Genomic DNA, 251756 nt, shown 5'->3' with positions numbered 1-251756 from the left:
TTTCTCTTATGGTTACTACTTTTTGTGTTTTGCTTAAGAAACCCTTCCCTATCCCAAATTACTCTCCCACTTTTTTTTGGTTTTGTTGTTGGTTTTAAGGTTTTGAGTCCTTAATTCGGTTTCGAACAGATTTAGTGAGATAAGGAAGCAATTTCGTCTCTTTTTCCATGAGAATAACCTAGAATCCTAGTGTCGTTTACTGAATTAGTTCCTCCTTTCCCCAGCAATCTGCAATGACACCTGTTATTTAAAAAAAAATCCATATATGCATGAGTTTTTGTTGGGTTTTTAATATTCAGCTTTATTGATTTTATCCTAATGCTCACAAGGGTTGTTCTGGATCAGAGATAGCGTTCTTCATTACTTCACAGTAGTAACAAAAGCATTGCACCCTTCTGACCTCCTCCCCAACAGGCCTCATCCCTGGGGACACATTGAGAACAGATGGAAACTTTTCCTAGGTGTGGCCAGACACAACAAGTGAGGGGCAAAGAAAAGTGGCTTCTTTCTCTTTACAAAAGGGAGAAGGCAGCTGTCCTCTCTTCCTGAAAGGGTCTCTTCCCCACTCCAATCTTTTGGTTTGTAAATAAAATCTCTCCAGGGACCAGGCAGCCCCACGTGTCCTTGACTTACAGATATCTCCAAGTGCCTGGGCCGCCCTCCTCTTTGTCGTATAAATACCTGGAAAGGTGACACTACAGTCTCCCCAGTACCTGGGGACCTAATCCAAGCTGTAAGTATTTGCCTTCTTAGAGAGATAAGATAAATTGTATCATTCTTTTGAATCAGAGCAACTCACTAGACAAATGGCTACAGGTCTACTTCCCTTTGTATGTGAAGACTCTCAGGGGTCTAGGGCTTTCAATGAGAGCACTGAGAAATCCATAGAAGTGTTATTGCCCCAAAGCTGCTTTCTGAGATCTTAATTCTGTTCCATTGTTTTCTCTACCTATTCCTGTGCTAGTCCCATACAGTCGCAATTACCCTATCCATAAATTACCTGTGATGTCTAGTTGGGCAATAACTTGTGATATCTAAATCTGCCTTTTCTGTGGGAAAGATTCAGCCATTCACTCTTCAGTAAAATTTTATAATCAGGCCAGGTTTCACAAAAGAACCCTATTGGGGTTTTTAATAGAAATGTATTGAATCTATAAATCACTGTGGGGGAGAACTGACAAGATACTGTCTTTTTAAGCAGAGCATGGGCTATCTATCCACTTATCTAGGCCTTCTTTCATATCTTGCAATAAGATTTTTATTTCCTGCATACAAGTGTTTTGAATCTTTTGTTAGATTTGTTACTGAATAAAGAAGGTCCACCTGCCTGATGTGCAGCTAAGCTAATCACTGAACACCGATATTTGCAGTGAAGAAAGTACAGGTTTTATTGCAGGACCAAGCAAGGAGAACATGAAGCTATCGCTTTAAACCTGAATTTGGTGTTCCTGTTGGCTTTCAGTCATGGGTTTTTAGAGGCAAAATTTGTTTTATTTTTTATTTTTTATTTTTTTCCAGTCTTAATTCAATTTTATTCAGTAAAATAATACCACAAAAGGTAAAATGTTATTCTTTTATTTATGTTAAATAAAAACATGAGAAAATCCTTTTTTAAAAAGGGTCAGAATATTCCTTATGTCTCCAAACCAAGTCCACGGATGCAAAGAAATGTTGAGTTCTTTTCCGCCAAGGATCACGATACACTTTCATGTTGTAATAACCAAAAGAGACAACACAGGCTCATGTCCTTTAGTTGCCATTTCAGAAAGTCACATGCAGTATTTGGGAAAGCAAGGAACAGAACACAGGCACGCGTATTTGTCCCTGTCCTGGCCACGAACCTTAGTATTGAACACTTCTTTTTTTTGTGGTCCTGCTAAATTTTTAAGCCACATATACCACTGCGCTTCAATGGTACAATTTTTCACAATTCTAGAATTATATTAATTGGCAGTACTATTTAAGTAGCTGATGTGGCTGAATTTTATAAATTTTAAAATTACATACAACAGAACTAATGCTATCACAAATTTTGCCAGTAGAAACATGACCCCAAGAGGCTGCCATTTCCAAAACATAACTGGGCACACATTTATAATGTGCCTGCTAGGTTTTGAATTAACTTGTCATTTCTGTTCTACCATAAAGACTCTGCTTGAATCTCTAAAAATAAATGCTTAGGCTCATGATTTCTATACCTCCATACTCCATAAATCCATTATAAACCTTATAGTCTGACTTAGCTTGATGTCAAATGATTCATCCAAACAGGTTAAGGTAGGCTCACAATTCTCCAATCTTAGTTCAGGTTGTAAAGAGTTTTTTCTATAACTGGAGTAACTAAGAAGAATTTCTCTGTTAGAGAAAGCAGACATTTTCACCTTTGGCTCACTGCCAAGATGATACTTTATTATAGAATTTATGATGCTACAGTTTAATAACTTGTAGGCTTTATTAAAAGAAGGGGAAAAAAAGGATAATTTAATACAACCTCATGTCCCAAAACTTTCTAGATTTTTTTTAGTGCAAGAAATGCTGCATCATTGAAGCACTTGAAAATTACCATGAAATCCTAGCAAAAAATGTAATCAACTCAGAGTGGCAATATAAAAGAGAAACAACCAGAGAGGCACACAGATTGTTGTTTTTTTAAAAGGATTTTTATACTATATTAAAAAATCACAAAATAAAAAAGGGATCAATCAACATATATCTTAGAAGTCCTTCCAAGAGTCTCAGTATCCAACAGCCATGGAGGCTGTTGTCTTTCTTCTTTGCTCAGTCTGCAGGTCATTTAAGGATCATCGGAGATGACTTGTGCTCTAGTTCTTAAAATCAAACTTGTTCTGCCAAATCCAAGACCCTGAATTTATCCAAATTGTAGAAACAAGCTTTTACCACCCATCCACCAAAATACCTCCCATTCAGATCAACAACAGCTTTAATTGCTGATTCAACTCTCTCAAATTCTAAAAATATTCGCACTGCTTCATCATTGGGGGCACCAGGAATTTCAAATATCACACATTTTCCAACTTTGCCATATTTTTCACATTCTTCCTTCGTTTCAACTTCCAAGTCTTCATCTACCTCTCCTGCACCAACCATGTTCCTTAGTAGGACCACTTTAGTAGGACACTTAAGTATTTCAGTTAATGGATTTGAATCCGACTTCTTGGATGCATCTTTCTCCATGGACTCTCCCACAATGATCTTGCCGCCCTGCTTGCTGGTCTTCTCCACTGACAACGCAGTGCTCAGCCCCTGCTCATGCTTCCCAAGACCCTGGCCTTCCCGGAAGCCGTACTTCTGCATGATCTTATGTGCCACTGTGCCACCCATGTTAGCAAGGAAGGAGTTGCTAGGCCCGGTTGGAGACCTCGGTCTATCCTGTTCCTCGTATACTGGGGGAGGAATAGCAGCTTTGGAAGACTGTGATCGAGGTCTTGAGTCCTCTTCATAAGGAAAATCTCGGGGTAGCTCCTTGTCTTTCTCCACGACAGAGGTGGGTGGGGCGATAGCAGCACCACCCATACTTCTTTTCCTCCTCTCTCTCTCATAATCTTCATCTTCATCAGAATCTGGATCTGGTCGCCTTGAAAACCCACTAGCTTCATGTCTGTCTTTACGCCTCTTTTCCCTTTCTTCTATTTCCTTTTGTCGTTCCAGCTCCCGCTGTCTCTGCCGTTCCTCTCTCTGGCACTTCCTACTTTCTCATAATCATTAGGGAACATAGGATCATACTCGTCTGCTAAGGGAATCAGAACCTCCCCTGCAGAAAAGCCACTGGGAACAGGGTCCTTCAGCCCAGCTGCAACATGTGGTGGTGTGTCCACAATCTGCTGTTCGTCTGAGGAGCCACCTCGCTTTAGGTCAATGACTGGGGCCAGGACTGTACTTTGTTTTGTCCTTTGGCTCTTTGCTTGAGTGAGAGCTGCCTTCTTCACCTGAAGCTGAGACTGCAGGAGTTAGAAGTTCTTGGACCAGCCTTCTGTTTTTGAGTTACTGGTCTCTACTCCCAGGTCGTCGTACAGGGACATCTTTTCCGTTTAATGCGGGCCCGCCCGGCCAACTCTGCCCCTTGGCCGCGGCGGCGGCAGCGCGGAGCCGGCCGCACTCCGCGGAAACCCGCCGACGGCCCGAGCCCACGGCGGTGCCCACCCTCAGCCGAGCCCGCAGGATCCTCGGCGTCGCGGGGTCAGGGCGCACGGGCCGCCTAGAGGCAAAATTTAAAGGTGAGGGGTTAGGGCTTGAGAATAGCTCGTGGACATCTGTGGCTGGCTCTTGTGCAAGCTTTAGACTCTTCCCTAATCTTAATCTACTTCGGTTCTTAGTGTCATCTTTTTTGGGTGCTGGATGATTTATGTAACTGTGGTCTGGTTGCCCCAACATCAAAATCTGCAAAAAAACAACTTATATCTGTGCATCAGTATTGTTGTCTTTAAAGTACAAGCACAAGCAAGTATCAGGTGACTCTAAATCATTTTTGACTATTGTTTAAATTATTATTACTTTATGCTTAACTGGCTACAGTTTTCTTTAAGATAAACAAAACATTCTTTGAGCTAATCTTTACCCTGTTTCAAGTATCCAAACTTTTTTATTAAGCTTTACATGCTTCACTGCTGTAGTGGCTACAGGCTAACTCTTAAACTAAAGTGAAATACATTTTTCCTCTAAAATTTAAAAGCAAGTTAAATTCATGGTTGTTGGTTTCAGATTTATTCCTAGATATTTTGTGGCTTTCATTGCTATTGAAAATGGTGTCTTTAGAAAATAAATTTTGTTTTCTGTTGTTGATGGCTTACAGAAATAGTATATGTAGATGTCCATATACTGTATTGTTTTTAACCAGCAACCATTCTAACCTCACTTACTACTTTTAATACATTGTTGGTGGGTTGTTTAGAATTTTCTAGTATCATATCATCTGAATAAATACTATCTTGTTTCTTTCTTCTCAATCCTTGTGTTCTTAATTTATTTTTTCTTGCCTTCCGAGCTGACTGTCAAATAAAAGTAATAGTGGGCATCTTTGTCCTTTTCTGATTTTAAGGAGAATGCTTTCATTAGTTGCCCATTTTCTGCAGGATTTTTTGTAGATATTCTTTAACAGGTTAGGAAGATTTTTTTCTATTCCTAATTTCCTAAGTATTTTTATCACTGATATGCATTGGAATTTTATTAATTGCTTTTTCTGCATTTCTCAAGATGATGGTATGCTTTTTCTCCTTTAAAGAGAGACAGCAGGAAACCTCAGATACTGGATTCTGGGCAGGCTCAAGGTTTTTAAAGGTTAATGGCACACATCTGGCTTTTACTCCTTTTTGACAATTCTCACTTGCTCTTCTTATAATATGAGGCCCAATGACAGCCTTTTGACAGGCAAGCAAAATGAAAATTTAGAGAGGGAGTGAAATAGAGTTTTTCCTTGTCCGTGTACATTGGACTTTACTTTCTTTTGTACTTTCCTTTATACCTTCACATGCATTTTGATGTGCAAAATCAGAACTTAATTTTGCTAATTGTATCAGTGTTTTTTCGTTTCTTAATGGTTATGTTCTCTTCCTCCTCCTTGGGCCTTCCTTGCCATCATCCTAGAGCTTCTGCAGGCCCTACTGCAAGAAAGGTGTGGAGCATTCCAGGGTCCCCTGCCTGCCTCACCTGGGAAAGGCCCCTCCTATAGGCAGCACGTGAATCTGCAGGCCATTGTTCTCTTCCTGTCGTCCAGATACTTAAAAGACACGGTACAAACAGCTGCAAGGAGCCCAAGAAAGACTTTAAATTTCTCTTTCATCTTATTAATAGTTATATGACAATTCTGGCTTAGAAGTCATTATTGAATCAATGTTAATGTCATTTTTCTAGGAGTTTTTCCATTTAATAGAAGTTTTCAAATGTAGTGCTCTCTCAGTCTTTAATTTCTGCTCTCTCTGTGGATACATTCCCATTTTAATTAGTCTTCTTTCTTTTGTGATATCTCTCCCTTTTTTTGTCAGTTTCACCAGAAGTTTGTCTATTTTGTTAGTGTTTTCAAAGAACCATCTTTTGGCTCAGTTCATCCTTTCTAGTGTATGTTTATTTTCTATAACATTGATTTTTGTCTTTTTATCATGTACTTTCTGCTTTATATAATTGTATTGTTTTTCAGCCTTTTAAAAAATATTTTAAGCATATAGGACTATAGATTTCCCTTTAAATGTCATTTTTGGTGTATCCCCAATCTGAATATTTTCACCATCATTCATTTCTAAGTATTTTTTATTTTACTCATGATTTCTTTTAAATTCTACTTTATAAGTGTTTGGATTTTTGAAATTTACCTATTTATTATTGACTTCTAACTTTGTTGATTTGTTAGTAGAGGTTGTAAGCTTTATGATACTGATTCTTTAAAATCTATTGAACTTATAAAAGAAAAAATAAAAAAATTGAAAACAAAATAAAATTTATTGAGACTTACTTTATGTTCTTTTATGTATGATCAATTTTTAAAATATGTGCTTGAGAGGAATGTCTATTCTCTGTTGGGTATAGAGTTCTATACATGTACTGTACCAAGCTTGTTAATTTGTTATTCAAATCTTCCGTGTCTTTACAGATTTTGGATCTCCCTAATCAATAAATTTTATAATGGGCATACTGAAATCCCCTATTGCGGTGGCATATTTGTTTTCTCTGTAGTTTTGTCCATTTTTGCTTTACATATTTTGAGGCAATTGTATTAGTTCATACAAGTTTAGAATAGTTACATCTTACCATGAACTAAACCTTTTAAAATACAGTTATTTCTGTATTCTTAATAATATTTTCTCTTAAACCTTATACTATAACTATTTCAGCTTTGTTTATATTGGTATTTCTTTTCTTCTTCTTCTTCTTCTTTTTTTTTTGGCAGCTGGCTGGTGGGGGAATCTGAACCTTTCACCTTGGGGTTATCAGGGCCATGCTCTACCAAGTGAGCTAACTGGCCAGCTCCTCCTATATTAGTATTTGCCTACATATTTTTCCACCCTTTCACTTTCAGCCTTTGTATGTCTTTATAATTCAGATATATTGCTTCTCATAGCATACAGCTGGATTGTCATAAAACTCCAATTTGATTTTCTCTATCTTTTAACTGGTAATTTTAACCCCTGTGTGATTATTGTGATAATAATTTATTTGAATTTGTTTCTACCATATTATTTTTGTATCTTTGTTTGTTTCATTTTGTTTTGTGGCTGGCCAGTAAGGATATCCAATCTACCCTATTATCTTTCAAATAAACTTTTTATTTTGGAATAATTTTAAATTTACAGAAAAGTTGCAAAGACAGTACAAAGAGTTCCCATACAACTTTCATTCAGTTTCTCTAATGTTAACATCTTACATACATTTGTGAAAACTCAGAAATTAACATTAGTCTATTACTATTAACTAAATCAAAAACTTTATTCAGTTTCACCAGTTTTCCCACTAATACGCTTTTTCTGTTCAGATCTAATCCAGATGCTGCTTTGCATTTAGCCATTTTATTTTTAATTTTTGTCCCACTTTCTCAGTGTTTCTTGCATGCTTTAGATTGGCTGTTCATTTGTGTTCCTGCTCTATTTTTCCCTGTCTACCTGTTTGGAATTTACATAATTCACTTATATTCTTTAAGTGGTTACTCTTGAAACTTTACCATGCATATTTAATTTAACAAAGTCTAAATTTAAACAGTTTCTTAATTCACCTCTGGAACACTACAAGGACTATAGAACTCTGTAATTGTAATTATTCACCCGTCTGACTAACATACTATTGTTGTTCAGTATTTCATCAGTCTTTTTTATTTTTTAAACTCCACAGACTAAATTATTATTATTATATACAAGCAGTGTTTGTTTCAATTTTCACGTATTCAACATTTTTTCCATTTTGGCTCTCCATTCCTTCTTACATCTCAGATTGTCTTTTGAGATCATTTTCTTTCTGAATGACATCCTTTATAAATTCCTTTGGTGCAGATGTCTTAGCTTGAGTTCCCTGGAAAGCAGAGCTTGACACGAAAGCTAATGTGCTGCTACTTTATTAAGGAGCTCAGTCCCAGCAAATTAGGAATGGGGGCTAGAGGAATGAGGAATGAAAGGGAGAGAGCACACACAGGGGTGAGTTAATGAGCTGCCACTATTTGGTGTCAAGCACTCTGGATTGCTTGATTTTGTAAGTTAGTCTTCTGACAGGATATGACAACTGTGTTTCAGGATAGATACAAATTTACCCACCAGCTTCCATCTCCAGTTGGCCCAGGTTTTAAGTTCCACCAGATAGAATATAGCTTCTCTGTACTTCTGGGTTGTACATGTGTGTTCATCTCATCCCTCAGTGACACCCGGGAAGCCCCTGGGTGGGACAAGAAGCATAAATTCCACAAAGCAGTTCTGGAAACAATGGTGAGATGCCAGCACTCCTCCACCCTTAGATGGAGCCTGTGTATTTTACTACTGGGGACTGTGGTTGGTAGTCTCCAAATATGGCCATTAAGAATTCCTCCCATCATTGTAAATACAAGCTGCTCCTCACATCAAGGCAGCATCTGTTTCCTCTCCACTTGAGTCTGCATTGGTCTTATGAAGTGAAGTTCTGGTGTCTGAGCCTATGCCTTAAAAGTTTCCACTCCTTCCCTGTGGCAGCCAGCTACCATACTTTGAAGCAGCTTGTGCTAGACTTCTGAGTGATATGATCCCATTTACAGAGAGAGGGGCCACATGGAGGACCACCAAGAGGTCAGCCATGTCAGTGGAATTTTCTTGGACCTTCAAACTCAGCACAGTTTTACGCAAGCAATTTGCAGTTCCTCCAGTAATATGTTAAAGTGTGCATTTCCCTGTACTATCACCAACACTTGGTTGTATGATTTTTATTTATTTCGGGAGGTTAGTAAGTGCATAATTCAAATGATTAAATTGCTTTGTTCAAATGGCCATTTGGAAGCAAAGTCATATATTAGAACTTGTTTAACAGTTAGTCATGGCTTAGAACATTACTCAAACCTTGTCTTTTGGCAAGTATCTGGAATTCGGATGCTTCTAGATCATGGCCACAGTCTTTATTGGATTCTTACAGAGTAAGTTTTTTTCCCTCTTCCAGGACAACAATAATGTTAAATTATCATTTGTGAAATGTTTTGAAAGATGAAGTTCTGTTTATAAGCAGTCCTAAGGTATTATACCCATATCCTACAAAAACCCAGCTTCCTGCCATCATGCTTTTCCTCCTCCAGATGTTACAATCTATTTACGGTTGGAAATAAAAGGTGAAACAGTGTCAGTCAGCTCAGCTATGCACCCTCATGTTGATCTCCTTTCCTTTCGCCAGGATGTTTTGATTGTTTGGTCTTGGCGGCAAGCATAACTGGATACATGCATTTCCTGCATTTGTACCTAGCTTTGCAGGAACCAGAAATATTCTGTAGGTGAGATGCCTTGGGTACCTCAAGACAGTTCTGTTGGAGGCAGAATGGGGCACAGTGCTTGAGTTCCACCTTTGCCTCAGCCACCGGCCACCTCTGTGACCTGTAACCAGTCATTTAATCCTCTCTCATCTCAGTATTTTCATCCATAAAATAAGACCTACCCTTTTCTCATCAAAGAGTTCTTTCAAGGAGGATAATAAAAATAAGACAACGTAGGTGAAAGCACTTTGTGTGCTCTATCTCTCCGTGTGTATATATGTGTGCATATGTAAACGTATGTGTATATATGAGTCTATATTGTAATCCAAATATGAAGTGTTATTATGAGACTCTGTGAAGGGTGAAAAAATGGGGGAAGATGGTGTCATGATGTTCCTGGTCCTGGAATGCCTTTCTCTTTAAGCCTCCAAGCTCCATGCCACACAATACTTTAATACCAGAAAGAGCATTGAAAGACCACAGCATCCAGAGTAAATCTGGAAAGTGGAATCCATATGAGGTAAGGGTCCCAGAGGGGCAAGATCTCTCAGGGCCTATGGTCTATGGAAAGAATGTTAGTTTCATTGTAAGTGCAATGGGAAGCCATCACATAATCGGATTTACATTAGAGAGATCACGTGCTGCTTTATGGAGCCATTTTGTGTGTATTTGGAGGAAGAGGTTGAGAATGGGAGTGAAGAGACCCTATAGCAACTGCTTGTTGCCGTCTTCAGGTGAAAGGAGGGTAGCCTGGAGCATGATTCAACAGTGGAGTTAGAACCGGACAAACCCAAGACGTGTGATAAACATTTAATACAACAAACGTATATGCCAACATACAATAATTGCTTACATATGTCTCCTTTACCCACTGGATGGCAGATTATGAGCTCACAGAGGCCACCACAAAGTAGTAATCATAAAACCGAAAATTAATTCCATGCTTGATTTAAACTTTCGCAAAAGTCCTATGAGAGGCACCTTTAAAATCGCCATTTCACAGATTAAAAAAAACGAGTATCAAGGTAGATAAATGATATGCTCACAGTTTCACGGCTATCAAGAAAAATCACGGGATTTACCTCCTTGTTTTGGATTGACGATATTTTATTTTATTGCCGTTTAGCCTCAGGAGAGCGCAGACTTTGAGGTCTTGGGGATTTTTGGCTCCGCCCCTCGGGCAACTTCCGTAGACCACGCTAAGGCTCGTCTCTCCCACGCCCCGGAAACTACATTTCCCAGCAGGCCGCGCGGCCGGCGTTGACGTGCTTCCTCCCGGCGTGCCCCGCGGCGGGAAGAAGCCGAGAGGGTTCGAGGCCGACGCCACCAGTTCTCGTCGCAGTCGCTGCTGCCGCCGCTGTGAGAGGATCCGTCGCGGCCGCCCTCGCCGCCTCCGCCGGCCACCATGTCCGCCCAGGCGCAGATGCGGGCCCTGCTGGACCAGCTCATGGGCACGGCCCGGGACGGTGAGTCTGGGCGGCCGGCCAGGCGAGGGGCTGGGGCGGGAGCGGGACGAAGCCGCCGGGCGGCCTGAGGCGGGGGCCGTGGCCGTGGCCGTCTGCGCCTGCGCCGGGCGCCGCTCCCCTCCCCCGCGCGCGCGGCTGCGGCGCCAGTCTTTGTCTGAGCCGCTGGGCCTCGGAGGCGGTCCCGGCCGGCCCTTCGGAGTCCGCGCGCCTTCGGCGGGGGCTGCAGCGCCCTCCCAGTTGTCGTCCTGCGGCTGGAGCCGGAGTAGGCTGCCGGCCGCTGGCAGCCGGCCACTCGCGGAGCCGGGCGGACCTCGAAAGCCTTGGCCGGTCTTGTTCTGAACCGTGGCGAGGGGAGCCGTAAATGAACGTTTCTAGCGTGGGTTCCTGCCGGGTACTTTCCAGCCCCCCAGCCACACGGGAGAGCCTCTGTGTAGCCAGCGCTTGGCAGTCGTTAGGTAGGTTGTACCGTAGGGACAGTGCAAGATCATGACGGTTGTCTCGGGAGAAAGCGGTGGCGTCTTTGCAAAACTGTATACCTGCTGTGGTGTGTGTTTTCTTTTCTACTGAGGTAATGAAGTTGTAAGTCCACACTGGCACATTCGCAGGGCTGTGCAGATTCTTTGCACTTTATTTCATAGGCGCATAAGTGCTTTTTAGCTTTCTTTGTATATTGAGTTGCTTTTGAATTGCTTCCCATATTTTTATTTCATACAAACTGAACAATTGTGGCCCCTCTATTTTATTTATAAAGGTTCAGTGTATCTTTGCCTGCCTACATCAATCTGCAAGGGAGTTGCAGAAAAGCCTCATGTTCATCGAGCCGTGAGTCACAACCAATTTCTAAGCTGTTATAACAAAAAAGTGTTTGCTTTTTTTCCACAAGTAACTTTAAAAGTGTAGTTTAGAAAGAAAACATTTTCAATAAAAAGACACTACATTAGTCCTGGATGCTTGCAAATCCTAAAATATATTCCTTCTCTAGTATTACACAGCTCTGTGTCATATACACAGATTAGCTTTAAAATTTGTCACATACCACTTTGCCTTTACTTTTATGTATCATTCCCCCTGACTTCCTTACTGCAGGTGTGGGCAAGAAAACTTTTCCTTTAAAACTTTTCAACAGCGGGCATAAAATTCTGCAGCTGAGGTCTTGAAGAATGCAGATGGGTACAGTATGTGTTGGAGCTCACAGTGTGTATTGACTAACCTAGTTCTTTTCTGCTTTCTTTGGTATTGTCTTGTTAAAAGTGATTCCAGGTGCCAACTCTTTTTTAAGGGTGGGGATAAAAGGGGGATAGGAAGAATAGGTCTAGATTATTTAACAGTCAGTAATAGTTTGAAAGCTGCTTTCTTCATGTAATTTTAGGCAAAACACTGTCTATGTATTTGCCCATAACAAAAAGATTAGATTAATAAGTAGCTTTTGTTGGTGGAAATTACCAGCTGTCTAAGTCATATGTGGTGATTCATGGCCCTCTGATTAGCATGGGTTTTGGTATCTCATTGCCCACATGTATATGTGGGGCTAATGGCCTTTGGTGTGCAGCTTTTACTTCTGACTCCTTGACTTCTTTGGCACAATGATGGAGTCACATCTCTTTAAGTGTGATTCTTCATGATATACTTAGCCTCAAAAAGTCTGTATTCCACTCCATTTATAAATATCTTTAGATGAGCTTTTCAGTGTATTTGATGGGGTGAACACAGAAATGATAGTCTGCAAATCATCCAGGTGAATTGTTGTACCAGATATCCTTTTGTGGTTAACGTGATAATACTGTCTTATTTAAAATCGCAAATGAATTTCAGGAGACGAAACCAGACAGAGGGTCAAGTTTACAGATGACCGTGTCTGCAAGAGTCACCTTCTGGACTGCTGCCCCCATGACATCCTGGCTGGGACGGTAGGTGCATTTTGGGGGATCTCATGGAACGTAGCCTGTGTAAGCAGTGAACGATTTTCAGATCGAGTTGTTTTTCTAACAGGCAGAAATCACCTGCTACCCTTCAAATGATAGATTCTTTTAGTTTGGTGGAATTTTATATTATGGAACAAATTTCACTGCTGTAAGATTCTATCTGTGAAGTTATCAGATTTTTGTAAAGTCGTATATACTTATATTGAATTATATCTAAGTATATTCTAAGTAGTTCAAGTATTCTAATGTGTCTGTAGCAAAAAGTATGCTTTAGGTCAACCTGTAGTTCTTTGAAGATTCTGGGTGGGTTTGTGTGTTTGATTTCAAGTTGAATGTGTGCTGGACTTTTTATCTAGCAAGGTACATTTTCTTCTCCGTATTTTTTGTTTTTAAAAGTCAGTTGTGGTTAACATTGATTTTGTAGTTTTGTATTCTGCTACCCTTTCAAGAAATCAACACACTATCCAGTGAATATAGACCCCTATAAAATTTTATCTTAAGACCACTTCAGATGAACAAAACATAAATGTTAGTTTCACGAAATGTGCGTTTATTCAAAATGAAATAGAGTTTAAGAAGACTAAAGCATGAAGGATTTTCTGCTGTGATTCAGCCACTTAGAGAGGAGTCCTACAAAGACCACTGCCATTTTAAGATTTCAGAGCTATCTCATGGAACGTAAAAAACATCTACTCGTTTTAAGGGTGAAATGTACATGTTCAGGGAACATTTTCTTTGTGGTGAATCATTGCTTTTATTATTACCATTGTGTGGGGGACATCTGGAAAATGCTCAGATGTATTAAATCTTCTCAAGCTGGCTTTTCTGACAGCAAATACGAAGTGAACACCAAACCTTGTGCCTCTGTTACTTGGGATGTTGCCTGTAGTAGGTGTAGGGAAACATTATAACTATAGTTTGCTGCAGATTGGTGATTTCCGTTAGTCATAAGCAGTTTTGCTATAGGGTACTTCTGCAGGAGGCACAACCTGGAATTGTTGGTAAATCCATGATGTGAGAAGTCAGAGATGGACATGCACACCAGTGAAGATTTCAACCGTGTTTTCCTTCATCAGAGCCCTGTGTAGCATTGCTCTGGAATATTAGTGAGAAAAAACTATTCAGAATGGGGTATATTGTTAGGTATAGATTAATTCATTTATTCAGCACCTATTCTGTTCCAGGCACTGGTGATACAGTCCAATAATGAAATCTTTACTCTCATGTAGTGGGGGAAGAGGATGGGACAGTAAATAAGTAAATGAATAGATAATAAGCTGTTTTAGATAGGGTAATGAGGAAGGACCTCTTGGACATTTGAGCAGAGACCTGAATGGTGAGAAAGCATTTTTGAAGTTTGGGGTACAGTGCTCCTGGTGGAGGAGAGAACCGAGGGGCAGAAGGCATGCTGCTAGTGTGTCTGGACTGATGTAAGGGGAAGAGGAAGGCAGAGGCTATGGAAACAAATGAGTAATGAGAAGCTGTGGACTGAGCAAGGTAACTCCAGGGTTTGGAATTGGGCAGAAAAGCTCAAAGGGAATTTGAGAGGAAGCTGGCGAAGAGGGAAGAAGCAGTCCAGGAGACCCATGTGCATGTGCAGAAAGTGCTTCATGAGTGCGAGTGAGCAAAACGTCAGGGGCTGCCGGTCACTTGGCTTGGGAATTCAAATGGGGGTGGCTGTAGAGGTTGAGCCTTGCTGTCGTGGGCTACCTGGAGGTGAGGGGTAGGCAAATGGATAGCTCTTCTATGGAGTTTGTATTTTGTGATAAATTGAAGTTCAATGAATATAGTTCTTTAGAATATAGCAGCAAAGTAAAAGTGGCTATAATCCTTAGCCTGCTAAGTAAGGACTGCTCCAGGTCCAAGTTTTTGCTCAAACTATCTCTAGTCATTAGTAGCAGGTAGGTCAAGGAGGAATGGAAGTGATCATTTTATTGAGGCTTATGGGAAAACACAGTATTTCCCCATAATGGATGTGTTATTTCAGCTCTGCATGGTGTTAGGCTGTGAGGGGAATAGCCAGTACTTCCCTGCCTCCTAGGCAGAGCTGAAAAGGTACATTCAAAGAGGGTAATGGTGGAACACAAGCTTGTCCTGTTTCCTTTAGCGGCAACTGTTCTGAGAGCTCTCTCATCACAGAATATAGTGGTGAATTTTGCTTCATGGGAGGTTTTCTAATGTCAAACCTTCCTTGACAATTTTTAGAATGGAAATCAAGTTGTACTTAAGACTTGTACTTAAGATTTTAGTGCTTACTTCCGTTGGTGGTGGTTTTTTCTTTGAACAACAGAGCCTTCATTAGTTTAAAGCATTTTTTTTCTGATAGCTACCACTCACTTTTCAGCTGTAACATTTAGTTTTATTTGTGGAAACTATATATTTTAAAGAACAGTACCTGTTACTTAGAAGTGTGAAGCAAAAGTTGTCAGGTTTACAGGGACAGTGATTTTGGTTGCAACTTGGGCTTCTAGAACCACTATTGCCCTGCCTCCGGATCCCTCATGTAACCAGTATAACATGAGCTCCATCTGACTTCAGAGGAAGAATAATGGAGAAAAGTCGATCTTTGGTCAAAATGAAGATAAACTCCACACTAGGTGTTCCATTTAGTTGTCTGCCTAGTCCAGTGTTGGCTCTGTCGCTGGTGATAGTGAAGAATATTTTGTTAGTGAGGATGGCACACACTTTTCATGAGACTGTGGCCCAGGAGTCAGGCACTACATACCTCTCTCTTTTTTTAAGTAATTTATTTTGCGGGGGTGGCTGGCCTGTACAGGGATCTGAACCTGTGACTTTGGGTTATAAGGCTGTGCTCTAACCATCTGAGCTAAGCGGCCAGCCCTGCAGTCCTCTCTAATTTGCCTAGAATGTTTAAGGATTTTATAATCTACGAAGTTTTTGAAATAGTTTTGAACACAGTTGTACTTTGAGTTTGAAGGAGTTCCTGGACTCTGATGTTTTTTTTGTACTAGTTATGTAGATGTGTGTTTTTGTCCCACTGGGAGTGTCTCTTGGTTGGGATGTTGAGTTTTGTGAACATGCACTTTAGAAGTTGATACCACGATCCTCAGCATACAAACTTCCCTATTGCTGTGTAGATGGCCAAAGGTGGGATGTGCCTGCATAGAGTCTTGTGCTAAGGATTTAGGTAAGAAACATGCACTGTTGTCTGCTAGTACATGTGGATAGAACACGTAATAGTGCATCAAGCTAATCTTACTGACAACACTTATCATTCTGTTTTAGATGGGCGACCAAGTCGCCCAGTTATGTGTCCCCAATTATATATCCAGGGTCATTTTACCAGGTTAGGAGAATGTTGGGAGGATTCATCTGGCTCTGAATCTGCCTATTCTGCTTTATTCCCTTTGCCGTACAAAGAACTACACAAAGCCAAGTGTTAGGTTGTATTGAAACTGCCAAAATCCGATTTCTATCTGCTCCCTCCGTTTCCTTTTCTTGTCTCTGCATCTAAGCAGTGAACATCTTGAGTAGTCAGGGTTGCAAAAGTAGTGTCTGGAAACTTATAGCTATACTGTTTTCTGGCCCTTTCTTTCCCAACTTCCCTCCCCCTGCCACCCCCCACCCTCATGCTGCTATTTACTGAGTGCTTAGACTGATACAGAAATAAAACTGGCAAAAGCTAATTAAGGTGGTTTTCATGATTATGGTCTAATTATCCCTGGGTCTAAAAGAGATTTAAAAAACCTTTACACCATTAAGGCCATCAATTTCAAGTATGAGTATTGTTTAATCATGGTGGTAATAAGAGAAATAAGGCTTCTCAGCCTTAATTTTCTTACCATTGTTTTAGTATTCAAGAAGATGTTTATTTTGATGACAGTTGAAATACCAGATCATATGACATCCTTTCTACAATGGGTAGGTGTTCATGCATACACTTTTTTTCCCCCCACAGCGCATGGATTTAGGAGAATGTACCAAAATCCACGATTTGGCTCTCCGAGCAGATTACGAGATTGCAAGTAAAGAAAGAGACCTGTTTTTTGAATTGGATGTAAGTTTTATCTGGTGTTGATTCATCCCTACTGCAAAGAACCAAATAGTGAACTGAAGAATCATGTAACATATGCAAATTATGAAGCAAATAATAAAATGGACGCTCGTTATCTTGCCACTGTAGCTGAAGTTGGAATGTGGCCCATATCTGTGTCATTATCCTGAATTTTGTATGAATCATTTCCTTGCTTTTGAAAATTTTTTCATTACATATTTTGATGATTCCTTGACAATGTGTTTATTCTTGCTTGTTTTTGAGCTTTATAAAATGGTCTCATAGTGTAGTCTTAAAACTTGTTTTTTTCCCATTCAGTATTATGTTTCAATTTATTCTTGTTGTACATGGTTTGTTTTAATTGCTGCTTGAATATTTCACAAACTATTCTTTCTTCATTCATAGACATTTGGGTTGATTCTAGTTATTTTGCTGTTGTGAACAATATTATGAATATTTTTGAATTTCTTGTTGGTCACGTGTATAAGGATTTATCTAGTTTATATTCCTAGGAGAGGAATTGCTGGCTTGTGGGGGGACATCTGTATTCATCCTTGCAAAGTAGTTCTGTAATATTCTAATTTCTCTTCATTGTTTGATAAAGTGGCTGTATCAGTTTATACCAGTAGTAGAGCATACGCCCTCACCAGCACCTGGCATTATCACATTATTTAATTTTTGGAATTCAGTGGTTGTAAAATGGCATTTCATTGTGGACTTAATTTGCATTTGTTTACAATTCAGTAGTTGTGATATTTTATGTATGTTAGTAAATCTATTTAGAGTAGCATTTCTCAGCCTTTTTCCATTATTGTCCCCCAAAAGAGCCTTTTTTGATCTTTTTTGGAAATTTTGATACCACAGGTACCCTGCATATCTATGTACTGTGATGCTGGGCCACCAATCATGGTAATATATAAGATTTTTTCACCCTTCAAGACCAGTTTTTACTCCTGCCTTGTTGAGAAGGCATGATTCAGGGTCATTCTGTTTTATTTCTTTTTTACCCCTAATCCTCCATCACTAGTATGACCAGAGGTCAGTAGAGCAGTCTGATGCTATTCAGGTTCTAGAATGAAGACTGGGAAGGGACTGAGCATGGTGTGGGGGAGCCAGTGAAAGACACAAAACCCAACGTAAAATGTTTTTTGCCTTGAATGACATTTTAGAGTGAATTCTATTTAAACCAGTAATCTTAAAAGTGATTAAAATCAAAACTCTTTTAAAAATACATTCTTTAACAACTCAGTGTACGCTCAGTGTTGTATCTTTGAATTAGCCAAAAATGCTTCTAGCAACAGCTCAGCTATCAGATGGGGCTTGAAAATGGGAGTTTTCTATATTGTGAATTTTAATTCTTCAGTAATGTGAAAATGCTATGTAAAGAGGTCATTGCCTTGAGACATCAGGTATACAGATGTATAGGTTGAAATCTCAGTTTTAGTAACATAGCTTTTTGGATCACAAATCTTAGCATTTTTACTGCACCAAAATGCCAATGCACTTTTTAAATAGTCTCATTAATTTAATGCTAGAGGAGGAGTAAATTAATGGAAGAAGTTGAGACTACAGAAAGAGACTGAAATATACGTGGTAATTTAGTATACTGTATTATGAAGGGTGTGTTTTCAACCGGTGTGGAGTATAGGTGGGTTGTTCAGTGAACAATGTTGAAAACTCTGCATTGGCTGATTTGGAAAAATAGCAAGTTGTATCTCCCCAAAATGAATTTTGTTATCTCGAGAGATTATAAAGCCTAGAAGCTGAAAGAGAAAGATAGGTACATTTATCCCTGTAAAAACTTAAAATATTAGCATATAAAAAATTCCCATGGGGGCTGGGAAATTGGGAGATGTTGGTCAAAGGGTACAAACTTTCAGATATAAGGTGAATAAATTCTGGAGACCTACTGTACAGCATGGTGATTATAGTTAATGATATATTGTATATTTGAAATTTGTTGAGAGTAGATCTTAAGGATTCTCACCACAAAAAAAGGTAACTGTGCATATGTTAGGTCCAGTCAGATTGCTAATATGGTGGGCAGAAATAAAAATTAAAAAGTATTTCTACCTTATGACTTATTTCTACAAATCTCTATCCTGAGAAAGTAACTGGAAATACACACAAAAATTGATGTGCAAAGATGTTTGTGGCAGGGTTGTTTATAAGACTGAAGAATTGGGTGCAACAGAAATGCCCAAGAAGAGGCAGACACATGAGTAAATTGGAATACACCCGCATCATAGACTGCTCTTGAAACTAATGTCTGTGAAACCTGTTAAATGACTTAAAATGGCTTTGATATCATGAGCAAAGATATAAAATACAGAGCTACGGAGATTTCTCTGTTTAGACTTCATATGCTCTTGGTGACCATGTGTTGCTTATTAGAGAATTCATAGGACTTGCTTTAAAAATGCATAGAGGCTGTGATGAAAAGCACCTAAAGGCCTTCTTCCCTGTATCCATCCTGCTCCTTGGAGGCAGAGGCAGCCTCTGACGTGTTGCTTTAAAATGGAAAGAAGTAAACGCTTTTTAAAAGCCACAGCTTAATTCTTAAATATTACAAACTGACCTTGGTTGGTGGGCTTTTTAACAAACTTTTAAAGAGCATTTGCTGGAGGCTCGTGTCATCATCAGTTCAAAGACTGGCTGTATGTAGGTCAGAAATTCGAGGCTCTGCTGGCAACAAAAGGCAGGTAGGGCATCATGTTCTTAGAACTTTTCTAAGAAGGTAGCATGTGCAAATTCTTTGAAATATTACATATAAATTGTTTTCCACTATGGATTTTTAAAACAGTTTAAAGCTACAATTAAGTGAATATTTTTCTACAAAAGACTAAAAAGTTTGATTTAGCAGTGATTAAGGCAGTTTCCAATGGAGAACTCCCAATATAAAAAGTAGATGCAGTGGTATAATGTACCCATCATTCAGCTTCAGATGTGATCAGCTTGTGGCCAAGTGTTCTACATCTTTTCCCCCCTTTTCTCTCTCAAATCTCAAGACAGAGCTCACATGTCCTATCATTTCATCTGTAAGTAGTTCAGCATTTTCATTGCCTTTTTTGTTTTTGTTTTTGTTTTTGCTGGTTGGTACAGGGATCTGTCATTAGCTTTTTTTTTTTTTTTTTGTCGTTTTTTCGTGACCGGCACTCAGCCAGTGAGTGCACCGGTCAGTCCTATATAGGATCCGAACCCGCGGCGGGAGCGTCGCCGCACTCCCAGCGCAGCACTCTACCAAGTGCGCCACGGGCTCGGCCCCTGTCATTAGCTTTTGAAGTTCTCTTTGCTCCATGTACAAAAGACTGTACTATACTTGGTTGTAACAGAGTCTACTTACTAAGCATGTTTTTCTCTTTCTTTTTCTTTTTAATATGTTAAGGAAAATTTAAACCGTATAGAATTGAGCAGAGTAATATAATGAAATCTCTGGATTCTGTCTTCCAGTGTTCAGTGATTATTGTCATCAAGACTATCTTATTTCATCTTTTTTCCTGCTCTGTATTTTTCTGCCCCTGGATTATTTTACAGTAGCTCCTTGACATAGATTTTCATCTGTAAATACTGTAAATAGTATGTCTAAAAGATAAAAACTTTATTAAACATAATTATGAACAATTTAACATCATATTCAGTCATTGTTCAAATTTCCCAGATTGTCTCAAAAAGATTTTTTTTTGCAGTTTTTTTGTTTGACTCAAGATCCAAAATAAGGGCCACACATTAGAATGCCTGTAAGTCTTTTTTTTTTTTTTTTGGTGACCGGCAAGGGGATCGCAACCCTTGGCTTGGTGTTGCTCACACCGCGCTCAGCCAGTGAGTGCACCGGCCATCCCTATATAGGATCCAAACCCGCGGCGGGAGCGCCACTACGCTCCCAGCGCCGCAGTCTCCCGAGTGCACCACAGGGTTGGCCCTTGTAAGTCTTTTTTAATCTATTTGTTGAAGAAACTAATTTTTAAGTGTTCTATATCCTGGATTTTGCTGATTGTGTATTCTTAGTGTCTTTTTAACATGTTCTCATCTTTGAAATTTCCTGTAACGTGGGGGTTAGATCTATCAGCTTGATCATCAGATTTTTAAATTTTTTTTGACAAGAATATTTCAGAAAGAGAGTTGTGTTCTTCCTGTTGTATCATATGGGGAGGCATGTTGATTGGTGGGCTTGGGTATTGGAACCAGCTTGATCTGTTCATCGTAAAGGTCCTCATCAGTCATTGGCCCAATGCTTTAAGCAGCAGTTGAGGATTACTACCTTGTATCAATTATTTCATTTGGGTTGTAGCATCTCATTAATTTTTAAAATAAGTACAACAATTGTATAGTTCAAAATTGAAAAGACACAAAAGATATGGTGTGAAAGCCTCCCTTAGCTCTTGTTCATCAGCCACCTGGTTGCCCCCAGAAGTAACCAATTAAGTTCCTTCTGTTTTCTTTAGATGTGTATACCAGAGGAGAAAGGTATATCTGTATTCCTTTTTTAAAATGCAAATGGTGGTCTATATTCTGTATCTGACCCCTGCTTTTTAACTTTTCAGTATATCTTTGAGATTATTTCCTGTTTTTTATTCTCTTTTATTCCTTTTTGTGGGTACATGTATTTCAAAGACTGGGTATCTGTGCTGTACGACCAGCCCTTATTGATGGCTGTGGTGCTGCAAAGGTGCTGCATTACATGTTGCTATGTTATGAGTATGTCTAGGAAGGACTCCTACAAGTGGAACTGTTGGGTTAGAAGGGTGTGTGCATTTGTCATTTTGATAGATAATGCCAAAGTGTTCTTCAGAGGGGCAGTGCCCCCATCAGTGGTGTGTGACTTGCCATTTTCACGTCTTTGCTAACAGAGCAAGTTATGAAGCTTGGGTCTACCAATGAGAAAGAGATAAAAAGATGTTTCTTTGTGGGCCTTTATTTCCTGCCTAGACCCAAACTTGAGCCTGATGGGTGAGACTTCCAGCACATTTCCATCTGGGATCCACTCGTGCTTTATCTGGGAGAAGATGCCTTCCAATTCTCACCAATGGCTCTTTCTAACCCAGTGCAGCCTTAGCCTGACCACACCAGCACCCAGCCTTGATTTCTTGAGAGTGTTTTATCCAGAAATTCCCTAGGGAAAGGATCTGTTATATTTGCTATTAGGTAATCTGTAAGTTAATTAGAAGTTTCTCAACTGGAAAACTGGCAAAAAAAAAAACCCCCAGCAATATTAATCATATTAATTAAGCCTGTAGAAAAAATTAAAGAGCAGTACATTTCTTTGTTTACATGTTGAAGATATAAAAAATTTACCTCTTTAGTTCAGTTGTCTTACATAAGTACACTATAATAGTTATATTTTTCTCAGTCAGATATTCTGGGTTAGAATCCCCCACATGACCTCGGGCAAGTTATTTTACCATCTTCTGTACATCTGTAAACCGAGCTGATAATAACTGCCTCAGAGGTGTGAAAATTAAGTACAAGGACTAAAAGGTCCTTGCATCCTGACTCTATCACTTAGTGGTTTGGAAGCTGTACTTCAGTTTCTTCATCTGTGGAATGGAGACCCTGTGGGTCCTCTGCGGCTGTTTTGAGGTATGTAGTGTGCAGGGCACAGTGCACCTGTTTGCTGTGGCAGTTCTGACTGACAGCATGGGCTGGTCTTTGGCTCACTGATTGCTGGCTGGTTTCATTGCTGCTGGGCAGGCAGAGTTGGGAACAGCATTAGATGGTCCTGTGTGGAGGAGGGATAGCCTCCTCTAGCTGTAATGAGGTCTGCTAGAACTGCCATGTTTGGCCGTACTACGAGGACACTGAGGCATGTGTGCTGGTGCTGTACTGCACCGTGAGATTGTTATAGAGGTTGGGTGACCTTCTAGTAAATGGCAGGTTGTGATTAGGCCCTAATTTTTGGACTCGAGTATCTTTTTTTTTTTTTATCATTTAAATCTGCTTTTTAGGAACTAAACTGAAATTGAGAAACACTTTGAAGGGAATGAAGAGAGACAATAGAACAAAGAGCCACTTTTTTTTTTTTTTTTTTTTTTATAAAGATGACCGGTAGGGCCGACCCCGTGGCTCACTTGGGAGAGTGCAGCGCTGGGAGCGTGGCAGCACTCCTGCCGCGGGTTCGGATCCTATATAGGGATGGCAGGTGCGCTCACTGGCTGAGCGTGGTGCGGACGACACCAAGCCAAGGGTTGTGATCCCCTTACTGGTCACAAAAAAAAGAAAAAAAAAAAAAAAGACCGGTAAGGGGATCTTAACCCTTGACTTGGTGTTGTCAGCACCATGCTCACCCAGTGAGCTAACCGGCCATCCCTATATGGGATCCGAACCTGGGGCCTTGGTGTTATCAGCACCTCACTCTCCTGAGTGAGCCATGGGCCGGCCCCAGAGAGCCACTTTTTAAAGAACGTGGCAGTTCAGACATCTTTCTATGATCTGCTTATTCTGTTTTGAAGTTTACTATTTAATTTTTAGGTTATCAGCATCTGAGTCCATAGCCGGTTTGATTCTGCTTAAGATGCAGGTAATTGGTTTGATTGGTAAAGGCACAGGCAGGGTTGTCAGATGTCTGTTTTCCACTTGACCCCTGGAGTGGAGCCCTGGATCTGTCTCCGGTGTGTGTGATCGCTTGGGCAGACCGTAGAGGTACAGTGTGTACGTGAACCTGGGGCATCTCAGGCTGCTCGGTTAGGAGCCATTGTCCCAGGTGAGCACAGGTGGGACAGTGACCTCTATTGGCTCACTGGCACTTTGACCTGGCAAGCCCTGACCAGCAATTCATCTTTCCAGGAAGTGCAGTATGCTAATGTGTGTAAGCAAACAAATGCCAGATCGTTTGCTTTCCTGGTTATTTGATTTGAACGTAGTGAATGTTTACAAGAGAATGCTTGGATGACCAGTGATGGTAAATTTTTGAATTCCCACATTATGGCATGATATTTGGGAGTCAGCCTCAGTGAATGATGATGCTTTAATTTTTCTCCAGGTTCGTGGGAAACTTGGTACCATCACAGAGCCTGTTTTATGTCTTGACATATACCCAAGTATGCATTTATTTGGAAAAAATATTTAAGATCTCTGGAGGCCATCATAACCCTCTCCAGTGTCTCTATGATCCATTCTTGTGTTACATTTGTCCTCGTGGAGTACTTTCTTACAGCTGACCTACTCTCTCCTGTCCCTTTTAGGAGGGTGGACATAGATTATCACCCTTTGGTTTGTTGTTCTAACTTTCATCTGCCTTCTCATCTCCACCTAAAATTTTCATTTCTTTATTTTTTGGTAATAGATCATGCTGTCTAAACCTGTCGTTACTGCTAAATGCACTTGCTGTCATATTTAACATGATGCGGACACTAACAAGCTGACTGATGATGTAACTTAGGCGGTTTTTATTCCTGGTCACAGGCTGATAGTTGGAAAAGTGATGTCCTGTTTGTATGTGTACCTGAAGTTGTGTTGGCCTTTGCTTAGTTATGGCAAATTAACTGTAGCATATGTGATAACTTATTCATTACTTTCTTACTGTTTCCTGCCAACTCTTTACAGAGTAAGCAATTAGATTTCTAGTGTTTCTTTTCCTTTATCTCTTTGGATAAATAGTGACCAGATTTCCTACTACTTTAGACAGTAGGCAATAAATAAATGTATTCACAGCTCTCAGTAATATTTTTTTTATTGTTTTGTTTTTGAGGTGGAAGGGGGGACTCTACCCTCAGAACATGAGGGAATAATATTTACGTGGCTCACAAAGACCAGTGAGTACATCATATGCATCTCCCACAACTCTCCAGAAGAGGGCCTCTGATACTAGTCTTGGTTCTGCCTTTTCTATTCCTCAGAGAACTCTATTAGTTATGGCCAAGTGTTTTAATTTTTCTCAAAATTTCTTGGTGATGTTATTGAGGGTTGGAGGTCCTTTTACAGATTTTGGGAATAAACAAGTAAATCAAATGAGAAGACATGCTTCTGCACAATCATTCTTTTTAACAACCCCCCTTGATTTAATGTGATTATGAATGTGTTGGCTGTAGTGTAGTTTAAGATCTTCCCATCGAACCTACAGGCTTTAAGAAACCAACCTGGGAGTGTATTTCTCATCAAACAAATGGTGCCAAGACTGTACACATTATTCATCATAACTCTCTGCTTTTCCTGAGCTAGGCAATGGATCACTTGGAGTCCTTTATTGCAGAGTGTGATCGGAGAACCGAACTTGCCAAAAAACGACTCGCAGAAACACAGGAGGAGATCAGTGCGGAAGTTTCTGCAAAGGTATGCCTGGTGGCTTGGTATAAATTCTTACCTTGCAAATACTGGGTTGCCGATAGCTGTTAACTGACCACCAGCATTGATTGGGTGACTTTGGGTGGATGTACTCTCTGCTGTGGGTGTTCCCAGTAAGGACAGAAGGCTGTGACTAAGCATTCCTGTCCATGACCTCTCACCCCCAGGAACTGCTGCCTCTGTTTCTTTTTATTTTTGTCCATTTTTCCCCCTCTATATGAGTGAGTGTTTTTTAAACTTTTTTTTTAAAACATCTGCACGTAAAACAGGAAATAGGGAAATGGTCAAACTCTGATGCACCCATATTATGGCATGAGGGGGAGGCAGATCTGTATGTAATTGTCCCTAGTGTCAGCTGCATCACTCTTCTGTGTCTCCTTTTCAGGAAAAATGGGTCTGTCATTTTTTTATTTTCGGTATTGTGAAAGCATTTCTTTGGATATATGCCATTGCTAATTGGACCAAAGGTGCTATTTTGTTTCTAAAGATAAATCCCAGTAATTTTTTAGAATTTTGCTTACAGCGTAAGTTTGTGCATTTGAACCTAGACATTTTATTTCCTATGTCCAGAAGATTGAACTGTAATAGAAAACATAAAAAGAAACAGCCTAGAAAATGACCAAAATATGATCCTTGGGACAATGTTGGAATTGACAGATGCCACTGCTTTCATTGGAACACAGCACACAGGTTTAGTTAACGGTCAGGGTATCAATGGCAGTAATAAGGACGTTATAATCGTTAAAATGTGGATGTGATTCAGTGTAGCTCTTCCATTTATTTTCAGTAGAATAGACTGGACACACAGCAAGAGAAACACTTGTTTCCTTTGCATTCAAAATCTTCCATTTTTAGATGTCTGCTTATCTGATTCTTTCTCTCTCCTCTCAGGCAGAAAAAGTACATGAGTTGAATGAAGAAATAGGAAAACTCCTTGCTAAAGCTGAGCAACTGGGAGCCGAGGGAAATGTAGATGAATCCCAGAAGATTCTTATGGAAGTGGAGAAAGTCCGCGCAAAGAAAAAAGAAGCCGAGGTTGGTGAGAAGAATGTCTCAAGGAAAGGAGAATGTTATTAACTGGATAGAGTTGGCCGTTGGGACTAATGTGAAGCCATGCCTGTAGTCTTTTTTTTTTTTTTTTTTAATTAATAAACATTTTTAGAGCAGTTTTAGATTCAGAGCAAAATTGAGAAGAAGGGACAAAGATTACCCATGTATCCCCCTGCCCACCCCCTAGCCACCTCCCTTATCAGCATCTCCCACCAGAGTGGTACGTTTGCTGAAATCAGCGGACCTACGTTGACATATTGTTACCACCCAAAGGTTATAGTTTACATTGGCATTCACTCTGGGTGGTGTATTTTCTATGGGTTTTGAAAAGTGTATAAATGACTTGCATCCATGATTGTAGTAGTATACGGAATAATTTCCCTTCCTTTAAAAATCCTCTGTGCTGTGCCTGCTTATCTCTCCTTTCCCCCAACGCTTGGCAACCACTGACTTTTTTACTGTCTCCATAGTTTTACCTTTCCCAGATTGTCATATAGTTGGAATCATACTACATAGCTACTATCTATAGCCTTTCCACATTAGCTCTTTCACTTAGTAATATGCATTTGTTTCTTCCACGTCTCTTCATGACTTGACAGCTCATTTCTTTTTAGTGTTGAATAGTATTCTATTGTCTGCATATACCACAGTTTATTAATCCATTCACCTACTAAAGGACATCTTGGTTGCTTCCCAGTTTTGGTATTTATGGATAAAGCTCTCTAAACATGCTTGTGCAGATTTTTGTGTGGACATAAGTTTTTAACTTTTTCAATAAAAACACTATGAAGCATAATTGCTGAATCATGTGGTAAGAGGTTTAGTTTTGTGAGAAACTACCAGCCTGTTTTCTGAAGTGTCTACCGTTTTGCAGTCCCATGAGCAGTGAATGAGAGTTCCTGTAGCTCCACACCCTCCCCAGCATCTGGTGGTGGTGGTATATAGACATTGGCCTTTCTGATAGGTGTATAGTGGTATCTCATTATTTTAATTTGCATTTCCCTAATGACATGATGTTGAACATCTTTTCACAGGCTTACTTGCTGTTTGTATCGTATTTGGTGAGGTGTCTGTTCAGGTCTTTTGCCAGTTTTTTAAATTAAGTTATATATTAATGTTTAGTTTTAGAGTTCTTTGCATATTTTGGATAGTAGTTCTTTTTCAGATGTATCTTCTGTGAATATTTTCTCCTGGTCTTTGGCTTGTCTTCTCATTCTCTTGACATTGTCTTTTTGTTGGTGGTGGTGGCTGGCCAGTACGGGGGTCTGAACCTGTGACTTTGGTGTTGTAACACTGAGTTCTAGTGAGCTGAGCTGACTGGTCAGCCCTTCTTGACCTTGTCTTTCGCAGAAGTTTTTAATTTTCATGAAGTCCAACTTATCAATTATTTCTTGCATAGATCGTGCCTTTGGTGTTGTATCCGAAAAAGTCATCACCAACCAAGATCATCTACATTTTCTCCTGTGTTACCTTCTAAGAGTTTTATAGTTTCGTATTTTATATTTAGGTCCATGATCTGTTTTGAGTTAATTTTCGTGAAGGGTGTAATATCTGTGTCCAGGTTTATTTATTCATTTATTTTACATGTGGATGTCCAGTTGTTCCAGCCACCATTTGTTGAAAAGATTATCTTTGCTTAATTGTATTGCTTTTGTTCCTTTGTCAAAATCAGTTGAGTATATTTAAGTGGGTCTACTTCTGGGCTCTCTATTCTGTTCCATTGATCTGTTTTTCTGTTTTTACACTGATACCACACTATCTTGATTACTGTAACCTTATAGTAGGTCTTTTTTTTTTTTTTTGGCAGCTGGCTGGTAGAGAGGGATCAAACTTGGGACCTTGGTGTTACCAGCACCATGCTTTAACCAGCTGAGCCAACTGGCCAGGCCCCATCTTTTTTTTGCATCCTGTTTGCTTTATCCATTAGAGCCTTTAGCATTTAATCATAGTTGTTTTTAATTCCCAGTCTGATGATTCCAGCATCCCTACTATATCTTAGGTTGTGATGCTTGTTCTATCTCTTCAAGGCACGTTTTTGCCTTTTGGTATGCCTGGTAATTTTTTCTTGGTAACTGGTCATAATATAGTGGGTAAAAGGAACTGCTGTAAATAGGCCCTTAGTAATGTGATGATAAGGTGTTGGGATGGGTATTCTATGGTCTTGTGATTAGATCTCAGTCTTTTGGTAAGCCCTTGCCCCGAGATTGTGAACTTTTTTTTTACGAGTGCTTCTCAGGTTCCCACACCCCCACCTCCACCCCCACCTTCAGTGGGACAGGATGGCTAGAGGGGGCTAAGTTGGGTATTTATTTCCCTTCCACCAGGTAGGTTAGGCTCTGATAAAACCCCAGCAGGTTAGGCTCTGGTAAAATAGTTTCTCCTGAGTGCAGGCCTCATTAAGAACAGAATGCTCTGGCATATTTCAAAATGGTTCCTTTCTCTCCCTCCCTGCCAGACTCACAAGGCGATTTTTCTTTGATATTTACCGTGAAGCCTGGCAAAGCTGGAGGTACAACTCATAAAAGTGTGGAATCTCCCTATGACTGGGGCCTATGGAGTTTTTTAAGTCAGACTTGTGCTTGCTGAACCTCCAGAAAGTCATTGATTACAGTTGAGGGTTTTTTTTTTTTACCCTGACACTGGTTCCCATGGAAGTTTCTGCTCCAGTAATTTGTGATTCTCTGTGTGCCACTGTCTGTCTCTCCAATTTTGGGGGCAGCAGTTTGCCCTGTGACCTCTGAAGGATCTAAAAACGGTGATTTTTCAGTTTGTTCATTCAGCTTTGTATTCATCAGGGTGTAGTGGCGACTTCCAATATTAGGGAGGAACTTTGTGTGTTCACTCTGCCATTCACCCTGTGTTACCTCACAGAAGTCTGAGCATAGTTTTCATCTGTAGAGAGCAGTCCTGCCCAGCTGAAGAGGCAGTGACCTGTCTTGTAAAGGTCACGCAGATGTTGGTTTCGCTGTTGTTTCCTCTGTTTCTTCTGCTTCCCTGGGAGTGTTGGTAGACTGGGGTTTTTATTCAGCTTGTGTGACCGGCACGGAGTTGTCTTGCTGATTATGTAAAGAATGAAACCTGTGTGTTTCTAGTGACGTTGTACCTTTGGTAGCGAGAACCTGTGCAGATTGGCGGGTGGCATCCAAGTGGTGTCAGGCTAGGGGTGCTGGGCCAGGACACACTGGCATTGTGGTGGGGAAACTGAGTCAAGGGCTCAGTGTTTGTATGATTGGCAACCCTTTTCCTCCTGGATTAACTCATCCATTGGATGCCTTCTGGTTCTCAAATCCTCACCACTTGTATTAGCAGAGACGGCTTGTGATGGAAATGGTAGAGGTAGAGGACATAGAAATGGGTGCGTTCACTTAATAAACACTTACTCAGCTCTAGCTGTGTGCTAGGCACTCTTCTAGTTGTGAGCAATACAGAAAGGGCCCTCCTGTCATGGAGACAGCACTGTAGTGGTGCAGGGGGAGGCAGAGCGCAGACAGAAGGAAGTGTGAACAGATGGCTAAGATTCATTCAGATGAAGGTAGGAGCACAGATGAAATTGGGTCTGAGTTTGAGAGTGACTTTGGGTTGGGGATGGTCTCTAGGTAAAGTAGGGTGATCCCCGAAAGCCCCCTAAGCTGAGACCCACAGACTGAGGAGGTTACTAGGGTGGTAGGGGACAGGAAGGTGGAGCAGAAGTGAGAAATGGCATGTAGTGCCCTGGTGCAGGCCTGGTTTTGGTTATCACTGTACCCCTGCCTCAGCATCATGCCTGTCACATAGTAGGTGCTCACTTACAGTTAGCTGACTGCATGGTGCTAAGGGCTCATGGGTGTTAGAGCAGTGCTCACTGAAGCTACCCACAGGTACGGAGAGAAAGCAGTAGAGTTACTCAAGGTGGGACTGTCAGGGCTGTGCTTTCCGTGGTGCCCAAGCAGCGGCTGGAATTGAGGTTGGCAGCATTTGTCTGTTGGAAGGTAGTGCTGGGATAATCTTTCACACCCCTGGTGCACCAACACACTCCTTCGTAGGTACTATATTTTTTGCCGTTAATTCTTTAACATAAAGGATAGAGAAAAGAATTCACAATACAAATACGATGTTTTTGTATATAAAACTTAGATGTGATCACTCTAAAAGACAGTGGGATCATGCTTGTAGCGCACTGCGTAGAATCAGCAAATGTGACAGTTGCAGATGATTTTGTGATTCAAATGCCTTGTGTGGCATTGCCATGGTGGTATGACTTCCCAGACGGTGACCAGCACTTGGTAAAGTTCTCAACAGGTTTACCTTGGTTTGCAGGGTAATTCCTTTTCTGGTTAATTGGGTGTAAATTCTACAAACAGTTCTATGTGTTCATGTATAAGAGAGTCATGCTCACTGGACTGCTGATACCTCCACTAGAAAGTCCAGAGAGTCAGGAGGGATGCTCTGCAGCTTCTCAGAGCACCCTCAGACCTTAACCGTTCCTGCTTAGACACCAGAAGCCCCTTTGATAGCTCAGAGATTTGTACATTGGCTAAAAATAGCTATGGATCTCTATACTCGAGAGGGGACCAGAGTGTGGGACGTGTGGCTCCCCATGCCCAGGACTCCCAGCATCCTTACCTCCTATTGCTGCCCCCTCCCTGTCACTGTAGGTGCCAGAGGACTCAGCATGCCCCTAAGAGGCAGCACCTCTCCCATAAAACCACTGGGGCAAGGTCAGGATGGTGTGGGCGTGTGGGACCCTGGCAATGCTGATTTCTGCAGCATTGTGGCACCTCTGCTGTCCCTTCTGCTCTGAGGAGCAGGCAAGGTGTTAAGTAGTCTTAAGGCTTCTTGCCTGCTTTTTGGCTCACTTCTAGTGGCTTAAAATCCGAGGGTTTTTATCACTCTTAGTCATTTGAAAGAACAGGGAATATTTGGCAGTGGTTATTAGTTACTCAGGATAGCATGTTTGCAGGAATTGTTTGAGAATTAATTTTTTTAATTTTATTTTTACTTTCTATTTTGAAATAATTGTAGATTCACATGCAGTTGTAAGAAATACAGAAAGGCTGTCCAGTTAACTCAGTTGGTTAGAGTGTGGTGCTAATAAACACCAAGGTCCAGGTTTTGATCCCTGTACTCTGTCCAGTGGCCAAAAGAAAAAAGAAATAATGCAGGGGTGCCCTGTGTATCCTTTACCCAATTTCCCCTGAAGGTAATCTGTGGTAAAACTATAGCATAGTATCACAACCAGAATACTGGCATTGATACAGTCAAAATACAGAAAAGAGCCCTCCTTTTATAAGCCACACCCACTTCTTGGACACCTGGTAATTCCTCATCTTCTCCCTATTTCTTTGTTTTGGTGAATTCAAGAATGTTTTATAAATGGAATCATATAATATGTAACCTTTTGGGACTGGCTTTTTTTTTTTTTTACTGAGCATAATTAGAATTTATTTTGAAAGATTTGAGAGGGTGGCATTTAAAGTTTCAAAACTGATGCTGGCTGGTTAGCTCAGTTGGTTAAAGCACAAGAGCTTATAACACCAAGGTCAAGGATTCAGATCCTTACATTGGCCAGCCAGCAAAAAAAAAAAAAAAAAAGTAAAGTTTCAAAACTATAAAAGGGGCAGAATATCAAATACTTGTGAGCCCACTTATACTTATTGTTTCTGCTTAAGGTTTTTTGTTTTGTTTTTTCTTTTAATAAAAGATGTAGCATTCCATTTATAATGGAAATTCAAGTTCTTGCTGTTTCTCCTCTCTAGTCCTAATTCATTCCCTCCCCAGCATATATCCTTTAGTTGTCTTCATACTTTATTACATATGTGTACCCATATACTGGGTGTGTGTTTGGGGGGGGGTGGACCGTGTGGGTGATGTGCATTGTGCATTTTTAAAACCCTGCATTAATGCTATACTTGTTTTTCTACAGCTTGCATTTTTTCATTCATTGGTGTTTGTGAGATCTCTCCGTGTTGCTACATACAGATCTATTCAGATCTATTCAGTTAGTTTATTGCTATAGCATTCCATTTTATGAACGGACGACTGTTCATTCACAGTTTTCTAGGTTATTGGTGGTTTCTCACTACTGCAAACAATTCTGCAGCACGTGTCCTTATTCCTTACGCCTGTGTGGTGCACATGTACGATAGCACAAATACCTGGAAGGGTTTCTGGGTAATGATGCATACGCATTCCATTTTAACAGGTCGATTACTAAATTGCACTCCACATTAGGTGTACCAGCTTAGTCTCCTACCAGCAGTAAATGAGAGCGTTTGTTTTTATACCTCTTTGCCAGTTAGTGGGAGTGACATATATCTTAATTTGCATTTTCTGGAGAATGTTTTGAATGTGTGAATTGATGAAAGATTGCATTTACTTTCAGATGTCTGTTTAAAAAAGGACAAATGACTATTAGAATGTGTTTCTTAAATCTGGATCTTTTTATTTATTAATTTTTTTTTCATTTAACAACTAGTATTTTCATCTGAAGTGATTTTTTTTTTTTTTTTGGTCGATATACAATGTGGTTGATTATTATGGTCCTTTACCGAAACCCCCCTCCCTCCTCCCTCTCCCCCCTCCCACCCAACAACGTCCTTTCTGTTTGCTTGTCATGTCAACTTCAAGGAATTGTTGTTATGTCTTCTCCCCCCACCGCCCCCCGGTTTTTTGTGTGTGTGTGAATTTATTTATTTATTTTTAGCTCCCACCAATAAGTGAGAACATGTGGTATTTCTCTTTCTGTGCCTGACTTGTTTCACTTAATATAATTCTCTCGAGGTCCATCCATGTTGTTGCAAATGGCAGTATTTCATTCGTTTTTATAGCTGAGTAGTATTCCATTGTGTAGATATACCACATTTTCCGTATCCACTCATCCGATGATGGACATTTGGGCTGGTTCCAGCTCTTGGCTGTTGTAAAGAGTGCTCGAATGAACATTGGGGAACAGGTATACCTTCGACTTGATGATTTCCATTCCTCTGGGTATATTCCCAGCAGTGGGATAGCTGGGTCATATGGCAGATCTATCTGCAATTGTTTGAGGAACCTCCATACCATTTTCCATAGAGGCTGCACCATTTTGCAGTCCCACCAACAATGTATGAGAGTTCCTTTTTCTCCGCAACCTCGCCAGCATTTATCGTTCAGAGTCTTTTGGATTTTAGCCATCCTAACTGGGGTGAGATGGTATCTCAGTGTAGTTTTGATTTGCATATCCTAGACGCTGAGTGATGTTGAACATTTTTTCGTATGTCTATTGGCCATTTGTATATCTTCCTTAGAGAAATGCCTACTTAGCTCTTTTGCCCATTTTTTCAATTGGGTTGCTTGTTTTTTTCTTGTAAAGTTGTTTGAGTTCCTTGTATATTCTGGATATTAATCCTTTGTCAGATGTATATTTTGCAAATATTTTCTCCCACTCTGTTGGTTGTCTTTTGACTCTGTTAATTGTTTCTTTTGTTGTGCAGAAGCTCTTTAGTTTGATATAATCCCATTTGTTTATTTTTCCTTTGGTTGCCTGTGCTTTTGGGGTTGTATTCATGAAGGCTGTGTCCAGTCCTACTTCCTGAAGTGTTTCTCCTATGTTTTCTTTAAGAAGTTTTATTGTTTCAGGGTGTATATTTAATTCTTTAATCCATTTTGAGTTGAGTTTAGTGTATGGTGAAAGGTATGGGTCTAGTTTCATTCTCCTGCATACTGATATCCAGTTCTCCCAGCACCATTTGCTAAAGAGGCAGGCTCTTCCCCAGTGTATAGGCTTGGTGCCTTTGTCAAAGATCAGATGGCTGTAGGTGTGTGGGTTGATTTCTGGATTCTCTATTCCATTCCATTGATCAGTGTGTCTGTTTTTATGCCAGTACCATATTGTTTTGGTTATTATAGCTTTGTAGTATAGTTTAAAGTCAGGTAGTGTTATGCCTCCAGCTTTATTTTTTTTTACTCAGCATTGCTTTGGCTATGCGTGGTCTTTTGTTATTCCATATAAATGTCTGGATAGTTCTTTCCATTTCTGAGAAAAATGTCATTGGAATTTTGATGGGGATTGCATCGAATTTGTATATCACTTTGGGTAGTATGGACATTTTCACTATGTTGATTCTTCCAATCCAAGAGCATGGGATATCTTTCCATCTTCTTGTATCCTCTCTAATTACTCTCAGGAGTGGTTTGTAGTTCTCATTATAGAGATTTTTCACGTCCTTGGCTAATTCAGTTCCTAAGTATTTTATTTTTTGGTGGCTATTGTAAATGGGCAGGCTTTCTTGATTTCTCTTTCTGCATGTTCACTATTGGAGAATAGAAATGCTACTGATTTTTGGTGTTGATTTTGTATCCTGCTACTGTGCTGAAGTCATTTATCACCTCCAAGAGTTTTTTTGTAGAGGCTTTAGGCTGTTCAATATATAGGATCATGTCATCTGCAAACAGGGACAGTTTGACTTCATCTTTTCCAATCTGGATGCCCTTTATTTCCTTCTCTTCTCTGATTGCTCTGGCTAGTACTTCCAACACTATGTTGAATAGGAGTGGTGAGGGTGGGTATGTCTAGTTCCTGTTCTTAAAGGAAAAGCTTTCAGCTTTTCCCCATTCAGGATGATATTGGCAGTGGGTTTATCATATATGGCTTTGATTATGTTGAGATACTTTCCGTCTGTACCTAACTTATAAAGTGTCTTTGTCATGAATGAGTGTTGAATTTTATCAAATGCTTTTTCAGCATCTTTAGAGATGATCATGTGGTCCTTGTGTTTGATTTTATTATATGGTGTATCACATTTATTGATTTGCGTATGTTGAACCAACCTTGCATCCCTGGGATGAATCCCACTTGATCGTGATGAATAATTTTACATATGTGTTGCTGTATTCTGTTTGCTAGTATTTTATTGAGGATTTTTGCATCTATATTCATCAAGGATATTGGCCTGTAGTTTTCTTTTATGGTTATATCTTTACCTGGTTTTGGTATCAAGATGATGTTTGCTTCATAGAATGAGTTTGGGAGATTTGTGGCTGTTTCAATCTTTTGGAATAGTTTGTAAAGAATTGGTGTCAATTTCTCTATGAATGTTTGGTAAAATTCTGCTGTGAATCCATCTGGTCCTGGGCTTTTCTTTGTTGGGAGCTTTCTGATAACAGCTTCAATCTCCTTTATTGTTATTGGTCTCTTCAGATTTTCTACATCTTCATGGCTCAGTTTTGGGAGCTTGTGTGTGTCCAGAAATTTATCCATTTCCTCCAGATTTTCAAACTTGTTGGCTTGTAGTTGTTTATAGTAGTCTCGAATGATTCCTTGTATTTCAGATGAATCAGTTGTAATATCACCTTTTTCATTTCTAATTTTTGTTATTTGAATCTTCTCTCTTCTTTTTTTTGTTAGCCATGCTAATAGTTTGTGAATTTTATTTATCTTTTCATAAAACCAACTTTTTGATTCATTGATCTTTTGTATTGTTTTTTGAGTTTCAATTTCATTCAGTTCTGCTCTGGTCTTAATGATTTCTTTCTGTCTGCTAACTTTAGGTTTGGATTGTTCTTGTTTCTCTAGATCTTTAAGGTGAAGTATTAGGCTGTTCACTTGCCATCTTTCCATTCTTCTGAGGTGAGCATTTAATGCAATAAATTTCCCCCTTAATACTGCTTTTGCAGTATCCCACAGGTTTTGGTATGATGTATCATTATTTTCATTAGTTTCAATAAAATTTTTGATTTCCTGCTTGATTTCTTCTTGGACCCTTATGTCATTAAGTAGAATGCTGTTTAATTTCCATGTGTTTGTATAGTTTCCAGAATTTCGTTTGTTATTGATTTCTAGTTTTAATCCATTATGGTATGAGAAAATACATGGGATAATTCCAATTTTTTTGAATTTGTTGAGACTTGATTTGTGACCTAATATGTGATCTATCCTGGAGAATGATCCATGTGCTGATGAGAAGAATGAATATTCTGAGGTTGTTGGATGGAATGTTCTGTAGATATCTTCCATGTCCAATTGGTCTAGAGTATTGTTTAGATCCTGTGTTTCTCTGCTGATTCTTTGCCTTGATGATCTGTCGAATATTGACAGTGGGGTGTTCAGGTCCCCTGCTATTATGGTATTAGTGTCTATTTCCTTCTTTAGGTCTAATAGAGTTTGTTTTATAAATCTGGCTGCTCCAACATTGGGTGCGTACATATTTATGATTGTTATGTCTTCTTGATGGATCAATCCTTTTATCATTATGTAGTGTCCCTCATTGTCTCTTTTTATGGTTTTTAGTTTAAAGTCTACTTTGTCAGATATAAGAATAGCTACTCCAGGTCATTTTTCTTTTCTGTTTGCATGGTAAATCTTTTTCCATTCTTTCACTCTTAGTCTATGTGAGTCTTTATGGGTGAGGTGGGTCTCTTGAAGGCAGCATATAGTTGGGTCCTCCTTTTTAATCCAGTCAGCCAGTCTGTGTCTTTTGATTGGGCAATTTAAACCTTGTACATTAAGAGTTGTTATTGAAAAGTGTTGATTTATTCCTAGCATTTTATTGATTGTTGTTTGGTTGTCTTAGGTGTCTTTTGTTCCTTGATTTCTGATTTACTGTTTGTTTTCTGTGTTTGTTGGTTCCTTAGGTTGTAGATAGCCTTTTTTTTTTGTTTGTTTTCTCTTCATGAATGCCATTTTTATTGTGCTAGTGGGTTTAGATTTTTCTTGGGTTTTTATGGCAGTGGTAGTTATTTTTCAGGAACCAAACCCAGTACTCGCTTGAGAATTTCTTGTAAGGGTGGTCGTGTGGTGGTGAACTCCCGCAGTTTTTGTTTGTCTGAGAAATGTACTCTTTGCCCTTCATTTCAGAAGGATAGCCTTGCAGGGTAGAGTATTCTTGGCTGACAATCTCTGTCTTTTAGCATTTTCAATATATCATCCCATTCCTTTCTGGCTTTTAGGGTTTGTGATGAAAAGTCTAATGTTAGCCTGATTTGGGCTCCCTTATAGGTGATTTGACGCTTCTCTCTTGCAGGTTTTAAGATTCTCTCTTTGTCTTTGAGTTTTGCCAATTTGACTATAACATGTCTTGGAGAAGACCTTTTTGGGTTGAATACGTTTGGAGATCGTTGAGCTTCCTGGATCTGAAGATCTGTGATTTTTCCTATACCTGGGAAGTTTTCTGCAACTAATTTTTTGAATATGTTTTCAATGCAATCTCCTTTTTCCTCCCCTTCTGGAATACCCATGACTCGGATATTTGAGCGCTTAAGGTTGTCTGATATCTCTCTCAGATTTTCTTCAATGCCTTTGATTCTTTTTTCTTTTTTTTTGTCTGCTTGTGTCATTTCAAACAGCCCATCTTCAAGTTCCGAGGTTCTCTCTTCAACTTCCACAAGCCTGCTGGTTAAACTCTCCATTGTGTTTTTTATTTCGCTGAATAACTTCTTCAGTTCGGCCCATTCTGCTACATTTTTTTTCAGGGCATTGATTTCCTTGTACATTTCCTCTTTCAGGTCCTGTATACTTTTCCTCATTTAATCATGATGTCTAGTTGAATTTTCTTGTATCTCATTCAGTTTCCTTAGAATTATCACTCGAAATTCCTTGTCAGTCATTTCAAGGGCTTCTTGTTCTATAGGATCTAGAGCTTGAGATTTATTATCTTTGGGTGGTGTACTTTCTTGATTTTTCGTATTTCTGGTATCTTTTCTTTGATGTTTATTCATTGTGGCAGGGGGTTTCACAGTCCACAGGTTTGACACTATTGACTGACTAAGATGTTGCTGTGGTTGCCAATTTGGTATGGCTACCTCAGTGACTACTCAGTTGGCAACTAGTGCCTTCCGTGTATGGTTGCCTCGTGTCTTGGGCCTCTCCGGGGAGTCACCTCTCTGGTCAGCTTGGACTCTGCTGGGCTGCTGAGTGACGGGGCCGTACCGCAGGGTGTTGCTCCTGCTGCTGCCACTTCCCCCACTGCTGCTGGTGGCGCCGCTGCCACAGGCGCTGCTACCACTGGTGCCGCTTATGCTGCTGCTGCCGCCGCCGGCTCCTCCACTGCTGCTGCTGCCACCAGTTCCTCCAAGTTTCTGAGGAGTTTCTGAGGCTGGGAAATCCAAAGTCCATCTCAGTCTTCCCCAGCAGAAAAGAAAACCGAGGAGTCGCAGGCCCCAGCAGCTGCAAGGTTCTGGCAGTGCATGTTCTCCACGTCCCTCAGGTCTGGGCCCTGCGCACTCGCAGCTGGCCGCCCTGCCCCTGACACGTAGGCGGAGTACTTCACGGCGACTACCGCGGTTGCAGGGACCACTCCACTGGTTGATCACCCTTCGTCGACCTTCTTTCAGGACCGAGCAGCCGGGGGCCTCACTCGCTCGCCTTTCACCCACGAGTTTTAAAAACTCCTCACACGGGGCACCACTGTCGGGTCCGCCGCCGGCCCACCCGAACAGCCCTGTCCTCGTTCCTTTTGGTGGGCGAGTGAATGGCCTGGATTACTCTTTCCCTCCTGTCCCTGTTGGAAGGAGACGGGGGAAGAGAGCCGTGAAGAGAGGTGAGCTCAGCCGCTGGCCCCAACCAGCCCGGTTTAAAGGACACTCAGACGTGGCAGGGGTTCTGTTGAGCAGTTCCCTAAATCTGGATCTTGAAGGAGTGTTTTAACTTGAGTGCAAGCAGCAGCAACAGTGCCCCTTGGCTTTTTTTTCGTTTGTATTTAGTATATTTTGCCTTGAGGCTGAGTGAGATACTTTCTGTAATTGGACACAGACTCTGCAGTGGCTGTGAGGTGGCATGGGGGGGGGGGTATTTTATTCCATTCTTTTGTGCAATCCTTTTTCCTTTGAAGAAAGTGTCTAATGTGTCCTTGCAAATTTTACTTTTGGGAATGCATTGGGGTACAGTTTCCCAGACATTGGGACATAGTCCCTACTATGGCTTGCTCTGTATTTTGTGCTTGCTTGTTTGTTGAAGATTATCCCTTCTTGCTTCTCTGGTCCTTATAAAGCATTCATCGTGCAGAGCAGAGACCTGCCTTCCCTGCTGGTTTCTAAGAACAGAGAGGGTCCTGCTTGTCTGAATGTTTTGAATGTTCCTTGTTGCTTTGATATCATGACTCTGTTCATATCTTAAACAATGAAAATTGAATTGGTTACAAGTATCTGAAGCTCTGTTTGTAAACAGTCCAGTTTTTCACATTTATTTAAAAGTTGCCTCTGTCATCCCATCAAATATTTCCAATTTGGAGGTTGGATACATGATGGCAGTTCTGTAAACCTTTCATCTCTCTATTCCCTTTCTCCAGGAAGAATACAGAAATTCCATGCCTGCATCCAGTTTTCAACAGCAAAAGCTGCGTGTCTGTGAAGTCTGTTCAGCCTACCTTGGTCTCCATGACAATGATCGTCGTCTGGCAGATCACTTCGGGGGCAAGTTACACTTGGGGTTCATTCAGATCCGAGAGAAGCTTGATCAGTTGAGAGTACGTCAGTGTATTGTATTTCTGTAGAAACCTGAGGAGTCTTGTGGTCATCTTCATGTTTCTGTAATTTTAAAAGACCTTGTGTTCTGATCTTTTCTAAGAATTCGAGTTTTATAGTGAAATGCTCATATTTTATCACTTGGGTTCACGTAAGAGACATGAGGTCTCAGAATCCAAAGGAGCCTTGAAGGTTTATATAGTCTGTACTCCCTCATTTATGGAAGAAAACGGTGAAGTCCAGTCCCAGGGTACAACAGCTCTGTCCACTTCTGAAATAAGTTCTGTTTGGAGATAGGGAATGCATCTGTCTGTGTGGTAAGGCAAGACAGAAGGTCACACATCCTGGCACCTTGCCTTTGAGCCCCCTCAGAAGGACAAAGAGGTGATGGGGTTTTCTGACAGCACTGCACTGCCCTGGCCCACACAGCCTCTGTTTCTTCCTCAAGCCTCCTCATTTTCCCAAGTTAGACTCGAAAACATTTAAAATCTTAAATACAGAATGCCAAGAAGAAGGGTTGAAAAGGTTTCAGAGACTCTGAATTGTCATTCTTCAAACTGATGAGACCTCTCTGCTTCGTACTAGGACCCAGGATGGGGTGTTGGGAAGTAGGAGGCCTTCCTTCCATACATCTGAAATGTGGAAGGACAGACAGGTGGTACCTGATCGTAGAATTGCAGAATGCTGCAATAACCAAGGCCTCTTTCTGGGCTGGGAGCCTTGTGTGCCCCAGGAAGGAGCCACTTACTCGAGCAGCAGGGCTCTGTGCCGGAGGAGGGGTCCCCATAGGTGACATGTGCACTTGGACTAGGAGCACAAGCTGGGATGATAGTAAGAGTGTTCTCAGCCACTGGTCTCAGAACATTTGCTTTTGTGTTCCCAATAGAATTTTGAAAAACAGTGTATTCTGTCACACGTTTTTAAGTTGGAATTTTTCCTTATAAGTTTATAGGTGTAAAAGATGTAAAAGTATTTTATATGTACCCAATAGAATATAAATAACAATTTGGTATCCACTATCATCCCATTAAAAATTTGCTCCTTAGCAGTTGGAGATGTTACAATCCCATTTCTCATTTAAATTGTATTTCCATTTTAGATCACCCCAGAAATTTGTGCTAATATACTTTATTATACCTGAAAGTTTTTTGTTTTCCCTAATGTATATTTCTGCATCAGAAATTTGCATATATTAAAATGTTTTTCCTGCAACCTTAGGAACTTAAGTATTAACTTGGTCTAGGGGTGTGAAAGGGCTTTGAGTTGATGTTAGGGGTGAGGGATACTCAGAATGGCACCTAGTACTTCTCAGCTCAGCTTGTGTGGAGGGTGTTTCAGTATTCTGGTTTCTCAAAGCCTCTTGCCTTCTCTTGCGTTCTTGATCAAGCCCAGGGAGTCAAGTCTGCTTGTGTTGAAAGCCAAGTGCAGGGCGTTCATGGTTCCCCTCCCTGGCCTGCAATCCCCATGAGGTTAGGTCAAAAGCCAGGGTAGCACCCAGTACCTTAAGGTGGGCCACTCCTTGGCGGCAGCAGTTTTGCTCCCAGCTGCAAGATGTGTTTGGTCAGACATATCTGTTTGGAGTTTGCTTTGGGTAAAATACTTCCTGGATTGCTTTGAAACAATGTGGTCAATTCTCTGTGACTTAGAAGTGTAGCACCTCTTAGAATATATGGTTTGTCATTGAATTTATAAAATGTAACGATAAAGCATTTTTTCATGTGTTAAATCTTCTCCATTGATTAAGAAGTTTTAAAAAAATGACTCGAGTTTTTCTTAGATTTTTAAATGACCAATACTGAGATCACATAAAGGTACTTTGTTAAACAACATTCACACTCTAGTTTGTGTAACTTCTCTTCCTTCATTTTCCCATTTTTCATTTATTTAGAAAACTGTGGCTGAAAAGCAAGAGAAGAGAAATCAGGATCGCTTGAGGAGAAGAGAGGAGAGGGAGCGGGAGGAGCGGCTGAGCAGGAGGTGAGCCTGGGTCACTGGGTGGCTACATGCCTCAGTAATGCCTGCTCCAGCCATCAGTGTTCCTTGGAATGACCAAGGTCTGCTAAATACCTGGGCTGGCCCAGGACCTGCGTGTGTGTAACAGAGCAGCTTTGGTGGCAGACCAGGGCCTGGCTATGCTGGCCTAAGAGAAGGAGAGGGAAAAGCTGAGGAGAGGTTCTTCATTCAGCCCACAGAACCTGCTCTGATGGGCTCTGGGGGTCAGCACTCAGCAATTGGACAGGTAGGAAACATCCTCTGGGAGAAGGAACTGCTGTGTCTCATGGTGATGCTTTGCTGTGGGGAAAAATCCATTAGGGAGGGGTTTTGGGGCCAAGTGGTTGGAGGCTATGTCCAGGCTATGGCATTTATATGCTGAGTGATGTGGGGCCATTGGACAGCTTCTTGCAGAGGAAGGGTGGACTTGAAGCATGCACCTGCTGTCCTGTGGAGAACAGAGTGCAAGACCATGAGTGTCTGGTTGGGAGAATCCAGGTAAAGGGGGTGGCAGTTTGAATGAGGTGGAAGGAATCTGGGTATGTTCTGGGGGTGGAACTGTTAGCATTTGTTGGTAGACTGTATGAGGTGTGCAAAGCTGGCCTCGAAGTTTCTGGCCTGGAGTTGGGTAGGTAGACTGGGAGTGGTGTGTTGGCGAGAGGAAGTAGAGTTTGGCTCTGCCGTATTCAGTTTGCAATGCCAACTCCCAGTAGAGGTGTTGAGTCTGATTGGAGTTAAAAGCAGAGGTTGGAGCCAGGAGCAACCACACTTTCCCAAAGGGCACAGCGTGTTGTCCTTGAAAGTTCCAAAAACTGCTCTTTCTTGAAACAATTCCTTAGTGCATAACTCAGGGCAAACGTTTATTATATTTTCTGTTTGTTTTTAATGTTTCAGTTATCCAGCAATAGATTTTGATTACAAAGAGACTTGGATAACATAAAAACATTAAGCAAAACATGGAATCCTATTTTGCACCGAGGTGACTCCTATCATAGTGGGGTGTCTGTGTGCACAGTTGCAGCCACACACATGTTGCAGGTGCATGTGGGACCACTTGTCCTTAATGGCTGCACTGTGCTCCCAGAATGGGTATAAAATCAGCCCTCGTTGTAACGTGCATTTTTCAGATTTCTAGTTGTATAGCAGAAGGAGCTTGTTTGACTCTCATCTGGCAAGAAGCTTGTGTTTGGAACTTAAGGGTTTGCTTCACTTTGGTGTCTTTTTGGTGACTTTATATTCATGCTCATCCTTGGTCTGTTCTGCGACTGTCTGCACATTCTGTGCCAGTATTCGTTGCAAAGGCTTTAGAGTGCAGCACGGTTTTCCCTCAGCATGCACAGTTGGAACATGTCCATTCCCAAAGGCCTGTGGTAACCTTGCAAGGCTGCATCTGACGTCCTGAGCTCTATGAGCTTCAGGTACCCCTAAGTGTGCCACAGAGCAGTTGGGGGGGTGGCGAGGCTCATCCCACAAATGTTGGCACTTCCCACTGCAGGCTGGGAGCAAGTGAGCAGCTAGAAGATAAAGGTCTTTGGAGGCAGTCCTTCACCTGTTGGATCTGAGGCACCTCCCCTCAGGTGGTGAGAAATGGGGGTGCTTTGGGGAAATTGTTCATTTTCTTTTCCCTTTTTAGGTCTGGATCAAGAACCAGAGATCGCAGGAGGTAGGTTTCCAGACTCATTGATGTATTCTCAGTCTAATGTCTTTCCACAAGCATTTTTCTTAATATTTAATGTTCATAACTTAACGGTTGTCATCTCGTAGGCAGGGCTGGCTGCTGAAGGGCATAACAGATGGTGTTGGTTGGGTCTTAGTGCAGGGAGTCATCCACCACTTATGACAGGAAAGGTCAGGGGTGCTGCCAAGGCCTGCAGGGTGACCAGGAGAGAGGTTTGGAGAAGGCACCAGTGGGAAGGTTCTGGCCATCAGAAATGTAACTGCTGGGAGTATTTTAAACCTAAATTGTACATTTGTAGGAGGCAAAAGGGGGAATATCAGTGAAGCAGCTGAGAGAGGAGGGCATCAGAGCTGGGCCCTTGTGGAGCCAGAGTCTCAGATCCTTTTTTCTGCTTTTTCTAGGTCACGCTCCCGGGACCGGCGTCGGAGGCGGTCAAGATCTAACTCCCGAGAGCGACGGAAGTCCTCCCGGTCCCGGTCCCGAGACAGACACCGGCGTCACCGAAGCCGTTCCCGGAGCCACAGCCGGGGACACCGCCGGGCTTCCAGGGACCGGAGTGCGAAATACAAGTAACTACTCTGACTCCTTCGGTAGCTGCAACCAGGAGTGAGCCCCTTCTCTTTGTGTTCCCAGGGTCTGCTAGGGTCTTCAGTGGGGCCCTTTGGCCGTATCTGGTAGGGATGGGGCTGGGCCTGCACTCACGAGCCTGGCCGGGCCGCTGTGGAGCTGAGTGTTGGGGCCTTTGGGAGTCATGAGTGGGACTCTGAGGGCTGTGGAGGGGCCATGCACACCACTCTAGGGGGTGCTGCAGGGGCTGCACACTCACTGTCGCCAGTCTGAGCATGCTGCACTCACAGAGCAGCTCAGACTTGTGTCCTCACCTGCCTCTGTTAACCTCTTGTGATTTTTGATTTTGGTCTTTTTTCCTATTGTATTTTTACGTGGTGGATTGTATTCCATGTGTATAATTTTGTTGTGTTCTCTGCTTCATTTATGTTATAGTGAAAGCTTTCCCTCTTAATTAAAAATCTTTGCAAAGGTTGCTTTTTTTTTTTTTTTTTTTTTTTTTAAAGATGACCGGTAAGGGGATCTTAACCCTTGACTTGGTGTTGTCAGCACCACGCTCAGCCAGTGAGCGAACCGGCCATCCGTATATGGGATCCGAACCCGGGGCCTTGGTGTTATCAGCACCGCACTCTCCCGAGTGAGCCACGGGCCGGCCCCGCAAAGGTTGCTTTTTAATGGCTACCTAACACTCCCTCTGCAGTGGGCTGGGCCCGAGGTGGCAGGCTGGGCTGCCCTCTGGCCTGCTGGAGGCTCCTGAGTTGTGGTGGGTGCACGGCCTTCCCTGGCCCAGTGTTGCAGGTCCATGTTTGCAGTTCCTGAGCAGCCAGCCAGAAGGGGGATGTCAGCCTTTGCTGAGCCTCTTGTTCCCATTTCCCAGGTTCTCCAGAGAGCGGGTGCCACGAGAGGAGTCCTGGGATTGCGGGCGGAACGAGCGGGGTCCCACTGACTGGAGGCTCGAGAGCTCCAATGGGAAGATGGCTTCACGGAAGTCTGAGGAGAAGGAGGCTGGCGAGATATGAACCCGGACCTGGGTGCTGTAAATAGTCTGATAAACTTTCAACACAGCCTAAAAGTACCCTTTATATTTGCTGAATACAACTCATCTTTTGTAGTTTGAAATTTCTATTGTTTTGGAGCTAGCTGTGAGTTTCTAGAGTTGTACAGAGTTGCTCCCGTGTTCTGGGGTTATGTTGAATAGGAATTAATAAATCTGATGGACTGCCTCCTCGTGGCTGTGGTGGGGGTGTCTGCTTTCTGCTCCCTCAGCTCCACATGCCCTTTCTGAGTGTCTGACCTGCCCATCTCTGCTCCTCCGTGCAGACCACAGAGCAGTCTCCCCTGGGGAGGAGGGATGGGACCCCGTTCGGCATCCAGTTCTTTGGAAGAGCTGGCATGTCTGGGCAGCTGTTACCACAGCCTCATCCTGGGACTCTAGCTCAGGTGGGCTACACTGCAGTTTTAAAGTTACTTAGGGCAAAGAAAGACCCCATGGATGACAGCTACATGGCAGCCAGGAGGTCCTTGGAGGAGAGGATGTGGGCTTTTGGGTCAGACCTCCCGTTGGGGCGTTGTGGTTCATGCCCACAGTGGGCTGACCGTGTTACCTACTCTCAGCTCTTCTGCTCTGCATGGGGCAGATACCTTAAGACCAAAATGAGGCCCTTCTGAAAAGGGTAACTGCTAACTAACTTGTGGATATTGAGAGCTCCTTCCCTTCTTCACTGGGGGATTTTTTGGTTTATTTTTGGAGGGAGCTTCTGATGGTCACATTGTTAGAACATAAGAGTCATCTCCATTCCCTATGTCCCTGCAGATGTGCAGGTGCCACACATGAGCTGGTTTGCTCAGTGGGCAGAGATGGGGCACTGTGGTTGGCATTTTGTGGCTACCAGCATCATAATGTGACTGATGGTCCTGCTCTGAGCTCCCCCTGCTGCAGTCTGTCACCTCAAAGAGGATGTGAGTAGGTGGGCTGCTCTGCTGGCCCATGACACAGGTCTTCCCTGACCAACTGTGTCCACAGCAAAGGAGGGTGGGAAAGGGCGTCCGTGCGGGGTCTGCTTAGGATCTGGGCCGTGCTGTGCAGACATCACCGTTTATGGGCGTTCTTCATTAGCACCGTCTACACATGGGACTCAGGACACACGTTCATTGTGGTGCCCTCCTCCTGGTCTTCTGGGAGGGAGGGGCTAAGGGGGCTCCCTGTTCCCAAACATGGTGGCTGTGGCTGCCTGGCAGTGAGTGTCTGTGGACAGCCCAGGTTCTCCTGGAGCTTAACCAGACAGCCTCACCCTCGGGCTGTAATGGAGCCATTACCACCATGAATAGTTTGGATCCTTTTTTATTTAGACATAAATTTGTATGTGAGGACACACAGTTGTGTTTTGTTTTTTTTTCCTCCAGGGAATGGGGTTTACCAAAAAAGGTGTTGTCCTAGTGGCCCCCAGTACGCACATGCCATCTCCCTCTGTCCTCTGATTACAGCAGGGTGTGGGTCCCCCTTGGGCTTCAGTTTCAGTGTCCCTGGTCCTTCCCTGACAGCCCCATGCTGGTGCAGCCTTCTGGGGCCCCCTCTGCTCAGAGGTCCTGGGGTAGATGCCTCTGCCTCCCAGTTTTGCAGGGACGGTTGTGTGGGTGCTTTGTGCACCTGTAATGTGGTCCTGGCCCACATGAGCCCTGTGCCCCAGTCCAGCTGTGCTGATGACTCAGGACAGCTTCTTCTCCCAAGTGCCTCCTTGCTCCCACACAAACCACCTGCACCAAGTCCTCCTCAGAGTCTGCTGTAAGAAACCCATTTTCACTTTTTTCATCCAATACAGTGAGACCTTTTCCTCAGCAGAACCTGTTTGGAGGTGTCCAGGTCGGGGAGGGCTGTCTCTTCCACCTCCCATGTGAAGGGTCCCCAGGTAGAGCAGGCTCTTGTCTTCACCCAAGGGCACCACCCTTGCCTACAGCCCAGGATGGGGCAGATCAGAAGGGGACTGGAATGTCTCTTTACTCACACTGTGGGAAGACTGCCACACATTGTTTGGTTTTAGGAAAACAAGCTAAATAGCTTTGCTTGGTAGGTGGTGACAATGCCAAGCTAGGTAGTTCCCTCCTGCACAGGGGTCCCCTTGGGTGTGGGTAGTGGGCAGGAATCCCTGAGTGGGTTAAGGGTGGTCCTGGGAGTAGAGAGGCAAAGAGGGATGAGAACTGAGGTCATGGGTTCTTGACCCAGCTGTGCAACCTGGCACATGACATCTCGGGCAGCATCTGTTGGAGGATGGGGACAGTACCTTGGAGCCAGGGCTACAGAAGGGCCTCCTGCCTCAGTGCCTTATCTCCTGGAGGGGGTGAGGTGACTTAAAACTTTTATTATAGTAAGATATACATAAACTTCACAATTGTAGCCATTTTTAAGTGTCCGGTCCAGTGGCATTAAATGCATTCATATTGTTTTGCCACTTTCACCACCATCTGAGGAGGGGAGCGGTGGATTTGAGAGGCAGAGGGTAGATGTCTCAGGACTTGAAAGTAGGCCTAAGATTCAGCCAGAAAGTAGGTGAGACTGGGGTCAAAGTAGCTCCAGGAGGGCTTGGGGCTCCCACAGCTGCTCCCCGATTCCTGTCTTAGATACTCTGGGTGGGTCCCAGACCAAGTGGGCAGAGCCCTTGGGCAGGAGCCAAACCCCCACTTCCCTTAAGTCTGTAGCGAGGATGGGATCCAGCTCATTCAACCTCTGCTGTTCCCACTGTAGCTCCCAGACTCAGGGCATACAAGTTCAACTGCAGGAGGCTGAGAGCCTGCGTTTCCCCCAGGCCCCTGAACTTCCTGGGCTCCCAAGTGCTTGCTGAGCTCCTGAGTGCATGCAGCAGATTGCAGGTCCTGCACTCGGGGTGGGTACAGGGGATGATGACAGACTGATGGGGGCAACGCACAACACATGGCACGGAAGCCTAGTCCCAAACCAGTGGGTCCCAGTGAGGGGAGCTTGTGGGCAGGTTGGAGAGGGAGAGGGCCAAAGGGCCCGCCCACCTAAAGCTCTTGCCTTCTGTAACTACAAAAATGTGGGAAGTGTTTGTTTAAAGAGAAGCAGGCAAGCAGGTCAGGAAGCAGTTTCAAAGAGCCAGGTGGGCCAGTGTGAGGGGATCAGTCATGTGGATGGATTCCAGGCCTACGTTCCAGGTTCTGGATTCATCCTAGAGAATCTTGCTCTCAGTCCCTCCTGACCAGTCTGCTCTTGGGGCTCCTCCCACCCACACCTTGGTTCTGGCCAGTGGGGAAGGACAATGATCAGCACCTAGAGTGGGATGTCAGGGTCTTCTAACCCTGCATCAAAGCACCAGGCTGCTCTAGGGAGGGGCCCTGCAGCCAGGGTGGGCAGGGCTTTGGGGGCACCACCACCCAACTCACACAGGGGGTCTTTAGCCAGGCCCAGGCTACAGTCTGAGGAAGGAAAGAGTGGGAGGCCTGTGCTGCCCTTGCAGCCTGCGTGGGAGCCCAAAGGGTCCAAAGCAGGACCCAGCCTTCGGAGCACTGATCCTGGGGTGCACTAGCACGTGGAGGTGTGCAGTTATGCTGAGGAGCTGGGGGCTTCCTGGGGCAAGCAAGGGACGGCATAGGACTCCCACACATGTGGTCCAGCTCTGGGGAGATTGGGCCAGAACAGCAGTTCCTGGACCACATGTCAGAGTCACCTGGAGGACTTAAAACAGGTTGCTGGGCCCCACTCCAGACTTGCTGTTGGTCTGGGGAGGGGCCCGAGAACGTATGCTTTTTTTTTAAGGTAGATATTTTACTTAGGTAAAACATAAAATTAAGCATTTTAGCCGTCATTTTAACCATCATAACCAAATTGTGTACATTTAATTGTACATAAAGTGTACACAATTCAGTGGTTTTTAGTATCTTCACTGAATCAGTGATTTTACTATATTCACAATGTTGTATCTAGTTTACCACTATGTAGTTTTAGAACATTTTCATCAAACCAAAAAGAAATCTCCTCCCCATTAGCTTAGTCACTCCTCATTCCTCCCTGCTTCCAGCCCTAGAAACCACTAATTTGCATCGTGCATGGGGCTGCCTGTTCTGGACATTTCGTATAAATGGAATCACAATACTTGACCTTTTGGGTCTGGCTTCTCTCACTGAGCATAAGGTTTGCGAGGTTCTTCCCTGCTGTACCCTGTGTCAGTGCCAGAAACGTAGCAGTTTCCTGGGGCTGCTGATGCTGCTGGGATGAGTGTGGGCAAAGGAAGCTGCGCTCCCAGCTCTTCCAACCTGGGCACACAGAGGAAAACAGGTGCACTGTTTGGACCTTAGGTAAAGACCCCTGAGGGCTCAGGTTGAGTCAAGGTGGTCCTGTGCTCTATGTCCACTGCACAGTCCCTATTCCAGCTTTGCAGACAACCCTTTTGCTGTCTTCTCCCACGTCCCCATAGGCTGTTTCTTCTGACACTTCCCAAACCTGGGCATTTTCCGGCCCCTGGGGAGCAATTTCCACACAGCCTTACAGGTGCCACATGGCCCTTGATGCTGGTCACCGGTGACCAAGCTGATGTCTGCTCCTAGACAGGCACAAGGTCTGCTGCCAGGTGGACATGGTCCCCGCTGCCCTGAGGAGGAATGCCAGCCAAGGTGGCCAGGGCTGAGGGAGGGCGGCAGGCACACCAGCCTCCATGGGCAAGATGTGGACACCCACGTGCACTCGCCACGAAGAGACAGCCTGGGGAGGGGGTGGTCCCTGGGGGTTGCCATATTTCCTGAGCATCCCATGTGGCTTTCTAGCCATTTGCTCCTGCTCCTCTCTGTTTCCCTCCCTAGGCTGCTCATTACCTTAGGCACAGCACCTTAGGCTGCCCTTTGACGCTATAGCCCGTGAGATCAAGAAAGTCCCAGCTCAAGTTTGCCCGCTTTGACAAATACCTCAGGCCAAATAGTTTAGGTGCTATGATCATCAATCAGAGTTTCTCCCCTTTACTTGGATTTTGGCCTGAAAATTTATCTTGTTAGCTCTTTAATGCTTTTAAGATGTAAAATTTTTTATCTAGTATTTGTTATCCAGAAATGAAACTGTAGCTCCTCCTCCCAGGAAATGGTGGCCCAGAGCAAAGTCCTGGAGGCAGTAACGGGCCTGAAGGAAGAGAGGGGTAAAGTTGTCAGGGAGCTGTACACCTGGAGGAAGGATCACCTCAAAAAATAAAAATGGGCAACGAATTGCAACATGTAAGATGGACCGAAGGTTTTCTACAAGTCTACAGAAAAAGAACTTTCACAGGTCAATCTGATGAAGACCACCACAGTGGGATACGGGAGGAGGACACAGGTGGGCAAGTCACACAGGGAAGGCAGAAATGACACGTAGAGATGAGCCAACAGTGTTCACCTTCACTAGTAACAAGATAAATGCGAGCTGCCAGCCACGCATTCCTGCTGGCGAAACTGATGAAGGCAGTTTGGCAACGTTATCCAAAAGAGCACAGCATTTAATACCCAGAAATTCCACTTATTATTTATTTTTTTAAAAAGATCACCGGTAAGGGGATCTTTACCCTTGGCTTGGTGTTGTCAGCACCACGCTCTCCGAAGTGAGCTAACCGGCCATCCCTATATAGGGATACAGACCTGTGGCCTTGTTATCAGCACCGCACTCTCCCAAGTGAGCCACAGGCTGCCTTCAGATATTCCACTTCGATAAAAGTTCCTCAGGGAAATAATTATGTATATTTGTGTGTAGGATTTTAGCTACAAATATTCAGGGCAAGGTTTTCTGCAAATTATTTGTAAAAATGGAAAATGCATACACAAGTAAAAAATCACTGATACTCCAACCGCTTTCCTTTTCTGGGATTATATAAGGTAGTGACAGTTGCCTTTCCAGTCCCTTTCGACCCATGCCCATGGAAAACTGCTAACATTTGGTGTGTATTCTTTTCAAGTTTTCTTTGGTTATATTAATATAAAAATGAATTTATGCCCTACACACTGACCTGCAGCATGTTCTATTACAGGAATGTCTTGGCATCATTCTGTGTCTGTGCTCAGAGGCCAACCAACCTCATTCTCTGTCGTCCTACACAGTGTTCTCTCACGTGATTCGACTGTAATTTATTTTTCCTCTCCTGTTGATGAATGTGTTGGTTGGGCATCATATTTTTTATTTTTATTTCTCTAATAAACAATTCTGCAAAGAACATCGCTGTACATACACCTTCAGATACGTGCAACTATTTTCTGTGGGATAAATTCCCAGAAGTGGAATTGCAGGTGTAGAAAGTATGCACTGTCCCTGTACTTGTACTGTCCCATGTGAAATTTTCAGTAATTTTAAAAACAGTTGTTAAACACAGCCACCATTAGAAATTAGATTAATTTACAAATAAATAGATCGTATTAAAAACAAAGGTAATATGGGCCAGCCCCGTGGCTCACTCGGGAGAGTGTGGATTGGCTCACATAATCACAGAGGCTGAGAAGCCCCACCATCTGTTCTCTGCAAGCTGGAGGCCCAGAAAAGCCAGTGGTGTAGTTCCGATCCAAACTCAAAAGCCCAAGGACCAGGTGAGCCAATGGCAGATGTCCTGGTCCAAGTTGGAAGTCCTGACAACCAGAAGCACCAGTGTCCAAGGGCAAGAGGAAATAGACTTCCTAGCCCAAGCAGGGAGAACAAATTGGCCTTCCTGCACCTTTTCGTATTATTCAGGCCCTCATGGAACTCCCTGCCCTCCCGACCCTGCATTGGTGAGGGCCATTTTCTTTACTCAGTCTACCAATTCAAATATGAATCTTTCAAGAAGCACCCTCCCAAGAACACCCAGAAAACATGATTTACCAGCTACCCGGGCATCCCTGAGCCCAGTCAAGCTGACACACAAAATTAACCATCATGCTCTCCATACTGATTTTTTTTCTCTGTATAAGTCACGTCTGTCCACTTTCTCCCAATGTCACTTTGAGGATATCATTTCTTAAGAAAAATATCTCTGGATGTGCCTAGAAGAACCTGAAAGGCTATACATTAAGTGGTCTGTGTCTGCGTGGGGCCTGGGTCTGCCCACGTGTGATGTCTGTGTGTGTCGTGTGTGTGTTCTTGGACCTGACTCCCATATCCCCGCTTGTTCACAGACACACCGTTTGCCATGTGTCAAGTGGGAACTGGAGGAACAGTGGATGTGCTGGACCCATTCCAGGGCCTGGGATACACTCTTAAGGTGCAGTAAGTGGAGGAATTGTTTTCCAAGTTTCTGTAGTGACTGCGATTGACTTTATGAGGAAAAACAAGAAAAAAAAAGAAGCTCTAGCTTCCCTCTCCGAACAGCTATGGGAATAAGGGAAGGTTCTGGGCCGGCTCCCTGGTCCACCTTGTCTGCTACGTGACTGGGTACTGGGGCTGGACCAGAAGCCTCCCGGTACCTGAAGTCCCCAGTCCCCCTCCAGAGCCACCGCTCTGCGGTTCCGACCCATGCCGGCAGGGGGCACTTCTCCCTACCTCGGAGGCTGTGCCGCCCGCGTCCCGGACCCGCCCCCCATCCGGTCCTCGGCTCCAGGTGGGTGACTCAGACCCAACGTACCTGGACCTGAGGGAGCCCCGGGGAGGGACCAGCCCGGAAACCATGGCTGCCCCGGCAGCCCTGCCACCTGGGGCAAACTGCGACCCCTTACCTGCCACCCCGCTCCTGCGGGGCCAAAGCCGCAGGTCTGCATCCCGAAGTGGTCAAGGCCAAGGATATGGTGTCACGATATGGAATTTGGGACCCGATGCCTCAAACTCCGCCAGGGGCAGGGGCGGCCTGACCCTCCCCTCGTTGCCCCCTGTGTCCAACGGATACGGGACGGAGGCGGGAGGGCGCGCCCGGACCCCACAGCTGGGGGGTGTGCGACTCTGGCTGTCCCAGACCCCACGCCTCCCCACCCGCGTCATGCCCCAGAGAGACGCGCACCTGCAGCCGGGAGCCTGGTGACTTTACTCAAACGCTGGGAACTCGCGGGAAGGGGCGCCCAGGGTCCCGCGACCACCCGCCCCCGGTTTAGCGATACTTGGAGGACAGCGCCGAGATCACGTGACTCAGGAACTTATCCAGCGAGGCCTGCATGGCGGGGCTGAAGTCCCCGGGGAAGTGCCGGGCGAGGGTCACCACCAGACAGTGGCCCAGGAGCTGCGGAGAGAGGGGGTCGTCCCCGCGCTGGGTCCCTCCCTGCCCACCACACACCCTGCCCCGATGGGGTCCTCTGCCCCGGTGACAGCTCACCTTGAAGTGGGCGGGGTCCACACGCAGCTCGTGCGCGTGCAGGTCGCTCAGCGCGGACAGGGCTCCGGGCAGGTCGTCCAGGTGTTCGACCGCGAGGGTCAGCGCATCGGCCACCTTCTGGCCGTGTGCCTTCACCTGCGTGGAGCCGGGGCTCAGGTCCAGATGTGGGAAGTAGGTCTTGGTGGAGGGGAAGGACAGGAAGGTCCTGCGGGGGGAACGGAGCGTGAGCGCGTCCGGGCGGCGTTCCCGCGGGGGCGGAGCGGCAGGTGGGCTGGGGGCGCACGGCCTCGCCCTCACCTCTCCAGGGCCTCGGTCGCGTACACGCCCACGTTGCTGCCCAGCTTCCTCCACAGCGCGCGCACCAGCGCCCGGTCCGCCGCGTGCAGCGCCATCCTAGCGCCCCGGCTGCGCCTGCGCGCGCCGGCCGCTGGGTCCCCGCGGACCTCCAGGGGGCGTCACGCGGCCGTCGCGCCGCCCCTCCGGTCGCAGAGCTTCGTCCGGAGGTGCTCCGACCTGGGACTCTCTGAAGAGCCCGACCACGAGAACCCCCCTTTTAAGTGTTTACTATATGGAAAGTAATATTTGATATGTACTCGTAGTATGACACCTCCCTGAGCCTATTTTCTCATTATTGCACAAAATGAGGGTGGCAATTGCTTCTCGGGTTGCTGTGTGAGAATCAAACCGACAGCAAATGGCAGGTGTCCGGCCTATAGTAGACGTTCCTTTCAAGATAAAGAACGCTGAGTGCATAGAGTACATCCCGATAATAACACCAAACACCCACGCAGCACGCACTCTGTGCAGGGACCACATACACCTTTTTTAAAAAAAAATTGTGGTAAAATTCACATAACATAAATGACCATTTTAGCCATTTAAAAGTGTACAGTTCAGTGACATTACATACATTCACGATGTCGTGCACCCATTGCACTCTTTAGTTTATTGTGAACAGAAACTCTGTACCTATTAGTAGTAACTCCCTAAACCCCCTCCTCCATCCTCTGGCAACCACTAATTTGCGTTTATGTCTCTTATCCTAGGTATTTCATATAAATAGGATTGTACAGTATGTGGTCTTTCAAGTCCACCTTCTTTCACTTAGCAACGTGTCTTCAAGGTTCAGCTACAACTTATCGTGGCTGAATAATATTCCATTATATGTATATACCACATATTGTCACCCATTCATCCACTGATGTCATGTAATGTGTTTCCATCTTTAGCTCAGGCCTCCATTATTCCTAATAATATAATGAAGAGGCTTCTTACTAACAGCTCATATTGTGTCACCGACTGTGCTAAGGGCATCACAAATTGAGGCAGAGGGCCTGTCATAAGCATTTTACAAGGATGATCTTTGGGCCCAGTCAAGAGCTGGGGCCAATGGCTGCTAGCCCCGGGCACCCCAAGCCATCCCTCTGATGCCACAGGCACTGGGGGCCTGCTCTGCAGGAGGGAAACACATGGTGTAGGGTGTCCAGGCTCTCTGGTCCTGGCTCTCCACTGTCCCACTGGGGCAGGGTTGTCAGCCTCAGGATGGCTGCGTGGTGCTGGGTTGAGTCCAAAGACTGGGCCTCCTGACCCCAGTGACCCACTGACATGGGTGTATAAAGAATGACATACTGGGGTAGTGCCATGTCAGAGTGGAAGGGGTGGTCCAGAGAGTTGTCTGATGTCTGCATTCACACAGCTTACCCCCGAGTTCATCCAGACTGGATGTATTTGGGAGGCTTTAGAAAGACTAGTGGAGGGAAGGAGGGGGATTCAGTGCAACTCAGGAGTGTGGCCTCCCTGACCTCCCGACTGCCGACCCCTGCGAGGAGCCAGACTGGAAACCAGCCATTCTTAGCGTTGTGTTTGCCTGTGCCTTGAAATGTAAAGACAGGGAATGAATTCATTATTCGGCAAACCCGGGTTGAATCTGCAAGCCCCCTCAAAGAAACGCACGAGCGGCCAGATGAAGGCAGCCAAGCACTCCAGGGTGGAGGGTTGTCCAATGGCCTTGGGGTGGCTACACTCCCCTCCATTTCCCTTTCCTTCCCTCGCGGATGTAGAGAGGTCTTCGGTCCTGGACAAGGAATATGTGCCCCAGACTCTGCCAATCCCCAAACCTGGCACCTTCACAGAAACAGAGAGCCCAGACACACACAGGCTGCCACCCACTCAGACTTTATTCAAAGACCAGGAGGTGCGGGTGCCTGGAGGGAGGATGGTCTGGCACGGAGGCCAAGCAGGTTGGGGGTGGGGGTCGCTGAGGCTCCAGCCTAACGGTATTTGGAGGTCAGCACGGTGCTCACAGAGGCCAGGAACTTGTCCACGGAGGCGTGGACTTCAGGGGTGAATGCTTCAGGATGGTGTCTGGCCAGGGTCACCACCAGGCAGTGGTTCAGGAGCTGCAGAGAGAGGATATCAGGGGGATAGGAACTGCAGCCAGCCGCCCACGCTCCTCCCCTGGAACCCGAGGGATTGTCTGCGTCCTCATGCCCCACCCAGGTCCCTCCCAGCCTGGCCCGCATGTTCACCTTGAAGTTGACGGGGTCCACCCGCAGCTTCTGCGCGTGCAGGTCGCTCAGAGCAGACAGAGCACCGGGCAGGTCGTCCACGTGAGCCACGGCATTGGTCAGCGCATTGGCCACCTTCTTGCCATGCTCCTTGACCTGTTTGGAGTCGTGGCTCAGGTCGAAGTGGGGGAAGTAGGTCTTGGTGGTGGGAAAGGACATGAACATCCTGTGGGGAGAAGCGGTGGTTGAGCAGCGGGGAGGGGTGGGGGATCCAGGTCGGGGTGGCCAGCCTCGAGCTCTGACTGCGACTGAGGCGCTGGCCGGTCTTCCCGCGCACCGGTCTACGGTGTGGGCCTGAGACCTGGGGGATCTGGGAGCGGGCCGGTCGGAGCCCACCGAATAGTCGTCGGCGGGTCCCTGGGGTGGATGTTGAGCCCCAGGTCCAAGTAGGGGAGAGGAGACTCCTCACCTCTCCAGGGCCTCCGCGCCATAATCGGTGACATGGTCACCAGCTTTGCCCCAGAGGGCCTTGACGTTGGTCTTGTCAGCAGGAGACAGCACCATGGTGGGTTCTTTCTGAGTCTTCGGGGACCAGAAGCGTGCGGCGCGGGGAGGGCGCTGAGCCTTTATGGCCGGGGTGTGGGGACACGCCCGGCCGGGCCAAGCTCATTGGCTGCGCGGGCCGGGGCGCGCCGCGCGGGATCCCCGCGAGGCTGGGTCGGTGGCGCTTGGCTTCCACCAGGTGAGAGACCGGGTGCCGCGGCGCCAGGGTGTCTCCTCCCCGGGGGTGGCGGCTGGCTCTGTTCCCGCAGGAGTTCGAGGACGTGCCGGGCCCTAGGCCGCGTGCTTTTGGGGACCGGTAGGGGCTGAGTCGGCCCGCGCCGGCCACCCTGGCCCTGGCCTGGCGCAGCTGCGCGCTGGACATGAAGTGACTTGAGCGGAGTCGACGAGTAAGCGAGTGAATGGGCCCGTGAGTGCGGGAAGAACGGCAGAGAGAGGCTGCGCTGCAGCGCCCAGGAGTCCCCCGCGCGCTCGGCCTCGGCTCTCCAGCCCCTCTTCTAACACAAGTAATCACTGGTGTGGCTGAGTGACAGACGCGGGGAAAGAGCAATCAGGCAGGCGCAGAACTGGCTGCAGCCTTAGGTCATAGACTCACAGTGGGGGGCTACTCCTGTTCGGGACCCCCGCGAGACTGTGTGTGACTGACTCTTCCTCACTGTCTGCGTGGTCCTGATTCACAGTGACACCTGCAGCTTACTAAATTGTGCCTGACACAAGACTTGCTAGGTAAATAGTGTTAAATTGATGAACACGCAGCAGGCTGAACACACTGCAGCACTCGGCCTCCTTAGGGATGTAGGCAACCATCGGACTGTTACACAAATTCACGGGCAGTTGCAAACCTCGTTAGAGGCCCGAGGAAGGCCGGAGGGAGTGGACGAGGTGTTCAAGGACCTGGGCTAGTCTGAGGATCAGGGTGGGCTTCCCGGAGGAGGTGAGACTTAAGGATAAGTGTTAGGTGGAGTATGGTGGAGGCTTGGCTTGGAAGGGGGAGGGATGGGAGAGACGGGGCGCCTGTGGCTGCATAACGGAGGTGGGGAGATGTGGGGTGTAGAGGCTGGCCAGATCCTGCAGAGTGAGGAATTCTGGTGAAGCAGCAGAAAGCAGCGAGAGTGCCAGCTGGTGCAGTCCCCCTGCTGGTGACAGTGATGGTCCCTGTGCTAGTTGGTGGGGAAAGGGCACTGAGGAGCAGAGGGGCTGAGAAGTCATTGCTATGTCCTGTCCTGGGGACCTGGTGGAAGACCTTGCTGGTGGAAGTGATTTGGGTGGGCATCTTTCAGCCCATCCCAATGCTCCATCCCTCCTCCAGGACCCTTACTCAGACCTGCCCTCCTGTCCAGGAGGAAGTGAGGGTCAGATTGCCTTGGGCAGAGAAGGCAGTGGCCCAGGCCAGCCTCAGCAGTGCTGCTGCGGTGTGTTCTTCTCATCTCCCTTCCTACCTCCACTTCCTGATTCTGTCCACAGCCCCAGGCCTGATCCTGCCTCTGAGGGACAAAAAGGATAAGACACTGGGGGCTTAGAGGCACCAAAGACACCCCTCAGGCCTGGGACAAGCCACTCCTCTGCATCTCACTCCCATCTCTCTGGTACCTCAACCCTTTTAAGGCAAGATATAGAAAACATATCTCAGGCAGTGGCTTACTCTTAATATGGAAAGAACTCCCACATATAAATGAGGAAAAGGCAAATGACTTGTGAGAACAATTGACAAAGGATCTTAGGAAATTAACAGAAATATGGAAATGATCAATAAAACTGTGAAATGAGACAGCTGAATGAACTGGCTGGAAGGGATAAAGAGGTGACACACGCAGTGAAGAGAGCAAGTTGCAGACAAGTATCTACAATACGATGATATTTGTGTCCAGGAACAGTGCACACGGCAGGAGTTGTAGATGTCACTATGTCCCTCAGCCCAGGATGGGAACCGGTGGGCTCCATCCCAAACTGTTCACTTTGGCTTTTTCTGTGGGGGGTTGGGGAGACTGGACAGAGGTACTCTCTCTCCCCACCTTAAAAACATAATAAAGGATGTTTGTGTGTTTGAAAAGCCTGGGTGGATTTTAGTTTGTTTCTGACGTGTTTCTCTACATTTAAATAAAAATAGGTTGATCTTAAGGCGGAGGAAGAATGGATAGTGGAGAGGAGGAGGGAACTCCCCAGCAGTTCAGAAAGGCCAACGTCCAGAAAGGAAGTGGTGAACAGGGGCCTTGTGCCCTCCCCAAAATTTTATCCAGCACTGCGTGTTCAGGCTTGCTCTGAGGGTCCAGGCAGGGCTGGAAGTGCTGAGCGTGTTCCTAGGCTTGGGGTGCCAGGTGGGGTGTGCAGGATACCTGTGTGGAGTTTGGGACTTCAGCACCTGGGACGGGAGGCTTTTCACAGCACGGGAGGCTTCTGCCACTGGAGATTCCAGAGGACTCAGGGCCGGAGAACAGAGGGCAATGAGCCAGGGGGGCCCAGGGTTCGGCACAGAGTAAGCTGTTAATGTGCCCCATGAGGTGCAGGAACCAGGGAGCAAGGTACTTTGCTAACGAGCCTCCCCAGTGCTCCTTATCTGCTGTTGCCAGCTCACCCTCCTCTCCTCCCCAACGTGCTGGCCTGCTCTCAGGATTACTGTGACAGAGGAAGGGCAGGTGGGGCCAGGTCACTTGCTCCCACCCACCTACCCTCTAGTAGGAATGGGGGTGAGAAACAGAAATTTTCTGGCACCTTTATTTGCATCGGGAGTAGCCCATATTTTTGTTTTCCTTTGTTTTGATCTTTTTTTTTCTTTTTAATGGTGGCTGGCCAGTATGGAGATCGGAACCTGTGACCGTCGTGTTAAAGACTGGGCTGTAACCAACTGATAGATTGTATGTTTAACTGGGATCTGTCAGGGAGATTTCAAAGAAGAGTGTGATTCTAGAACTCCTCATCTCTTTCTCCTGAGAGAAACCCATGAGAAGTCTGGCACCTCCCATGACAGGCGCCTGGTTCAGCACCTTCCCTGGAGCTGGTGCTCCTCCCCTCCCTTCTCTTCTGTGCTGTCCCTGCCTCTGCGGCAGCTGCAGAGAGGTACTTGGTCTGACAAGGAGAACCACCCTTACCGCTGGCAGTTTTGCAGACACAGAGACACAGAGACACAGAGAGCCCAGACACACACAGGCTGCCACCCACTCAGACTTTATTCAAAGACCAGGAGGTGCGGGTGCCTGGAGGGAGGATGGTCTGGCACGGAGGCCAAGCAGGTTGGGGGTGGGGGTCGCTGAGGCTCCAGCCTAACGGTATTTGGAGGTCAGCACGGTGCTCACAGAGGCCAGGAACTTGTCCACGGAGGCGTGGACTTCAGGGGTGAATGCTTCAGGATGGTGTCTGGCCAGGGTCACCACCAGGCAGTGGTTCAGGAGCTGCAGAGAGAGGATATCAGGGGGATAGGAACTGCAGCCAGCCGCCCACGCTCCTCCCCTGGAACCCGAGGGATTGTCTGCGTCCTCATGCCCCACCCAGGTCCCTCCCAGCCTGGCCCGCATGTTCACCTTGAAGTTGACGGGGTCCACCCGCAGCTTCTGCGCGTGCAGGTCGCTCAGAGCAGACAGAGCACCGGGCAGGTCGTCCACGTGAGCCACGGCATTGGTCAGCGCATTGGCCACCTTCTTGCCATGCTCCTTGACCTGTTTGGAGTCGTGGCTCAGGTCGAAGTGGGGGAAGTAGGTCTTGGTGGTGGGAAAGGACATGAACATCCTGTGGGGAGAAGCGGTGGTTGAGCAGCGGGGAGGGGTGGGGGATCCAGGTCGGGGTGGCCAGCCTCGAGCTCTGACTGCGACTGAGGCGCTGGCCGGTCTTCCCGCGCACCGGTCTACGGTGTGGGCCTGAGACCTGGGGGATCTGGGAGCGGGCCGGTCGGAGCCCACCGAGTAGTCGTCGGCGGGTCCCTGGGGTGGATGTTGAGCCCCAGGTCCAAGTAGGGGAGAGGAGACTCCTCACCTCTCCAGGGCCTCCGCGCCATAATCGGTGACATGGTCACCAGCTTTGCCCCAGAGGGCCTTGACGTTGGTCTTGTCAGCAGAAGACAGCACCATGGTGGGTTCTTTCTGAGTCTTCGGGGACCAGAAGTGTGCCGGGCTTGGAGAATGTGGAGCTTTTATGTTTGGGTGCAGGGTCACGCCCAGGCAAGCCACGCTTGCTCGTTGGCTGGCAGGGTGTCAGGAGGTGCCCTGCTGGGAAAGCGAGGAGGGGAGGGAGTGGGCAGGGGTTGGGTGGCCAAGGCCGCCCTCAATCTCTCAGTACTGCCCAGGCAGAGATCCAGCTCTCTACACTGTAACCTGTTCCCTTTAGTGGTTCCGGGGCTTCTACACAGGTTTTTGAGCCAGAGCCAGGGCAACTTTGGAGTGTTTATTTGCCAGGCTGGGGAGGGGAGCACAATCTTTTCAGAAGTAAAACATAAGCTGCTTTTGCACCAAACTTTGCCCGGACTCAGAACTGTTAACTGTCCATGTAAACAAAGGGGATGAGGAAGATAACATGGAGTCAGGTCCTCCAAGTTCCCCTCCCCTCACTGGTGGGATGATGCTCCCAGGCAGCACCAGGTAACTGGTCCCTGGCACCGACTGCTTGATAGCGATGTGGTCGGGGCCCAACTTCTAGCATCCCTCTTTGAACCTGGGTAGTGACTGTGGGGCCGGCCCAGTGCTCCCTACACAGACTGGGGATTTTCAGCCTGGAAACCTCATACAGGGTATGGAGAGCTCCAGGGTCCTGCTCCCTCCTCAGCCCCAGTTCTTTGCCCACAAAGGCTGGGGTGAGCCCTAAGATTCTTGCCCTGGGAGTGGGGAGATGGGACCTAGGGGAGGCTTTGCCTTGGCCTGGGAACTTGAAGAGTTGGGGGTTGAGTGGCCATGAGCCTGTCAGGCACTGATCCTGCTTACAATCTCAAAAATTATTTCAAAGACCTGGTGAATTTGGGTTGTTTCTCAGTCTGATGGGTGAGGCTCAGAGAGCTCAGGGACTTGCCCAGGATCACACAGTTTGTCAGCGTGAACTGGGTTTGAAAACTGCTCTGCCTGCCAAATGTGGCCCCTGAGCACTTCCTCCCCACTCCCACGCCCCATTTCATGAGGTTCAGAGAAAGGTGCTAACCTGGCTCGGGGCCAGGTTTGCTGCAGAGAAAGCTCCTAGGGAGGGAGGAAGCAGAAAGGAACAGGACTAAGGATCTAAGGAGCCCTGGGTTCCCAACTCTGCTTGGCCTCAGGCCACACGCTAGGCCCCAGGGCCTCGGTTACGCACCTGTCTGCAAAAGAGGCAAGGACTCCCGTCTGCAGGTCCAAGCGCGAAGCGGGGATGGAGGGAGGATGGATGAATGACAGAATACAGATGTGTTTTGAGAGCGGCATGGCACTGCGCTGGTGGCGGACTCCAGTGCCCCCTAGCCCCATCGCACTCTCCAAGCACAGGAGAGCAAACCTTTGGGTGGGCATTTGAGAGTTCTGGGAGGCTTCCCGCGGGACCCCAAGCTTCTCTGGCCAGCAACAGTAATGTCACCTTGCCTGCTCCCCAGAGACTATACATGCACACTCAAGGTCAGACTTTTGAGGCCTCTGTTTATTAACATGCACAGACCAAGGCCTGCGGGGTGTAGGTCTCAGCAGTACTTCTCGGTCAGCACCACGGCCACGCCCGTCAGGAACTTGTCCCAGGCCGCCTGCATCTCCACTGTGTACTCGCCCTGCACCATCTGGAAACACTGGATTAGCAGCTGCGGGAGAAAGGGCCGGTGAGAGGAGGGTCTGCCCTCGCCAACTCCTCCCCGAAATCCCCGGGCTACGCGCTGGACCCTTCACCCGGCCCGGTAGCGCTCACGAGGAAGTTGGAGGGGTCCACGCGCAGCACGCGCGCGTGCAGGTCAGCTGCCCGGCTCAGAGCCGCGCACGGGTCGTACACATGCCGCAGGCCACGCCCACCGTCGCGTGGCCACGCCCGTCGCCTCCAGCACGCACCGGCGGGGCTCAGCAGCGCCCCTTGTCCCGGTAGGCGCTCCGGCGCGGGAAGTAGGTCTTGGTGCGGGAGTACACGGTGAAGAGCCCACGGGAGCGGGGCGGTGAGGGGTGGCACCTGAGCAGGAGCTTCGCCTCGAAGAGCGCCTCGTGCCCAGCGATCAGGTCCCAGACCTGCGCGAGGAGGGCGCGGTCCTGAGCGCTGCGCACGGTGCCGGTGTGACTGCTCTGGGGGCCGCCCCCGTTCGTTAAAGAGGCACCCCCAACGCCCCGCCCGCCCTTATCGGCCCGGGCACGCGGGGACCCCGGGCCCGCGCCGAGCGTCGTGGCTGCCCCGGTCCCCGCTGACGTGGAGGCCGCGGCCTCCGGGACTCACGGGTTCAGGCGCGGACTCGCGCCGCTGTGCGTGGCGCTTCTGCTGCAGACTTTGGGGATCTGTGATTGCTCCCCTGCGGGCCGAGTTAGTGCTCGGCCAGGAGGGAGTCTGGAGGGAGCGGGAGAGAGAGCGCGGGGCAGGAGCGCCTCTGATCCCTTAGGAGCTTGGGGGGAGGAGAACCGCAGCAGGTCCCGGGAGTTATCACATCAGGCTGTGAAGAAAATCCCGTGAGTCCCGACACGCGCCCAACATGCCCGTGAGGCGACAATCGTCGGGCGAATTGGGAAAGAAGGGAGGGGCGCGAGCGAACGTCTGGCCCCGGACCCGAGTACAGCGCGTGTGCTGCTCCGCTCCTCCCGGGCTGTGACCCTGGGGTCCTCAGGGTCAAGAACCTGCCCAGAGCCCCCTCGGACTGTTCTACAGGCCCAGGGTCACATCAGAGTCGACCGCAGTCCCGCGAATCCCCCCACCCATTCCTCAGCTTCCCTCCTTCCCTCCGACACTGAGGACACGCAGCCCGGGGTCTTCCATCTCATACGTTTATTGGGGAGTCCGGGGAGGAACTGCGGGAGGAGTCAAGGCCAGGGGAGGGTTCGCAGCCGGTCCTGGGGGTCGCGGCGGCAGCGCTCAGCGGTACTTCTCGGTCAGGACGGAGGACACGACCGACAGGAACTTGTCCCAGGCGGCGTGGGCCTCGGCCGTGAAGTCGGCGGGGAAGCGCGCGGCCACGGTGACCAGCAGACAGTGCGACAGCAGCTGGGGACGCGGGCGGGCGGCTCAGCGCGCTGCGGGGGGAGAGGGGAGACGCCGCCCCACCCCCACCCCAGCCCCGGCCCCCCCGGCCTTCCCCCTCCCCGCGCCCACCTTGAAGTTGACCGGGTCCACGCGCAGGACATAGGCGTGCAGCTCGCTCAGCTTGGCCAGGGCGCCGGGGATGTCGTCGATGCTCTTGACGGCGTCGCCCACCGCGGCCACCACCTTGGAGCCGTGCGCGCGCAGCTGCGCCGACCCCGGGTGCAGGTCGAAGTGCGGGAAGTAGGTCTTGGTCTGGGGGTAGCTGGAGAAGAGCCTGGCGGGGTCGCGGGGGCGAGAGCTCGCGAGGAGGGCGGCCTCCTGTCCCCTCCCCCACCCCCGCGTCACCCCCCAGCGCCGTCTCAGCCCATCCCGGGCGGCTGCAGCCCCTGGCCTGTCTGCTGGCTCCCTCTGGGTCCGCACAGCCTGACCTCCAAGTCCCACCGGCCTCTGCCTCCAGCACCCCACGGCTCCCGTCAGCCCCTTCACCGCTGTCCTCTGGCCGCGGGGACCTCCTTCCCGACCCTTGACCAGGTCGCCTGCTGCACCTTCTGGCAAGACCCATGCCCTCCCCAGCAGCATTGCAAGGAAGGTCTGTTGAGGAATTTCTCCTCTGACCGTGTCCCCCTCCCCATCAGACGCTCCAGTGTTAGTGGTCTTCGCAGCCTGACTGTCCTGTAAGGCCTTCATGCCTGGGAATGACACCTCCCCACCCTCTCCGTGTGACAGCCTGGGCCTAGTCCCTATGGACCTCAGTGAGCGGCAGGGCAGTGACATGCCCGTGCAACCACTTTTCTCCTCCTCACCTACCCTTCCTCATGGACCCCTCCTCACAGTCCCCTCCTTACTGACCCCACTCACACCCCCCCACCCCCCCGCCTCTGATCTGGTCCCTTAGGCCGTCCCATCTGGCACTCACCTCTCCAGGGTCTCAGTGCCGATGGCATCGGCTTGCGTGGAGATCTTGCCCCACATGGACACGATGACGGCCCTCTCAGTCTTGGTCAGAGACATGGCGGTGGCAGTGGGCAGCTGTGCAGGGGATGGGCGTGCTCAGGACTGGCCTCAGTGCTGCTCAGCCCCCAGGGTCCCCTTATATGCACCAAGTGGGGCCCAGCCAGGCTGTGGCCATTGGTCGGGAGAGGGGAGGGGGCTGCTGGGGTGGGGTCTCTTATCAGATCCAGTGACCGTGGGGGGGCAGTTAAGGGCTATCACTTCTGCCGCCCCTGCTGGGCCACAGCTGGAGCCCGGGGTTCCAGGGAGATAGGGGCCCGGGTCTGGGCAGGAGAGTTCACGTGTCAGCCCAGCCTGGCCTCCATAGTGACTGACCCTGACTTCCTGTCCTTGTGGTAGGAGGGGGACCTAGAGCCTGCCAGTCCTGGTCAGAAGCACTCTTAATTCTTCTCTTTGTGGAAGCTTCTCTGCCTCTACCTTATGAGTGTCAGTTGCCACATGAGGAAACTGTGGCACACGGAGGCAAAGTGTGACCCAGTGACACGGGCGAACCACAGCCTTGGCTTTAGACCTCCTCCACCTCTGCTATGCAGCCCCTCCTCACCTGGATGATGTTCTGTCTGAGGGTCTCCCTCAGCAGCCCAGTGGGGGACACTCCAGGCTTGGCATCCAGGTGGGGAAGGGTCCGGGGAGGCCTGGCAGGGGCTAAAATTGTCACAGCACAGCTGGGGCCATGCAGGCCCGAAATTCTACCCACCAGTCTCTTCCCAGCCTCTACGAGACCCCCTCCGGCTCTATTTATTTATTTCTCTTTATTCCCTGTTCCCCCATAGGGCAACCATTCCCATGTGCTTAATATATCCCTTTGAGTCAGTACGTGTTCTTGCAAAGGGTGCATTTTTACGCATGCATTTTTAATTTAAATAAATTATATCTTGATTAAAATTTTTTAATTTTATAATAAGCATTTCCTCATAAACACATCTTTTTTGAAATATGGGATTTTTAAAAAAGGGAAAACAACAGGATATACTACATGATAATGTTTTTTAAACAGAAGGAAAGCCTGGATAGGACTGCTCCAGACTGTCACCAATGATCTCTAAGTGATGAGGCTGCAGGTTATTCTTGTTTGTTTTCACCTGTGTTTGCTCTGGGTGAGTACGTGTTACTAAAATCACTAAGTGCCAGGATGTGGGAGCAGAGTTGTGGGCTGCTCCAGACCCTGCCTGGTCTCTGCATCTGAGCTGGAGTCTGGGGCCTCATGGCAGGGGGGCTTCCAGACCAACCCCAGAACCTGGGTCTGGGTCTGGAGGGGGACCCTTCCTGGTGTCCACGGCTGAGAACCAGCCAAGCTTCCCTGTGGCTCCTCACCTCCCAGCCACCTGCCAGGCTGCCTCAGAGGAAGCTCCAGATGTGGTGACCTTGTTCATGCGCTGAGCCCAAATGTTTTCAGCATGGATCAGATTTTCCCCAGCCTGGCCAACATTCAGTGTGATGACTTTTATTTGTCTGTGGTGGTGTGCGCAGTAGCACCTGTCTCTCTTTGCTGCTGAGGTTGGACATTCCCACATGTTGATTAGAATTCATTGTGTTTATGTCGAGTCTAATTTGTTCAGTTTCACTGGCCACTGGTTGAATGAACCCAGGATGTATTTTGTAATTTGAAGATACACGCACGCACATGCACACATGCACACACACAATCTCCACACCTGTGGGCTTTTCTATCTATGTTTTCTTTAATACGTATTTTGTGCATGTGTTTAAATTTTTTTGAATTTTAATTTAAAAATTAAGCTCATCGTTAATTGCAATAGCAAACCTGGCAAAAGATATAAGTACACCATAGTAAGCAAAAATTCCCTTCTTGTCCCTGCACCTCCAGAGATAAGCCAGCCCTTCACCATTGCCTAGGGCTCTTCAGCATGTCAGGGGTGTGTGTGAGAGGACACAAGCTCTGCCTGAGCCCTGGAGTTATTCTGCTGTCCAGGAGCCTGAGGCCGCCAGGGTCCTCACCTCCAGCTCCAGAGGAGACTCATTAGCACCGTCTCCTCAAAGTCTTCCTAAAAGCCACCCTTCCTGTTCAGAAAAAGGGTACTGGAGAATGAAAACCACTTACACCTCACCAGCATCACTAACATTTTGGTGTTTTCTTTGTGTTAGCTGAATTACCTTGAGAATACGACTTCATATACTGATCCTTCTCACTTACTGCACCAGTCTCTCGGTTCAGCAAGCATGTACTCATCACAGTGATGCCAAGTGGGGATGCACTGCACGACTCAGTGGTTGGTTGGATCCTCAGCCTGTGGGGGTCCCCCATAGTAAACATAGCTCTAATTTTTTTCTTTTACAAACAGGTCCGTGATGAATATCAGTGCTTGGGATTATTTCCTTAAGGACTGATTTCTAGAAGAGGAATTGCTGAATCAAATGGTATTAACTTTTTAAAAAGCTTTTTGAAGCATTGCCAATTACTTTTCAAGATGATTGCATGGATGTATAGTTGCAAAATTAGCCATTTGATGCTCACTCTGGGAATCTTCCAGGCCCCGGGGGCTGTTGTTGCCGACTTGGACTTCATTCGAGGTTTAGCAGAAACTATTTCCATGCCTGTTCCATGCCTGTGTCTGTGCTGTGAGCCATCCTGCTATAGGGAATGGCATGGGAGCCTGAGGAGTGATACCCCTTGTTCTTCAGGCTACAAGGGGCTCCCATGTGTGTGGCATGGCTCCATGGAATTTTTTGTTTGTTCACCTTTGGTTGCTTGACAAGGCTTTCCAGAATTAAACAGCCTAACCTTTTGGCTTAGTATGGCTTTGGGGAATTCCCTGGAGTTTCTCAAAGGACATGTTAAAATACATCAAAATTAACTGGTTTATTAAAGGGCATTGTCGGTACTAAAGGTGTTTTTGATGCATGTTCCCGGTATGGGTTGGCTCCATTTAATTGTTATTAATCTTTTTTGTTAGTGATGTGTGCATGGACCCATTGTGGCTGACGTCATGCTTTTGTACGTGTGGAATGAGTTCTTACATTGGATTTCTATCCACATCCCCCAGGGAGGTGGTGGGTCTGAGTGCTGTGGTGTTTACAATTATTTGATCATTAACCAGTTACAGATTTCTTTGTTTTCCCCATTCCCACAGTTTCACTTGACTTAACAGGAATATGTTTTTTCCCTAGTAATAATAAGAATGATATAGTGTGTTTTTGTTAGTTTGAGTAGGATCATTTAACTTTTCACTTTGTCCCCTGTGCTGTTCCCGGAGTCTATTGGCAGGGAAATAAATGGTATAAACATTGTGATTTTGATTATAAATTAAAATGATCAATATAGAGTATAAGCAATATTAAATTGTTAACCATAACTAATCCATGTTATTAAAATCAAGTATAGTAAGTATAAGTAAGATTAAAAAAGGGTTAAATTGTAAGTTAAGAAGGTTAAGAATTATAGTTTAAACTAAAAGTCTGACGCTCTTTAAAGCCAAGCATGCTGCTATTGTATAGTTTCCTGGCCACAAGCCACAGGCTTTGGGGTCAAGTATTGATGCATGAGTAGATGTTTTTGTCACAGCATGAGTGCCTTAGGACGTTTTGACCTTTCTTTTTCAATAGAAACAAAATGAAAAATGTTTTGATTAAAAGATAAATCAATGTGTAAAAGATTAGGTAAAAACATATAAATAAAGCAAGATTTTTGTGGTTGTTGTCCACACTTGCACTAGACATCTGTGGTCCATCTCTTTCTTTCCTCGGCCGACGCCACACCAACTATTCAGGTCCAACGAATCCTGCGGAGCTGGTCTCCAGCATGTCTGGGCACAACAGATGATGGGGCAGCTTTCCAGCCTCAGGCTATGGAGGGGAGAGGACCCCACAGGAGACTACCATCCCTTATCTTCGAAATTCCTCCCAGGAGGGGGTCTCCAGCTGGAGTGGAGGGTGAGGAGGGGATTGGAGAGACTCACAGGACCTTGGGGCTGTGGTGTGCCAGGCCTGAGGAGGGGTGGGCTGGGCTGTGGGGCAGGGGGATCGGCGTGCTGTGGTGGCAGCACCAGTAAATCAGCCTGGATTAAGACCTGGTCAGCCAGATCCCTTCCCTGAACTCCTGCTTCCCAAGGGGGAGGTGGATCTTGAATCTCCAGAGGTCCAGGAAGGGGCAGAGGCTGCAAAGGTTCACCAGGAGGCCTGAGGGCAGGAGATAAGAGCTCTCCCCCCAGCCCCAGGCCAGGCCCACAGCACCCCCTCTTTCTGTGGGCAGGAGCTTTGGTCTCAGCAGGATCTCTCCTCTCTCTAGCTGCAAGCCATCCCAGGCACATCTCCCAGCCTTGCAGAAGCAGTTGGCTCTGCCAGGAGTTCCTTTTCCACCCCTTCTTTCTTCCTCTGGATAGTCTTGTGTCCTGCCCCCACCGCCAAGCCTGTAATGAGTTATTTCCTTTTGACATGAGGTGTCCTGGCTTCGTTGCCTCTCTGTCAGCCCTCAGTCCACCATGTGACGCTGCCTCCATCTGTGTCCTGACCTTTCTCTTGAATACAGGCTCGTAGATCCAGTGGAGTATCTGATGTCCTCACCTGTGTGACTCAAACAAATCATGTCCAAAACAGAGCTCCTGATCTTCCCCACAAAACCTGCCATTGCACCTGCCTTCCCCTGACCTCTCTACCTGCCACCCTTCCTTCTGGCACTCAGGCAGACAGCACAATCGTCCTGGACCCCTCCTTTCTTCTACCCCTGAAACCCATCCTGGCTGCTTCTGTCCCATACAGAGGGAAAGCCGGCTGTGGCCTCCTGTCCTCCCTCCCTCTGGCCTCTCCCCCAGAATGTCCTTCCCCAATATTGTCACTCCCTCAAATGTCACCATGTTAATAAGCCCACATTGGCCACCACATTTAAAATTCCAATTCTCTCCACATCTGTCTAATCCCCCACCTGCCCTGTTATTCTTTTTTCACAGAAAAGAATGTTTATGTTTATTGTCCACTAGAATGTAAGCTCAGGAGTGAGGGGAATTTTGGTTTCCATTTTGTTTACTGGCCTATCCCGAGCACCTTAGACAGGACTGGCCACAGCAGACTCCCCCCAAAATACTTGTTAAATGAATCAGTGGTCCCTGTGCTCAACCCTGCAGAGTGCCCCCTTCATTCCCCCGAGCTGGTGGTCCTTTCTGCCTCCCTCAGACACTGAGCTCAGGGGCAGGAGCACCAGGAGGCGCTTGGTCAGCATCTGCCTGACCATGGACCAGGAGGCTGGCACTGTCTTCTTGGAGCTGACAACACACAAACATCTTCAGACCCTCCAGCATGAAAGGTGCTAATTCTTTGGAATGTGAAGAGTTCTCAGGATCACCTGGGCTGTCAGGAAACCAAGGCACTAAGAGGAGGAAAGGTTGGCCAAAATCACGAAGCCGATTGGAAGCAGGCTAGGGCTCTGGAGAGAGTAACCCTGAGACCCAGAGATGTGATTGCTCAAGGCCAGTGGGACCCAGAGAGCAGACCCTCATCACCTGCCTCTCCCCTGTGCTGAGGCCAAAGGCTCAGGTGGCAGCTCCTGACTTGCAGCTCCAGGACAACCTGGCATGTGTAATCATGCCCTATACCCCACAACCATATTCCCAGGATGAGTCCTTCCTGGAGAAAGGGGGCCCACCTGGGGCACTTCCCCTAGCCTAGCATCTTTCTGCAGCACTGAACCCCCAGACCCTATTGGTCAGGCAAGCAACAGGAGCAACCTCGTGGGCTTATGAAAGTGCCAGAAGGTCTGTCCATTCTTCATAGATGACTTTTGACCACCTGTCTCCTTGGCCAGCTCTAACAGCTGGGGACACAGCAGAGGACAAAGGGGCGGAAGTAGCTCTCCAAAGCTGTGTTCCATGAGAGGCATGCAATGAGAAGGCACGTTGGCAAGGAGGGGACAGCAGCCCTACTGTCCAGGTCACTGCCAGGCCTGTCTTCTCCTGCTGAACATAGCGTTAGGACACTGACCCCAGACACAGCCACTCTGTGGCCCTGATGATGCAAGGCAGAAAAGGATCCCATCCAGACACGTAAGTTACCTGGCCCATGCGAGTGGCTGCTGCCACTTTACTGATCACAGCTCTCGCTTCATTTCGCTCTTCTCACCTCTAGATAAGAATGATTAAGATACCCAGTCACGGGGTTACTTCATGGGCAGCATCTAATCCAGAGCAAAGTCCTGCTTCCTCGACTCTCCCCCAAATCACCTAACACAAGCCTACACTGCTCCCAACACCCCCTTAGTGAGACTCCTAGGGTTCCTCATGGTGGGTGGTCTCCTTCATTGCAGTGAGTCAACAAACTCACCTTTCTTTACTAGAGGTGTGGTCCAGGTGGGTCTCTGGCTGTATAGCATTGGCATTAGAAAGGAAAAAGCAGGAAATCGAGGTAGGCAGTGCTGAGAGGGGTTGCAGTTTTAGATAAGGCAGCCGGGGAAGACCTCACTGCGATGGTAAATTTGAGCAAGTATTTGAAGGAGTTGGGAGAATAAGCCATGGGGTGTTTGGGGGAAGAGTGTGTAGCAAGCAGAGGAATAGCGAGTATAGAGGCCCTGAGTGGGGTCACAGTGCCACCACTCAGGAGACAGGAAAGAGGCCAGTGACTGGGCAGAGTGACTGAGGGTGGGGTGGGGGGGCTGGGGTCAGACCTTATAAAGAATAGTGCAGTGACCTCCTGCACTCCCGCCCCTTGCGTGCAGCAACCGTCAGCATCCGCCATATTTCTTGGTCGATGTATCCAGGGGTGTACCTGCCTGTGCTTTGTTTTCCCTTCTCATTGTGGAAGTGTGTGGTGGGCATCATGAGACTCTCTCTGCATGTACTTCCACACTCATCTCCTGCAGTGTGGATGTTCTCCTACAAAAGAAACCAGAAGTCTGTTGTCAATGTAAGTCAACCAAACCAACAACATTCTTTCACATCAAATTTCCCCCATTCATCCCAAACTGTGGTTGTTTTTTTGGTTTCTGGCTGGTATTGGGATCCAAACCCTTGACCTTGGTGTTACCACGCTCTAACCAGCTGAGCTGGCCAATCCCCAAACTGTCTTTTAAGCTCATTTGTTCAAATCAGGATTCAATCTGTGTCCATACAAAGCCTTTGACTGTCTCTTTATTTTCTTATTCCAGGAGCTCTGCCTCCCCTTCCACTTTTCCCCACATTAATGACTTTTTGAAGAGTCCAGGCCAGTTGCCTCGTAGAAAGTTCCATATTTTGGATTTGTCTTATTGTTTACTTGAAGTGTTATTTGGCTGGTTCATCCATTGATGTGTATATAGATTGTTTCCACCTTTTGGCTATGTGACTAGTGTAGACTTTTCTCCAAAGAAGATATATAAAAATGGCACATGAAAAGATACTCAACAACTTAGTCATTAGAGAAATGCAAATTAAAACCGTAATGAGATACCACTTCATATCCACTAGGATGGCCATGATAATAATATAAAAAAAGCAAAATAACAAGTGTTGGTGAGGATATGGAAAAATCAGAACCCTCATACACTGCTGGGGGCACTGTAAAATAGTGTAGCCTCTGTGGGAAACAGTCTGGTTAGTAAGTTAAACATTGACCTACTATATGACCCAGCAACTCCATCCCTAGGTATATACCCAAGCAAAATGAAAACAAATCCACACAAAAACTTGTACAGGAATGTTCATAGCAGCACTAGTTGCATAGCCAAAAGCTGGAAACAATCCATATACCCATCAATGGGAGACTGGATAACAAAATGTGGTTCATCCACACAGTGGAATGTTATTCACCCATAAAAAGGAATGAAGTACTGATGTATATTACAGCACAGGCGAGTCATAGAAGCCAGACGCAAGAGGCCACATATTGTACGATTCTGTTTATATACAATAGGCAAATCTAGAGAGATTGAAAGTAGATTAGTGGTTGCTAGGGGCTGGGGGGAGGAGAGAATGGAGAGTGGCCAGTAATGGGGATGGGGTTTCTGTGTGGGGTGACAAAAAAGTCCTGGAACAAGTTATAAGGGATGGTTGCACAACGTTGTGAATGTGCCAAATGCCATTGAATTGTACACTTTAAAGTGGTTAAAATGGTAAATTTTATGTTATGTGTATATTTAGCCACCAGAAAAAAGAACGCATTGGCAAGCATCATAGCTGAGGCTGTGGAATCTACTTGCCTAGGGTCTGGAGGTACACGAGGTCAGGAGGCACAGGAGGCCATCAGGCACATGAGGTCCAGGGGCACACGAGGCCAGCAGGCACAGTAGGTCCGGAGACACAGGAGGTCAGGGGGCACAGGGGGCACAGGAGGTCAGGGGGCATGGGGGTCGGGGGCATGGAGGTCAGCTGGCACTGCAGGTCAGTGGGCAAGGAGGTCAGGGGCACAGTGGTCAGAGAGCACACAAGATCAGGGGGCACAGGATGTCTGGGGGCACACGAGGTCAGGGGGCAAGGAGGTCAGGAGGCAGAGGAGGTCAGGGGGCACACGAGATCTGGAGGCACACTAGGTCAGAGGACACATGCGGTCAGGGGGACATGGTCAGGTTGCCCACTCTTGCTGATGCTCGCTTTTCCCCTTTGGGACTAGCTAGTAATTTGAGAGTGATTATTTTGGTACCATGAAAGATCCTGTTCCCAGCAACTTACAGCCAGCGCTTTTAGCGATCGTTGATCGTCTTGCCTGAGTCAATTATTTAATCAAGGATCATAGAACTGAGGTTTTCTAATTTTCTGGTTTATTCTCTATTTATTATCTGGCATTCTTTTGTAAAGAGAATTTCCTCATCAGTTGGGGATGAATGAGAGTTGCTCTAAAAGGTAGGATTTATACTTAATTATTTTCCTTTGATTATCAGTTTTTATAGTAACCTGTGAATGTGGCAATCTATCACTACATTAGTGGCAAGTAAGTTTCTTTCTCTTTTGAATAACACTATGAATTCATGGGTTTTCATTCTTTTAAAAATGTTTACATTTTAAAATTAATTTTAAAAATATTTTGCAACAACTGTAGCTGTTATCTTCTGATGCTAAAATTGCCTCACCTGTGACCACCAGGAGCCCCTCCATGCCGCCACCTCTGCCCTTTGACATACACCGTTGTTTGGGGAGCACTCCCAGGCTCACCGCGACTTTCTCTGCCCAGCCCTGGAATCAGGTGCTGCTCCGAGGAAACCCGGAGCTTTGTTTTACTGAGGGGTGGTGTCTAGAAACCAGGGTCCGGCTGCTGCCTGAGCCTCTTGCTCTTGGGTGTCTTTTCTTCCAGGGCCTTTTGTCAATGGATAGAACTACGATATATGTATATATATATATATATATTTATTTATTTCTGTTTAGTTTTTTTATTTTTTATTATTTTTTCTTTTTCTTTTTGAAATATATTTTTTGAAACATGAGTTAACAATGATATTTCCAATTCCAATTTGATGTAGTTTTAAAATTCTATTGATTTTATATTTGCATCTCTTTTCACTTGCACTGAAAAATACTGGTTTCTAATGACAATATTTTTTACTTATTTGCTTTTTTCCTACAAAATACATAACATAGTCTCAAATTTATGATATCAACTGCTGGTGCTCACTACTGGTTGACATGAGTCGACCTGAGATGTTGATAACACACAATGGAACTGGGCAAATAAATAAGTATCCTGGGAAGGGAAGTGCACATGAAAAGAGAGAAGATGGGACTGAACCATGTGGTTGTGACAACTGTAGGAATCAAAATGTGTTAAAATCCTGACAAATAGAGCCGGGGAAGGCCGTGAAGGGAGAGTGCTCATGCAGGAATGCCTGACAACATCATCACAAAACAATTATCACAAAAGACTCCATAAAACCACAGCCTTGTGCAGAGGCCATTGCAACCTGAACAGAAAATATTCTACAAGGACATCTGCCCAGCAACTCTCTGTGCAAACTCAGACTGTCATCACCGTCTTATCCAAGGGTAATTATCCAAAACAATTATGTAATCCTCCATCTCTTTTCCTTTAAAACCCTTTGCCTTCCTTTACCTCCCTGAATACATGCATGGTTTACTATGGCATGTGTATTCTCATTGCAATGTTATATTCCCAGTAAACCCCATTATTCTTCTAGAGAGCCCCTCTCTGTTATTTAGGTTGAGGTGATATTGGACTGTGATTGGGGATGCTGGTGTGGTCATGATTTCTAATACATTTAGATAGATATAGAGTGGCTACAGGCATATGTGAGTATATACTTATTTATGCTTGTGTGTGCACAACTACATCTCCCAGCTCTGTCCACCAAGACGGATGGGAAGCAGTGACGCCCCTGCAGCAGCAAACACATCACCCAGCGCCCGGGTCTCACTTTCCAAATACCATCCTCTGCTAGGAGGAAACAGAACCACGTGGAGAAATGGCTGATCTCAGGCTGTGGCAGGGAGAGTACAAGGTGCCAGAAAGTAAGAATGATGGGGACATGTCCAAGGACACAGGAGCCAACGTGAAGGGGCTCCCACTGTCCAAATCTGGGACAATTTGGGGATCAAAATAATGATGGCAGTAGATCATAACCCACTGATAAAATGTGAATTAATGCATTTATACACTGTAAATAAATAGTGGAGAGGAAAAAGCTTTTTCTTACAGTAGAATGCCGACTAACAAACACAGAAGGAATGATGGAGAATCTCCATCCAGCAACCATCGCAGTAACAGCTGATGCAGACAAGCCCTGTCAGTAGATGCTCAGACCAGGGGGTAAAATCATATAAAGAGCAGAATATTTATACAGAGTATCACCCAGGAAAATAACGATTATTTATTTATTAATGAAAAAGCATGAAGTATTTATTACTTAACTTTTCAGTATAGAAACCTGGCAGATGCCCTCTCAACTAAGTGATAAAAATGATCATCTCCAGCAAAGGGCCAGTCTGTGTCACGTGCCCTGGTGGGATGCAGTGAGGTGAGTATGGCACCACATCTGTGATGTTTCTGCCAAAAATGTATACCCCAAATCTCATCATAAGGAAACATCAGAGAAACCCAGTTAGGGACATTCTACAAACTCACTAGCCTGTGCTCTTCAAAATTATTTCAACCATGCAAGGAAAAGTGAAGAGGCAGGTTGTGGGAGACTCGTGCAGCGTTTGATCCTGGACTTGTAAAGGACGTTACTGGGGAGAGGGATGACACGGGCATTCATGGATCTGAGTCAGTGTTAACCTGATTTTGGTGGCTGTTCTCTGGCTGTGCAGGCGAACGTCCCTGCTGATTTAGGGGTATTTAGAGTACTGGTGTCTGCATCCTCCTCAAATGGCTCAGAAAAAAAGAGCAAGTAAGGGAAAGAGAGAGAGAAGGCAAATGTGGCAGAATGTTAACAACCAGGGAATCTGGATGGAGGGTGTTGAAGAGTTTTGTCTTATTAGTATTTTATTTAACAGTTTTACTGATATACAATTCACATACCATACAAGTTACCCACTTAATGCATGTACTTTACTGATTTTTAGTATGTTCACAGAATTGAGCAACCATCACCATAACTGATTGTAGAATGTTTTCATTACCCCCCCAAAATCCCCCTATCCACTAGCATCACCCCTATTTCTCCATCTTTGTCTTATTATTGCAGCTTTTTTGGATAGTTTGAAAATATTTCAAAATAAAGGTTATGAAGTTACAGCATCCATGTGGTTACGAAAAACAAACTACTGGGTGAATGTTAGGATTCTTTGCATTCCTTTCAGTCGTGGCCAAGGTGCTGTGTTCAGAAGTCACTTGGAACAATTCTTTTTTCTCATGACTATATTACTACATTCTTAGACAGGTTTATTTACTTAAGTTGGTTTTTAACTGTGGGGTTTTCATTATCTGCTCTTTTTAATTTTATTTTTTATGATATAAAAGATGTGCATGTTTCAAAGGTCAAAACTTCAAAATGGAGGAGTCTGCTGCCTGGACCTCGTCCAACCATGCAGTCCCTGGTGGTTCTATCTGTGGCCACCACAGTGGCCCCATCTCTGAAGAACGCAGCCCTCCTAGGTACAGGGGTATTGAAGGCAACAGGGATCTTTCACACAGGACAGCCAAGTTGTACCCCTCTACCACCTCTTCCTGAATATGGAGGAAAAGTTCTGGACTGATCTCTGAGGAATTCTTCCAGTTCTTTTATCCTAAAACCAGTGTAACAGAACCCTACATGCTCGGAACTGAGCTTATTTTGTATTGTCTATCCAAAAAATATATGTGATTACCCCAAAGACCTTCTCTGCCATATCAACAGTGAGATTACTTGTCTATGTAACTAAAAAATATGGTGCTTCTATTGAAGAATTTACTGATAAACTCAGTCAGCAAAAAATTGCTCAACTAGAAGAAGCAAAGCAGGCTCCCATCAATGTATCCAGGATGAGACTGATTTGGAGAAGTCACAGCAGTCACTGGTTCAGAAGTGCTATTATCTTGTTGATGTCCAGAGGACTAACATTGCTATGGCCTTGGAGGTTACTTACCAGGACAGGCTACACAGTATAGAAACAGGTAAAGAATCAGCTGGACTGTCATGTCTCTGTGCAGAATATGATGCTCCAGAAGCAACAGAGCACGTGGTAAACTGGGTGGAGAGGCGCGTGGTGCCGAGCATCTCTGCACAGTGGGAAAAGGAGATGATTGCCAAGTGCATTTGCAGATCTAAAGCTGCTCTCCCAGAAGGCTCAAGCACAGTCACTTACATAAAGGTATCCATCCCAACTAAGACCGCTAGAAACAGTTGATGACTAAATGGAATCTAGTCTATGTGACAAAATCTTTTTGTATTGCTGTCAACTGCGGTTAGTTACCATTTCTAAAAATGAAAGGTTTCAGTTTCATATAGTGAGAAGACCAAGTCTAGTGGCCACTCAGATGTTCTTGACCTTCATGCTCTGCATTTGGAGGTGTTCCATGACCACTTTTGAACAAGCAGTTTTCTTTAATAAAACTTCCTTCCTGCCTAAAGTTATAGTTTAAATTTGTAATTAATTCTATCATCTTGCAATAAAGTGACAAATTGAAGTGGGGGTGGGGGGAACCCAAAAAACCAAAACCTGTGCAGAGAGAGTTCCTCCCACCCTCCCTCTTATCATTTATATTCATTTCCCGCTTGTTCTTCTGTGGTTTCTTTTCACAAAAATGAGCAAACACACACAGTTGCACACACTGCTGCACACACTCACATATGTGGACAAACACGTGCACACTCATGTACCTGCACACGTATTCATGTTTCCTCTCCTTTCTTAAACAAAATCTAGCATGTTGTGGGTGTGTGAGTGTGTGGATTCTACTTCTTTCTTTTCTACTCGATATGTCCCAGACATCACTGCACGTCCCTTGTTAGAAATTATCCTCATTCTTTTTTCAGCTCACAGTTCTCCATCCTGTGGATATTCACGGTTTATTCAGTCAGTCCCTGACGGTGGGCACTTGGGTTCTCAAGTCTTTAGCAAACTAAGCTGCCAGTCAGTCCCTTTGTGCCTGTGTGCCTGGCTCCCTCTGGCCACAGATGAGGGGCCTGTGGCCCAGGTGAGAGCTGCCACCTGCAGAGTGTGGTCAGACTCTTGGGTTCTTTCCCCTCAGGAAGGCGGGAAGCGGATCTCAGTGAGGTTCTGATTTTAGTGCAGTGTCAGTGTGCAGTTCTCTGATTACGGGTGAAGTTCGGCCTGGTTCCTGTTTCATTCTCTAACTGTGATCAGACTCTCTACATCACGTCTGTGCCCCTCTCCCGACCGCCCAGTGTCCCCCTTGGGGTTAGTTGACTGAGGGATGGAGGATGAGTGAATGGACCTGCGGTCATGCCCGAGTCAGGGAGAGGCACAAGTTCGGGAGAAAAGGGAAAGGACACCGCGGAGGGCCCCGGGGACAGTGGGGTGGGGGCTGCGGCACTGCCCCCAGAAGTAAAGCTCTAGGGGCGACCTTCCTCCACCCCGCCCGGGTCAGAGCGCCCCCCAACCCGGGGGCTGCACATCCCTGTGCCCTCCGGAGACCCGGGTCGGACCGAAGGACCCGCAGCCCCCCGCGGCCCCAGACACCAGGGACACCAGGTGGACGTCGACTCGTTTATTGGCGCGTCTCTGGGGAGTGGGATCTGGGGGGCCTCTAGGGCGGGGTAGGGGTCGCGGCCGGTCCTGGGGGTCGCGGCGGCAGCGCTCAGCGGTACTTCTCAGTCAGGACGGAGGACACAACCGACAGGAACTTGTCCCAGGCGGCGTGGGCCTCGGCCGTGAAGTCGGCGGGGAAGCGCGCGGCCACGGTGACCAGCAGACAGTGCGACAGCAGCTGGGGACGCGGGCGGGCGGCTCAGCGCGCTGCGGGGGGAGAGGGGAGACGCCGCCCCACCCCCACCCCAGCCCCGGCCCCCCCGGCCTTCCCCCTCCCCGCGCCCACCTTGAAGTTGACCGGGTCCACGCGCAGGACATAGGCGTGCAGCTCGCTCAGCTTGGCCAGGGCGCCGGGGATGTCGTCGATGCTCTTGACGGCGTCGCCCACCGCGGCCACCACCTTGGAGCCGTGCGCGCGCAGCTGCGCCGACCCCGGGTGCAGGTCGAAGTGCGGGAAGTAGGTCTTGGTCTGGGGGTAGCTGGAGAAGAGCCTGGCGGGGTCGCGGGGGCGAGAGCTCGCGAGGAGGGCGGCCTCCTGTCCCCGCCCCCACCCCCGCGTCACCCCCCAGCGCCGTCTCAGCCCATCCCGGGCGGCTGCAGCCCCTGGCCTGTCTGCTGGCTCCCTCTGGGTCCGCACAGCCTGACCTCCAGGTCCCACCGGCCTCTGCCTCCAGCACCCCACGGCTCCCGTCAGCCCCTTCACCGCTGTCCTCTGGCCGCGGGGACCTCCTTCCCGACCCTTGACCAGGTCGCCTGCTGCACCTTCTGGCAAGACCCATGCCCTCCCCAGCAGCATTGCAAGGAAGGTCTGTTGAGGAATTTCTCCTCTGACCGTGTCCCCCTCCCCATCAGACGCTCCAGTGTTAGTGGTCTTCGCAGCCTGACTGTCCTGTAAGGCCTTCATGCCTGGGAATGACACCTCCCCACCCTCTCCGTGTGACAGCCTGGGCCTAGTCCCTATGGACCTCAGTGAGCGGCAGGGCAGTGACATGCCCGTGCAACCACTTTTCTCCTCCTCACCTACCCCTCCTCATGGACCCCTCCTCACAGTCCCCTCCTTACTGACCCCACTCACACCCCCCCACCCCCCCGCCTCTGATCTGGTCCCTTAGGCCGTCCCATCTGGCACTCACCTCTCCAGGGTCTCAGTGCCGATGGCATCGGCTTGCGTGGAGATCTTGCCCCACATGGACACGATGACGGCCCTCTCAGTCTTGGTCAGAGACATGGCGGTGGCAGTGGGCAGCTGTGCAGGGGATGGGCGTGCTCAGGACTGGCCTCAGTGCTGCTCAGCCCCCAGGGTCCCCTTATATGCACCAAGTGGGGCCCAGCCAGGCTGTGGCCATTGGTCGGGAGAGGGGAGGGGGCTGCTGGGGTGGGGTCTCTTATCAGATCCAGTGACCGTGGGGGGGCAGTTAAGGGCTATCACTTCTGCCGCCCCTGCTGGGCCACAGCTGGAGCCCGGGGTTCCAGGGAGATAGGGGCCCGGGTCTGGGCAGGAGAGTTCACGTGTCAGCCCAGCCTGGCCTCCATAGTGACTGACCCTGACTTCCTGTCCTTGTGGTAGGAGGGGGACCTAGAGCCTGCCAGTCCTGGTCAGAAGCACTCTTAATTCTCTTTGTGGAAGCTTCTCTGCCTCTACCTTATGAGTGTCAGTTTCCACATAAGGAAACTGAGGCTCCACATCATTAGTTGTCAGGGAAATGTAAATCAAAACCACAAGGAGAAACCAGTTCATACCCACTAGGATGGCCATAATTAAAAAGACAAAACAAGTGTTGTCGAGGATGTGAAGAAACTGGAATCTTTGTAAAGTGTGGTGAGGATGTAAAATGGTGCAGATGCTGTGCAGAGTGGTCTGGCAGCCCCTCAACAGCTTAAACAGAGAGTCACTGTGTGGCCCATCTATTCCGTTCCTAGACATGTACCCAAGAGAAATGAAAAGACTGAAGCTCTGACACATTTGACAGCGTGAATGGACTTTGAAAACATCATGCTCAGTGAAAGATTCCATACACAAGAGAGCCATGTATGATTCTGTTTATATGAAATATCTAAAAAGGGCAAGTCTGTAGAGACAGAAAGGAGATTAATGCTTGTCTAGGGCTGAGGTAGTTGGGGGGTGTAACTGCTAATAGTTATGAGTTTCCTCTTGGGGTGATGAAAATGTTCTAAAATTGACTGTGATGATGGTTGCATAGCCACAAATATACTAAAACCCACTGAATAGTACATTTTAAATGGGTAAACTGTATGGTGTGTGAATATCATTTTAATAAAGGTGTTAAAAAATATCTGGTAATATGATTCCTCCCATTTCATTATTTTTTCAAACTGTTTTGGCTATTCTAGTTCCTTTATCTTTCCATATGACTTTTACAGTTACCTAAAGAGTTATCGGCACAAAATCCTCCTGGAATTTTGATGCAATCAGAGGTAAATATTTCTTGTATGGAGAGTTCGATCGTGGATATTTTGCTGAACTATTCTTAGAGAAAATTGTGGACTTTAGGTAGGCCCTCTGAATTAAAAAACATATCTACAAACATAAGCAAGTATTGAGCCCTTTCTGAATGCCAGGTGCTCTGCTTGGTGAAATGGTGTTCATTTCTTCACTGAGAGGTGCGGTCACTGTTGGGGGTTGAGGGCAGGAGCAGTGTCCGATGCACCCTTCCTGCTCAGCAAAGGGAAGGGTTTCACTCTGGCTGCTCGGTACCTGTTTGTGGCCTGGAGGTTGGGTCTGCCTTCCCCGATGCCCTTTCCAGGAGTGCCTGGGTCCCTGTCTTTCCTGGTCTGTTCCTTATTTACATTTCATGGCTGTCATATTGCAGGGCTCTCCTCTCCGAGGGGGTGCCCACCCACCCCCTGCCTTACAACTGCTTGCTAACTGTCCCAGGAAATGCTGCTGCTGACCTCAGAGGGCCCCAGTATACTTGCCTGGGGGATATCTTTTCCTTATCTGGGGCTCCTTCTGGACTGAGATGAGAGGGCCCGCCCTGGTCACTCCTCGATGCTTGGTTCAGACGGAAACTCCCAGTGCCACCTTGGGCATGTGGGCCTGCAGTGAGGGGCATGAGGCTGTGCCTGAAGCCTCAGCTCCTGAGAAGGAGGGAAGATGGCAGGGAGAGGGACAGAGACAGGTGGACAGGCTGGCAGAGAAGACAGAATGAGTGAGCAAGACAGGAGATGGAGGGTCAGATGGAGGGTTCATGGGGCAGGGAAGGAGAGGCCAGAAGCCAGGCAGGTGGGGGTGTCTGGCTGCATGAGGGGAAGCACAGAGAGCTCTCAGAAAGGAGTGCGTCTTGGAGAATCTCTCCAGCTGCAGTGTGCAAGGACCTGGCCAGAAGGCACAGCAGGGCTGTGCTCCCTAACAGAGGAGGTCGTGCGGTCAATTATAGGATCCTTCTTCCATGCTGGGGGACAGACCTCAGGTACTCTCAGGCCCCAGGACCTTCTCTTTCCCTCCTGGAAGCAGCCGGTTCCCATCCTTGGCCCCAACAAGGAGAGGAATCCACACAAGGCATCCTTGTTTCTGAAACTTCCAAACCCTGCAAAGCATTGTCATGGGCAGGTGTCCTTTTCTTTTTACTTTTTTTTCATTGTGAAAAATAGCACAAGACGTACATCACGGCTTAATGAATTATTACAAAGCAGACACTCAGCACCCCAGCCACACCCCCCCAAAGGTAACCTCTATCCTGACTTACCTTCTTGCTTTTCAATAGGTTTTAACCACACAAATATGCATGTGAAGCACGTTAGTTGTTCGTGCCTGCTTTTGACCTTCATGTGAGTGAAACAGTACAGGCGCCCCCATTTGCATCTGTCTTTCACTCATTCATGTTCCTGAGAATCACCAGCCACATTGCGGGTGCTCATTTTCATTACTGTGTTGTATTTCCTCACAGGAATATTCCACAATGCATTAATGGTACTGGGGATGGACATATGGGTTGCTTAGTTCTTGACTATTATGAGTAATTCTGTAATGAACATTTTTTTACATGTCACTTGGTGCCGCATACTTGCAATTCCATTTGGTATGTACCTAGGAGCAGTGTTGCTGGGTCATAGGGCAGGTGTGTCTTCAAGTTGAGTAGATAATGCCAGCCTGTGTTCCAGGGTGGTCAACCAGCTCATGATCCTGCCAGTGGTGCGTGAGGGTTCCCATTGCTCCAAATCCTTCCAAACACGTGGCATGGCTGGTCTACTGGTCTCCTGTAAGTTCAGAATTTCTTGTAGGTGTAGTGGTTTCTCATGTAGTCTTAATTCACAGTTTCCTAATGATTACTGATGTTGAGCCCCTGTCCACATATTTAAGGGCCATTTGGATTTCTTCTTTATTGAAGTGTCTAATTCATGCCCACTTTTCTACTGTATTGCCAGTCTTATTGATTTGTAAGAATTTCAGAAGTATCCTGGATACAATTTGTCAGTTTTACATGTTACGTCTCCCACAACTCTGCAGTTTGCCTCCACTCTCTCAATTCTGTTTTTGGTTGAACAGAAGTTTGTAATTTTAATGCAGTCAAATAAGTGACTCTTTTGGTCCTGTTTAAAAATGTACCCTTCTATCCATCCGCAATAGCCAAAAGGTGGTAACAACCCAAATGACCCCCAATGGGTGAATAGATAAACAAACTGTGATATTTCCGTACAATCAGGTATTATTCAGCCATAAAAATAAAGTATTGATAGAAGCTACAACGTGCATGAACCTTGAAAACATTATACTAAGTGAAAGAAGTCAGATGCAAAAGGCTACATAGTGTGTGATTCCATTTTTATGAAACGAAGCTACATAGTGTGTGATTACATTTTTTTTTTTTTTTTGACCGGTAAGCGGATCGCAACCCTCTGCACGGTGTTGTCTGCACCACGCTCAGCCAGTGAACACACCGGCCATTCCTATATAGGATCTGAACCCGTGGCCTCGGCGCTACCAGTGCTGCACTCTCCCGAGTGAGCCACGGGGCCAGCCCTGTGTGTGATTCCATTTTTATGAAACGTCCAGAACAGGCAAATCCACAGAGGCAGAAAGTAGATTAGTGGTTGCCAGGGCCATGGAGAGGGGGGATGGGTAGTGAGTGCTTAGTGGGGCGGGGATTTCTTTTTGGTGTGATGAAAATTTCTCGAACTAGATAGAAGTGGTGGTGGTATAATACTGAGAATGTGCTAACTGCCACTGAATTATTCACTTTAAAATGGCTATTTTTACATTATGCAAATTTTACCTCAATTTTAAAAGAGAATAAAAGCCTTTGTGCTCCAGTGCTGAGATGAAGAGAGCCTTCTATACCACATTTCTAAAGGCTTTATTGTGCAGTCTTTTGCGTTTGGAGTCAGTCCACACTGGACTGATTTTGTGTGGTGTGAGGTGAATCTGTCCATACTGTTTAGCAGACATTTATCAAGTGCTTTCTAAGTCCTGTGCACAGTACCAAATGCTCTTCATGTTGGATACTTGACCCTTACAACCACTCTGTGAATGGTTTTATTATCATTACTTTTTTTAAGATAAGGAAGTGGAGGCTCAGGGAGGTTACGAAACGTGTCCAGGTTTCAACAGAGGGGGGAACGGCCCGATGGTCTGGTATGGGCTAGGCAAGTTTTCTATCATCTCTGGGCCTTGTTTTCCCATCTGTGACTTGAGGCGCCTGAGACTGTGCAGTGAGTCCAAGATGTTGGGGCCTGCTGGTCTCAGCCAAATTCCAAGCTCCAGGCCCGTTCTGAGCCTGAGAAGCTGAGGCTGAGTTCACAGGAGCATCTGGTCACTTCTGAGCAGCTGGACGCTTAGCAGAAAGCCGGGCTGGGGTTCTGCAGACCCTCCCCTGAGAGTGAACCCCGGGTGACCCTGGCAGGTTAATTAACTTTGTGAGTCCCAGTGTCATTGTTTTAACCTCTACGATGGGAGTATCATCTGCTGCTGTAGGAGCTCAGGATAGCATCATGAATTTAAGATTATTGTTGTAAGGGCCGGCCCGTGGCTCACTTTGGAGAGTGTGGTGCTGACAACACCAAGTCAAGCAAGGGTTAAGATCCCCTCACCGGCCATCTTTAAAAAATAAAAATAAAAAGATTATTCTTGTTACTACTTGGGACAGTGGTTCTTCCCTGATGGGGAAGGTGGTGACAAGGTGGGTTCCAGATAGTGTCTGTGAGCCCCGCCCTGCCCTATCGGGCCCAGACCATGTGGCAGGACTGATAGGCCCAGCATCAACATGGCCTCCCACCCCACCCAGGGGGATCCAGGCTGGGAGAAAGGCTGAGGGTTTTTGTTTCCAAAAATCTTCCTACCTTCAAAAAAGCAGGCTATGAAACAGAGTTATTTAAATTTAAAATGAAGGGTTGGCCAGTGAGCTCAGTTGCTTAGAGCATGGTGCTGATAACAACCAGGTCAAGGGTTCAGATCCCCAAAGTGGCCAGCTGCCAACGTAAATAAATAAAATAAATGTAAAATGAGGAGGTCTTAGCGGTGTGGGTCTTAGCCCACCCTCCAGTGCGTGGAGCTGGCCTTGGAGCCTCACTGGCAGGAGTGATGTGAGAGCTCAGAGCTAGGACTGCACTTTGAGACTGTCTGCTCTGAATCCTGTTACTGGTGGGGAAACTGAGGCCCAAAGTAGGGCCCACTGACCCCTCAGGGCAGGTGTGACAGTGAGCTTTCATTGTTACAACAGCTGGTGTGGTCAACAAACGTGGACATTGAGGTGCTGCCAGTGAGGGTGGCGCTGGGATTCAGACCACTGCACTCTCCAGCCAGTGCTAGACAGTCTTTATGTGAGCCCTGCGAGGACAGCCTGGGAAAGGACGTGCCCAGGGCCTCCCTAGGCTGGTATCATGATGATCTCTCTGTACTTTTCATTGATGCCAGCGCTCATTACTATCAGCTATAAAGTTAGAAACACAAACAGTGAATGTTCTTGTGAAAGTTACCAGCAGGAAGGCAGCCTTCAGGGAGTAACTGGGGGAATGGTGGGCTCCTCCAAGTCTGGGCCTTCTCCTAGCCCAGAGATGACCAGCCTGGAGTCCCAAGGTCCTGCAGCAGCATGACTAGGGATTTAGAGGAGAAAGGCCTGAGCCACAGTCCTGGTGCATGCATCTGGTCACCTGCAGACCCCTGGTACTCCTGTGCGGAGGCCTTTGTTACCACAGCTGGCCACCCTCCCAGGCACTGGGCTCGCCTACCCACATCTGCTCCATCCTCCCAGCCTTACCCCTGCTTCTAAACACTCATTTCCATTCCAGGGACACTGCTGGGAAGTGTGGGAGAATTCACAAACATTTTAATTATACATAAAATCAAAACAAGACCGGGATAAATGTTTGCAAAATCTGTAACAGAGGGTAACTATCCCTCACAAAGAACACATCCAAACAGCAAAGAAAGACAAACAACCCACAAGGAAAACAAGAAGGCAATTCTGAGACACTGGCAAAGAGCCAAGTGATAAGTTCTGTCTGTCAGTAATAATCATAGAACTGCAACATAAAATAAGACACCATTTTCCTTTTTGGAAATTTTGGAAGAAATTCAACTAAAATCAATACTACTTATTTCCTAATCTTAAAGTAAAATCAGTGCAGCCCTGTGCCAGGCAATGCATGTATTGGTAGAGTTGGAGACATTTCAAATGTGTGTGCCCTTCACTCTGGTGGGGTCTCTCCACAAATCTGTCCTGCAAAATACATGTTCATGTCAGTGCAAGAGGGCTACTTAAGAAGGGGCAAGACGATGTTTTTTTCCTTTTTTTTTTTTTTAAAGATGACCAGTAAGGGGATCTTAACCCTTGGCTTTGTATTGTCAGCACCACGCTCAGCCAGTGAGCAAACGGGCCATCCCTATATAGGATCTGAACCCGTGGCCTTGGTGTTATCAGCACTGCACTCTCCCAAGTGAGCCACGGGTCGTCCCTGACAAGATGATTTTGGAGATGAAGCCTGCAGCCACATGCCATTCACATCAATTTTTGAGGAAAACAATAATCTTGTCTGTGCCCTAATTGAAGAGGACTAACAATTAACAGCAGAAACAACGGCCAACACCATGGACATCTAATGGGTTCAGCTTACACAAGTCTGACTGAAAAATTAAAGTTGAGCAAACTTTCTGCTCTACGGCACCAAAACAGTTTCTCCCAGATCAGCTGCAGACAAGAGCAAAGCTTTCCATGGAAATTTTAAACAAGTGGGATCAAGATCCCGAAGCATTTATTCAAGAATTGTAACAGGAGATGAAACATGGCTTTACCAGTACGATCCTGAAGAAAAAGCCATGGCTACCAAGAGATGGAAGTGGTCCATTCAGAGCAAAAGCAGACTGGTCAAGAGTGAAGGTCGTGGCAACAGTCTTTTTAGGATGCTCAAGGAATTTTGCTTGTTGACTTTCTGGAGGGCCAATGAACAATAACATTTGCTTATTATGAGAGTGTTTTGAAAAGGTAGCCAAAGCTTTAACAGAAAAACACCCAGGAAAGCTTCACCAGAGAGTCCTTCTCCACCACAGCAATGCTCCTGCTCATTCCTCTAATTAAACAGGGCAATTTTGTTAGAGTTTCAATGGGAAATTTTTAGGCATCTACCTTACAGTCCTGACTTGCCTCCTCCTGACTTCTTTTTGTTTCCTAATATTAAAAAATCTTTAAAGGGCATTCATTTTTCTTCAGTTAATAGGCATTCTTTTTCTGCAGTAAAAAAGACTGCATTGACATGGTTAAATTCCCAGGACCCTCAGTTCTTTAGGGATGGACTACATGGCTGGTACCATCGCTTACAAATGTGTGTTAAACTTGATGGAGCTTATGTTGAGAAATGAAATGCATATATTTTATTTTTATCTCTTGACTCCATTTTCCACGAACTTTTTGGAGTCCCCTTGTACCAGTGCTTTATTCCTTTTTATGGCTGAATAGTTTTCCATCATTTGGATTATACTCTATTTTATTCACCGATTCATCTGTTGATTACATTTGGCTTGTTTCCACTTAGGGGCTATTATAAATAATGTTACTAGGAACTCACAAGTTTTTGTGTGAAGGTTATGTTTTCATTTCTCTTGGCTATATATGTAAAAGGGAAATTGCTGAGTTATAAGTTAATTCTGTTCAGTCTTTTGAGAGCTGCCAAACTGTTTTCCTAAATAACTTGCACATTGCTACTGGCAATGTATAAAGATTCCAGTTTCTCCTCATCCTTGCTGACAAGTGTTATCTTTTTGTTTTGATTATTGCCATTCTGGTGGGTGTGATGTGGCATCTCCCTGATGACTAATAATGTTGACCATTTTTTCGTGTGCTTATTGGCAATTTGTATGTATTTTTTGGAAAAATATCTAGTCATATCCTTTGCCCATTTTTCAATTGGTTACTTGTCTTTTTACTGTTGAGGTTTTTTTCCTATATTCTGGATACTATTTCCTTATCGGATACATGACTTGCAAATATTTTCTCCCATACTGTGGGTGGTCTTTCTATTTTCTTGGCGATGTTCTTCAAAACACCGAAGTTTTTAATCTGAAGAAATCCAATTCATTTCTTCTTTAGTGGCTTGTGCATTTGATGTCATGTCTAAAAAATCATTGCCTAATCCAAGGTCACAAAGGTCCTACCCCTATGCTTGCCTCTAAGAGTTTTATAGCTTTAGCTCTTACATTTTAGGTCTGATTTCTTGAAGTGATTTCTTTTTTACTCTTTTTACTTTTAATTTTTTATACGTTATGCTTTTAAGCTTGAACTTTCTGCCCAAAGCAAGTGTTACTTTTATAATGAAGAAACCAACATTTATTTTTATTTGTTTCCCTTTTCCATTTTTTCTCTGTGGCAGAAACCAACACTTAAAGAGGGACGCTGCCTCGAAACCGAGGTCCGATCCTTTCCGATTCCCATCCCCACGGCTGGGGAAATCCTTTCGCCCCACGCCGGAAGCGGAGAAGGCCCCGCCCCGCACCTGCGCACATGGCCGCCTGCGCCTGCGCAGATGCTTCCGGCCCTCGTTCTAACGCCCTCAGCCCCTCTTCCAACGCCTTCAGCCCCTCTTACTGGCCGCGTCGCGAAAGTGTCGCGAGACCGTGGATTCCCGTGGTGCTGGGACTGTCACTCCGCCTCCTTCGGCCTCGCCCCCTGCGTCCTTCTCAGGTCCCTGCGCCCCCGGCCCGGCCCGCCCTTCTCAAGCCCCTGCGCCCCCGGCCCGGTCCCCTGGCAGGATGGGGGACAACACCAGCCCCATCAGCGTGATTCTGGTGAGCTCGGGGAGCAGGGGCAATAAGCTGCTGTTCAGGTACCCCTTCCAGAGAAGCCAGGAGCACCCGGCGTCCCAGACAAGTAAGTGGGCGCCGGCGGCCGGGCCGAGCGCGGCGTCGCTTTTCTTTGTTTGATCCTACAACCCATACCTGCTCCTTACAGAGTGTTTGGGAAGTATAGAAAAGTGAAAGAAACGGGAAAAATCAGTCCTGACTGAAGCCAACATTTCGTCAGTCTCCAGCCTTTAAAAAGACATGTTAAAATATAAAAACAAAAATGTGTTAAAAACATAAAATAATTTATGAATGTGTTCTTGGAAAATAATAAATGCATCTGAAGTTGTCCTTGACCACCTCCCCTGGTTCTGCTCCTCCTGCCCCACCGCAGGATGGCCCCTGGTAGCGCTGGTCATCGCCTCCCTGAACGTAGGTGAATGTGTATCCGCAGAAAAAACAGGATCCTATATGGGTCCCCGCCCATAAATGTGGTGCTCTGCAGCGACCTGCTTTCCACCGAACCTTCTGCCTCGAGCCTGGCGGGTTCGGCACATACCGCGAGAATGCACCCCTTCCCCTGGGGACGGTCGGTTAGGTTATGAGTGCTTGGTTTTTAATTTATGTTTTGTTTTAAAGCTATTTTTAAACTTGCTAATATGACACAAAGTGTTAAAGGTAAAAAACGGTTGAGGTTATGAAAAGCAAGTTCTTTCCCACCATTGATACCCCCTCCCCCAAAGTCCTACAGTTTCCCTTATAGGGACAACTACTTTTAACATGTTCCTGTGCATCCTTCCAGAGCCTTCTGTGTAAATACAAGCACGTGCACACATTATTTTATTTTCCAAGCATAAGTGAAAGTACACTCTGCACACTGTGATGCCTCTGTTGTTTTCATTTTCACTTTACATCTATATCTTGGGTAAAGAATCAGAACCTATGGAGCGGCCTTGTCCTTTTTAATGGCTGCAGCGACTTCCATGAGATGAACATATTGTGATTTATTCATCTAGTTCTCTGTTGATGGGCATTTAAGTTGTTTTCATTTTTTTGCTACTACAACAGTGAGATGTTCTTGCCATATAATCATTTTACAGACTATCTGTAGGTGAAATCCCAGAGTAGGATGGTTGGGTCTAAGGGAGAATGGGCATATTTATATTTAGTAGATTAGATATTGTTAATCCAGCAGGTGAATTTTAATGTGTATTTATCTTCTGATTCTTACGATTGAAAGTAAGCACGTTTTCCTGTTTCCAGAGCCATTTGGATTTCCTTTTCAGCGAGTGCCCTATATATAATCTTTGACTAATTTTCTCTCAGGTCGTTGATTTTTTTCCTTATAGATTTGAAGGGGCTCTTTACATGTTTAAGGTAAAAATAGTCCTTCTTTTGTGACAAAGCCATAAATACTTACTTACCCAGTTTGCCTCTGTGTAGTTCTTGCCAGACAGAGTTTTGATTTTTATGGAGTCAAGTTTTCAGCCTAATCTCTTGTGATTTCTGAGTTTTGTTATACATAGAGAGGCCTTCTGCTCTCCAAGATTATTAACAAAAAAAAAACTCCCGTGTTTTCCTCTAGAACATTTATTGTCTCATTTTTAAGTGTGTTTATCTTGGTATAAGGTAGAGGCTCCTCCTAAGAGGTGGTATTTCTTGGGCTTTTACTGAGAGTTGTGCGTTCAGCACTTGGTTGGTTGCCTCTGGAGCTCTGTGGAATGGGAGCTGTGACAGGCCAGGACACAGCCACATGGAGCTTACAGCCAGGGATTGGTTGGTTCAAGAGCCACCATAATTTTCTTTTCCATATGGCTGCCTATTTCCAACATCATTTTATTGAATAATTCAACTTTCCTCCACTGGTTGATTCTGCTCCCTTTATCACATACTGAATTCCCATGTTTATTCAGGTCTATTTTTGACATTTCCTTTTTTTTTTTTTTTTAAGATGACCGGTAAAGGGATCTTAACCCAAGTGAGCTAACTGGCCATCCCTATATAGGGATCCAAACTTGTGGCCTTGGTGTCATCAGCACCACACTCTCCCAAGTGAGCCATGGGCTGGCCCCTATTTTTGACCTTTCTTATCTCTCTAATGATCTAATTATGTGTGGGTCCCACACTAATTCATTACTGTACTTTTGTACTGTGTTTTACTATCAAGTGGGATTAGTCACTTGTCTTTACTTTTCTTTTTCAGCATTATCCTGGCTACTCTTGATTACTCTTCCCTGTAAACTTGAGCATCAACTGTATTAGGCCCCTCTCCCAAGGCATTGGTATTTTATTGGAGGTAGCTTTAAATGCGTTGATTAACTGAGAAGAAAAGGTATCTTTATGTTGAATCTTCCCATTCAAGACCATGATATGTCTTTTATTCATTCTTTTCTCCTTTGTTAGCATTTCCGTTTTCTTTACGGGCCTTTTGTATTCTTCTTAGATTCATCTCTCGATTTTTAAACTTTATTACTCTGGTAAAGTATTATTGTTTGTGTATATGAAGGCTTTCGGTGAATGTACACTTTCAAACTGTTTCTTTTGCCTATGCTTTCTCCAGCCGAATTGCCATCATGCACTGAGAGGTTGTGTGCATTTGTGTGTGTGTATGTGTATGCATGTATATATGTGTGTGTGTTTGTGTGTATATATATCTTTTTTATAAAACTTAACATAATAGCAAATGCATTTCCCCATGTTGTCATAACTTCTTGGAAACCATCACTATTTTTTTGAAAAATTTTTTATTATGGTAAAATATATATAACATAAAATTTGCTATTTTAACCAAGTGTATATAATTTAATGGCATTAATTACCCTCACTGTATTGTACAACCATTACCACTGTCTATTTCTAAAACTTTTTATTACATAAGCTGAAACTCTGTAACCATTAAGCAATAACTCCTCAGTTCCCCCTGCCCCAGCCACTTGCTAACCTCTACTTTCTGTCTTAGTGAATTTGCCTATCCTATATAAGGTAGAGTGCAGCCTTATAACACCAAGGTCACAGGTTCAGATCCTCATACCGGCCAGCCACCAAAAAAGAAAAAAAAAAAGGATATAATATATGTATATACACATACATACATATTAAAAAAAGATATTTCATGTAAGTGAAATATTTGTCCTTTTGTGTCTGCTTATTTCATTCAGCATAATGTTTTCAAGGTTCATCCATGTTCATTCCTTTTTATGGCTGAAAAATATTCCATTGTATGGATAGACCACATTTTGGAAACCATGGATTTTAATGGCTCCATAATCCTCCTGTATGTTGGGGGATCCTGCTTTCTTAGCATCTTCCCCTTTTTGCCCTCACTCAGATAAGCCACGGAGCAGATACGCTGTTAACAACACGGGCGATCATGCTGACGACCAGGATGGGGACTCCAGGTAAGGGCTCTGTTGTGACTCCAGTATAGGGCTGGTACTGCTCCCAGGCCTGGACAAAGCTCTACCCTCCTGTTGACCCAGATGTTTTCTCCCCTGAGAAATCTGGCGTCCATTTAGAGGGTGGTTTTGGGTAGCACAGAGCTAGGGGATTGCATTGCCAGTTTCTGGCTTGCTGAATAATTTGGGTGCATGTTCTAGTTTTGGGATATGTGGTTGGTAAAGCAGGTCCCAGAATGGATGAGGCCATGTCCATATAGGGTGTTTATCTACATGAGAGGAATGTAGAGGAAAGCAGACCCTCATACTGTCCTTGGACCTAATTCCTCAAGCAGGTGATCAGGTGTAGCATAGCCTAGCCAGATGCCTTCCAGTTAGCCAGGCTCAGGTGGCGAAGGGCAGCAGGGCTGAGAGCGGGGGCTGGTCTGACCCTTCATGGTCTTTTAGAAACAGATGAAAGGTGGGTCCTATTCCTTCCTGTGTTTTCTTCGAACCCTTCTATCTCTGGGAGACACTCTCAGGGTAGAAACCGTAGAAATAATCACTTCTGCCATCTTATATTCATTTTAGAGCTTAGTAAGTGGTAACATAGGCCCAGGTGGAGGAAGGAATATTGTAAGTTACCTGCCCTGAGTTCCCCTGAACGCAGATGGTGCCAGCATGGGGTAAAGGACTCAGCTTCCACTGTCCCAGGAGAAAGTAGTTGAGATCCCCAAGTTAGACCTTTGCCGTGCAATGAGTTAGTGCTATTTCCCTCCAGTTCTCTGACAAGGGACCATACCTACCCTAATGATTTGTAGTTCCAAGAATGTGATTTTCATCTTCTTTTGAGGATGTTGGAGCCTTTGGCATGACCAATGACTGTCCTCAAGGGGAGTGGCCTTTTGAAGAGGGACCAGCAGGTGGGGTTGTGTGGGGACATCCCAGGGACAATCTTCTTGATGTTGAGGCCTGTGTTTGTAACTGTCCTTTAAAGGTGGTGGCTTGGAACAAATTCTTGTTTGTTTTAGGCACATAGGAAACTTTTGCCCGTGCATACTGGACAGGTATGTCTTGTCCTTCACCTGTGCAGCAGATCAGCTTAGAGCAGGGCTGTCTGTCTCTTCCTGCCCCTGCTGCCAGCATTCTCCTTCCTCTGAGCTCTAGTAGACGTGAAGCCCAGGCTGCCAAAGACTCAGAGCTCTTGGAATAATCTGTGCAGAGGGATGTCCTAGGAATGCCAGCAGCACCTAATTTCTGCAGTTGCCTTTCAGACTTATAATGAAGTGACCACGAGGATGTTTTCTAAGGAATTAATTCAATATTTAACATAATGAAGAAGGAAATCTATGGGAGGGGAATGGTTCTCTCTAGAATCTTTTATCAAATTTAAGAATGCTTCATTTGGTGATTCTAGTACATCAAAGCATCTGTTGATCCTACCATACATCCCCCATGTTTTCAAGATGCAGGCTAGTAGCCTTAGCATACCAGTTCCCCTCCTGCTTTATTTTGTCACATGGGCCTGCTCTTACCCTGTCATAGCTCAGAGTATCTTCCTAGATAGTGCAGTGAAGGTGCATTAAACCCATTTGCTGTGTCTTTCTTGATTGTGGTTCTCCAAGGTGCTTTTCTTTCTGGAACAAGTGGATTGTTCCTGCTTGTTCGTTTGCTGGATTGTTAACAATGTTAACAGGCTATGTTAATTTTTGAGTAGTTGTGGCCTGCCTTAGAGAAGTGAGGATACAGAGCTATGCTGTCCGGTATTGTAGCCACCATTTAAATTGAAATGGGGCTGGCCAGTTGGCTCAGTTGGTTACAGCAAGGTGTTACAACACCAGGGTCAGGGGTTTGGATCCCCATACTGGCCAGCTGACCCCCCCCCAAAAAAAAAAGTTGAAATAAACTGAAATAAAATTAAAAATTCAGTTCCTCAGTTGCACTAGCCACATTTCAGGTGCCCAATGGCCACATGAGACTAGTGGCTACTGTATTAAATGGTGTAGATTTGACCATTTCCATTACTGTAGAAAGTTCTGTTGGATAGTGCTGGCTTAGAGAATGGGCTGCATCTTCAGGATGTGTTTCAGGGCATAGGAATTATCTCTTACTTTTTTTTATAACCCTTTTCTAGAATTCAGTAAAGAGAAAAGAAAATGGATATTGTTCAGTGTCTCTAAGACTTAAAATTTAAGGGCAGCAAAGTTGTAGTGTTTTTGCTGGTTGGGTGTTTGGGGCCAGGGTGCTTGTGCTTAAATGCACCCTGTGTCTTCCACACTGGTAGGGGCAAAAGCCATCGAGAGAGGCCTGAGAGGAAACCTGGTGTCGACCAGGAAAGCTGACATCAGTACATCACCCTCACGTAGACAGCTGTTTTCTAGCCCCCCTTTGAGATTGCGAGCAGTGCTCTGGCCACTGCCTCAGAGAATGGGGAGCTGGAGGCTTAGAGAAGAGTCAGTTTCTTTGAGTGTCAAAATGATCTGAGATCATTTTACTTTAGGCACAATCCAGAAGACCTCAGAGCTGTAACAGGTTTCCGTCTCTGCCCTTTAACTAACTCGGGTGCTACCATGGGCTGTGGAATCAGGTGGCACCACTCCCCTCCTCAGGCTTGGCTGCTTTTCTTGCAGCAGTGGGCCCAGCTGCACCCACAAGCACCCTCAGCCATGTGGGCCCTCAACCACGTAAGCCTAAGCACTCTCTGACTCGCAACACACACGTCCTCTCACCAGGTACACAGGGGGCTCCACCAGGGCCTCTCTTGACAGCTTTGCCTCTACTAGTATGTGTGTTTAGAGCCCTACACTGATGTGTTAGAAAGATGCCCCCTCCTTCCTGTGTTGAGGTCAGTACACAAGAAAGCAGACAGGTGGTATTGTCCCCAAGCTTGGGTATTCCCCACCCACTCCCCAGCCCATGTACACTGCAGGGCAGTGTGCTAGGACAGGTGCAGGCTCCGGGTTCCAGGTCTGACTCTCGCTGTGCATCCTACAGTGTGTGATCTTGGGCACGTTCCTTAGACTGAGCCTTAGTTTCATTGTCTTCTGTAAGATGCCCGAGGATGGCATCTTAGATACAGATCCAGATGTCCTGAGAACATCTACATCTTAGTTAGTGTTTGCTGATGGCCTTGTCTCCCTCAGAGGGGTAGGCACAAATCCGTAAAATGCTCCTGTCAGGACATGGAACATTGCTGGCACTGGAAGCCGTATGTGCTTGCTCCTTTCTCTTTGGAGGTAAGGGGCTTGCATTGTCACTTGTCTAGTTGCAGCAGATAGAGCTCAGAGTCAGACTTGAGCTACTAGGATTTTGACTTTGTGGGTGATCTTGGGAAAGTCCATGAAACATGTTAACACTTTAATACTGTTCAACCTGATGAGCTAAAGCTTGATGAAAAAAGGGGTCTTTTGTTATGTATTTCTCTGGCATGGGTCTTTGGCAGTGTGTGTTCCTTGGTGAGATATGTGGGGAACAGCGGCCTGGGAAGGAGGCCTGTGGGCTTGACACATTGTTCATAGCAGGGCTCCCCCACCGTTTCTACTCCCTGGGCTCAGGTCTCCTTTCTGTTTCCAGGATACTTGGAAAGCAGCATGCTCCAGAACAAAAATCTCTGCATAGGAGCATAAATTCTTAAACTCTTTTTACAAAACTCGATTCAGATAGTACAGAGGCCCCACATGTTTTCTGACACAAGTGTATACAGATCCACCATGAGGGCCTCACTGCCCAAGGCAGAGAGGCTCCGGGAGGTCAGCTGTTCAGGCAGTCACAGTATCTCAGGAGTTGGGGCTGATGATATTCATGTGACGCTCCACAGTTTTCAGATGGCTTTTACCCATGGGTATCTTATTTGATCCTGTGCAGATAGTTTCTCATGATACAGGTGAGAACCTGTTCTTGGGAAGATTAGATGCTTTGCACTCTTGTCCAGCTAATACATATGGTGCTGACCCAGGTCTTCCAGCCTTGTTCTTGCCCCTGAAAAGTCATTTCCACTCAGCCAGTATTTACGTGTGAGAATTTGAGCTTTAGTGAGAATACCCTGTGGCAAGTGTGCAACGTGGGGACTGTCTATATACTCTTTCTTGTCCGGTAAGTTGCTTGGCCTTGACACTCAGCAGCTAGTGCTTAATGCTGGCATTTCTGTTAGACTTTAATACTGTTTTTATAAAACAACCTTGTAACTTCTCATGATTTTTAGAAAACAATATGTTTTCATTTGGTCTTGATGGTCCTGTTCCCATTTCAGCGAGCCATGTCCTCCAACCGATGAACAGTTGGTTGCAGGATAAGACCAAGACCTCTCCACAGTCTTTCTGTCTTGATTCCAGCTGCCTCTCTCTTTGTAATTGTGCTTCATTCCTGATTTCCCTCAGTGTTGAAGAATGACTAACTAGGCACACAGCCCTGGCTTGGATCTTACTACCCCAGGCATCCATGAATGCCCAGACTTCCCCATGGCCCCTGACCTTTCTCCAACCAGAGTTATTTGGCTATTTCACATTACCCAAGAGATCAAGGCATGGTTGGCTGGCTCCAGGGAGACTTGTGGTACCCCACGTGCCACCGCAACCCTTCTCCCCCAGGTAGGCACCGGTCCTCCTGTGTGGGTGGTGGGCAAGCAGGAGTGGTATTTTTCATCCCCTTCATCCACTGTCACCCTAGAGAGGCCTGTGATCATTGCTCCTTTTTCTTCATTTGTTCAGAGGGTTTAGTGGGTCCTTATCCAGTGGTCAGGTGTTAAGTGTGATGCTCTGGCTTAGACACTATTGGGTGTGCTCAGTAGAGGCAAAAATATTCCCATGAAGTTGATATGATGCTTGTCTAGAAGGGCGAGGATGAGGTAGGACTCCCCCGTCCCCTGGCAGCGCATCCCTTCTGGGCCCTGGAAGTGCACACAGCATCTGTGAGGCCCCAGCAAGGAAGTGGGTGGGAGAGCAGAGTCTAGTTCCCTTCTGGGCTGTCCCCACCCTCCCTTTTTATGGCCAAGCTAGAAAACAAGCCCTCCTGCAGAATGTCTCAGCAGGACTAGAAGGTCCTGGCCAGTTTTCCAGCTGGGCTGGTTTGTCTTCCTAGATGTTTTTTTCTTAAATTTCCAAGTTATTCCAGGAATCTTTAGTTTTTGTAACATTTGTTTTATTGTGTTGCAATACATTTACCAGCCTTCCACCATCAAAACAAGGGAAAAAGATTTTTGTGTATTTTAGAAACAAATATTGTCACTTGTTTGTGGTTCAGTTTGCTATTTATAAGTTATGCCCCCTTCCACAATCTCATGATAAAACTCTGTGTCTTGTACGTATTATATCACCAGATACACTATATAAAGTGTAAAGCCACTCAGGCATTTCTTCATCAAAAATGTATAATATTGAGAGTGGATTTCCGTATGGGCCATGTTTGCTCAGGTAATCAGAGTGGCTAATTACCACCCTGCTGGCCACCCCAGAGAGGCCTCCCTGAAGAGCCATTTAAGGCAGTGTAGCTTTTAACTTTAGCAGCACACACTGCCCAGTTTGCTTTCTCTGTAGACCCTGGCCTCTAGGGGGAAAGACCTTTCTAATTTGGTTTTCGCCAGGGTGTCTTGGGATTTGGGTATTTATAGATGTGAACTAGGCTACCACTGCTTGCCTTTAAGAATCCCAGGACCTATCCCACAGCCAAACTAACTGGTGCCTGAGGGCCAGGGCTGAGGCATGCCTGTGACTCTTCATGACAGAGCAGCAGTTTTTAGTGGAGATTTGTAGCTATCACAGGAGCAAGTGAGCTTTCTGGAGTTGTGGAGGTTATTTTTCTGTTATCTCTGTGTCCCCTGAGTCACTGGGAGGCAGAGTGGGAGGTGCTGTTTGTTTAGATGGGACATGAAATGTTGGCACTGGGTCAGTTGCAAGAGCAGGAGTGGGTGGTAGGATTTTAATACTCCAAACCCTCCTTTAATATCACTGTGTCCCTCAGATGGGAATTACAGGGCAGAGTGAGCCATTTAGAATTTTTGAAGAAAGCATATATTGCCTCTCGTCTAAGACAGTAGAGTCTTCCATCTCTGGTTTAATCACTTCAGAGAGCACTATTCCAGGGAGGGAGAAACCTGCGATGAGTGGCCAAGGGTCCTGCATCTCCCAGCATGTCTCTGACAAGATTGGTTTTGGAAGGTCTGACTATGTGAGAGGCAAGGTAGCACACTCTGACCAAAGCCTCTGCATCTGCTTTGTTTGGGGACATAGGGTGACCCAGGACGATTAGAGGATCATGCCAATTCTGGAGGAAGGCTAGAAACCAGCATGAGCACCCAGGTCTTGGCAGTCCTAGGCCCCCACTGGCCTGGAGACACTCGGAAAGAATCCCACAGCTGCTGGTCTTGCATTTTGTCTGAATGTCGGTTAACCACAGCAAGGCTCTTGCTCCAGACTGACTCCAGGTCACTCCTCTCTCAGCCACTTCATGTCAGGTCACCTGGAACGAAGTGCCTGTTATCCCAGAGTCATTTGCTGTTACAGAGTTGAGCTGCAGCAGCAGTTGAAAGCACACCTTCCATTTTCATCATAAAGTAGAGGAGTTGTGATGTTAGTATCCTCCTTTCCCTGCTGTAAGGCCTCCAGGAGAGAAGCATGACTCAAAACTCACACTGGGATGTCTGTCCTCGATAGTCTTTTCTAGGCTATAGGGGTTGCCTTGCCTGGGGTGGAATATGGCCCTGGGGTACCTGGAGCCGACTTCCCCAAAACAGTGTACCCTTCTGACCCAGCTATTAGAAATGCTTTTTCTGGGTGGAGGGGTAAGCATGGGATTTCTCTGCATTCTAGGTCCAGATCAGACAAAGTGCCTCAGTGTCTCTGGAGTGGAGGCCCTGAGAGCCCTGGGCTCTGAGATAAGAGTCAGTAACGCACCCTCAGCATTTTCCTCCCTGCAGGCAACTCTCCCTTATCCAGACCATCCCCACCACCAGGCAGGAGGGACCAGGGTTGCCACGTAAGTGTACAGATGCACCTCGAAGAGGGGTGAGCTCTCAGTCACACCACAGGTGCTCCCACCTCTCTGTAGCACCCAGTACGGCGCATCCCTGTGTTCATGTCATTTGGAAATAGCTTTAATCAAGGTGGGTCTGCACATATTGCACAAAGTCTCTTCCCTAATAAAAACTGGAAAGTTTAAGTGTTCAGGATCAGGGAAGGACTGTTAGCATGTTGCACCCACTCCTGAGCGCTGTCACCTTGACCTTTACATGGCACTGTGGGGGAGGGGCCATGGTCCTGGCGGAGAAGGGGTGCAACCCTGCAAACCGGCGCACAGTCGGTAGAAGCCCCTCGGGGCAGTGCCAGCTCCAGCTCATCCACCTTTTAAAAGCAAACTGCAACTGTTTCTCTCCTGAATTTCGTAAAGCATGCCAAGAAATGACACCGTGTGCCTTTAGTCTATGCTTCTCATGCCTTTTACCTTGTAATTCTGGTGATTTCGCATCCCTAACCTTGGGGATTGCTTCAAAAGGGCAAGTGATAGAAGCTTCCATCAGCAGTAGGGACAAGAGCTACTCCATGAAGCTGCCATTTACTGAGACCCTTCCCCTTTGGAGGCAGTGGGGCTGTGATACTTTAACTTATTTTCATTCTACCTTTTTTTTTTTTTTTTTTTAATTTAAAGGTTTTCCGATGTTATTCTCGCAACAATTTTGGCAACCAAATCTGAAATGTGTGGTCAAAAATTTGAACTGAAGATTGATAACGTGCGGTTTGTTGGGCATCCGACACTGCTGCAGCATGCTCTGGGGCAGGTATGGCTTCCCTGGACAGGTAGGATTCTCCCTGGGCAGGCACAGCCCTCTTTGGGCAAGTGTGGCTCTTCCAGGGCAGGCAGCCCTGGCCCATTCTGGCTCTGGGGGCCTTGGGGCTGTGGCTGACACCAGATAAGTTGAAGTCAACCTTTGGGCAGCAACCCTAATCAGCACTTACTGTGAGCTGTGCATCTTCGTAGGCCCTGGGATACAGTGGAGAAAGAGAGGGGCGTCCTTGCCCCTAGGTACTTCAGTCCTTGCCTCTAAATTTTGCTATTTGCATTTTGGGTTTCTACTGACTGTCACCTTCCCCTTTATATTTAGGATATCTGTTTCTAGGGAGGTTGAGAGAATTGAGTTAAGCAGCATCTGTTAAACCCTTGAACTTTCTGCAGAGTGGTGCAAACATTTCTTCTTATTTATTCAATGATGTTCTAATAGCCAATATTGTTATTATTTAACACTTACTATTGTGTTGAACCCTCAGTGTGTGTTCTCTGATGAATGAGTTTAGCAAGATGCCATGCCCTGTTATACAAAGGAGCTCTTACACCACAGCTGGCCAGACAGCTCTTTGCACACAGGCAGGAGCAGTGACATCATTACTCAGATTTTGAAGGGTTTCAATTTGACACATAGATTTAGCTCCACTTATACAATCCAGAAATTGTGTGAGGATCTGAGATGTGATTCACAGACCTCCAGGAATAAGCCCATGGAAGGCGCTTCTGAGGAGACTGGATGTGTCTGGCCCCCTGGACAGCACCCTCTTTCCTCACCATGGCCACCACATTTGGGGCTCAGTCCCCTGTCCCTGGGTGATGGAGTGGAGAGTTGGCAGTCATACCCTGTAGAACTGGAATGACAGGCAGGGATGGGGATGGTTGCTGAGGTGGTGAGGGAGAGCTGGGGCCCAGTACTCCCACTCCCCCTAGTGGCAACACTTGTCGTTGGCTTTGAAGAGCTCCATTGTGCCCTCAGGATTCTGCTTTTGAGTGCTTTGGTGCTGGAGCAGGGAGCACAGAGATGAGGACTTGGTTCTGGAGTGAGGTTGGGTGCCCTGCCTCACCTGGGGCCTATTCAGTCCTCTGCTGGCCCTGAACATTATCTTGTCTCTAAATTGTCTTGAGTATTTGTTCTACCTGTCAGGGGCAGCCAGGGTGGACACAGGTGGACATGGGATGGCAGCAGGGGCATGGGTCTGGGCTCTTCACTTACTTGATCTCCTCTTCATCCTATCTCCTCAGCATTGTCAGCTCATTTCTGCCGACGAGGGCAGTCACAGCACTGACCTTCACGTTCTTGTCACAGCTGTGACTCCATCTGTCTGCATAGCAGGCACTCCTCCTAAGCAAAGACACTAACTGCTTCCCAAAGACCAAAGGGGCTCTGTTTTTCTCTGGTTCTGCTATACTCCAGGGCCTTTCCCCATGCCTGAAGTAGAATAGCTCTAAACAGCTGTCCTTGGAAAGTTGTGGCTCTCAGTTTATTAAAATTATGCCTCTTTTACAGGTCTCCAAAACAGACCCATCTCCAAAGAGGGAAGCACCTACCATGATTCTTTTTAATGTGGTATTTGCACTGAGGGTGAGTGTTCATACAAGTTGTTTAGATCAGGGAGGAGGGTTGGGGGAGAAGCAGCTCATTCCCAGTGAGTGTGTTGTTGACTCAGTGTTAAGATTGTGGTAGGGTGTGGTGCTAGCCACTTCTGGGGTGCAGGCAGAGTCTGCCTCATTTATTTTTTTGGTAAAACACACATAACAATATCTTCCATTTTATGGCTGGCTGGTTAGCTCATTTGGTTAGAGTGCAGCCTTGTAACACCAAGGTTAAGGGTTTAGATCCCCATACTGGCTAGCCACCAAAAACAAACAAAAACCAGTATTTACCATTTTAAACTGTGCAATTCACTGGCATTTAGTACATTCGTAAAGTTGTGCAACCATCACCACTAGCTAGATCCAGAACATTTTCACCATCCCAGAAGGAAACCCCTGTACCCATTAGCAGTTATTCCCCATTCTCCCCCTTCCCTCCAGCCCCTGGAAACACCAGTCTGCTTTCTGTCTCTGTGGATTTTCTTCTTCTGTATGTTTCCCATAAATGGGATCATATAATGCGTGGCCTTTTGTGTGTGGCTTTCTTTTACTTAGCATGTTTTTGAAGTTCATTTATGTTGTAGCATGTATCAGTACTTTATTCCTTTTAATGGCCAAATAACATTCCATTGTATGAGTAGACCACACTTTGTTTATCCACCTATCCATCAATGGGCATTTGGGTTTTTTTTATGTTTTTGCTGTTATGAACAATACTGCTATAGACATTTGTGTATAAGTTCTTGTGTGGTCACACATTTTCATTTCTCTCCATATATATATTGAAATTTGGTCATATGGTAACTCTGTGGTTAATCTTTTGATTGAAATTGGTCATATGAACCTTTTGTTTGTTTTGTTTTTTTGTCGTTTTTTCGTGACCGGCACTCAGCCAGTGAGTGCACCCGTCAGTCCTATATAGGATCCGAACCCGCGGCGGGAGCGTGGCCGCACTGCAAGCGCAGCACTCTACCAAGTGCGCCACGGGCTCGGCCCGGTCATATGAACCTTTTGAAGAAACACCAAACTGTTTTCCATGGTGGCTGCACCATTTTACATTCTCTCATACATGTATTACATGAACGAGGGTTCCAATTTCTCCACATCTTCACCAACACTTGTTGTTTTCCATTTCTTTGATCAAGCCTAGTTGTTTCTTAAGGCAGTTCCCAGCTATGTCTCAGGTTGTTTTCACTAGTTACAGGAAGTGCCTTTTCAGTAAATGTGTCAAAATATAAGGAACCCAAATAAACAGAAAATGCACCTCTGGGTAAGGACTAGCTTATATTATGAGGGGACGTTGAAGTACCTAGGAAATTTATATTCGGTGATTCTTAAATAATAGAATTCCTCTGAAATATCCCTTGATCAATTTTCACCTAAGAATTCAGTAGTTCTTTCTAGCCAGCACATGCGATCTGCACAACTACTTATGTGTGGAAAGTGGCAGCAAGGAAGTGACTGGATCCCCGGGGCAGGGGGTGGTGTGTGCTTTGAAAACCTTCAGAGAAAGGAAACTTGCAAAATTGGATGCCATTCTGAGTCTCAGAGTATTTTTTCCATTGAGGCTTTTTGGGTGTGAAACACACAGGTCTCACATCAAAAAATGGTTCAACACCAAAATAATGATAGAGAAAAGCTCCTTTTATTTGTTTATTTTTATTTTTTGGCAGCTGGCCAGTGCAGGGATCCAAACCCTTGACCTTGGTGTTACAACACCGCACTCTAACCGACTGAGCTAACCAGCCAGCCCAAGAAAAGCTCCTTTTAAATGGGGCGTAATTTTTAAAACTAGCCTACCTTGTTGATAAATAAAGAACTACAAATTAAAACAAAATGATTTGTGAAATTTAAAATGAAAAAAATGATTTTTAATGGTAACTGTCTTTGGGGTTTGAGGTTCCATGAGGAGATCTCCATTTTCTGCTTGACACGCTTCTGTAGTGTTTGCATTTTCACAGTTTCCTTGTGTATCTCGTATAGTTACATAATACAGACAACCACACAGAGAGATAAATTAAGTAAACAAACAAGCAAAGCAATAAGCAAAAGCCATGACAGGTGCTGTCCTCCTGTCAGCACTGATAATGCCTGTGGGACGGGTGGCAAGAAGCAGCCACGGCCCCACCCAGGATGTTACAGGCTGGCCCTCATCTCTGGAGCAGAGTCTGCCAGCAGAATGCTATGATACCCAAAGACCTACCGATCCCACCATTAGAAATATTGTCAAGAAAACAGGCAGCTTTTACAGTTGTATAAAGATTTTTATATTGTAATAATAATTAAGCTGGAAATAATCCTGGTGTCCAGTAGTTGGAGAATGATTAAACAATGAGATTATCGTTATATACTGGCCTATCCTCTGGCCATTAAAGATGAGAAATGGGAACAAGGCCAGAACCTGGAAAAGTACAAATTGATTACTTCAAGATAAAAGCAGCAGGAAACAGGACAGTACAGGACTTTAGCTGGCCATGATGTTGAAGAGTGGGAGAAATTTTAAATAATGTAAAGAGTTGGTATTTTAGGGTGGACAAGTTTTTTTTTCCTTCTTTTCAGTAGTCATTTAAAAATGTACACTTTTTTAATTTTGAAAGGTTTTAAACAGACCCTGAAATAGAACAGTGACAAACCTTATGCACCCATCTCTGTGATCCCACAGCCATTGCCTTTACACCATGCTACATCTATTTCCTCCCCTCTCTTTGTATTTCCAGTCAAGTCCCAGACCTCATGTATGTTCATTCCTGCATACTTCAGAAGGCATCTCTGTAAAATATGGACATTTATTTTATGCCATGATACACTTTTCACATTTGACAAAATTTGCAATAATAATTTGGTATCAGCTAGTACCTGGTCTATTGAAAGTTTTCCTAATTGCTCAAACATTTTTTCCCAGTTGGCCTGTCTGCAGCCGAATGTAAACCCTGCCCCTTAGTACATGTGGTATCTCTGCATCTCTGCCAGTCCTGAGCTTTCTCCTCTCTTTGTCCCATTGAATGTTCCACATCTGGTTTCATCTCATTGTGCAGACAGTCAGACTTGCTTTCTGTCCCTCTAATTCCTGCAGACTGGAAGTTCACTTTGAAGGCCTAGTTACATTTGGGTACAAGTTTTGGAGGTGAGAAGGGCTCCTGGGTGATGCTCTAAACTCCATGCTGCTTCATATCACATAGGGTGAAAGTGTGGTGTTTCTGAGAGTTCCCACTTAGGGCTGGCATATATTAGGTGGTAGCTTTCTCAGTGTGTCCCTCACTTGGTGTCAGGCCTGTGCAAACAGGACACACTAGGACATCCGGGAATCCCGGGTGTGGGTCATTGACCCTCGCCTGGGGCAAGCATCACCAAAGGTCAAGCAAATGGGCCCTGGACATCTGACTTATGGGTGCTGTTGTGCCTCAGCTGATGGGGCCTCCCATGAGGGTTGGGCTCTCAGGTGTGGCTAGATTACTTTTTCAAGGGAATAATCATGTGTCCAGGATCATTCTCCTCCTTGCTGCTTTGCTGGTAGGAGTATTTTGACACAGATTCTTCTAAATGTGTATTTTGTTTTGAGGCAATTGTATATCCCTACAAATCAGCCCACCAGTTCTGGAGACACTATTGAAGGATGCCCTTGACATGGAGGGGCAGGGCTGCTGACCAGTGGTGGGCATGGCATGGGAGCAACACTCAGTCCTCCCCCATAGGGCATGCTACCATGTTGCAAGCCTGCCCAGATGTGAATTCTGTTTGTGAACATGGGACCTGCTGAGAGTATAGTGTGCCCAGCTGTGTGAGTCTCTCCAGCTCTAGGTGAAGAAAGTGTTTACTGTCTGGGTCAGGTTTTGGCTGTGAATACTCTTCAAACATGACCCTGCCTGGCAGATAACCAGGAAGGGGAGGCAGCACCAGAGGTTCTAATCAGCGTCACCATTCATCCCTCTCCCTAACCCATCTCTACCCCCATAGGATGATTCAGCAGCCCTCTTGGTCTCCAGAAGCACTGAGTCATGGTTGGACCAGTTATCTGACCCCTCGAGCCTCTTCACAGACCCCACAGCTACATGCTCCACCCTTGGCCTGGCCATCTGTGGCCCCTGATAGGTTCCAGAGGGTCAAGGACCCTCCTGTTCCTTTGACCAAGTCAGCGTGGGTGCATAGGAAGTGTAGGGTAGGGACGTGGGCCTGGGGCCTGCTGGTGCTCTTGTTAACCAGGTCATTTCTGCTGGGAAGAGCTTCTCATCCCTGAGGACAGAAAGTACTCAGTGAACAGTTAGTGCGGCACTTCTGTTACTTTACTGTACACCCTGTTATAATGTGGCCTATCGTGCCTAAAATTTTACATGTCTTAGGCTAGTCAGCAGTGTTCTCCAGTAGTCAGCAGTACAGTGATGGTTGCAGACACTTCCAGGGTTTTTGCTCAGGGCAGGTTCTGTTCTGAGTGCTTTACATGTCTGACTAATTTCCTCCACTCAGTCGCTGGTGAGGGAGGTGCCACTGTTGTCCCTTCTCAGATGAGGACCAGTTGCCCAGGGTCACACAGCAGGCCAGCAGGTGGGATCTGTGCCCTCAGCTACACTCTGCCTTTCTGTATAGCCCTGGCACAGTGGAAATTTCTGTGTCCCCTGCAGAGGACTCCCATGGAGCCATCTCTGTGCTGCCATCCAGGTGGCCATTCCTAAGATAGAGGATGGAGGCTGGCAGCCAGCACTTCTGTGGATGGCCTCTGGAGGGGACACAGGAAACTGGGGGTAGCAGTGGCCCTTGGAGAGTCCATTCCTAAGATAGAGGATGGAGGCTGGCAGCCAGCACTTCTGTGGATGGCCTCTGGAGGGGACACAGGAAACTGGGGGTAGCAGTGGCCCTTGGAGAGTAGCCTGGGGAAGAGGAGTGGAGGAGGTTTCTTTCACGGTTTGAGTTTTTGCTGTGCATGGGTATTACGTCCTTTTAAACTCTTTGTCCAGCTGTGTCCCTGTACACATGTTTGAGGCAATGTGGGGCTTTCTCTCTCAGGCCAACGCTGATCCGTCGGTGATAAACTGTCTGCACAACCTGTCGCGGCGCATCGCCACTGTGCTGCAGCATGAGGAACGCCGCTGCCAGTACCTCACTCGGGAGGCCAAGTTGATCCTGGCACTCCAGGATGAGGTGTCTGCCATGGCAGATGGTGAGTGCACAGGGTGTGATGGGAACAAATCTGGGCTGGCTGATGGCCTCTCCCACCCCAGTGCCAACAAAGCAGCCAGGAGCTGGCGATAGCACCAGCTTTTGGTGAGCTGAGCATTGGAAAGGGAGTCCACACAACAGCCTTGCAAGGCAGGGACCTTGGTCCATCCCCATTTTGCTGATGTGGAAACTGAGGCTCAGAGGGGTTGCATGATCTTCACACTGGGCTGATTGTGCCCTGAGAGCACAGGATGACTCCCCCAGGGGCACGTTTGTAGCTCCACTCTCCTGAATGGATGTGCTGAAATTGATTTCCCAAGCGCAAACATTCTTCCCCACCCTTCAGATAGGACAGGCACCTCTGCCCAGCCCTAGTCCTGCGGGACACAATGCCCTGGGGTGGGAGGACCTGGGGAGGGGCCAATGAGAATATCCAGCTGGCAAGGTGGGTGGTTTCCTGTTCTTTGCTTTAACCAAATTGAAGAGACCATACTGGCCAGCTACAGAAAAAACAAAACAAAAAACAACAACAACAAAACAAATCGAAGGAGGACCCTAACTAAGTTACCAACTAATTATTAAAAATAACTTTTGCTAGGGCCTGCCTGTGTCTCACTTGGGAGAGTGCAGTGCTGATAACACCAAGGCCACGGGTTCGGATCCTATGTAGGGATGGCTGGTTCTCTCACTGGCTGAGCGTGGTGCTGACAACACCAAGCCAAGGGTTAAGATCCCCTTACTGGTCATCTTTAAAAAAAAAAAAAAAAAACTTTTCCTGATAGACCATTGTGTGTCTTTTGGCATAGTGTAAAGATTTCAAAGCATGGAGGGACACCTGTAACTAAGTCTCCACTTCCATTTTCTTGGGTTAGTACCTTCATAACAAAAAGGAGAACTAGGAACAAAATTGAGGTTAGACCTAGTCATTCTACTAACAGGTAAAAGTAGCGATTGTCAGGGCTGGCCAGTTAGCTCAGCTGACTACAGCGCAGCCTTATAATAGCAAGGTCACAGGGTTTGGGATCCAGTACCCACCAATCGCCAAAAAAAAAAAAAAAAAAAAGTAGTAATTGTCATACTCAAATTAACAGTTAAATAAAGAACAGCCCTGTCTGATTCAGGTTAAATTTGCTTTTTAGGTTTGACAGTTAGCTGCCAAAATTTGTAATATGTTTCTGTTTTGGCCAACTATGTACTAATTATAATTTATATTATGATAATTACAACCCAGAAGTTTCATTTATTTTTTATTTTTATTTATTTTTTTGTCTTTTTCGTGACCCGCACTCAGCCAGTGAGTGCACCGGCCATTCCTATATAGGATCCGAACCCGCGGCGGGAGCGTCGCTGCGCTCCCAGCGCCACACTCTCCCGAGTGCGCCACGGGCTCGGCCCTGGAAGTTTTATTTTTTAAAATATTCTCTTTAGTGTGTGACTTTATCACAGGAAGTTAAAAAACCTCAGTTTAAATATGTATCTTTTGTTAGAGATTTATGAAAAAGGATTAATGAAAGACTTTTCAATCATAAAAATAAATTTCATTAGCATACACATATGAGGGAGAGGAGTGGGATGCGGGGTGGAAATACCTGGTCACTGAGATGGAAGCCCCCTATGTCTAGCCCTGGTGGTCTGAGGGAGAACCTTTCAGGGAAGGGCGGGTGAAATGCTCTACACTTGCATTGCCTGTGACTGAAGGTTGTGGGGATGGGGCAGTGGTGAAATTTAAATACAAATATTCCATATAAAGATGGTTGAACAAATCAGCCTAAGTCTAATTTTAATTCAGGTGGATGTACAGATTTTATAAAAAGCAGTGGGGAGTTTCCTGATGTTTGGTTTAAAATTACTTAGAATTCTTTTTAAGTTAAACTTATTTTAAAAGGAATTCTCTGTTCTAGTTTTTAAAAGTTTCCTTGCTTTGGAAACTCTAAATCTTTCTGTGTTGTGATTCTTGCAGCAAATGAAGGTCCTCAGTCCCCGTTCCATCACATCCTGCCCAAGTGCAAGCTAGCCAGGGACCTCAAGGAAGCTTATGACAGGTAGGACAGCCGGGCACATGCTGAACCTCCATCTGATGAGCCTCTCTGGGGCTTGTGGCCTGAGTGTCATTCACAAGTAGGGCTCCCTTTGCTGAGCACTGTTCTCCTGGTATGCAGGTACTGGAGTTCTACTGAGATTGGAGCAAGAGAGGGTGGTGAAGGGGTGACCGTGTGGCTGTTCTTGAGAGAAGTGACCTTGGTGGCTGTTTTTTAAATGCCAACCCCTTTGCTGACTGATGTGTGCTCAGCTGAGACAGTCACCTCCAGACTCCTCTTAAAACAGACAATAATGTTACACTCTCTTTGTCACCTCTCTCCCCCTGGGTGACAGAGATGCAAAGGATTACTCAAAGCCCATTTCTTCTGAGCAGTGAGAAGCTCTGAAGGGGTTAATTTCCAGGAACCCTCAAGAGAGAGGCATTCCTCCTTGGAAAATTAACCCTGAACTGGGGTTCTGTGTCAGTATTTATTCTCCAGGCCAGAAAGTTACAGAAAAGGAACACAGGTAGAGTTATGGCTAAGTATAGTTTAACAGTAGAGGCTGGTAACATCATTGAAATAAAAAGGTGACATTCCATAATGCAATTTGCAAAACGTTAAGTCAATCCACCAACAAAAGCTTGTTCTTAGCAAATACTATCTTTTCCTACAGCAGTTTTCTCAGTATTTTTACATAACAATAAAGCAACTTTAGGTTAACCTGCACCAAGAACGTCTGTCCTTGAGCCAGCAATTTTGCTGTGTCACAATTCTTTATATGCATCAGAGACTTTAGCCTGGGGAAAGTTTCCTGTCTTTTGCAAGCTTAACATTTCTATATGTAATTTTAAAAGGTTAGATTGTACCTGAAACTGTAGGGCTTTGGAAGCTAGGTCCTGTGAAATACATTTGCTTTATAAATGTTAGTATACTCTACACAATAAACCCGAAGTGTTTTTGAATCATCAAACACAAACTGACATTTTACCAAGTTCTGGGCCCGCCTTCATTAGGTTGGTGTTGCTGTCCCCACTTCACCTCTGAGGAAACTGAGGCTCAGTGGGTGGAGCTGGGGCTGGCTGTGCTACTCTTCACTCTGGGGGAGTTGGGGTTTGGGACATTGAGAGCATGAGGTCAGCAAGCACTGGGAGCACCATGGAAACCTTGTAGTTCTGATTGCATTGGTGGCTTAGCACCCACTCTACTAAACGTGGGCAAGCAAAGAAACCCCATTCTTCTTAAAGGGTGTCTGCCTGACCACTGCTCTGTGGCCCTGGGTCCCGGCACCAGCTGTGGCTCCTTCCTGGCCCAATGGGTGTCCAACTGGCAGCTCTGCCTGGCACCTTTGTCTTTCCTCCCTCCATTCACACAATGCTAGTGCCTTGTCACTTACAGCTGAGGGGGCAACACAGCACCAGGCACATTGCAGGGCAGACAGCACATCTGGTGCAGCTTTTCTCCTTGGCACATGCATGGCCCAGTACCTCTTTGCCTCCCCTGTGACCTCAGGCCTCTTTCTGTGTCTTCCCTCCTTCTCTGCCTTCTGTTTCTCTTTCCTTGTTCTCCTGCTTTCCCACAGTTTTCTGCCATGCACTCAGCTCAGTGCCCCTGCCCAGTCCTGGGGCTTCGCTTCCTCTTGGTGGACTCCCAGCTCCCTGTGGATTCCCCTTGAGGAAGGCCTGACCTGAGAGCTGTGGCTGGTGAGCTCCTGCGTCTCTGGCTCAGTAGGATGTGAACAGTGACAGTTCTGTAGGGGATCCTTTCTTTTTCTACAAAAAAAATTTATGTATTTTTTTCTGATTTCACCAATAGTACATGTTCATTATAGACATTTAGGAAACTTGGAAAAGTATAAAGAAAATAAAAGTCATCTATAATCTTGTATGCAGTGATAATCACTACTAACATTTTGGTAATTTTCATTTTCTTTTTTTAATGTCAGTTTTTGAACAGCTCACATATTCATTGAGTTTGAAAATCAGAGTGTCTTTCCTGCTGCTCCCTCAGCAGGTCTCCACCCTGGTGGCAAGATGTGTCTAGCAGGCAGCCACGTGTCACCTGTCGTCCCTCACGAATGGCTTAAGGCAAACATGGACCTCCTTTTTTCTTTACACAGTGCTCGCATCCTATTTTGCCCTTTGCTTTCATGATTTAACAGTATGGCTTAGATTTCTGTCTGTATTGGTAAGTATGGACTTTTTCACTCTTTTTTTGGCTGCATAGTTAGCCAGCCCCGTCTCCTGGGCATTTATTTGTTGGTTCCAGCCTTTTGCTGCTAGAAGATATGCTGCTCAACCATTTGCACATGTTATTTTGCTTGTGTGCCTCTGTATCCATAAGATAAATCCTAAAAGTGTGGTGAATGGGTAGAATGCATTTGTAATGTTGATGTGCTTCCCTCTGGGGATTTGTACCCCCTACACACCCACTAGCAGCACACGAGACGCCTCTTCATCAGCTCTGCCAACACAGGGACTTGGTGAACTGGATTTTAACCAATATAATAGGTGGAGAAAGGTATCTCAGGCCAGTTCCATCTTAAAACATTTATGCATCTCTTCACATGTCTGAACCTTCTGTATTTTCTGTGAACTTTCTGCTCAGATCCTTCATTCTTCTTTTGGGAAACACAGGTGCCTTAATATAGGAGATAGTTGTCTTTTGTGATACAAATTGCAATATTTTGTTTGTCTCTCGGTGATCTCTGGGTGTGGGCCTTCCCAGGTGATACAGAACACCAGAGCAGCAGCCTCATACAGCCCTTGCCAAGTGATTGCTTTGGTTTCTGGTCTTTCCTGCTTTGGAGAATTCCTTGGTGCAGCCTTAATCCTTACCCAGAATTCGGCCTTTGTTGTCCTGTAGTCTGACCCTGTCTTTGTATTTCTTGCCATCACCCTGATGTTTTCTCTGTGGTGAGAGTCACTGCCCTCCCTTCCTGGGAAATTGTTGTCTTATTCTGAGTGGGAATCTGTGTGCCTCAACTAGAATTAGACAGCAAACAAAAATCAGGCTAACTTGGAATTAAAATAAAAGGCAAACCAATGACTTTATATTTCTAGAGAAAGAATGGACTGTGATCTCTTAGGTCACAATTGTGCTGAAAGCTGGAAGGAAACAAGATTTTGGACTGTGTGTTGCATGATCTGCAGCCGCAGAGCAGCTGAGTTTGAGGTGGCCTAGCGTCATCTAATGGGCATTAGTTTAAAGGCGGACAGAAAGGGTGGCTCCCAAGGCTGTTGGGCACTGAGCGTGCTTCCCTAGCCCAGGCACTCTGTTAGTGCCCAGGATTGTGTTTCTTCCAGGTGAACTCCCACCCCCTCAAGTCCTGGCCCTGGAGCCTGCTTCTCTGGCTGGAGTCCTGGCGATGGCCTCCTTTCTTATACCCTCCCCTGCCTGGCGCCAGTACATGTCTGCAGCCGCCCAGGAGTCCCTCCAGCCAGTAACCACCCCTGCATCCTCATCCCACCAGGTCCGTGGTTGGCCTGGAGAGCCTGGCCTGCCTCTGTTGCTGCAGTTCACAATCTGGATCAGGTAGCATAGGACACAGAGCCCCTTTCTCCTGACTTTCTGCCAGTTCCCTGGGAAAGGTTTTCTCAGAGCAGAACTAAAAGACCAGAAGCTGTGAGACTTAATGAGGTTGGAGATTGGGTTGAGCCTTTTCAAAGGAATTGTTCTGGATTTGCTATTTTAATTAAAAGCCAGGGTTATAGTGTGGTTGAGTAGCCTGGTGGTCCTGCCCTCAGGGACAGCATCTAAGTATAGGCTGGGAGAGTGAATCCCTCAGGAGGCTGCCTGACTGTCCCAGCACCTCGTCTCCTTATGGAGCTCAGTGACCTCAGTGGTAGCATCTCATGCATTCATGAGACCATTGGGTTGTGTCTCCCAGGAGGGCAGTGAAGTCCCTTCATGTTCTGTAACACAGCCCTTGTGCTCAGCATGTGGAGGAGCATGGCTTGTCCACTGGTGATTGAAGGACTATGTAGACAGGAGTAATAACAATGTAGGTTCCATGGGATGTGAAGAAATGGTGTGTTGAGTGTTCTCTGAGTTAATGAGACCTGTGGGGAGGCCTGGGAGGCTCAGAGCTCAGGGGAGGCTGTCAAGGGCACAGCCAGGCAGGTAGCGTTACGTGCAGAACCTCACATTGCTGACTATTCAGCAGGGTTGAACCCGTGGATGCCTCTGTGAATATCCTGAGAGTTATAGTCCCTATTTCCATAAGAATGCACCTGTGTATAGACTTCTGTTTGAAATTTCAAGATATGCCTTTTGGAGCCCACCCAGATCTCTCTGGTCATGCAGCACCCGCTACGTGCTATGGGAAGCCTAGCCCATGTGTGGGACCGCAGGATGCAGTGTGCGGGAGGCTTCACAGGTCTCTGTCCTAGGGCAGGATGAAAGATGACTGGAAGGAGACCAGAAAATGACTTTTCAGTTTTTGGCTAAAAGTTAGGAATTGACATTCTTTCTCAGCTGCTGCAGTGTAAGTAGAATAGCATAAGCTTGTACACGTTTCCATTTTAGATATGAAAGATGAGAGCATGAGTTAAAGGTGGCCACGGCTTTGTGCACAGTCATTGCTTCAGGGCACAGGGCTCTGGCAAGAGCATCTATCTCCTGTTGCAGATGGGGCTGGGCTCTCCTGGCTGGCCCAGAACTATGTGAGGGGCTAGATAAGCCTGGGGTTGGGGGGACATTGTTTTCCTATAGAGCGTTTTCAGACCACACCATTAAACACTTGCAAATCTAAGTACAAGGTTGGCAGGAAACCTTTTCAGGGCCAAAACCCTACTCTGCTAAGGGGTCTCGTCTTTAAAAACAGAGACAAACCTTTTTCTTCTGACCTCTTGATGACTTCAGTGTGGCTCCTGGCTTATCCTCTTGCTCTGGGGGACTTATAGGGCTTCCCCTGGAGCTAGAGGCTGGAGTTGGGCAGGCACATTCCCAGTGCAGCCTTCTCCTGATATTCCAGAGGTTTGCTGGGGTTTGCAGCTGACCCTTAGGTGGCGCTCCTGTTGGCAGCACTCAGTGTCTTCACACTATGGAGCTGGGGTAGTTTGTAAAGAAGCACCAGCTTCAGTGCACAGTGCTCAGGGGTCAGGAGAAGGTCAGTGAGCGTGCAGTAGAGTCCACATGGAAACCAGGGGAACCAACATGGGCATGTCTCCCTCTAGACAGTATGTGAACCAGACCCCCATGTGGTCAGGGCTCCAAGGACAACAGACACGACCAAGCTGGGCAGGCGCTATAAGGGCTTTAATATTCTCTCTCTCTCTCTCTCTCTCTCTCATTTCCCTCACACCCACAGTTGGCACTTGTTCTTGGCTCTTCCTAAGGCCTGTCCCAAGCCTGCTCCTCCCATGTACGCCACTGTATCCTCCTTTACTTGTGACTTTTCCTATAACTCTTCGGTTTCTAATGTTCTGTACAATTTGTTTATGATTATGTGTCTTTCTTGATTTGCTGAGTGGGACCCCCCCAGTGCAGTTTTTTTCCTCCCATGCTGTACCCCAAGTGACTGAACCAGCGCTTGAAGCCTGAGCACATGTCAGGTATTTGCTGACTTGCGTGCAGCATCACTGAGCTCCTTGGTGGAGCAAAAACAGCTGCTTCCCAAATCATAGGAGTCCTAGCATTTAATTCTGATTCCATGGCGTTCTAACAGCTACTTTGAGCTGTATCCTAAATAGGACAACTCAAAATAGAAAGCCCTTTTATTTTCAGTGGGCCCACCTTTCTGACCATGTGTACAGTTAGGTGGAGGAGCCTGGCCAGTGGTTTCCCATGGAGATGGTGACAGCACAGGGCATGGGGCCTCCTCTTCCCTTTGCTGTACAGATGCTGAGAGCTGAACGATTGCTCACTGAAGTTGAGCAACTAACCAGGGTCCCCTGGGCAAATCTCTCATGTGTGATCTTGGATTCTTTAAGTGGCTGGGCCATTTCTCAGGGACTGTTGTGAGCTGTCCACCCCACAAGACCCTGGCCAAAGAGAGGCGAGGCTCTGAGAGCCACCGTCTGTTCAAACATACTTGGTCAGTGCTCAGTTCTGCAAGAAGCTGAAAGTGCTGCCCTTCTGGAATGATGGGGAAGGACCCTGGGTCTTTTTCCCAAATCTTGACCCTCACCATACGCTCGTGTATTTCACCCTGAGGGACTGTGGGCCAGCAGTGACCAACTTTTGCCTTCTAGACTCAGCCACAGCCTACTGCCCCCATCCCTGCACTCCTCCCCAGAGACTCTTTGGTGGTGCTCAGCCCTGGGAGAAGCAGGCATAGGTTTTCCGGATGCCCTAAGGAGCACAGCAGGGGTATTGGAGAGCCAGGGGGCACTTTGCAGTGAGCAGGCAGTTGGTGTTGGCAGGGGTCCTAGTGGGTAGTTGGAGTCACAGATGTATTCTAGGTTCTGCCTATGATTCCTTTCCCCATTGCCTATTCTCTGCTTGAGAGAATAAAGACTTATTTTTGCGTTTGAAACTGCTGGCCACAGTCTGCCAACCCTCTGGGTTGGGGCTGTTGGTCTGTTGCTTGAGGCTTTAGGGAAGAGACTGTAAGAATGTCTGTGGGTGTAGGCAGCGAGGGCTGTGGGGCTGCTTCCCTGGCAGGGTGGTCTCTCCACACCCCACATTTGCGTGTCCCAGGGAGAGGTTTGAGAAGCCGTTTGCACCTCCTGACCTGGGGCAGGCGGAAATTCCCACTAACCTTCTGGAACTGCTGGCCAGCTCCGCACTTGGCTGGATGTGGACATCTTGGCACATTCTACTAACTAGGAGCTGGGAGTAGCAAAGTGGAGCCAGGGGTGATGGGAAAAGCACCACTTGGCTGCTCTCCTGGGTTGGGGGCAGGGGGAGTGAACAGAGGACACATGATGGGGGAGGTGCTGCAGACGTGGGCAGTTTGGAGAAGAACTGATGTGTGTTTGGTCCTATTTGAGAATGTGAGGCTTTGTTGGCAGTGTCCCCTTTGCAGGATACAAGGAGGCCTTTTTTCAGCCCAGCCGGGTAAGAACAGGTCTGAGGAACATCTTCCCACAGGCTGGGCCTTGACAAAGTGGGTAGAGATCCCACCACCTGGTGCCTGAAACCTTGGGGGGCACAGTGAGGACATCGGTGCTGTTGGCACTTAGTGCAGCATGGGGCGGGGTGGGGGGTGTGGGATGGCTTTTCCATAGGGAGTTTCAGAACTCCTACTGGAAACAATACCTTCCTCCTCCTGTGTGTGGTTTCCCTGGGAATGACCTACAGGTCCATGTGCCCACTGTGGAGCCCATTTTTGTCACAGGCACGTCCTGGGAAAGGAAGTGCACCCAGAGAGGGCAGCGTGCTCCTGAGCCCCTTTTCTTCCTCCGTTTGTGAATTGCTTCTCAGTGCCCACAATGTGCCTGACCATGTGCAAGTGTGTAATGAGCAGGGAATGGAACCCACGAGCCACCTCCTTGTGAGCGTGTTCTGGTTGTGGAGATGACGTCAGGCAGCAGGCAGTAGCATCCTGTGGTCGAGTGCGCAGGACAGGTGTGTGCAGGGTGAGAGGTTGAGTTGAGACGGAGGAATGAAGGATGTCTAGGGAGAACTGGTGGCCAAGGGCAAGCACAAGGGCCCTAAAAATTGCTGGATCTGAGGTTGGGGGAACGTGGGCCGATTATGTAGGGCTCTCAGTGTTGCAGGGCCTCAGCTGGGACTGCCCACGGCTGTGGGAGCCATGGGAGCTGTGGGAAGGGTGGGTGGAAGGACAGAGGGATTTTGTCGGGGTGGAGGTGCTGAAGAGGTCAGGATTCTGATGTCCCTGCCATGTCTGGAATGAGCAAAGTTTGGGGCCTGAAGGAACAAAATTGCCATCACTGAGAGAGTATGGAGCATAAGGTTTGCCAGAGTGGTGGAAGGTCAGGGCTTGGTTGGACAGGCGCTTATGGTGACCACTTGGTATCCACACGCATTGCCCCTGGTGCACGCCAGCATCTGCAGGGTGCAGGGAGGCAGGCACTGTGTGCTTCTCACCACTGGAATGTTCTGTGGAACTTGGCACCTCCCTTGCCCTGCTGCCCACCTATTCTGTTGGGAGACAGGCCCTGCCCTGCTTGGCTGCTCATCTGTGACTGAGCCTTTATCAGGTGTGCAGGGCAGGCCCAGCCACAGGGAGGATGTGCTTTGGGTACCAGGTGTCTGCTGGGGGCCTGGCAGGGGGGCAGCTGGGTTAGAACATCTCTGGTGCTTTAAACTTCCATGAGAAACAGAAGAGGCTTTCCTTGAGCCCTGGCAGTCTACAGGGACTACAGAGTCCAGGGCTAGCCAGAAATACAGCTTTTTTGTGTGTGTGTTCCTAACACATTTTATTTTCTTAAACACTGAGATCTGAAAAGATGTCCCTTGTCCAGGAAGTCCCCATGTGCAGCTTCCTCCAGCCAGCAGGGGCAGCAGCATCCTTGAATGTGGGCTGTGTGATCTGTGCATGTGTTTAGAAAGGTCCTGTGTGGATGGGTGGATGGCAACCTTGGTAACAGCGCCTGCTCTCTGCAGCCTGTGCACGTCTGGTGTGGTACGCCTCCACATCAACAGCTGGCTGGAGGTGAGCTTCTGCCTGCCCCACAAGATCCACTATGCTGCCTCGAGCCTGATCCCCCCAGAGGCCATCGAGCGGAGCCTGAAAGCCATCCGGTGAGTGCTCAGCCGCATGTGCACACTCCCTGCAAGGGCCCTGCCCTTTAGCTTCTGCCTGAGACTTTACCAATTACTTTGTTCCAAAAGTTCTCTCTTCCTTTTGCAGAAGTTGGCAGGTAGGGCTCTGATGCTTATAGAAGTAAAAACACATGTTTTTTGTATCCAGTTCTGTCCAGAAATGACCAATCCCAGGTTTCCCCTGGGCTTTTCTGGCATCGCCTGGGTGAGTGGAGCTCCCTGCCAAGGCCCTTGCTGTGGGGCTGCAGGGCAGGGCAGCAGAACAGGGCAGGGCAGCAGGGCAGGGCAGGGCAGGGCAGGGCAGGGCAGGGGTGTTGCTCACCAGATCCTCTGTATTTGAATCAGAACTCCTGAGATCTGTTAGTTTCTTAATATAATTGATTTCCTGCAAGGGAAGAGCTGAACCCAATTATCTGGTGCACCCTCCACCCCCTCCCATTCAAGTTCCCTGTTTCCTTGAATTCTTTTTAATTAAAAAGGGAAATCTGAGCACATTCCAGAAAATTTGGAAACGACAGAAAGCAAAGCACTGCCCAGTGCTCCCACCCTGCCCAGGCTGTGCTGCAGGTCAGATTCTGCTTTTCCTCCTGGTCTTCCTTGCTAAGCATATTTTTATAAAGTTCTATATATAGTCTATATAAATAGACTGTGTGAGGGGATTTTGCCCTTCCCAAATTTAGGACTGTTTTCTTAGGAAAGATTCATTCATTTCTTCAACCAACAAACGTTTGCTGAGGATGGGGTATGGAAACTAAAACAGCTATAAAATAAAGTCTCTTACGAAGAAAAAAAAGACGTTTGCTGGGCAATCCCAGAGGTGCGATATAGAATCAGGTCTTCAGGCCTTCCCCAGTTTTGTTCTACTTTGTTCTTTCTAAGGGTGGTAGTAAACCATGCACGTTTTATAAGGCCGTGGACACACTCCTGCCCTTCTTTCTGATCACTCCTCGGCTTGGTCTCTGCAGTTCAGTGCTTGTGGGCTCTGGCTACACCTTTGTGTTCCAGGTACATACCTGGACAGGGGACCCTGCGACTCCACGTGTCCTGCTGATGTGTGACTGTACTCCACAGCCCATACCACGCCCTACTACTGCTCAGTGATGAGAAGTCCCTGCTTGGCGAGCTCCCTGTCGACTGCTCTCCAGCTCTGGTGCGGGTGATCAAGACCACGTCTGCTGTGAAGAACCTGCAGCAGCTAGCCCAGGATGCCGACCTGGCTTTGCTGCAGGTACAGCCCTGGGAACCTGGATGAGTGGGAGCAAGGGGTCCCCGGGTAACATGGCAACCCCTGTGTGAACATGGGAGATGCTGGTGCATCAGGAAAGCAGGCCACAGCTGTGCCGCATCTCCAGGGCCTCTGTCCATCTGAGAGCTGCTTTGTGGCCCACCATGGGATGGCTCTGGTTCCTGGGCTGGCTCTGGTTCCTGGGCTGGCTCTGTGAGCTAGCAGCAGGACTGACTTCCTCCTCTGTCTCAAGGGGAGGTCAGGCTGTGGGGGAAAAAAGTGAGGCTCTCCCAGTGCTGGGCAGTGGCCAGGAGGACGGGACATCAGCACTGGGGTGTGGGAGCATGCAAGGTGAGGGGTCAGTTCACAGGAGACTCAGAGTGGCCGATGAGCAAGTGAGTGGGAAGTGAGGGCAGGCAGCACGGACAGGGGCCGGCCTATGTGCAGAGCCAGCACCTAACCTGGTGGCCTTACCCCAGTGTGTGCCCATGTGCTGGCCTGTGTTCTTTGTGCAAGATGCCACCTCCTTGCCAAGCCACATTCTTGTGGGCTGGTCCTGGCAGAGGGCTGCCCTTTCTGATCAGATGGAGGGTCCCTCAGCCTGTTCACAGATCTGGTTGGAGTGTGGGCAGGCATGTGGGTGGTGATGAGGAAAAGCAGGAAAAGGTGGAGGCCGGAACAAGGGGCCATTGACAGGGTGGGCTGTGACTGTTAGGCACGCAGGAGCAGCCCAAGCTGTGGCACCACCCATGTGACAGCCTGAGGGCAGGACTGGGTGAATGCCTGTGGGTGGCACAGACCCTGGGGTCTGGTGGCAGTGTGCACCACGTGGCCACTAGGCGGCAGCAGAGGCCGGGCCTGGGAGCTGTGGTTCCCAGGTGGGCTGAAGAGGCACAGGCACGAGGCAGGTCCCTCTGACTCAATGTCTGGGTGGTTTGGGCCTGTGAAGCACACCTGGGAGGTGCTGGCATTGCCCACTGGTCTTTGCTTCTTAGCACATTAGGGCTGCTTATCCGATCAGGCCTGACTCTCAGGCTGTTTTTTCCCCAAAGTGTCCTTTTTGGATTCTGTCAGAGTAAGTCTGTCCGTTTGTATCCCATGATGCTTGGTCTGTCTCTGTGAGAGCACTTCCTGGATTCCACCTTGTATTTCAGTTTGGTCTCCTGGGCTGGACAGGACCCAGGAAAGAGAACTTCACATGCGCTGTCCATTCCATATGTACCCGTAGAGTGAGGGAATCAGCGGCCCTCTGTGTTCTGAGGACACCAGCTACGTGGTGGATGCTTGTGTGCTTGCGGGTCCTGCTTTGAGCTTTGAGAGGAGCTGGTAATTGCTCTCTTCTGTGCTCATGGCATCTGTGCTGGATGCCGGGCCACGTTCTTGCTGTCAGAGTCTCCTGGACAAAGCTCTGATGTCCCTTTGATGTCCCCTTTGCTTCCCTGCCTCATCCTTGCCTGGGGTGGGGGGAGGCTATTTGTCGTTTGCTTCTACAGCCCTCTGCGCTGTGCCTGGTGCAGACCAGCCAGGGTTACTGCTGGTGTGGTTAAGTGGAAGCCACGGGCCCAGCCCTAGCGGCTCGCCTCACCACCTCTGGGACTGCTGTTTCCTATCCATGGCCCCGTGGGGAGCATAGGACTCAGGTGTGAATGTCATCAGATGACTTAAAATCACTCATGTTCCATCTCAATCCAAAGAGGACTTACAAGTAAATTTTGGACTTTTTTGTCATGATAAAATTAGTATATTAGTTCTTTAAAGTTTCAAATATTAAGGCTGGCCAGTTAGCTCAGTTGGTTAGACTGTGGTGCTGATAACACCAAGGTCCAGGGTTCGATACCTGTACTGGCCAACTGCAAAAAAAAAAAAAATCAAATATTTATTACGTAAATTTTAGGCACGAAAAGAAAAAGTCCCCACAATCCCATATCTCAGAGGTAACCACTGTAGATCAGATTTTTTATTTATATATATACAAACTCTTTTTTTCCTTTTTCTTTTTTTTTATGGTGGCTGGCCGGTTTGGGAATCCAAACCCTTGTCATTATTTTCGAATAATAAAATTAGGATTTCACAGTACATTACTTGGGATCAGCTGAATAATGACCTTCACAGACATCCACATCCTAATCCCCAGGACCCATGCATTGACCTCATGTGGGACTTTGCAGGTGTTGAGATGGGAAGATGATCCTGGTGGGCCCTACGTGTAATCACAAGGGCCCTTATCAGAGGGAGGTGGAGGCAGAGATTGGAGTGATGTGTCCACATCCAAGGGATGCTGGTGGCTGGAAGAGGCAGGGACGATCCTCTCCTGGAACCTTCAGAGGGAGATGGCCCTGTGATGCTGATGTTGGACTTCACGGCACCTGGGCTGCCTTGTGGAGAGGCAGAGAGACCAGGGAGGGTCTGCAGGGATGGGGGGAGGGTGGAGACACCAGACTAGGGGGTGGTAGAGATGGAGAAGCCTTTAGAGCAAATGTGAGTGGCTTGGGATGAGAGAGAAGAGGGGCAGCCACAGGACTGAGATCCCACCGCATTGGAGTTAGCGATGCTGCTGGAGGTCCTGTTTGCCAAGAGGAGATAGACATGTCCTCAGCAACATGGCAGCCACTGTGTGCAGGTGGGGGCGGCTTTCCCCCTCCCCCTGCCCTGTGGTAGCCCCCTGCTGAGAGGATGGAGTGGTATCTTGGAGTTTCATACACCTTTCCATGAAGTGCTGTGGAGCCACATTTACCGACTTGTCCACCCTTGTGAAGCTGGGATGTCCCAAAGTCTCTCCTGGATCGGATATCTGGTGTCCTGGTCTGTCTGTGTTTCCTGGTGTGCAGAGTCCAGGAACGCAGGCAGGGGGAAATCTTCTGTGGGGGTGGGGGACGGCACACAGGGATGAGTTGGGGCCTCCGGATGGCACGCCGAGTGACTCTACAATCATTATCACTTGGGCGAGGCTATTCTGGGGTCCACCTGGGCTGATCCTGTGTACCCCAGACAGCCCTGTGCTTGTGGGCTCACCCCTGGGTCTGAGACCATCACTCTTCAGTGGGAGCCCAACAACACAGGGCCTTGACAGGGAAACGATGGTGTCCAACAGTACAGGGAACGGTGGTAACAGGAAACACTGTGCTGGCTGTGCCTAGCACCCTGGTTGGAGGTTGGGAAGGTGCTGCTAGGAGGCAGAGAGGAAATCCTGGGGGGCCATGGCCATAAGGTCTGTGCTGCATGAGTCTTGGGCCAGCCTCCCAGGCACAGCCCTCCCAGTGCCCCCTCTGCCTGCAGGTTTTCCAGCTGGCGGCTCACCTGGTGTACTGGGGCAAGGCCATCATCATCTACCCACTGTGTGAGAACAACGTCTACATGCTGTCCCCAAACGCCAGCGTGTGTCTGTGAGTACCTCTGGCAGCCAGAGCCTGGAGCCCCCAGCTGAGTAGGTGAGGCCATGGGGCCCTCCAGGTGGTGCTCACTGGTCGGCCAGGCGCTGGAGGTTGTGGGAGCCCCAAGGCAGGGCTGCAGTATGCCCAGGTCGCAGTTGTGACCTGGCTCAGTGCACATATCCCTCCTGTGCCAGGCCCACCTCCTGTTGACCGGCTCTCTTGGAGCACCCTGCATTGTGCAGTGGACACTGAAGCTGGCACTTACGGTCCCCGGCTCCTTGCTTCCCTCAGTTCTTGCAGCCAGGGTGCCTGAGGGGGGTACAAGGGGGACTGTTCCTGGGTCTCCTGCAGGCCCTCGAGGGAAAGTGCCTAGGCCTCGTGCTCAGCACGCTGTGTTCCTTGCAGCCTGCTGAGGGCTGGTGGCGAGTCCCCAGTGCCACAACACATGGTGGGTGGGATCTGCTGGGCTCACAGATGTGCTTGCCTGACCCCAGGTACTCGCCGCTGGCTGAACAGTTCTCCTGCCAGTTTCCGTCTCACGACCTGCCATCCATCCTCGCCAAGTTCTCCTTGCCCATCTCCTTGTCAGAATTTAGGAATCCCCTGGCCCCCCCTGTGCAGGAGGTGAGTCACAGAAGGTCCGGGAGCCCAGTGTGACAGGTGCAGGGTGGATTGGGCACCACCGCTTGGCTGTTGGTCCCTGACCCAAGGGCCCTCAGCACAGCTGCCCACTTCGCCTTGTTTTTGGGGGTCTTGCTGGGCAGGTGCTATGTGCTCTGCCAGGGTGACCCAAAAACTGGCTTCCAGGCCACCTGCAGACACTTGGTTATGATGGGACACCTGTGGAGTCCACCCTGGCTGTGGTGGACAGTTCTTAGGGTTAGAACTGAGTTGAGCTTGGCAGGAGAGCACCTTGTACCCCTTCTGGACCTGCATTTCCCATAGGTGGAGAGCTCAGAGGCAGCCTTGTCTTTGCTAGGCCTGGACCCCATCCCTTCCCCCTGCTGTGGTTCAGGTGGCCACAGGGTCTGTGGATGTCAGTCCTGGGTCACTGGTCCCTAGAATCTACTCACCCAAGAGGATCTGGAGAGGACCAGCCTGGGATAGCACCCACCCAGTGGACCTGGGTTGGGGGAAGGGGCAGGCAGGGGGCCTCCTGAAGGTGTGTGGATGAACTAGTCTTCGTCTGCAGAAGGGTTGGTGGCTGACCCTTGTGAGCTGCAGGGTGTCCCTCTTCACAGCCTCATTCTGAAATTGTGACAGGAGGCTCTGCCTCCCGCCCCTCTGCAAGCACCCAAAGCTCTGGATGGGAACTAGGGACCTAGGGCAGGGCTGGATAGCACAGGTGTCAGGTGGGTGTTCTCAGAGTTTTGTCTCCAAAAGTAAAGTATTTGTTTTAATAAACGCCAGCTCTATTGGGCAAAACCAGTCCTTAAAATTAAGCCCTTTCCCTTCTCAAATTGTGAATGAGAATAAGATCCTGGGTTTTCAGCTCATTTAGACACTGAGCGTGACAGAGCTCTGAATGCCGCCTTTCATAGAGCCTTGAGTTTCCAGGACCTGTGCCAGGGCATGCCAGATGAATAAAATACACACTTTGCATCTGCAGCCTCCCTCCCTCCCTCCCTCCTTTCCTCCCTTCCTGGCAGTGCTGGGGAGGGGCTGGGGGCTCCCACCCAGCAGGCTTCCCAGTGGTCTGGATAATGGGGTGGATTTTCCAGGCTGTGTCTGAGTGGTTGCCCCAGGCTTTGTCAAGGGGCCCAGGTGGCACTGAGTTTGGTTCTGCCCAGTCCCAGGGACGTGCTGCCTAGTGCTTCTGAAACCCTTTGTTTTATTTCTTAACTTCATGTTAAGTTTAGATACTTTGCAGTCCTTCTGTTTTTTTTTTTTTTTTTTTTCTTGTTTTTTATTTGGTTTGACCAGGTCATGCATGCCTATGGCACATTGCCCACTCCCCTCCCCAGGCACCCAGCCCCTCCCAGGAGGTGACCCTGGTCAGCAGTCCCTTGTGGACCCTCCCAGAGATGAACAGATGGATGTGTGTGTCTGCGAACACTGACATCTGCACACCTGCTTTTGGTATCTGTGTCTGGGAGGTGCTTTCTCAGTGGTGCTGGGACTCGGTCAAGTGCCAGCCCCACCTGCTGACCAGAGACACACAGAGAACCTGGCCTGGACGTGCCTTCTGATGGGGGGAGGTTGGCTCCACGTCCGAGCAGGGGATCCCCATTCCCAGCTTCCTTCAGAAACCACCCATGTGCCCACCCAGGATAGACTTTCAGGTAGACCCAAGGGGAGGACATTCTGCTCTTAGGGCAACTGCCCATGGCCTCTTTCTCAACTATGTCTGGGTTTTCCCAGCAGTGGACCAGCTGCAGGCCTGGTAGAGTGCAGGCAAGGGAGGCAGAGCAGGGCAGCCCTAGAACACAGCATGAGGGACTCGGCTCAGAAGAGGAAGGGCACGGGGGCTCCCTGTCATAGGTCCTGCTCCTCAGCCAGATGCAGGGACAGCACAGGAGTGTGCTGGGTGCCAGTGCAGGTGTGATCCAGGTACTCTCCCATCCTCTCTACCTTCCCCGAGGGTGTGTTGGTCTTGCAGAGCCAGCCAGAAGCTGGGGTTCCTTTCCTGAGGTTGGGGCCTTCCTGCCAAGGAGTCAGCACCAAGGAGCATGCTGGGGCTGTGTCTAGGGCCTTGGCTCCCTGATCCCCCAGGAAGGGAATGGGGTGGAGGGGGGCTAGCCTCATCCTCTGCCCACCCCATAGACCCAGCTCATCCAGATGGTGGTGTGGATGCTGCAGCACCGGCTCCTCATCCAGCTGCACACCTACGTTTGTCTGATGGCCTCGCCCAGCGAGGAGGAGTCCCGCCTGCGAGAGGATGACGTTCCCTTCACTGCCCGGGTTGGGGGCCGCAGCCTCAGCACGCCCAACGCCCTCAGCTTTGGTTCCCCAAGTAGGATCCACCCCAGGGCATCTATCTGGTAGTGGGTGGTGGTGGCCAGGAGGCCTGACATGGCACTGCTGGGAGTGACCAAGGTGCCCGCACACGGTTGCACACGTGTAGACATGCACACACCTGACCCTCATGTCTCCTATGGAGACCCCTTTCCCCTACACCCCCATGGCTCAGAGAAGGAGGCTCTGCCTCTGAATCCTTCAGCAGGGGCTTTCTAGAGTCAGGAGCAGTGCCTGGCCCACCACATCATTGCTGGAACCCCCCACCCCAGCCTGGGCTTGGAGCAGGATTTCACACTATCACCAGGGAGACCCTTGGGACCCCCGTACCCAAGGGCCCATGAGGACACAGTGACAGCCACAGCCACTTCCTAGAAGAGCTGTTGTGGCCACAGTATGCCCCAAAGACGGCAGCCCGTTGCTGAATCCCAGGGCTCCAGGCGTGGGGAAGGCGAGGCGCTGTAAGGCTCTGGAATTCCCCTGGCTGAGGACTGGCTTCTGGCTCAGGCTCAGTGCGTGGACCCTGCCTGTCCAGGGGGCTCCATCTCTGTGTTGTGGGAGGGGCAGGACGTCAGGGATCCCTGGGTATGGGGCCCTCAAGCTGCTCCCAGAGGGGGAGGCTCCCTGTGCCCGGGTCAGCCACATCCAGGGGATGGGGTGGAGGCACCAGGAGGGCCCTGTGGGAGCTGGAGGTGTCCTGGGGGACTGGCTGCTGCTCAGCCTTCATTGCTCCCCCATGGGACCCTGGATCCCGCTGTGGTGCTGCTGTCCCTGACCCATGCCCACCCATAGCCAGCAGTGACGACATGACCCTCACCAGCCCCAGCATGGACAATTCCAGTGCAGAGCTGCTCCCCAGTGGGGACTCGCCACTGAGCAAGAGGATGACAGAGAGTCTGCTGGCCAGCCTGTCAGAGCATGAACGGGCAGCCATCCTCAGCGTGCCTGCGGCCCAGAATCCTGAGGACCTCCGCATGTTTGCCAGGTGGGGGCAGGATGCCCTGTGGGGAGCCAGGGCCAGTGCCTGGACAGAAAGCAGATAGGGACATACCTGACCTGACCACAAATTTAAATCCATGAACAACAAACTGCTCACTGGTTGAAATTATGCCTTAAAACCTCAGGTGGATGCAGGGGGCAGTGTCACTGCCCAAGAGTGGGGAATGCAGCTTGTTGCTGGGACCCTGGGCCTGGGGCTTGACGTGCCTGCTGTGGGGCATCTCCCTAATGCTTCTTGGATGTTCCTGTCAACTTGTCAAGAGGCAGCAGCAAGTTCTCACCATGTGGACTTGGCAGGGATTTGTCCAGGACTCAGCCCTCAGGGTCGTAGGTGTGGGGCCGGATAGTCTTTGTCACTCCTCCCAACTTGGGGGGCACTGCTGTAGGTGCATAGTTTTCTAGGATAGATCAGGTTGTCAGGGACTGAGCACCACCCCCCAAGCCCCCCAGTTATGAACCATACTCCAGCCCCTTGGGAGAACCATCTGCAACTCTCCCAGCAGTTGGTGCCTGCATCCTGGCTCCTCTGTGCCTGCCTCAGCTGCAGAAACCCCCCTAGAGCAGTGACCTTTTGGGTCCAGAACCACATGGGACTCACTGCCACTGTAGCATGAAAAAGAAAATCTATTGGTAGACCCCTCCCCATGTCAGGACGCAGGTGGCTTTGGGTCTGGACAGCTGTGCAACCTCATGGACCCACTTGAGGCCCATGTGCTGGTCACTGGGGACCATGGGGGTGTTGGGTCCAAGCCTTCCCCTGTTGGTGGGGAGCCGTGGGGGGCTCAGCGCTGCTCCTCACCAGTGGCTGTTCTTCTGCCCCCACCTCTCCCCCAGGCTCCTTCACTACTTCCGCGGCCACCACCACCTGGAGGAGATCATGTACAATGAGAACACGCGGCGTTCCCAGCTGCTAATGCTTTTCGACAAGTTCCGCAGTGTGCTGGTGGTGACCACCCATGAGGATCCCATCATTGCCATCTTCCAGGCATTGCTCACGTGAGCTGGGGAACAGAGAGGCCTAGGGGTGCGTGGGTAAGCACCAGTCTCGCCCCACTCTGAGGCTCCCTTCCTGCAGGGCCTGAGCCTCTTAGTCCTGAGGCCTGGCATTGGTGGATGGGCAGCCTTGCTTGAGTGAAGGCCTGCAGAGCCCCCACCTCATTGCTGCAGGTGGTTCAGTTTGGCTCAGCAGCTGCGATGGGGCTGCGGGCCTCTGCCTTTCCTCTTCCATCAATCCACACAACAGCCTCAGTGCTGCTGAGCTGCAGGGGCCTTCCAGCACCCTGGGGGTCTCCGGGTGAGGACTGTGTCCTTCCCACATGCATGCAGGTTGTGCATCTCTCAGAACCCCCGTCCTAACCCTGCCCATGCTTCTCGGCCCACACTCTGTGTAACTGTCCCAGATGGCGTACAAAAACACTTAAGCCCACCTGTGCCCCTCCAGTGACTGTTAATGTGTGAGGTCCAAGTACCTGGCCTGTCCTGCCCCCCACCCCACAATGGTACTAAGCCACCAGCAGGCTTATAGTCCAGCTGTCGCCATGTCCTGAACGTCTGAGGCACGACCCCCTGCACAGGACATCTGCACACACACTGGTGGTCCTCCCTCAGCGTCCATACTGGGCTCCCAGCCCTCCTGTCCTGGAGGAAGAGCTGCTCCAGACACATGCTGACCACCTGGGGGGCTCTGGCTGAGACATGGACAACAGTTTTCTAGAAATAAAGCATTTATTTGGTTTTTAAACAGTTAAAAATTCTTGTCTGAGCAGGCCCTTTGCTCAGTCCTGTTATCCTGCTCAGCTTCTCTGTCCACCACGCTCACCCAGGGGCTGTCCCGGATATAGAAACGCAGGGGCTTCTGGGCCCACTCCCCTGTTTGGCCAATGCCCACCCGGGCTGCTGCCACCACAGCTGACCTAGTGGGCCCCAGGGGGCTGCGCTCTAGCCACAGGGCCTCATCCTGGGCCAGGTCCCGCTGGTCAAAGCTCTTGTCGATGGCCAAGGCCTGACACAGTTTGGAGGGGCCGCTGCAGAGCTCACGGTCCTTGACGGCACGGCTGCTGGTGCCTTTACGAAGGCTGGTGCGAAGATGCCGCATGGTCTCCAGGCCCCCCAGGGGCTCCAATGCTCGCAGTAGGACGCAAGCCCCGTCCCCTGTGGGACAGACACACAGCATGATGTGCAGCATCCCCGGGTACCCACCCCAGTGCACATGCCTTCCTGAGAGGGACAGGGTCTGTTGTGTGCACACCTGTGTTCCCCGCCTACACCCACAGGGCAGCTGTGCCTCTGTGGGCACCTCTGGCTGCCACCACCAGGCAGGGCCTTCCCCCGTGTGGCTGCTCCCACTGAGCCAGATCTAGCTGGGCAGAACCTGTGAAAACACGTGGTGCCAGGGCATCAGCCTCCTTCCCTTTGGCTGCCCCTGCTCTTGTGATTGGCGGCAGCTGTGAGGCCCAGTCCTCCCTGGGCGGGGTCACCCTGCCAGGAAGCAGGAAGGCTCGGGCCTAGCCCAAATCCCTCCATGGGCCCCAGGGCTCCCCACCCACCTTACCCAGTCAGTGTCCATTTTGGGCAAGCCAGGAGAGAGCCCCATCCCATGACTCAATGGAGAGACTGACTTGGACATCATCCGCAGGCAGGGCAGAAGGAGGTGATGACGAAGTCCCCTCACCTCCCCTGGGGTCTGCTCCAGCCCAGCCTCCTCCCCCACCAGTCCAGTTCACTTCAGTGGCCAGAGGTGGCAAACTGACACAAGAGGACACAGATGTCTAAATTCCCTCTGCCCTGCATGCCTGGGAAGGCTGCTCTGATTCCTGGTGATGACTTGGACCCTGGTCAGAGGAGCCCTGACCCTCCTCAAGGCTCTTCTCCTGGGATACCTGCTCTGTTCACCTGTGCACCCCTGGCCTGCCGGGCCACTGGAAGTCAAAGGCTCAGCCTGAGGGCAGCCAAGCCAGTCCCCACTCTGGGCTCCCGGCCACGTGAGCCTCCCACTGCTCCAGCCTCAGCAGCACCAAAGGCTGGCTCTGAGGGGTCAAAGCTATGTCCTCCAGCACAGCCAGTGGCCAGCAAGTGTGGGGTTCTTGTGAGCAGACAACCCCTAACCTGCCAGTTTTCAAAGAATTTCACGACAAAATCAAGGCCTAGCAAAGCTTGTAGTTTCAGTCCCTCTGTGCCCACCATCAGCCACCTCAGCAGGAAGGAGCAGAACCCCTGAAACCCTGTGGGTGCAAGACACATCCCCTGCCTGGTCTCACTGAGCCCCCTGAGCCCCCTGCAAATGGGTTGGAGGTGCAACCTAGGTCCCCCGTGACCACACCCCTCCTGGCTCCTTCACACAAAACACATCCAAGTCCCACATCCTGGAAAATAACATGACACTTTTGATCTCTTCCTGGGAAACCCCCTTGTCCTCACTTCTGTTCTGCTGCAACCACTACTCTGGCCTTGGCAGACAGACTGTTCTGCCTTCCCGGGCCCTGAAATCCTCCTCATCTCAAACCCAGCTCCTCGCTATCATGACCCTGAGGGCAGGTGACAACCATGTCCTTGGCCTCCCTTTCACCTCTGCTCCACCTGGATGACCCTGCCTGTCTGTGCCCATGCAGGGCCTTGTCCCCCAGACCTGGACATTCCTGGGGTATCTTCCTCATGTGTCCAGAGAGTAACAGGTCATGCCCCGTCCCTGCCTCTGTCCACCATACCTCAGAGACCTGGGCTCCTCCCCGCCCTTGCTGACCAAGCACCAAGCATTTCTGGACTCAGTCTCTTCTCTGAGGTCAGCCCTGCCTCACATGAGGGGATTCATCCCATTATCACCCAAAAGCTCCACACCAAGCTCTGGGTGGTAACAGGGTCCTCCAGAGAGGTCTCCACCATCTTTTGATATCCAGTCATTCAGAGTTTCACTCCATACCAGCTTTGTGCAAGGTGCAGGCCAGTCCTGGGGTCCCTGCATCCCCCATCCTCAGCTGTCTGCTGTGGATAGTTACAATTCCCACATCACTGTACTCATTTAACAAACATGTGACCTACAGTGTGCCAAGCCCTGTGCTCCTAACCAGCCTCAACAAACACTTGCTCATCTTGGGGCAGGTGGGAAGGCTCTGCCAACAGAGGCTAGGACTGGCCAGCCAGGGTGGGCCAGACAGACCCTGCTCCTTGTCAGAAGTGGTTCTGGCGGGACGGTGCTGTGGGCTCACATCCCCCAGAACACACAGCCACATGCTCACCAAGGACCCAGCCTTCCCCAGAGCTGGACCCCACAGCAGGGAGTGGGTCTCCTGGGAGCTCCAGACCAGCATCTCCACTACTGACATTTGGGGCCTGATGATTCTCTGTGGAATGCACAGGAGTCACTGTTCTGTGCACTGTAGGGTATCAGCAGCACCCCTGGCTTCCACCCACTAGATGCCAGTAGCCCCCCAGCTGTGATGACCCAAAATGTCTCCAGATATTGCCTAATGTCCCGTGGGGGGCAGAAAATCACTCCCAGTTGAGAACAACCAATCCAAACCCCATAACAGGCCTCCCGGTGAGGCTCCTGACTGAACCCAGCTAACCCCAAATTGACCTCACCCTTGTTTCCCTACAACCAGCCCCTCCTGAATCTACCCCAGTGCCATCACTGACACAAACCCTGAGCTCTGGGACCTGCGGTGGCCTCACGTCTACCTCATTACCTCTACTAGAGGAGCCCCCACCCCTCCAACCAACCTTGCCCTGTCAGTATAGCCAGAGCTCCTGAAACCCTGACCTGGCCCCGACAACGGCACCTCCTTGTTCAAACACCAGCCCAACCCCAGTCCTCCCTGGGATCTCCTGGCTGCCAGCTGAGGGGGCTCTTCCAGCTGTCCTGCTACCCCGAACCCTGGCACCCCGGCACCGCTCACCTTGGCTGGAGACATTCATGCAGAAGTACATGCCGTAGATGATGTACACGTACAGGGTCCCTGGCTTCATGAACATGCTGCGGTTGCGGGGGGTCTGCCGGCCGCCCCTTGAGTGGGCGGCTTCATCCTCTGGTCCCAGGTATGCCTCAGTCTCCACAATGCGGCCGCGAAGCTCTGTGCCATCAGCGAGTCGCCGGACTAGGACCTGAGGGCAGTGAGTCTCCACTCAGAGCAGGGATGAGGGCCACCCACCCTGACAGTCCCTAGCTCAGGTGCCTGCTTCTCCTCTTGCTGCTGCTCAGGGCCTGAATGCTGCTGCTAAGGCCACCAGCTGTCTCCTCCAGCCCTGCTGGACCACTGGACCACAGGCCTTGCTCACTAAGTGTCCTGACCACAGGTCACAGCCACCTCAAGCTCCAGCCAGGGATGGGCAGGAAACCAGTACTTGTGGACTCACTGAGGTCGACCTGCAGGTCCTCTCAGCGGAGTCCTCCATTCCCCCACTTTCTGCTGTCCCAAAGAGTCCCATTGAGAGAACCATCAACATTTAGCATGAGGTTGGGTGGGCATGTGGAAGGCACAGCTGCCTGGGACCTTCCAGAGCCTGTGAAGTGGCCACAAAGGACCCTTACACTCTGCTCCCGCCCACCAGCTCTAAGGCATTTCTGGGCAGCAGGACCAGATACCCTGCAGGGCCCCAGCCTGGTCCTTGGAATGGCCAGCAGTCATGCCCCTAGTGTCCAGAGCTCCAGGCCTGACTTGACCAAGGTTCATAGCAGAGCTTTGGGGACCAGCCATGTCCCTGGCACCTGCCTTGTGCTTAGGACAGAAGGATCAGTTGGGCAGCCTAGCCACTTTGGCCTCAGCCTGGGGAGCCCTATGGTGCCCAAAGCCAGGGTTAGAGTCGTGGGACAGGAGAAGCACTGGAGCTTAGACACCCAGCAGGGGAGCATTTGGGGAGGCTGCCTTGGAGATGGGGTGGAGGAAATAAGGAGCATATGCCTGTGTTGGAAGTCCAGAAATCCCCCTAGGCACCCAAGGTGGTGAAGAAAGGAGTGAATGCGTCGGGCCTGGCCAGAACACCTCCAGGGGGCAAGGCTGGCTCCATTTGATGTTTTCCCTGGAACGTGGAGGGAGTGTCCCTCCAGCAGCTTCACTCTGCATGCTCCCGTGTCTCTAGGGGCACACTGGTGGGCCCAACTGCCCTTCTGGAGAGGAGCTTCCTACAGCCTTTCCTCACTGTCTTTTCTTTCATCCTGGTTTTCTGCTCTGAATCTCACTGTGTTGTTGTTTCCACAGATGGCAGATGTTCGTTGTCTCCCCCCACTACAAGCATACACACACACACCTTCCTGGTGATGGAGGGTCCTGGGAGAGGTAACATCACTCTCAGCCCAGAGAGTGGTCTGGATTGTCATAGCAACTCATGGCAATGGCCTTTTTAGGGATGAGTGCGTGACTGAAGCCTGGCTGAGGGGCCTGCAGGGACATCCAGTATGAGGCTATGGAAAAGCTGGTCTTCGGAACACACAGGGTGGAACCCTCTCCTCTGCTGGACATCATCTTGTCCACCAATGGGCTCAAGTGGGCATGACAGGAGCCTAAGGAGAAACCGCGACACTCCAAGGGTGCTGAATGGAGACAATGTGTTGTGGTCCTTGACCTGACCCTGAAATGCATCTGCTATTTTGTCATATCATAAATGCTACTTATTTAAGGTGCTTTTAGAAAGCTCTTCTGGCCCTTGCAGCTGAAAGCATCCTCGTGGGAACAGAATCTCGTCCCTTCTCCACTAGGTCAAACCCACATCTTTGGGTATGTTCCCTTCAGCACGCAACTCCTGGTGCTGGTTTTTCTATTAGTCACAGCAACAGGCTCTTCTTGGCTACTTCAACCTAAAAGCAGGATGCTAAAGAACAAAGGGTAGGCCAGGCCATGGAACCTATAGAAGAACCAAAAAGCCAGGCCTGGGGCTTTGGCACCTGGGAACACTCAGGTGATGCTCCAGATATTTCTGGCCAAGACTCCAGGGCTACGTGACCACTCATGCATGACACAGGCTGCACTGCAGGCCCCACCAGGATGGACCCTGAGTGGTCCCTGCTTCCCACTCCAAGTCTGACTGGCAGAGCCCAGGTCCTGGACCTACATCAAGCTACAGGGGCCCTGAGAAGCTAGTGCTACACTGCGAGCTACAGTGGGAAGGAGGCTGTCTCAAGGCGATTCCAAAGCTAGGCAACCCAACATTGGCCAACGCCATAGTTCCCATGGGTTAAAAGCTGTCCCTCCTGACACAGACAGACAAACCCTGGCCAGGGCACTGTCAGGGAATGAAATGGGCAAAGGTAACCCCTCATAGACTCCAAGGGCCAATGCTGACCATGGTCCTTGCAAGTAACCGGCCCTGAGGGTGATCCCAGGGACAATGATCCCATTTCCCAGGTGGGGAAGGCAGACAGTGCAGCTGCTCCCATCTTTGCTGCCCAGAGCAGAGACGCAGACAGTGGCACCTCACCCCCACCCAGGGCAAAGTGCACTAACGATCTCCACAGTCATCCTAGACGACCAAGATGAAGCTATCCAGGGACCAGTGTGGACAAAGCAGCTGAGGACAAGGAGAGTCAACCAAGGGCCAAGTTGGATGTGAGCCCTGTGGTGAGAGGGCTGGGGCCCACGGACGCCTGCATGGCGACATGCACTTCAGCAAAGACAGGTCACTATGTTTATACTACCTGTCCCAGAAATGCCTGGGCCAGGAGAACTGCCGGCTGGTCGAAAAACTCTGACCCCAGTCGGGGAGGGTGGCTCTTTGGGCTTGAGAAATAGATGCTGCGCTGGGGGCCCAGGGTCACAAGTGGTCCCAAGCGAGGCTCCTTGGGGGATGGCATCTGGGCCATGTCCGGTGGGCTCTGTTGCTGCTCTGCCACTGCCAGTCGCTGCTTTTTTTGCTTCATTCTTCAGAAAAGCTGTAATGGGAGAGAACAAAATTAAGCGTCTGCACAGGAGAGGACAGTTGTGTGGTGAAGTCAGGCTCAGGGAACTCAAGGACCTGATCTGACTGCCCACTTGTTTCTTCATCTGCAAAGTTGGGGTGACCACCTGGTGGGTTGTTATGAGGCTCAAGTACAGAATGCCACACCTGACACAACCTTAGGAGGCCTTGGGAGTAATTGCATGTGACAATGGGCTGCTGGTGGAGGCAGCATGGCTGCTGTGCTCCACACAGTCTGCACACATGGAGATGCATGGCTCAGGGCCCAGGGCTGCAGGTCCCTGGAAGGGGACAGTGGTCCCTGAACCTGGGACAAGGCACTGATACCCTCTGAATCCCACTCTGTGTGGACCCAAGCAAACTTCTAAGCCAGTTTCTGGAACCCTGCCCTTTGCACCCAACCTCGACCAGGAATTTAAAAAAACAGCCTGGGGCCGGCCCATGGCTCACTCAGGAGAGTGCGGTGCTGATAACACCAAGACCACAGGTTCGGATCCCTATATAGGGATGGCTGGTTGGCTCACTGGCTGAGCGTGGTGTTGACAACACCAAGCCAAGGGTTGAGATCCCCTTACCGGTCATCTTAAAAAAAAAAAACAAAAAAACAGCCTGGACCTCGGAGGGGCCGGCTGAGAAACACACCGTGGGTTCCTCCCCCCACTGCCCAGCTGACACGTGAGCAGGGTTCCCGCTTTGCCAGACTTGCTGGACCCCAGAAGGCCTGACACACACAGGTGGTGAGCAAGGGACTGACTGTCGGCCTGGCCCTATCCCAGGTGCTCAGGGCATGACCCCCACGGGTCCCTAACTGTCTCTGCCTCATCACCAGAATACCGGAACGCTACCGAGCAAGTATGGCAGAAGCGAGGTCTCCTGAGGGGAAACCTGGCCACACACCCTCAGCCTTGCTGGGGCCGGCGAGGAGGGGAGATGAAAGGGCGCCCCGGGACCCGATAAGGCTCCACGACGGCGAGTCTTCGGCAGCACGCGAGGCCTCCCTCACCTAAGGGACCTTTCTTTTTAACCGAAGTGCTGACGTTCTGCCAGGGACGGACGCCGACGTGACCGTCTCTGCAGCCGGCCGCGCCGCCCGGCCCCGACGCCCCACGGCACGGGTCACTCGGTCTCCGCCCCGACCCCCGCGCGGCCGGGTAACGCGCTCACCTGGGCCCCGCTGCTCGCGGGTAGATGGCGGCTCCGACACAAGAACGGAGCCCACCTGAGGCCGCCCCGGAAGTGCCGCCGGGCCGGGGTGGAGCCGGCGCCTGCGCGAAGGGGACGGAGCGGGGAGAGAAGAGGGAGGGGCGGAGGGACGGAGCCGGGGGAAGAGCGGGGAGAGAAGGGGGAGGGGCGGGGGCAAAGGGCGGCGGGGGAGGGGCGCTGGCTCCGCCCCGGAAGGCCCGGGAGGGTGCGTCCCCTTACCCGCGCGCCACACGCGGTGGACCGAGGCCGGGGTTGGTGGGGCTCTCGTGCGGAGAAGGGGAGACGCTGCTGGGGGTGGGCGAGCCCCTCACTGCGCCCCCGACCCCTTCCATCCTGCACCTTGACGGGGCCCTCGGGGTCCCGGGGGAGGCGTGGCGCGTTGGGGGAGGGGCGGCCGAGCCCGAGCCCGAGTCCTCGGGCCTGGCCCGCGCCGACCTCCGCGGCGTTTGAGTCGAGAGTGCCGGCTGGAGGGACGAGTGGGCCGGGGAGTCTCCAGGAAGTGGGCCCCGGGCCGCTCCGGAAGCCCCCGCCCGGCCGGGGTCCTTGCCCTCCGGCAGGAAGAGGGAGCAGCGGGGACTCTGCCTCTGCCTGCCCCTGCTGCGGCCCAGGGGTGCTGAGGGCAGCCGCCCACCGCCCGGGCTGGGCTGCTGGAGCGTGGCCGCCTTCTGAAGAGGCTGAGGCCAGGACGAGGGCTGAGGGGACCCTTGCACCCTCCTGGCGGGGTGGCAGCCGCCCTACACCTCCGATGCCCCCTCCCTAGAGCCAGCGCCTGCTGCCCACCCTGCCTACAACCTTTGCGGTCATATTGGTGTCCCCGGGGCGGGGGCGGGGAGTCTGAGGAGAGCAGCGCCTGGAGCAGAGGCAGGAAGAGCCCGGAGGCGGGGACGCTGAGGGGGAGGGCAAACTGCCGGCTTTGGTGGCTCAGTGGCAGCCCCAACACCCAGCAGGGCCATTCCCCATCCCACTTTGCCACTCTGAGGTTTATCTGCTTGGCCCTCTACTGTGGCCCGTACAATCCCACCCCCACAACCCACAACCCACTCCAACCCTGTAAAAACCCTTGAGGGGTTGACCTCAGCTGTCTTTGGTTTCTGTGCGCCTGGCCATAGGAAGGGGAGTACCCGAGAGGCCTCAGAGAGTAATCGAGCATCTGGCCGTGTCAGATGAGAGGTGCTGGACAGGACAGAGGGACAGGCTCTGTGTCTGGGACTCTTGGATGAGTGTGGCACCTGGTGCTAGGGCAAGGCCAACAGGGCACTGGAGACCAGCAACCTGGTCTCCAGCTCCTCTCCTGAGCAGCTCAGGGCCTGAACTCAGGTCCAGGCTGTAGCCCAGCCTTCCTGCCCACAGTGGCCCCAACCAGGACTTCCAGGGGAGGGAGGGCAGCTGCTGCCACAGCCTGCTGGAAGCCGCCCAGCTGTTTGTGGCACTGTGTGCTGCTTCCAGCGGGGGTGGGGTGGGGACAATGTGTCATAAATCCATGCTTGTAAGGCAGGCCTGGATGTGACCCCCACCCCCTTCCTCCTTATTACCTGCAGCCATTCTGCCCAAACAATGACTCTCCCCTTCCTGTAGGAGGGAAACTGAGGCCCCCAGTTGGGCACTTTTCCCCTGATGAGGGCAGGGAGAGGGTGGGTATTTTTTAAAAGTAGTAGACTTTATAGCAGTTTTAGGTTTACAGAAAAATTGAGCAGCAAGTACAGAGGTACACATACTCCGGTTTCTGCTCTTAGGAACATCTTTCATTAGTGTCGTTCATCTGTTACATTCTCGCACTGATATTGATACACTGTTATTAACTGAAGTGCACATTAGGGTTTCCCGTTTGTGTTGTACAGTTCTGTGGGTTTTGCCGAGTGCATGTTATGTGTTCACCATTACGGTATCATGTACTAATATTTATCCTAATTTCACAAGTGGTGCATGTTCCTTGTAGAAATTGTGGGGAGTCCAGAGGCTCCTGGAGGGGTGTTTTATCCCCACCTTTCCAATGAAGAAAGAGAGGCTCTTGGGTGGGCGGTCTGCCCTGCCCCAGAGGAGTAGGTGGGGCCGGCGCCAGTAACCCACTTCTCCAGATGTTCTGTCCTGAGTGTGGGTTGCACAACCTCTGTCCCCTGCCCCCCACTTCCTGGTTTGTGGTCTAAGGCTCCACCACAGGCTGGAAGTGGTGGGCTGAGCGATCCTATTGTGGCCCGCAAGGCGGGCTGGCAGGCTGACCAGGGGTGGGAGAAGGTGATGCCATGCAAGAGGAGGGGCCCTGGGGCCTCCTCTGTCCCCAGTGTGCCCTGCTGCTGGGCTGGCAGAGGCTTGTGGGAGGAGGTGAGACTGTCAGTGGAGATGCAGGTGAGGCCTCCTTCCATGCTTTGAAAGGGGTCAGGGCTGGGGTCAGCACTGAGGGGAGCTGCTGTGTGTGTGTGTGTGTGTGTGTGTGCGCGCGCGCGCGCACACACACACACTCACTCACACACTCTCGCCCCTGGCTCAGCCCACACAGGCTGTAGAGGGCCTGGAGCTGCTTCCAGCTGTGGGGGTGTGTGGCTGTCAGTCACCGGAGCCTTTATAAGCCACACTTTGAGAGATGGCATCTCCACTAGCCAGAGACCAGGGGTATGGTTTGGGCCTCAGCACCCCAGAGCACCCTCACACTGGCTAGGGCTGGGCTGACAGCTTCCAAGCAGAATCCAGGTCAGAGCCTAGTGGGCACCTACTCACGTCATGCACAAGCACCCTTCCTTTCTCTCTCGGCAGCTTCTCAGCAGGGTGCCTGTTGGCCTCCTGGCTGGCTTCTGTGGTTCTGTGTCTGGTGGGCCATGGGGAATGGTAAGAGTTTCCTTGGGCAGAGAGGGCAGCCACTGGGCAGGCCAAGGGTGTGTGTGTGGCTGCACCCTTCCTGGGGCTGAGCTACCAATGCTGCTGGGCCCAGGTGCATATGGGACCCCTTTGCCAAGCCCTGGGCCATGGAGAGGGGGCAGCTGCCTTAGAAATAGCCCATGACTTCAGGCCTCTGGCTGGCCGGGCCCTTTTCTGCCTTCTCCCCAAATAGCCTGGGGCTGGTCCTGGGCTCAACCCTTCAGCTGTGCTCCTCAGGCAGGGATGGGCCTTCCAAAGCCCAGGGACTGGCTCCCCGGGGTGATTACTGTGGCCTGGAAGCTGAGCTGAGGGTTCCAGGGTAGATGTTAGGGATTCCTTTTTCTGATCAGAGCTCCCACCCTCGCATGTCCTGGAGTGAGGTCCATTAGCCCTGGGGGTGGTCTAGACACTTGGCCAGCCCCAGATGCCTGCCCACCATCTGCAGGTGTGCTAAGCAGTTGCAGCTGGTTTCTATCGCTCCAGTGTGGATGAAGGGGGAAGAGAGGGGCCCGGGGCTGGTTTTCCATGTAGGGGAGTCCTCCACCCAAGCATAGTGGAAGTCCTTTTACCTGTCACTGGCTGCAGACCGCCTTCTCTGTGGAGGGTGCATGACTTTGAACAAGGCAGCTCCCCTACACTGAAAGTGACTCCTGGGCTGGGGGTTGGGGGGGTGTTTCAGCTGTAAGCCAGCCGTGGCTGATGCTGCTGGCAGCTGGGGATGAGTGTCTGGGTCTCAGAGCAGGTCTGGTGCAAACCCTACAGCATCCACTGCAGGAGGGGACCTGCTGACACCAGATGCCCAGCTGTGGCATGCTTTGGCGGCAAGCCCAGTCCCTGGCTTTCCAGAGAGGACACCACCACTAGCCCTGCCAGCCCAGTCTGGACATCCAGGCCTGGTAGGGCCTGATTATCCTTGGCAGGGGTCAAGAATGCTAGGCATGGAGACTGTCCTGTCTCTGGCTGTGAGCCTGGCACAGGAGGGTTGGCACGTGCAGGTAACAGGAGCCCTGAGAATCAGCACAGGGGCAGCCTCCCTCTCACCTTGTGTCCCTGAGGCACCAACAGTCATCCGCCCCAGTGAAGAGGCTCCCTTCCACCCCTCCAAAGCTTTCATTGTGTCCCTATATGTAAGAATTGTGTTGGTATCGCTTGTGTTCATAGAGGGCCTACTATGTGTGGGTGCCACCCTGTCCCATGGTATGGACGAGGATATGGGAAGAGGATTCTGCCCATTGCCCAGGTTCTGGGGCCTACCAGTAAGTGCACACCATATTCAGTTCAAGTTGTCAACTTTATTTTCCGTGATGCTGAGGACAAGGCCATTGTCTGCAGTGGGGCACTGGATACGGCTTCCTGAGCTTTGGTGGCAACTCAGTTCCAAGAAGGCTGGTGCCATCTGGTCCTGGAGAATGTGGACCTTGTATCCTCAAGGCCTGAGGACGTGTTTGTGGATCCTTCGAGGCCTGAGGGGGCACCCAGTAGAAGAGTTCTTAGGGACTGGTGGCAATAATGGAGAAACCCGTACCCACTACCCAGAGGAAGTCTGGGCCCCTATGCCAGCTCCTGGATAGCCCTGCCTGTATCCTGCTGTTGGAACAAATACCCCCCATTTCTGGGACTTTCTCTTGGTGTGTCAGCCCACTCAGGGACAGGAGAGAGGGGTGCTGGGAAGCTGCCACTATCAGCGTGAGCTAGAAGCAGATGGGCCACCTTGTGTCCAGCTCAGAGTTCAGAGATGAGCCCACCAGGAGTGCTGGTTGAGCTCTGAGACAGAAGAGCAGAGTGGACACCAGAATCGGCACTGCCACCGCTGCTCAGTGGGTTGGGGAGGGGGTAGGTGCAGCCTGGCTGGCCTCAGGGTGCCTGCTGGGAGAGCAGGGCTTCTGGGGGTGGGGGCCCAGGGGCCCAGGGGAGGGTAAGTGTTCTGACCTGACCTGGTGTGGATGTGATGGAGTGTGCGCGCCAGTGTGTAAACACACGCATATGAGTGTGTACCAGTGTGCATGTGCACATGTAAGTGTGTGACAGGGCATGAGCCTGTACCCATGACAGTGTGTAAGTGAGTAGGTGTGTGCATGGGAGTCTGTGTGTGCAGACAGGTGTGTGAGCATGTGCGTGTGTACATGAGCGAGTGCCCGAGTGTGTGTGCTTGTGAGTGATCAGAAGTATATGCCCTTGAGTGTGTATGGGGAAATGTGAATGCTCACGTGGGACTCGGTGGGTGTGGGTTAGTGACTTGTCAATCGGGTCTTTGGCGGAAGTTGGCATAGGGTTTAAAGGGATCCAGGGACACCCTCCCATCCCCCACCCTCTACACCCCACGTGCTTCCTTCCTACCCCCCCTCTTCTCAAGCTCAAATCAAAGCAGGACAAGGTTAGGACCCACTAGAGTTCAGGGAGAGGCCGAGGGGCCCAGGACTGATGCTGACCCCAGGTTCCCCCAGGACCTCGCTTCCCGGCCGTGCTCTCCGGATCCCCAGCTACAGGTGTCCCCGCGGCCTTCCCGGAGGAGGTGGCTCGGCGGGCGGCCGGCGGCGCATTCCTGAGCCCTGAGTCAGCGCGGCCGCCCCCTGGGCCGGGCCCGCCCCGGAGCGCACGCCCCTCGCTCCCCGGCATTCCCGGGCGGGCCGGCCGGGCCGCGGGCGGGGACTGGGGCGGGCGCCCTCCCGGTCAGCGGCGGCAGCGCGTTGCCGACCCGTGCAGGACGCCCCGCGGACCACGGCGGTGAGTGCGCGCGGCGGGCGGGCGCGGACTCCGGGGAGGGGACCCGAGCGCGGGGCGGCCGGACTTTCCCCTGGAGTTCCCCGAGCGCCCGCGGACGCGGCCCAGCCCCGGATTCCTGACCCGGCACTCCGCAAAAATAGCCTGTGGCCGGCCTGGCACGTCCCCGCGGCGCGGCCCGCCCAGCCGCCCAGGGTCCCGGCGCGCGAGGCGGGCTCGGGGCGTCCGCAGGCCCTTCCGAGCCAGTCACCCCCGCCCCCCGCGTTTCCTCCCGGGCCGCCGCCGCGGGGGGTGTCGCCGAGTCGAAACTGCAACTCAGAGGGTGGGACTTCGCGGGATTCTCCGGTCCCGGCCGCCCTCACCGGGGACGCAGCAGCCTCGGGTCTGGGGACGCAGGGTGACCCCGCCGTCGGTTTCTCCCCGTCTGTGAACGTCGAAGCTCCTGCTCCAAAGACGGCCCCGGCCCTGAGCTCGGTGGCCAGGAGGGGCAGCCTGGGGCCACTGGCCGGTGACTCGAAGCAGGCCTTCTCCTGGCCTGGGTGACAGCCGCCTCGGGTGCTCAGGGCACGGGGGGCGGGGTTGGTGGTGGGGGGAGCTGGCTGACTGCCCTGCTGGGGGCTAGTTTGTGGGGCTGGGTGGGAATTGGGCAGGGGGTCGGCCCACAGGCCTGCGCCTGGCCCGATTGGTCTTGACCAGAGAGCTCCTTCTGCGCCTGCAGCTTGGGGCCGTGTGTGTCTGTGTGTCTGTGTGTCTGCGTGTCTGCGTGCGCCCGGGTGGGCGGGGCCTGGGTCTGAGGCCTCTGTGCTCGGGAACCCCCCCACCCCCAACCTCGGGACTTCCTGTTGGAGACGGGGGAAGATTCGAGGATGAAACTGGCTTTTCAGGTTTGGCCCTGCTAGATGCTTGGGCAGTCCCAGGATGGTTTCTCCCCATCCGCATGGAGCCAGCCCCCGCCCCCAAGCAGCCCCCCAAGGTTGGGAGGGAGCTGGGGGAACCGGCAGCTGGCTGGGGCTGAAGGGGACCTCGAGGCTGAGCCCTCTGCCACCAGGGGTTTTTCTGGGCAAGCTGGGTCCTTTTCCCTGAGAATGGACAGGGGCAACTGGGGAGCACAGGTGTTGGGTGGTCCCAGATTGAGGACCCCTTCCCAACCCCTCCAAGCAGCCTCCACTGCCGGCCACAGCCTTCCATCGCACAGACAGGCCTACGGGAGGCGGCAGAGCTGGAGTTCTGTGGCCACTGTCCCTCATCCAGCATCAGCAAGCTGGCCGGACAAGTCCCCGCCCTGGGGAGTGGCCTTCCAGGGGGCCCTGGGTTCAGGGGGAAATCTCCTGATCTCCCCTGCCTTTCAGGGACCATCAGGACCTTCACCTCGGATCTCCCTGGCTCCAGCTGCTGTTTGGGGCACCCTCAGTTGCTCCTGTGAGGCCTCAGCCCCCCTCCCCTGATGTGAGGGCCTCCCCCATGCTGGCTCCAGTTACCCCAGCTCAGTGTCTGTGACAGGATCGACTTTCTGCACAAGTATCAGATTCCTCGGCTTCTGCTTGTGTTCTGTGTTGGATGTGTTTGGGAGTAACTCCCTCCTCCCTCAACTGAGATGCCCCAGTGTGTGTGGGGGTGGGGGGTGGGGGGTGTATGTACATTGGGGGCCCAGAGGGGTCTAACAGCCTCTGCAGTTCCAAGGCTGAGGAACCCATGTGGTCTGCTGCCTCCTCTGGGTGTCTGCAGCCAGGATCAGCTGGGTGGGCAGATGAGTCCCTTCCTCCCCAGCTCCAGGGCAGGTCTCGCCCAAGGCTTTGGACTCTCTTGGAGGCTCTGTGATCTTCTGCAGTAGTCATTGTCCTATCTGAGCCTCAGTTTCCTTATCTGTAAGATGGACACAGAGGATCCCTCCTAGGAGTTATGACAGTTCAGTGAGATCAGTCAGGATCAGGTTTGAGGCAGGTGTGCCAAGCTCTGATGGCTAAAGCCATTTCTGCTGTGACTCGGTTTCTCCTCCTGGAGCCTCTTCTGTCTTATCGTGTTGACAATGGTCCTCGGAGGGGGTTGCTGAGCCCGAGGGTGCCTGAGCACCAAGGAGCACATGTGTGGTGTCAGTCAGGGGCACTTGTCAGGGGCTCTGAGTGGTGACCGGGCTGCTTCTCTGCCCTCTGGCCAGGTGTGTTGATGGGATGTGGGCCTCTCCCCTCTATCCTGGAGAGGGTGCTTTCACTTAACTCCTGGAAACCAACTAGAACCCAGATTGGGGAGCAGATTGTCCAGGCTAGAGGGTGGGTCACACTCAGAATCTGGTGTAGCTAAGTCCTTACCCCCACCTACTTTCTGACTGTGTGGCCTGGACAGGTCTCCTTACCCCTCTGAGCCTTGGGGTTCCTCCACCCCTGGGTGTGTCTGCTATCAGCCCCTGTCAGCCCCAACTGGGCCAAGGGCTTTGACTCTGGCCATTGGTGAGCTCCTGGGCCACGTGAGCTGGCTGAGCCATGGGGCAGTGCCCCTTCCACAGGGCTGACCCCTCTGTTCCCCTGTGAACCACTCTCCCAGGTAAGGTCCCAGAGCATAAACATTATCATGATTCCTGTACCTCCAGGGCCTTGGGAGGCTTCTCCCACAGACCCCCTCTAGCAGGGAGCCTCTTCTGTTACTGGCCCTTCACACACTTGTCTGGGGTGACAGACATCTAGACTGTCCTCCTGGGGACAGAGAGAGGGTACTGTGAAGGCCACCAGCCGGGTCTCAGGCCCCCTCTGCTTCACTCGAATCTAATTTCTTCCACAAAAAAGTGGAGGGGTCACTGGGAGGGCTGAGGAGCACCTGTGGCTTGCAAAGGGCCTAGCAAATACCGTTTCTGAATCGATGCCATTTAGGGGTGGGGCAGAGAGGCCAGGTGACTTCCCCTTTGCTGTACAGTAGCATGTGGTGGAGAAGGACTGAATTCTGGGCTGCTGGACAGCTGGTGATCCCTCTCGTAAAGGGGATCCTGGGTTGGGCATCAGGTCAGGGGTCAGACAGAAGACTGAGATCAGGGTTAGGGTTAGCGGGTGGGAATGCCGAAGGAGGCAGCTTCTCCCGGCCAGGCTTGGGTGAGCCGAGGACACGTCTGGGCAGGTGTCCCGGGGTAGAGACTGTCGCTCCAGCTGACCTCGCAGCAGACGGTCCCCTGGGTGGAGCAGGGCCCAGGCCTGACCGTTCTGGCCCTGGGGCTGGCCCTCCCCTGTGCCTCTCATGCCGCCAGCATCGTCCTGTGAGTGTAGGGCAGACCTGAGTGCAGTGGTGGAAGCAGCTTGGTGCTGGTCATGGCCACTGTCCAGGTCTGGGCTGGCCAGAACTTCTCCACAGTCTCCTTATGCCCCTTGCCTGTGCCTTCCCAAACTCAACACCTTTGAAGGATCCTGTCCCCAGGTCCCCCATGGCTTGCCCTCACCCCAGTGAGAGCTTCCCCAGTGCCCGCAGGCAGCACCAGCCTTTCTGTTGTTGAGTCACCTGCCACTTACTGAGCACCTACTGTGTGCCTGGCACTGCCGTGACCCCTGATTTTCATTTTTTTTTTTTTTTTAAAAGATGACCGGTAAGGGGATCTTAACCCTTGACTTGGTGTTGTGAGCACCACGCTCAACCAGTGAGCGAACCGGCCATCCGTATATGGGATCCGAACCCGGGGCCTTGGTGTTATCAGCACCGTACTCTCCCGAGTGAGCCATGGGGGCTGATTTTCAGATGGGAAGATCCAGGCTTGCTCAGGGTTGTCAGCGGTAGACAATTGGGTCTGGGCACAGTATCTCAGCCCGGCTCTCTTCCTACCTCCCTGACTGGCTCCTGCTCCTGCCTCTTCCTGTGCTTTTGCAAAGGGCCAGCCCGAAGGGTCCCCAGTCATCCCCAGAGCAGGAGCCTGAGTCAGCAGGACTCTTGCCCGTGCCTCACCTGACCCCTCGGCCCCGACACCTGCAGCAGCTCCTGCCCCTGCTCACCAGGCTCCACGAGCAGCCAGAGTGGACTTCAGCATGCATAGCCATGTGGTCATGACCCCTGCTCCCGCAGCCTCCCCAGCTCATCCTGAGCTGCTCCTAGTGCCTGTGATACTCTGGTTTTGTGCCGCTGACCCAACTTTGTCTCCACTGTTAATGTTCGCTCCTCAGCATTTCCCATCTGGCGTCCTCTGAGGGGGCTGGGCCTCGATGGGCTGCCATGAACACTGCTGGAGTGACTCATGCTGTGTGACCCCAGGCAGTCAAGCTCTCCATGGACCACAATTTTTCCCTACGCTGAGGGGTCAGCAGAGAGGAAATGCTGTTGGGATTCCCCCCGAAGGACTGTCTGGGAACAAGAGCCCACTGTGTGCCTGGGGGAGGCCTGGACACTGAGCCACTGTCTGCTCCAGGTGGGCGATGTGTGGCTCGCTGGCCGACTCTTTGTCAGGGCTGGGCCTGCCCCTCCCCTATGCCTACTTTGGAACCCCCACCCCCCATGCCTTGTGAATCCCACCCACTTGAGGCTCAGATGGGGAACTGGGCAGACGGGTGGGGCAGGCCGGGAACACACAGCACCGAGGGCAGGGTAGGCACCCTCTCCCCACGCAGGACCTAGAGCCCTGTGGGTTTTCAATGCTCTCCTGCCTCCACCCCCAGCACAGGAGGGGTTTGGGTGTAGGACCTGGGAGACCTGGATGTTCAGGTGGGGGGCTGGCCCCTCGCTCATGAGGTGAGCAGCTCTGGTGTTTCCTGGGGCCGACTGTGGGCCCAGGCTGAGGCAGGGGCTGGGGGACATCAGGTTCCCTGTGCACACACAGCTCGCAGGCCTTTGCAACTCTTAGCTTGTGCTGTTCCCGCTGTCACCTGCTCATGCTGGTCAGCTCCTCCTCCCAGGCCCAGTTGATGGGTCATCTCCTTCATGAGGTGAGATCTTGTCACTCTGGATCATGGGGACTGGCCCCTGCTAGCCTGTGCTCTGCAGTGACCAGTGTTTACCCAATGCTGGCTCCTGAGAGGCAGTGACAGGACAGAGGGCTGCACACGTGTGCATGAACTGTGCTATGCTGTGCCGTGCCTGGGGGATTCAGGCCAGGGAGGGCCTTTTGGGGGGGCGCAGCCTGACTGAGGCTGCAGGTCTGGAACACATGGAAGCCCTCCTGAAATGGACAGGCCTTGGGGAGCGGGAGCCATGGGGGGTCATGGATGTCCATGAACTAATCAGTTGGCAAAGTTTGCTTGCACTTTGAGTCAAGAGCCACCTGGGTGTCACCTAGAAGTGCTGGCACCCTGGCACTCAGCCTGCGGATCCCCAGTGGTGGCCCCAGTCTCCACTCTTGGCCCTGCTCCTCTCTGGACCCCATAACGGACTTACCAGGAGCATCAGCCTGACTGAGGCTGGGAGGGTGTGCTCAGTTCGGGAAGCCTTTCCCTGAACACCTCCTGCCTTCCCAACGTTCTCAGTCTCAGACAATGTCTGTAATCCTACCCAATTCTTAGTCAGGATGCCTTCATGTTGGACACTGTCCCTCCTCCCCCTGATTCCGAGGGCTCAGTATGGACAGGTGGCCCAGAAGGGACTCCCAGTGATGTGGAGACAAATGCTGCCCTTGGCCCTTGCCCCTGCGGTCCGGCCAGGTGAGGGCAAGGGAGAGGAACTCTGCCTTTAGGGGTACATGTGGGTGGAAAGACCCCTAGGCACCGTGCCTGGGGAGTTCCCCTGAGCTTTGCCCTTCAGCTGCCACTGGGGACCTGAAGTGCAAAGTCAGCTCAGAGAAGGCGTTGGAAGGTGAGGGGTGGGCTAAGGGCCAGGAGAAGGCATCCCTGAAGGACTGCCTCCTACCTGAGTCTGTTCCTGGTCAGTGCAGGACTGTAGGAGCTGTGAGCACTGTCCGAGGACAGTTCCTGGTTGGTGTAAGACCATTAGGAACTGTGATCAGTATCCTGGGCCTTTCTTCTCTGAATATGTGATCTTGAGCAAGGCAAGCCTCTGTTCTCTAGGCCTCAGTTTCCCAATTTCCCAATTTATACAGTTTGGGTGGGGCTTTTTCTCTATCTCCTACAACCAGTTGAGAAAGAGACATATCTGGGGGCATTAGTGGGTGGGTTGCAGACCCTGCAGCTCAGAGCCTATTGGGGTCTGCAGCTCTTTGCAGAGGTTGAGGAAATTGGGGTTTTCTGCCCTCCGAGTACTGGTTCAGGAAGCCCAGGCCACCACCCCACTATCTGTCTCCCCTGTTGTGCCCAAGGAACCTTCCCAACCTTGGATCTCCACTTTCCAGCCCCCTCGTGGTCTGTTTTGGGGTGTGTGCACATCAGCCCCGGAGCTGTCATTTTGTGCAAAGGGAACTAGAGTCCCAAGGAGGTCATGACTGGCCTCACAGTCACATGTCACGTGGCCAGGCAGTGGTGACCCGAGGTGAGCCCTGGCCTCTCTGCCCTGGCCCCTTGTCCTGTGCCCGGATGATGGTCTGGGGTTGGTTTCACAGGTGCTGGGACTGTGCGGGACGTGCAACCCCCACCCGCTCAGCGCTGAGCCAGTCACCGCTGTTTCTGGCTCGTTGCGCCACCTGGTGGTCACTGTGGTGTCTGTGCCCAGGTGGGTTTCAGAAAATCCTGTGCCCATATGAGCCTGGTGTCTGCAGTGGCTGCTCTGCCACCCTGGGAAGTGTCTGAATGTGGCGACTCTGTGCGTTGAGCTGATTACACACCCTTACAGGCTGTTGCGTGCATAGTGGGCTCTCTGTTTTTGGAATGGAAGTCATGGTGGTTAAGAGGGTGTGATCTGTGTCAGACAGGCCTGAGATCTGCCCTGTGTGCAGACTGGGGCGAGGGCCCCACCCTCCCCCCTCAGACCTCACACTGCTGCTCTCTGTGTGTGGACCCCCCCTTGCCCAGCCGAGCTGACTTGCGCCCTCCTTCAAGCCTTGCTCACAGAGAGGCCTCACTGTTCCTTGCCAAGCAACCTTAATTTGTTCTTGTCGCCCGTCATGCTTAGCGTCTTTTAACATATTTACTTGTTTATAGGTGTACTGCTGTCTAGACTATTAGCTCCAGGAGGGCAGGGATTTTGTCTTATTTCTCTACTAACATGTCCAAACACCTAGAACAGTGTCTTGCTCACAGTAGGCGCTCAAACGGTTGTCGCATGGATTTATATTGTCTGAGGACCTGGGACGTGGCCAGCTCTGTCTGTTGGGATGACCAGGTGCAGATCACGCTGGTGCTGAGTGCACAGCAGGGCTCCAGTGTTGGGCTTATCACTGCTTCTCCCTCCTCCTGGGTCTGGGACCGATGAACCTTCAGGGACCTGTCAGCGCTGTTACTGAACAACACACCACAGCCCCAGGACTGCCTCACTCCACCCGGGACCATGAGTGAGGCCCGCAGGGATAGCACGAGCAGTCTGCAGCGCAAGAAGCCTCCCTGGCTGAAGCTGGACATCCCAGCTGCGGCACCCCTGCCCCTGGTGGCAGAGGAGCCTGGCTTCCTGCAGGTAGGCCCAGGCCACGAGGGGCTGCGGGTGCACCCTGGCCAGCCCCCTCACTATGGCCCCATTGCTCAGCCCCTGAGGCGCCAGGCTTTCCTGCGGAGTGTGAGTATGCCGGCAGAGACTGCCCATGTCCCTTCGCCCTACCCCGATCCCCGGCGGCCGGTGCTGCAGCGCCAGACGTCCATCACCCAGACCATCCGCAGGTATGACACTGCCCGGGCAGCTCCACAGGGCCGGGCTGGGGGCTGCTGGGAATGGGGCACGGGCCCCTCCTGTGTCAGCTTTCTCCTTGATCTTGTCCCTCATCACCCTGTCCTCCTCCTGCTCTGCCGACTGCTCCCCCCAGCAGTCACTGTCTCCTTCTCTGTCTCCCTACCCCAATGCTCTGGCCCCTCAGCAGCCGACAGGTACGCTTCGGGCATGTCCACACTCTGCCCCTCTTGGGTCCCTGGGCTGCCTGCAGGGCCCTCCCACAGCACCACTCTCTCTCTTGGTCCCTGCTCAGGTACTTCAGGCAGTCATGAGTATGTTTGTGTTTTCTGGTGTGTGCATGGCATGTGGCCTTTTGGGGGCTGCCAGCATGGTTGGCATTCCCCAGGGCTCCCAACCGCAGGTGCTGGCAGTGTTTTGTTTGCATGTCCAAGGGCTGTGGGCAGCCTGCCTGGGCCTGAGTTCTGTGGTGTCCTGGGTTGTAGAGCTGGGCAAGGCCTGCCAGCTGTGTAGTGGGAATTTGGAGTTGGCTAACAGTTTAGCAGATGACCAGGGCTGGAACCTATCTGTCCTCTTATTTAGACCCTCCCTGCCCACCCAGACCCTGGCCCCTGGAGTGACTGGAGGCCTGGGGCAGGGCATGCTGCCCAGGAGGACGGCCCCTTGAAGCCCCCTGCTTGGGAGGGGGTTGATCTGGCTGCCCCTCGCTGAGTCCCTCCCATGGCAGGGGGACAGCTGACTGGTTTGGAGTAAGCAAGGACAGTGACAGCACCCAGAAATGGCAGCGCAAGAGCATCCGCCACTGCAGCCAGCGCTACGGGAAGCTGAAGCCCCAGGTCATCCGGGAGCTGGACCTGCCCAGCCAGGACAATGTGTCACTGACCAGCACCGAGACGCCACCCCCATTGTACGTGGGGCCATGCCAGCTGGGCATGCAGAAGGTATGCCCGCTTGCTGTCTCCTGCAGGCCCCCTCATCCTGTTCCCCTGGGCTGGGGCTGGGGACACAGCCAGTTTGAGCAGAGGAGGTGCCTTGGGAACTCATAATCCCATGAAGGCACCTAAAATACTCTCTGGAAAGGAGGACCTGGGGGAGGGGACAGGTTCCTGAGATCACACCGGGGGCCAGCCTCTGGAGGGTAGAGCATCCCAGGCTGACCAAGCACAGAGGCACTACTGGCAGGAGAGAGCCCCCTCTAGGTGCTGCGGGGTGGAGGGCCACCCATGCAGCTGTCCAGGTGTCTGCGATGAGTGAGGGGAACAGCCACATTCTCTACCTAAGGCCCTGACTCCAGCATCTCCTCCCCTCCACCAGATCATAGACCCCCTGGCCCGCGGCCGTGCCTTCCGTGTGGCAGATGATACTGCTGATGGCCTGAGCGCCCCGCACACTCCAGTCACACCAGGCGCTGCCTCCCTCTGCTCCTTCTCCAGCTCCCGCTCAGGCTTCAGCCGGCTCCCGAGGCGGCGCAAGCGCGAGTCGGTGGCCAAGATGAGCTTCCGGGCAGCTGCAGCACTGGTGAAGGTGGGTGCAGGGCCCAGGGGTGGGGTGGGGGCCAAGCTGGCCACCAGGTATGGAGCTCACCTCCCTGCCCTCAGGGCCGCTCGGTAAGGGACGGCACGTTGCGCCGGGCACAGCGCAGAAGCTTCACCCCTGCCAGCTTCCTGGAGGAGGACACGGCTGACTTCCCCGATGAGCTGGACACGTCCTTCTTTGCCCGGGTAAGAAGAGCCCGGGGTGTCACTCTGTCCCCTTCACGTCCGTGTCTAGCCTGACCCCATGTGTTTGCTCAGGAAGGTGTCCACTATGAGGAGCTGTCCACATACCCAGATGAGGTGTTCGAGTCCCCGTCGGAGGCAGCGCTCGCAGACTGGGAGAAATCCGTGGAGCAGACGGACCTCACTGGCGGCGCCCTGGACCGCAGCGAGCTTGAGCGCAGCCGGCTGATGCTGTGAGTGCGGCAGGCGAGCCATCGAGGGGTCCCGGCAGAGAACCCGCCGCCCGTTAGGAGCGGCTCGGCCCTCGGGCGAGGATCCGGCATTCTGGGCCTGGGGGGCTGACCAAAGGGGTTGCCTTGTGGACTGGGAACCCAGCTTGGCCACCATGGGTGAGGGACCCAGGGCTGGGCATGATCCCAGTTTCGACTGTGTACCTGTGGGATGGGACGGCGATCCCAGAGCCTAGGAGCTGGACGGAATGCAGCGGGGAGGAGAGGCTGACGTAGGTAACACCTGCTGGGGTGCAGAACCTCTGGTGGACCCCCGTCTCCTCCTCCCTGCCATCCCTGGAGGGGACGCGAGGTTGCCCTTTTACTGGTAAGGAGCAGGCTTCCCCCGAGTGTTCGCAGCTTGTCTGGGGCAGGACAGAGACAGTCGGGTGCGTTGGTTGCACCTCGGAGGGACGGCAGCAGGTGGGGCTGGAGCGGGCGGTGAGCGGCTGGTCTCTCCAGGCCCCTGGAGCGTGGCTGGCGGAAGCAGAAGGAAGGCGGCCCCGCGGCCCAGCAGCCCAAGGTGCGGCTGCGGCAGGAGGTGGTGAGCGCGGCGGGGCCCCGGCGTGGCCAGCGCATCGCGGTGCCCGTGCGCAAGCTCTTTGCCCGGGAGAAGCGGCCATACGGGCTGGGCATGGTGGGCCGGCTCACCAACCGCACCTACCGCAAGCGCATTGACAGTTACGTCAAGCGCCAGATCGAGGACATGGACGACCACAGGTGAGCCCAGGAGGGCTGCGGCTCCCAGCGGGAGGTGGGGGGCAGGGCTCTGGGCGGGGACGCGGCCCTCGGTGACACTCTGCCCCGCAGGCCCTTCTTCACCTACTGGCTCACCTTCGTGCACTCGCTCGTCACCGTCCTGGCCGTGTGTATCTACGGCATCGCGCCCGTGGGCTTCTCGCAGCACGAGACGGTGGACTCGGTGAGCCCCGGCACCCCCGGGTCCCAGCCCGCTCTGGGAGGCGAGGGCCTGCGTCTGTCTGCCCGGTCTGACGCGCTCCCCCACCTCCAGGTGCTGCGGAACCGCGGGGTCTACGAGAACGTCAAGTACGTGCAGCAGGAGAACTTCTGGATCGGGCCCAGCTCGGTGAGGGCGCGCGGGGCCGGGCGGGGCCGGGCGGGGCCGGGCCGGGCCCGGTTGGTATTGGGCCTGGGCCGCAGCTGCATGTCCCCCGCCCCGCAGGAGGCCCTCATCCACCTGGGTGCCAAGTTCTCGCCCTGCATGCGCCAGGACCCGCAGGTGCACAGCTTCATCGGTGCGGCCCGCGAGCGGGAGAAGCACTCGGCCTGCTGCGTGCGCAATGACCGCTCAGGCTGTGTGCAGACCTCAGAGGAGGAGTGCTCGGTGCGTGCGCCCTGTGCACTGTGTGCTGCTGCAGAACCGAGTCACCCTGTACCCCCCTCTTGGCACGTTCGTTTCCAGTTACCCCCACGCTCCTTCATCCCATTTTTGATTTGTTGTGTTCTTTCAGCACGTGTCTTCTTTGTGTGCATGTATCTTGACGTCTACATAACTGGTATTACCTTATTTTTTTTCCACTAAGCAATTAAAAAAAAAAGATTCACCCAAGCACTTATCACATCACCTTATATGGAGGTGCCATAGTTTATACCAGGCCGCTGATTTGGGACACAGTTGTTTCTAGTTTTATGCTAATCATGCTGTTGAACTTGTAACAGAACCTCTCCCAGCATGCATTTCATGAGTGTAAATTCATAGAAGTCGAGCTATAGAAGACCCCAATGGTTTTGCCTTTGACTCCTGACTCCCTGTGCCTCCACTTTGTCCTGACTGAACTGGGCAAGGTGTGGGCTCTGACCAGGGGCTGACCCTCTGTCCCCCCACAGTCCACACTGGCAGTGTGGGTGAAGTGGCCTGTCCATCCCAGTGCCCCAGACCTTGCCGGCCACAAAAGAAAGTTTGGCTCTGTCTGTCACCAGGACCCCAGGTCAGTCCTGCTGGCTGGTCTTACCTGCCTTCGTCCATGTCTTCCTGGGGGGTGTGATGGACAGGGGCTGCTGCTCCCCTTGCTGAGTGGGGTGGGAGGGTGCCCATGCCTGGGGCACAAAGCAGGGTCTCACCACATACTGGGTTCATGCAGGGTGTGTGATGAGCCCTCCTCCGAAGACCCCCATGAGTGGCCAGAAGACATCACCAAGTGGCCGGTGAGATAGGGCGGGGGTTCTTGGGGAGTCACTTGTCATGTTGGGGAGGAAGCCATATCCCACACATTAGTGATTCCAGAGAGACCCTCATTGTAGGACCATCCTGTGTTTTCAGATGCTGGGTCCCTGGGCTTTGCCTAGCCTGTCCATCCACCAAGTCCTTCCTCTCTGAGCAAGTAGTCAGAGCAAGAGAACTAGGTGGACTTGGCAGGTCAAATGACATTAGTTTGATGGATGGCCCAGCTGAGGCTCAGGGTGTGGTGGTCTACTTGAAGTCAAGAAACACCTGTTTCCTACCTTATTAGCCTGTCCATCTTTGCCTTGACCCCCAAACATGGTGTGAGTCTAGGGATGGGGGAAGCCATGACCCACCTCATCCCCATTTGTGTGACCCAGATATGCACCAAAAACAGCGCTGGGAACCACACCAACCACCCCCACATGGACTGTGTCATAACAGGCCGGCCCTGCTGCATTGGCACCAAGGGCAGGTAGGTGTACGTGTGTGCGCACCTGATCCCTGGAGCCATGCTCTCCTCCCTCTCCAAGTCCTGAAATAACCCAGGATACCAAGTGGTGTGGGGTGAGAAAAGGTCAGGATTTATTCAGGGCCAACATGGGTGGGTGGGGCTGAAACCTGGCCCTGGCTGGTGTGGGTAAGAGCCTCTGTCCCTGGATGGACCCCGGCAGTCTCCCTCTGAAAAGTGGCACTCTCCAAACTGTGGTCTGACCTTCCAGGTGTGAGATCACATCCCGGGAGTACTGTGACTTCATGAGGGGCTACTTCCATGAGGAGGCAACACTGTGCTCTCAGGTAGGCCTCCAGGTTGAACGTCCCTCCCCTCGCCCCAGCCATGGTGGGTGCTGACGGGCCGCTCTGCACAGGTGCACTGTATGGATGACGTGTGTGGGCTCCTGCCTTTCCTCAACCCTGAGGTGCCTGACCAGTTCTACCGCCTGTGGCTGTCCCTCTTTCTGCACGCCGGGCAAGTGACAGTGTGGGCTGGGTGGGAGGTCTCAGGGACCCCAGGAGTGACTGACTGCAGGCAGGAGAGGCTGCCTTATTTGCTGAGTGCCCCCACCCCAACCCCCACCCCTTACAGCATCCTGCACTGCCTGGTGTCCGTCTGCTTCCAGATGACCGTCCTGCGGGACCTGGAGAAGCTGGCAGGCTGGCACCGCATAGCCATCATCTACCTACTGAGTGGTGTCACTGGCAACCTGGCCAGTGCTATCTTCCTGCCGTACCGGGCAGAGGTAAAGCTGCCCCCTAGGGTGGGAACTCTCCCATGTGCACCTGAGGCCTGGCATGAACATGGTCCATGTTGAGTACTGAGGTTGGGTCTCCACAATGCCTGGCTTGGGAGCATGTCTGTCTGGCTCCTCAGTCCTGATGTGCTCTGGGCCTTGGGAATGGGACAGGAAAATGAGGCCCTGGGTCCAGGGGAGTGGCGCTCATGGCTACCGCCACTCTCTGCAGGTGGGCCCGGCCGGCTCACAGTTTGGCATCCTGGCCTGCCTCTTCGTGGAGCTCTTCCAGAGCTGGCAGATCCTGGCACGGCCCTGGCGCGCCTTCTTCAAGCTGCTGGCTGTGGTGCTCTTTCTCTTCACCTTCGGGCTGCTGCCCTGGATCGACAACTTTGCCCACATCTCGGGCTTCATCAGTGGCCTCTTCCTGTCCTTTGTCTTCCTGCCCTACATCAGCTTTGGCAAGTTTGATCTGTACCGCAAGCGCTGCCAGATCATCGTCTTTCAGGTGGTCTTCCTGGGCCTTCTGGCTGGCCTGGTGATCCTCTTCTACTTCTACCCTGTCCGCTGCGAGTGGTGTGAGTTCCTCACCTGCATCCCCTTCACCGACAAGTTCTGCGAGAAGTATGAGCTGGACGCTCAGCTCCACTGAGTGGCTGCGGGTGCCAGTGGCCATGTGCTCCAGCCACCAGAGTGAGGCAGATGTGACCACCCTTAGCCTCATGAGCCTGCGGGACTCTGCCTGCTCCATGCAGGGACTCACCTGTTTCCTGAACACAGACCTCCTGTGCCTTGTTCACTTCTGTTGAACCCCTTGTATTGCCGGGCATTTATTACACTAGTTCCTGTGATAACCTCCTAACTAGTCTCTTGACGACCACCTCGTGTGGCCAATAAATGGACCGGGAGCGTTTTAGCTGCCACTAACTTGACCAGGGCTGTCTCCTCCTTCCTAGTTTTGGCTGGGGGCTACAGAGGGAGGTCCTGCAGGCCCCTGGCCTCTGACTCACAATTCCCCAGAACAGTGAACCAAGTGTCAAATACACCACAGGCTCTTTCACCCCCCCCAGTGAAGTCCCTTGGCCAGGTGGACACACCTTACTCCCCCTCCTTAGAGTGACTGGTAGGTGACGTTAGGACAAGTACCTAGGGGATGTGTGGTCACACCCCCTCCCTCCCACTTTGGGAAGTGCCCCACCCCCCACCCTCAGTAGCTCGTTTCCACCGCCCCCCCATACCTCCCTTTCCACCAGGCCTGTTGAAGGTGTTGCTGTAGGTGAGCCCTGAGGGCCGAGGCTGGGGGCCTGTGGCTCTCCCACTGCAGGCTCTAGGATGCAGGCCCTTGTTTCCCCACAAGTAGAAACAGAAAGACAGCTGCTCTGCTTTTATTTCCTCCTTGCTGCACAGATCACGGTAACACAGTCGTGTGGTCTGGGCAGTGGTGTGGCATCCTGGACTTGAGGACTCACTGCATCGGTTCTCTGCCCTTACCTACCCTCTGTGATGGGCAGCCCCGTCCCTCCTATTCACAGTACTGTGGCTTTTTGACTTTTCAAACTAAGAAGAAAATAGGTTTATTCTGTATACAGGGCCAGGCCCACAGCCCTGGGGGACCTGCCATGTGACTTAGGGTATTTGGGCCCCGGGAGAGGTCAGACTCAGGCCAAGTGCACAGGAAAGAAATGAGTACCAGCTCGCCCTGTCCTAGTCCAAAGGGCCCCAGGGCTCATGCTGACAGTTCCAGCTGGGCACACCTGGGGCGCGAAAGGGAGACAACGACTCAAGGACTCCATCGTGCTGGAAAAGCTCGTCCACCAGTGAATAGATTGTTCTCGTCCACAGCCTCACTTTTGCCTCAGTTTTTTAATGAAGGACACCTCGTCCCGATTCCGGATGCCATAACTGAAAGAGCAGAAGAGGCGCAACGTGACCCACAGAAGGATACACTTGTGACTCTCCACCTGGGGCTTGTGAGGGACCAAAAAAGAACAGGTGGGGGATGAGTGTGGCCTCCAGGAAGGCCAGCAGGTGGCAGTGGCCGTCCCCTCACAAACGCACACTGTACTGGCTGGGCAGCTTTCCCTTCGTTCCCATGCTCATTTCCCTTCTGGTACTGTGCAGCCCTGAGCCCCAGCAGGGCCCCTCGAGCTGCTCCTCTGCCTGCTGTTCTCCTAGTGTGGAGGGCCCAGGGAAGTTCCTTGTAAGCAGGGCAGTGGTTCAGCTAGGAACCTCCTAGGGGGGCTGCAGACTTCCGGCACAGCATGGGGGACTAGGGGGCAACAGACCAGATGCCCCTCTACAGCTGAAGATGTGGACTGAACTTACTCTCGGAGTTTCTTCCTGTCTTCTGTGAGCTTCTCTCCTGCGGAGGTCAGATGGTATGTCCTCCACACATAGGACCTGGAACAGGGGGACTCGGGTAAACCATATGCTGCCTTGAGCAGGGTGAGCTGAGCAGCTGTGCATGACAAGGGCTTGAAGTGCTTAGCCCTATGGAGCCCGGGGCAGCTGCACTCCCCTTCTGGGTTTTTCTACTGCACAATACACACACCCGCCCTGAGGCAGCTGCAAGGAGGTGCTGCTGTCAAGGGCTGAGCCAAATGCTAATAAAATACACGACAGTGCTGGACATTTGATCAAATAGGAGAGTGAGAGCTGACAGGCCCTAGGTGAGGAGGGGAAGGGGGCCACTGACAGGCGTACCATCTGTACCTAGGGAGACCATTTCTAGGCATACTGGAAGTGCCCTGAGGTGTCCCTGAGTGAAGGTACCCAGCAGCTTAGGTGGGGTGATGGAGATTAAATGGTGAGTATGTTTCAAAAAAACAGCTGAGGCAGCAGCCCCAGGCACAAAGCCCCTGCCCTGTCTGAGTGATCTCGTGACAGAGAGCTCATCCTTCAGTCACTACTTCACAGCAGAGTACTCACAATGGGCTCGTGCAGAACTGGGTGCTGCTTCCCTGTGGTGCACCAGCCCCTGGAGGGCTACAGTGAAGGAGCTGTGGCTCCACTCACCAGCTGATATGCTGAATGCCTCCTTCACGCTCCTGCTTGAGCTGCACGTATCTCTGGATGGCCTTCTTCAGGTCCAGGACCGTGGCGTTCTGCACGACGACCACAGCTGCAACCAAGGACACAAATGGGAGATCATGGCAGGAACCCACAGCCACAGCCTCGAATGCAGAAGAGGAACCCAGAAGCTCTGTCGAGCTCTGCTCTGTTGGGCAGGGTGGGTTTGTGGTTGCCCCAGTACTCTCAGGCATTGCCTGTGAGTTTCTCACCGATCAGCCCTGCTAAAGTCTTCCCCCTGTGAAAGTTCAGACCACACGGCCTGAAGGCAGGAGGGCAGCACTTACGCATGACTTCTCCATCCATCTTGCACACTCGGACTGTCATTGCTTGGCCATATTCTAGTGCTATCTGGGAATTGACCTCTTCCAAGGTGACCTAAAAAGAGGTGTGGAGGTGGGGACCCTGGCTTTCTTCACCACCCCAACCAACAAAGCAAAACAAACTGATAGTGGCTGAAAAGTGGTGCCCCGTTTTACGAAGGGCAAGGGGCTCTTGCCTATATGTTAGGGTTTCCCAGCTTCTCAACATCCCAATCTCATATTGCACCTGCACTTTTATATTTAACGTTCAAAGGGGCCAGTATTGTATCAAAGCACACTGACATTTGAAGACAAATGATAAAATCAGTAATACTGATGTTATCTTTATTTAAAACCTATTATTATTATTATTTTTTGGTCGGCTGGCCAGTCCAGGGATCGAACCCTGGACCTCGGTGTTAGCACCACGCTCTAACCAACCGAGCTAACCGGCCAGCCCTTAAAATCTTAGTATTTGGTTTACCACACACATTTTTTGCATCCACTTTGACTTTTAAAAACACTACATTGAAATGTCATTCACCCAGAACAGTAAGTTTGTTGGCGCCCCCTTCGATTCCACGCCCAAGGCGAGCGCTTCGCTGACTCGCTCCACGCCTGGCCCAGCTGAGACCCTCGGTGACGCCCAGAGGCGCCTCCATCAGACCTGCGGGCCGCAGACCCCGGGCAGCACCTGCGGGAGGCAGTGAGCCCGGCCCCGGCCCCCACCCTCCGGTCCCGGCCGCCCCCGATCCCGACCGCCGCCCTCCCCGCCGCCCCCGGCCGCCCCGCCGCGCGCACCTGGATCGGTAGGTCGCAGAGCAGCGGGTCCTGCACTACCATGGCGAGACCCTCCTGGAACACGTCCACGGCCTCAGAGTGCGGCAGCGCCTCCTCTTCGTCCTCATCCTCCTCCTGCGCTTCGGTCCGCGCCGCCGCCGCCACCTCGTCCGGGGCCACCCGCTCCCGCCCGGCTCTGGAGCCACACCCGGCTCCAGGAAAGCGGAGCGCGCACGCGCGGGACTGCGACCCGCCCCAGCGAGGCAGCCCCGGCACGGCAACGTCGAGGGGCGGGGCGCCGCGATGACCAATGAGAAGTCCGAGGCGGCCGGCCGCAGGGCCAGCTGGGAGCGCGAGGCCGGCGTGTCTATCGGTGGACTGAGGGGCGGGGCGGCCGCCAAAACCAATGAGAGCTCGAGGCGGCCGCGGGATCTGCCGGGAGCCGGGGCGGCGGGGAGCGGAGGGCCATGCTGCTCTTCTGCCCCGGCTGCGGGAACGGCCTGATCGTGGAGGAGGGACAGCGCTGTCACCGTTTCGCCTGTAACACCTGCCCCTACGTGCACAACATCACTCGCAAGGTGGGGCCCGAGCGCCGCCCGCGCCGTCCGGCGGCCCGGCTGACTGCGGGGCCGGGTCGGAGTGACCTCGCGCGGATCCACGGCCGGCCCTGCCCGCCCGGCTTCACCTGCGGGAGCGTCCCCTGCCGCGCACGTGTCGCCGCCGGGGCCTTGTCTGGTTCACCTTCCCCAGATAGCACCTTACTTGTGGGTCTTGTTTTACTTAAACGATTACCCGATTTAAAGTTACAGCCCTTGCTTCTAATTTATCCTCCTTCCCTGTTTTGCTTTTTCCATAGGACTCATTACCTTTCCTATTAATCCTAGGCTCTAGGGGGCAGGGATTTTTCTGTTTTGCTCCCTGCTCTGTTCTAGTCTGAATGCCCAGAATATAGTGGCTGTTGAGGGAGTGAATAATGGACTCGTTACATTACAACTTGTTACATAAGTTACAACTTATTATACAACTTGTTTTCTCTTGAGAATGCATCTTCACCTTTTAGAATGCCTTTTTAAAAGTTAGGTCACACTGGTGCTACCTCATTCTTAATGTTTGCACCGTACACTTTATAGCTGTGTTGTGGGGATTTAGAGTCTGAAACCAAAGGTAGAGTGAACTCTTAGGTAACCCTCAAATTTCAGGGATGTCTGATAGAACTTGGGAAAGAAGCCAAGTGTGACCTGCTTTGAAAGCTCTGCCTTGTGGGGAGTGGCTGGGCTATCCAGCTGAGTGGTGCTAGTTGGCTTTAGTTGTGTTTGTTTCTTTCATCTTGAGTTATATCAAGTAGCTTAGAGGTATAAGAGAAGAGGAGGGTCACTCCCAAGCTATCTTTCTCTTCCTTCTCAGGTGTTTCCTCCAATCTTTGAAGAGCTCTCTATCAGCTGAATCTCTCTCTTCTGCCTCGGGGTTGTCCCAATCCTGGGTGTTCTAAATCCGCTGGAGCGTGCTGCTCTGTGAGAATTAGGGACCTTGTTTTTATTCGATATCCTTCCACTGTTGAAGGAAAGAAGTCTAGGAGACATTTGAGGGCAGTTGTGGTTTGGTGACCGACGTTTGCACGGTGCACTTACTTGGAGCCTGAAGGCTTGTTTTTGTTTGTTAGGTAACAAATCGGAAGTATCCAAAGCTGAAAGAAGTGGATGACGTGCTTGGGGGAGCAGCTGCCTGGGAGAATGTTGACTCTACTGCAGGTGAGAGGGAAAACCTTGTCCCTTACTGAGCTGTGGATAACTATGAGACTACTGACTATGCCACTCCATGTTAGAACCTATGATGTACTTACATGATGTAGGCTTCTAAAAATAGAAAACGTTTTCTTCTTTAATAGTTTGTTACACAAACAATATTGGTACAAACTTTGGAGTCTGGGTTAGATTCTCAGGGCAACTTCTAATTGTTGTAGGACCTTGGTTGGGTCTCCTGATGTATTATTCTGTTTTCTGTTGCTGATAACAAAATATGTGAAAGTGGGTCATTTATAAGAAATTGAAATTTATTTTTACAGTTTTGGGAAGTCCAGGGTCCAGGGAAGACATCTGATGAGGGCCGCCTTCTTGACAGTGACTCTCTACAGTGAAGCAGGGTGTCACATGGCAAGAATGGCGAGAGTGCTCTAATGTGCTCATTTGCTCTCCTTATAAACCCACCAGTCCACACCTATGATAACCCATTAAACCATTAACCCATTACTAAGTGTATGTATGAACCCATTCCCTAGGGCACAGTCCTCACGATCCAATTGCATCTTAAAGGCCCCACCTTTCAAATACCATAATTGTATTTCCTGTCCTCTTAGCACTGTTATAATGGGGGTCAGGCTTCCAACACATGAACTTTTGGGGGACACATTCAACCTGTAGCACCTGACTTCTTTGTAGCTAGTCTGTACTCATAGGTTGGGAGACTATAAAGCCAGTCATATAGTGCTTGGTATATAAGAGGCATCCAACAAGTGGTAGTTCTGATGATGGTAGCAACAATGACTGAAGTAATAGAAAACCAGAGTCTAAGGGGAAAAAATATGGTTTTTATTTCTAATACAGATTTTTTAAAGTTAATGCCAGGGAGTTTTACACTGCAGATTGGGTAAAACGTTTATTTCAAGTCTTGATTCATATCTGATAGAGATAGATGTGACCAGGGAAGGAAAGAGGAGGACTTAGATATAAACTGTATTGAGAGGGGAAAGAGATAACTCATAATTAGTACTACTTTTTTCTCCCTACAGAATGTACAAATCAGGTATGTCAAAAAGTTAGCATTGGTAGAATTTTTCATTAAAAGATGGATCACATACCTAATGTTAGAAATGGTGTTTGAGAGTGTTTGAAGGCGTTTCTGTCAAAAGCAGTGTCAGTTTCTCAAAGTGAAATCACTTTGAAGGTAAACATGTACCTTGCAACACTTTGAGAAGGTGTGGGATGTGCAGTAAGATGTTGATAAGAGCAGCTTGAGGAACTGCTGCCAGAATGGATCTCTGAACAGTCATTCACTGGGAAGATGAGAGGATATGTGTCCATTTCTCAGGGGGAGGTGATGCACTTAGTAGGAGGAATCTGCCTTGTGTGGACCCAGTGATACACACAGCAGCTGCAAGTCACTGCCTTAGCCAGTTTGTGCTGCTATAACAGAATACCACTGACTGGGAAATTTATAAAGAACAGAAATCTATTTTTCTTAATTCTGGAGTCTGGGAAGTCCAAGATCAAAGTTCTGGCAGGTTTGGTGTGTGGCGAGGGTCTGGCTGAGTGCTACACAGGAATGCAGGGAGCAGAGACCAGAGGCTGGCCTGCTTAGTGGGCTCCAAGGTCCCACAGGCACCATGGACTCCTCCCCTGAAACTGTTCTGCATTCAAGGCCCTACCACTCTGGGCCTGTGATGGGTGGGGTATCCCCCCACCAATATCTCTGAAATGTCTTTGGGGGTCCTTTCCCATTGTCTTCATGAATAGCATCTGGCTTTATTCTATCCATACTAATCTCCTTACGAAACAGTCCTTAGTTTTCTGTTCTAAACATCCTTTTTTATTCTTTACCTGGCCAGGCTGAGAAAAAATGTTTCTCTCAACTTTAGATTGTTTCTCTCTTTTCACATTTTACTAGAGGCAGTTAAAAGAAGCCACACAACATCCTGAACACTTTGTTGGTTAGAGATTTCTTCTGCCAAATGTCCTAGTTCATCACTCTTAAGTTCTGACTTTTAGGACACAGACATAATTTAGCCAACTTCTTTGCCACTGTGTAATAAGGATGTTCTTTCCTCCAGTTTCCTAAGGTATTTTTCATTTCCATCTAAGACCTCATCAGAGTAGTCTTCACTGTTCATATTTCTACTGACATTCTGTTCACAACCACGTAAATAATCTCTACGAAGAATGAAGCTTTCCCTGTAGCTCTTTTCATATGAGTCCTCCCAGAATCACCCTTAATACTCAGTTTACAGCCATGAAGGCTTTTTCCAGCATTTACTTTAGCTGTTCCAGCCTCTAATGGGTACCCAGTCTCAGGTGTTTTGTTACAGCAGCACAGAATGGTCTTGAGGCGGCACCTTCCTTATTGTTTCCAACCAGTCTTCAACCAGATTGATGAGAAAAGGGGGATCCAGGGAGAGCAAGAGCAGTGTTTTCAAGACCACAGGTCTCCCCAATTCCCTCAGTTCTAGAGCATAGTGGGATTGATGCCACTGTTTGTAGATTTCCCTGGGCAAGGAGATCGGGTGAGCAGGGGAAGGGGTGGGGGGTCTTTACTGCTTTAATGCGATACCTACACTTAGCAGGTATGTCACTCACGAGCATCATTTCTGTATAATGTGGGTCACTTCTTGGTTTTTCTCATTGCCAGAGCCTTGTCCCAAATGTGAACATCCTCGTGCTTACTTCATGCAGCTTCAGACCCGCTCTGCAGACGAGCCGATGACCACCTTCTATAAGTGCTGCAATGCTCAGTGTGGACACCGCTGGAGGGACTAGGGCCAGGCTGGCTCAGCTGCATCAGTATCTGCTCACCTGTCCTGTAGGGTAGATGCCAGCTGGGAGTATGAATTGTGTGTTCTGAGAATCCCCTTTTAGGGTGGAGGGCCAGGGTATTAGGAAATGTAGCCCATTTGCCAATCAGAGTGGATGAAGTCGTTAATGTCCAGGAGGTTTTTGAGTGGGGGGAGGAGACCCATAACTAAGTGTATTCTGTTTAAGGTCCCATTTGTTCATCTTTTACATTTATTGGGCAGTCGGCATTTCTTTACCACAAACCAGCACTCTTAAAATATTTGTATTGTTTGCACAACTTAGTATATTAAATGTCCCTAAATGTTAAACTCTTAATTGTAAATTTATTTAATCAAAATTTATTCTGTTTCATAAAAGTGAAGTCTAATATTGCCTTCTCAGTGTTTTGAATACCTTAAGAAATAAGACAGCAAACCCCAAATCACAGTGATCCCAAAATTGACTACTAAGGTTTAAGCAAGTTACAAAAATGCTAATAAACATGGATTTCAATTATTGTTTATTATTTCTTCTTTCTTTTTTTTTTTTTGGAGGTTGTTACAGAGTTCGAACTCTGGACCTTGGTTCTATTCTTATTTCTTATTTCACTTTTAAAACCTTCCCTGATTTGCCTCCTAGGGTTACAATAAATGTATTAGATACTCTTTTTACACTTTATGCTTTCTGTGTTAATCTTTCCACTCTGAGAAGAAAGGACACCTCAGACTAGCTGGGGATGGGATCTAGGTTAGTGAGAGCTTGATTCTTGTTCAGGGCCCTGGACTTAATTGCTTTCCAAATCTCTTAATAGTGAGTTTTCACTTCTGAAATCATAGGGCTTAAATTTCTGCCTTTGATACAGGTTTTTACTTTTTTGAGACTTGGTATCTTTCTAGAAATGATGTCATCTTTACATTTAACATGATTTTTTTCTTATTATAATTGTTGACCAGGTCCTGAGCCCATTATCTCTATTTGGTTCTATTTCAGAATGGTTTGTTCTGGTGTCTCAAATGCAATTTATCATGGCAGTATTGTTTTTAGTGTCTTCTGTGTAGGCTACTAGTTTTATTTCCTCAGGTGCCAGTTCTTGTGTGTGAGTTTCATTTGGGGAGGCACCGTGTATCAGTGGTGTAGGTGATGTGCTCTGCAGCCGGCCTCCCTGTGTGGCTTCAGTCAGGCTGCTGAATTGCTGACTTCAGTTTTGCATCTGTCAAATGGAAATGGTAATAGTCTATTTCAGGGGTTTACGAACATTTTTTTCTTAAGGGCCAGATGGTAGATATTTTGGACTTTGTTGGTCAAGAGGCAAAATCTAGGAAAACATAAAACAAACTTCCACAAGTTTTTTTAAAAAAAATTTTATTGAATCAAACTTGATTATACATATTTTGGGGGTTCAACATTGAGAAATGTTGATCAAATCAATATTACTAGCAAATATATTGTTACAAATCATAATTATTCTTTATGCCCCTTGTCCAATCTCTCCCCATCCCCCTCTCGCTCCCCCCTCCCCCCTCTAATTACCCTAGATTTCTTCTTTTCTTCTGAAAGAATAATGGTTACTCTGTAGATTTATTGCCTAGATGATCTGTCCAATGCTGAGAGGTGTGTTCAGGTCCCCCAGTGTTATAGAGCAGATGCTTCTTCTGTCACTCTGGAATGGGCTTTGTGGGGAGAGATGTCTTCTTTTCTTTATCTCTGCTGGTGACTCTCCTTCTGTCAATGCACTTCAGTGGCTCCACAAGTTTTTTTTTTTTTTTTTTTTTTTTTTTTAAAGATGACCGGTAAGGGGATCTTAACCCTTGGCTTGGTGTTGTCAGCACCACGCTCACGCAGTGAGCAAACCGCCATCCCTGTATAGGATCCGAACGCGTGGCCTTGGTGTTATCAGCACCGCACTCTCCCGAGTGAGCCACGGGCCAGCCCCTCCACAAGTTTTTTATGGATAAAATTCAAAATGTAATAATTATTGAGAACAATTTTTGTAGAGTGGGTCTATTAATGAGAAGAATGGATGCATTTTGTTTAATTGGGGTTCAAAGTTAGTGTCGGGCTGGATCACAGACCCCTCTGCCCTGTCCTGTGCAGATCGTGAGTCAGGTAGTTGAAAAAGATTCTGGTGGCTGATAACAGGATAGACATGCTTTATTCCGATAGGAGCTCTGCCGGCCAGTGGTTCAGAGGCGCTGCCTTTTATACTGAAGTGCATAACAATGGCTACGAGCCAAGGAGTATATGGGCACACATGAGCAGTTACACTACTCATAAATAACTTGTTTACAATGGATGTGCTGAGTCATACCCAGCCGGATATGAGGAGGGGGCCTGACTATACTGACTCCATTTCCCTCACTGTGTTGCCTAGTCACCAAAATCAGTTGCAAATGTGCATCCGTTAATGCTGGTTAAGTGCAGGAGAGCAAGTGATGGTGTTCACCGTCCCACACTGATGATGGGCTCAGCAGATTCACTGCTGTAATAGATTCACGTATTTCCCACTGAGTACTTGCTGAGGAAAACAGTGAAAAACCAGAGGCCTTAAACACTTCACATTTCCACAAGCTTTGTCAACATGCCCACCTGAGCCCTTTCCTCCTCCACACACAGATTCCTCTTCAGCTTCTACTGAATTACTTTTCTCAGCTTTGGGAATATTTTTGCCTGCGGTTGTTCCCTGCAGACCATGTGCAGAGGCTCATTCTTCAGTCACTCCCAGCTTGACACCGAGGCATTAACTCTTTGAATAAACAGCAACTGAGCAGCATCAGTAAAGTGTCGATTCAAGAGCCGAGGAAAACGACTTCAAATCATTTACCTTTTAAAAAATTTCATATATATTTTAAAATCTATTTATTCTATTTATTCTAATACTCTACATTCTAAGATATGGAACAGTGGAAGGAAGAGGGTGAGGGGGTGGAGAAACGAGGTGTGGGGTGGGGCCTTCCCTGGGCTGGATGGGACATCAGGGGGCCTGGCTGAAGCCCCTCAGCACCCCCACCCCAGCTCAGTGGCCTGGGAGCTTCCAGTTCTTCTAGGTTTTATAGGTGTTCTTTGGTGGTATTAGACATTTACTGGTTAATATCAGAACTTTGTCTCTGGTCTGTGGGTTTTTTGTGTTTTCTTTCAGTTCAGCTACCCCCACCACTTAAACTCTGCACTGGACCTAACTTGTCCTTTGCTTACTTCCAAAATGGAGGATCTTCCTGTGGGAACCAGCACTTGGGCCCTTTTGTTGAGCTAAATTGCTGCTTTGCTGCTGATTCCCTGGGGTAGGCTTTTTGTGCAGCTCAGGTTTTAATTGTTGACCTTGTAAGCACTTCTGGGTCCTGTGAGTTCCAGTACACCTGGGTTGTGTGGAAACTTAAGTCTGGGCCTGAGTCTTTCAGCAAACTGCACCCCCTGCAGTTTTGCATTCCTGACCAGTCTCCACCAAGTGGGCCTGTGCTGATTGGAGGGCAGATCAGCTGTCCATGCTGTGCCCTGGTGTTCCCCCTAGCTGTCATCCTCCCCTCCCCCTGCATTCCAATCACTTCCTGTGAGACAGGACATGTGCCAGTCCCTTGAGGCCTCTGAGTGGCTCCTTATTTCAGTTATCTGGCTCCTCACTCCTATGTGGGTCCGTGGGAACACTGCCAGTGGTCTTGCTGGCCTGGGGGCCACCAAGGCCCTCCTCTCCCCTGTAGTCTCCAAGCAACTTCACACAAAGGGCACAGCTGTGGCTTTTGCCAGCTCTTGCTCCCTGCGCTCAGCAGTTTCAGCCTGAAAGTGGCAGGGGCTCAGAACAGTCAGAGAGGTCCCTTCTTTCTCTCATCGTGGCTTCTCCTGCTTTCGTGAACTCTGTAGGTCTCTCTTCCTCTTCCCCTGAGCTCTGGCGGCCCCAGCTTGGCTGTCTTTGCTTTTTAATAGTTGTAAATTTGTTGATTGTCGTAAACAGTGATGCTGAGGACCATCTACTCTGCCATCTTGATTCTCCGCCTCCCTCATTCACATTTTCTCTGAACATACTTCTTCAGCTGCTGCATGTAGCACAATGTAATTAACTTCACCAGTAAGTGGCTTTCTTTGCTTAGCTAATAAGTGAGCCACTTGGAAACTTAATTTGGTTGCAGACTCAGTTTTATTTAATTATTGTGAAGAACTTCTGCTGTGTACTGAGAATAATGTCGACCAGCTGTAGTGTCATTGCATAATAAACAATCTTTTGCCATCCGATTTGATAACAAGGTCCACACTCCACTGTGCCTTAAAAATATGACATTCAGAGTCCACTTTTCTTGTTTTGACATGATGGGTATGCACTGGTAATAAGCAAATTAATAAGAGTACTTCAAAAAGTTTGTGGAAAAATAGAATTAAACGATAATACAAATCTTTCCATGAATTTTTTGAGGTTACACCACCTTCGTATTTTGCAGTATGACAAAGCGGTCCTTGAAATGCTGCTTTAAAACTGTGCCTCTGATTTGTAGTGAGCTGGCAGTTGTCTCAACTAGAGTGCAAAAGCAGCTCCAGACAATCCATAAATGAGCATGGCTGGGTCCCCATAAAACTACAGACATAGGATTCTGGAAAGATGGTGAAGCAGGAAGCACCAGGAATCTGTCTCTCCACCTAGTCAACAACTGCACTGGCAGGATCTGTCTGATGTAACTATTTTGGAATTAAGTCTACTCCAAGGCTTGCAATTTCCAGGGAAAGCCTTGGATGGTAAATTGTGGTTAAATTTGACAAACTGAGGCTGATTTCTATCAACTTCCGCTCCTAGCAGCTACCCATCCCCCAACCCTGGTGCAGGCAGCCTTGCACATGTTCTTGGAGCCCCTTGCTGACAGCTTGTGGGAGCCCAGGTGAGCAATGAGGTCCTCCAAAAAATTGGAGATCTGTGTTCTGATTGCTGATTGCTGCTTCTGATGTGGGAGGTGCAGACACAGGAGGGCAGACATTGTTGCACCCCTCCCCCCACCGTTTCCAGCAGCTAAACCTTCAGCTGAAGCAGCTTCCAGGGGATTTAAAGAGCCAGCACTCTCTCTCCCTTCATATTTGTCTTTTTTTCCTTCTTGGGGGCCAAACATTTAAAGTCTGGGACATTGAAAAGCAACCACACTTAGGAGGGAATTTAAAAAGTAAAAAGGCACAGGCTTAAAAAGGACTTGAGAATACCTTAAGTTTACACCTGAGGCTGATCCCTGGCACGGACACAGCCTACCACAGTCAAATCAGATACAAAAATCAAAAAACTCTGGGGAAGGGGGAGAATCTGACTTCCAGAGTTACTACATTTTTAGATTCAAATGTCCAGTTTTCAACAACAACAACAACAACAACAACAACAACAAAATCACAAGGCGTACAAAGAAAAAGGGAAGTATGAATGGCTCATTGAAAGAAAAAAATTAACTTGCAGAAATTGTCCCTGAGAAAGACCAGATGGTGGGCTTGCCAGAAAAAGACTTCAAAACAACGGCTTTACAGGTGCTTAAAGAACTAGAGGGAGATGTGGGGTAAGTCAGGAAAACAATGCATGAACAAAGCAGAAATACCAATAAATAGAAAACCTGGAAGGAAACCACACAGAAATTCTGGAGCTGAAAAGTGTAATAACTGAAATGAAAAATTCTGTATGCTATAAAAAATTTAGAAAAACATTAAAAAATATGAAAAATTTATACATGCTGTGAAAATCCTATATGCTATAAGGCATATAGAAAACAAACAGCAAAATGACACACTAAGTCTTTTCTTATCAGTAATCAGAAATTGGCAGAATGGATAAAAAAATATGATAGGGGCGGGGAGAATGGGGAGATGGTCAAAGTAAGACAGAGCAAGGCTAGGCCTGTGAACCAAACCCACTCCGTTTTCCCGAAGGGGACACTTTGTTACTTTTCTACTCCTCAGTCATGAGACCCCCCCTCCCCACGCACATGATTACCCCATGGCCAGCCCGGATATAATAGACTGAGATTAGAGGGGAACAGATATTAACCGAGAAGCAAAACCCCTCCCTAAGGCTTGTTTACTGTAATTGTAAGAAGTTACAGATTAAATTTAAGACCCCTTTAGGAATTCCCATAAGCACACAAAGCTTCAAGGTGACTGCTACAATGACCTTCCTGGGATGACAGTAATGAATGCCACCACCATCTTGGGTCTACTGAGCAGGTGCAAGGACCAAAGCTCTAACTGAGCACGTGCCCACGATGTAACCAGGAAGAACAGAATGGACCACCTCCAGTGACGCTGGCCTGTACCCCTAAACTCCTTTCCGTATGAAAGACCCTGAACAGCTCCCCTTGGGGGGCTAGCTTTCCTGTAGCTACCCCCCTAAGCATAAGTCTATCTCCTCTTTTAATAAAGCATTGCTTGCTTTAGTGCTGGATGCATTTCTATGACTTTGGGACCCAAGAGCCTAATTTGGTAATGAAAGGGTACAAGATCTCAGGAAAAATACGTTTTTTTGTTTTGTTTTGTTTGAGGTTGATTGAGCAGCATGGTGAACATACTTAATAATAGTGTATTATATATTTCAGAATTGCTAAGAGAGTAAATATAGACTGTTCTTACCATGAAAAAATGTTTTTGAGGTGACGGGTATGTTAATTGATTTAATCATTCCACATTGTATTAATAAATCATTACTCCACTTCGTACACCATAAAGGTATTCAAGTATATTTTTATCAGTTTACAATTAAAAATAAAAACATGAACCAAGTACATGCTGTCTATGAGAGACTCGCTTTGGATCTAAAGACACATAGGATAAAAGTGAAGGAAGGAAGAGACATAAAGACATGCCATGAAAATAGTAGCCAGAAGGGAGAGGGTGGCTGTGTGTAAATAACCCGTTCATGAAAAGATGAACACTGTGATTCCATTCACATGAGCGACCTGGAGTAGTCAAATTCATAGAGACACAAAGTAGAATGGTGGTTGCCAGGCTAGGGGGAGTGCGGAGTTATTGTTTAATGGGTGTAGAGTTTCAGTTTTGTAGGATGAAAAGGATTCTGGAGGTGGATGGTTGGATTAGTCCGTTTCTGTTGCTTATAACAAAATACACAGAACTGGGTATTTTGCAAAGAAAATGAAATTTATTGCTTGCAGTTTCTGAGGCTGGGAAGTCCAAAGTCCATCTGGTGGTGGCAACAGTGACCCAGGGGTCTCACACTGCACGATGGTGGAAGCAGAGAGACCAGAGAGAGAGTAATCTCCTCATTCGCTCACTTTTTAAAGCCTTCAGAACCATGCCCCTGACCACCATTTATAATCCATTCACTAGGGCATGGTCTTACAGTCCAATCACCTCTTCAAGGCTCCACCTTTCTATTACCATAATAAGATTTCCCACCTTCTTACAGTCACAGTGGGGGCTAAGTTTCTAATACATAAAACTTGGGGGATACAACTCAAGCTTCAGGGAGTTTGGGGGGGGGATCATAATTCAATCCACTACAATGGTGGTGATGCTTACACAACAACATGAATGTGCTTAATACCACTAAACTGTACATTTAAAAATGGCTAAGATGCAAAACTTTGTTTTATGTACTTTATTACAATAAATACGTGTTATTAAAAAAAATGCAACTCTGTGGACACTGAAATTTGAAATTTGAAATTCATATTATTTTCATGTGTCATGTACCTCATAAAAAAATATTTCCAACTATTCAAAAATATATAAACCATTCTTAGTTCATAGATTTTAATAAACTGTGGGCTGAATTTGGACTGTGTGGTTTGCTAACCCCATTCTTCCCCATAGAGTTGTGACACTTTATGTAGTTTAACATATATAAGATTCTTACAACATGCCTGACTGATAGTGTTTGTTATTATTTGGTGCCTGTCACTTATGGTGCTGGCTTTCCATAGGTATTTGGTGATTCCTGGTTGTGTGCTCTTTGTGTCTGAGGTTTCCTCACATCTATAGATGCTGTTTCTTTTTATCTCCATTTATTAGGGGAGAGGAGGTGGGTGTGCTGTCAGTGCGTTTTCTGGGCAAGGAGGCATTGGCCTTCTTTCCTAGTCTAAGTGTCCAGCTTGTGGGCAGATTCCTCAACTAGCACAGCCTGACACAAGTGCAAGTGTGGAGGAACGGCTGACCTGCTGGGCTGCTCTGTTTAGGAATATAACGAATCCTGATGATTGCCCAAGACTCCCTCCTATTGCCCACTTTCACAGACGTCCTCTCCTGTGTGTGTTTTAGGGTGTGGTTTCCTCCATCAACCCAATGAAATCTCAATTTTCTGCCTTCTTTGAGGGATTCCTTATGTTTAATGCTTCACCTTGTTTTATGCACTGCTATGATTTATTCCTTTTATTTAAGATGTATTTTTCACTTATATACTTTCCTTTTGGTTGTTTTTTGTGGTTTCTATTTCTCATCTGAGATTTCCTGTCTATTCATTAGGAATAGATATACTGGGAATTCCTTTATGTCTCTGAGCTTAGTTAGAGCAACTGCTTTAAAACCTTTGCTGTTTCCAACAACTTGGTCCCCAAAGTCAGTTTCCATTGAGTGTTTTCCCTCTTAAGTATGTGTCATGTAGTTCAGCTTCCTGTGTCTAATAATTGTGTATTTATCTTGGAGATTATGAATGATGTACATTGTTGAGACTATGGATTCTGTTACATTCCTCTGGAGAGTGTTGATTTTTAAATTTGGTTTGTTTGCTGTTTTGGCAGGCTGCAAACTCTGTGTCCCCGAGGGGGCAGCAGCTGAACTCTGTTCAGGTTGTTCCACCTTAGTGGTGCTGCTTGGAGTTGGCCTGCACATTGTAGTTCAGGGGTCATCCAGAGATTTGGGTAGAGTTTAGAGACAGAATTTGGGGCTCTCCTCTCTGGATTTTTTTCTCTGCAGGATTTCCTCTCTCCCTATACAGCCCTGTGGTTACCATTTCTGGGGTCATGGTGTGGGTGATGTGGTTTTCTGATCTTAAGTTAGTAAATCCTGGCTTCAACAAGGTGGAAGGGACTCTGACAGAGAGGAAAAAGCTCTCTTGGGAAGGATGTGAGAGAAGGGGTGTGATGGAGTTTGGATGTGTTGTCCCCTCCAAAACTCATGTGGAAATTTGATCTCCAGTGTGGCAGTGTTGGAAACTGATTGAGTCATGGGGGCGGATCCCTCATGAATGGATTAATGCTTGCCCTGGGGGAAGGGGGATTAATGAGTGAGTTCTCACTCGATTAATTCTCGTGAGAGCTCATTGCTTAAAAAGACTCTGGCACCCTCTCTCTCTCTCTTGCTTCCTCTCGCCATGTGATCTGCTTGTACCCACCGGCTCCCTGCCACTTTCCTCCATGAGCAGAAGCAGCCTGAGGCCCGTGCCAGATGCAGCTGTCCCAGAATCGTAAGCCAAATAAACCTCTCTTCTTTATAAATTTCCCAGTCTCAGTTATTTCTGTTATAGCAACACAAAACGAACTAAAACAGGGTGGCTGAATGGAGTATAGAAATACATGCTTGTACAGATACGACGGGGCCAAGCTGGTTAGAATTTAAGTGTCAGAAAGAAATGTGCTATGTCCCTGGTCATTGCTAGGGGGTTTCATGGGCTCGATCTCTTCATGGGTCCGGCATTCTCAGCCTTCAGAGAGCTGCAGTTCTGGGGTATCCAAACCTCACCCAAGATATTATGGTGCACAATACACACAGAAGCACACATACATGCACGTACACGCTCACATATACGCATGTGTATACATGCTCTAGCATATACACATCAACACACTCATACACGTACATACACATTGAAATATGACCTTATTTGGGACCCCAAAGAACATAAAGCTTATAAATACATGAAAAGATGCTTATCATGACTAATAAGGAGTGAAAATTAAAATTACATTGAAGTTTCTTTGCCAGTCACATTGGTGACAATTGAAAGCACTGACAATGTTTGAGGGTTACAGGCATTCTTGCATTGCTGATAAGAGCAGAACCTGGGGCAATATTTTTGTAGCGCCACTTGGCAGTACCTATTGATAATGTAAAAGGCTAACCCTGAGACCCCACTATTACACTCCTAGCAAATTTTTTTACAGAAGTATTCATTCTGTTGATTAGATGTCCGTGCCCAGAATTGTTCACTGTCTTCATTTAAAATAGCGTATATAGGTGACAATCCGAATATCCACTGCAGGGATTATTGCCCACAGTACGTAATGCCATTGGAGGCGTGAGGTAGGTTTTTACATCCTGCCCTAGAGAGATGCTGAAAGCAGCCAGGGGAAAACCAAGGCTGCAAAGCCAACTGCACAGTGTGATGCTATAAAAAAATATGCATTTGCTCAGGTGAATTTAGAAAGTGTCTGGAGGGGCATGTGCCTCGCTGCTCCTAGAGGCTGCCTCTGCAGCAAGATAAAAGGGGACTCCCAATTTAAAAAATTTCCTTCTGTATTGTTCGTTTTCCTTTAACTGAGTCTGCATTACTTTTATGTTTAACACCCTTTCCACCCCAATGCTCACAGATCACCTTAGGTGGCTGAAGGTGCCAGCTGACCTGCACCTCTGGTCTTGGAAAAGCCCGCAGGGGACAGTGTCACTGTGCTGCACCTGGCCAGGGTCCTCGCCTCCTGGGGCTAGTTTAACGCATCTCAGTGGTGTTTTTCGGGAGGGACACAGCAGATGCTCCTTTGCCAGTTAGTAGGCAAATCATTAAAGTCCACATTTGGCAACCCTCAGTGTCACGGGGAAAGGAAGGTTGTCCCACCTCACTGTTCCCTGGCTTATGATTAGTGGTGACAGTCACTTCTCAGCTCTGCTCGGGACAGCAACTCTGCGTCGTGCTCGTGGTTTCAGATGTGGGCGGCCCAAGTCAGCCTGTTCTGTGAGGCTTCCGTCACCGGGTGCAGCACTTATCTCCTGAATCAGGCTGAGGGGCTTTGCTGTGCACCCAGGGACAGTCGGGTGGCAAGCCACCTCCAGGTTGGGGTGCCTCACACTTGCGCTGGGACTGGGCAGATGCATTTGGGAACGTGAGTCTATATCTTGGGCTTCCCAACCTCTCAAGTCAGCGTGAACTTCAGGGGGCAGAGAGGGATGAGTGGCCTTCCGTCCCCAGGCCCAGGGAATAGCCTGGGAAGTGTGGTGTTTGGGAACACCTTGCTGGTTTTACCCCCTTTGGGGTCCAGGCCTTGGGCATCTGTCAGGGATGGCAGAATTTGCAGCACTGACCATAAGAATTTCAAACTAATTTCCAGGCCTGTAAGGAACATGGGTGTCATCGTGGCCACTGTGGCCACGCTCCAGCTCAGTAGAGGGCAGGGCACTGAGTTTGTCAGGCTGAGTTTCTGATTATGGAGGGAGATTTGCTTTCTTGATGATTAAGCTGAACTTTGTGGGGACAAGGGCGACTGGTCATTCTTGGGTCAGGTGGACTCAGCTGTGGTGACCACAAGGTGGAGTTGAGGTCTAGGCCCTGGGGTTGGTAAAGCCCCTCTAAACTCCCAGGCCTTTTGGGGGCTTCAGGGCAGAAGTGGAGCTGGGAGGATGGGATGCCCACTGGAGCTGTGGGTGGGGCAGCAGCTGACGGTGGGATTCCAGGTGTAGGAGGGGAGGGTTCGTGTTGGGAGGGGCAGGTGCAGGGGGGCTGGGGAGGGCAGCAGCACACGGGGCTCCTCACTGAGAGAGCGGCCCCCTCGAGAGAACTGTGTCCACAGCCCCACTCCAGCCCTGTACCCTGTGGATCCAGGTGCTGCAAGGACACCATCCAGATGGGCCTTGCAGCGGGTATCTGGTCTGCCTGGGGAGGTGATTGGGGAACTGGGGGATAGGGGAAGGCTTTATGAAGGGAGAGGCATGTGTCTGGGGAAGGAAGCCAAGCGGAGACAGTGTGGAAGGAGGCTGGGCACAGGTTGTGGAGCAGAGCAGTGGGGGTCCTGGAGGGAGCTCCCTAGTCTGCCCCCCCCACCCCATGCCTCCCCGTGTTCCTGGGACCACTGTCCTCACCCTCTTGCCCTCTGCCCTGGGTCTGTGCCCTTGGCCACTCAACACCTCTGCAGCGCTGGCCCGTCTGGGTCCAGCCCTGACCTCCACCGTGCTCTCGCCTGGGGTTCCCAGACCTCTGCACCACAGGTGCAGGTGCAGGACCCTCCCTCCCCTCTCAGAGCGTGTGGTGAGCACTCCTCCCCTGCCTTATCTGTGCCTTCCCTGTGGGTGCTGGGCCTCTGTCCGTCTGTCCTGCTGCCTGCTATCCACACCTCCTGTTAGCATCTCTGTGGGCTGGCACCTTTTCCAGGACCAGAGAGCACGTAGGTGTGGGTGTCTGCACCTGCTCTGATGGCCTGGCCCAGTGTCTGTGGTCATGGATGGGGGTGATCCTGTCTCAGAAATGTCCCATCCCATGTCTGAAGAGCCCTGAGGAGAAAGAGGCCAGTGGTGCTGTAGGTTAGGGGGTAGCTTGGGTTCTGCCTGTGGCTTCATCCCATTTATAAATCATTTGTGGTGCCTTCTGTGGGACGTGTGCTGAGGGGTGTCTCCCAGGCACTGCTCTTGGGAAGCTCGCAGGCTTGTGTGGGAGCTGGGGGGACACATGCCAAGAACAGAGGCGCCAGGTATTGGGCGAGTCCCTGGTCTCTCTGGGCATGTTTCCTTGTCTGTAGGAGGGTGGTGACCCACCCTACACAACCTATCAGGTGTCGTTGGAAGCGTTCTGTGTAGAGGAAAAGCAGAGACCTTCCCCCCCAGGATGGCCACATTGCCGTGTGGCTGTACCCAGCTCTCGGTGCTCTCCCAGGGTGTGTCCTGGCCCCTACTTTGTAACTTTCAGGTGTCCCATGTGGGTCCTGACCTACCACCCCCCTTCCCTGTCTAGAAATGGCCCACAACTCGGAGCCACCCCACTCCCTGCTCTCAAGTCGTCTGTTCCTAGCTTAGCCTGAGGTCAGGCTGGCCTGATTCTGCGCAGACCCTGGGGACTGGGTCAGCTCTCAACCGGGAAGCGGCTACTGTGCCTGAGCTCTCCCAGGTCCTGGTGCCCACTCTGACCCTGACCTCACACACCCTGAGAGCAGCTGTCTTCAGGCTGCTTCCCTGTTCCCTCCTTTCCAGTAACTGCTGCAGAAGGAAACAGACGTGCCACAGTCCCTCATGCTGTGGCTGGTGGTGCCAGGCTGCATGCTCCACTCTAGGCAAGGGTGGGGTGTTCCTGATCATCAGTCTTAACAGGGGTGTGTCTTGTGGGTACATGAATAGGGGTGGGTGGGGTGGGGGTGGAGTAGGACCTGCTGCTTGCTGAGGGTGTATGGGCTCCTCGAGGGCGGGCATGCTGTGGTCTGTGAGCGTGTCTACTTCGTTTTCTCCTCCTTGTCACTGATCAGGTTTGCGTAACCAGGCTGGCCCTGCTTCCTGCTGAGGGGCTATCGGTGGCAGCATCTGGAGCTGCAAAGGGGATGAGCAGGGTCAGCAGCCTCACCACACCCAGGCACTTCCTGACACCAGCCAGCTTCTGCCCCCAGACATCCTGGGGCTCAGGCTTGCACTCCAGCTCCAAGAGCCTTGCTCTTCTGGGGGCACTTTCCTTTGCAGAGCACCTCAGAGCAGGGGTGAGACAGACAGAATTTAGGAAGTGCCATCTGTTGCATGGAATCCCACTGCCATCCACTTTCCTGGGGCAGAACCCTGGGATGGGTCTTTATTCAAGGGAAAAAAAGGGAGGGAGGATAGTAGAGGGTAGCCATGTGACCCTGGGCAAGGCACTCCCTCTGGGTGCCAGTCTCAGGGGAGCCTTCCAGGCAGATGCAGCTGACTCACAGTCCAGGACCCTCAGGAGATCTGTGTCTGAGGGCACGTCTTACACCTGCAGCCATGAGTCTTTGGTCAGGTCGAGTGACCTTGCTGAGAGCTTCAGCTTCCTATTAGGAAAGCTTGGACAGTGGTGCCCAGACTCTTTCACCAGACATGTGAGCGTGTGGGTGGTGATCCTCTCAGAGTGGGGGAGGGAGCCCGCCCCCCAGAGGGGGTGTCTGGCGCGGGACCTCAGCCCAGCCCCTTGCAGGTTGGACCTTGGAGAATAAGGCCCTGACAGGAGACACGGGCATGTGGCTCCTGATCTGCACCTGTCTGTGCACTCACGTCTGCCTGGGAGTCCCTGTCCCAGGGGAAGGAGAAGGTGAGGGCTGAACACTAGCGTCTGTGTGAGGTGGGTCAGTGGAAAACTAGGGCACAGGGGTGGGGGGACAGAGCTGTCCTCGGTCAAGCCCCTGGGGAAAGGTTTTGGCCCTAACTATGCTGGGGCCTGTCCTTCAGGGACAGCCTGGACCTCAGTCCCACTGACCCTAGTTTCTGCCACATCTCTTGATGACTCTCTGGGCCTGACTTGCCGCTATACCATGGGCCAGAGTTCATCCCCTCCAAGGCCTCCCAGCCCTGCCTGATCCCTGAATTCTCCTGGGATCATTCTCTGTGACTGCCCTGTTAGGGTGTCAGCCATCAGTCCCCACCCCCCTCCACTCTGCCCCAAAACACCCACTATGGGCTCCTGACGTTCACTGTTCCCAGGGCTAAGGGCTGGGACTTTCGTCTGCCTCACCAACTACGTCCTCAGGATTGATTGCCGCTGGTCTGCTCCAGAGGTGGACCAGGGCTCTGGCCCCTGGCTCCTCTTTACCAGGTGAGGATGGAGGGCCAGGCAGGGGGAACGAGGGCGGTGGGTCCTATAGCAGCGGCTGGTGCTGAGATGGTGCAGCAGCTCTTTGGTGCTGATACATGGCCTTCCCAGCAACCAGGCACCTGGCAGCAAGCACCCATGCGTGTTCCAGGGCAGCGTGTGCACCGTGGTGCTGCCGCCCGAGGAGATGCTGGTGCCATCCGACAACTTCACCATCACCTTCCACCACTGTGTCTCTGGGAAAGAGCAAGTCAGCCTGGTGGACCCCCAGTACCTGCCCCGGAGACATGGTGAGCAGGGGTGGCCAGAGACCTAGGTGCCTTGGCAGGAACATCTCGGCTGCGTGGGGGTTGGGGTCAGGCCCTACTTCCTATGATGTGCGTGGTCCAGTAAGTGTTCTCAGTCCCTGAGGAGTAAGAGCAAGGGCTGGGAACACGCTGGGCTCCTGGGAGAGGAGGGCCATGTGGTGACTGCAGGGGCGGGGTTTTGGCGGGGGATGAAGATGCAGGGCTGCACGTTGGCGCAGGGCTGCAAGTTGGTGCAGGGGCTGCAGTTTGAGTCACTTCAGTCACAGCAGGAAGGACCCCAATAAGACACTGGGAGGAGCTTCCAGCAGCTGATTGTGGAATAAAGGGGTTTGGAAACCACCTTGCTGAGCTGCGGGGGCCAGAGGAAGTCACTGCTGTCCTGTCTCACCTGGGGCTTTTCCAGACCAGTCTCCCAGTGAGGCCCCTGGTCTGAGAGGGCCTTGACCATGCCCCTTGGGAATCTTTCAGATCCCCTGTCCTGGGTGTGCCGACTAACATGCCCAGAGCCGTGGGGCTTGGCCTTACACAGCCTCACTCTGTTCCAGTTAAGCTGGACCCTCCCTGTGACTTGCAGAGCAATCTCAGCTCTGGCTACTGTGTCCTGACCTGGAGCATCAGTCCCGCCTTGGAATCGATGAGTGCGCTACTCAGCTATGAGCTGGCCTTCAAGAGGCGGGCAGAGGCCTGGGAGGTAATGCTCTGGTTGGCTTCCCGGGGGCCTCTCTGTCCCAGGGGCAGCATTCTGGGGCAGACCCTACACAGGGAGGTGTCAACTTGAATGATGCAGAGGGGAGGGGGCCAGAGCCACCTGTGTGTGCAGCACCCGTGTTTGCACATGCACGTGTGTGCTTGTGCACATGCAAGCAGGGTGTGCATGAGCACATGTGCCTGTGTCTAGGAGTGTGTGCGTGGGTGGCGAGTGTGCCTGTGCACGCGTGTGCCTGCCTGCATGACTGTAGTGAGTGTGCCTCTGTGCGCCCACGTATGCATGCAAGTGTGACGAGTGTGAAAACGTGCCTCGGATGTGTGTGTACGTGCAGGTGTGTGTGTGCTCATATGTGTGAGCGAACACAGGTGTGTCTGTGTGTGGGTGTGTGTATGAGTGTGTGTAAGAACAACTGTGCTTGTGGACTGAGGAGCCCAGCCTGCCCTCAGCACCTGCTGACTGTCCCCAACCCCACAGTGGGCCCGGCACAAGGACCACATTATTGGGGTGACCTGGCTCATCCTTGAAGCCATCGAGTTGGACCCTGGTACCACATATGAGGCCAGGCTGCGTGTCCAGATGGCCACGCTGGAGGATGGTGTGGCAGAGGAGGAGCGTTACGAGGGCCAGTGGAGCGAGTGGAGCCAGCCTGTGCACTTCCCATCTCCCCAGGGACGAGGTGGGTGCTGCCCAGCTGCCCCACTCCTGGGGTCAGGGCTGGGCCTCCTCTCCCCTGCTGATCCCACTCGCCACCCTTTCACCCTGAGGCAGTCATGCCCCGGGTGACCCCCTTCCCTGGAGGTCTGAGATGCATAAGGAGGAAACAAATGCCTGCCGTCCCTTGGGCTCCCTAGGAATCCGCAGTGGCGGCTGTCACCAGGGGCGAGTGTGGCCCTTGGCCTCACACCGGGGCTGACGCTTCTGCCCAGACATGACCTCTGCGAGGGCTGGGCTGACCCTGCACACAGCAGAGCCGGTTCCCAAGCCTGCCAGGAGGCCCAAAGGTGAACTTCAGCGGGTGCGACACAGACCTCTGACACCCGCCACACACTCTCTGCATGTGGCCCAGGGCACTGGTGCAGGCATCTTTGCAGTGCGGGTTCAGGGGGATTCCCCCCGGTGCTGAGACTGCTCACAGCCCTGGGCCCTTCCTCTTCCCATAGGCCCCCCAATCCCATCCTGGGGACGGCCGGACGGCACCCTTGTTGCTGTGTCCATCTTCCTCCTGCTGACCGGCCTGAGCTACATCCTGTTCAAGGTGTCACCCAGGTAGGTTGCCGAGGTGCGTGTGCACGTGTGAGTGTGTGCATGTGAACGTGTGGTGAGTGTGGCTTCAAGGACCTCCTCCCCCTGCCCCCACTGTCTGGTCTTGGATGGGTGTGGTTTTCAAGCCTCTGCTCTCGGCTGCAGGGGTTCTCAAGTTGCCCAGGGAGGGGGGGAACGGGGTGCTGTGGCCCCAACCAATCATGGGGTGACCCAGAGTCCCCAGGACCAAGTCACCTGAGGGCCCATCTCCTGCTCTGGAGGTGTCTGGTGTTCGCTCCTTTGTTCACACTTTCTAAGAAAATACAGTTTGGGGCATTTGGTGTGCCCAGGACCCTGTTCCTGACTCTGGCGATGCCACAGAGAACCAGATAGACAAGGGCCCTCCTTGAACAGGCTGCCATACCTTGTGTGCCACATGTCAGGTTGCAGGAAGCGCCTAGGGGCACGTCATGTAGCAAGAGGACAGGTGGAGGTTGGAGAAAGAGCAAGAGGGTGTGGGGAGGGGGGTGCTGGGTAGGGCCAGGCAGGAGGGTGCCCGCTTCTCCTTGGAGCAAAGGAAAGTGCTTGAAGAGGGTTAATCTGTGGTGCGAACTGGTTTATGTTTTGGGAATGGATTGTTGGCATGCAGGGGTCTGTGGGGACCTGCTGGGCAGCTGGTGGTGGTGTCCATGAAGAGGAGACCTGACAACCAGTGGGAAAAGTGGAGAGGGCGAGGTGGAGGCATTGCCGGCAGGGGGGAAGCTGGGCATGTGGATGGGCAAGATGTGAGTGGTGGCCCCTGAGGTTGGCAACTGGAGGGGCCACGCCTGGTGGCAAGTTGGTGATGTTGGTGGGAGGACGAGTGGGTCTCAGCAGGCAGGTCTGGTCTTTAGGGAGATTTGAGTGGGCCTGGGAGCCGCAGACCATGTGCTAAAGGCAGATGTGGGTGCTGGAGCTGCCGGCTGCCTCTGAGGGCTGAGGACCTGGCTGGACCCCCCCCACCGCAGCACACCCTGTAAAGGACATGTGTCTTGGTGCACAGAAGTTCTATGGGCCATTAGCCAGGGAGGCCACAGGGTGCCAACTTGGGTCTTGCCCTGAGGGCAGGTTTGGGGGCAGCAAGAGGGGAGAGTGGCAGCAGGATGGGTGAGGTGGAGGGTCATCCACTGGTCAGAAGGAGCTCAGGTCGCTGCTGTGACCTCAGGCTTTCTGGGTCCCCATAGGCCTCTGACTGTCCTCTCCTGGCCGCAGGGTGAAGAGGACCCTTTACCAGCACGTGCCCTCGCCAGTGGCATTCTTCCAGCCCCTCTACAGTGTGCACCATGGGAACTTCCAGGTGCGTGCAGGGCCACCGCAGGGCGCGGGGACACGTGTTGCCCACAGGTCTGGCCTGCCCAGGATGTGGGCTTTGATGAGGGTTGGGGTAAGGTAGGGGCCTCTGTCAGTGCTTCGTGGCTTTTTTGTATATATGGTGGGTTTAAATTTGCACTCTTGTCACAAATAGGCAAAAGAAGTTAGCTGTACTTTCTATTGCTGATTTCTTTCTGTTCTTGTCTCCAGTGCCACTGTCGATGGAAAAAATGTAAACCTCCTCTGGTTTGCAGCTGAGGTGAATGGTTAGTTTGAGGTTCAAACTGGGGCTGCCTGCACCCACCACCGGTCTCATCCCTTGTCCCTCTCGCCTCCTCCAAGGCCATCTGCGTCCTGTGGCCATGAGGAAGGGTCCCTGATGCTTGTGCTGTCTGTCCTTGGGGCCCTCACCGGCCCCAGACTCCTATTTGGGGGCTGTGGTGGAGTGCCTGGCTGTCCTGGTCCCCTGGGTAGCACACTGGCATCACAGCCAGTGAGGGGACTCTGCTTTTCCCCTTTGCCACGGGCAGTGAGAGCAACACAGAGGGTGGCATCTGGCCATTGTGCAGACCCCTCTGCTGGGTGGGATGAGCAAGGCTGGGGGAGAGGAGAAGCTCTAGCGGGTGGTCTCTGCTTCTGCCCTCTCAAGCCCCTTACTTTGGGCAAAGGACAGCAAGTGGTGCTCAGTTCCTCCCCAAGGTCTGGGCCAAGCTGATGCTGGCCTTCCCCAGGACCTCCCCTTCTGGTGGCCTGGGGCTTCCCGCCACCCTTTGTGGCACGGGTATCTCCTCCACACCGTGTCTCCAGCTTATTATGCAGGAAAACCCTTTTCTCTGTCAACGGGGAGCCTAGTTTTCAAGGTGGTTTTCCCAAAGCGGTGGATGTGACTGTCAAGAGCCCTGAGCAGCTGAAGGCAAAGACCCAGAGGGACAAGAATTGTGATTGACCCCCGACTGTGCCATTTAGTTGCAGACAGCCAGCCCTTCCGCTGTGGAACCATGGTGCTTGCCAGGGGTCACTTAGACCCTTGGGTGGTGGCCTGACACCATGAGTTTGCTTTCCAGGGATCAGCACAGTGATGGGTGTGGCATGTGTGGTGCATTTGGTGGAGGCCCCTGGTCCTCATGAAGGAACAGCTTCCTCTTTGGGGTGGGGTGCACAGAAGGTCCAGGGCTGCTGCTCTTAGCCCAACATTTTAAAAGGTGCCAGTCCCGAGACCATGTCCTGTCTTGCGTGTGAGTGTGTGTGTATAAGTGGGTTGGGGTGGGGATGTCCGGTCTCTGCAGCTGCTGAAAGGCCCCGGGACATCATGTTGCCAGGGATTTTCTCTGTCTTTGGCACCTATCACCCTAGTTCATGCTGCTGTGATCACCAGGCCCTGTGCTGGGAGGCAGTGAGGGGCCTGAAAGGACTCAGGGTCCTGTGTTGAGGCCGGGCTAGCACATGCGGAGGTAGACAGAATGTTCCAGGCACAGGTGCTGCTTGGCTTCTGGAAGTGGACGTCAGGGGAGCTTCCTGGAGGAGGCATAGAGGCTGGGCCTGCCAGGGGGAGGTCCCTGCTCCCAGGATGAATCCTGTGTATGCTCTTGACCCCTTCCCCCTCCCTGTGCTCTGTTCCAGACCTGGACAGGGGCCCACAGAGCTGGTCTGCAGCTGAGCGAGGACAATGTTGTCACCCTACAAGGAGCCTCAGAGTCCGGCGTCCAGGAGGCCATCGCACTGCTCACCTACGGCCCGGCGCATTACCAGCAATCCTCAGGCCTGGGGGAAGAGGGCACCGGCCTCCCCGGGACCCCAGGCTCCAAGGACATGCTGCCAGCTGGGAGTGTGGAGTGTGGGGGACAGACTCCTGTTTACCTGCCACAGGAGGACTGGGCCCCTGCGTCCCCCACCAGACTGGGTGCCCCAGACTCAGAGGGTGGCAGCAGTGACTACTGTGCCTTGGGCTGCTACGGAGGATGCAGCCTCTCAGGCCTCCCAGGAAACACTCAGAGCCTTGGGACCACCCCAGCCTTGCCCTGTGGCCTTTCCTGTGACCTGCAGGGCCCAGACACCTGTCTGTGTGGGAGCTGTTTGCAGTCAGAGGCGTGGGCTACATGAGGAACTACTGGGCACCGTATTCCCTTCTATCCAAGCAGACAGTGGGCTCAGTCCTGGAATTTCTAGAGCTCTGGCTTAGGCAGCTACATTATGTCTTTTTTGGGTAAAATGAATTAAGACCTCTGGAGCTGACCCTTGGCTGGGACAGCATCTCCTGCAAAGGGGCACCTATGCAGTGATCAGAGGTCCCTTCTGGAGGGAGACAGGAGGCTCCTCCTCCCCCTCTGTGCAGCACCCTCCCCCAGGACCCAGCTTCCCCCTCCCCTCCTGGCTTTGTCCCTGACCTCCCTGAGAACAGCTGTGTGCCCACAGCCTGTTTTGTCTTCATGGCCTTAAAGGGCCAGCCTGGGCCCGGTGAGCACAGGTGAGATGCCATGACCAGGTGGTGCACCCTCTTCGGTGCCTTCCTGAAATGGAAAGGGACATATTGGCTCCTCCGAACTGTCGATGGCTGGGAGGAGGGGCCAGGAGAAATATGAGGGCTGGGGTTAGGCCAGCCCTGGGCTTTCTGGACTCCAGGAACAGCAGGGTGGAGGCTTAGTTACCAGGTCCAGGGAAGCCGACCCCCTGCCTCTCCTGTCCTCATCCTCCCTCTGGCACCAGGGGACTGGGTGCTGAGGCCAGAGCTCCCAGACAGTCAGGGCTGGAAGTGACCACGCCACAGTGGCCGTGGCCTATGCAGGGCCCTACTTGCACCCCTCGCCTGGTTGTAGGGTGGGCTTGGGGAGGCAGCTGTGGTCTGGGGAAAGGCTGGTGGGTAGAGCAGAGTGTGCCTGCATTAGTTTTCTAGGGCTGCCATAACCAAGTGCTATAGACCAGGTGGCTTAGAAATTTGTCATCTCACAGTTCTGATGTCCAAAAATCTGGCCCAAGGTGTCAGCAGGGCCACGCTCCCTCTGAAGGTGCTAGGGTTCCAGGCTTGCTCCAGCTTCTGGTAGTTTATTGGCTTGTGACAACACAGCTTCAGACTTTATATGCCATCTCTTTTGTGTTTCTGTGTCCAAATCCCCCCTCTTTATAAGATACAATCACAGGGAATTAAGGCTGACTGTAGTGACTTCATCTTATCTAGATCATCTGCAAAGACACTATTTCCTTGTCAGGTCACATTCATAGGTACCGGGGGTTAGGATTTCAACATATGAATTTTGGAAACAATTCAACCCATAACAGTGTCCCTGCCTCTGTCAGTGGTCTCCACATTCCTGCTGGCCCCTGGTACCATGACCCCTCCCAGGATACCACCGGCCCTTCCTGGGAGCCTCAGGAAGGTCACAAGAGGGCCTGGCCCCTGGGCTCGAGGCTGGTGCTTGAGAGAGAGATGGTGCTCGAGGCTGATGCTCGAGAGATGAGACCATCCTGGGGTTAGGGGTGCTAATGTTTTGAAGGTAGAATAAAATGGAGGCCGGTCTGTCTCTGGGTGCTGAGTCATGGGGGACATCTGTTCTGGGAGCTCCCATGTTCCTGTGGCCTGGGAAGAAAGAAGTACTTGCAGCCAAGGCCCTCAAAGGCAAAAGCCTCTTCTGGCATCTCTCCTGCCCTGCATGCCTGTGGAGCCCCCGAGGTTTTGTGGGGAGCCCCAACGAGATCCCTGCTGGTCAGTGGGGGAGAGACAGGCCCCAGAGTGTACCTTCAGCATGCAGAGAGTGGGACAGGGTGTACCTTCAGCATGCAGAGAGTGGGACAGGGTGTACCTTCAGCATGCAGAGAGTGGGACAGGGTGTACCTTCAGCATGCAGAGAGTGGGACAGGGTGTACCTTCAGCATGCAGAGAGTGGGACAGGGTGTACCTTCAGCATGCAGAGAGTGGGACAGGGTGTACCTTCAGCATGCAGAGAGTGGGACAGGGTGTACCTTCAGCATGCAGAGAGTGGGACAGGGTGTACCTTTAGCATGCAGAGAGTGGGACAGGGTTTATCTTTAGCAAGCAGAGAGTGGGACGAGTGGTGTGGATGGAAGCAAGGGGCAGGCATCCTCAACTTTAACCAAGTATAAAAATACTAGCATGAATCCACTTCCTGGAGCTGGCCTCAGGGGACGCCTGGGCTGGTGTGTTTGTAAGTGTCTGAAAGGCTCATGAGGCTTCATGTGGGACCTGGGCCACCTCATGACCAGACAAGTGACCTCCACAGCTGGGACACCTCTCCTGTGTGGCCTGGATACATGCTCATTCCCTGAGTGGCACCTGGAAACCTGGCTCTGGGCTGGAATCTAAGTGGTGAGTCACTAGGGGCCACATCTGTTAAGGGCTTTTTGCTGCATCATCCCGTGGTGACAGGCAGAGGGGCAAGAGAGCTCGAGAACAAGAGAGAGAGAGAGCGGGGAGGAGGGGCAGGTGGTGAACTTGCTTTTATAACAAAGCCACTCCCGTGATAATGACATTAATCTATTTATGAGGGCTTTGCTCTCATGACCTAATCCCCTTTTATTAGGCCCCATCTCCCAACACTGATGCATTGGGAATTAAGTTTACAGCATATGAACTTTGAGGGAAACATTCAAACCATAGCATTCCACCCTGGCCCAAAATTCATATTCTTCTCACAGTGCAAAATATATTCATTCCATCCCAATATCCCCAACAGCCTTAACTCATTCCAGTACAAACTCAAAAGTCCAAAGTCTAGAGTCTCCAGTGAATCAGATACTGATGTTACTCAAGGTGCAGTTCACCCTGAGGCAAATCCCTCTCCAGATGAGAACTTGGGAAATTAACAAGTTATGTGCTTCCAACATACAGTAGGGAAAGGCATAAGATAGACATTTGAATTCCAAAAAGGGAAAATAGGAAAAAAAAAAAAAAAGAAAAAGAAAAAAAAAAAAAAGGAGTAACTGGTTCTATATAAGTTCAAAACCCAACAGGGAAAACAACATTAATTCTTAAAACCAGAGAATAATCTCTTTTGACTCTATGTACTGCATCCTAGGCGTTCTGGGGTGGGGGTCAGGCCCCCAAAACCTCAGGCAGCCCTGACCCTATGACTTTGCTGGGCTCAGCCTGTGAAGCAGCTCTCATGGGTTGGAGTCTTGTGCCTGCAGCTTTTCTAGGCTGGAGTTGTACACTGGTGGCCCTGCAGTTCTGGGGTCTTGGGGGCTGCCTGACTCCCATGGCTCCTTGCCCTAGAGGGAGCTCTCTGCAGTGGCTCTGCCACTGTGGCAAGTCTCTGCCTGGGCCCCCAGGCTGTCCATAACATCCTTTGAAATCTAGGTGGAGGCTACCATGGCTCCACAGCTCTTGCATTCGTGTGTCTGCAAAGTCAACACCACACAGATGTCTCCCAGACTTATACCACTGTTCTCTCTGGAACTGCAGCCTGAGCCACATCTGAGCCTGCTTGAGCCACAGCTGGTGTGGCCAAGGAGTACTGTGTTGAAATGTGACAAGCAGAGTCCTGAGGCAGCCCTGGGCAATGAGCACATGAGGGGTGCCCCAGGCCTGTCCCTGGAAACCATTTTGCCTTCCTAGAACTCTGGGCTTGTGATGGGAGAGGGAGCTTCAAAGATCTCCGAAATGCCTTTGGGGTCATTCTCACATTACCTTGATGAATAGAACATGGCTTCCTTCTATCTATATTAATCTCTTTAGCAAATAGTTGCTTGGCCAAACCCTTAATATTCTCTCCCAAACATGCTTTTTTATTTTTTACATGACCAGGCTGAGCGTTTTCCAAATCTTTCCATTCTACTTCCATTTTATTTATAAATTCTGTCTTTAAATCATTTTTCTCTTCTTTCATTTTATTGTAAGTGGCCAAAAGAAGACACACAGCCCTTTGAACACTTTTCTGCTATATATTTCTTCTGCCAGTTATCTTAGTTCTTCGCTTTTAAGTTCTGCCTTCCACAAAGTCCTAGGACATGGACACAATTCCAGCAGTTCTTTGCAACTATGTAACAAGTATGGTCTTTACTCCAGTTTCTAATATCTTTTTCCTCAGTTCTGTCTGAAACCTCATCAGAATAGTTTTACTGTCAATATTTCTACCAACATTCTGATCACAACCACTTAAGTAATCCCTAAGAATATTTAGGCTCTTCCTATAGCTCTTGTCTCCTTCTGAACCCTCACCAGAATTGCTCTATTCATGGCAATCTAGGCTTTTCCTATTTGCTCCTCCAAATTCTTCCAGCCTGTACCCATTACCCAGTTCTAAAGCCATTTCCACATTTTCAGGTATTTGTTATAGCAATGACCCCACTTCTGGTACCAATTTTCTGCCTTAATCTGTTTTGTGCTCCTATGTCAGAATATCTGAGACTGGGTAATTCATGAAAACCGGATTTTTTTCTTAAAGTTCTTGAGGTTGGGAAGTTCAAGGCTGAGAGGCCTGCATCTGGCAAAGCCTTTCTTTTTGCATTATTTCATTGTGGTAGGCAGGGAGAGAGAGAGAGAGAGAGAGAGAGAGAGAGAGAGAGAGAGAGAGAGAAACACCAAACACACTTTTATAACAAAGCCACTCTCACAATAACTAACCCACTCCTGAGATAATGACATTAATCCATTAATGAGGGAGCGCCCTCATGACTTAATCACTTCTTATTAGGCCTCACCTCCCAACACTGTTGCATTGGGGATTAAGTTTCCAGCACATGAACTTTGGGCACATATTCAAACTATAGCATATGGATGCACCACATTAGTTTGTCCATTCATCTGTTGATAGATATTTGGGTTGTGTTTGCCTTTTAGCTATTGTAAATAGTGCTGCTATGAATATTTGTGTACAAGTTTTTGTTTAAATACCTGTTTTCAGTTCTTTTGTGTGTGTATCTAGGAGTGGAATTGCTGAATCCAATGGTAGTTCTATGTTTAGCTTTTTGCGGAACTGCCAAACTGTATTTCACAGCAGCCGCATCATTTTATATTCCCATCAGCAATGTTCATTTTCTGCACTTCCACACCAATGCTTGTTAGTTTCTGTGGTTTTTTTTTTTTTAACTGCCATTCTGATGGGTGTGAAGTGGTATCTCATTGTAGTTTTGATTTGTATTTTCCTGATGGCTAATGGTGGCGAGCATCTTTTTATGTGCTATTTGTATATCTTCTTTGGAGAAAAGTCTCTTTAAGTCCTCTGCCCATTTTTTACTTAGGCTGCGTGCCTTTTTGTTGTTGGGTTGTAAGAGATCTTTATGTATTCTCCATACTAGACCCTTATCAGATTCATGATTTGCAATTTTTTCTTCCATTCTGGTTTTCTTTTCACTTTCTTTATAGTGTCTTTTTATGCATGGAAGTTTTTAATTTTGGTGAAGTCCTCTCTTTCTAGTTTTCTATAGAATTCTTAATTCTTTGTACTTCCACTATTTTCTATCAATAATATTTGGAAAATATACTTCCGAGCCTATCTAGTTTTTGATTGGGAGAATTATGCCTGACAATTTCTCATGATCCAATGAGAATCTTAAATGATTTTAAAATTAATTTCTGTTTAATAGGACATCTTTGGCAGGACTCAACTGTCAGTGGTATTGTCAAAAAAAATTACATATTTATATACACATTGATGGATTTTGGACGTGGATGGCACCATTGCACACACAATAAGCACCAGCACGAAATAGGCGCCAGCCTCGTCTTCCGCTCCAGCACCAAGCCCCTCCCCGCTTCCCTTGAGGAGAAGCCTCCTGACTGAGAAACAACTTTCTGGCTTCCGTGAGGACGCAGTTCTCCACTCAGTTACATCAACCTAATGGTCCCTCCCCCCGTACATTTCGCACCCAAAGGCTAATATAAACTCTCGCAAACCCATTGTTGGGGCTGTCCCCCATTTTCAGGGCAGCCCGGGGCTGTCCTCCATTTTGAGTACAGCCGGCAGATTTCTTTCTTTAGTAAAGCTTGAAGGGTAGCCGGCATCTCGGCTCACTGTCTTTCACACATATACCAACACCTGTTCTACATTTGGATAAGATTGTTCTAAGCAAAATTTGTGAATCAGTTTTGCTTTTTGTAAATCAGAGATGTTTACTAAAAATATCCTTTCTCCTGTTAAAGAGACAGAACTTGAATGCACTTTAGTCTCCATTTCATAGTTGAAATCAGCATGGCTATATCTCCTTAGTTTTCATGTGACTATTTCCCATAGTAACTGAAGCTTTCATCTGGTGATTCATTTATTTCTAATGTCTTTTCTTGATTTCATATTTAAAAAGTATTGGGGTGCAGAAAGCTGTTAGCCCAAATAATGGTGCTTTGACATGCTAAAATACAGAAGTAGCCTCAAGGTCTCTGCTCCCCACCCCCCCATCTCTCAATCCTCTGTGTTCAAAGCACAGGATGAAACTGGTCCCGTATCTGCATAAAAACTAGACCCACCAAAGAAGAAGACAATGACCTCTGGTCCTTTCCCTAAATTTCATTAACTTAAATTATATCGCAAGAAGGCAGACTGGAGTCTGTTAACGTTCCTGGACTAACTTTTCTCACAGACCATTGTCTTCTGTTTTGGTCTCATTCAGTGTTTTGAAAAAAATCATTTACTAGCGTTGTCTGCCCTGTGGGTCAAATAGATTTTGCCCCAGGCCTTTGTATGGTCTCCAGCCCACTGAGTGCCTCTAAAAGTGATTTATTCCCACACCCTCATCTTTCCCTTCCCCACGACAAAGGGTGTATAAACATCTGTACCCTCCCAGGAAATTGGGACATCACTGTCTTGTGATTCTCCCATGCATTCCCCCTCCCAGGAAGTTAAAATAATAAAATTTGCTGTGCCTTTCTCCATATTATCTCTGTTTATGAGTAGATTTTTCAGAGAACCTTTAGGGGGTTAAAGGGGAAATTTTCCCTTGGCCCCTTACAGAGATATTTATATGTCTTGTTAAAGTTTTACATTGATCAAAAAGTTACTTTATCTCATTCATTGTAAACAAGGAGATGGGCTTTCTTTCTTTTTTTTTTTGTGACCGGTAAGAGGACTGCACCTTGGCTTGGTGTCGCCCGCACTGCGCTCAACCAGTGAGCACACCGGCCATCCCTATATAGGATCCGAACCCGCAGCAGGAGCGCTGCTGCACTCCCAGTACCACACTCTCCCGAGTGAGCCACGGGGTCGGCCCAAGGAGATGGGCTTTCTAATAAGCATGCTGATTTATTTGATGCCAGGAGTTTTTGCTGGAGACCTTTATTAACTATTTCTCCTGTGTTCAAAATATCATTTAAAAAGCACCAAAATGCTTTTGGTTTCCACATTGTGTATATCTTCATTGGAGATTGTGTATGTACGTATCTATTAGTATTTGGTCAATGTAATTTTGTGTGGGAGGTACCCCGGTCACATTGTTCCTGCTTGTCAGTAGGTACCCTATGTATTTATAAGGTAGTTTGGAGAACAGAGATGAGAATGTCCCATGATTGTTGAATTCACAGAAAATGTATGTATACTCTTTGCCATATATATTTTTTAAAAGATGACCGGTAAGGGGATCTTAACCCTTGACTTGGTGTTGTCAGCACCACGCTCTCCCAAGTGAGCCAACTGGCCGTCCCTATATAAGGATCCGAACCCGTGGCCTTGGTGTTATCAGCACCACACTCTCCCAAGTGAGCCACAGGCCGGCCCTCTTTGCCATATTTTAAAATGTTATCCTATTTATATTAATAGAAGCCAAAGTTTGACATAGTACGATTGTGAACTGAACAAAGTACACAGTTTAATCATTTTGAGGGAGGGGAAGTAATAGCTTCTGCCCTGTTTTACACCTGCCACAAGAGTCCATTATCGTGTGTCTGGCTGGAGCATTTTAATATCAAATCATGTTTCCAATTTATTAGGCTTTTCTAAGCTAGACTGTGTTCATTTTTCTTTCCTTTCTACATAGTCAATAAAGTTTTCTTCTATTGTTATGACAGTATATTTAATATGATACTTTATGATATGATATGTTTGTTCATGATGGGCTACTTCTGTCATAATATTCTGTCATAATACTTCCCCCAATATTATCATAGAGCAGATGCTTCTTCTGTCACTCTGAAATGGGCTTTGTGGAGAGAGACATCCTCTTCTTTTCTTTATCTCTGCTGGTGACTCTCCTTGTGTCAATACACTCCAGTGGATGGTGGACCATCTGCATGGTGGTTGTGGCATCTAGCCTCTTTTGTGGCAGCCATGGTTATTGTGGTGGCTGTGGTGGGCCATCCACATGGAGGTGATGTTTTTGGCATGCTTCTTGGGACTGGCGATGTGCCTGGTTGTGGGAGGAGAGTCTGGTCCTCTTCTTCATGCCTCAGGTCCCTGGATGGGCCCTGAGGTGCTGGCATGGTGTGCCTGGTTGTGGGAGGGGGTAGGTGACCAGCTTTTTAGAAAGCAAACCCAGGGCACAGCCACAGAACAAGAGAAAATATAATAAATAAGTTTACACATATGTGTTATCACTTTAACAAAAAACATGTAAAGGAGGCATGTATTTAGAATTATATATTAGTCTGCATTATTTAATTTTTTGTGTTACAAATGCTCTTATTAAAAACAGGACTAGTTAACAGTGTCAGTTACTAGTAATTAATAGTATGAATAATTAAACAAGCAAGTGTTTGAAAAAATTTAACAATGTTTTTAAATAATATTTTATATTAGATTAGTTTTAGAGAGTTTAGAAATTGGGAAGAAAGTGCAGAGATTTCCTATGTTCTACTTTCCTCTGTTATTGTATCAGTAGGTATCAGATGTCTTATTAACATCTTATGTCATTCATCATAATTAGTGGACAAATATTCATATGTTATTATTACTAAAGCTCTTATTTTCTCTGGATTCCCTTCATTCTGCCTCTTCTGTCCCAGGATCCCATCCAGGATCCCACACGACATCTAGTTGGCATATCTCCTCAGGCGCTTCTTGGCTGTGACAGCTTCTCAGACTTTTCTGGTTCTGATGACCTTGGCAGTGTTGAGGAAGACCTGTCAGGTATTTTGCAGATTGTTCCCCATGGGAGTTACTTGGTACTTCTCTTGCAATTAGCCTGGGGCTAGGTGTTTTGGGGAAGCAGATCATAGTCTCTTCATGCTCTTAAGGTACATTATCGTGTTAATATTAACTTTGATCACGGCTGAGGTAGTATTTGTCACGTGTCTCCACTGGGAGATTACTTTCCCCATGAACACAGTGTGTGTGTTCTTGTGCAGGAAATCGCTGTGCACAGCCTGCATCCGAGGAGTGGGGAGTGGCTCCACCTGCCTGACGTCTGCGTGTCTGCATCAAGCATTTGGACTTCTTCCGCATGAGATATTTCTGTCCAACCTCATCTGTTTATCTACCTAATTGTTTATTTCCAGCAGTGCAGCCTGTGTAGTTTAGCCCTGGTCCCTCTCCAGTTCTACAGAACCTTCTTGCTCGACTCATTCCCACTTTGTCCAGTGGGAGCTCCTTTTATTGTCTCCTGTTTTCCTTTGACATAATTCTATGTTTCCCTCAATTCCTTATTTTCTGATACTGCACAGTTACCATGGCTCATATATTTACTGTCCCTGTCATAGTATCAGCCGTTTCTTCAAAGAGCCCCTGTTCCTTTTATTAGAGAATGGTTTAGAAACTTACATCTGGCTAAACGTGCCCATTGCATCTTGACCCTCACAACTGAAAATGCAAGGAAATGTGTGTGTGTATTCTAACCTGCACAGACACACCTGATTATGAAGACTTCTGTGTGCAACACATGTGTACTTATTAAGCTAAACACAAGTGTTGACTCATGTCTCTGATCAGTGGTCTCTGATTACCACAACTACAGGGACCACTGTAGCCTCCCCCTGCTTATCTGTGACTTCCCACTTTAACAGTGAGGAACCTGGCTCCCACCTGCTGCCATTTATCTAATTCATTGTTTCATTCCAGATTACTGGCTGTGACAGAGCAGGGAACATCCATGTGGTGCCTGCCCCGAGTTCGTGGTGTAGGGCTCTTGAAATCCTTATAGTTTTCTGAGGAACAGGGGTGCCAGGAGCATCTTTAGTTCTTTTATTTTATTTTATTTTATTTTTTTAAAAGATGACCGGTAAGGGGATCTTAACCCTTGACTTGGTGTTGTCAGCACCACGCTCACCCAGTGAGCAACCGGCCATCCCTATATAGGATCCGAACCCATGGCCTTGGTTTTATCAGCACCACACTCTCCCGAGTGAGCCACGGGCCAGCCCAGCATCTTTAGTTCTAACAATTGGTTTTGACCCTGGTTCCTTCCACAAAGTTCCTAAATCCCTTGGAATCTCCTGGGCTGTAAGAATGTCTTTTGTTCTAGTAAGGACTCTTGGTGCCTCCTGGGCAGCTTCAGGATGAGGAACGGTCACCAGAAAGATCAAGCCACAGTTAGGAGCTTGGAACTTCTATCTTGACACCCCATCATCTGGAGAGGAGAGGGGCTGGAGCTCGAAGTAATCCATTTTGCCTAGTTGATGAAAAATCCCTCAAAGGTAGGGTTCAGAGAGCTTCTGAGTTGCTGAACATATCCATATGCAGAGAGGGTGGTGCACCCGAACTTCATGGGGACAGAAGCACCTGCACTGGGGAACTTTCTGGACCTTGCCCTGTGTACCTTTTCATTTGGCTGCTCAAGTGTGTCATTTATCACATGCTTCGTAATAAGCCACTGTCTTAGTCTTATCAAGTGGCTGTGAAAAAGCACCTTAGACTGGGTAATTGATAAACAACAGGGACTTCCAGTCAAGATGGCGGAATAGACGGTCCCTAGCATCAGTCTCTCCCACATATCAACCGATTTAAACTATAAAAACATAACATCAAGTGCATATGGAATGGGGAGACGTCCAGCGTGGGAGGCAGAAGCTCCGTGGAGACCACATGCCCTGCGGAGCCACTGTCGCTCGATCCAGCAGATAGGCTTCACTGCCGCCACCCGGCTCCATTCCCAGCCCAGCCCAGTGCGCACAGAGTGGGGAGATGTCTGGCAGGGGAGGCGGAGGCTCCACAGAAACTACACACCCTGTGGGGCCGCCACTGCGTGATCCAGCAGGTAGGCTTCACCGCAGGCACCCAGCTCCATTCCCTGCCTGGCCTAGTGTGCACAGAGTGGGGAGATGTCTGGCAGGGGAGTTGGGAAATCCACAGGGACCACACCACTGTTGCACGATCCAGCAGCCTGGCCCAATGCAAACGGAGCACAGAGACGTCCAGCAGGGGAGGTAGAAGCTCCGCAGTGTCCACACACCCTGTGGGGGGGCCGCCACCGCATGATCCAGCAGCAAGTAGGCTTCACCGCCGCCACCCGGCTCCATCCCAAGCCCGGCCTAGTGTACACGGAGCAGGGAGACATCCAGCAGGGGAAGGGGAAGCTCCGCAGAGACCACACGCTCTGTGGTGCATCTGCGCATCCCAGCAGCCCAGCCCAGAGCCCACAGAACAGGGAGAAGTCCAGCACAGGAGGTGGAAGCTCAGCAGAGACCTCACACCCTGCATACCACCCCGTGACCCAGCAGCCCGGCAGTGTCCAAGCTGAGCAGAGAGGTGGCTCCCCAGAGAGGCCCAAGACCTGAGGCAACCACACATGCAAGGCACTAGTGGCCAACTGAGCAGTCACTGAGGTAGCCATACCAAATTGGCAACCACAGCAACATCTTAGTCAGACAATAGTGTCAAACCTGTGGACTGTGAAACCCCCTGCCACAATGAATAAACATCAAAGAAAAGATACCAGAAATACGAAAAATCAAGAAAGTACACCACCAAAGGATAATAACTCTCAAGATCTAGATCCTATAGAACAAGAAGCCCTTGAAATGACTGACAAGGAATTTCGAGTGATAATTCTAAGGAAACTGAATGAGATACAAGAAAACTCAGCTAGACATCATGATGAAACGAGGAAAAGTATACAGGACCTGAAAGAGGAAATGTACAAGGAAATCAATGTCCTGAAAAATAATGTAGCAGAACTTGCTGAACTGAAGAAGTTATTCAGCGAAATAAAAAACACAATGGAGAGTTTAACCAGCAGGCTTGTCGAAGTTGAAGAGAGAACCTCTGAACTTGAAGATGGGCTGTATGAAATAACACAAGCAGACAAAAAAAAAAAAAAAAAAAAAAAAAGAAAAGAAAAAGGAATCAAAGGCATTGAAGAAAATCTGAGAGATATCAGACAACCTTAAGTGCTCAAATATCTGAGTCATGGGTATTCCAGAAGGGGAGGAAAAAGGAGATTGCATTGAAAACATATTCAACAAAATAGTGGCAGAAAACTTCCCAGGTATAGGAAAAATCACAGATCTTCAGATCCAGGAAGCTCAACGATCTCCAAATGTATTCAACCCAAAAAAGTCTTTTCCAAGACATGTTATAGTCAAATTGGCAAAACTCAAACACAAAGAGAGAATCTTAAAAGCTGCAAGAGAGAAGTGTCAAATCACGTATAAGGGAGCCCCAATCAGACTAACATCAGACTTTTCATCACAAACCCTAAAAGCCAGAAAGGAATGGGATGATATATTCAAAATGCTAAAAGACAGAGATTGTCAGCCAAGAATACTCTACCCTGCAAGGCTATCCTTCTGAAATGAAGGGCAAAGAGTATATTTCTCAGACAAACAAAAACTGCGAGAGTTCACCACCATGCGACCACCCTTACAAGAAATTCTCAAGGGAGTACTGGGTTTGGTTCCTGAAAAATAACTACCACTGCCATAAAAACCCAATAAAAGTCAAAACCCACTAGTATAATAAAAATGGCATTCATGAAGAGAAAACAAACAAACAAAAAGGCTATCTACAACCCAAGGAACCAACAAACACAGAAAACAAACAGTAAATCAGAAAGCAAGGAACAAAAGACGCCTAAGACAACCAAACAATAATCAATAAAATGCTAGGAATAAATCAACACTTTTCAATAACAACTCTTAATGTAAAAGGCTTAAATTCCCCAATCAAAAGACATAGACTGGCTGACTGGATTAAAAAGGAGGACCCAACTATATGCTGCCTTCAAGAGACCCATCTCACCCATAAAGACTCACATAGACTAAGAGTGAAAGGATGGAAAAAGATTTACCGTGCAAACAGAAAAGAAAAACGAGCTAGAGTAGCTATTCTTATATATGATAAAATAGACTTTAAACTAATAATTATAAAAAGAGACAATGAGGGACACTACGTAATGATAAAAGGATTGATCCATCAAGAAGACATAACAATCATAAATATATACACACCCAATGTTGGAGCAGGCAGATTTATAAAACAAACTCTATTAGACCTAAAGAAGGAAATAGACACTAATATACCATAATAGCAGGGGACCTGAACACCTCACTGTCAATATTCGACAGATCATCTAGGCAAAGAATCAGCAGAGAAACACAAGATCTAAACAATACTCTAGACCAATTGGACATGGCAGATATCTACAGAACATTCCATCTAACAATCTCAGAATATTCATTCTTCTCATCAGCACATGGATCATTCTCCAGGATAGATCACATATTAGGTCACAAATCAAGTCTCAACAAATTCAAAGAAATTGGAATTATCCCATGTATTTTCTCAGACCACAATGGATTAAAATTAGAAATCAATAACAAACAAAATTCTGGAAACTATACGAACACATGGAAATTAAACAGCATTCTACTTAAGGAAATATGGGTCCAAGAAGAAATCAAGCAGGAAAAAAAAATTTATTGAAACTAATGAAAATAATGATACATCATACCAAAACCTGTGGGATACTGCAAAAGCAGTACTAAGGGGGGAATTTATTGCATTAAATGCTCACCTCAGAAGAATGGAAAGATGGCAAGTGAACAACCTAACACTTCACCTTAAAGAACTAGAAAAACAAGAACAATCCAAACCTAAAGTTAGCAGACAGAAAGAAATCTTTAAGATCAGAGCAGAACTCAATGAAATTGAAACTCAAAAAATAATACAAAAGATCAATGAATCAAAAAGTTGGTTTTTTGAAAAGATAAATAAAATTGACAAATCATTAGTATGGCTAACAAAAAAAAAGAAGAGAGAAGATTCAAATAACAAAAATTAGAAATGAAAAAGGTCATATTACTACTGATTCATCTGAAATACAAGGAATCATTCGAGACTACTATAAACAACTATACGCCAATAAATTTGAAAATCTGGAGGAAATGGATAAATTTCTGGACACACACAAGCTCCCAAAACTGAGCCACAAAGACGTAGAAAATCTGAACAGACCAATAACAATAAAGGAGATTGAAGCTGTTATCAGAAGGCTCCCAACAAAGAAAAGCCCAGGACCAGATGGATTCACAGCAGAATTTTACCAAACATTCAAAGAGGAATTGACACCGATTCTTTACAAACTATTCCAAAAGATTGAAACAGACGCAAATCTCCCAAACTCATTCTATGAAGCAAACATCATCCTGATACCAAAACCAGGTAAAGATATAACCAAAAAAGAAAACTACAGGCCAATATCCTTGATGAATATAGATGCAAAAATCCTCACTAAAATACTAGCAAACAGAATACAGCAACACATACGTAAAATTATTCACCATGATCAAGTGGGATTCATCCCAGGGATGCAAGGTTGGTTCAACATACACAAATCAATAAATGTGATACACCATATTAATAAAATCAAACACAAACACCATATGAGCATCTCTATAGATGCTGAAAAAGCATTTGATAAAATTCAACATTCATTCATGACAAAGACCCTCTATAAGTTAGGTATAGATGGAAAGTATCTCAACATAAAGTCATATATGATAAACCCACTGCCAATATCATCCTGAATGGGGAAAAGCTGAAAAAGCTTTTCCTTTAAGAACAGGAACTAGACAAGGATGCCCACTCTCACCACTCCTATTCAACATAGTGTTGGAAGTACTAGCCAGAGCAATCAGAGAAGAGAAGGAAATAAAGGGCATCCAGATTGGAAAAGATGAAGTCAAACTGTCCCTGTTTGCAGATGACATGATCCTATATATTGAACAGCCTAAAGCCTCTACAAAAAAACTCTTGGAGTTGATAAATGATTTCAGCACAGTAGCAGGATACAAAATCAACACACAAAAATCAGAAGCATTTCTATTCTCCAATAGTGAACATGCAGAACGAGAAATCAAGAAAGCCTGCCCATTTACAATAGCCACCAAAAAAATAAAATACTTAGGAATTAAGTTAACCAAGGAGGTGAAAAGTCTCTAAAATGAGAACTACAAACCACTGCTGGGAGAAATCAGAGAGGATACAAGAAGATGGAAAGATATCCCATGCTCTTGGATTGGAAGAATCAACATAGTGAAAATGTCCATACTACCCAAATTGATATACAAATTCAATGCAATCCCCATCAAAATTCCAATGACATTTTTCTCAGAAATGGAAAGAACTATCCAGACATTTATACGGAATAACAAAAGACCACGCATAGCCAAAGCAATGCTGAACAAAAAAAATAAAGCTGGAGGCATAACACTACCTGACTTTAAGCTATACTACAAAGCTATAGTAACCAAAACAATATGGTACTGGCATAAAAACAGACACACTGATCAATGGAATAGAATAGAGAATCCAGAAATCAACCCACACACCTACAGCCATCTGATCTTTGACAAAGGCACCAAGCCTACACACTGGGGAAGAGACTGCCTCTTTAGCAAATGGTGCTGGGAGAACTGGATATCTATATGCAGGAGAAAGAAACTAGACCCATACCTTTCACCATACACTAAAGTCAACTCAAAATGGATTAAAGAATTAAATATACACCCTGAAACAATAAAACTTCTTAAAGAAAACATATGAGAAACACTTAAGGAAGTAGGACTGGACACATACTTCATGAATACAACCCCAAAAGCACAGGCAACCAAAGGGAAAATAAACAAATGGGATTATATCAAACTAAAGAGCTTCTGCACAACAAAAGAAACAATTAACAGAGTTAAAAGACAACCAACAGAGTGGGAGAAAATATTTGCAAAATATACATCTGACAAAGGATTAATATCCAGAATATACAAGGAACTCAAACAACTTTACAAGAAAAAAACAAGCAACCCAATTAAAAAATGGGCAAAAGAGCTAAGTAGGCATTTCTCTAAGGAAGATATACAAATGGCCAATAGACATATGAAAAAATGTTGAACATCACTCAGCATCTAGGATATGCAAATCAAAACTACACTGAGATACCATCTCATCCCAGTTAGGATGGCTAAAATCCAAAAGACTCTGAACGATAAATGCTGGCGAGGTTGCGGAGAAAAAGGAACTCTCATACATTGTTGGTGGGACTGCAAAATCTTGCAGCCTCTATGGAAAATGGTATGGAGGTTCCTCAAACAATTGCAGATAGATCTGCCATATGACCCAGCTATCCCACTGCTGGGAATATACTCAGAGGAATGGAAATCATCAAGTCGAAGGTATACCTGTTCCCCAATGTTCATCGCAGCACTCTTTACAATAGCCAAGAGTTGGAACCAGCCCAAATGTCCATCATCAGATGAGTGGATATGGAAAATGTGTTATATCTACACAATGGAATACTACTCAGCTATAAAAAAGAATGAAATACTGCTATTTGCAACAACATGGATGGACCTCGAGAGAATTATATTAAGTGAAACAAGTCAGACAGAGAAAGAGAAATACCACATGTTCTCACTTATTGGTGGGAGATAAAAATAAATAAATAAATTCACACACACACACACACACACACACACAAACACACACACCAAAAAAAAAAAAAACCAAAAAACTGGGTGGGAGAAGAAGACATAACAATTACAATTCCTTGAAGTTGACATGACAAGCATACAGAAAGGACATTGTTGGGTGGGAGTGGGGAGAGAGAGGAGGGAGGGAGGTTTTGGTAATGGGCCACAATAATCAACCATTAATAAAGTTTTTAAAAATAATAAACAACAGAGATTTATTGCTTACAGTGCTGGAGGCTGGGAAGTCCAAGATCAAGGAGCTGACAGGTTCCATATTCTTCATAGATGGTGCCTTCTAGCTGTGTCCTCACATGGCAGAATGGGGAAAGAGGCTTCCTCAAGACTTTCATAAGGGCACTAGGCCCATTCATGAGGGCTCCACCCTCTTCATGTAATTACCTCTTAATCACCTCTTAATACCATTACCGTGGGGGTAACATTCAGGCCATAGAATCCAGTAAACATAAGTAAATGTTTTCCTGAGTTCTGTGAGCCATTATAACAAATTATCAAACCAGAGGAGGGGGTCATGGGAAACTGCAATTTGTAGCCAAGTTGTACAGACGTGTGGATTCACTACTTGTGACTGGCATCAGACGTGGGGAGCACTCTGCTGTTCCCGAGCCCTTAACCTGTAGGGTCTGTAATAATTTCAGGATATTAGGGTCATAATGGAATTGTAGGACACACAGGTAGTGTCCAGAGCACGGGGGATTTGGTTGTTCTGGGAAAACTTCACTCACATTTAGGGTGAGGGTGAGAGCTTAGGGATAGGGTTAGGGTTGGGGTCCGGGTCCAGGGTCCAGGTGCAGGTCTAGTTAGGAGTTAGGGATAGGGTTAGGGTGAGGGTTAGGGTTTTGGGTACTGTGGAAACACAGGGGCCTTTTTAGTATAGGGAGTGCACAATGGGCAAAAGCCTTAAGTGCACAGATTCAGAACATTACATGCTGAAAACAGCAAACACTGGAAACAGCAAAGATGTTCTGATTGTATAGTAGGGAACACTGAGATTATTTTATGTCCCGTTCACACACTCCTTTCTGTACTTCTTTTGATACTGTACTCAGCTTGTTACATGGCCAAGGTCTTGATACTACAATAAAAGATGAGACAGGCCTGAGCTTGGGGCTGCACCCACTCTCTCCTTTCTTGTGGAGTTAGCTTGGTGCAGTCCCTCTGGGCCTCTCATTGCTTTCATGTAGTTGGGCTCTGAGTAATCCTTACATCTCCACCATACAGAGGGCTGCAGCAAGGAGCTGTGGCAAGTGGTGCCCCATGTGAGGTTAGGGTTAGGGGTTAGGGGATAGAGGATGGGGTGAGGGTGAGGGTTGGGGTTGGGGTTGGGGTTAGGAGTTAGGGTTAGGGTTAGGGTTCCATTAGGGTTTAGGGGTTAGGGTTTATCATTAGGGTTAGAGTTAGGTGTTAGGGTTTAAGGCTTAGGGTTAGGTTTATTGGTTAGGTTAACCATCAGTGTCTGGGTCAGGGGTTATGGTCAAGGGTTATTGTTAGGGCTAAGTGTCAGCACTATGTTTATGGGTTAGGGATTAATTAATGGGTTAAGGGTTAGGGTTAGGGTTATGGGTTATGGGTTAGGGTTAGGGTTACGTTTAAGGGTTAAGGGTTAGGCTTAATGATTACAGTTTGGGTTATGGTTTATGGTTAAGTGTTAGGGTTAGTTTTATGGTTTTCTGGTTTTATGTTTAGGGTTGGGTTTCATGTTTGTTTTTGGGTTAGGTTTAGGTTTAAGGTTCTGGTTAGAGGGTTTGGGTTATGTGTTAGGGTTAGGGTTAAGTTTAGTGGTTAGGGTTAGGGGTAGGATTTAGGCTTTAGGGTTTTGGGTTAGGGTTAGGGTTATTGCTAGGGTTAGGGCTAGATCCAAATACACTGGTTTTAATAACTTTGTCCCCAGATCACATGTTGACAGATTTTTGTTCCTCCATATTTGTGTGGATGAAAACTTATACCAAGCCTTTTCAAAACCTCTCTTTGCTTCCTGGATTACAGGCTTTCCACTATTCAGTGGAATTATCTAGGGATTGAAAGCATTTCGATGTATGGATAATAAAATTTGACTGTTGTAGCCAAACGTCAACATGTGTAGAAAGCACTAATCTTTGTGGGCATCTTTGTTGGTATTTGACAATGAAGAATTTTTAGAGTTTAGTTAACAGATTGTGGCAATGGGTCAAGAATGGGTCAAGAATGGGTCTCAGGCGCCTGCCCATGGCTCACTTGGGAGAGTGTGGTGCTGACAACACCAAGTCAAGGGTTAAGATCCCCTTACTGGTCATCTTTAAACAAAAAAAGAAAAAAAGAAAAGATCCTTCTGGGTGATAGAGGTTCCAGGAAGAGGGGGCAGAGAGGAGAGTATTGTGGGTGTGGGTGTGTGAGAGTGTGTGTACCATAAGTGCTATGGTTTTGTTGAGTTATAAGCTGTAAGACAGGGAGCGGTGTGAAATGAGTGGGGAGGGTAGGCCAAAGACAGAGCCCAGTGGGCCTTAGGGGGACACTTGAGGAGCTTGCACGCCATGGGAAGGCATTGAATTGTTTTAGCAAATTTATAATTTACAGAGCAAATTGTAGCCATATTGAAGGAAGTTGCAGTAAACCAGGCTTGAATTGGGGTAATGACACCAAGGGTGTCCTGGAGCAGATATGTTCAAGAAATGGTAAAATTGGCAGACTTGGGTGCCTGATCAGCTATGGCAGGTGGGTAGAAAAAGGAGTGAAGGTTGAAGCTGAGATTTTTAGCTTGAGTGGCTGGATGTAGAACGCAGGTTGGGTGTGTGTGTGGTGGGTGGGGATGATGAATCCAGCATTTAGATGCTCAGCACAGTGCTAGAAGCTATATTTGACATGAAAGGTCAAGAAAGCAACCACTCATTGAGTGTCTAATATGTGCAAGTTATGCTTTCAAACACCTTACTCATTTAACCCTCATAACAATACTGTGAGTAGGAATTTCAAATCTCACTTATAGATGAAGCAATAAAGTGCACAGAGACGTAGACTCTGTATGTCGAAGGCCACTATACTCATAAAGTTGTGGAGGTAAACGTCACTGTGGTTATGGTGTGGGAGAGATACACACATAAACACATGATCTAATTGAATTAAATGCTAAGTTATATGGTTATAACATGAGGTGATGAAGACACCCAAAAGGGTAAGAACAAAATGGATGGGAGTATTTGGAAAGTACTGCGGGAAGTATGGTCCTCCACGCTGAGGACCTCAGGGTTGTCGCAAATGTCAAAGGTGGAGTCTCTGGCTTACATGTCATGTGTTATATCACATCAGGATGAGTAAACAAAACCAGGGGTTTGTTCTTGGTCCTTTTTACTTGCACATGTTCCTGACAAATAGATAATTGTGCATTTTCATTTGAGAGAAAACTCCATTTCTTTAGTATGCCCAGTATTATTCTTTTAACAGTTTCCATTATTCTCAGGAATCTAACATTTTTTGAAATGGAAACTGACTGGAGGATGGCTATGTAGAAGAATCACAACAGAGCTGAGCAATGCAGTTCCCTGGATTAGAAAAGTTCATAGAGTAAAGTCAAAGCTTATCAGTAATTTATAAACACTGACCCAAAGTCACTGACCACGGGAAAAGTTTCTGCAGAACTACTGTTGTGATAGCATCTGACCTCAAAATGAGTGAAACCTACTCGACCACCAGCATTTATCCCAAATCTCAGCAGCAGAATCATCTCAGCTGACTGGCTTGAAGGCCTTCACTGCCAAAGATCTCATTGAGATGGAATATCCTGATGCCATAGAGACGTGGATGTTAACAACCACATTTCATTTTTATATGTAATGTACAGCTTATCAGTTCTGGAATGACTGGTTGTACAAATAAAAATACCAGTAATCCCAGCTTTTAAATGCCAAGAGTTTAATTTAGGCAAGGATCTCTTGTAAGCTTTAAATTCTAACCTTCTTAGATAAGTCCATTTCCATCTTACACATTCTATAAAGATAAGGAAAATTAAAGGCTAAAATGGAGGGCCAGATGTCTTCTAGCGTAAGCCTACCTCCTTGCTTCCATGTATTAGGTTAAGCTAGATGAATTAGCTGTTTTTATAGGTAAAAGCAGTTTGAATGGCAGCAATTCCATCTGTTTCAACCTAACAGTACTGAAACCATTACAGAAAAGAAGCAACCTACGTTTTTCTCACCAGCTTCAGGAAAAGCTCTTCTACAACTTCCTTTGGCAGCCCCTTCTATTGTCTTGGAATTCATTCATTCAGGAAGTTTTTACTATTGACCTAAATCCCTCTCGGTTCAATTAAAGCCATTTTACTTCTCCTGTCCAGAACGATCATTGGAAAAGACAGCTTGTCATTGCTTATTTCTACCCCTTACATCATTCTGAAGACTGTAATGAAGTGTCCAATCAGCCTCTTTTCTCTAACTTAAAGTTCCACTAGCTTTCCCTCAATGACATGTTCCCTTTCAATTTTTTGATGCTGTTAGCAAGGAGAAACCAGGTAAGTGAACATGGAAAAGCACTTATTCTTTCTAGGACTCAGATTCTTTGTTCACAAAATGAGGATCTGGAATAAAATAAAGTATTTTTCATCTGCTCTGAAGATCTTTCTTAAAGGTCTGGGAAGGGGCATGGTAGGTGTATGTGTGTGTGTGCAAGGGAGAGAAAGAGAGAGAAGGCTGGTTTCTACTCTATTGTATTTGTAACAATACTTAATTTTTTTTTGAAAGGTCTCTTTTGGCATCCCCTTCTTCCCCTCTCTTCTCTTCACTTGATTCACACATACACGGGAAAAACACAGACCAATTTGTTATAAATAGAATTTAAAAATCCTCAATAAATTATCAAACAAAACTCTGGAGTATATCTAAAGAATAATATACTATGATCAATTTTAAAATAAATGAAAATATGCACTTAATTATAATTAATTAATATAGTATAATGTGTATTGATAAAGGGGAAAACTCTCCAAAGTTGGGGAAAAGTCTCCAAAGATGCTGAAAATGAATGCAATAATTTTAATATTCGCTTTTGACTTAAAAAACCTCTTAATCATTTTACTTCCCTAGTTCTGCGTGCATGTCTGATCCACTGAATACCTCTGTTGCAGATTTCTAGGTGTCTCTGATCTTTTAAATAAAAGCCTTTGAACCAACCAACCAACCAACCAACCAACAAACAAAAACCTCTTAATTAAATAGAACTAGGTGGACATTTCCTTAACATGATATATGTTTATGTATTTCAACCAACAAGTCTGCTATTTGACTAATGAGGGACCACTAGAAGCAGTCCCAATAAAGAGAAGAACAGGCAAAAATGTTCAATTTTACTACTGTTATCTAACATAGCTCTGGAGATACTAGTCAGCAATTCTGAAGAAGAATCAGATTGGAGGATTTGAGCAGCCAGATGGCAAGTCTTAATATAAGGCTGTCATGATTAAGAAAGATATAGACATTAGAAGAGAATAGAGAATACAGTAGCATGCACAGATACTCATTTATGGAAACCTAAAAAATGACATGTGACATTGCAGATTGGCACATAAAGACTGAATTATTCAATAAATGGTACCAGCTGTGATTGCTAGATAAAATACAAGATGCCCAGTTAAATTTGATTTTCACATAAACAACAAATAACTTTTTAGTGTAAGTGTGTCCAAAATATTGCATGGGATATACTTATACTACAATGTTATTCATTTTTATCTGAAATTCAAATTTAACTGGGCATTAAACTTTATTCTTATTTGCTAAATTTGGCAACTCTACGAGCCCGAGCCCAAGCCCGTGGTGCACTCGGGAGAGTGTGGCGCTGGGAGCGCAGCGACACTCCCGCCGCGGGTTCGGATCCTATATAGGAATGGCCGGTGCACTCACTGGCTGAGTGAGGTCACGAAAAAGACAAAATAAATAAATAAATAAAAATAAATAAATAAATTTGGCAAATCTAGTGCCAGGCCAATATGTTATTCATGTGGAAGAAAGTAAATATGGATTCCTACCTCATTCCCTGCACAAAAATAAATCAAGGTCTTAAATGTAAAAAGCAAAAACTTAAGACATAAAGGAAAAATTTCATGACCTTAGAATAGGGAAACGTTCCTAAATAAGACTCAGAACTGTAACCCATTTTTTGGAGGAGAAGATATATGAATTTGACCATTTGAAAGATGTACTTTTTTTTTTCCAAAAAACACTATAAAAAGAAGGCAAAGATGAGCTACAAACAGGGATTTTTTGATAGTACTTACAATCAAAAAGGATTAATATTCAGAATGTATAAAGAATTTCAAAAGATCAGAAGGATTTCAATGATAAGAAGACAAAAAGAAGGAAAAACGGTAAAAGATATGAAGAGTCAGTTTTTAAAAAAGAGGAAACATGAGAGGTGAATAATTGTGAAGATATGCTCAACATTATTAGTAATCAGGACAATGTCAAACAGACATCATTTTACATCATCAGATGGCAGACATTAAAAAAATTAAGTTGATTGTGATAATCATTACACAATGTATACATATATCAAACCATCATGTTAGAAAACCTTGAATATATATAATCTCTGTCAATTAAATATTTTAAAATTAAAAAAAAGGAAATAATCAGACAATGCTATGTTTTGGCAAAGATGTGGAGTGACGGGAACATAAATAGATTTCTGCTAGCCATGTAAATTAGCACAATTACTTTGGAAAATATTTAACACTGCCTGGACAAGTTCCCATGTGTATGTATCCTAGAGAAACTCTTGGACATGTCAGTCAGGATATATATGCAAGAATGTTCAAGGCAGCCTTATTTGTAATAAGAAAAAAACAAAAACAGAAAGAAAATAAGCCCAAATGTCCATGAACGGTAGATTGAAAAAATAAATTGTGGTGTCTTGTTAAAAGAGAATGCCACACAGCAGGGAAAATGATCAAAATACATCTATGCCCTACAACATAGATAAATCTCAAAAGCATAATGATGAGAATGAAAAAGCAAGTCAGAGAAGAATATATATAGTATGACTTTGTTTACGTGAAATTCAAAGGCAGGTGAAACAAATTACATACACACATACACTAAAATGCAAGGGAATATTATTACTACAAAATTCAGGGCAGTAGTCACTTCTGGGAGGTGCACACAGGAATTTCAGAGGAATTGGTGCTGTTTTATTTGCTTGAGGAGTCGAAGGGTATTTATTTTATTTTAAAACTATAATCATTCTTTAAAACATACATACATGTTATAATATTCTTTTATAGGTACAAGTATAATGTATTTTAGAACAAATGAAAATAAAGAAAAAAAGGAATCCAGTTAAAATTTAATTTTCTAGAGAATGACTGTATTCTTAGAAGGGTCCACAGAATTAAAAAAAATAGTGAGTTCAATGAGGTTGGATAAAAATAAATATTCAAAAAATTAATTATTTTGGGGCCGGCCTGTGGCTCACTCGGGAGAGTGCGGTGCTGATAACACCAAGGCCCCGGGTTCAGATCCCATATACGGATGGCCGGTTCGCTCACTGGCTGAGTGTGGTGCTGACAACACCAAGTCAAGGGTTATGATCCCCTTACCGGTCATCTTTAAAAAAAAAAAAAAAATTAATTATTTTTACTTACCAATACCCACTTAGAAAATGTAATTTTAAACATATTCTCTTTCTGATAGCAATGAAATTCTTACTTTTCCCAGAAATAAACCTGACAAAGAATGTGTAACACTTATATGAAGAACACCGTGAGGGTTTGCTGAAGGGCATAAAGTCTGAATATCTGTAAAGAAATATTTGTTGATTTTTAATAGAAGTCCTCTCTGAAGGACTTCAAATCTATACTTCTGGCTTCCAGTCAAGATGGTGGAATAGAAGGTCGCCAGCATCACTCTCCCACAAATCAATCCATTTACAACTATTAAAAAGCAACGACTGCCAAGCTGGGGCCACTGGAGCTCAAGGGAAGAGGAGGAGAGACCTACAGAGTGCATGAACAGGGAGAAGCCACGATATGAGAAAGAAAGAACTGCTCTGCCCATTTCTAATCCTGACTGCTTCCAGGCTGGAGCTGCTGAGTGCATGGAGCAGGAGCTGGCAGAAGCCACAGCTGTGCCCTTCGGATGGAGTTGCTTAGAGGTGGCAGGGGAGAAGAGGGCCTTGGTGGCCCCCAGGACAGCAAGACCACTAATAGGTTTCCTGGGGACCCACATAGGAGTGAGGAAACAGAACAACTGAAAAAAAGGAGCCACTCAGAGGCCGGTGAGTCACTGCAAGGGAACGGTGCAGGGCCCGTCCCATGGGAAGTGTTTGGAGGATGGGTGGTGGGGGAGACAGGCCCACCGGGGGAACACTGGGGCACAGCAAGGACAGCTGATCCGCCCTCCAATCAGTGCATGACCACACAGAGGACACTGGTCAGGAATATAGAATTGCATGGGGTGAAGTTTGATGAAAAGACTCAGGCCCAGACCAGAGTTTCTATACAACCCAGGTGTACAGGAAATCACAAGAGCCAGAAGTACCAATAAAGTCAACAATTAAAACCCGAGCTGCACAAAAAGCCTTCCCCAGGGAATCAGCAGCAAAGCAGCAATTTAGCTCAACTACAGGGCTCAAGTGCTGGTCCCCATAGGAAGTTCCCACATTTTAGAAGTAAGCAAAGGACAACAATCTAGTTTCAGTTCAGAGTTTGAGTGGTGGGAACAGTAAATAATCCAACACAGAACTGGAAGATAAAACAAAATACCCACAGATCAAAGTTTGATATTAACTAGTAAAGGTCTCACATCACCAAAGAAGACCTATAAAACCTAGAGGGACCGGAATTCTCCTGGGCTACCAAGCCAGGGAGGAGGGAGGGCTGGGGGACTCAGCCATGCCCCCTGACACCCGCAAACAGACCAGTGATGACCACCAAGCTGCTGTAGGAAGCGCCCTGGGCTCTCTGGAGCTGGGGTGATAGAGGACCAAGGGCCTAGGCCATGCTCCCCTGACACCCACAACCAGCCCACTGATGACCACTGAACCACTGCTGGAAGTGCCCGGCCTTTCCCGAACCAGGGCGGTGGGGGGGCCACACCCCACTGACATCTGTACCCAGCCCAGCAATGACCAAGACATCACTGGAAGCCCCCTGGTGTCCCCTGCAGGAATGAGGGGGGTGCCACAGGCCTCAACCCCACCTCTCCTCCTTCCTCCTTCTCCCACCCTATTTCCTTCCCCCATTCCCTCTCCCCCTCCCCTGCAACTGCTCCCGAACATCATAGAATGTAAAAAAAAATATTAATAACTAAACTTTAAAACAAAGTCTATACTTCCATACCTATACTTCAAACCTAATGGAGAGGAATGCTGATCCAGTTGGTGGGGTTCACATGTACTGATTAAGTCACTCTTTCTGAGGGTGAAACTTTGACAGAGCTGGACACTCAGTGGCCCCAATCCAATTCTCTCTTTCTATTTTTTTTTTTTCCCACCAAGCTTGGCCACTTGTCTTTCTTTTATTGGGCCCTCTCTCTCCCACCTTAGCTGGCTTTGCTTTAGATCTTACTTTTAATTATGGGACAAGTGTGTTTTCTCTTCCATGTATCTCTCTGGATCCTTTTTCTCTAGCACAATGGGTATGGCATTTCATCCCACTGAAATGGCAAATTCTGGTGTTTGGGGTTTGTCATTGGTTGGTGGTGGGGGCAGAGGAGAGTGGTAGACAAAGATGAAAGAGACTGATGGTGTGGCCTCGGCAGAGCAGATTCTTCTTTGATGCTAGGCCATCCACATGGATGTAGCTTAAAAAAGGAGATCCGCAGCTGTTCCAGATTAGCTTACTAGAGGTCTGAATATGGTGTAGGGATGAAGATTCATCTAATAATAAAGCATTATTTTTCTGTACTTGCCTTCTCAGGGGCCTTAAAGAAAAAAGGGTTGACTATGCCAAAGCAGAAATCAATTATTTTTCATTAATATTTTACCCTATTTGCTCATGGTATCATGTTCATGGATAGGAAGGTACAGAATTGTAAAGATGCTCCCCAAATTTACCTATAAGTTTAATGAAATCTCAATAACTATGCCAACCAATTATTATTTTTATCTTAAAAATATGATCAAATTGTTTATCTTGAAAAATAAATGTAAAAGAACGTCTAGAAACTATAGGAAAAAAATAATAAGGGAATTGCATTAAAAGTTATAGCACATACTCTAAATCTACAGTAATTAAAACTGTGGTAACGGCCCAGCAATAGGCAAATAGATCAATGTGTGGAACGAAAGGCCTATAAATTGCATTTAATGTGGACATTTAATATATGACAACAGAGAGCATTTAGAATTAATGAGAAATGAAACAACAAATATCATCACTGTTACATTCAGATAACAGTTTGGGAAAAATAGGTTAAATAACTGTGTTAGTCTGTTTTCTGTTGCTTATAACAGAACACCTGAAACTGGGTAATTTATAAAGAAATAGAATTTATTTCTTACAGTTTGGGAAGCTGGAAAGTCCAAGTTTGAGGGGTACATCTGGTGAGGGCTTCTTCTTGGTGGATGCTCTTGGCAGAGTCTGAGGTGGTGCAAAGTATCATGTGGGTAGGGCTAAGCAAGAGGATTTCACAGGCTCACTTGCTCTCCTTTTAAAGCCACCAGTCTACTCTCTGATAACCCCTTAAGCCATTAACCCATGAATGGATTAATTCATTCACAAGGGCACAGTCCTCCCAATCCAATCACCCCTCAAAGGCCTCACCTTTTAAACACCTAATTGGGGATTAAGTTCCAACATGAGCTTGGGAGAACATTCAAACTGCAGCAATAACTAGCACTGTAGTAAAAAATAAATTCCAAATCGTTTAAGGATTTAGACAAACAAACCCTGTAAATTGCAGGAGAAAAAGAGAGAAGATTTTACAATCTTGAAGCAAGAATGATCTTCCTCGGCATGTTGCCAAGGCCTGAATATATAAAAGGAAGGAATGAAGAGATTTGACTCAACACAAATTGAAAACATATGAATGGAAAAAGGGGCCACAAATAAAGGTGAAAGTCAAGTGAGAAACTGGGAAATATATGTATAAAAGGGGTTAATGCCCATAATATATTAAAGATATTAAAATGAAAAAAAGAAAAACCCAATACAAAAAGGGTTAAGTATTATGCAGGCAAATCACAGTCTGGGATAGAGGGGAAAGGTAAGGCCACAGGTTTGTTTGTAAGTTTCCCCAGGTGTTTCTTATGAGGTCCCCATTCTCCATCAAGTGAGACTCTCAGGGAAGAAATAAATTATTCCCTTCATCCATTTGACAAATGCTTCTTATTTACATTCAAAGTCGTCAAAGACAGTTGACACATTGTCATGACTTCCTTTATAACCCTGATGCTGAGGATTTACTATTCTCTTTTCCCTAGATTCCAGGTCTGTTGTTACTAAATATCTCATGGATATTAAGTTTGAAATATCTTGTAATCACTTAAAATGTTCAAAATTCAATTCATCATTAAGAGAATCATTTCCATGAGTTTTCTATAAGCAAACTTAGGGTTCCATCTGTATTAGTTATTTATTGCTGCTTAACAAATTACCCCAAAACTTAGCAGCTGGGACTACATTCCACTTTAACCACTGAAAGTTTAGCACCCACACTGAGATATGCTGTAAGTGTAAAACACACACTAGATTTTGAACACTTAGCATTAGAAAATCATTTTTGTACTGATTTCAGTACAAAATTTTAAATTACACATGTGACTTGTATTATATTTCTGTTGGACAGTGTTAGTTTGGATTATATAATTTCTTTAGTTATCTTCTTTCCTTAAAATTCCTATATGCTAAACAATCCTTATAATTTTTCATCTCCCAATGTTTTTATAACCTTCCCAGCTGCTATACGTGTTGTGTTTCCAGAACCATTGACCTAATGATCTCCAAGATGAAGACATTTGTACAACAGTGAAAACAATTTGGAAATAAAGTCTTTGTTTTAGATTTCTGTGCACTTCTCTAGAAACTCTCAGTTCACAGCTGAACACCAACAGGAAGTTCTTGTAATATTGAGAAGTTGTGACGGTATTTGTCACAGTGTATAATTTGTACTTGATGCTTCCCTTTTAAATTGTCTATGGATTTTGAGAATCATGTGCTTGAAATTTGAGCAAATTACCGGTAAATGGTGTCCTAAAACTTTTCTACAACTAAGACTTCTAGGCTAGCTTCACTTTTCTTAAGACCATAAACTTCATGTTACCTGATACTGAATAACTATATGTTTAGTGGTTACAAAATTAAACTCACTCCACTCTCAGATGTGGATATTGTCGGTGTTCTTCATGTGTCCACCATGAAATCTGTGCTTGTGAACACATACATGTTACTTTCTTCTTATTTCCCAGCTTGGGCAGGGTCAAGTGGCCCCTTGTGCCGCTTTGGCCCCACCTTGGTTCTTTGTAATGGCCTTGCTATCTGCCATACCCCCCATCTAGTTCTTGGGCCTGGGTAGTTCACCCTGCATGCTCTGTGGAGGGTTCGCTCTCCTGTTAGTATGGTGGGCCCCATGGCAGGCTTTCTGGATCTCCACTCATCCGCCTACCATCCTCTCCACTCCTCCCTCCATAGGAGAATGTGAAACCTTCTGGGTTGTCCACCTGAGAGCTACGGAGGTGGGTCTGTCTTTTGGCCAGACTCCTTTCATACTGCAGGGCCTGTTTAGTGGATTCCTCCCAGGGAACCAAATGGGAAGGAGGGCAGGTGCCCTGTTGCCTTCAACCTTCCCCTCAGCTTACCTAATACCTTTTCTCTGCCAGTCCCTTGGTCAAATGCTGCAGAAGGGACACCAGGACCCATGTGTCCCACCTCCTCTTGCCTTTCCTGACTTTCTCCTCTAATTGCCCATGCCCCCTCCCCAACCCCCAACCCCAAATCACTCTCACTGTCCTCTCCTTCTGACTGGATGAAAAGGGCTTTTGTTTCATGCTCCCTTTCACTCTAGATTTTATCTCCTTTATGTCACATGTTTCTCCTTCACAACCCCAGCATTATATCTGAGCCTTAATGTAGTTGGGGATGGCAGGAACTGACTCCTAAGAGTAGTTTAATCAGTAAAGATTTTTAAAATATTGTACATGAACCAAATGTATTTTCACATAGATAAATATATTTTTCTAAAGAGTGTTAGAAACAGAAATGCTACTTTGAACATTTTTTGGGGGAAGGAAAGATAAGAAGTTATGTCCAAAATAGGATTAAATAAACTTTTAAATATCTTCTTAGTATTCTCAGATGTGTGGTAGCTTATATAAAAATTGCTTCTCTTGGTCAGTAGTATTTTATAGCCTCTTCACTGCATGAGGTCACAGCTTGCCTAAAGAAGCAAAACCTTTCTTTTCAGTTTAGAAAACTAGATATTCACCTCATCTAAATGGGCTTTCTTTATCCCCTACAGATATAATTATAATAAGATCTCATTCTCTGCTTTTGCTAAGTTGAAACTAAAATTGTGGGTCTAATGTATGTCTACTTCTCCCTCAATTGTTCCCAGAACTTTCTTTTTCTATGAAAAGGGTTCTAGGGCAGGGATGGAATATACATGATTGTTCATAATTTAGGCTGTGATCTCCCTTTTTAGATTCTATTTTCTCTGATTCTCTCCTAGTTTACGAACACACACAAACAAACACGTCTGTCTAGGTTTGGCTGAAATCTTCCATCAAAAAAAGAAGTTAATCTTGTCTCTCAGCATCTACTAAAAATATCAGGGCTTAAAAAATCTTTCTTGTTTCTCATAACATTAAAATTTATTTGAAATGAAACAATAGTTTTCTAAAGTTAAAATCAGCCCAGCACCAATATCACAGATTGAAATGAGACAATAGCTAATATTCAGACAGTATCTAGAAAATGGTTTGCTGAAAAGTGCTCCAGATTGAGAATCATGAAAAAAGGGGCATAGTATACCCCTGCCATTGTTATGTATGTATCTTTGAGCAGCTCATGTCATTTCTCTGGGCTCCAAATTTCTCCCTCTGTAAAATATGGAGTTACATTAACTTTTCTTCTAAGATCTTTACTTTGATAAAAATCTGTGATTCTAAAATCTAGAGGAAAGTGACCACATACACTGAAAAAACATTTCTGCCAGCTACCCCCACTTCTAACTGAAGGCATAAATGTAGAGGTCAAGAAGGTTTTTCCAGGGCTGCAGACATCTCACCAAAAAAAAAAAAAAAAAAGACCCATATTTTTATTTTGCACTGGGCCCTGTAATTTAGGTAGCTGGTCCTGGTTTTGCAGGCTCTCCTTTCCCTAGGTTGTAGGGGAGGGGCAGGAAAGCAGAGAGCAAGCAAGCAGAATCCTTTGAAGAACTCTCAGGGTGGCCCTAGGACCATATGTCCAAACCTCCTTCCAAGACATTCATACATGCTTGGAGGGCACAGGGATCAGTGGACATACAAACTCAGGAAACAGCATTATAAAGCCCCACCTGCAGACTTACAGGGTATATCAACACAGTAAAAGTTCTGGGACATCTCCCCAGTAAATAAGATACCAGCTTAATTTTGTTTAATGCTTGAATAAACAACTGCATTTATGCAGGGGAAGATTTATTTTCTGACCCACCTCTTAATACCCTGGAACAATTTTCCTTAACACTCATTTGTAAAGTGCTGCCCCAGAAACTCAGGAAGAATTGGACATACCTCTGAGACCTGGGTGTAGGAATCTAAGAGCCTAGCGCTGACTTCTTCCCCGCACCCCTTCCAGAAGTGACAGGCAGCAAGTCATTAGGTTGCCGTGCTATTTGGGAACTTAAAAAGAGCTGATACAGTCTACTTCAGATGTAGACAAAAAAAGGGAGGTCTTTCAAGGTTAAATCATTGTTTTATTTATTTATTTTTGGCATAAAATTAGGCAAATCATTGCTGATAATCTTTTTAAAAAATCTGAATGAGTTGGAACTCATTTGCCACTCTTAACTTTTACTCTTCTCTGCATCATTAATTATTAATTCACTAACAAGAGGCACTAGGATATTTTACTTTCTTCCACAACTACAAAGTCCCTTTCAAAAATAGTTAAATCATTGTTTTAAAGCAACAAGAGCTTGTAGCAGCTCTGTCAAGAGTTAAATACATGCAATAATGGTAACAGTTAATTGAATATTTACTATTTATTGAATATTTACTGAATATTTACTATTTATTGAATATTTACTATTGAGTATTTACTATTCTGGGGGCTGCATTGTACCATTTTACCCTCACACAAACTATGGAGTAGATACTTAATCTGGATATAGGGAGTAGATACCTGTGATGCTTAATGTTATGGGCCAACTTAGCTAAGGTACGCTGCCTAGTTGTTTGGTCAAACACCCGTCTAAATGTTGCTGTGAAGGTTCTTTTTAAAGATGAGATTAAGGGCCGACCCCGTGGCGCACTCGGGAGAGTGCGGCGCTGGGAGCGCGGCGACGCTCCCGCCGGGGGTTCGGATCCTATACGGGAATGGCCAGGTGCACTCACTGGCTGAGTGCAGGTCACGAAAAAACACACACATAAAGATGAGATTAACTTTTAAATCAGTAAACTTCGAGTAAAGAAGAATACCCTCCATTACGTGCGCAGACCTCATCCAATAGCTGAAGGCCTTAAGAGCAAGGACTGAAATTTCCTGAAGAAGAAGGAATTCTTCTCAACATAGAAACTTCAACAAAGAAACTCTGCCTGAGTTTCCAGCCTGCTGCTCTCAAGACTGCAACATCATGCGCCAGCTCAGTTGGTTAGAGTGTGGTGCCGATAACACCAAGCTCCAGGGTTTGATCCCCATACTGGACGGCTGCCAAAACAACAACAACAACAACAACAACAACAACAAGACTGCAACATCGACTATTGCCCAAATTTCCAGCCTGCTGGCCTGCCTACAAATTTCAGACTTAACAGTGCCCATTATCACTTATGATACATCCTTCAAGTAATCAATCTCTCTCTCTCTTTCTCTCTCTCCCTCTTTCACCTCCTCCCTTCCCCATTCTCTGTCTCTCTCCTTCCCTCTATCTGTTGTATTGTGGGTGTTGATTCTTTATCTCTGGAGAATGCTGACTAATACAATACCCATGCTGGGTATTCTGTTTGCCCCTCCAGGTCTACTCTCTACTTTCTTCTGCCCTGTCTATAACTGTTAAACTGCATCAATTTGTTTTCTTGCTCTTTAGCTTCTTGCTGGGTTGGGCCAATGAGAGGTAGTGGCAGGAGGTCAGAAGTCAGGAGGAGTGAGGTTAGGGTGTGGATTGTCTTGGGTCTGTCCCTGTTGGGCTGCGGGCTGGCAGTGGCTGTGTTCCTTTACCTAAGGCTGGAGCTCCCGTTCAGTGGCCTGTCCTGCAGCTACAGCCACAATGGCAGCTACAGCCTCAGCTCTCTTGGGTTTCTGTAGCCACTCCCTCCCCTCACTTTTCAGGCCTAGGTTGGTGGGGACTCTCCCACTGTTGCTAGCCCTTGACCTCCCATCCCTGCCCCTGTATGCTTTACTGTTCCTCATAGTTTTCCCTTAATCCTGCCTATAGTTCTGTACATCATCCTCAGTTTCCCTGTTTGAGTGTGCCATCTGTTTCCTGCCAGAACCTTGAGTAATTCAATGCCCTTTTAATTCTCATTTACTCTTTCCAAACTAGTGTCTCTAGTGTCTCCATTTGCAAAATGGGATCAGTACAAAAATTCCTGTGATGGTTAATTTTATGTGTCAACTTAACTGGGCCACAGGATGTCCAGATATTTAATTAAATGTTATTTCTGGGTGTGTCTGTGAGGGTGTTTAGAGATTAGCCTTAGAATTGGTGGACTGAGTAAAGACCGTCTGCCTTCCCCAGTGTGAGTGGGCGACATCCAATCTGCTGAAGACCTGAATACAACAAAAAGACAGAGGAAGGTTGTTTTTCTCTCTTTCTGCCTGACAGCTTAAGCTGGGACATCGCATTGATCTTCCCCTGCCCTCCATGCTGCTGGTTCTCAGGCATTCAAACTATGATTGGAATCTACCCTGTTCCTCTTCAGCTCTCAGGCCTTTGAAATACACCACTGGCTTCTTGGTTCTTCAGCTTGCAGATGGCAGATTGTGGGACTTCTCAGCTTCCATGATCATGAGGCCAATGCCTTCTGATAAATATCTTTTCATATTTATAAAATCTCTGATTAGTTGTGTTTCTCTGGAGAACACTGACTAATACAACTCCTCATAAAGTTCTAGTTAGCACTCAATAAATATTAGCCATTGCTATTATTTGCCACAGATGGACACGACCTTAACGAAGATAGGAATTCCTCCTTCACAGGGTTGCTGTAGAATTGCTTGGCTAAGAGGCGCACAGTACCTGGTATACACGGGCTGCTCAATATATGATCAATATGTGGCACTAAACTGCAACCACATCTGCTGTTCTTTTCCAGCGCCACACTCTGAATTCTCTTGAATTCTATGTGAGCAGAATTTTGAGTCCAGAGCAGGTGAGGGATGGTGAGAGGCACTTTGCATATGTTATCTCATGTAAATGTCACAACAGGACTAAGGTGAATTATTCCAGTTTTACAGCTGAGGAAGCTGAGGGCTGAGGATTTAAGTAACTTATCTAAGGCTAGTACTACACCTGGTAGTGATGATTCCAACCCAGATGGAATATGTCTGATTCCATATTTATTTGAGCCAAAGAAGACATGCTATAGAGCTAATGTTCAGTTGGTCAGCACTGGTACTATAGGTCCTACCGTTAACATAATGAAATATTTCCCCCGGTGAATGGCTGCTGCCCCAAGTCTCTCGACTGTGGCCACACCTTATCAGTTATCAGTTATTACTTTTCAGAATATCACTCCTAGAATGAAATCCAGTAGAGGAACTGGAGAATCACATCTCAGAGGAGTAAAGAATAAGCAAACCTTAGAGAAGTCCAGGAATAAGGGTGACCTGGCACTTTCACAACATTGCAGAAAATACTCTTCATTTCTGTGCCTGTCCCATGGCTGATTTCCTTGGAGGGATGAGCCTCTGAGGGAGCTTTAGAGGGAAGGTGTGGAGGGATGGGATTTGTCTGTCTCCATAGTCCAGAAATCCCAGCCCTGCTTCTGGCCATCCTCATTCAAACCTTAATTGCTCCTCTATTCTGACCCTCAAGTCTCTGTAGACCTTTTAGAAGAATATGACAGAAAAAACAGTTGTGAATGCTGTTCAAGGTGGTGAGGGGGAAGGCCAGCTTCTTCCCAGTCTTCTGGGTTTCCAGTCAGTTCGGCCAGGTCCCCACGGTTTACCTGAAAGAGGTAGACTTGTGGCTCACCAAGAGCATGAAGGCTGCTCCTAATGTCTGTGTTGCTGAGCTGACAGCCTCCTTCATCTTCACCTGTGGAGTCACCCTGTCTCCTTGGGGTCACGCTGTCCATTTCTGAAGGAGGTTGGGCTGTCAGCCCTTTCCTAATGGCTGAGGGAGAGTTTGAAGATTAGTGGGAGAAAGTCTGCAGAATAGATAGTTACTATGGCCTGAATGTTTGTGTCACCCAAAATTTATACATTGAAATCTAATCACCAGTAGGATGGAATTAGGAGGTGAGACAGTTGGGAGGTGAATAGGTCATGAGGGCAGAACCTTCACGGGATTAGTGCTCTCATAAAAGAGGCACTACAGAGCTTCCTCCTTCTACCACATGAGGACACAGTGAAAAGGTGCCATTCTATGGACCAAGAAGTGAGCCTTCACCAGACACCAATCTGCCGGCACCTTGATCTTGAACTTCCCAGTCTCCAGAACTGTGAGAAATAAATTTCTGTTGTTTATAAGCTACATAGTTTATGATATTTTGTTGTAGAAGTCCAACTGGACTAAAACAATAGTGAATTAGGAAACCCAAAGTCCGGGTTCATGGGATAAAGTGGGGGGGTCCAGTGAGAGGAGGAGGCTGTGGGAAACTCATCCATAGGGGGGTTGCAGACTGAGGGCAATTCTGCTCTGTGTTTCCTTGGAGACACCTCTACAGAGCAGCAGGCTCTGTCCCTGTTCTTTCAAAATGGACTTTCCCTGGATTAATAATGATATGCTGGAGAGCTGCTTATCTCTGCCTAAAATTTTGCTTTGATAATAATATTACCTCTATATTTTAATCTAAAAAGTAGAGGGGAATTAAAAATAATTCACAAAGAAAAAGCAAGCCTCCACAATTGAAAGAGATAGAGCTAGGAGCAGAAGAAATGACAAGAAGACACTGTACTGAAAATGGTGGCCTTTAATCAGGGATTGGGCAGGAAGTTGGTGAGGCAATTCCAGAATGACAAGAACCATCCTGAACTGTCTAATGAAATCTTTGTCAAGGTTTTCAATACTCCAGTGCCCTTTAAAAACTGCTTTCCTCTCTGCCCTTGTGTTTTTGTCCAGGCTTAGAAGTGAAAATAAAATAATCGAAAGCGAAATGCTGGTGCTGTTAACTTTTTCTCAAAGGGAAGACGGTTACACAGGAAACATCTACTCTCAACGACAGCAACCCTCTTCAGGGTAGCAGCTGTTCCCTCTATGACAGGAACCAGTGACCAGCAGCAAAGGGAGAGTAGGACAGATGCACATAACCCGTCTCACACTCACCCTGGGGCCTGCGCCCATCCTGAAGATTAGCACCGTACAAATTGTTAGCTTTGTGCTTTGTAATTGCCAGTAATTGCGAATTTGAGTAATTTATCCGTAGGTATGATAAGAGACAATTCTACTTTTCTGCTATAACATCCTCTTTGCTTATAATAAAGAAATCAAAAATGTACACAGATCATTTAAACTTATTGAGTTTTCTTTCTGTGTAAGTCAATGAATGCCTATGTTAGTTCAACTGCTAGTAGAAATCTCCCCTTAAAACAACAGAACACAGAAGATGGAAATGGTATTTTATTAGGAATATTTGCTGTAGAAAAATAATACAATGTTGCTTTTAAAGAAACAATACCATCTGTAAGTTCTTATCTGAAAATGGTTCTGGTGAAAAACTAAACCCATCAAAACTCTCTGAGGTGTGTATCAGAGGTTTTTTCTCCTGAATTAGTTACCTAAAACTTTTTTCCAAGTAAATTCTCTGAATTTGAAAGGGTGACGGGCCATGTGCTCATCACTTGTGAGGTCTCCTTCACTGGAGTCTGGAACATGTCAGGTGTCCTGTTAAATGAAAATATTTGAAATGCAGTTCACATATTGTTTACACATGCAAACAGCCAACAAGCAAATGATGGGAAATAATTACAGATTACTCCCTGGAATTGCTTGTAGACAGAGCCTGAGAGATGAAGATCATTTCATGAATAATGCACTCATATTTTTTTAAAAAGAGAGCAACAAGAAGATAAGTGTATATAGCTTCTCATCTTTCTCTTCTTCTGTAAAGGAAAACAAGTGAAGAAAGTTGACATATGTCATCTTCCAGCTTAGTCCCCAGACCAGAGCTGTTGCAGGAGGACAGAAGCTGGTCATTGGTGCCCCAATCTCAGGTCTCCCCTCCAGGCATCCAGAAACCTAGTGCCCTCAGGCTGTCTTCTAAAAGTCCTGGCTCCCGCAGTTCTGCATTTTATGTAAAAATAAAATGTCTCCACATATTAGAAAATGACATAGGACAGCCCATTTTTAGTTTTGTCAAGCAATTTATTATTGAAAAACAACAAATATCATAATGTTTCCATTTTAACAACAACAAACACAGTAGTACTGATAATCTCAAAAAAAGAAAAAAAAAAAAGAAAAAGAAAAAATAGTACTTAAATGGAAGATTTAACTTTCTGAGATACTCATATTATCCCATGTTATCATTCTGGCATCAATGGATAAGAATGTTTTTTCAGCAGTCAGCTCTCTGCACAATGTGCTGGGGACGCCTGTTGTGAAGGTCCCATCCAGACCTGTCCATTCACTTAAAAATCTCTTCCTTCTACCCCTGTTCAAGCTTTACATAAAAGCCCCAAGATTTAGTCTTCAGCAGAGATTGATGCTGTGTAATGAACATCACTTACACAAGAGTGTGTATTGTCTGACTCTAGAAAAGAGAAGAAATGCTTGAGATGATACTCTGTCCCAGGCGCTGAGCAGTTAAAATTTATCTTGAAGAAATTTTTGAGTGCTTATTTTTAATGTTTAAAATACATGTTTTGCCATAGTAATACATGTATATAAATATTATATTTACACATATACACACATATCTACGTAAATGTGCATATTGGGTGGCATTTGCCCAAAGGTTTTTACTCCTGGGGCATACTGTCAAAACTTTGGCTACCACTGTCCTAGATTGTTGGGTGTGTGGGGGGGTGTTTCGTTTTTTTAAAAGATAAATATATTGATCCAAATGTGACTCTATTTGGAGAGAATTTTATGTGGGGTAGACTGAGGAGTACAGCAACTCTTCCAACGTAAAATCAGCCAGGAAATAAACCTAAGATTTCACCTAACTAGTTCAATTGTCCCCTTCCTCACAAAACGTTCACAGTGGAAACCACTGATCCAACTATGTACCATGAAATCTGAAACCTGGTCCTTGCCATAGTTTTAACCTGGTACAAGCATAAGAAAAGTCAGGTCACACTTTTACTGAAGATGGGGTTGAGTGGCAACATTGTCTCCACTGCGAAAGGTTTTAAGGAAACTTTTTCACAGTGCTTTGGAGAAACAGTAAGCTAGCTAGAGAAAAGGAGGTCTTGAAAATTTCCTCTTGAGAGTAAGTCTTTTTACTTGGAGAAGCAAATTACTTCAAATTTCTTAAAGAAGCAAAATATTGGTCAAAAACCAATTGCTCCAATTCTAGGACAATTTATTAGTACAACTGGAGAGAAAGAGGCAATTATAAGAGCTTTCTTCACTAAAAAGCAGCTTCTGGTTTTCTATACATACCCTGCTCTCCAAGGTAGATGCATATGCATTTGATGGTTCCGTTTCTGCTTCGGGCAGGACACATCTGGCTAGTTTCTTATCCACATTAAACAGGGTTGGTCTTAATATGGATGCTTCTACCAGATTTAGGCCTTGATTTAAGTGAGACCAGCAGTTGTGTTTCCCTCTGCAAATAATCATCACTTTCTTTTTCTATTGCATAATGAGTTTGTGATCCTGATTTTCTACTCTTCTGTAGAATGTTTTCTTTTTCTGATTCCACATCTAACTCTTCCTTTATTGATGTATAAAAGCTTCCTGAAGGGAGTTGTGTGTGTCTGCATATGTGTGTGTGTATTTGAGGGGCTTTTGTGTGTGTGTGTGTGTGTGTGTGTATTTGTTTTTTGTTTGGTTTGGGTTTTTTTGTTTTTGTTTTTGATATATACTCAAGGCATTCTTTGGAGGGCAAAGAATTTATTCTCCAAAAGAGCTCCCTAATGTCACCCTGGAGTTTCCTTTATAATCCCCTGCTGTGGACTTGGTTGCATTCTTGCCATCGTTTTCAGGACATTTTGAGTAATAAACTACATTAAATGTTTTCCTGCCAAGAAGATCTTCTGAGCCATCTCACACAGTACTATTTCCTTTGACTTTTTTGACATGTATCAGAGATCTTCCTGAAAATTTCCTTCAGTGAACTTTGAAAGGACATTGGAATCTCAATTTTTCTCGTGTTGGTAATGAATTGCCAAAAATGCCTAAATGAATACATAAGAAGTAAATAGTCATCTACTGGCCAGGTAGTTTGGTATCTTCTGTGGGCCTCAGTTTCCAAGTGAGTAACATCTCTCTAATGGGAAGTTCTTACAATGAGAAAGCAGTTTTTACATTTTTGCTCCAAGCACCTATATGATCAGGCCACCACTGGTTCTCCTTGACTTTCTTTTCTCTAAATCTTTACCCGTCATCTCCTGTCTCCCTTCGGCAGGATCTCAACTTGATCCCTGGGTTTTATTAATCATTGACCACCTCTAAGATCTTGTTAAAGTAAACTATATTATTATATTTAGAAATTTGTCTGAACCATTACTATAGTGCTGATCGTTATTGTTGAAATTCTGTTCTCAAGCAGCACAAATCTCTAAATTTGACCTCATAAATACTTCCTTTTATTTTATAAGGAATAGAGGCTAAAAAAATGGTTCGTGATATCTCCTTTCTAGAAGAGTTTCAATAATGAGACACCCATTTACCCTAAGGAGGGAGGATCTGTCTGTGAGGTGATCTCTACAGGGACCCTCTGTCCTGGAAATCCAGGTATTATGAGGACTACAGTCTTGGGAGTTTGAAGTTGTTAGTTACTCAAACATTTGGCAGTGGAAAGAATGATCTCTTGTATTAGATTATTAATTGCATATAAATGTAGTAATTGTATTCAGCATCTTTTGATTATCTCTATATGCTGTTAGAGGGCTGTGCTATAATTTACTGGTAATATGCCAATCTCCACCCCTTGAATTGGAGCCATTCCTGCATGGGAGTCCACGTGCACCTCCATATCTTTTCTAACCTTAGTTTACTCTTACTTTTCCACCTTGTATTCAAGTGACCCTGTCCTGCCATGTTTAGTGTTGGTTTCTGGGTCAACTCTGGGGATGGCTTTTTAGGTCCCATTTCTCTCCTCTTTGTCGCCATCATGTATGTCGGTCACACATGAAATTTATGTAAAGAGATGGAGACTTTTTAATCCTCACAAACTTATTATTCCAAGGGATCTAATTCAGCAGCTTTCAGTGTTTTTTAGCCTGCTGACTGACTTTTAAAATTCCACTCATTCTGCAGCACAATTTATTCATATTCTTGTTAAATAAATTGATAAGGAAAGACCTAAGAGATTAATAGATAATTAGGCAAATGGCACAGAACTTCTATTGACCAAATGTCAAAAAGATGGAAAGTTTAAGAAGATAAGGGAAATCGTTCAAACTTACTAGTAATTTTAAAATTCAAATTGGACAATATTCCATCTTTGCGTTATCACATTAGCAGAGAAATTTCACATGAGGCTGTGCAGGCAGTGAAAGGCTTCTCAGGCATGGAACTGAGTGGAGAAGGCGTCACAGCTCTTTTGGAAAATGAGCAATTTGATGGTATGAAGCACATGCTGCTTGATCCAGCAACTAGATTTTGGGAACATAAGAACATAAGAACTAAGAACATAATCCGTAATACCCAAACGAGGTTTTTCTCAAGATGTTCATCACAGCATTATTTGTTATAATAATAATGTTAGAAAAGAAGTAAAAGTTCAAACACAAGAAAACAGGAGAGGTTATCAAAGCGATACAAGTATTTACTAAAAGTGAATTAGAAAACGTTTATGTCAGAAAGCTAAATGAAAACATAAGAACTGAAATGGTGTGTGTATACACATACGTGTAATGATTATTCAAACGATTAAAACTATGATTCTACGATCCAACAGCCTGGGCCAGAGCACACGGAACAGGGAGAAGTCCTGCACAGGAAGTGAAAGCTCAACAGCGATCACACTCCCTGTGGTACGTGATCCACCAGCCCAGCAGAGTCCAAGCTGACCAGAAAGGTGGCTCCCCGGAGAAGCCCAAGACCCGAGGCAACCACACACACAAGGCACTAGAGGCCAACTGAGCAGCCACGGAGGTAGCCATACGAAATTGGCAACCACAGCAACATCCTAGTTAGTCATTAGCCTCAAACCGGTGGACTGTGAAACCCCCTACCACAATGAATAAACATCAAAAAAAAGATACCAGAAATACAAAAAATCAAGAAAGTACACCACCAAAAGTTAATAAATCTCAAACTCTAGATCCTATAGAACAAGAAGCCCTTGAAATGACTGACAAGGAATTTCGAGTGATAATTCTAAGGAAACTGAATGAGATACAAGAAAACACAGCTAGACATCATGATGAAATGAGGAAAAGTATACAGGATCTGAAAGACGAAATGTACAAAGAAATCAATGTCCTGAAAAAAAATGTAGCAGAACTTGCTGAACTGAAGAAGTTATTCAGCGAAATAAAAAACACAACGGAGAGTTTAACCAGCAGGCTTGTCGAAGTTGAAGAGAGAACCTCTGAACTTGAAGATGGGCTGTTTGAAATAACACAAGCAGACAAAAAGAAAGAAAAAAGAATCAAGGACATGGAAGAAAATCTGAGAGAGATATCAGACAACCTTAAGCACTCAAATATCCGAGTCATGGGTATTCCAGAAAGGGAGGAAAATGGAGATTCTATTGAAAACATATTCAAAAAAATAGTGGCAGAAAACTTCCCAGGTATAGGAAAAGTCACAGATCTTCAGATCCAGGAAGCTCAACTATCTCCAAACGTATTCAACCCAAAAAGGCCTTCTCCAAGACATGTCATAGTCAAATTGGCAAAACTCAGAGACAAAGAGAGAATCTTAAAAGCTGCAAGAGAGAAGCGTCAAACCACCTATAAGGGAGCCCCAATCAGGCTAACATCAGACTTTTCATCACAAACCCTAAAAGCTAGAAAGGAATGGGATGATATTTTCAAAATACTAAAAGACAAAGATTGCCAGCCAAGAATACTTTACCCTGCAAGGCTATCCTTCCGAAATGAAGGGCAAATAGTATATTTCTCAGACAAACAAAAACTGCGGGAGTTCACTACCACACGACCACCCTTACAAGAAATCCTCAAGGGAGTACTGGGTTTGGTTCCTGAAAAATAACTACCACTGCCATAAAAACCCAAGAAAAATCAATACCCACTAGTATAATAAAAATGGCATTCATGAAGAGAAAACAAGCAAACAAAAACGCTATCTACAACCTAAGGAACCAACAAACACAGAAACCAAACAGTAAATCAGAAAGCAAGGAACAAAAGACACCTAAGACAACCAAACAACCAACAAAATGCTAGGAATAAATCAACACCTTTCAATAACAACTCTTAATGTAAAAGGCTTAAATTCCCCAATCAAAAGACACAGACTGGCTGACTGGATCAAAAAGGAGGACCCAACTATATGCTGCCTACAAGAGACCCACCTCACCCATAAAGATTCACACAGACTAAGAGTGAAAGGATGGAAAAAGATTTACCATGCAAACAAAAAAGAAAAACGAGCTGGAGTAGCTATTCTTATATCTGACAAAATAGACTTTAAATTAAAAACCATAAAAAGAGACAATGAGGGACACTACTTAATGATAAAAGGACTGATCCATCAAGAAGACATAACAATCATAAATATGTACGCACCCAATGTTGGAGCAGCCAGATTTATAAAACAAACTCTATTAGACCTAAAGAAGGAAATAGACACTAATACCATAATAACAGGGGACCTGAACACCCCACTGTCAATATTAGACAGATCATCTAGGCAAAGAATCAGTAGAGAAACACAAGATCTAAACAAGACTCTAGACCAATTGGAATTGGCAGATATCTACAGAACATTCCACCCAACAACCTCAGACTATTCATTCTTCTCATCAGCACATGGATCATTCTCCAGGATAGATCACATATTAGGTCACAAATCAAGTCTCAACAAATTCAAAAAAATTGGAATTATCCCATGTATCTTCTCAGACCACAATGGATTAAAACTAGAAATTAATAACAAACGAAACTCTGGAAACTATACAAACACATGGAAATTAAACAGCATTCTACTCAATGACATATGGGTCCAAGAAGAAATCAAGCAGAAAATCAAAAAATTTATTGAAACTAATGAAAACAATGATACATCATACCAAAACCTGTGGGATACTGCAAAAGCAGTATTGAGGGGGAAATTTATTGCATTAAATGCTCACTTCAGAAGAATGGAAAGATGGCAAGTGAACAACCTAACACTTCACCTTAAAGAACTAGAAAAACAAGAACAATCCAAACCTAAAGTTAGCAGATGGAAAGAAATCATTAAGATCAGAGCAGAACTAAATGAAATTGAAAACCAAAAAACAATTCAAAAGATCAATGAATCAAAAAGTTGGTTTTTTGAAAAGATAAATAAAATTGACAAACCATTAGCATGGCTAACAAAAAAAAAAGAAGAGAGAAGACTCAAATAACAAAAATTAGAAATGAAAAAGGCAATATTACAACTGATTCATCTGAAATACAAGGAATCATTCGAGACTACTATAAACAACATTACGCCAACAAATTTGAAAATCTGGAGGAAATGGATAAATTTCTGGACACACACAAGCTCCCAAAACTGAACCATGAAGACGTAGAAAACTTGAACAGACCAATAACAATAAAGGAGATTGAAGCTGTTATCAGAAGGCTCCCAACAAAGAAAAGCCCAGGACCAGATGGATTCACAGCAGAATTTTACCAAACATTCAAAGAGGAATTGACACCGATTCTTTACAAACTATTCCAAAAGATTGAAACGGACGCAAATCTCTCAAACTCATTCTATGAAGCAAACATCATCCTGATACCAAAACCAGGTAAAGATATAACCAAAAAAGAAAACTACAGGCCGATATCCTTGATGAATATAGATGCAAAAATCCTCACTAAAATACTAGCAAACAGAATACAGCAACACATACGAAAAATTATTCATCATGATCAAGTGGAATTCATCCCAGGGATGCAAGGTTGGTTCAACATACGCAAATCAATAAATGTGATACACTATATTAATAAAATCAAACACAAGGACCATATGATCATCTCTATAGATGCTGAAAAAGCATTTGATAAAGTTCAGCACTCATTCTTGACAAAGACCCTGTATAAGTTAGGTATAGATGGAAAATATCTCAACATAATTAAAACCATATATGCCAAACCCACTGCCAATATCATCCTGAATGGGGAAAAGCTGAAAGCTTTTCCTTTAAGAACAGGAACTAGACAAGGATGCCCACTCTCACCACTCCTATTCAACATAGTGTTGGAAGTACTAGCCAGAGCAATCAGAGAAGAGAAGGAAATAAAGGGCATCCAGATCGGAAAAGATGAAGTCAAGCTGTCCCTGTTTGCAGATGACATGATCCTATATATCGAACAGCCTAAAAACCTCTACAAAAAAACTGCTGGAATTGATAAATGATTTCAGCACAGTAGCAGGATACAAAATCAACACACAAAAATCAGTAGCATTTCTTTTCTCCAATAGTGAACATGCAGAACGAGAAATCAAGAAAGCCTGCCCATTTACAATAGCCACCAAAAAAATAAAATAGTTAGGAATTGAGTTAACCAAGGAGGTGAAAAATCTCTATAATGAGAACTACAAACCACTGCTGAGAGAAATTAGAGAGGATACAAGAAGATGGAAAGATATTCCATGCTCTTGGATTGGAAGAATCAACATAGTGAAAATGTCCATACTACCCAAAGTGATATATAAATTCAATGCAATCCCCATCAAAATTCCAAAGACATTTTTCTCAGAAATGGAAAAAACTATCCAGTCATTTATATGGAACAATAAAAGACCACGCATAGCCAAAGCAATGCTGAGCAAAAAAAATAAAGCTGGAGGCATAACACTACTGGACCTTAAGCTATACTACAAAGCTATAATAACCAAAACAGTATGGTACTGGCATAAAAACAGACACACTGACCAATGGAATAGAATAGAGAATCCAGAAATCAACCCACACACTTACTGCCATCTGATCTTTGACAAAGTCACCAAGCCTATTCACTGGGGAAGGGACTGCCTCTTCAGCAAATGGTGCTGGGATAACTGGATATCCATATGCAGAGAAACTAGATCCATACCTCTCACCTTATACTAAAATCAACTCAAAATGGATTAAGGATTTAAATATACACCCTGAAACAATAAAACTTCTTAAAGAAAACATAGGAGAAACACTTCAGGAAATAGGACTGGACACAGACTTCATGAACACGACCCCAAAAGCACGGGCAACCAAAGGAAAAATAAACAAATGGGATTATATCAAACTAAAAAGCTTCTGCACAGCAAAAGAAACAATTAACAGAGTTAAAAGACAACCAACAGAGTGGGAGAAAATATTTGCAAAATATACATCTGACAAAGGATTAATATCCAGAATATATAAGGAACTCAAACAACTTTACAAGAAGAAAACAAGCAACCCAATTAAAAAATGGGCAAAAGAGCTAAGTAGGCATTTCTCTAAGGAAGATATACAAATAGCCAACAGACATATGAAAAAATGCTCAACATCACTCAGCATCCGGGAAATGCAAATCAAAACCACATTGAGATACCATCTAACCCCAGTTAGGATGGCTAAAATCCAAAAGACTCTGAACGATAAATGCTGGCGAGGTTGCGGAGAAAAAGGAACTCTCATCCATTGTTGGTGGGACTGCAAAATGGTGCAGCCTCTATGGAAAATGGTATGGAGGTTCCTCAAACAACTGCAGATAGATGTACCATACGACCCAGCTATCCCACTGTTGGGAATATACCCAGAGGAATGGAAATCATCAAGTCGAAGGTATACCTGTTCCCCAATGTTCATCGCAGCACTCTTTACAATAGCCAAGAGTTGGAACCAGCCCAAATGTCCATCATCAGATGAGTGGATACGGAAAATGTGGTACATCTACACAATGGAATACTACTCAGCTATAAAAACGAATGAAATACTGCCATTTGCAACAACATGGATGGACCTCGAGAGAATTATATTAAGTGAAACAAGTCAGGCACAGAAAGAGAAATACCACATGTTCTCACTTATTGGTGGGAGCTAAAAATTAATATATAAATTCACACACACACACACACACACACACACACACACACACACACACACACACACACACACACACACACACACACACACACAAACCGGGGTGGGGGGAAGAAGATATAAGAACCACAATTACTTGAAGTTGATACGACAAGCAAACAGAAAGGACATTGTTGGGGGGGAGGGGGGAGGGAGAAGGGAGGGAGGTTTTGGTGATGGGGAGCAATAATCAGCCACAATGTATATCGAGGAAATAAAATTAAAAAAAAAATGATTCTATTCTTTGTGCCTCTCTGGGTGGCTTTATCTGCCTTCTACATTTGTATATTTTGCAAATACTTCATAATAAATACACACAGTATTATCTTACTAAATTAAAAAAATTTTTTCAACATTTCATTCATGTTTTTTGATACCGTTTTGTTTTTCTGTAAACTCAGAGTTGAGATCAGTGGTTTCTCCGGGGGTTAAGTCGTGTGTGAGCAGGTGGGGCTGATGCAGAACCGCCCGTGGCTGGCGCAGGTCCGCACTGATCAGGGCACATCCGGATGATTCCTCTCCAGGGGACTCCCCCAACTCCCTGTTCCAGGAGCGCTTCACCGCCTGCCAAGCTCACCTCCTCTCCTTTCCCGGGAAGGATTCCAGAGGGGAGAAAGAGCAGAATCAACAGCCCTGACCCTAGAAGGATCTCAGGAGCCTCCAGGAAGGAAGAAGCCGGGGGGTGGGGTGTGTGTGTGGGGGGGGCGAGCACAGGGAGGACGGAGAGATGGGGCGGGAGCGCCGACGCCTCCTCCACTTGCGCGCGGCCCCGCGGCGTCTGGGGTAGGGGCAGGTGCAGGCGTCAGCGCTGCAGAGTCTGGACCGGGTTCCCGAGCGCGGTGCGGGCGCTGAAGCGGGATCCGTATCCGGTTCCGGTGCTGTGTACACCGATGGCTGAGAGTCCAAAGTGCCTGGAGAGGAGCGAAGACTGCGAGGCCACCAAGGACCTTTCTGGAAAGATGAAACCTGATGAACCTGTGTTTGACCCAAGTCTCCTCAAAGACGTGCACTGGAGTCAGAACACAGCGACGTTTTCTCCAGCCGTCGCCCCCACACGTCCTGGAGAAGGCTTGGTTTTGAGGCCTCTTTGCAGTGCTGACTTAAATAGAGGTTTGTTTGTTTTTTAAGGTAGTGGGGGTAGCTGAAAGATACTGGAGTTGCCAACCCTGAAGAATTTATGAACTCTTTTAAGCATGTGAAGAAATCTGGGGATTATTACGTTACAGTTGTAAAGGAGGGAGTCCTAGGACAGAGTGTTGCTACAGCAACTCTGATAATGGAACATAAATTCAGGGGAGATGTCGCTGTTAGTGATGAACGCAGAGGAAAGCAGCTTGCAAACGGTTATGATCAACCTTCACTTCGCTAAATAGAAAACAACTGTTATAAGATTCCCCTTGAGTGTCTACCACAAAAGTTTGGATATACAGTAGCCGAAGAAAACTGCATGTGTTGGAGGCTGCTAAAGTAAAAATGTTTTAAGAAAGAGAGTTGTCAAAGGCGCACATGCTACAAGGTCGTTCTCTTCCTAGGGATAAAATATTTTGCTGCAGCCCAGTGACCTCCATAAATAATGGACTGAAAAAAAATTGTAATAATGCAAGTGTAATGACATCTAGAAGATTATTTTGGGCTGGTGGGACATGCTGTGAGTTTAGATTACAAATGAATATTATAAAGGGAATGATTTTTAACCAGTAAGGGGATCACAACCCTTGGCACGGTGTTTTCTGCACCACGCTCAGCCAGTGAGCGCATGGGCCATCCCTACATAGGATCCGAATCCTGGGCCTCGGTGCTACCAGTGCCACACTCTCCCGAGTGAGCCATGGGGCCGGCCCAAAGGAATATATTTTTAATCGGATCTTTTCTTGAATTGACTTCATTTCTTGGTAGTCAAGGGTATGTGTAGTAAGGAGTTACATGTCTGCTATCTGAACTGCTCATTTAAAAAGAAATATACATTGAATAAAGGTGTTTCTTATCACACTCATAAAATTAAATAGTTTTGTTTCAAAGAAACATATCTAAATACATTTAGGATTGTATCATTTCCCATATACTAATTATGTAAAGCTGGATACGTTAGCTATTATAACTAAATATCATGCAGTCTAACATTTCTTGGTCCTAATACTGGCAAACAACCTGGCCCACCTTTTGAAGAAGTAATGAAAATTAACTTATCAAATCTGATAAGACTCAAAGCAAAACAATTTAAATGTCTTACTAAAAGCTCATATAGTTCTGTGTAGATAAAGTATCCCCTGTCTTATCTGTAAAATATAATAATCATTCATTTGTTAAGAGCAAGCATAATGGGACATCTCAGGTACAATTCAACAGTGAATTAGCAAATCTCGGCATATGTATTTCCACCCCAATTTCTCTTTTCAGGGACATCTGAAGCTTCTCTTCTGAGTAATGTTTTTATTAAAAATGGAACATTACAAAATTGGGTGGAATATCTTTAAATGTATCATATTGCATTTGTCACATGTTAAAATGTCAGTTGAAGCTTTTCTATGCACTGTGGTTATAATGGTACTGTTATCCTGGTCTGAAGTAAGAATTAGATACCTTATTAGTAGTTCTAATAAAGTAGTAGTTTTGTATTCTGTGTTTCATTAAACCCATTCACAGGATGAATAGTCTTCTGTTAGGATCATGTCTGTGCTTTTCTTTAGTCTCTATTGAACTTGTAGGTTATGTCATGGTTCATAAAGTTTTAGTTTTGTGTTCTGTTTGTAAGAAGAACTTGGAAAGTAGAGACTGCCTGTTTCTCTTCCCTTTGACTCACACCACCTCGAGTGGATTTGGGTTCCCCTCCACGTGGTCAGCTGAAGTTAGCTTTCCAGAACAGCAGAAATCTTTCACCAGTAGAGGGTGCACAACTTATCTGCTGGTGACCGCAAATGAACGGATCTGTCTCTAGCGACAGCAATAAGCTTGTCTTTTCAGGAGTCCTGCAGCTTTGGCACAACTGTAGCTTTATTAAGCAAATTCTGGTCATTAAAAACGCATGTTGGGCCGACCCCGTGGCGCACTCGGGAGAGTGCGGTGCTGGTAGCGCCAGGGACGTGGGTTCGGATCCTATATGGGGATGGCCGGTGCACTCACTGCTGAGCCCGGTGCAGACAACACCATGCCAAGGGTTGCAATTCCCTTACCGGTCAAAAAAAAAAAAAAAAAAAAGCATGTTAAAAAATAAGCTCAGTAAAAGGCAAAATTAAATGCTTTATTATATTACTAACCATTGAACGATTTGAGGTAAAATTGTCTACAAGGTTGGTATTTCAATAAATCCCTTTAAATGGTGTTCTTAAGGTCTTCTCTTAAATCGCTGTACAGGAAATTGAGTATATAGTCAGGTATAAAAAATAAAAGTAAAATTTGTGTCATTGAGGAAAATGGTGACCTTCATGAGGGTACTTCAAAAAGTTCATGTATAGATTTCCTATTACCTTCTAATTTTATTTTTCCATGAACTTTCTGAAGTACCCTCATATTTAGCTTTATTTAACAAGTGTTCTTGATTTTTTCAGCCATATTGTGAGTAAACTTGAGTATGGAAGAAGCTGCATAAAACATTTCTTAGTATATGAGCTATGTTCATCACATTTTTGAGCACTGTTTGCTTCTGAAAAGGTCTAATGACACGGCAGTTGTGATATTTATGTGCATTTCAATGACTAAGATGCACGGTAACATCTCTGAAATCTGGATGTGTTTTATGGTCAATGGCTTGTAATAGTTTAGTGAACAATATTTTCCCCTTTAATGGCACCTAAAATAAATACTGGTGTGGTTGTGATGGGATCTTAGATTTGATGAAGTGCAGTGTGTAGGTAGACTAAGAGGGGGAAGAGGGTCTGTAAAAGCAAGAAGTTTTTGTAAAATAGGCTTCAGGCTGTTCTGCAGGTGACCTACCCTTTCCTTCAGGCATGAATTGAATTCCCTCGCTTCCAACTCCAAACTTCCTCAGTGAATCCTTAAAAATATACTTGAGCAGGAATTTGAAAAAGTAAATAAAAGGTAGAGGCCAAGAGGCAGGAGGCCTCAGGGCACATATGGCCTAGAGGGCCTGGCAGGAGGCAGGAGCCTACTATAAAAGCAGTTAGAAGCCTATGAAGGGTGTGAGCCGGGAAGGAGCCTGATCTGGTTTGAAATTTGCAGGAGCGCACTCTATGGTGATGGCCCTACAGAGGGGTCCAAGCAGAGGTCCTGGAGGTCAGCATGGGCTGGAGGATGGGGAGATTAGATCCCAACATCTTCAGGGTTGGGACACAGGGAATGGGGACGCACTAACAGAATTTGGGGTGGGGAAGAGGTGTGTTCCCATCTGTGCTTTGGGAAAGTTGCCCTGATGGAGGCCTCTTCCCAGACAGGCCAGGCAGAAGGCCCAGTGGGCAGAGTGGGGCAGAGACTGGGATATCAGGGAGGGACAACCCCACAGACCCTGTCCTCCCCCCACCTGTGTGAAGGATGAGAGGACCTCAGCTTTCGGCCTGGGTGAGGTGTGTGTGGGCCCTGCTCAAGGAGCCTGGGACATGGGGCCGACAGGAGCCTAGGCCCCAGCTAGTTAGTTCAGCTTTGGGGCTGGGGTTGAAGACAGGCAGGTGCTCTTGGGTGTTTGGGCTTTGGGGTTGATGGGACATGGAGGGGACTCCAAGGTCTCAGGGATGCAGCCCCTCCATCCACCAACCTTTGTGAGCAATAGAGTGTCCTGACCCCATTTCAGAAAGACCCCAGTTCATCACTTATTGTCACCTCTCTCCAGGGTGACGGAGATGGAGACGCAAAGGATTACCCAAAGCCCATTTTTCCAGAGCAGTGAGAGGCCTGGAAGGGGTTAATTCCAGGAGATGACTTCTTCAAGAGAGAAGCCTTCCTAGGAAAATAGCCCTGAGCTAGATTTTCTCTCAGCTTTTATTGTCCAGCCAAGAAAGTTACAGAAAAGAACACAGCTGGTTAATCAGTCATAGTGAAAACATAAACTGGCTACATAACAATTTTCATTAAAGCAGGTGCAACTTAAAAATAGTTTAAGCAATTTATCGTCAAAGGAGTCATAAAACTAAGCTATGTGACATACAAAAGAACCAATGAGATAATTGTTATGGCAACACTTAGTTCCCTAGGAAACTTAGAGAAGCAGTTGAAGGTGAAATGTGAAACCAACCACTAATTGGCAGAGTAGTCTTGAAGCTTTTAACTCACATACTCTTTCATGATTAGGTTTAGCTGCACCAAGAGCATCTGCCCTTAGAGCAAGCACTTTTGCTGTGTTACAATTTTCATATCCACACTAGAGACTTCTTAGTCCTATGAAAGTTTTGTTTTTTCCCAAGCTTAGCATTTCTGTGTGCAATACTAAAAAGTTAGGTTCTTCCTCAAACTACTAGGCTTTGGCTACAAGGCTTTTGCTATAGCCTAAACTAAAGGGCTTTGGCCCTTCTAACAGCTAAGGACTGTTGTCCTACTAAGATAAAGATCCTACTAAGCTACAGCCTGATCTAAGGACTGTGGTCCTTCTAATCTAAGGGTTGCAGCCCTACTAGGCTAAAGGTTAAGGCCCTGTGAAATACATGTGCTTTATTAATGTTATTACCCTACACAACTTCTCACCTAGTGTGCTGATTTCCCTCCCCTGACCCCCACATTAACACCTTTGTCTCCACTGATTGGAAAGCTGGAGGGGGCATGGGAACAGTGACTAAGAGACAGGGGAGGGGAAATGAAGTTTGGGAGGCTGGGTGCTCCCTTAATTGGCACAGTGACCCCAAATGCTGCCACTTGAGCGTCTCGGGGCTTGGGTAGGGAGTGGGGAAAACGGCGGGATCCGGTGCTTCCTGTGGACTAGGGGGTCACCTGTTGCACGCCCACGCCATTCAGGGAGTGTCGGGATTAGATCCCTCCCAGATTGACGCAGTTGGCGGGGGGGACTTTCGGGGGCACAGGCCGCCCTGGAGGGGAGCCCACAGTGTCCCGCCCTGTCCCCCCTCTCCAGCCGCAGGGGAAGGGGGTTAGGGATCATGGAATTGAAACTTTCACAAACCGAGGGGCCGACAGGCCGCCCCTGGCTGAGTGGCGAGCGGGAAGGAGCCTCAGGTCAAGTTCAAGAAGGAAATTTACAAAGAAACAGGACAAGAGCCAAAGCTAAAGAGACTGCCCTAATAATAGGGAGGGGCCGCCCCTTGGGAGACCTGCCAGAACTGATAGAATCTCAAAATGCAGTCTCTACGGTGCTCCTTTTTCCTTCCAACTCGTGTTTTTGCTCCACGTCCCCCACCGAATTTTATCCTAAGGTAACGCACATATTTTTGTGCTTGAGTTTTTTATCCACTCCCGTTCTACTTATCTGCAAGTCTGTTTCTCTCTCTCCATCTCTCTTATACGCTCATATTTACACTCATTATATTTACTAAAAGATAGTTAATAAAACAACCTAAATGTTTCAAATTTTAATATTTATTGTACGTTATCTCAAATTTTATTGGAAATACGCCCTCTAATCAGATGGATGGGCGCTTAAGGGAATTGTTGTTGCTGGTCTCTTTTGGGTGCCTGGGGGCGATGTCCGTTGTTGTAAGTTTCAGGCAGGTGAGTTTGGCACGTGGGAGAAGGAAGAAACAGTGAGAAGGGGCCCAGGGGCAGGGAGCTCCCTGGAGACTTTCTCTGGCTGATTGATTTTGGGCTTGAGTGCATGTGGACTGTGAAGATTTGGAAACTGATTCTCTGAAAACTCCCCAAGTCCACATAGCCCCAGAAAGGCTTTTCCTACTCATCCTGGGTCCCTGGTGCCCTAAGTATACCTGGTCCCTTTACACTCTTAATAATTATTGAGAACCACGGAGAACTTTTATTAATGTGGGTTATATGTATCTGTACTCACTATAGTTGAAATTAAAACAAAAAATTTTCACATATTCATTTATTAATTCATTTAAAAATAACGATGGAACGCATTTCTTGTTAACACAAATATCTTATTTTTATGAAAAAAACGTTATTATCCAAAATAAAAAAGAGTGAAAAGAGCAGCATTCTTTCACATTTTTGCAAATCTCTGTAATACCTGGCTTCAGACAGCTGGATTCTCACAACTGCTTCTGCATCTGGCGAACTCCACCCCACACTCTTGAGAGTGAGAGTGAAAAGGGCAAATAACCTCTAGCGTCATCATAGACACGGTTTTGACCTCATGGACCCCCTGAAAGGATTCCGGAGGCCCTCGGGGGTCCCCACTACACTGTGAGAGCTGCTGCCGCTGATCAAGGGAGCCAAGCTCCAAAGGGTATGGGGGAGTTGGAAGGGGTTGGATGCGGGGGAGGGGGCGTCACCACGGGCATGTTTGGGCTCCATTTACTTGACCCTTCATGGGCCCAAGGAAGCTCCCCTCACACCCCCACCACGCAGGTGGCTCCAGGATGGAATCCTGTGCATAATTATTTTAGGATTCATCCAAGTTGTCATGCACAGAGTATTTTAATTGGATAATTTTTGTAATGTAATAGCAAAACACTGCAAACCTACATGTGTGGCGACAGTAACGATTAGGTAAATTACAGTATTCCAAAGCCAAATACTCTGCAGCCATCAAAGAGAAAGTAGGAGAGAATGAGCTCAGTGGGAATAGTCTCTGGACCTATTAAGCAGATATCATAGAATATACAACAATGTGCACATTATGATCTTTTCGTGTGTTTTTGAAAAATTGAACAATGCATATGTAACTGGAAAAGACGCAAGCAACTACTTGAAGTAACTGGTCATGTCTGGCTAGATGAAGGGCCTGCAGAGGAAGGTTTGCAGGATGTAAAAACGTGACGTCATCTATCCAGCCAGTTAGCTCAGTTGGTTAGCCCCAAGCCGTGGGTTCCGAGCTCCTTTACGCCAGCTACCAAGAGGAAAAAATAAGAAACCGTAAAGCTTTTAAATCTCGTAGCAAATCTCGTAGCAATGAATGGTGTTCCCCTTGTTTGGTTCTTAAAGAAAGGTAGGAGGGGTCATCTCGGCAGCGGGAACGTGCTCCGCGTCTGCCCTTCCGCGCCGTCTGCCTCCGGGAGCTCCTGTGCCCCGCCCCCGCCGCCGCGCCTCGCGTCCAATCGCAGGGCTCAGCTCCAGAATTCGAATCGCCATTTTCGTTTGAGTCTGGTAGGCGCGGCGAGCGGCCTCCCGGTCCGGCGGGCGGGCAGAGCAGCGGGGGCTGCGGGCCGGGCGGGCGGCGGTGGACACAGGCGGAGCGTCGCGGGCTCCTCCTGTTGAGGACTTCGGAGGCTGGGCCGCCGGGTCCCTCCGGGCTCTGGCGAGGGGGTCTCGGGGGAACTCCCGGCAGGGCGGGCCCTGGGGCAGCTTCGTGGCCGCGGTTCCCACGGGTCAGTAAGGTGCGGGCCTGCGGGCCGGGGCGGCGGCATCGGGGAGGGGACAGGAGACCCTGTTTGGTCACTTGACATGTCACTTCTCAGAGACTCCACGTTCAGAGCGCCCTACCTGTCCTGCAGCGGAAGAGTCGCTTGTCGGTCGGCGTCTGCAGACATCTGAGGCCTGTCCTCCCTCTACCGGCCGTGCTCAGCGTCCTGTGTAGAACGTGGGGCCAGCGGGACGCTGGTGACCGTCCAGAGGAGCGGGGTCGAGGCCTTCGCTGAGCCCGAGGACTCGCGTGTGGGAAGGTGAACCCGGGCCCGCGCCTCAGCTCAGAAAGACGGACGCGCCCTGATCCCGCATGAAGTCCAGAGACGGGCTCTGGGACTAGTTCCCGCCCTCCAGGTTCCTGGTACTTCCCTGCACATTTTCACCTGGACGTAGTTGTTTATTACTAAGTAAAAGTCTGAAAATGTTCACATAGTTAAGTGTTTTTTTTAAAACAAGCAAAAGTTTAAAAATTGACTTGATAGAAATCTTGCGGTGGTGAAAGATGGAGATGATTCTCAAGCCTAATTCGCTTCAGGAGTCTTGAGAGGACACTGTGCACCCGAGTTCCTCCCCTGGCTATTCTGCACACTATGGGAATGAAGGAAGGAGGCGCAGCCCTTGTCTCTTGGCTTTTTTTGGAAAAAAGAAAATGGGAGAGAAAGCCCTCTTGCTCGTGTTTTGAGAACTGTTGCCTTCCTGTTGTGGCAATAACCCCGTGCCAACCTAAGAGGCACAGTTACTAACAGCGCCCCTTTTCATTCTTCAACGTTTCTCCCTGTGTGGCCTAGCCTCTGACCCCCATGCTGGCCTCATCCCATTCTCCCAGCCCCATCACCTACCAAGGTCAACCCACTTAAGGCATTCCAAGCTCTTGCTCCCCTTGGTGCTTTACACAGTTGGAATTTCATGACTGGAATTTTCTGCCCACCCTATGCTTTAGTCATTCCTTTCCCTCTTTCAGGTATGTGTTTAAATGTTACCTAAAAACAAGACTTTAATGAAAGCTTGTCTTTCCTAACACCACAATTTCAGTGATGAGTTGTTGGTTTGCCTTTTCTGCTAGGCTAAGCTCCCCAAAGGGCAAGGACTATCTTGTTAATAATTAGGTACTCAGGGCCAGGAATGATGACCGGCATGTAAGAAGTGACCAATATATTACACTCTAGTAAGTGTGCAGTAGAAATATGGGCTGGAGATGGGAACTTGTAATCAGTAGATGGCAGTGGTTCTCACAAGAGGGCAACTTTACAAGGTGACATTTGGCAAGGTCTGGAGACTTCCGTGTCACCATGGGGGAGGGACTTGCCACTGTGATGACTGAGCAGAGGGCAGGGGTGCTGCTGAACATTCCTGCAGTGCACAGAACAGCCCCAAACAAGAAGTGTCTGGTCCAAAATGTCAGCAGTGCCGAGGCTAAGAAACACTGATCTACAGTAATCTTCCTGCCAAACAAATTCTCATCTCTATTTTGAGATCATCTCTATTTTGCTGGGATGTTCTGATACCTAAAAATCAAATTCTCTTCTTGGGGTAAAAGAAGCTGTTCACTTTCCCTAGCTTCCTTTCTCTTCAAAAGATAAACAATAAACATTTCAGTCTCAAATGGCAGTCATTTTAGTTAGTATACAGTAGTACCTAAGTATATTTTTATACAAGATTTTATAATTTAGAAACTAATTCATAAGTGTTTGGTCATATGACATGGGTAGGAAAGAGATATGCTTAGACTCCAAAGGTTCATTTGGAGAACAGACAGGACATTACATAGTTTGTTCAAACTTTCTAATCCACAAGATAGAACAGGAGCACCAGACTCCAGGAACCTGCTAATGAGCTCTTAGGGTTATTAGTTTATGTGTAGGTTTATTCTGCTGTTTTGCCATATGTTAGCTTTCTGTGGAAAAGACCAGTTGAATCCAGATATTGTTTTTTGTGGCTTGCAGATTAGTATTTTTAATGTCAGCAGACTTTTGATTCTGTCACTTAGTACAGTATAGTTTTAAAATAATGAAAAGCTCACACATAATGTGCATTTACTGAGTGTGCAGCAAATGAGTGAGTATACATCTCATTTTATGTTTCAACAACACCATGATGTAGGGGCCAATGTAATTTCTTTTCTGTATAGAAAGAAACTGAGGCACAGAGCACATAAAATATACCCCACTTTGGGGGATGATTAAAGCTTTAAACATATATAAACTTACAAACAAACATACATCAACTTTTTTTTTAAAGCAGAGTGTTAAAAATAGTCATTCTCCAAAACTGATATAATTACACTTTTAGTTTGTCTAAGTATAGCTGTTTATATAAAAGGTAATTCAATTTGTATTCTAGTATTTTCTATGATTTTTTTTTTTTAAAGGCTGGTCAAGTGAAGCAGTGGGAGTGGAGAAGGAACAAAGAAATTTGTAATTAGTTGTGATGAATTAGTCTGAAACACCACTACACTCAGACCACCTCCATCATAATTATTTTAAAATACTTTAAGTTTTAAAGATCTAAAGGAGTTGTTTATGTAATACTTGTAAAAATCGTTTGCAAATGCAAAGGTCATTTACATTGCCCATTTTTTTTAAATTTAAAAAATTTAATTTACACAATAATTGTACATATTTATGGGGTACAGTGTGATGTTTCAATATCTGTGTACATTGCATAATAGTCAAGTCAGAGTAGTTATTTATTTTTATTTTTATTTTTTCAAAGAAAGATGAGTGGTAAGGGGATCTTAACCCTTGACTTGGTGTTGTCAGCACTACACTCTCCCAAGTGAGCCACAGGCCGGCCCTCAAATCAGAGTAGTTATATCCATCATGTCAGCAATTATAATTTCTCTGTGTTGGGAACATTCAAAATCCTCTCTTCTAGCTATTTGAAAATTTAGAATAAACTATTGTTAACTGTAGTCACCCTGCAGTGCTATAGAACTCTAGAACTTGTTCCTCCTATCTAGCTATAATCTCGTGTCTGTTACCTAACCTCTCTCTTCCCCTTCCCATCCTCTGCCTGCCACTATTCTACTCTCTACTTCTATGAGGTCAACTTATTTAGCTTCTGCATATGAGTGAAAACATACTGTATTTATCCTTCTGTGTTTGGCTTTTTCCACTTAACATAATGTCCTCCAGGCTTTTCTATGTTGCCACAAATGACAGGATTTCATTCTCTTTTTTATGGCTGACTAGTATTCCAGTGTGTGTATATACTACATTTTCTTTATCCATTCATCTGTTGATGGACATTTAGGTTGATTTCATATCTTGGCTATTGTAAATAGTGCTGTAGTGTACATGGGAGTGCAGGTATCTCTTTGACATACTGAGTTCCTTTCCTTTGGATATATACCCAGCAGTAGGATTGCTGGATCATATGGTAGTTCTAGTTTTTAGTTATTTGAGGAACCTCCACACTGTTTTCCATAATGGCTATACTAATTTACATTCCCACCAATACTATATAAGAATCCAGGAAATTCTTAAAGGGCCACAAAAAACGATTACATTATATAATGTTAAATATACTAACTATCCTGATTTGAGCATCACATATTGCACACAGGTACACAGGTAATGACATTCAACTCTGTACCCCACAGAAATGTACTATCAACTATTTTACAATAAAAAAAAAGTTTTCGTTTCTCCACATCATGGATAGCTTTTGTTATTTTTTGTATTTTTGATAATATTCATCTTAACTGGGGAGAGATGATCATTGGTGGTCTTGATTTGCATTTCTCTGATGATTAGTGATATTGAGCTTTTTAAAAATATTCTTGTTGGCCATTTGTTTGTCTTTTGAAAAATGTCTATTCAGATCATTTGCTAATTTTTAAAATTGGATTTATATATATATATATAATTTTATTTATTATCTTTTTTTTTTTTTTTTTTTGCTGTTGAGTTAAGTTCCTTGTGTGTTCTGGATACTAACCCCTTTCAGATGAATAGTTTGCAAATATTTTCTCTCATTCTGCAGGTTGTCTCTTCACTCTGCTGTTTGTTTCCTTTGCTGTGCTGAAGCTTTTTAATTTGATATAATCCCATTTGTCTATTTTTGCTTTTGTTGCCTGTGCTTTTGAGGTCTTACTCATAAAATCTTTGCTTAGATCAATGTCCTGAAGCATTTCCCCTATGTTTTCTTCTAGTAGTTTCATAGTTTGGGGTCTTACATTTAAGCATTTAAGTGTTTAATCCATTTTGAGTTGATTTTTGTATATGCTGAGAGATAGGGGTCTATTTTCATTCTTCTGCATATGGATCTCCAGTTTTGCCAGCACCATTTATTATAGACTGTTCTTTCCCCATGTATGTTCTTGGTGCCTTTGTCAAAAATCAGTTGGCTGTACATATGTGGATATATTTCTGGGTTTGTTATTCTGTTCCATTAGTCTGTCTGTTTTTTTGCTGGTACCACACTGTTTTAATTACTATAGCTTTGTAGTATATTTTGAAGTCAGGCACTGTGATGCTTTTCTTCTAGCTTTGTTCTTTTTGCTCAGGATTGCTTTGGCTATTTAGAGTCTTCTGTGTATCTGTATGAATTTTAGGAATTTTTTTTTCTATTTCTGTGAAGAATGTCATTGGTATTTTGATAGGGACTACATTGAATCTGTTTTGGGTAGTATGGTCATTTTTAACACTATTAATTTCTTCCAATCCATGAACATGGGTTGTGTCCACTTTTTTGTGTTATCTTCAATTTCTTTCATCAGAGGGTTATAGTTTTCCTTGTAGAGATCATCCACCCCCTTGGTTAAATTTATTCCTAGGTATTTTATTTTCTTAGTAGTTATTGAAAATAGGGTTGATTTCTGGATTTCTTTTTCAGATAGTTTATTATTGGCGTATAGAAATGCTACTGATTTTTGTGTGTTGATTTTTTTTTTTGTCCTGCAACTTTAGTGGGTTTATCAATTCTAAGAGTTATGTGGTAGAGTCTTTACATTTTTCTCTATGTGAGATTGTGTTGTCTCAAACAGGGACAATTTACCGCCTCATTTCCAGTTTGGATGCCCTTTATTTCTTTCTCTTGCCTGATTGCTCTGGGTAGGACTTCCAGTGCCATGTTGAATAATAAGAGTGGTGAAAGTGAGCATTCTTACATTGTCCTGGTTCTTAAAGGTACATTCCTTCTCTGCCTAATTTGTTGAGAGTTTGTATCTTGAAGGAATGTTGAACTTTATCAAATGCTTTTTCTGCATTATTGATAATGAGCATATGTGATGTATCGTGTTTGTTGGTTTGTGTATGTTGAATCATCCTTGCATCCCTGGGATAACTGCAAAGTCATTTTACATTGCACATTTTGTTTTGTTATTCCTTTATGTCATTATATTTACAGATCAAACATACTAGTCAAATTCTGTTCTATTTTGAAAAATTGAGGCAATTTTTAAAGAAGTTGCAACAACCAAAAAAAAAAAAACAAAACCTTAATTCTTTTATATTAAGGGGTATCAAATGTGACATCCATGTCCAGCTTCCTGTAGTATTGAAACAACACAGCAAAATTGAAATCAGAGAGCAGGAGGTAAGTGGATTTTTAGAAGTTGATTTTTAAAACTTTTTAGTTCACTTTTTATCTATTCATTTGTAAAATATTTTATCCTTTCTTTCCACTTGAAGGTAATATTGTATAATTTAAGTTCCACAAATCCAGCACAAGTCAATGGATCTGCTATTGAAGAACCCATACAACTGAAATATGTGAAGATGTAATAACTATTGTTGATCGATCTTTCAGGTAGGTAAGAACTAATTGGGTTAACAAAAAATGGCACCTCCTGATTAACCATAAACTAGTGTCCCAGTTTTGCTGTGATTCTTCTTTAGTGTTGATGAATATTAAATCTTTCATATTTTCTTTCTCAAAACTAATCTTAATCTAAAAGCATATGGATCCAGAAGGAATGATAAGAGGGGCTCAATGTGATGGAATTCAAGGATTTGAGTGCACATTATTATGTAGAAGAAAGGTGACCTAGCCCTAAAGGAGTTTGTTATTTTGTGAGTGTTGTGAAACCTCATGAGTTTTTTTGTTTCTTTTTTTATTTTAAAGAATAAAAATAAATATTCTATTTTATAGGTACTAAACAAAATATACAAGTCAGGTTACCATGCTGTGAACACCCTTGTGATTACCACCTGTTATAGACTGAATTGTGCACTCCCAAAATTCATATGTTAAAGTCTTAACTCCCAGTACCTTAGAATGTGACTGTAGTTGGAGGCAGGGCTTTTAAAGAGGCAATTAAATTAAACTGAGGCCATTATTATGATGGGCCCTAATCCAGTGACTGGTGCCATTATAACTAGAGGAGATTAGGACACAAAGAGATACACAGGGAAGCAGGTGAACAAAGGAAAAACCATGTGAAGAGGCAGGAAGAGTGCAGCAGTCTGCAGGCCAAGGAGAGAGGCCAAAGAAACCAGCCCCACAGACACTTTTATCTTGGACTTCAGCCTCCAGAACCATGAGAAGAGAATTTCTGTTGTTTAATATATCCAGTCTGTGATATTTTGTTATGGAAGCCCTGGTAAACTAATACACCATCCAAGTCATAAAGAACATTTCCAGAAGCTTCTTTTGTGCGGTCTTTTACTCACTGCTTCATTTTCTAAGTTAACCACCACTGTAGCTTTTGTGATATAAAATTCTGTGGAGTTTTACTACCTGAGCATTGATCTTTGATCAGTACAGTTTTGTCTGTCTTTGTGACATGTGTGTGAGAGTCACAGCATGCTGTGTGTCTGTATAGTGTGTTCGTTCTAACTGTGTAAACATTTCATTGAGAAAAACATGCACAAGATACACAAAAATAAGCATAATTATACACAATTTATTTGTTCTGGAAGGGCATTTGAGTAATTTCCAGTTTTGAAATGTGCTTTATGATCAAATACGATTAATTTTTTACTAATCTGTCCCATGTATTTGTATATGTGCTGCCGAAGCGAGCACAACTGTCCCATGTATTTGAAAGTAATGTGTGTTCTACTGCCATTGGACTCAGTGATCTGTCTATATATATGTATGTGAGATTCAAATCTTTTATATTCTTAATAATTTTTCCCCTGCTTATTTGTCACTCTAAGAGATGTGTTGAAGTCCTCCACTGAGGATTTACTTATTTTTCTTTTTTAAAACTCTTAGTTTTTTGGGCCAGCCCGTGACTCACTTGGGAGAGTGCGGTGCTGATAACACCAAGGCCACGGGTTCGGATCCTATATAGGGATGGCCGGTTGGCTCACTGGCTGAGCGTGGTGCTGACAACACCAAGCCAAGGGTTGAGATCCCCTTATCGGTCATCTTTAAAAACAAACAAACAAATAAAAAAAAACTCTATTAGTTTTTGCTTTATTCATTTTAAGGTGTCCAATGGTATGAAACTTTAGAATTATATCCTCCTAGTACATACAATTCTTTATCATTTAGAAATGTCCTCTGCCTTTAGTAATACTTTTTGTCTTAATGTTTCCTTAGATGATAAATATATCTACTGTAATTTTCTTCTGATTAGTGCTTACATAGTGTAACTTTTTCCACCCCCTTGATTTCAACAGTTTGTGATCATTATGGTTTAGGTTTTCTCTTGGAAACTGCTGTCAGGTGAATTTTTGTTTTTAATTGGAATATCCTCTTGATGGATTGACCCTTTTATTATTTGACCTTTTTATCACTGTAAAATGTCCTCTGTCTCTGTGAACAATTTTTGTCATAAATTCTCTTTTGTCTCATGTTAGTATAGGCACTCCAGTCGTCAACTGGTTGCTGTTTGCATGGTGTATCTTGCCCCATGCTTTTACTTTTAAACCACTTGTATCTTTTTTTTTTTTTATAAGATGACTGGTAAGGGGATCTCAACCCTTGGCTTGGTGTTGTCAGCACCACGCTCAGCTAGTGAGCAAACCGGCCATCCCTATATAGGATCCGAACCCGTGGCCTTGGTGTTATCAGCACCACACTCTACCGAGTGAGCCACGGGCCGGCCTAAACCACTTGTATCTTTAAATCTAAATTGTGTTCCTTGTAGGCAGCATATAATTGGATCATTTAGAAAATCCATTCTGCTATATGGATGTCTGCCTCCATTCCTGCTTTCATTTGTATTAAATAAGTATTTTCTCATACACCACTTAAATTCCCTGGTCATTGTTTTTTTTTTTTTTTTACCATGCTTCTGGTGAGTTTTTCTTTATTTGTAAAAGCTATTTTTATTTAATATAGACTTCTCTGTATGAAGTCTTTGATGTGGAACCGAGACTAGAACTATTTCCCCCAAGTGAGATACTGTTCACATTGAGATTGAGGTGATTACAGACCTCCAACAAGGACTGGTAATGGATCTTTGGGGGACGGACTTGATTCAGTACTCTACTACCATGAGATGCAGTTTCAGGTGGCTGACTGCTTGAGATTTTACTGAGGTGACATCTAAATTCAAATTGGGTCATTTTGATTACATTCCCAATTTTCATTATTCAGAATAAAACGTTGCTTCTATGAACTGATCCCTGAGTTCTGCTAGAACAATTATGTATCTTGTTACATATAGCTTCCTATGATGTGCCTGTCTTGTTCAGACACAAATTACGTGGGAAACTGAAAAGATCATAATGTCCTGAAGTAAAAGTATGGCTTTGTAGTTAACCTGAGGTATGTGACTTCACAATGTAGTAACAAGTCAGTTGCCACCAGGCTTGCTGGTTGACCTTCAAGCCCTCAGATGACTTCCATGGGCACGAACTGGAGGAAACCCAGTTTTGCTCTCAAAGGTAGTAGGTTCTCACATAGAAGTAACTCAGGCAGGGCCGGCCTGTGGCTCACTTGGGAGAGTGTGGTGCTGACAACACCAAGTCAAGGGTTAAGATCCTCTTACCAGTTATCTTAAAAAAAAAAAAAAGCAACTCAGGTATACCGCTGAATTATAACCAGGCTGGTCAGCGATCAAAAATAAATCTGGGTCTTCAACCTCCGACAATGGTGTTCCAAAAGAAACTTGAGTCAACTTATCTAAGTTTTTATTATAAAAACACTTTTCTAACTCTAAATTTATTTTTATGAGAAAGGTAATATCTTGACAAAGCCTGAAATTTGTTCGTTGGTCCTTAGACATTAGCCAGATATGGAGGCTTTAGCCATAGGGTACAAATCTTTGATTTGTCTGTCTGTCATTCTACACACTGCAGGTATGAAAATGAAAGTCATTTGAATGAAAGCCAGTCAACGGAATTTCCAGGACAGACATGAACAGGTGATGGGAAATATCCAAGTTAGAGCTCTGATTCTTTTTTGATGATTTGAAATCATTTGTAAGCACTTTGATGAATGATTTCTTAACTTTAAGTCAATGGCAAGTGAGGGTTGCTTAGTGGTTAGAGTAGGAAAATGTAACTAAGGTATTACAGCTCGTTGAACTTAGACATATTAAAATAATCTAAAACTGTATTTTCTCTTCTATTCAAAATGAGAGCACTAAGTTGTTCTTATACTTTTGACCAAAAAGGCCACTAGTGTATGTTATGATCTTATCTTCTTACAGGCGTGCAATTAGGACAGCCCTACCATGTAGAAATAACATTTGGGGGCTATGGTATCTGATGGTTCATTTTTCCTCCCAGTCATCGTACTCATCTATCTTTATGTGTCTGAAATAACCACATTATGAAAATTGTGAGTGCCGAAGATGATTACCAATTTTGAAAGATGGAAGAGAGTTACTGTACTTTGCTATGTGACAGAATCCTATATATTGAGTATATGAGTGTAGACCAGATATTCCAGTGGTATAGCACATTAAAACACAGTTCTGGGCACATTGTTAGTGATTTAATGGGATTTAGTAGGGTTAGGATAGGTCCTGAGAATTTCTATATTTGTTTGTTTACTATGTTTTAGGATACCACTCCGACTAGTTTCATATGAGCTCACTGGAATTCCTTGGCTTAGGAGGCTAATCCTAGGTGCACCTGAATTAGCAACAGGCACTTAAATTTCATGGTCCCTGCCATGTTTAGTATTGCTTCTTCTCTAGAGGGTGACTCTAATGTTGAGCCTCCTGCTCCTCAGCTCCTGTGGTGAAAAGCTAACTGAAGAGGTAAGAGATGAGAAGTAACTTATCCTAGCCACCCAGCTCTGTGCATATGGGATTTAACTGTGGGAGTCTGACTTCTGAGCCCCTCCACTCTTAACTGGTAAGCTGCACTGCTGCCAGGGTGTTTTGGATTTTATTCATCAAGAGAAGCTTCTGAGCAGTTTTCAACAAGGAAATATGACATTAAAATTAAAAAAAAAAAAAAAAAAAAGAAGCAGTAGGGTGCCCTCACCAGCAGTCCAAGCTTGGGGACTCACAGGGGCAGACCAGTCCAGTTGGTCCCTTGGGCAGGCCAGACCAGGAGGCCCTTAGCACCAAACCAGGCCAGAAGGGCCCTGGTATAGGCTAGGCCTGGGGGCCTGGAACCCTCAGCAGAAAGGGGGCCCTTAGTGGCAGGGGGACCCTAATGGCAGGAGACCATGTGGGACAGACCAGTTAGAGGGGGGCCCTACAGCAGGCTAGGCCAGTGGGTCCTTTGGGCATGTCAGGTCAGGATGGCCCATAGTGGCAGGTGGTCCCTTAGCAACAGGCCTGGCCAGGGGGCCACTTAGTGCCAGATCAGGACTTGGAGGTCCTTAGTCGCAGTCCAGGCCAGACCATGGGGACCTTAGCAGAAGGCCAGGCCAGTGGTGCCAATAGCTGCAGATCAGTTTAAGCCAGGGAGGCCTTTAGCAGTCCAGGCCAAGCCAGGGGGACCCTTGTAAAGTTTTATAATTTATACCGTACCAGAAATTTTGTAGTTTCCTCAGAATCCATAGTCACATCTTTTTTTTCTACTCCCATGTTTGTGTATTTTTATTTTTATTTTTATTTTTATTTATTTATTTTTTTTTAAAGGGGAGCTACTTTTTTATTGCCAAGAATTATTTTTTAACTCATATTATGAACCTTCTTCTTTCTTTTATTCCTGTTACAGTCTGACCTTTTTTTTATTATTATTTACTGTAATAGATTTTCTTAAGAAGAGGAGAATACAACAAAGATATTTGGAAAAACATTTCTTCCAACATCATGTTTCTAAATCCCATAAAAAGAACTTTTTCTTTTTTTTTTTTTTTTTTTCTATTTTTCTATTTTTTTTTTAAATTTTATTTTGTCGATATACATTGTAGCTGATTAATGCTCCCCATCACCAAAACCTCCCTCCCTTCTCCCTCCCCCTCTCCCCCCCAACCATGTCCTTTCTGTTTGTTTGTTGTATCAACTTCAAATAATTGTGGTTGTTATATCTTCTTCCCCCCCCCCCCGGTTTGTGTGTGTATGTGTGTATGTGTGTGTGAATTTATATTGTGTATTTTTATTTGAATCAAATTTATTTAACTAAAATAAACACCAAAAGTGAATACATGGTTTTTGTTGGGTTTTTATTAGTCAAATAACTGTCTTTCAGTTTTATTAATCTATCAATTCTACTGATGTCCCCTGTCCTGATAATCTGATTTTATTTTTTTATGTTTAGTATTTCCATTCTCCTGTGACTCTTATATTCGTTATTTTCTTAATTTCTAATGATGAGTAAGTAATTTAAAAATATTTTAATATTTATTGTTTAATAATGACATATAAGGGAATGAATTTGCTTCATACATTTGTATGTCATTAAGATATTTTATCTGCTACATTTTAGCAATTTAATTGTAATGGGCATTAGTATGATTTTCTCCTCTTTTTTTTTAATCCTAGTTGAAGTTTGCCCATCTACTTGAGGTTTCTTGAATTTGTGGATTGATGTATTATACCCATTTTTTTTTTGTATTATTATTATTATTATTTTTTTAAATTATTATTATTATACCCATTTTGGAAAATCCTCAGCCATCCCACCTTCAATGACTGCTGTATCCCCCTTCTCTCTCCTCTCTCTGTCCCCCTCTGAGCCCAAGTACACACACGCAGTTGTAATGAGGCTCATCCACCTCTGCTTCTGTCTTCCTCAGGGAAGGCCCTTCAGGGATTTGGATGGAAATTCTAGTGGGTCACTGGTCAATCATGAAAGACTGTGACAAATCCACTTGTCATCTTTAGCAGTTTCAGCTTGCTTCTTTACTGCACACATCCTGCAGCTTTCAAATGTGGCAAAAATCTTGAGGGACCAATCAGCAGCCCTGTCCCTCAGGAAACATAATATCTCAAGCACTTTGAGATTCAGGAGATTTTACTCTGACTTTTAGGAAACCTTGGCCTGGCTCTTCAATCCTCTACACCCATCTTCAGAACCTACAGAACGTCTTGTAGAAAACACCAACCACATCGTGAGACAGGAGGTGCTCAGTTTCCCTGGGCCCAGGTTTCCAGACATGAGCCTGCATTTCCAGCCACTCCCTGAGGTCTCAGGACCCTCCTCTAGGCCCTCCCCTAAAGGAAATCTACTGTTGCCAGTTAGACCTTGTTTTAGTCCGTTTTGTGTTGCTATAACAAATACCTGAGAGTGGGTAATTTATAAGGAAAAAAGGTTTATTTGGCTTACGATTCTAGGACAGCTGCATCTGGCATGGGCCTCAGGCTGCTTCTACTTGTGGTGGAAGATGGCAGGCAGCTGGTGGGTACAAGCAGATCACATGGCGAGAGAAAGCAAGAGAGAGGAAGCAAGAGAGAGAGAGAAGGTGCCACGGTCTTTTTAAGCAACGAGCTCTCACAGGAACTAATAGAGCGAGAACTCTCTCATTAACCCCCCCTCCCCCAGGGAGAGCATTAATCCATTCATGAGGGATCAGCCCCCATGACTCAATCAGTTTCCAACACTGCCACTTTGGGGATCAAATTTCCACATGAGTTTTGGAGGGGACAACACATCCAAACTCCATCAGACCTATATTCAGCACCAACATGGGGAAAATGAGACCACAAAATGCTGGCTTATGCAAATCCAGTGGCTGGGCATGCTCAGTAGAGAGGGAGTTATGTAACTCTGGTAGCTGAATGACTTTCCACTACAGAAGCTAGAGAGTACAGAATACTCTCAAATATGTCTGGTGCCTGTGATAGGATGTGACCAAGAAGAGACCAACTGAGCATGTGGAAGACTATGTTACATAACTGGGAACCACACTTTTTATTGAACATTTATTAGACAGTGAAACTGTAAAAGCCAGATCCCAGCAGAAGGCGGGTCTGGTGTTTGCTCTCCTGGAGGCAGCCTGCACTCTGCCTGTGGAGTGCGAATTTCTTTCTCTTTGTATCAAACTTACCTTCAGCGAGCAGCTGCTCACTCTCTTGAGCCAGCCTGCACTTGGTACTGAACTTTAAGTGTGTATTGCTTGCTTTTGTGTTAAACTTGGTGTGGGCCCTGCTCAGTCTCTGGCGCTAGGCTTCTCTCTCTCTTTCTGTCAAATCTGTATCTCTTCTTTGTTACGTTAAACCTGTTCTCACTTTGTCCTGTGACTCCACTCTTGAATTCTTTCTTGTGGTGGAGTCAAGAGCCCAGTAAGAGGATGGGGTGGGTTGAGACCGACTACTGGGACCCCACAGACATCAGTCAGTGCTTCTCAAGTTGTGTGATTTCTGACGCCAGCACCAATCATGAGTGACCAACACTTCCCTGGTTTCTCTGTACCCCACGTGGGCCAAGTGTGATCATCAGTCCCTACTGAAAATTAGCAAAAACCCGGCCCTAGAAGTCTCCTATGAAATTCAAGTTGAATGAATTATTGTTTCCACAACTCTGTTATGCCTTCAAAAATAGGATTTTTATGGTTTATCTGGCTTTTTCCTATCTATATCCTAATGAGAAGCTTAAGTCATGGCACATTTGTTTTTTAACAGCTTTTATTGAGCTATAATGTACATGCCATACAATTCACCCATTTAATGTGTGTGATTCAATGGATTTTAGTACACTCTAAGTTTTGCAATTATCACAGCAATTGTAGAACACTTTCATTACTCCAAACCTAAATCCCTTAGGCATCATCCCATTATTCCATCCCCTCCAATCCTAGGCAACCATTAATCTACTTTATTTTCCTACAAATCTCCTTATTTTGGATATTTAATAAAAAGGGTATCATACATGATGGGGTCCTTTGTGACTGGTCTCTTTCACTTAGCATAATGTTTTCAAGGTTCATGAGAAGTTGTAGCATGTGTGAGTACTTCAGTGCTTTTTATGACAGAACAATGTTTGTATGAATATCCCACATTTTGTTTATTCATTCATCAGTTCATGGACACTTGGCTAGTTCCACCTTTAGACTATTGTGAATTCTGCTGCTATGACCATTGGTATTCAAGGTTTTGTGTGGATGCAAAGTTTTATTTCTCTTGGCATATACCTAGGAGGTGAAATGCTGGATCATGCAATAACTACACTGAATAATTTGAGGACCTTTCAGGCTGTTTCCAAACTGGCTGCACCTTTGTACAGTTTTCCCAGCTGTGTGTGAGGGTTTTAGTTTCTCCATATCCTTACAACCCTGTTTTTATGCATCTTTGTGATTATAGCCATGGTAGTGGGTGTGAAGTGATATCTCACTGTGGATTTTATTTGCA

General features: G+C 47.3%; 12 protein-coding genes and 4 pseudogenes across 18 annotated transcripts; 7 read left to right on the top strand and 9 right to left on the bottom strand.

The window, feature by feature from the left end:
* Window positions 1-2553: 2553 nt before the first annotated feature.
* LOC134380662 (splicing factor 45-like) lies at window positions 2554-4200 on the bottom strand (annotated as a pseudogene).
* Window positions 4201-10714: 6514 nt separating this feature from the next.
* Window positions 10715-45024, top strand: LUC7L (LUC7 like). 6 transcript variants are annotated; one of them, XM_063100281.1, is made up of 11 exons: window positions 10715-10884; window positions 11636-11706; window positions 12697-12791; window positions 16726-16824; window positions 24976-25086; window positions 25990-26133; window positions 39390-39566; window positions 41453-41541; window positions 43190-43219; window positions 43636-43803; window positions 44679-45024. In XM_063100281.1, the coding sequence occupies exons 4-11, from the start codon at window positions 16729-16731 to the stop codon at window positions 44818-44820; spliced, it is 957 nt and encodes a 318-aa protein (XP_062956351.1). In that variant the 5' UTR covers window positions 10715-10884; window positions 11636-11706; window positions 12697-12791; window positions 16726-16728; the 3' UTR covers window positions 44821-45024. The 6 variants fall into 6 exon arrangements, with proteins under 6 accessions (XP_062956351.1, XP_062956347.1, XP_062956350.1 ...); XM_063100282.1 differs by lacking the exon at window positions 10715-10884 and adding an exon at window positions 11265-11339; XM_063100279.1 differs by lacking the exon at window positions 10715-10884 and adding an exon at window positions 11971-12054.
* A 7788-nt stretch (window positions 45025-52812) lies between these two features.
* HBQ1 (hemoglobin subunit theta 1) lies at window positions 52813-53426 on the bottom strand. Its single transcript, XM_063098551.1, has 3 exons — window positions 53332-53426; window positions 53035-53239; window positions 52813-52941 (listed from the first exon to the last, which is right to left on the bottom strand). The coding sequence occupies exons 1-3, from the start codon at window positions 53424-53426 to the stop codon at window positions 52813-52815; spliced, it is 429 nt and encodes a 142-aa protein (XP_062954621.1).
* Window positions 53427-55233: 1807 nt separating this feature from the next.
* LOC134381282 (hemoglobin subunit alpha-1) lies at window positions 55234-56122 on the bottom strand. Its single transcript, XM_063101381.1, has 3 exons — window positions 56011-56122; window positions 55563-55767; window positions 55234-55433 (listed from the first exon to the last, which is right to left on the bottom strand). The coding sequence occupies exons 1-3, from the start codon at window positions 56103-56105 to the stop codon at window positions 55305-55307; spliced, it is 429 nt and encodes a 142-aa protein (XP_062957451.1). The 5' UTR covers window positions 56106-56122; the 3' UTR covers window positions 55234-55304.
* A 3166-nt stretch (window positions 56123-59288) lies between these two features.
* Window positions 59289-60177, bottom strand: LOC134381280 (hemoglobin subunit alpha-1-like). The gene is made up of 3 exons (XM_063101379.1): window positions 60066-60177; window positions 59618-59822; window positions 59289-59488 (listed from the first exon to the last, which is right to left on the bottom strand). Exons 1-3 carry the CDS (start codon window positions 60158-60160, stop codon window positions 59360-59362), a joined length of 429 nt encoding a protein of 142 aa, XP_062957449.1. The 5' UTR covers window positions 60161-60177; the 3' UTR covers window positions 59289-59359.
* Window positions 60178-61719: 1542 nt separating this feature from the next.
* LOC134380962 (hemoglobin subunit mu-like) lies at window positions 61720-62978 on the bottom strand (annotated as a pseudogene).
* A 96-nt stretch (window positions 62979-63074) lies between these two features.
* Window positions 63075-64253, bottom strand: LOC134380672 (hemoglobin subunit zeta). The gene is made up of 3 exons (XM_063100743.1): window positions 64159-64253; window positions 63312-63516; window positions 63075-63203 (listed from the first exon to the last, which is right to left on the bottom strand). The coding sequence occupies exons 1-3, from the start codon at window positions 64251-64253 to the stop codon at window positions 63075-63077; spliced, it is 429 nt and encodes a 142-aa protein (XP_062956813.1).
* Window positions 64254-76144: 11891 nt separating this feature from the next.
* LOC134380961 (ATP synthase F(0) complex subunit B1, mitochondrial-like) lies at window positions 76145-76907 on the top strand (annotated as a pseudogene).
* Window positions 76908-78359: 1452 nt separating this feature from the next.
* On the bottom strand, window positions 78360-79538 carry LOC134380670 (hemoglobin subunit zeta). The gene is made up of 3 exons (XM_063100737.1): window positions 79444-79538; window positions 78597-78801; window positions 78360-78488 (listed from the first exon to the last, which is right to left on the bottom strand). The coding sequence occupies exons 1-3, from the start codon at window positions 79536-79538 to the stop codon at window positions 78360-78362; spliced, it is 429 nt and encodes a 142-aa protein (XP_062956807.1).
* Window positions 79539-88329: 8791 nt separating this feature from the next.
* On the top strand, window positions 88330-127411 carry NPRL3 (NPR3 like, GATOR1 complex subunit). The gene is made up of 13 exons (XM_063099006.1): window positions 88330-88626; window positions 91867-91936; window positions 99551-99680; window positions 101193-101267; window positions 106277-106430; window positions 108390-108471; window positions 116962-117099; window positions 118192-118348; window positions 121622-121728; window positions 122211-122340; window positions 124480-124669; window positions 125464-125656; window positions 126505-127411. Exons 1-13 carry the CDS (start codon window positions 88509-88511, stop codon window positions 126668-126670), a joined length of 1710 nt encoding a protein of 569 aa, XP_062955076.1. The 5' UTR covers window positions 88330-88508; the 3' UTR covers window positions 126671-127411.
* On the bottom strand, window positions 127377-134804 carry MPG (N-methylpurine DNA glycosylase). 2 transcript variants are annotated; one of them, XM_063099007.1, is made up of 4 exons: window positions 134719-134804; window positions 133295-133528; window positions 130563-130767; window positions 127377-127821 (listed from the first exon to the last, which is right to left on the bottom strand). In XM_063099007.1, the coding sequence occupies exons 2-4, from the start codon at window positions 133514-133516 to the stop codon at window positions 127415-127417; spliced, it is 834 nt and encodes a 277-aa protein (XP_062955077.1). In that variant the 5' UTR covers window positions 133517-133528; window positions 134719-134804; the 3' UTR covers window positions 127377-127414. The 2 variants fall into 2 exon arrangements, with proteins under 2 accessions (XP_062955077.1, XP_062955078.1); XM_063099008.1 differs by lacking the exon at window positions 134719-134804 and adding an exon at window positions 134558-134649.
* A 5463-nt stretch (window positions 134805-140267) lies between these two features.
* On the top strand, window positions 140268-154279 carry RHBDF1 (rhomboid 5 homolog 1). The gene is made up of 19 exons (XM_063099661.1): window positions 140268-140331; window positions 147594-147783; window positions 147853-147983; window positions 148178-148285; window positions 148718-148931; window positions 149305-149514; window positions 149589-149711; window positions 149784-149941; window positions 150440-150697; window positions 150788-150899; window positions 150990-151064; window positions 151161-151322; window positions 151826-151926; window positions 152080-152143; window positions 152540-152634; window positions 152882-152957; window positions 153029-153129; window positions 153247-153400; window positions 153624-154279. The coding sequence occupies exons 2-19, from the start codon at window positions 147661-147663 to the stop codon at window positions 154041-154043; spliced, it is 2685 nt and encodes an 894-aa protein (XP_062955731.1). The 5' UTR covers window positions 140268-140331; window positions 147594-147660; the 3' UTR covers window positions 154044-154279.
* Window positions 154280-154760: 481 nt separating this feature from the next.
* SNRNP25 (small nuclear ribonucleoprotein U11/U12 subunit 25) lies at window positions 154761-157781 on the bottom strand. The gene is made up of 5 exons (XM_063100586.1): window positions 157564-157781; window positions 156748-156838; window positions 156407-156512; window positions 155717-155791; window positions 154761-155293 (listed from the first exon to the last, which is right to left on the bottom strand). Exons 1-5 carry the CDS (start codon window positions 157603-157605, stop codon window positions 155236-155238), a joined length of 372 nt encoding a protein of 123 aa, XP_062956656.1. The 5' UTR covers window positions 157606-157781; the 3' UTR covers window positions 154761-155235.
* A 179-nt stretch (window positions 157782-157960) lies between these two features.
* POLR3K (RNA polymerase III subunit K) lies at window positions 157961-162606 on the top strand. Its single transcript, XM_063100567.1, has 3 exons — window positions 157961-158120; window positions 159203-159290; window positions 161941-162606. Exons 1-3 carry the CDS (start codon window positions 158010-158012, stop codon window positions 162066-162068), a joined length of 327 nt encoding a protein of 108 aa, XP_062956637.1. The 5' UTR covers window positions 157961-158009; the 3' UTR covers window positions 162069-162606.
* Window positions 162607-171616: 9010 nt separating this feature from the next.
* IL9R (interleukin 9 receptor) lies at window positions 171617-182415 on the top strand. The gene is made up of 10 exons (XM_063101062.1): window positions 171617-171704; window positions 172997-173074; window positions 176095-176208; window positions 176598-176709; window positions 176818-176996; window positions 177560-177705; window positions 178198-178399; window positions 178884-178989; window positions 180217-180301; window positions 181936-182415. The coding sequence occupies exons 1-10, from the start codon at window positions 171617-171619 to the stop codon at window positions 182413-182415; spliced, it is 1590 nt and encodes a 529-aa protein (XP_062957132.1).
* A 47295-nt stretch (window positions 182416-229710) lies between these two features.
* LOC134381223 (glucosamine 6-phosphate N-acetyltransferase-like) lies at window positions 229711-230222 on the top strand (annotated as a pseudogene).
* The last annotated feature ends 21534 nt before the right edge of the window (window positions 230223-251756 follow it).

Source organism: Cynocephalus volans, chromosome 6 (assembly GCF_027409185.1).
Source record: "Cynocephalus volans isolate mCynVol1 chromosome 6, mCynVol1.pri, whole genome shotgun sequence".
In the NCBI taxonomy this organism is placed as follows: domain Eukaryota; kingdom Metazoa; phylum Chordata; class Mammalia; order Dermoptera; family Cynocephalidae; genus Cynocephalus; species Cynocephalus volans.
This window is presented reverse-complemented; position numbering and strand designations above follow the sequence as displayed.

Coding starts and splice junctions, on each gene's coding strand:
- LUC7L (XM_063100277.1), top strand. CDS start 10,824: ATGTCCGCCCAGGCGCAGATGCGGGCCCTGCTGGACCAGCTCATGGGC. Junction 12,792..16,725: donor ATGACATCCTGGCTGGGACG/GTAGGTGCATTT, acceptor TTCCCCCCACAG/CGCATGGATTTAGGAGAATG. Junction 43,220..43,635: donor AGAACCAGAGATCGCAGGAG/GTAGGTTTCCAG, acceptor TGCTTTTTCTAG/GTCACGCTCCCGGGACCGGC.
- HBQ1 (XM_063098551.1), bottom strand. CDS start 53,426: ATGGCGCTGCACGCGGCGGACCGGGCGCTGGTGCGCGCGCTGTGGAGG. Junction 53,240..53,331: donor GCGACCGAGGCCCTGGAGAG/GTGAGGGCGAGG, acceptor TTCCCCCCGCAG/GACCTTCCTGTCCTTCCCCT. Junction 52,942..53,034: donor TGGACCCCGCCCACTTCAAG/GTGAGCTGTCAC, acceptor CTCTCTCCGCAG/CTCCTGGGCCACTGTCTGGT.
- LOC134381282 (XM_063101381.1), bottom strand. CDS start 56,105: ATGGTGCTGTCTCCTGCTGACAAGACCAACGTCAAGGCCCTCTGGGGC. Junction 55,768..56,010: donor GGCGCGGAGGCCCTGGAGAG/GTGAGGAGTCTC, acceptor TTCTCCCCACAG/GATGTTCATGTCCTTTCCCA. Junction 55,434..55,562: donor TGGACCCCGTCAACTTCAAG/GTGAACATGCGG, acceptor CTCTCTCTGCAG/CTCCTGAACCACTGCCTGGT.
- LOC134381280 (XM_063101379.1), bottom strand. CDS start 60,160: ATGGTGCTGTCTTCTGCTGACAAGACCAACGTCAAGGCCCTCTGGGGC. Junction 59,823..60,065: donor GGCGCGGAGGCCCTGGAGAG/GTGAGGAGTCTC, acceptor TTCTCCCCACAG/GATGTTCATGTCCTTTCCCA. Junction 59,489..59,617: donor TGGACCCCGTCAACTTCAAG/GTGAACATGCGG, acceptor CTCTCTCTGCAG/CTCCTGAACCACTGCCTGGT.
- LOC134380672 (XM_063100743.1), bottom strand. CDS start 64,253: ATGTCTCTGACCAAGACTGAGAGGGCCGTCATCGTGTCCATGTGGGGC. Junction 63,517..64,158: donor GGCACTGAGACCCTGGAGAG/GTGAGTGCCAGA, acceptor CGACCCCGCCAG/GCTCTTCTCCAGCTACCCCC. Junction 63,204..63,311: donor TGGACCCGGTCAACTTCAAG/GTGGGCGCGGGG, acceptor CCGCGTCCCCAG/CTGCTGTCGCACTGTCTGCT.
- LOC134380670 (XM_063100737.1), bottom strand. CDS start 79,538: ATGTCTCTGACCAAGACTGAGAGGGCCGTCATCGTGTCCATGTGGGGC. Junction 78,802..79,443: donor GGCACTGAGACCCTGGAGAG/GTGAGTGCCAGA, acceptor CGACCCCGCCAG/GCTCTTCTCCAGCTACCCCC. Junction 78,489..78,596: donor TGGACCCGGTCAACTTCAAG/GTGGGCGCGGGG, acceptor CCGCGTCCCCAG/CTGCTGTCGCACTGTCTGCT.
- NPRL3 (XM_063099006.1), top strand. CDS start 88,509: ATGGGGGACAACACCAGCCCCATCAGCGTGATTCTGGTGAGCTCGGGG. Junction 88,627..91,866: donor GCACCCGGCGTCCCAGACAA/GTAAGTGGGCGC, acceptor GCCCTCACTCAG/ATAAGCCACGGAGCAGATAC. Junction 99,681..101,192: donor TGCAGCATGCTCTGGGGCAG/GTATGGCTTCCC, acceptor CCTCTTTTACAG/GTCTCCAAAACAGACCCATC.
- MPG (XM_063099007.1), bottom strand. CDS start 133,516: ATGAAGCAAAAAAAGCAGCGACTGGCAGTGGCAGAGCAGCAACAGAGC. Junction 130,768..133,294: donor CCCAGGCATTTCTGGGACAG/GTAGTATAAACA, acceptor CACTGCCCTCAG/GTCCTAGTCCGGCGACTCGC. Junction 127,822..130,562: donor CATGAATGTCTCCAGCCAAG/GTGAGCGGTGCC, acceptor TCTGTCCCACAG/GGGACGGGGCTTGCGTCCTA.
- RHBDF1 (XM_063099661.1), top strand. CDS start 147,661: ATGAGTGAGGCCCGCAGGGATAGCACGAGCAGTCTGCAGCGCAAGAAG. Junction 147,784..147,852: donor AGGAGCCTGGCTTCCTGCAG/GTAGGCCCAGGC, acceptor CCCATTGCTCAG/CCCCTGAGGCGCCAGGCTTT. Junction 152,635..152,881: donor TGCATTGGCACCAAGGGCAG/GTAGGTGTACGT, acceptor CTGACCTTCCAG/GTGTGAGATCACATCCCGGG.
- SNRNP25 (XM_063100586.1), bottom strand. CDS start 157,605: ATGGTAGTGCAGGACCCGCTGCTCTGCGACCTACCGATCCAG. Junction 156,839..157,563: donor TCTGCGACCTACCGATCCAG/GTGCGCGCGGCG, acceptor ACCTCTTTTTAG/GTCACCTTGGAAGAGGTCAA. Junction 155,792..156,406: donor GGCATTCAGCATATCAGCTG/GTGAGTGGAGCC, acceptor CCCCTGTTCCAG/GTCCTATGTGTGGAGGACAT.
- POLR3K (XM_063100567.1), top strand. CDS start 158,010: ATGCTGCTCTTCTGCCCCGGCTGCGGGAACGGCCTGATCGTGGAGGAG. Junction 158,121..159,202: donor TGCACAACATCACTCGCAAG/GTGGGGCCCGAG, acceptor TTTGTTTGTTAG/GTAACAAATCGGAAGTATCC. Junction 159,291..161,940: donor GAATGTTGACTCTACTGCAG/GTGAGAGGGAAA, acceptor TCTCATTGCCAG/AGCCTTGTCCCAAATGTGAA.
- IL9R (XM_063101062.1), top strand. CDS start 171,617: ATGTCCCTGGTCATTGCTAGGGGGTTTCATGGGCTCGATCTCTTCATG. Junction 176,209..176,597: donor TGTCCCAGGGGAAGGAGAAG/GTGAGGGCTGAA, acceptor CACTGTTCCCAG/GGCTAAGGGCTGGGACTTTC. Junction 180,302..181,935: donor TGCACCATGGGAACTTCCAG/GTGCGTGCAGGG, acceptor GCTCTGTTCCAG/ACCTGGACAGGGGCCCACAG.